Source organism: Panthera pardus, unplaced genomic scaffold (genome assembly GCF_024362965.1).
Source record: "Panthera pardus isolate Hobbes unplaced genomic scaffold, ASM2436296v1 HiC_scaffold_1, whole genome shotgun sequence".
NCBI lineage: Eukaryota > Metazoa > Chordata > Mammalia > Carnivora > Felidae > Panthera > Panthera pardus.
The window spans coordinates 7,521,072-7,809,429 of NW_026526654.1; the positions used below are offsets into that span (position 1 = coordinate 7,521,072).

The 288,358-nt window shown below is 43.4% G+C and overlaps 3 protein-coding genes, 3 long non-coding RNA genes and 2 pseudogenes across 7 annotated transcripts; 5 read left to right on the forward strand and 3 right to left on the reverse strand.

Annotated features, from left to right (window-relative positions):
- Positions 1-750: 750 nt before the first annotated feature.
- Positions 751-136,516, reverse strand: LOC109260803 (ankyrin repeat domain-containing protein 26-like). The gene is given in 24 exon segments (XM_053901553.1): positions 751-992; positions 2,361-2,406; positions 8,498-8,726; positions 9,972-10,189; positions 10,731-11,021; positions 31,962-32,048; positions 32,301-32,456; positions 36,385-36,531; positions 38,659-38,796; positions 39,024-39,201; positions 41,022-41,235; positions 60,325-60,460; positions 61,039-61,072; positions 63,194-63,364; positions 74,422-74,604; positions 88,471-88,705; positions 88,818-88,878; positions 91,811-91,883; positions 113,179-113,215; positions 120,041-120,111; positions 124,475-124,581; positions 131,090-131,263; positions 131,425-131,539; positions 136,230-136,516. Coding segments are annotated over 24 exon segments (3,486 nt in total). The 5' UTR covers positions 136,481-136,516; the 3' UTR covers positions 751-858.
- On the forward strand, positions 45,377-48,249 carry LOC128778246 (dnaJ homolog subfamily C member 10-like; annotated as a pseudogene).
- Positions 58,831-59,212, forward strand: LOC109260802 (40S ribosomal protein S15a-like; annotated as a pseudogene).
- LOC109260804 (uncharacterized) lies at positions 97,323-109,452 on the reverse strand. The gene is made up of 3 exons (XR_002077155.2): positions 109,378-109,452; positions 101,147-101,237; positions 97,323-98,080 (listed from the first exon to the last, which is right to left on the reverse strand). It is a non-coding gene; the product is annotated as an uncharacterized LOC109260804 (long non-coding RNA).
- Positions 136,517-138,445: 1,929 nt separating the features above from the next.
- Positions 138,446-142,424, forward strand: LOC128778275 (uncharacterized). Its single transcript, XR_008423782.1, has 2 exons — positions 138,446-138,594; positions 141,826-142,424. It is a non-coding gene; the product is annotated as an uncharacterized LOC128778275 (long non-coding RNA).
- A 17,293-nt stretch (positions 142,425-159,717) lies between these two features.
- On the reverse strand, positions 159,718-169,155 carry LOC128778250 (ankyrin repeat domain-containing protein 26-like). 2 transcript variants are annotated; one of them, XM_053907012.1, is made up of 4 exons: positions 168,944-169,155; positions 167,471-167,699; positions 161,332-161,377; positions 159,718-159,959 (listed from the first exon to the last, which is right to left on the reverse strand). In XM_053907012.1, the coding sequence occupies exons 1-4, from the start codon at positions 169,090-169,092 to the stop codon at positions 159,940-159,942; spliced, it is 444 nt and encodes a 147-aa protein (XP_053762987.1). In that variant the 5' UTR covers positions 169,093-169,155; the 3' UTR covers positions 159,718-159,939. The 2 variants fall into 2 exon arrangements, with proteins under 2 accessions (XP_053762987.1, XP_053762955.1); XM_053906980.1 differs by lacking the exon at positions 159,718-159,959 and having other exon boundaries at positions 161,196-161,377.
- A 44,428-nt stretch (positions 169,156-213,583) lies between these two features.
- Positions 213,584-245,005, forward strand: LOC109260801 (IQ motif and SEC7 domain-containing protein 1-like). Its single transcript, XM_053901563.1, is given in 14 exon segments — positions 213,584-213,696; positions 214,601-214,762; positions 217,563-217,612; positions 217,615-217,684; positions 218,827-218,993; positions 223,923-224,062; positions 224,552-224,581; positions 226,107-226,232; positions 227,459-227,558; positions 230,074-230,235; positions 231,071-231,247; positions 236,651-236,697; positions 238,402-238,404; positions 244,466-245,005. Coding segments are annotated over 14 exon segments (1,887 nt in total).
- Positions 245,006-278,687: 33,682 nt separating this feature from the next.
- LOC128773463 (uncharacterized) lies at positions 278,688-280,829 on the forward strand. The gene is made up of 2 exons (XR_008417742.1): positions 278,688-278,821; positions 280,482-280,829. It is a non-coding gene; the product is annotated as an uncharacterized LOC128773463 (long non-coding RNA).
- Positions 280,830-288,358: the final 7,529 nt, after the last annotated feature.

Here is a 288,358-nt window from a genome sequence, read left to right on the forward strand (position 1 = left end):
AGTAGTAGTGGTTAAGTCTTTGGGGGTCAAAAGTTGTTATGGCTTTTTGACTGTGGGGGGCGGGGTCAGAGCCCTTAACCCCATTGTTTAAGAGTCGAGTGTATTAGAGTTAATGTTCTGATTGTGAAGGTTGTATGGTAGTTATGTGGAATGAACTGACCTGTAGGATTTAAATGCTGCAGGAATCAGGCATCCCATTAGCAATTTACTTGCAAATGGCTCTGGGGCGGGGGTGGGGGGGGATTTCTTTCTTTTTTTTTTTTTTTTTTGTCTAATTTTTCTTTTTTCTAACTTTGTTTCTAAAAAGCAAATAAAAAATAAATAAATAAATAAATAAATAAATAGAAAAGGCGAAAAGCCTTAGGCAAATCTTATTTCTCCGTGTGGAAAGAGCTACGAATCAGTGTTTACAATTAAAATTATAGATAGGTTCTATGGCACTATAAAAAAATTGTAATATGTACAAACATTGGCAATAGCCATAGCAGGAATACATCAAAATAATGTCTAAATCTTTAGACCCACATATAGTCATAAAAATTGGAAAATACAAAAAGCCATCCATGAACACTACTGAAGTATTAATGACAACTTGGTTGTTTGGGTGCTGTTCAAACCGCTGGTAGTGGAGCAGTCTGATGTATGTAAAACCCTCTAGTGCTGGTTTCCACGTACAAAATGTGCTTAAAAGTTAATGAGATGCCAAGAAACATAGTTTAAAATATTATAAAGATTTTCATTACACACATATGATACAAAAACATTTTCCTTTAATCAAGACTTTTCCATATAGTGTGTTCAATTGGGAAACAATGAAAATGTTTTGTAAGCATCCAGTAAATTTTTTCTATTTATTTTTCAAATCATATAATTTTTGTTCAAAATCTGTACATATTCTCGTGATGCTTTCCATACTGGATCTTGATTTAGAATTGAATCATCAGTAGATACTAAAGGAGTTCTAAAGGATCCTCATTCAAATTCGGTAGCAGCTGAAAAGGAAAAGAAAGAATTATCTTCTTTCTCCAAAATATTTTTCACTACAAGTGATTAAAAAAAAAAGAAGAAGAAAAGAAAAGAAAAGAAAAAGAAAGTTGGGGCCTTTATGAGTGTTAAGAAAAATGAAAAATACCTACGTACAACTGCAATATGAAACCCAAGATTAGTATTAAATATGTTTTGCTCAGGGTTGCACACTGAATTAATTGCTATTGTGGATAAATATCAGAGTTTCTGGTTTTTTCATTACAAGGTGAAATTACAAGATGAGGACACAGTCCACCCTGAACAATCATAAACTATAAACGGAAAAATCAAACAGGCATTTCCAAACAGAGCCAAGTATACAGATGTAAGTGACAGGTATAAAACACAGCACTACTGGAACATACGGAAGGGACATCCCAGTTTTGTGTCAATATTGTCTGCTCTTTGGTGAAGGTGATATGTCAGCTGATACCTGAAGGACAAGGAAAAAGTATGCTAGGTAGAGGGAAGAAGCACATACAAAGAGCTAGAAGTGAGGAAGAACACTTGTGCAATTATGGGTAGTTTAGTTTGACAAGGTGCTAGAGCAAAGCAGCAGAGTAGGGCAAAGAGTGAGAGACAAGGCTGAATCATCTGGCAAGAGCAAACTGATTTGGGTGTTTTCATTCCATGCTAAGGAAGTTGAAGTTTTACCCAAGGGCAAAAGCAATGACAAAATCAATGAGTGAAGATTGAAACCCGTTACCTGTCGATGACAGCTATATGACCTCTAATTACTTAACCAAGCATTACTAAGATGACTTTGGCTTTTTGGGTCTTCTATCACTAGCAGAAACAACAATTTGATAAAGCACACCTTTTCTGAGACTTGTGCAGGTTGACAGTTCCATAGGGATGGCACCAGTGAAGGAAGATTGTCGCCAGAAATAATAACAGATATATAGACTTACGGAGATTGAAAAAACTTCTTTAACGTTTATTTATTTTTGAGAGAGAGACAAACCACAAGCGGGCAGGGGCACAGAGAGAGGGAGACACAGAATCTGAAGCAGGCTCCAGGCTCCGAGCTTTCAGCACAGAGCCCTCTGTGGGGCCTGAACCCACCTGAGCTGAAATCAGTCGCCCAACCGACTGAGCCACCTGGGTGCCCCTAGACTTGTGGGAGATTTTAAAAGAGCTATGACACATGAGGACTAAACGAGGAAGAAGTGTGTTCTTCATTATGCTCATGCTTTTACATTTTTTATTCTATATGTACAAAAAAATGTGAATGTAGTATCTATTATCCAAACAATGGAAAGGGATGCCATTTACTATTTATAGTTTATTTCAGATATCAATGATATCTAACTTCATACATTTTGGCAACATACCTTCTTCTAGTGCTCTGGTTATTCTTTTCTCCAACTCCCGCTGCGTCTGAAATAAGGCAAATATTATTTAGAATGTGTAGGGTAAACAAAAGACATGTTAGGAATTATATATAGCTTAGGACATGTGGTCTTGAAATAATACTTGCAGAGATTAAACCAAAGTTAGGGATTGCTTAAACAGAAAAACTATAACATGAATAAAATAAATTCCTACCTATTTTATTTTAGTTTTAGATAACGGAGAACAGATACATACATACACGCACACACACATGTATACATATATACATGTGTGTGTGTGTATACGTATATATAATATGTGTATGTTATATATATAATATATTATGTGTATTATATTAATATATATAATAATATGTGTACATTATATATATATAATGCTATTTAAGTGAGACTGATAAAAAGCATAATTAATATTGATCTATTGAATATGTATAATCTCTGAAACATGTTGGATCTTACTGGTACAAAAAAGTTTAAACAAGAATCATATTGTATAGTGAATTATTACTTGGAAATGATTAGAAAAACTGCCATTTATGAAAGTTTAATCAGTTTTTTACCTTAATGAATTATTCCTTAAAATGGGCTTTCCATTTTTTCACTTGTAGAAAAACAAAATTTGAAGGAATGCTTTTTGCTGTTAATTTTTCAGGACTGACTCTTAAATACATATAAAATGAAGAAAGTGGGACTGTCTTACTGTCATGTGGAAATTCCACTGGCAAAAATTGAGTAAAAATGTTTTGCTATCTGTATTATGACTAAAACACTTATTTCCTTTCATAGGCACACAAAGATTTCAGAAAATCTCTTTGAAGAAAGGAAAAATAGAGGGTTACAACAGTTTCAAAACTTAGCTTCTGATTTATAACTTTCTCCATTAGAGATAAGGAAAACAATATACAATTTTCAATTGTAACTTTGTTTCCTTTCTCCAAATTAGGACCAAGTTTTGAAACACTTGACTTATTAAAGTTATGGTAATCCACTTATGAAATGTGTACGAATATTTCCAACTACAGGTGACCCATCAATAACACAGGGGTGGGGTACAGTCAAAAACCTGTATATAATTTTTCATCCCCCCAAAACTTAATTACTAATAGCCTACTGTTGACTGGAAGCCTTACCGGTAACATAAACAGTGGATTCATACATGTTTTGTACAGTAGAATAAGCTAGGGCAAAAAATGACATTGAGAAAAACGGAAGGAAGAGGAAATACACTTACAGTACTGTACAGTATCCAAAACTAATCCATGTGTAAGTAAAGTAGACCCGCACAGGTCAAAACCATGTTGGTCAAGGGTCAACTGTATACTACAACTGTTCCTGTCTAGAATGTTCTTATTTAGATCTTTCTTAGACAAGGTAGCCTCTCCCTGAATGCCCCAAACGGGCTCCAAAATAGTGTACAGGACATAATCAACACTGTGGTGATAAGGATTCCAATGTCTACAAATTTGGGTGTGAGGACAAATGTTTTGGCTGACATGTTTCCCAATATTTTCAGAGACTGTTTTCCCTAATACCTTTTTTTAATTGAAGTATAGTTGACATACAATGTTACACTAGTTTTTCAGTATACAAATTCAGATTGGACAATTGTATACACTATGCTATGCTTGCTACCGTACGTGTAGTTACCCTCTGTCACCATACAACATTAATACAATATTATTGACGATATTCCATATGCTGTATTCTTCATTCCTGTGACTTATTTACTTTATAACTGGAATTTGTACCTCTTACTCCCCTTCACCTATTTTGCCCATACCTCTCTACCCACCTCCCCTCTAGCAACCACCAATTTGTCCTCTGTAGTTATGATTCTGTTTGTTCACTTGTTTTGTTTTTTTATATTCCACATGTAAGTGAAATCACATGGTATTTATTTGTCTTTCTCTGATTTATTTCACCTAGCATAATGCCCTCTAGGTCTATCAATGTTGTCACAAATGGCAAGATCTCATTCTTTTTGATAGCTGAGCTATATTTCGTTGTATACATATTACACATTGTCTTTATCCATTCATCTCTCCATGGACACTTAGGTTGCTTCCCTATTTTGGTTATCGCAAACAATATTTCCATAAACATAGGGATGCATACAACTTTTCAAATTAGTGTTTTCATTTTCTTTGGGTAAATACGCAGTAGTGGAATTAATGAATATCTATTTTTAAGTTTTTGAGGAACCATAACACTTTTTTGACAATAGCATTATATTCAGGCCTTATAAAATGAATGGGACAACATGACTATACCAGACTTATAAAATTAATAACTCAATACCAGATGATGGGGGAAGGCTTTATTCAAACAATTTTATGTTACCATTAATAAATATGATATAAAATATAAACCACGTTTTTTATATGACATGACTTAAGGAGCTACCAAGGTAATGTTGCATCTTTTCCCCAAAAGCTCTTTTCCTAAATATTTACCTCTGTGACCTTTATGTTTATTTCTAGGTAAAAACTGTGTTTCGATGGTGAAAATAGCTTTCAAGTCCATGAATAAGAACACATGTGTATTTTTGTGTATACCTTTCCATTGATCAGAAATATAAGAGGGTGAGAAAATTATACACAGAAAAACTATATATCAGCAAATTTTAATTCAAAGAACATTTTTAAAGGATTTTTAATTAGAAGGATTTTCTCATTAACTGTTAGCATTCAAATATGGCCCATAGAAATCTAAGGTTCGGTTGGGGACACTGCAGGAGTGAGGGACAAGGAAGTCACAGCCGTAGGCTCCATCTCTCCTTTAGTTAGACAGCTCTAATTCTCTCTGTTTTACACAATACAGTTTAATGCAAAAAAATACATTCTATTCTTTGAAAAAAATTATTTCGAAGGTATAAAAGTCACTAATTTAGTCAAAGTCCCGAATTTTGCGTAATAGACAAAAAGGGCTCAGAGAGAGTGTACTTTGCCCGAGGTCATGAATCCAACTAGATGCAGACCAGGACTACACTTGTGGTCTTACCAAGCCTAGAGTTCTATGCCAGTTACTTCCTCATGGTCAGGAAAAATACGTGTATTTTAAGTATAACTCAGAGAAAATGAATACATAAAACTTTGTCATGTGGCTCAGTAATGCTTAGGTATGAGGCACACAATAGTAGCTCTCTAACTAAATTACAAATTTTAAAGTCATGAATGAAAATAAAGGAACAGAAATTATGTTAACTCCTTTTAGTAGCAGTCAATTTTTAAGCACAACTTTTTAATTTTTTTAAAAAACATTTTTTTAACGTTTATTTATTTTTGAGACAGAGAGAGACAGAGCATGAACGGGGGAGGGTCAGAGAGAGGGAGACACAGAATCTGAACCAGGGTCCAGGCTCTGAGTTGTCAGCACCGAGCCCGATGTGGGGCTCAAACTCACGGACCGCAAGATCATGACCTGAGTCAAAGTCGGCCGCTTAACTGACTGAGCCACCCAGGCACCACAAGCACAACTTTCTTAAACCACAGGACAGAGAACTTGAAAGAGAAAATCTTTAGGTGAAGCAAGCAAGCTGAAACTGAGGAAATTCTTCCTGAAAGCATTACTTATTCCTTCCAAAGAAAATTTGTTTTATCAAAATCAATCAACAAATGAGTGAACCCATGGTGTGGTTATTTATAGCAAAATTTAAAACCCAACACAGATTTCTCTTTCCCTTCTAGCATGCTTCTGCCTAACCTCTCATCATTCGTTGGTATGTACAAAAGACACAATTCACTTTATTTATAATTTAAATCCAGTCGGAAATTATAGGTGAACCTTCACTTCTCACATGTGGACTTATCTCTGTCTCCCTCCCGACGGGAAGGGAGACTTACCTAACGGGTGAAATTGGGAGAAGGAGCTAAGCAGTGCTTATGCGTTTCTGAATCTCTTCTTTGAAAAGATGTGCCTGCCCACAGTAACATGAATTTGGGTCTGCTCTCAGCTCTGTGGTAAGCACCCGGCCCCCGGGGTGGGGGTCAAGCATTTGTTTCCTCAATTTACAACTGTGTGGGGAAGTGCCCAATTTGGGAGGAAGCCCAAAGTGGCTAACATAACCTAAATCATATCCTCCAACTTGTTAGTGTGTATTAGTAATAAAGCTACTAAGTTTCTCTCCATCTCCCTGTCTCCTGTGTTCTGAATTTAGAAAGAGAAGAGCAGGGTTACTTGCCGCCTACCCAGTGTCACCTGTCACAGTTCCACCGAGAAAAATGACTAGACAACACTGACAGAAACATTCTCTTCTTCCTTGACTTCATAACTAATGTACATTGTTCAAAAGCATCGCTCACTCGAAAGAGAGAAAAAGTTGAAAGGAACCATTTTAGGAACAAACGTAGAAAGTCAGACAAACTGAGGACACAGAGGAATACATTCCAAATGAAAGAACATGACAAAACCTAAGAAAAAAAAACTAAGTGAAACAGAGATAAGTAATGTACCTCATAAAGAGTTCAAGGTAACAGTCATAAAGATGCTTAGTGAACTTGGGAGAAGAATGAATGGATCCAGTGATAACATCAGAAAGAGATAGAAAATATAAAAAAGAACCAATCAGAGCTGAAGGATACAATAACAGAAATGACAAATACACTAGAGGGAATCAACAGCAGATAAGAAGATGCAGAAGAACAGATCAACAATTTGCAAGACAGGATAGTAGAAATCATCCAAGCCGAAAAACAAAAAGAAAAAAGAATTTTCAAAATGAGGCTAGGTTAAGGGACCTGTGGGACAACATGCAGTGTAATAATACTTGCATTCCAGGGGTTCCAGAAAAAGAAAAGACAAAGGGGCAAAGAACTCATTTGAAGAAATAAAAGTTTCATTTAAAAAATTCAAATATTTGCTTGATTTAGCTATTTATAAAATGCTCTATAATCACTCAAGATATTTTATAAAAATAGAAACAAAGGTGGTATAAGTCAAAAAAAAAGGAAAAAGAAAAAAAAAGTGCCATAAATAAGAAAGCAATTAAAGATGTATTCTCATGTAAGAAAATAGCAACACTTTTAACTTAAAAGAGAAATTTACCTTTTTAGTGTTACAAGTTGATTTAATTCATAAAAAGGACTTATCATGGATTCTTTTTTTTTTTTTTTTAGAGTAGCCTCCATGCTTAGCGTAGAGCCCAATGCAGGACTTGAACTCATGACCCTGAGATCAAAACCTGAGCTGAGATCAAGAGTTAGAGGCTGAACTGACTGAGCCACCCAGGCACCCCCCTGGATTCTTTTAAATAGTAAACATTCATATGTCGTTAAGTGTTTGGAGGATGATCATTCACTGACATACAGGGTTGGACAAACTGGATTATAGCAAAACTTTCAAATGTTAATGAACCACTGCCAACTGAAAATAAGTCCAAGCATCTAAGTGTACCTGTGGTTACCAGGCAATAACATTTACTTTCTAAAATCAAATTTAAATGAAAGCTTTTGAAGAAATTTAACATGGGTAAGTTTAGTTATATTTACTGAATACAGTTAATGCTAGTTGTCTCTTTTGGCACACCTGGGTGGCTCAGTTGTTTTTAGTGTCCAAATCTTGATTTTGACTTAGGTCATGATCTCATGGTTTTGAGACCGACCCCCACATTCGGCTCTGTGCTGAGCATGAAACCTGCTTGGGATTCTCTTTCTCCCTCTCCTTTTGCCCCTCCCCTGCATGCACTCATTCATTCTCTTGCTAAAATAAAATAAAAATAAGTATCTCTTAGAAATGAAAGATCAAGGGACTAATATATATATATAATATATAATATATATTAATATTATATAATTATATAATTAACATTATATATTAATATTATATTAAATATTATATATATTATATTATAATATATTATACATATTATGTTTTATTATATTGAAATTATATTAATATTATATAAATATAATATTATATATTATACAATATATTTTATATATATATATATATATATATATATATATATATAATTTACCTCAGTTCTTTCTTAGCACATATAATGCTGACTTTTACTTCGTATGTGTTAGTTACTTAAACAACTCAGAATTTCGCCAAATTAAAAGCAACAACTATATCAGATATCTGAAACCCAAACTAAAACAGATAATATAACTAACCTTCCACAAGGAAGTCTCCCTGTCGTCATATGACGGCCGTGGGTTTAAGGTAGGAATCACTAAGTTTCCTCTTGGAGTAAGGTTCCCATTGAGCACTAAATTATTTTCAAAATGTCCACAATAAGGTGGTTCCAGGCCTGGGCTCATAGTAAGGGTCCTGAGTAAAGTTTGGTGCTGCTGTGTCTCCACAAGAAGTTTTGTATTGCTCTCTGACAGTCTCTCATTAGTCCTGGGAAGAGTAAAAAACACGAATACATTTTCTTTTTCCCTAAATCATTCCTAAATAACATACATTTTTTTTAAGTTTCCATAATAGTAAATAGCATTTGCCATTGAATAGTGTTTTAATACTGAACATGTGACGGAGCACACCTACTATCTAAAATTATACTTTTAAAATTGTTCTAAAGAAATACTTATGTTTCCAGGGGGATTCCTTACTAACAATTCAAATTAGGGAAGGGAGAGAAGTGGCTATCAGTGATGTACATGGCTTAACAAATAATACTTGCTGTCTTCTGGAGTGGCTGTACTGACAGGATCCTTCAGGATGCCATTATATATACATACTTATATTTAGTAAACCTGTTTACAGATATAAAACTAAACCACCCCTCAAAGACATTTTCAAGCGTTTGCTTTCACCACTCTTGTACATTTCACTTATTATCTCAAAGAAACTGAGCATTTGACACTGAGGAATCATTGAGACCAACAATCTCTAGGGGAGATAGTAGATGACAGAGATGTGATCAGAAAGAACTAAAACAGCTACAGAGGCAATTAGCTTATAACAGTTACCAAGGCACTGGAGGCAGAGTCTGCCCTTTCTGTCTTCAGTCTTCCACATGCCTCCCTCCCACCATGGTGCTCTTTTTAGCCACTTTGGGAATTATACTACCCTTCAGCCCTGTGTGAGTCTTTCTGTATTTCACCTGGATGCCTTTATGTAAAGTAGAAAAAGCATAAAGGATGGTTTGCCTCAAGGCCCACTCTAGTAATCATACCAAAGATCACAATGAAGAGAATAAATGTACCAAGCTGCCAGGATGAGTAGTAGTAGTACTTGACCTTTTAGGTTAAAGATGTAATCTTCCAAAAAGAAACTCATCGACATTTCTATCTCGGGTAATTCTGACAAGCAATTTTATAATAATATGCTTCTAAATGAGAAAGCTTTGAACAATGCACTTAAAGACTAGCAGATCCGATCAATGGAAAATATACAGGGCGGGGGGTGCAGGGGTGGGGTGGGGGAAGAGGTCCTGTAAACCCGAAAAAAAGAGGAGGGATGCAAACTGTCCTGGACTAACATTGCAAAGGTAAGTTCACTTAGAAACCTCATTTTCCAAAATGACACAATCTAGTTGGCTTTCACTTCCTACTCATCTCATGATCTTGGCTCCACAGAAATTATGCTTTAGAGGCAAATTAATAAGCTAAATTTCTTGTCTATGATTCTGTTTTGACTTACCTGTTCAGCTTATTTCTCAAGGACTTTCTAAGTTTTAATTCTTCTAGGTAGAGTTGCCTGTAGGTTTCCAACTCTGTTTTAGTAGAATCTTCTTGAGACATCTTCATTGTAGAGAGCTGAGATTCCAGATCTTTAATTCTAAGTTCCATTTGACTTCTCGTTGAAGCATGAGCATTTTCTCTTAACTGGTCCAAGTTTTCTTGAGCTGCTGCTTGTGCCTAATGAAAAACAAAAATTAACAGGATAGTTTCAAAATAGGTATAATCTGAATAATTAATCATACCTGTTTCCTTTAGTTCTGAGTCAATGTTTCAGAGAGAAATTTTAAATGCAAAAAAGCTCAAGTGTAAAATATTTATCACCAATGTCAACTGAATTAAATATGATTTATAAAATTAAAGTTCAATCATTCCTGTATTAGTATTCACTCAATCTGATAATTCAAATAATAGAATCAATGAGAAAATTTTAAAAGTCAACAATAAACTTAAGAATAATCCAAGTACAGTGGAATTTTTAAATCATAATTTTTCTTTTCCTCTTAATAGTGAGACTAGTTGTTTAAATCATCATTGTTTCTTATCCTCTCGATTTTGTAGGAATAATGATGAAAACTGAAATCTTTAAAGGGAGGAACAAATGCCTCCAGAAATCTACAAATTACCATAAAGCAAGTAGAGGAAACCCCTACAATACATCTATCCAAAATGTAATTTGCAGTGAAATGAATTAAAGCACATTACAGATCAATCAATTAACCTGTAAAAACAGGTTGACTTCGTGTAATTTTTCTACTATGTCCAGTCGTGCTCTTTCTTCAATCTCCCGTTTATACTGCTCCACTTGACTGCGTTCTACCATATTCATTTCCATAAATTGTTTCAATTTTACTACTTCTTGCTGTAACTTCTTGTTGTTGCTCTCTAGTTTTTCACGTTCTTCTTCGAAAGCTTCCACTGATAATAACTCTTGTTGAAGAACTTGATTTTTTGCATCCAGGTGTAGACATTTTGACGATGTAGTTTCCAGTTCTGTTGTAAGGACATCAGCCTGCATGAATAAAACACTATAGTTTGGAAGGGAGTGAAAAGAGTCTAACTCAAAACTACTATGAAAAATTTTTTTTTTCAGATTTTAAGTAATCTCTACGCCCAGTGTGAGGCTTGAACTCACAATCTCAAGATCAAGAGTAACTGAGCCAGCCAGGCACTCAAATTTTTAAATAAACTCATTTGCAATGAAATATTACCTGTCTTAGAATGTGGAACCTTAAACAACTCAGAAAATCAAGGGCCAAGTTAAAGCCATCAGGTGTTACTGAAATAGATCTTTGCTATCATTCTCTTTACTACACAACATTTGCACTTGATTCTATACTTTTATTTTTCTATGATTTTTTCATATCTTTCTTTCATAAAATAAGTCCCCTCTTAGGAGAAAGTCTCTTAGCCCTTCCCCCATCTTAACACTCTATAATTTTTAAAGAATTTTTAGCAATGTCATATTGACTTATGTATGCCCAAGTCAAAAAATACGTCCCAAGGTAAGACTCTGGAAATAAGACTCTAATTCATGAATCTATAAGTAATGCTTCTAATGCCACGGCCTGTTTCTGAACTGCAAATGTTTTATGCTAATTTGAAGTGCATTCCCAGGAGAAATGATTCTCCAGGATGTGTTAAGAAATCACATCTCCCAGTATAAAACTTTAATTGGATGATCCACATACTTTTTTGAGGCTAAAAAAAAATTTAATTCAATACTGTTATCTTGTTATCCGTTGTTACTTTCTAGAAAATAAGAGATCATATTAAACAAAAACAACAACATAACTGGCTGGAATTTCAGTGATGCTGAGTTGGGAAGGAGTTCCATCCATTCTATATGATTGGTAAGACAAGGTGAGTGGATGTGCTGGTTTTATAAATTCGTTGATACTTCTGTGAAAATCCCTCCCCTTAAATATATGCTGGCTTCAGTAACTTGTTTCTAGTGAACAGAATATGCAGAACTGCTGTGATTTTTAAGGCCCGCTTAGAAAATGTGATACAGCTTCCATCTGACTTTCTTTCTCTAGGGAAGCTCACCCTTAGAACGCAGCCACCACGTTGTGAGGAATCCCAGGCTACCTAGTGAGTCTTCATGTAGATACTCCAGCTGAGATTAGCCAACGTCCTAGCCAAAGGCCAGCCTCAACAGCCAAACACGTGCATGAACAAGCCTTTAGATGATTCTAGTCTCCAGCTTCCAGTTATGCCAGCTGATGCCAAATGAAGAAGAAATGAGTTGCCCTACTCTGCTTTGCCTAAACTAAAGATTGGTGAACAAGAGAAATGCTGTTTTGAACTACTAGGTTTTGAGGTGGCTTATTATGCAGCAGTAAATTACTAACACAGATACTGATACTAAAAATGGTGTGCTGCTATTCAAAAAAACCCTAAAACTAAACTTCCTTTGAACCAGGAGGTAGGTCGAACCTGGAAAGATGTAGAAAAGCGTAAGAATGAGACCCAAAAAGGGCCTCCACAAGACTCTTAGTGGAAACCTGATGGCCTGTGAAGAGGCTGACAGCAAGGGTTTCTAAGCAAGTGAAGAAAATGACACTGGAGGAAAGGGAAGTCATGCTACAAAATACCTGAAAGTAAAACGGATAGGAAAGAGAAAATAAAGAAAGACTATGCAACTGAAAGGAACCAGGACTTACTGGGTTCAAGCATCTGTTTCTCATTTACAGCCTCTCTACACGTTGAACTGTCAAATAATGCTAAAATAAAGAAATGGCTTTTGGGTTAAGAGAAACTCCAGGGTGCTACCAGGAAAACAGAAAGATCTAAGGTATGCCTCCAATTTCTTTAAGGATCTTAAGAGTATAAGATTTTTTTTAAAGTGGGTTCCACACCCGACATGGGGCTTAAACTCAGTACCCAGAGATCAAGTGTCACATGCTCTACCAACTGAGCCAGCCAGGAGCCCCAAGAGTAGACGAATTTTAAAGGCAATGTCCTATAAGAGCTTCGCAGGAAACCTGAAGCGAAAAGCTTATCTCAAAAGGACTTGGGAGGGTCGCTTTGCTAAAACACGGCATGAAATCCAGTAATATTTACAGAAAACTAAAAAAGGTAAGAGATATATAGTAGCAAGCATACTATTTGCTAACTTGGGCTAAAAGAGACCAAATAGTGCAAAATGAAATGAGGCCTTTGGGTCTTAGAAGTCCCACAGGGAGGAAGCAGGATGAAAAAACGGCTACAAATACAGGTCATTCCTTATGAAAAGGAAGGAACCAAGAGCTCAAGGAGTAAAGAAAGGGAAGAGACATGGAGAAAGTATTCCCGTGGTTAGGATTAAGTCCTAACTTAAGAACTGACAGCATGCATCAGGCTATATTTCAAAACTCTTATGGACTAGGGTGCTTCCCATCTTCTTTTTCTGAATGGGTGAGTCTTCAGCAGTTGACTAGAATGTTGCATTTGTGAGTGGTAAATAACTGTCTCTTTCATTCTCAAGTCCTCATATTGAGAACACTTGCACTCAAGGGGCTATACTTGAGATACCATAACCCAGGCAGCTTATCCCCACTGCACCTGATTAAGATGGTAAGATCTTGGACTCAAGCCCTGAACCTGAGGCCATGATAACTGAGACTTGCAAGGAGGTATTGGAGGGGGAGGGGAGTGAATGTATTTTTCAGGTGGGAGGAATACAAACATTTGTGGCCAGTGGGTAAAGTATACTGCTTTTTAAAGGTGTACATAGGTTTTAAATATTAATTCCATTTAAAAAAAGGCCATGGAACAACCTTAGTGACGTGCTCCTAATGAACAGAATATGTGACTATGATCCTGTGTGTATTCCAAGCCTAGGTGACAAAAGGCGATACAGCTTCTTCCTTGCTCTGTATCTCAGGCTGCTTACTTGGAATCTAGCTCCCCATCTAGTGAGGAAGCCTAGGCCACAAAGAGGGTCTACGTGTGTCAGTTTAAGTGTTTCTGCTGCCTCCTGAACTGAAGTCCCAGGCAACAGCCAGCATCAACCACCAGACGTTAGTGAACAAATCTTCAAATGGATCCAACCCCAAACCTTTCAGTTGCCCCACCTGAAGCTGAGCGGGGCAGAGACTAGCTGTCCTGGCCACACTTTTCCTAACAGATTTGTGAACAAAAGAAATCTAACCTTTGGGCAGTTTGTTAAGAAAAAAAAACAAAAATGATAAGTTGAAAAGTGGATGAAAAAAAAAGAGATAAGACACATAAACCTGTATAGGAGAAATTGGTCTCCATTAAAGTAGGATGTAATAAATGTTAAGATTAATTTACTAACAACCAATGGTGCTAATGAGAAGAAGCAGATAACGAGAAGCAAGATCTAAGAAGTTTTTGTCTCAGTTTTTCCCCAGCTAGGATCATATTAGCTGCTCATTTTCTATATATGGCCTTTATTATGTTGAGGTATGGTTCCTCTAAGCCTACTTTGTTGAAGTTTGTATCATGAATGGATGTTATAGTTTGTCAAATTATTTTTCTGCATCTATTGCAATGATATGACTTTATGCTTTTTTAAAAATTAATATGAGGTATCACATTCATTGATTTGCAAATATTGAACCACCCCTGCAAACCAGGGATAAATCCCATTTGGTTATAGTGAATGATTGAATGATTTTTTTAATGTTTATTTATTTTTGAGAAAGAGCACAAGCAGGGGAGGGACAGAGAGAGAGGGAAACACAGAATCTGAAATAGGCTCCAGGGTCCAAGCTGCCAACAGAGCCTGACACTGGGCTCAAACCGACGGACCATGAGATCATAACCTGAGCTGAAGTTGGATGCTTGCCTCACTAAGCCACCCAGCTGCCTCTGCCCCCGGTGAATGATTTTTTAATATAGTGTTGTATTCAGTTTGCTTATTTTGTTGAAGATTTTTGCATGTTCATCAGAGATGCTGGCCTGTAATTCTCTCTGTGGTGTCTTTATCTGGTTTTGGTATCAGGGTAAAGCTGGCATAGAATAAATTTGGAAGTTTCCCTTCCTTTTATGTTTTTCTGGAACAATTTGAAAAGGACAGGTTAAACTTTTTTTTTTTTTTTTTTTTTTTGTATTAGCTCTTCTTTACATGTTAAAATTTACGTCTGAAGTCATCTGGTCCTAGACTTGTGTTTGTTGAGAGTTTTTTGATTCCTGATTCAGTTTCCTTGCTGGTTATTGATTTTTTTTTCAAATTTTCTATTTCTTCTTGTTTTACTTTGGTAAGTTATATATTTCCAGGAATTTATTCAGTTCTTCTAAGTTGTCGAACTTGTTGGCATACATTTTTTCACAATATTCTCTCATAAATGTTTGTATTTCTGTGGTGTTGGTTCCTATTTCTACTCTCACATTTGTGGTTTTATTTATTTTGGTCTTTTCTATTTTCTTGTTGATTACTCTGGCTAACACCTTATCAGTTTTATTAATTTTTACAAAGAACCAGCTCTAGGTTTCATTGATCTGTTCTAGTATTATCTGTTTTTTGTTTGTCTATCATTCATTTCTGCTTTAATCTCTTTTTTAAATTTTATTTTGAGAGAGACCACACATGAGTGGGGGATGGGCAGAGAGAGAGAGGGAAAGAGAGAATCTCAGACAGGTTCCATGCTGCCAGCAGAGAGCCCAACATGGGGCTCGATCTCACAACTGTGAGATCATGACCTGAGCCAAAATCGAGAGTCAGACACTTAACCGGTTAAGCCACCCAAGGGCCCCCTGCTCTGATCATTATTACTTGCTTTCTTCTGCTGGCTTCAGGCTTCATTTGTTGTTCTTCTTCTAGCTCCCTTAGGTGTAAGGTTAGGTTGTTTGAAATTTTTCTTGGTTCTTGAAGTAGACTTATATTGCTATGTACTTCCCTCTTAGGACCACTTTTGCAGCATATCAAAGGTTTCAGACCATTGTTTTTCTTTTTTTTTTTTTTTTTTTCATTTCCATTTGTATACACGTATTTTTTTTAAGTTTCTTCTTGTATCTCTTGCTTAACCCATTCCAGTGTAGTAGCACGTTATTTAACCTGCACGTATTGTTTTTAATAATTAAGGCCTGTTTTTTTTTTTTTTTGATCCATTCTTGAGAATAGTCCATGTACAGTTGAAAACAACGTGTATTCTGTTTTAAGATGGAATGTTCTGAAAAAAATCTCTTAAATCCAATCTAGTCCGCTCTGTCATTCAAAGCCATTGTTTCTTTTTCTTTTTTTTAATTAAATATATGAAATTTATTGTCAAATTGGTTTCCATACAACACCCAGTGCTCATCTCAACAGGTGCCCTCCTCAATACCCATCACCCATCCTCCACTCCCTCCCACCCCCCATCAACCCTCAGTTCTCAGTTTTTAAGAGTGTCTTATGCTTTGGCTCTCTTCCACTCTAACATCTTTTTTTTTTTCCTTCCCCTCCCCAGTGGATTCCTGTTAAGTTTCTCAGGATCCACATAAGAGTGAACACATATGATATCTCTCTTTCTCTGTATGGCTCAAAGCCATTGTTTCTTTGGTGATTTTCTGTTAAGATGTATTTTTTGGTGATTTTTTTAAGATCTGTTGATGTAAATGATGTGTTAAAGTACCCTATTACTGTCTTATTATCAATTAGTTCCTTTATGTTGGTTATTGTTTTATGTACTTGAGTGCTCTCTTGGTGGGTGCATAAATATTTACAATTGTTAGATCTTCCTATTGGATTGTACCCTTTATTATGATACAGTAGCATTCTTTGGCTCTTGCTACAGTCTTTGTTTTTGGTTTATTTATTTTGAGAGAGACAGAGTTGGGGAGGGACATAGAAAGGGGGAGAGAAAATTTCAAGCAGCCTCCATGCTGTCAGCCTGGAGCCCAACATGGGCTCAAAGCCACCAGCCATAAGATCATGACCTGAGCCAAGACCTAGTCGGTCGCTCAAATGACTGAGGCACCCAGGTGCCCCACAGTCTTTGTTTTAAGGACTCTTTTGTCTAACAAAAGTATCGCTATTTTTTCTTTTAACGTGATAAATTTTTCTCCATCCCCTCGCTTTCATTTTTTTTAATAGAATTTATTGTCAACTTGGCTAACATACAGTGTGTATAGTGTGCTCTTGGTTTTGGGAGTAGATTCCCGTGGTTCATCACTTATAGACAACACCCAGGGCTCATCCCAACAAGTGCCCTCCTCAATGCCCACCACCCACTTTCCCTTCTTACCCACTGCCCCCCATCAACCCTCTATTTTTTCTCTACATTTGAGATTCTCCTATGGTTTGCCCCTCTCCTTCTCTGTTTGCAACTATTTTTCCCCTTCCCTTCCCCCACGGTCTTCTGTTACATTTCTCAAGTTCCACATAGGAGCAAAAACATATGATATCTGTCTTTCTGTGACTTATTTCATATAGCATAATACCTTCTAGTTCCATCCACATTGCCAGAGATAGCACAATTTCACTCTTTCTCCTTGCCAGGTAGTATTTCAGTGTATATATAAACCACATCTCTTTATCCATTCATCTGCTGATGGACATTTAGGCTCTTTCCACAATTTGGCTATTGTTGAAAGCACTGCTATAGACATTGGAGTACATGTGCCCCTATGAATCAGCACTCCTGTATCCTTTGCATAAATTCCCAGTAGTGTTATTGAGGGGTCGTAGGGTAGTTCGATTTTCAATTGTTTTGAGGAACCTACGCACTGTTTTCCAGAGTGGCTGCACCAGTTTGCATTACCACCAACAGTGCAAGCATCCCCTCACTTTCAATGTTCAGGTGTCTTTATGTCTAAAATGAGGTTTTTATAGGCAGCATACAGATGGGTCTTGATTTTTAATCCATCCCGTCACCCTAGGTCTTTTGTTTGGAGTGTTTATTCCATTAATATACAAAGTAATTATTGACAGGTATTTATTTATTGTCATTTTACTACTTGTTTTGTGGTTGTTTCTGGAGATTTTCTCAAATCCTTTATTGTTTTTCCCTCTTTGATGTCTTTCTAATTTGCTTTAATGATATATTTGGATTTCTTTCTCTTTATTCTTTGCATGGTTATTAGTGGGTTTTGGTATATGATAAGCATTAATTTGTATATCACCTCTTCTGCGTGTAGCAGTCTATATTAAATTGATGGTCACTTAAGTTAGAGCTCATTTTTTTCTCCTCCCCATGTTTTGATAAGTTATTAATATTGTATATCCTTTTTGGGGGCATTCCTTGAAGATTTTTTTTACAGAAATATACATTTTTACTGCTTTTACATTTCTTGCCTTTATACTGTCACTTTTGATCTCTCCTTTCCACTCAGATTCCCCGATAATATTTCTTACAGGCTGATTTAGTGGTCACAAACTCCTTCCATTTTTGTTTGTCTGAGAAATTCTTTATCTCTCCTTCTATTATGAATGATAGCCTTACTGGATAGAGTATATTTGGCTGCAGATTCTTCTCATTCAGCACTTTGAATATATCATGCCATTTCCGTCTGCCTTGCAAAGTTTCTGTTGAAAAATCTCCTGCTAGCCTTGTGGGTTTTCCCTTGGAAGTGAATGACTTGTTTTGCTGCTTTTAAGATTTGTAGCAGTGGGGCGCCTGCGTGGCTCCGTCGGTGAAGCATGACTTGATCTTAGCTCAAGTCGTGACCTCGCAGTTCGTGGGTTTAAGCCCTCCAGTGGGCTCTGCACTGACAGCACAGAGAGTGCTTGGGATTCTCTCTCTCTCTCTCTGCCCCTCCCCTGCTTGTGTCTGCGTTCTGTCACAGAAATAAAAAAAAAAAACAAAACCAAAAAACAAAACACTAAAAAAAAAAAAAAAGATGTTAGCAGTATATTTTGCAAATTTAATTACAACATGTCTTGGGTATTGACTTTGATGGAAGTTCTTTGTGCCTCCTGGATCTGGATGTCTGTTTTCTTCTCCACATTACAGATTTTTTCAGTTATTGTGTCTTCAAATCAATTATCTGTCCCCTTCTCTCTGTCTTCTTCTGGGACTCCTATCATATGAATGTTTTTTCATTTGATGGAGTCAACGAGTGCCTTAAGTCTATTCTTGCATTGGATAATTCTTCTTTGTCTTCTTCAGCTTCACTGTTTTCCATTACTTTGTCTTCTAGGTCATTAATTTCTTCCTCTGCTTCTTCCAGGTTGCTGTTCATTTTTACTGCACTCTTCATCTCTGATTCTTCAACTCTTTTATGTCTGTGGTAAGGGTCTCTCGGATGTCTTCCATTCTTTTCTCAAGTCCAGTGAATATCCTTATGATCATGGTTTTAAATTCTCCCTTAGGCGTGTTATTTATATCTGTCCCATTTAGGTCTCTGGCCATGGCCTTATCCTGTCCTTTTATTTGGGAAAAATGCTTCTGTCTTTTCATTTTGTCTAAGTATCTGCCAGCTTCTGTGTGTTAGAGAAGCTGGTTATGTCACCTGCTCCCGAAAGTAATGGACTTAGGAAAAAGACGTCATGTAATGCCCAGGGTCTAGCACTTCAGGGAGTGTCACCAGTGTGTGCTGCATGTGTTCTGCTGTTGTGTTCTGGCTATGCTATCCTTTAGGCCAGTTGTCTGCAGAGGCTCTCCTTGCCTGGTCTGGTGAGTGTTTGGTCCCTGGCCTGAAGGTAGCGGGTTTTAACTAGGTGTGCTCTGGTCTGCTTATGAAATGAGACCTGTCACCACCTCTACTGGAACTGAGGCCAAGGGAAACTCTCTGGTTGGGAGATGTGGTGTGGGCAGGCATTTGTCCTGGTCTTCTGGGGGAGGGGTCTGCTGTGCTGGGACTCAAGCAAGAGTGATTGAGAAAGATAGTTCCACCAGAGTGCAAGGGGGTGGTGTTTGGTGTAAGCAAGTTAGGTAACCAGTGTTAGCAATGCACTGCTTCCTGCAGGTGGCTTTATGTTTGTGGTGAGCGGCAGGAGAAGGAGATGGTGCCAGCCAGCGGCTTTGTTCCTACAGACAGGTCTCTCTGGACTTTGCCTCTGAGGGACGTGCTCTGAGAAGAGCAACTAATCTCCTGACTGTGTGCCCCAGGCACTCTTCAGACCACTGTACCTATGCTATATGCTCCCACGTTGTTTGCCTGCCCTCTGTCCATGAGCAGTGGAGTACCTGACGGCTCTAAACCAGCTAAATTGGATGCCCTTAAAAACTCCAGACTTTATGCACTACTGGTTGCAAGAACTCACGAAATGCAGGCCCTCTTGTTTTCCAAGCCAGTGGCTATGGGGAAATGTTCTCTTTGTGTGTTCCCCTGTTCGTTTCTCTCTCTCACCCTTACCCACAACCTCGACTCCCTCCCCTCTGCAGAAGCCAGGATCTGTTTCTCTTCTAGATGACATTTCTGCATCAAGGAACTTCTTTGATGTGCCCTCTTCTCTCCCTTTTGTTGTGGAGTTTGTTCTGTCAGTCTTCAGGTCGATTTCTGGGGTATTTAGGGTTAGCTGATTGTTATCTAGTTGTATTCGTGGGATGAGGCAAGCCTAGAGTCCTCCTACTCCTCTGCCTTCTTCCTGTCTCTAAGATCTTTTTCTAAGATTCCCTTCAATTCCAACAATTCTTACAAGTAGGCAGGAATGCCTCTTTAGAATGTCCCCTCAAGTTAAGGTAGAAGCACAGAGACATACGATTTGAAGCACAATAGGTGAAAAACTAGAAAGAGTCAATTTGATAACCAAAATTGGGCCTTTGGTCTGATTTCAATTAAAGGAAATAGGCAGCTTTGAGTATTTTTTAATCCATTGAATACTCAATCTTCATTCTCCTTTCCTCAGTGAGGAAATAAAGAGAATGTTATGGAATCATTTTTCATCTTTTCAGTAGCAAAACAAATGTACTGTCCTTCAGCACTACTTAAATTAACTGCACATTCTCCTTTACCTTACTCCAACCTTCTTTGTGTGGGGAGGTAAGATCACTTCATCTTTGTGTTGTCCCACAATGCTTCTCCATAGCATACAAGTTGGCTTCAAAAGTTTGTTGTCATTCAAATTACCAATCTAGTATTTGTCTCTGATAAATCAACTTAATACTACCGCAATTTGTACAGCTGTATTATTTGAATGATATAATGTTTATTCCATTAGTTATACGCTGAGCTAAAACATATAGCTAAGCATATCTTTCTATTCAAGTGAAAGAAGGGGAAACAGGCTACTGTGTTTTCCAAGAAAGTATGATCTGTGCCAAGAACAGGATTAACACCAGTGTTACACACAAGAACCAGGTCAGAAGAGGATCTCATTGTGAATTGCAAGATGATGGGTTAGCAAGATTGCTTAACAGGAAAGAGGAATAGCCTAGAGTTAATCTTTTCCTTCCTAGGTGGTGAAAACTATGGATGAGTCTATGCATTATAATGAGATAATAAAATATAATGAAGTAAACTGTAGTAGACTGAGTCAAGAGATCCTATGGCCAAGATTTGATGGAAATGAAAGTGGGCAGCACTGACTGAGACACTAAAAGTTTGCACAGGCGGGGAACCTGGGTGGCTCAGTCAGTTGAGCCTCAACCTCTCAGGTCATGATCCCAGGGTCATGGGATCAAGACCCTTGTCAGCCTCCACACTAAGTGTGAAGCCTGCTAAAAATTCTCTCGTCTCTCTCTCTCTCTCTCTCTCTCTCTCTCTCTCTCTCTCTCTATCTCCCTCTCTCTCTCTCTCTCTTTCTTTCCCTACACACCCCCTCGTCATGCTTGTGCCCGCTCTAAAAAATATATAAATATAAATAAATAAATAAATAAATAAATAAATAAAAGTCTGAACACACTAAAGAAAGAGCATTTTATCTTTTTGAGCCTGACTTCACATCGAGTCATGGGGTCAGCAAGGCAAAGGCTGGCGAAAGGGTCCTTCAAGAAACAAAAATCTCTATAGGAGCAAAGTTCAGTTCTACTACGTTGACTTTTTATTATCACATAAGTGACTGGTAATTTGCAAGATAACACAGAAAAAGTTTTCATAAAATTTGTTATGGTACTGGCATAAGGACAGACATATAGATCAATGTATTAACATTGAGAATCTAAACATAAACTCTCACATTATAGTGAACTGATTTTCCACAAGGGTGACAGACAATTAAATGGAATAAGACTAGTCTTTGTAACAAACGGTACTGGGACAAATGGATATCCACATGCAAAGCAATAAAATGAGACCTCTACCCCATAGCATATATACAAAATTAACTTAAAATCTAAGAGCTAAAATGATAAAAACTCTTAGAAAAAAGCTTATGTGTATATGTTTGTGACTGGATTTGACAATGATTTCTTACACATGACACCAAAAGACAAAAGCAGATTAAGTTTACTTCATCAAAATTAAAAACTACTATGCTTCAAATATCACCATCAAGAAAGTGAAAAGGCAAGTGACTAAATAGGAGAAAATACCTGAAAATCCCATATCTGCTAAGGGATTTGCATGTAGGACATTTAAATAACTCTTCCAATAATGAAAAGACAATCCAATATAAAAACGGGCAAAAGAATGGATTAGTTCTTTAAAGACAATACAGAAATGAATAATAATCACGTTAAAAGGGAGATGTTTGGGGTTCCTGGGTGGCTCAGTCAGTTAAGCTTCTGACTTGGGCTCAGATCATGATCTCATGGTTCGTGGGTTCGAGCCCCGCATCGGGCTCTGTGCTGACAGCTGGGAGCCTTGAGCCTGTTTCAGATTCTGTGTCTCCCTCTCTCTGACCCTCCCCTGTTCACGCTCTGTCTCCCCTGTCTCAAAAATGAGTAAAACGTTAAAAAAATTAAAAAAAGATGTGATATATCTATCTATCTATCTATCTATCTATCTATATCTATCTATCTATCTATCAAAAAAAAGGAATCTTGCCATTTGCAACTACGTGGATGGAACTGTAGCGTATTATGCTAAGTGAAATTAGTCGGAAAAAGACAAAAATCATATGATGCCCTCGTATGAGGACTTTAAGAGACAAAACAGATGAACAAAAGGAAAGGGAAACAAAAATAATACAAAAACAGGGAGGAGGACAAACACAGGAGACTCATAAATAAGGAGAACAAACTGAGGGTTGCTGGAGGGGTTGTGGGAGGGGGGATGTGATAAATGGGCAAGGGGCATTAAGGAATCTACTCCTGAAATCATTGCTTCACTAAATGCTAACTAATTGGGATGCAAATTTAAAAACAATAAAACTAAAGATACAACAAAAAGAGTAACGCCCCCCCGCCCCACCAAAAATTTTCTCAACCCAGGAAGCCTCTGGTTGGAGGCTCAGGAGATAAGGACCTTCTAGAGAAGTCAGAGGTATGGACTGAGTTGGCTGAAAGCTATCTAAGTTTTTGTTTCACAGGGAACACCTTAACATGGCAGATGATTTCATGCCATAACCTTAATCCCTTTCTATAGGGATACACAGAAAATCCCTCGTTATTCTTTAATAAGCTTCATCAGTTTTGGATATCCTTACAAATTTTAGTTTTTGAGACCTTAAAGATTTCTTTAGGACACAGTAGCAGGACAACGCCTAGCACTCTCATTCATAGAAGACTGGTCAACAGAGAGTCATGTTACTCGCATGAAAAGTTCCCTGTTACTATGTGACTCATTTATAAGACGTCTAGAAAAGAAAATAATTTTCAATGTCTCTTCAGCCACAAAAAGGACCAGTCAACAGAATGTTCTAATTCCCCTGACGGGTATAGCTGTCTAATGAAACTTGCATGTATATTATATAGCTTTTGCGACTGACAGAAACGAGTTGGTCAGTGTATCTACCTCATTGCTCCCACTTAGGATTTACAATGAGAATCCTACAAAGGAGGGTGAGAGTGCGAGGACATTAAGTGTTCTGCTTGGAAAACAGCTGTGGTTTCACTACATATCAATAAATGAGAATCCTGAGTGGCACATTAGTCTTTTCTGAGATTGAATTGTGAAATCTCTGAAAGGCTGATTAACTCAAGTGAGTGGAAAAAGAAAATGAGTTTCTGAACTTGCAATGGTAGGAGCACTATGTTACTAGGTAAGACCCTGACAGAGCAGCCATTTCTCCTTTATCATTGGCATTTCTTTTCCTTTACAAAATCCAACAAAGAGAAAAATCCATTCCTTTGAGAAGGACGTTTGCATAACGACCTGCTAGTCATACTTGATGAAGAGAATAAATTGCAAACTTGTAATTACAAATTACAACAAATCATCATTAAAATAACCCGTTCTCAAACTCTCACTGAAGGGTTGAGACTACAAGAGAAAGTCAGAATTCAAGATGACATGATCACTCAAATTGTGCGGAAGTTTGAAACACGCTGAAAAATATTAGCAGGGACTCTCACACATTTGTATGCCAACGTTCACAGCAGCATTATTAACAGTAGCCAAAAGGTGGACTAAACCAAACGCTCACTGTGGTATATATAAAATGTTGCTTTTTTAGACTCTCACAATGTTTTTATGAAAATCTCACTATAAACATCATTACTTTATGAGTTCAATCAACTTTATCTCTATAGAAAAATTCCATTGCTAGTAGCCAGTAGGAACAATATCAACCTAATATTTTGATCAGTGAGATTTTCCATATGATCCAAAACATTCTTATGTACTACACCTATTGAAATAAGGATTCCTTTTCAGTAGGACAGACATCAAGAGACTGACTTACTAAACTTGTCCTTAACAAGTTGCTCGGAAGATTGTGAATTTGGGCCGCTTGCTGATTGATGGTTTCTTCTGGCCTGGCATTTTGCACTTCTAGCCTAAAATGCAGATCTTAAGGTAATTATTATCACACATAAATTTACAAAAGTACCATACAATTTCTGAACAAATGAGGGGATTACAGAAATCCTTAAAATTGTATCAAGAGGAAGATTTGGCAATTGAGCCATTTTTCTCGTTGTCTTTTGTGGATAAGGTGCAAAATTGAGATAAAATGTGCCACAATTCTGCATTTCCAAATAACTCAAAGCTGGAATTTGTATCCAGTTTAACAAGGATATACTGGCATAACTAATACATTTATCATACTACATTGCTTATCTGCTTTATAAAAATCAAGCTATTTTCTTTGAGGATTAAATTATACTTTTCCATATGATCTTACATCTTCTCGGCATATCTTATGGCCTCTGCATGTTGATCCTTTGCTTCTTGCAACTGAAATAAGGAAGAAAATATAATTTTAACTTCTGACAAGCTAGTAGACCACCATCACCTGTTTCTGTAACTAAATGTTTTTTTTTTTTTTACTTTAGAGAGAGAGAGAGAGAGAAAACATGCACAAGTGGGGAATAGAGGCAGAGGTAGAGACAGAGAAAATTGTAGGCAGGCTCCAAGCTCAGGGTGAAGCCTGATGTGGGGCTTGGTCTCATGACCGCTGTCATGATGTGGGGTTTAGGATCATGACCTGAGTGGTCACCGTAATTCTAAAGGACGGCAACCTCTGACATTAAGTCCTTGCCCCTTGCTATCTGTGTTTTGAATTGCTCTTAAGGCTTCAAAACCAGATTCTCTAATTCACATTTCCAGCTTTGGCCCCTTTACCTAGGCCATGTGTACTTTTCCCTCTTCCATCTAGGTGCTCATAGACAACATCCTCAACCGCACACTCAAAAATCATTACTTGACATGGAGTACCTTTGTAAACAGCTAATCGTGTACATTTTATTTGGACTCTTTTCAGTGTTACTTTGAGTGTGTCTTTCTTTTTGAGTCTTAAGGGGCACCCTTACCCTTAGGATGTTGACCAGCATACTTTGTCTCACTTTTCTTTATAACACGACATCTATCACAAGGGCTGGATGATCACTGGTTTGTCTTTGTTTCCTTTTGAGTAATTTCTTAGTCCATAGAGATTTCAACATATGGAAGTCTTCTGAAGTTCCTTTCAGACCCATACTTGACTATATTGTTAGGAAGGTTAAGTTGGCTAGAGCTACCTCTTCTTCCCAATCCAGATTCTTCACCTCAAAATTGTGTGCATCAAATGTCTTCACCCAGGTAGCCCCTGGTTTGGGGATTCAGGAGATGATAGGACCTTCTAGAGAAGTCAGAGCTATGGACTGAGTTGGCTGAAAGCTATCTAAGTTTTTGTTTCAAGGGAACACCTTAAAGTGGCAGACAATTTCATGCCATAACCTTAATTCTTTTCTATGGGGATCTACAGAAAATCCCTCGTTATTCTTTAAGAAGCTTCGTCAGTTTTGGATATCCTTACAAATTTTAGTTTTTGAGACCCTAATGATTTCTTCAGGACACAGTAGCAGGACAATGCCTAGGACTCGCATTCATAGAAGACTGGTCAACAGAGAGTCATGTTACTCGCATGAAAAGTTCCCTGTTACTATGTGACTCATTTATAAGACGTCTAGAAAAGAAAATAATTTTCAATGTCTCTTCAGCCACAAAAAGGACCAGTCAACAGAATGTTCTAATTCCCCTGACGGGTATAGCTGTCTAATGAAACTTGCATGTATATTATATAGCTTTTGCGACTGACAGAAACGAGTTGGTCAGTGTATCTACCTCATTGCTCCCACTTAGGATTTACAATGAGAATCCTACAAAGGAGGGTGAGAGTGCGAGGACATTAAGTGTTCTGCTTGGAAAACAGCTGTGGTTTCACTACATATCAATAAATGAGAATCCTGAGTGGCACATTAGTCTTTTCTGAGATTGAATTGTGAAATCTCTGAAAGGCTGATTAACTCAAGTGAGTGGAAAAAGAAAATGAGTTTCTGAACTTGCAATGGTAGGAGCACTATGTTACTAGGTAAGACCCTGACAGAGCAGCCATTTCTCCTTTATCATTGGCATTTCTTTTCCTTTACAAAATCCAACAAAGAGAAAAATCCATTCCTTTGAGAAGGACGTTTGCATAACGACCTGCTAGTCATACTTGATGAAGAGAATAAATTGCAAACTTGTAATTACAAATTACAACAAATCATCATTAAAATAACCCGTTCTCAAACTCTCACTGAAGGGTTGAGACTACAAGAGAAAGTCAGAATTCAAGATGACATGATCACTCAAATTGTGCGGAAGTTTGAAACACGCTGAAAAATATTAGCAGGGACTCTCACACATTTGTATGCCAACGTTCACAGCAGCATTATTAACAGTAGCCAAAAGGTGGACTAAACCAAACGCTCACTGTGGTATATATAAAATGTTGCTTTTTTAGACTCTCACAATGTTTTTATGAAAATCTCACTATAAACATCATTACTTTATGAGTTCAATCAACTTTATCTCTATAGAAAAATTCCATTGCTAGTAGCCAGTAGGAACAATATCAACCTAATATTTTGATCAGTGAGATTTTCCATATGATCCAAAACATTCTTATGTACTACACCTATTGAAATAAGGATTCCTTTTCAGTAGGACAGACATTAAGAGACCGACTTACCAAACTTCTCTTTAACAAGTTGCTCTGAAGGTCTTGAATTTGGGCCGCTTGTTGTTTGATGGTTTCTTCCTGTCTGGCATTTTGCACTTCTAGCCTAAAATGCAGATCTTAAGATAATTATTCTCACACATCATTGTAAAACAATACCATATAATATCTGAACAAATGAGGGTCTTACAGAAATTCTTTAAATTGTATCAAGAGGAAGATTTGGGAATTGTGCCATTTTTCTCGTGTTTTGTGGATAAGGTGCAAAATAGAGATATAATATCCCCAATTTTGCATTTCAAAATAGCTCAAAGCTGGAATTTGTATCCAGCTTAACAATAATATACTGGCATAACAAGTATATTTCTCGTACTACACTGCTTATCTGCTGTATAAATAAGGTATTTTCTGTGAGGTTTAAATTATACTTTTGCATATGATCTTACGTCTTCTCCGCATATCTTATGTCCTTTGCCTCTCGATCCTTTGCTTCTTGCAACTAGAATAAAGAAAAAAAATAATTTTAACTACTGACAATCTAGTAAAACACCATCACCTGTTTTTGTAACCAAATGTTATTTTTTTTTTTGACTTAGTGGGGCACAGAGAGAGAGAGAGAGAGAGAGAGAGAACGCCCAAATGGGGAAGGGAGTCATAGGGAGAGACAGAGAAACTCGTAAGCAGGCTCCAAGCTCAGGGTGAAGCCTGATGTGGGGCTCGGTCTCATGACCAGTCTCATGATGTGGGGTTTGGGATCATGACCTGAGTGGAAATTAAGAGTCAGGACGCTCAACCAACTAAGCCGCCTAAGCGCCCCTGTAACTAAAATCTTATTGGACCCAGCCACACTCTCCTCTACATGCTGAATGATGGCTACTTTTAGGTCATAACAAAAGAGTTCAGCTTCTACAACAGAGACTATGGCCTACAAAGCCGAAAACATTTCAATACTGGTACAGAATAGTTTACCAATCTTACTCTCCTACAAAAACATAATGTTGTTAATGTTTTTAAATTATATATGATCAGATAAAAATACAAATGTATCTACTGGTCAAATGGAGGAAATATAGGAAATTACCTTATGGTAAACATTTCTGTTTTCATATTCCAAGCACCACATCAACTATGATTTTACATATTCACATAGGTGAATGACAATTGCTGTTCTCGTGATTATGAAACTGAACATGCTGTTTTCAGTGACAACGAGATATTTCATGGAAGAGTTTGACAAGCAGTATCCTAGTAGGAGCCAGAAAGCCTGGGTCTGAATTCCCAATTCTGCTGGTTATGAGCTGTATGACCTTAAGCACACTACCTAAAACTTCCATGTCTCAGTCTCTAAATCTGTAAAATGAAAGTAATAACAGCACCTACTGGGGTACCTGAGTGGCTCAGTCGGTTCAGCGTGTTGCTCTTGATTTCTGCTCAGGACATGATCTCAGAGTCACGTGATTGAGCCCCACATCCAGCTCTGCGTGGATAGCGAGGAGCCTGCTTGGCATTCTCTCTCTCTCTCTCCCTCTCTCTCTCTCTCTCTCCCTACCTGCTCTTCCCACAATCTCTCTCTGTCTCTCTCTCTGTCTCTCTCTCTCTCAAAATAAAGAATCTTATAAAAGGGATCTGAAAAATAAATAATAATAGGATCTACCACACTGGGATCTTGGGAATATAAAATTAGGAAATAACACGTGAACAACTTAGAAGGGTACATGGCACATAGTCAGCTCTAAGTGTATGCATTTAGCATGATTACTGTTGCTGTATTTTGCGTTCCAATACAATGAGATAGTTAAGGCAGGTGGCATGCCAATACAAGTGGTCCCCTATACAAATTATACTGAAGTCATTCTTCATACCACCGCAAGTGGCAGCAAATGGGGAGCATGAGGCCCAGAATCTCTCCTCAGTACTTCACACAACTTTCGCCAATGCCACTAGCAAACAGTACTTTTTTTTTCCTCTTATAATACTTTCAACTAACATCCTCTCTATACTACTCAGTGGACAATACTCACGGACTACGGTACAAATAGCACCTCTTACATTGAGTAATAGATGCTTTACATGACCATCAGAGGCAAGGGAAAGCCACTGACATGGAAATAATGGAGTCTTACTAAACCAAATTTCCTCAATCATTTCATGCCCACACTGTTTACATTAGGCTGCTTTAGCAGGTACTCTGATGAGGAGATTAAGGCTTTGTGGTAACAACATATCAGAAAAGCTGGCCCCAGAGCTTTGCAGTTGGTAAAGTGCTACACATCTGTAAATCACAGCACCAGCTGCATAAGGAAGAAAGATTTCAATTTCTCCTTTTCTATTAACCATTTGCTTAACTTTTGAAGCTTTGTCCATCTATCACACTGCTTCTCCCCTTGCAGTGGACTCGAACATTCTTTAATGTATCGTCTCATCCACAGATTCAAGTTTTCTTCACTTATTTCCTTCTTTTACACTAAAATCTAACTTTCACTCCAGTCATTCCACTAAGACATTTTGAGGGTCATCAAGAACCTCTTTTTTTTTTTTTTAATTTTATTAAGGTCTCTATCCTGCCTGCTTCACTTTTCAGCAGCAGCTGAGACAAATGACCATGCCCTCCCTCTGCTCTTTTTACCACACCTTATTTCTGAAGGACGGCAACCCCTGACATTAAGTCCTTGCCCCTTGCTATCTGTGTTTTGAATTGCTCTTAAGGCTTCAAAACCAGATTCTCTAATTCACATTTCCAGCTTTGGCCCCTTTACCTAGGCCATGTGTACTTTTCGCTCTTCTGTCTAGGTGCTCATAGACAACATCCTCAACCGCGCACTCAAAAATCATTACTTGACATGGAGTACCTTTGTAGACAGCTAATCGTGTACATTTTATTTGGACTCTTTTCGGTGTTACTTTGAGTGTGCTTTTCTTATTTAGTCTTTGGGAGCACCCTTACCCTTAGGATGCTGACCAGCATACTTTGACTCGCTTTTCTTTATAACATGACATTTATCACAAGGGCTGGATGATCACTGGTTTGTCTTTGTTTCCTTTTGAGTAATTTCTTAGTCCATAGAGATTTCAACCTACGGAAGTCTTCTGAAGTTCCTTTCAGACCCATACTTGACTATATTGTTAGGAAGGTTAAGTTGGCTAGAGCTACCTCTTCTTCCCAATCCAGATTCTTCACCTGAAAATTGTGTGCATCAAATGTCTTCACCCAGGTAGCCCCTGGTTTGGGGATTCAGGAGATAAGGACCTTCTAGAGAAGTCAGAGCTATGGACTGAGTTGGCTGAAAGCTATCTAAGTTTTTGTTTCACAGGGAACACTTTAAAGTGGCAGATAATTTCATGCCATAACCCTAATTCCTTTCTATAGGGATCTACAGAAAATCCCTCGTTATTCTTTAATAAGCTTCATCAGTTTCAGATATCCTTACAGATTTTAGTTTTTGAGACCTTAATGATTTCTTTAGGACACAGCAGGACAATGCCTAGCACTCTCATTCATAGAAGACTGATCAACCGAGTATCATGTTACTCGCATGAAAAGTTCCCTAATACAATGTGACTCATTAATAAGATGTCTAGAAAAGGAAGTAATTTTCAATGTCTCTTCAGCCACAAAAAGGACCAGTCAACAGAATGTTCTAGTTCTCCTGATGGGTATAGCTGCCTAATGAAACTTGCATGTATATTATATAGCTTTTGCGACTGACAGAAACGAGTTGGTCAGTGTATCTACCTCATTGCTCCCACTTAGGATTTACAATGAGAATCCTACAAAGGAGGGTGAGAGTGGGATGACATTAACTGTTCTGCTTGGAAAACAGTTGGGGTTTCACTACATATCAATAAATGAGAATCCTGAGTGGCACATTAGTCTTTTCTGAGATTGAATTGTGAAATCTCTGAAAGTCTGATTAACTCACGTGAATGGAAAAAAAAAATGAGTCTGAACTTGCAATGGTAGGAGCACTATGTTACTAGGTAAGGCTCTGACAGAGAAGCCATTTCTCCTTTTTCACTGGCATTTCTTTTCCTTTACAAAATCCAACAAGGAGAAAAGTCCATTCCTATGAGAAGGACGTTTGCATAATGATCTGCCGGTCATTGTTAATGAAGAGAATAAATTGCAAACTTGTAATTACAAATTACAACAAATCATCATTAAAATAACCCGTTCTCAAACTCTCACTGAAGGGATGAGATTACAAGAGAAGGTCAGAATTCAAGATCAAATGATCACTCAAAGATTGGGGACGTTTGAAACACGCTGAAAAATAGTAGCAGGGACTCTCACACATTTGTATGCCAACGTTCACAGCAGCATTATTAACAGTAGCCAAAGGTGGACTAAAACAAATGCTCAATGTGGTATATATAAAATGTTGCTTTTTTTAGATTCTCACACTGTTTTCTATGAAAATCTCACTGTAAACATCATTACTTTATGAGTTCAATCAACTTCTCTATATAGAAGAATTACATCACTAGTAGCAAGTAGGAACAATATCAACCAAACCTTTGCAGCAGTGAGATTTTCCATGGGATCCAAAACATTCTTATGTACTACTCCTAGTGAAATACGGATTCCTTTTCAGTAGGACAGACATTAAGAGATCGACTTACCAAACTTGTCTTTATCACGTTGCTCTCAAGATCTTGAATCTGGGCCGCTTGATGCTTGATGGTTGCTTCTTGTGTGGCATTTTTAACCTGTAGCCTAAAATGCAGATCTTAAGATAATTATTCTCACACATAAATTTAAAACAACATCACATACTTTCTGAACAAATGAGGGTATTACAGAAATCCTTAAAATTTTGTCAAGAGGAAGAATTCAGAATTGTGCCATTTTTCTCATTGTGTTTTGTGGATAAGGTGCAAAATTGAGAGATAATATGCCACAATTCTGCATTTAAAAATAGCTCAAAGCTGGAATTTGTATCCAGCTTAACAATGATATACTGGCATAACTAATACATTTCCCATACTACACTGTTTATCTGCTTTATAAATAAACAAGTTATTTTCTGTGAGGTTTAAATTATACTTTTGCATATGATCTTTCATCTCCTCAGCATATCTTATGGCCTCTCCATGTCGTTCCTGTTCTTCTTGCAACTAAAATAGAGAAAAAATAATTTTAACCACTGAAAATCTAGTAGAACACCATCATCTGTTTCTTTAACTAATTTTTTTTTTGACTTGAGAGATAGAGAGAGAGAGCATGCAGAAGTGGGGAAGAGAGACGAGGGAGAGACAGAGAAAATGGTAAGCAGGCTGCTAACTCAGGGCGAAGCCTGATGTGGGGCTCGGTCTCATGACTGGTCTCATGATGTGGGATTTGGGATCATGACCTGAGTGGAAATTAAGGGTCAGGACCTCAGCCCACTAACCCACCCTAGCGTCACTGTAAGTAAAATATTTTTGGAGCCAGCCACCCTCTCCTCTACATGCTGATTGATGGCTACTTTGAGGTCATAACAAAAGAGTTCAGCTTCTACAACAGAGACTATGGCCTACAAAGATGAAATGTTTCAATACTCTTACAGAATAGTTTACCAACCTTACTCTCCTACAAAAACATAACATTGTTAATGTTTTTAAATTATATATGATCACATAAATGTACAAATGTATCTATTGGTCAAATGGAGGAAATATAGGAATTTACCTTATGGTAAACACTTCTATTTTCATATTCCAAGCACCACATCAACTATGATTTTACATATTCACATAGGTGAATTACGTTCCTATTCTCGTGATTATGAAACTGAACACGCTGTTTTCAGTGACAACAAGATATTTCATGGAAGAATTTGAGAAGCAATATCCTAGTAGGGGCCAGAATGCCTGGGTCTGATTTCCCAGTTCTGCTCATTATGAGCTGTATGACCTTAAGCACACTACCTAAAACTTCCATGTCTCAATCTCTGCATCTGTAAAATGAAGGTAATAATAGCACCTACTGGGGCACCTGAGTGGCTCAGTCGGTTCAGTGTCTGGCTCTTGATTTCAGCTCAGGACATGATCTCAGGGTCATGTAATTGACCCCCACATCGAGCTCTGCATGGACAGTGAGGAGCCTGCTTGGGATTTTCTCTCTCTCTCTCTCTCTCTCTCTCTCCCTCCCCCTTCCTCTCTCTCCCTACATGCCCTTCCCCAAAATCTCTCTGTCTCTCTGTCTCTCTCTCTCTCAAAACAAAGGACTTTAAAAAAGTGATCTCAAAATAAATAATAATAGTATCTACCCCACTGGGATGTTGGGAAGATTACATTAGGAAATAATAGATGAACAACTTAGAAGGGTACGTGGCACATAGTCAGCTCTAAGTGTCTGCATGTAGCATGATTACTGTTGCTGTAGTTTGTGTTCCAATACAATGTGATAGTTTAGGCAGGTGGCCTGCCAAAACAAGTTTTCCCCTATACAAATTATACTGAAGTTATTCTTCATTCCACCACAAGTGGTAGCAAATGGGGAGCATGAGGCCCAGAATATCTCCTCAGTACTTCAAAAAACTTTGCCAATGCCACTAGCCAACAGTACTTTTTTCCACTTATAATCATTTTAACTTCATTCCTCTCTATACCACTGAGTGGACAATGCTCACAGACTACGGTACAAATAGCACCTCCTTGACTGAGTAGTAGATCCTTTACATGACCATCAGAGGCAAGGGAAAGCCACTGACATGGAAATAAACGAGTCTTGAGAAACTAAAGTTCCTCAATCATTTCATGTCCATACTCTTTACGTTAGGCTGCTTTAGCATGTACTCTGATGAAGAGATTAAGGGTTTGTGGTAAAAGCATATCAGAAAAGCTGTCCCCAGATATTTGCATTGGTAAAGTGATACAAATCTATAAATCACAGTTCTGGCTGTGTAAGAAAGAAAGACAAATTTAGCATGCTTTTTCATAGTGAGAGGGGAAAAAAAAAACTAAACATTTGATTGAACATTTCTCCTCTATTTGATTAAGTGCTTTCATTAATAGTTTTACTTATATAAGTGTGTGTGTGTGTGTGTGTGTGTGTATAGAGATATACACACATTTTTTAACGTTTATTTTTTGATACAGAGCACGAGTCTGAGTGGCGCAGAACGTGAGGGACACAACGGATCCAATGCAGGCTCTGCTGACAGCAGAAAGCCCGATGCAGGGCTCCATCTCAAGAACATGGAGATCATGACCTGAGCCAAAGGCAGACTCTGATCTGACTGGAGCCAGCCAGGCACCCCTCAATCTAGTATTTCATTTCTTAGCATACATTTAGAATAAAAGCTTTGCTATACCAATGTTTCCAAGAAGAATTTATTGATACGGTATAAAGTACTTAATTTTATCGGAAAAACTGTTAAGTTAAAGTATTTTCAATTTATACAAGGATAAGTACCACACGTATCAAATATTACTATCCCTTAAATTTATACTTAGGAAGACGAAATTACCTGTCATGAAAAAAATAAAAACAATGTCAAATAAAGGACTAAATTGTTCTGCACAGGCTAGATGACAAGTGTCAAGAGAGTTAAAGCTAATGGGAGTTAGAACAGTCAGAGAAAGTTCATTGGAAAGGAGACTGTGAGCCAAGTCTGAATAACATAGGTTTACTCAAGAGGAACAGAAACTAAAAAGACAGTAAGGACAGCATGAGTAACGGCTGAAAGATGGTAAAATCAACCCAATTAACTCAGAGGATAAAATCTGATGGCAGAGACATTAAAAACGGATGTCCACACAAGAACTACATAAATGTTCATAAGCAGCAGTATTAATAGGCAAGAAGTGGACACAACCCAAAGGTCCATCAACTGATGAATGAACAAGGGCCTTAACCCACAATGGAGTACTGTTGACAATAAAAAGAAATGAAGCACTGATATAAGCTGTAACCAACACAGATGAACCCAGAAAACATTAAGTAAAGGTAGCTAGTCCCAAAGGACCACACGTTGTGTGACTCCATTTATATGAAATATTCACAAGAGGCAACTCCATTGAGAGACCAAGTAGTAGACTGGTGGTTGCCTGAGGCTGGGGGCAACGGGTAAGGGTTTCCCTTCAGGGTGAGGAAAACATTCTACTTGATGGCAGTGATGGTTGCACGAGTGTACACAGAGACAGTGAACTGTGCGTGGCAAATGGGTGACTTTTATGGTATGTGTATTGTACCTCAAAATAGCTTTAAAAAAAACCCAATGGCAGAACACAGAGAATGTTCTTAATTCTCGCTTTTGGGCGCCCATACTACACATGATCTGAATATTTCCGTGCTTTGACAATATGTCTAAAAGGCAAAGAAAATGAAGGAAATACCGAAGTTCAAGTGGTTTGTTAAGTGATCTTTCTGTACGAGTCATCCTGAAATCAATATGCATTCTTCTCAAAAGTGAAGATGAGAACTAAGACAATTATCTGAAACATTCCCTTAAACATTATCTTCTGATTTGATCCAGCTTGCCTCATCATGGTAATAGAGATATCATTAAAAAACATTGTTTAGTAGGGGACAAAAGTCTCTTGGGGCACCTGGGTGGCTACGTCAGTTAAGTGTCCAATTCTTGCTTTCAGCTCAGGTCATGATCTCATGGTTCATGAGACTGAGCCTCACACTGGCTCTACACTGACAGCATGGAGACTGCTTGGGATTCTCTCTCTCTCCTCTCTCTGCCCCTCCCCTGTTAACACGCACGCACACACTCTCTCTCACTCTTTTTCTCTCAAAATAAATAAATAAAATGTAAAAAAAAATTAAATTAAAGAAAGAACGAAAAAAGTCTCTCAATTTCTGTGAGGAAGGATACAAAAGCCTCAACTTTCCTAAGAGTAAGTATTATAAGAAAACAATGTATAACACAAATAGGAGAAGGAAAGGCAGAAGTTTACAAAATAAATGCATTGTAAAGATACTAAAATCATAATAAATTAATTATAATGAAAATACCAAAGAAAGCGGTCCATGGAAATTGGTATCCTAAAACACTTTATATTATTTAACCAGCTATAAGTTAGCTGTTGACAGGTTACATTTACTACATACCTGACTTCTGATTTGAGCTAATTTCTTCTTGAGATCCCGTGTTTCACCTTCCAGACGAAGATATGACGTAACCTCTGGGGAAGCCTCTGACATAGACTGTTTCTTCAGAGTATCAGCCAGTTCTTGTTGAAGTTGTCTCGCAGCTACCTAATAAGACATTTCTGTTACTGATTTTCTAAATCATCTTATTATTAAATTATGTTAATAATAGACAACTCTCACATACGTACTTTGAGAAATATCAACACACACAACAATTCACCGTCTTTTTGTAACACATACACATTCCTGTTCACTGAATTCAGTTAAAGACACAAAAGGTGTTATCTCCCTGCCTAGTTCTGATTTTTTATGGTGTCTCTTTCCAGTCTTAGCACGACAATTTCATCCTGCAACATGTGGTTTTTATGCAACCGATCTTGTGTTTTCTCATGATTATCAGAAAGCTAAGTAAAACCAAGCACATTTTCAGATAGCACTCAATAAAATGGCAGTATCATGATTTTCTTTGAAATGAAAGTATAATCTGTGTTTAAACAATGAAAAGGTTGCAGGGGGTGCCAGTGTGGTTCAGTTGGTTGAGTGTCTGACTCTTGATTTTGGCTCAGGGAATGATCTCACATTCTGTGGGTTCAAGCCCCGCATCAGGCTCTGTGCTGACAGTCAGAATCCTGCTCAGGATTCCCACTCTCCCTCTCCCTGCCCCTCCCCTTCTTGCATTCTCTCTCTCTCTCTCTATCTCTCTCTAATGAATAAAGAAACATGAAAAGAAAGAAAGAAAGAAAGAAAGAAAGAAAGAAAGAAAGAAAGAAAAGAAGGAAGGAAGGAAGGAAGGAAGGAAGATTACAGTAAGTGAATATCCAACTGGAAAAAAATAAAGTTGGCTCCAAATCTCAAATTTTAGACAAGCATAAGTTCCCAAAAGTTCAGAACTTTAACTGAAGATAATGAAGGCATGAAAGTAAAAAAAATTTGTGAGAAAACTGTTCAGAATCTCAGAATTGGAAAGGCCTTTCTCTGATTTACAACAAACCAGAAGGCCTAAAATAAAAGATCAATAAATCTGACTATACTTAAAAATTGAGTTTACAGTAGGTATCGAACACAGCGACCCCACAGTACAATCCTTAGCTCTGCATATACTCGGACAGATTAAATTTCCTAAAATTCTTCTTTCCTGAGAATATTTCATAGATATGTACTTTGCTACCATTTCTATAGTCAGTTATAAGAATTAGATCTATTGATAACTGAAAAATCTAGGCACTATACTATAATAGAAACACTTCTACATTCATCAATGAACTCATTTGGTTATCACAATTCTAGAATGGAGAGATTAAAACGGTGAGCTGCAGGACTCTCCCCAGGTCTTCTCACTCCACAACTAGTGCTCTTGCACCAATCACTGCCACTTCTCTAGTGTAAATACACAAGTACAAAAGAAGTCTTGTATTTCAAAATACTCATAGGAAATAAGGTGAAATTTATACATCTCTTAGAAAACCATGAGATTGTTTACTGCTGCAATAACTTGCATTTCCTCTTCATGTTGAAAACAGTAATAAATATAAAAGAGGGGAAATACACTCAGCTATTTTATTAGGAATAAAATACCTATCAATAAATTATCATTAAGTATATACCACAGCATACCATTGTTACCAAAAGTTCCTTGTAATGAAATAGGATGCTACTTGAAGCAAAACTGTTACTTTTCTCAAAAGTAGGAGACTTGATACCGAAAATATGATCAGTGAACTGGCTACACTCGTCCTCCTGTCCATTAGCGGAAGTGTTCAACTAACCTATTAATATATCAAGGCAGTGAAGTAACTGTTCAAAACGAAAACACATGTTGCTAGTAGCAATAGTATTGAGATTAGGGAAAGCTCATCAATTCCTACAGAAAGTAATAAAAGCCTCTCCTTTGGACAAGGACATTATGAATGTCACTAGTTGTTGCAGACAAATGCATTTAATCAAGAATATTATTTTATCCAGTGAAGCAAAAATGCCACCGTCCCCCATGACCCTCCGCAAAATATATGTGCTTTTAAAATCCTCTATAGTTTCCATGATGAACAGAGTTCAGTTTCATATATACATACATATATATACACATATTTATACACATACACACACACACACACACACACACACATATATATACGCACACACACACACACACGGAGAAAAAAGTAATAATAACTAAAAAATAGAATGTATACAAATACATACACACATGTACTTCAAAATAACTAAAGAAGATACCTTAGAATTAGTTTTCTTCTGAGCCATTTCTAGCTCCTTTTGCTTGCAAAAGTGATTGTTTAGACTTCCATCTTGTAAGACTCTGGCCTTCTGTTCTGGAGAAAGTTGCCACTGAGTGTCACTGTGCTCTTCTACAACCTGGAGACACATTTCATTATGATTCTGGTCTCATACCGTTAAAAAAAGAAGGTCAAAAGCTGAAGAGAACTTTAAAAAAATGTTCAAAAGAACATAATCCCATGTTTTAATTTATTTTAAACCTAAATAATATATATTGAGTCAAAGGGATACTATAAAATATATATGTATAATATTACACTATGTAATATGGATGGAAATACAGTTTTTATCAAAAACTGATTTACCTGATTTTTTGTGGCCTTCAATTCCGTGTTTAGCATTCTAAGAGCGAGTTCAACTTGTTGTTTTGTTTCAACTTCTTTCTTATATTCGTCTTCTTTTCTTCTTAACTTTTCCCTAATATTTTCATATAAAATATCAGCATTTCTTCTTTCTTCTTCTTCTTCTTGTTTTAAGGTACATCTGCAATTACATGTGCTTCTTTTAAAATTTGTTTTGTTAGACATAAAAAGTTCATTTTATGATCTGGTTCCACATAAGTTGGCTTATTATCCAAATGAAAAATATCTATGTTTTCCAATTGTTTTCCTTGTAGGGCTCATGTTTTTAATTTGTCACTTCAATCTCTTCCAAACCATATATACAGTTGAAAAGAAGCCAGGAGAAAGCATTATGCAACTTCGTTAGTTTTAGTCAGTAATAACTCTGGTAGATGTTGTAGGAAAGGAAGTTTGAAATTATTCAGGAAAGTTAGAGTTGAAACTTACCCCCTTTCCCACAGGTATAATTATTCCTCCATAGGACAGATAATTCAGTTTCTCATTAAAAAGAGAAGTTGCTGTTTATAAGCAAGTTTATCAATTCACTGGAAATAAAATTTCCACTTGACGAAACCTTACAGGTACCTCCAAAAATGATGCGCAGTGAAAGAGAGCATCTGTGGATGTTGTTTACACAACATACACGTGCAGATTACTGTCATCTAAGACTACGCTGACGAGTCTAATATCTGTTGCCTATGCTTTTTGTTTCTTCTTCCACAACACTTGCAACTTACCTTGTTGATGATTACCTACTTTATGAATCACTTAAACATCCCTTCTAGAACAACACAGGATCCGTATTAATTAAGTAAACAATAAAGAGTAATATGACCTTTCAGCATACACTTTTGAATTAATTTTATCTACCTATGACAGAGATGTTGAAAAAACTTCTCAGTAACCACTTTCCGTATTACTTTTTTTAAATGTTTATTCATTTTTGAGAGAGAAAGGGAGAGCCCATGCAAACAAAGGGGGGGCAGAGAGAGAGAGAGGGAGGCAGAAAATCCGAAGTGGGCTCTGCACTGACAACACACAGCTCGATGTGGGGCTCGAACTCACGAACCCTGAGATCATGACCTGAGCCAAAGTCGGAAGCCTGACTGACTGAGCCACCCAGGCGCCCCCATTTTACTTTGTTTAAATTTTTTATTGAGAGAGAGATGATGCAAGTGAGTGAGGGCGGGGAGAGGGAAAGAGAGACAGAATCCCACGAGGGGCAGACAGAGAGGGAGAGACAGAGTGAGAGAAGAGGAGCTCACCCGAAGCGGGGCTCGTGCTCACCCAAAGCAGGGCTCGAGCCCACCCAAAGCAAGGCTCAAACTCACGAGATCATCACCTGAGCCGAAGCCAGAAGCTTAACCAGCTGAGCCACCTAGGCACCCCCACTTTACCTTTTAACCCCTGCATGTTAAGAAGCAAACGGAATCAATTTGGGCGAATTTTACTGTCTTGAGAAAAATGACCATTTTATACTCTGTTGGTAGGTACAGAGAGTAATATAAACTTTCTGAGAACAACTTAAAAATATGGATCAAAGACCTTTTTAAAAATTTTTATACTTTAACCAGATTACATTATATTGAATTGACTCCAAGCAAGTAACCAGACATGTAGAAACAGATTATATAAAAGACATTCCTGACAGCATTAATTAAAATACAGAGAGATGAAAAACAAGCAGAATTCAATCTCTTAAATAATGATATTTCTTGGACTATGGTGGACTTTTATAGGGCCATTAAAATTGTGATTTGGAATATACATTAAAGTATTACAAGTATTCACTGTGAAGAACTTCCTGTGTTATTGCCAAGAATCGCACACCTCACAACACTAAACAAGTATTCTTTCCAGGAAAATCCCATAAGGTAAGTCAGCAATTAGAAAACTGCCCCTACACATCTGTAGTATAAAAGGAAGCAGCTGAAATGTTTCCTTAAAGCCAAGATGCTGTACCTCAAACTGCAGAATTCACGTTCCCATTCCACTTTTTGATGTTCTAACCGTGATATCATGTCTTTGGCTTCTCGTAGCTCGTTTTGTAGTGCACTAACCACTTTGTCCATTTCTGTCATTTTTCCCGTAAGAAGTTTACAGTGATTTTTGTTAAGTTTCCTTAATTTCTCATAAGAAACACGTATATCTCGGATTTTCAAGAAGCCAGCATAATCTGCATCAGAGAAGAAACAGAAATAAAATAGATGAGTACTTTTTGCATATACAGGCCTGTGCATCTTCAATTCACTCATTCACAGATTGAATAAATATATACCTTCAATGGAAGATGTTATACTCAGCTCTACAGACACAATAGAGAAGACCCCTGGCTCTCGATTAGCTTAAAGTCTAGTGAAGGAGAAAGACAACTCAAATGGTAATTCTAAATTCAGATAGTTCCTATTAGAAGACAGAGTTCTGTGATCATAACTTGATCTAGATTGGGCCCAAGGAAGATAGATGTCCCTGAGGAAGAGATAAATATACTGAGGAATGAAGGATGAGCAGGAGACGATTAAGCAAAGGAGGAAGACAAGCACACTCGACAGTCTAGAGCATGTGCCGAAGTTCCACTGTAATCTGCTTCTGGCCAAGATGGGGTAACACGTACTGATTGATCTTCCTACCTGAAGCAAGCAAAAACAAAACAGACAAAATACAATTTTAACATGATTTTCAAGACACAGAACTTCAGACAATGAAGGACAATGATCCCTGAAAACAAAACACGTTAGCCTAACACGTATGCCCAAGCTCACTGCCTTGAGAGAATTTTCAGGCTACAACACAGGAGACATAAATTATTTAAGTAGATTTCACCAGACTCCTTGAGTCAAGGTGGCAAAACTGAGAGTCTGGTGAAGTCAAGGCAGATAGAGACGACAGGTCAGCATCCAAGAGAGGAGAAAGCAGGACACAGAAAGAACCCTGGGCATCTGCACAGGGTCCCCTTTGGCTATTCAGCAGAGTAACAACCAGTGCATACATGGAAGGAAGTCATCAAGGGAAAAAAATCTGAAAAGAGTAGAGGAAACACTGCCTGGTGCTCCCACAGCACGAGGGACGGTATCTATTCACATTAGCTAAGATAGAAAAACTCATAATTTGCCTTAGGCTGATCACCACTCTGGATTCATCCAATAATTCGTAAGAGCAAGACTAAAGGATCCAACTGTTTGTAAGTAACTTAACTATATCTCCAAACAAAGCATGAAAAGATAACTAGAGGCATGGAAGCTATTGTTTTAAAAACCAAATAGCACTTACAGAGATGTAAATTATGTTAGCCATGAACAATACGATGGGTAGGAATAAACACATATTAGACCTCACAAAACAAAAGACTGAAGTTTAACATAGGAAACCTGGGAGAAAACTTCAACTGGGAAATATACAATTGCCCAAAGAGGCAGGGAAAGGGACAGGAAAAAAAAATGGCCCAAATCTTCCTAAACCTCATGAAAACTATAATCCCACTGACCCAGGAAGGATATATCTAGGAAAGAAGAAATGGAAGTCAACTCTTGTGATTTGCCTAAACTCTATATGATGTGGTACAACATTACTGGAAGGGAGACTGTGATGCTGAAGCCATAGACTATAAACCCTAAACCAACCACTAAAGCAGCAAAACTGAAAAGTTCTAGCTAGGAAGCCTAGATAAATAAATGAATAAATGAATACATGAATAAATAAATAAATGGATAAAACTGAATCATAAAAATTACTCGATTAAAAGAAAGCAGAAAAAGAACAGAACGGGAACAAGGAGCAGATAGGACAAATGCAAATCAAACAGCATGATGACATATTCAAATCAACTATCTCAAAAATCACAGTAAATGGCCCTTTGTAGCAACGTGGATGGAACTGGAGAGTGTGATGCTAAGTGAAATAAGCCATACAGAGAAAGACAGATACCATATGTTTTCAGTCTTATGTGGATCCTGAGAAACTTAACAGAAACCCATGGGGGAGGGGAAAGAAAAAAGAAAAAAAGAGGTTAGAGTGGGAGAGAGCCAAAGCATAAGAGACTCTTAAAAACTGAGAACAAACTGAGGGTTGATGGGGGGTGGGAGGGAGGGGAGGGTGGGTGATGGGTATTGAGGAGGGCACCTTTTGGGATGAGCACTGGGTGTTGTATGGAAACCAATTTGACAATAAATTTCATATATTGAAAAAAAAATCACAGTAAATGAAAACGGTCTAAAAGCCTCAACTAAAACGCAGACTGTCAGAATGGATAAAAAAGGAAGACTCAACTATATGCCACCTATACAAAATGCACTTTAAATGACAAGACAGAAATTTGTTCGAAAGACAGAAATATGATATACCACACTAACACTTGACCAAAGAAGGCTGAGCTAGAGTGGCTATATGAATAGCAGACAAAACAGTTTCAAGCAAAAAAAATTATTACCAGCAATAAACAACAGGTCATTGTATAATCATAAAAGGGTCAATTAAGAGCAATCTTAAATGTTCATGTATCTGTTAATAGCTTCAAAGTACATGAAGCAAAAATTGATAGAACTGAAAAGAGAAATAGGCAAATTCACAATTATAGTCTGATATTTCAATAGGCTCAACATCAGCCAGGGCATAGTAGACTTGGCCGCCACTATTCTTCTCAAGGATCTATGGAACACTTACCAAAAAAGACTATGTTCTGGGTCAAAAATAAACCTTAAATTTTTTTTTAACGTTTATTTATTTTTGAGACAGAGAGAAACACAGCATGAATGGGGGAGGGGCAGAGAGAGAGGGAGACACAGAATCGGAAGCAAGCTCCAGGCTCTGAGCCATCAGCCCAGAGCCCGACGCGGGGCTCGAACTCACGGACCACGAGATCGTGACCTGAGCTGAAGTTGGACGCTCAACCGACTGAGCCACCCAGGCGCCCCAAATAAATCTTAATAAAAGGAAGAAGTCAAGAGGCCTGAAGTCATAATAGTGTGTTCCCTGACCACTAAGCAATCAAATCAGAAATCAAGCACAAAAATATCTCTGGAAAATACTCAACTATTTGTGAACTACAGAACACATCGAAATATCCCCTGGGTCAAAGAAGTAATGAAAAAAGAAAAAAAAAATTAGAGAGGATTCTGAACTGAATGAAAATGAAAACATAGTAGAATTTGTAGAGTCCTGCTTTAGTAGCACTCACATGAAGACTTATAGCACTGAATGTATACATTAAAAAAGAAGAGGGAAGTGCGGTGCTCCTTGCTGCCTTTGTGGCTCCTCGCCCGGCTTCCCAAGGCATCCTGCCCTGCCCCGCCCCACCCTGGCAGTGGCTGGAGAGCAGGTGCTTTGTTCACACGCCCACAGCAGGACTTGGGTGGGTGGGGGCGGGGTCTGCTACCTGCCAGGATTTGAAGGCGGGGGAGTAGCTGTAGGAGGCGACCCCACTAGACTGAGGTGGGAATGGGCCGGGCCCCAGGCTCTGCTGGAGCGGGAGGCTGCGGCGGTGGCAGAGGCATGGCCCTTCTGAAAGGGAGAGCCCAATGCCTGTGCACCTGTCTCCCCTCCCTTCCTCTCCGCCCCTGCCATGGGTTTTGTGTTCTACCTCCCCATCTTTTCCTCACCACCTACATCATCACTCTTCTTCCAACTTCGCTTCCCACCTTCTTGCGACCCTTTCTCTCACTTAAGCCTCAGTTACTCAGGTTCTTTTCACCCTAGTCTTGCCGGAGACTTCATATGCCAGCAGTCTCTTTCATGGGATGTCCCCATCCTTCCCCTCTCCCCACATCCTATTCTGGGTTGATGGCAGCCAGAAATCCTTCCTATTGCATTTACCGGCAGTTTCTACCTGGCCCTGAAGCGTGGCGCAGATCAAGTCCACCACACCCATGCTGAGAACGACCCCTAGGAGAACCACTTGTCCCATGGTGGTATTGGACAATATGTTCTCAATTTTCCTCTGGTTGCTTATTTTAGTCTGAATATTTGTTACCTCCACCTCTATACTTTACAAACGTATGTTTTGGTTGCATGACAAGGAGTTAGAAATGAGCCAGAGACCATTCGCAGGTAAGGAGAAGATTTAGACATTTAGGATTAAAGGAAGAAAGGAGAAACAGAATGTTAAGAAGGTTAGATTCCTGAAAGTATTTTGATATCTTTTGTGATCTGAGGAAGTGGAGATTACTGAGCCTACACAGATTGACATTTTGGGAAAATTTCACGATGCTTGATTCGCTCTTGGGGTAACGTGAACACAAGTTCTCAAACCTGCATATTCTCTCAGTTGGAACCAGCTGTATATCTGAATGTTCACTTTCATCAGAACATGTATCAGAGAAAGAATGGGAGTCTGCTTCAACGAAAATGACTACGTCCGGGACCTGAAAAGGGTCATTCTGTTTCCTAATAGTGTATATGGCCATTTTAGTGGGCACAGATCAGGATTTTTACAGTTTACTTGGAGTATCCAGGACCGCAAACAGTAGAGAGATAAGGCAAGCTTTCACGAAGTTGGCATTGAAGTTACATCATGATAAAAAACAAAAAACAAAAACGAATAACCCGGGGCGCCTGGGTGGCTCAGTCAGTTGAGCGTCCAACTTCCGCTCGCTCGGGTCATGATCTCACAGGTCGTGTGTTAGAGCCCCACGTCGGGCTCTGTGCTGATGGCTCGGAGCCAGGGGCCTGCTTTGGATTCTGTGTCTCCCACTCTCTCTGCCCCAAGCCACTTGCATTCCGTCTCTGTCTCTCCCAATAGTAAATAAACACTAAATAAATAAATAAATAAATAACCAACCAACCAACCAACCAACCTACCAACCAAATGAATAATCCTAACGTACAGAGTGATTTTCAAAAATAAATAGAGCATATGAAGTACTCAAAGATGAAGATCTGTGGGAAAAGTATGACAAATACGGAGAAAAGGGACTTGCAGATGATCCAGAAGGTGGCCCGTATGAAAGCTGGGATTATGATCGTTATGATTTTGGTATTTATGATGATGATCTTGAAAGCATGACATTGACTAGAAGAGAATTGGATGCTGCTGTTCATTCTGGAGAACTGTGGTTTGTGAACTTTTACTCCCCAGGATGTTCACACCGCCATGAATTAGCTCCCACATGGAGAGACTGTGCTAAAGAAGTAGATGGATTACTTCAAATTGGTGCTGTTAACTGTGGTGATGATAGAATGTTTTGCTGAATGAAAGGAGTCAATGGATCTCCCAGCCTCTTCCTTTTTAGGTCTGGAACGGCCACAGTGAAATATCACGGGGACAGATCAAAGGAAAGTTTGGTGACTTTCGCCATGCAGCGCGTTAGAAACACAGTGATGGAATTATGGACAGGAAATTGTGTTCACTCCATAGAAACTGCTTTTGCTGCTGGTATTGGCCAGCTGATCACTTTTTGTTGCAAAGGAGGAGATTGTTTAACTTCATAGACACGACTCAGGCTCAGGGGCATGTTGGATGGTCTTGTTAATGTAGGATGGATGGACTGTGCCACCCAGGACAAACTTTGTAAAAGTCTGGATATTATGACAAGTACTACTGCCTATTTTCCTCTGGTGCCACATTAAATAACAGAGAGAAAAGCAGTGTTTTGTTCCTTAATTCATTGGATGCTCGAGAAATATATTTGGAAATCATGCATAGTCTTCCAGATTTTGAGCTACTTTTGGCAAATACACTAACGGATCGATTGGTGCATCATCAGTGGCTCTTATCGTTTAGTTTCGGAAAACATGAAAATCCAAATGATCCTGAGTTGAGGGAACTAAAAACTCTACTCAAAAGTGATCATATTCAAGTTGGCAAGGCTGACTGTCCCTCTGCGCCAGACATCTGTAGTAATCTCTCTGTATTTCAGCCATGTCTAGCAGTATTTAAAGGACAAGGAACCAGGGGTGCCTGGGTGGCTCAGTCGGTTGGGAGCCGACTTCGGCTCAGGTCACGATCTCGCGGTCTGTGAGTTCGAGCCCCGCATCGGGCCCCTGTGCTGACAGCTTGGAGCCTGGAGCCTGTTTCGGATTCTGTGTCTCCCTCTCTCTGACCCTCCCCCATTCATGCTCTGTCTCTCTCTGTCTCAAAAATAAATAAACGTTAAAAAAAATTAAAGGACAAGGAACCAAAGAATATGAAATTCATCACGGAAAGAAGATTCTATATGATATACTAGCCTTTGCCAAAGAAAGTGGTAATTCTCATGTTGCCACACTTGGACCTCAAAATGTTCCTGCCGATGACAGGAACCGTGGCTTGTTGATTTGTTTGTGCCATGGTGTCCACCATGTCAAGCTTTATTGCCAGAGATACAAAAAGCATCAAAGCATCTGCGTGGTCAGCTTTAGTTTGGTACACTAGATGGTACGGTTCACGAGGGACCCTGTAACACGTGTAACATTCAGGCGGATCCAACAACAGTGGTATTCAACCAATCCGAGGTTCATGAATAAGAAGGACATCACTCTGTTGAACAACAGATCTTGGAATTCATAGAGGATCCTAGGAACCTTCAGTGACCTCCCTGACACCCACCACTTTCAATGAACTAGCTAAACAAAGAAACCATGATGAAGTCTGGATGGTTGACTTCTACTCCCATGGTGTCATCCATGTCAAGTCCTAATGCCAGAATCAAAAAGAATGGCCCGGACACTAACTGGAGAGTTACTGTGGGCAGTATAGACTGCCAACAGTATCATTCTTTTTGTGCCCAAGAAAATGTTCAGAGATACCCTGAGATAAGATTCCCCTCCCCCAAAACCAAATAAAGCTTTTCAGTATCACAGTTACAATGGCTAGAAGAGAGATTTGGGGTACGGCATTTCTACCTCAAGCATCCACAAATCTAATGACTCAGCTTTCGATGAAAAAGTTATACAAGGGAAAAATCACCGGGTGATTGAATTCTATGCTCCTTGGTGTGGACCTTGCCAAAATTTTGCTCCAGAGTTTAAGCTCTTGGCTAAGATGATGAAAGGAAAAGTGAAAGCTGGAAAAATAGACTGTCAGGCTTAGGCTCAAACATGCCAGAAAGCTGGCATCAGAGCCTATCCGACTGTTAAATGTTATCCCTATGAAAAAGCAAAGAGAAACATTTGGGGAGAGCAAATAGATGCCAGAGATGCCAAAGCAATTGCTGCCTTACTAAATGAAAAATTGAAAAATCTCCACACTCATGGAGAGAGAGATAAGGATGAAGTTTAATGATGTGAAGATGAAGAAAAAAGAGAAAAGGAATTCTAACCCATGACATCAGAGGATCATCTTTGTAGGATGTTGCTACATTCTGGGTCAGAATAAAGGAACATTATCTCAGAATTGTAATTGCACCGTCTGAATTCTGTACAACATTGGTATAAATGAGGGTCTGCAAGCTTTTTCTGTAAAAGGCCAAACTGTAAATATTTTAACCTTTGTAGACCATGTACTTTTGTCACATAGTACTTTGTTTTTGCTTTGTTTACAACCCTTTAAAAAATCTAAAACTTTTCTTACCTCAGGGCCATACACAAACAAGCCCAGCCACATTCAGTCCACGGGCCATAGATTGCTGACCCCTGGAAATGATACTAAAACTGCCTGGCTCAACCAGGAGCCTGCACTGTCAAGTACATACATGTCTAGGGTCTATTCCTTAAAGTTTTGTGGCTGGCCTGAAAGGAAATAATTTGGTATTTATTTACCTGTCTTAAAAATTGTGTGAAATGGATTGTGGCCATAGTGCAATTAAACACACACACACACACGTGTAATTAAACACACACACACACGTGTAATTAAACACACACACACACACACACAGACGCAATGTGGCAATCAGATAGCCTATTTTCATGGTGTATTATAGTAAAGAGATTTTCTTCTTTTTTCTTTATAGGTTGAAGAACTTATTTTAATTTTTCACAATTGAGAAAAATTTTGGTAAAATATTGCCAATAGATTTCTACAGTATCAAGAAGAAGAAGAAGAAGAAGAAGAAGAAGAAGAAGAAGAAGAAGAAGAAGAAGAGGAGGAAGGAGGAAGGAGGAGGAAAAGGAGGGAAGGACGAGAAGGAGAGGGAGAGGGAGAGGGAGAAGGAGAAGGAGAAGAAGAAGAAGGAGAAGAAGAAGAAGAAGAAGAAGAAGAAGAAGAAGAAGAAGAAGAAGAAGAAGAAGAACGAGGAGGGGAAGGAGGGGGAGCAGAAGAGGAGGAGGAGGAGGAGGAGGAGGAGGAGGAGGAGGAGGAGGAAAGAGGAGGCAAAGAAGACAGAGGAGGAGGAGGAAGGAGGAAGAGGAGGGGAGGAGGACAGGGAGATGGAGAGGAAAAGGGAGAAGAAGAAGAAGAAGAAGAAGAAGAAGAAGAAGAAGAACAACAACAACAACAACAACAACAACAACAACAACAAGGAGAACGAGGGGGGAAGGAGGAGGAGCAGAAGAAGAGGTGGAGGAGGAGGAAGAGGAGGAAAGAGGAGGCGGAAGATGACAGAGGAGGAAGAGGAAGGAGTAAGAGGTGGGAAGGAGGACAGGGAGATGGAGAGTGAAAGGGAGAAGAAGAAGAAGATGAAGAAGAAGAGGAAGGAGAAGGAGAAGAAGAGAAGAGGAGGAGGAGGAGGAAAGAGGAAGGGGAAGTGGAGAGAAGGAGGAGAGGGAGAGGGAGACAGAGGGGGAAAGGGAGAAGAAGAAGAAGAAGAAGAAGAAGAAGAAGAAGAAGAAGAAGAAGGAGGAGAGGAGGAGGAGGGAGGAGAAGGAAGAAGGAGAGGAGGAAGAAGGAGAGGAAAAAGAAGAAGAGGAAGAAGAGGATGAGGAAGAAGAAAGGTCTGAAATCTATGACATTGGGTTCCACCTTTTGAAACTAGAAAACGAAAACAAATTAAACCCAAACCAAACAGAAGAAAGGAACTAATAAAGACAAAAATCACATGAAAAAAAGCAGAAAAATGATAGAGAATAATCAATGAAACCAAATGCTTTCAGGAGGTGAAAAAAAGGATCAATTTCTACCAAGACTGATCCCAAAATGACGAGAAACAAGGGAAGTATTAACAATATATCAGAAATTAGTAATGTAACTAACATTACTGGAGATTCACAGATACTAAAAAAATAACAAAGTAATATTATCAACTTTATATAATTAATTTGACAACTCAGATGCAGTGGGTAAATCCCGTGAAAGACAGAAATTATCAAAGCTCAATCAAGAGTGAAGAGTGCCTGGCTGGCTCAGTTGGTAGAGCATGTGACTCTTGATCTCTGGATTGTGAGTTCAAGCCCCATGTTGGGTGTAAAGATTACTGAAATGAAATGAAATGAAATGAAATGAAATGAAATGAAATGAAATGAAATGAAGTGAAATGAAATGAAGTGAAATGAAATGAAGTGAAACGAAATAAAATAAAAAAATAAAATAAAATGAAAAAAAGAACAGATAAACTAACTAACTCTATATGTATAAAAGAAACTAAAGTCTTAGATAAAGATCTTTCCACAGAAATCAATTCCAGAGCCAAGTGGCTACACTAGTAAATTCATCCAACACTTTAGGAAGAAATGTAATCTATTCTACACAAAGTCTCCCCCCAAAATGGAGAGGAGAAATATTTCTCACCTCATTCTATAAGGCTAGCATTACCTGAGACCAAAACTAGACAAAGATACTATAAGAAAGAAAATTCTGTCATAAGCATGGGAGTCCAATTTCTGAAGAAACCATCCACAAATCAAGTCTAACACTACATTAAAGAGGGGGGTGTGTCAACAGAGCAGAGAAGTAGGGGGACCTGAAATGACCACCTCCCTCAAACACAGCAGTGAGGCAAGAAGATGTGGAAATCTAGGAATCCGGGCTACAGAGTGACACAAACATCTCCAGGGGCCCATGGGGACAACTTGCCAGGTCGTGGAGATTTTTTAATCTATTCTTTCTGCACCTCTTCTGTATCTCCTTCTTATTTTCCTTTCTCTCTCTCTCTCTCTCTCTCTCTCTCTCTCTCTCTCTCTCTCTCTCTCTCTCTTCCCTGCCTGGATTAAGTTGCATAGTATCTCTGATTCTCTGCCTGGTCAATTTTTTTGTCTTCTTCGCTTTTCCTTTGCCCCTGTCATTTCCCCCTTTGTATGAGATAAGGCATCTTCCATCACCACCCCCCCCCCAGTGTTTAAATTCTTTTCCAAGGTTACATTATGAACAAATCTAAGCACACCTGCTGGAATGGCCAACCCATCAATATGAGTAGGGAAATAAAGCAACCAGAGTCACAAAAACAGAGAGCATGAAACACACTCCAAAGATACCTGTTGAAGGGCCAGGCCCTGGATAGTATATGACCCCTTTTTAAAATAGTAGTGCTCACAGGTGCAGGACACATGACAACTAGGAAAACACATAAAGTACCGAACACTGAGGAAATGGAAGAATTCTCCTCAAAAGAAACTCCAGGAAGAAATGAGAGCTAGAGAATTGCTCAAAACAGATATAAACAATATATCAGTTCAAGAAGTTAGAACAATAGTTGTAAGATTAACAGCTGAGCTTACAAAAAAGCATAGAAGACAGCAGAGAATCTATTGCTGCAGGGATCAAGGAACTAAGAAATAGTCACAGCAATTAAGAAATACTGTAAATAAGATGCAAAATAAACTAGATGCAGTGACAGCAAAGATGGAGGAAACAGAGGGGAGAATAAGTGACATAGAAGATGAAAGTATGGAAAATGACGAAGACAAGAAAAGGGGTGATAAGAAAATATTAGACCATGAGGGGAGTATTAGAAAACTAAGTGATTCAATGAAATGTTATAATATCCGGATCATAAGAGTTCCAGCGTAAGAGAGAGAGAGAGAGAAAAGGGCAGATGGTTTACTTGAACAAATTATAGGTGAGAACTTCCCTAATCTGGAGAAGGAAGCAGACATCCAAATCCAGAAGGCACAGACAACTCTCTTCAGATTCAACAAGAATAGGTCTTCTCCACAGCATATCATAGTGAAACTGGCAAGTTACAAAGAGAAAAGAGAATTCTGAAAGCAGCAAGGGACAAACGGGCCTTAACCTACAAGGGTAGACACATAATGGGTAGTGGCAGACCTGCCCGCTGAAACTTGGCAGGCCAGGAGGCGATGGTAGGAAAAAGTCCATGTGCTGAATAGGAAAAGATGCAGCTAAGAATCCTTTCTCCAGCAAGGATGTCATTCAGAATAGAAGGAGAGATAGGCTTTCCCAGAAAACCAAAAACTACAAGAGCTCATGACCACTAAACCAGCCCTGCAGGAGATCCTAAGGAGACTCTGTGAGTGGAATGTTGTCAAGGCTACAAAGGACCAGAAACATCACCACAAGCATGAAAGCTCCAGACAACACAATGACATGAAATCCATATCTTTAAATAATCACTCTGAATGTGAAGGGACTAAATGCCCTTATCAAAACACATAGGGTATCTGAATGGGTTAAAAAACAAAGAAAATCCATCTATATGCTGTCTACAAGAGACTTATTTGAGACAGGAGGACACCATTAGATTGAAGGTTAGGGGATAGAGTACCATGTATTATGCTACTGGAAGTCAAAAGAAAGCTGGGGTAGCCATACTTAGGTCAGACAAATGAGATTTTAAACCAAAGACTCTAACAAGAGATGGCGAAGGGGATTATATCATAATTAAGGGATCTATCCATCAAGAAGAGCTAACAATTGTAAATGTTGGTGCCCCCAACTTGAGAGCCCCCAAATACATACATTGATTAATCACAAACCGAAGCAATCTTATTGATAATCATATGGAAATTGTAGGTGACTTAAATACTCCCTAACAACAATGGACAGATCACCTAGGCACAAAATCGGTAAAGAAACAAAGGCCCTGAATGATACGCTGGACCAGATGTATTTGACAGATCTATTCAGAACTTTTCATCCAACAGCAGCAGAATACACATTCTTCTCGAGTGCACGTGGAACCTTCTCCAAAACAGATCACACAGTGGGTCACAAAACAGCCCTCCATAAATATAAAAGAACTGAGATCACACCATGCGTATTTTCAGACCACAACACTATGAAACTTGAAATCAAACAAAAGAAAAAGTTTGGGAAGCCTCTAAATGCATGGAGGTTGAAGAACATCCTACTGGAGAAAGAATGGGTCAACCAGACGATGACAGGCAAAATTAAAAAATATATATACGGGCAAATGAAAATGAAAACATGACAGTCCAACCCCTTTGGGATGCAGCAAAGGCAGCCCTAAAAGGAAAACACATCGCCATCCAGGCCTTTCTCAAGAAATAAGAACAATCCGAAATACAAAATCGAACCTCACACCTAAAGAAACTAGAAGAAGAATAGCAAAGAAACCCTACAACCATTAGAAGAAATAATAAAGATTAGAGCAGATACAAACACTATAGAATCCAAAAGAAAAACCTGTAAAAACAAAAACAAAAAAAAAATAGTAGAACAGATCAATGAATCTAAGACCTGTTTTTTTTTAAAGAATAAATAAACTTGATAGACCCCTAGCCAGCTTTCTCAAAAAGAAAAGAGAATCCAAATAGATAAAATCACGAATGAAAAAGGAGAGGTCACAATGAACACACAGAAATACAACTATTAGAGAATACTACGAAAATGTATATGCCAACAAACTGGACAACCTGGAAGAAATGGACACATACCTAGACAACCACACATTACCCAAACTCAAATGGGAAGAAATAGAAAATTTGAACAGACCCATAACCAGCAAAGAAATTCAATCAGTTGTCAAAAATCTCCCAACAAATAGGAGTCCTGGACCAGAAGTCTTCCCAGGGGAATTCTACAAGACATTTAAAGCAGAGTTAATACCGATTCTTTTCCAGCTGTTGAACAAAGAAATGGAAGAAAAGCTTCCGGACTCTTTCTATGAAGCTAGCATTACCTTGATTCCCAACACAGATAGAGACCCCACTAAAAAGGAGAGTGACAGGCCAATATTCCTGATGAACATGGATGCCAAATTCTTAACAAGATACTAGCAAATCCAATTCGGCAGTATATGAAAGAATTCTTCACCATGATCAAGTGGGATTCATTCCTGGGCTACAGGGCTGGTTCAATATTCGCAAATCAATCAAAATGATACATCACCTTAATAGAAGAAAGGATACGATCATTCATATGATCCTGTCAATAAATACAGAAAAACATTTGACCGAATACAGGATCCTTTGTTAATAAGAAACCCTCAAGAAAGTTGGGATACAAGGAACATACCTTAACATCATAAAAGCCATATATGAGAAGCCTGCTGCGAATATCCTCAATGGGGAGAAACAGAGAACTTCCCCCCTACCCTGCCCGCCGAAGATAAGGAACACAAAAGGGACGTCCACTCTCACCAGTGTTGTTGAACATAGTGTTGGAAGGCCTAGCCTCAGCAATCATACAACAAAATGAAATAAAACACATCCAAATTGGCAAAGAAGAAGTTAAACTTTCACTTTTCGCAGATGGCATGATACTCTACATGGAAAACCTAAAAGACTCCACCAAAAAGCTGCTCCAACTGATACATGAATTCAGCAAAGTCACAGGATACAAAATCAACACACAGAAATCGATTGCACTTCTATGTACCAATAATGAAGCCACAGAAAGAGAAATCAAGAAACTGAGCTCATTTACAATTACACCAAGAACCATAAGATACCTAGGAACCAACCTAACCAAAGCTATAAGAGATTTGTATCCTGAAAACTATAGAAAACATATCAAAGAAATTAAAGAAGACACAAAGAAATGGAAAAACATTCTATGCTCATGGACTGGAAGAAGAAATATTGTAAATATGTCGATAACGACCCAAAGCAATCTACACATTCAGTGCAATCCCAATCAACGTTGCACCGGCATTCTTCTCAGAGCTAGAACAAACAATCCTACAATTTGTATGGAACCACAAAAGATCCCAGATAGCCAAAGTAATGTTGAAAAAGAAAACCAAAGCTGGAGGCATCACAATCCCAGACGTTAGCCTCTACTACAAAGCTGCGATCATCAAGGGAGTATACTATCGGCACAAAAAGAGACACAAAGGCGAATGGCATAGAATAGAGAATCCAGAAATGGACCCACAAATGTATGGCCAACTAAACCTTGGCAAAGCAGAAAAGAGTATCCAATGGAAAAAAGATAGGCTCTTTAGCAAATGGTGCTGGGAGTGCTGGACAGCAACATGCGGAAGAATGAAACAGGACCAGTTTCTTACACCGTGCATAAACTCAAAATGGATGAAAGACCTCAATGTGAGAGAGGAAACCATCAAAACCCTGGAGGAGAACACAGGCCACAACCTCTTTGACCTTGGCTACAGCAACTTCTTCTCAACACATCTCTGAAGGCAAGGGACATAAAAGCAAAACTGGACCCTTGGGACCTCATCAAGGTAGAAACCTTCTGCACTTCAAAGGAAACAATCCACAAAATTAAAAGGCACCAACGGAATGGGAGAAGATATCTGCACATGACATATCAGAGAAAGGATTAGTACCCATACTCTAGAAAGAATTGGCCAAACTCAACACCCGAAAAACAAATAATCCAGGGAAGAAATGGGCAGAAGACATGAATAGACACTTTTCCAAAGAAAACATCCAGATGGCCAACAAGCACATGAAAGGATGTTCAACATCGCTCATCATCAGGGAAATCCAAATCAAAACCACATTGAGATACCACCTCACACTGGTCAGGGTAGATAAAATTAACAACTCAGGAAACAACAGACATTGGTGAGGATGTGCAGAAATGGGAATTCTCTTGCACTGTCTGTGGGAATGCATGGTTGGTGCCGCTGCTCCGGAAAACAGTGTGGAGGTTCCTCAAAAAATTAAAAATAGAATTACTTTACAACCCAGCAATTGCACTACTAGGCATATATCCGAGGGATACAGGAGTGCTGATTCATAGGGGCACGTGTGCCCCAACGTTTATACTATCAACAATCACCAAATTATGGAAAGAACCCAAATGTCCATCAACTGATGAATGGGTAAAGAAGATGTGGTTTATATATACAATGGATATTACTTGGCAATGAGAAAGAATGAAATCGTGCCATTTGCAAAAACATGGATGGAACTGGAGGGTACTATGTGAAGTGAAATAAGTCAGTCAGAGAAAAACAGATATCATATGTTTTCACTCATATGTGGATTTTGAGAAACTTAACAGAAGAACATGGGGGAATAGAAGGGGGAAAATAGTTTCAAACAGAGAGGGAGGCAAACCATAAGAAACTCTTAAATACAGAGAACAAACTGAAGGTTCATGGAGGGGTGGGGGAAAGGGGAGAGTAGGTGATGGGCATTGAGGAGGGCACTTGGGATGAGCACTGGGTGTGGTATGTAAGTAATGAATCATGGGAATATACTCCCAAAGCCAAGAGCACGATATATACACTGTATGTTAGCCAACTTGACAATAAATTATATTTAATTAATTAATTAAACTACAGCCATGTGTGTGTGTGTGGGGGGGGGGGAATCTAACAATACACTAAGGGATAATTTGTTGTTACCAAATGGGGTTTATCCCAGAAATGCAGAGTTGGTTTAAGATTCAAAAACCGTATCTATCTCCGTAGATAAAATATGTTCCTTGTCAAAATTCAACATCCATTCCAGATAAAAACTTTCGGCAATCCTGGAATACAAGGGAACTTCAATATGATTTAAAACAAAACAAAACAAAACAAGTCATGATAACTCTACAGCTAACGTTATATATAATGGTGAAAAACTGAATGCATTTCCTATAAGATCAGGAAGAGGACAGGAATGACATTCACTGAATGACTTCTTTTGTTCAGCACTATACTAGCAGTTCTAGCCAATGCAATCAAACAAGATAAAGCAACAAAGGACATCCAGATAGAAAATGAAGTGAAACTGTCTCTATTCGCAATCACATGGTCACAAAATAGAAGTTGGCAAACTCCAGCCTATGGGCCACGTTACTTGTTTTGGTAAATTAAATTTTATCAAAATACAGCCATGTCCATTAATTTATGCAGTTATCTATTGGCTGCTCTTATAGTACAATGGAAAAGCTGATTAGTTGTGACAGAGAATGTATTGGCTACAAGTCTACAGTATTTACCATTGCTAGTAAAATAGTAGTTAAAAATGAATTTTTATGACCTTTGCTTATGTAGAAAATCTGACAGCATTAAGAAAAATGCTACTAGAATTAATAAATGAATTAATCATGGCACATGCATGACTCAGTCGGTTTAGTGTCTGTCTCTTGATTTCAGCTCAGTCTACGATCCCAGAGTCATGGGATGGAGCCTGATGACAGGCTCGCACTGAGCATGGAGACTACTTAAGATTCTCTCTCTCTCTCTCTCTCTCTCTCTCTCTCTCTCTCTCCCTCCCTCCCTCCCTCTCTCTCTCTCTCCCTCTCTCTCTCTCTCTCTGTCTCTTTCTCACTCTCTCTCGATCTCTCTCTCTCTCTGCCCCTCTCCCCTGCTCATGTACTCTCTCTAATATTAAATATATCTATACATATAAATTGATCAAGGTTGGAGGATACAGAATCATTACACAAAAATCAACTATATTTCTACATATTAGCTATAAAGAATCAAAAATTAAAATTTCAGGGTATCTGGGTGGCTCAGTTGGTTAAGCACTGGGCTCAGGCTCAGGTCATGATCTCACCGTTGGTGAGTTCAAGCCCCACGTCGGGCTCTGTACTGATAGCTTGGAGCCTGGAGCCAACTTCAGATTCTGTCTACCTCTCTCTCCGCCCCTCCCCAACTCATGCTCTGTCTCTCTCTCAAGAGTAAACATTTAAAAAAAAATTAAATTTAAGATATATTATTTACAACTGCACTGAAAATAAAAAACAATCACAGCTAATATCATAAAAGACAGAAAGACCTATACATTAAACACTACAAAATATTACTGAGAAAATTTTAAAAGGCCTATATCAAGGGAGAGATATATACTCTGTTCAGGGGTTAAAAGATTCAATATTGTCAAGAAGTCAATTCTCCCCAAATAAATCTGTAGATTCAACATAATCTAAACTTAAATTCCAGAAGACCACCAGAGTTGGTGTTTGTTTGTTTGTTTGTTTGTTTGTTTTTGTTAAGAAACAGACAAACTGATTCTAAAATTCACGTGGAAATGCAAAGGATCCAGAGTAGCGGAAGAACACTGAAAAGAACAGAGCAGGACGACAAACACTACCTGATTTCAAAAATCCTCATAAACTGGCAGTGATTAAAACAGCATACTATTGGTACAAAGATGGACAAAGAGATCAATGAGACAGAATAGAGCCCATACTTAAACCCTCACATATGTGGCCAACTGATTATGACAAAGGAACAATGGCATAAAGCGGAGAAAACACAGCCTTTTCAATAAATGGTGCTGGAACAACTAGATATCCATATGCAAAAGAATGAACTTGTATCCATACTCTGTATCGCAAATAAAAAATAATATAAAATGGGTCATAGATCTAAATGTAAGACCTAAAACTATAAAACTTCTAAAAGAAAGCATGAGATAAAAGCTTTGTGACCTTGTGCTATGCAAATATTTCTTAGATATGAAAACCAAAAGCAACAATCATACAAGAACAAATGAATGTGTAAACTGGACTTCACCAAAAAGAAAAACTGCTCTTCAAAAACACTGTTGAGACAAGGAAAAGTCACAGAGTGGGAGAAGAAAAACCTTGCAAAAAAAAGAGAGGTGAGAAAGGGACTGTATCTAGCTCTTTCCACCATCTTTCTGTGCCACCATCATGATGCATGTGAATGTCGTGGCAGATGCTCCCCAAAGCATAACAATACTGAAAAGAGAAGCAAACTCCAGGTTCTTACTAGGCCATGCTCCAAAGACATTGTCCATTTTCTAACTGTGATGATGAAGCATGGTTACACTGGTGAATTTAAAATCATTGATGATCACAGAGTTGGGAAAATTGTTGTGAAACTCACAGGCAGGTTAAGCAAGCATGGAGTGACTGGCCCCAGAATTGATGGACAATGCAAAGATCTAGAAAAATGGCAGAATAATCTGCTCAGTTTGGTTTCATTATACTGACCACCTCAGCTACAGTCATGGACCATGAAGAAGCAAGATGAAAACACACAGAAGGGGAAATCCTGGGATTCTTTTTCTAGGGATGTAATACATATGTGCAAATAAAATGCCTCAGTGGAAACAACAACAACAACAACAACCATAAAAAAAAGAAAACAAAATAAGAAGGAACTGTGTCTAGATTATACAAAGAATTCTGAAAACTCAACAACTAAGAAAACAAACAAACAAATTTTTAAAACAACCAAAGACTTGGACAATTCAAAGAAGATACACAGATGGCAAACAAGCACATGAAAATATGCTCACCATCATCCGTTATTAGGGAAATGTATATTGAAACCATAATGAGATATATACTAAATATCCATCCGAATGGCTAGGATTTAAAAAGCTGACAATACTAAGTGTTCATGAATATGTATGTAGGAATTGGTGCTGTCACAGACTGCTGGTGGGAATGGAAAACCATACAACTCCTTTAGAAAACAATTTGGCAGCTTCATAATAAGGGAATATAAGGGGACATGAGATTTTTAAGGGTGATGAATATGTTAACTGTCTGGATTATGGTTATCGTTTCATACGTGTAAACATATGTCAAAACTATCAAATGACACACTTCATATATGTGCAGTTTACCTAACTAAAGCTGTTGGAAACAAAAAGCTCTTTCACAGGAAGAACGTCTAAAACATTGGATAAGACACAGATGGAAAGAAGGATGTAAAACCATACAAGATGAAGCCAGAGGACTGTGGCCTTTAACCTAATAGCAATGAGAAGTAATAGCTATGCTTTAAGCAACGGGGTACCATGATGAAAGACACATTTTTTAAAACATATACTAATTATGGTTGCAGTGTAGACCAAGGTCCTGGGAGGTAGAACGGCAGGGAAAACAGTCCTGACGTTATTTCAGTCATCTAGGAGAAAAATAATGACCTGACCTGGGTGAAGGCACAGAAGAGAAGCAGAGTTAACAAACACATTAGATGTGCCATTCCCACTAAGAAAGGTACAGTAGAAATGATGACTCTTTGGCCGAGAGGATACAATAGTGCTCCTTTTATTTTAATATAAAACATATTTCTGAGATGAGCAGCTCTATAATACAGCAGTGCTCTATGGTGCAGTAGTAGGCAAGGTTTGCACATATTACTACAGCAATATACGTAAAAAGGCTTCCTACCTTTACAATCCATGCCAAGTTGTTCAATCAGCAACATGAAATTCTTAGAGTAAGGCAACTCACAATGCTCTGAAGCTGTTTCAGATGACTGAATGAAGTCGACAAGGTCATCCATAGAGGTAATTTGCTTTTTGACCTACCAATGAATAATACCATTTCAAAATGTCCCCCAAATATTTATAAAATATACTAGGTGTAGAGAAGTGATAAATAGCCATCTTTTTATAAAAGCAAAAACAGGGGCACCTGAGTGGCTCAGTCGGTTGAGCATCCGACTCCATTTTGGCTCAGGTCATGACCTCAGGGTTCCTGAGTTTGAGTCCCACGTTGACCTCCACAATGACAGCATGGAGCCTGCTTGGGATTCTCTCTCCCCCTCTCCCTCGGCCCCTCCCCCACTTGTGCGTGCTCTCTCTCAAAATACATTTTAAAAATAAGTGAATGAACATTTAAAAGCGAAACCACAGAGACTTTTTAAAAGAATGGATTTTCATCAAAAAGACACTGTTATCCATAGCTAGTATTTCTAAGTAACTTTTTCACAGCAAATGTCTCTACAACAAAGGAAGATTTTCTATTTTTTCACTACATCTTTCATAAAGTAATTTTTTGCCACTGAACAATATTCCTAACAAATATGTATCAAAAGATATAATAAAATAAAAATAAAATAAATAATAAATAAAATAAAATTACATTGTCTCTTTTGCTTACCTTGTTCTTTTTCTTAGAAATTTTCTTTGCAGGTCTGGAAAAACCCAACAATTCTTTTCAGGCAAATATTAAATACTTAAAATACAAAGCATATCTAAACCTATTGTTTCTGATATAAAATCTCTGCATTTGAAACTAATTTTCTACAAAGGGGATTAAACAACAGAGTAACATTAAACCACATCGAAAACATACTACTGCTAATATTAACAAAGGATTAGGTGTATCCAGTTCTAGTATATGTGCTGCTGAAGCAAGCACAACAAAGTACTAACGTCAGGTAAAAACTAACAAAAGCAAAGGAAAATCCTAATGCTACTTGCATTATTTGATAGGAATGATACCATTGTTTGTGTTGTTGTCATTTTACTAAAAATAAGCTTTTACTGGCACTAAAACCTACTTGGAAAGTGCAAGTTAACTCCCTATATGAAAGAACCCCTTTTTAACAATCATGATATTAACGTGTTGAAGACTCACTATGCAGCTACTCTCTAGGCATTACTATGAGCACTTTACATGTCTTCAAGGTATTTGAAGCCCCACAACAATCCTATGAAGTAGGTTATTATATTAGGTATTTTATACAGGAAGAAAATGAGGCACAGAAAGTCGAAGTGACTTGCCCAAGAAGCCCTCGTCTCTGGCCAAGAACAGACCCCGAATTCAAACCCAGGAATGTGCCTTCAAAGCATGTGTTTTATACTATGTGGTTAAAGTGATGCTCCAGTGTTTCTAACTAATATGACAGCAAATGAATCTATATTATGATTCGATTTCTAGCTATAGTGATACATAACAAATTCTGAATCTTACACATTTTTTAAGAGACTTTATACTTGGCAAGATGGGAAATTTACTTTCAATAAACTAAAGATTTGCTTCTTCTAGAGAAGTTCCTCAACAGGCATTCATTCATTCATTCATTCATTCATTCATTCATTCATTCATTCCACTGTTTATTCCCACATTCAACACATACTTATTGAGCATACAATCTGTGTCAATGGCACTGTTGGTACAGGAAGCATGGTTTTGGTAATCTAGAGCTCTCTAGTCCAAAAGGAATAATCTGTTATGGATTACTAGTTTCTTTTCCAATTGTAAATAAACAAAATCTTCCCCTTTCCCCAGATCCTAAATAATATTAACTTAATAGAACCAGATACTTTAAAGTCCCTAACAAAATCATAGCTATTTGTGATATTATCAAAGGCACTAGATATCTAAAAGCATCAAGGAAGGATTAGTTTTATTCAGAATGGCCTCAGTGTTTGCATACATTTATGATAAGGGTGTGTGTGTGTGTGTGTGTGTGTGTGTATACAAATATATACATATAGAACTTATACACATATACTTATGTATACATATATAAGAAATCATACATATAATTTGTATATTATGCATATACATATACATATATATAATATGTATATTATACATATAATATACATATAATATACATATAATAAATATACATATACATACATATAAGAAATTATACAGCCATATATATATATATATATATATATATATATGGCTGTATAATTGCCATATATACATATATGCATACATACATATATATTTTTAAATCTGCACATTCAATTGTATGAGAATACCCCATTGTGGAACCATTTCAGAATAAACCAACTTCTTGCACAAAATCACATGAATAAGAGTACTAAAGACAATTACTATAATCTTTAAAAGATAATGTAATACAATCAACAAACTTCCTAATGTTTGGAAACGCAAACAAAATTAAATTAACTAACCATGTCTATCTCTATTGATCATTTCCAACAGAATACATACTCTAAAAGCTCCCATCTTAAAATAAAAAGAGAAAGAAAATGCCTTTGCAATTCACATTCTTTTTCAGTTATCATCCATTTCTCTATTACCTTTCCCAATTAAAATGCTCTAAGGAGTTGTTTACACTTACTCATCTTCCATGCTTCCATGGTGACTACTGAAACTGCTCCTTGACAAAGTCACTTACCCTCATCACAACTTTTCAAGCAGTGTGTTTGATATGTTGAGTATTTCTTGCTTTAGCTTGGGCCTACCTACACTACAGCATTTTATTTCCACAAAAGGTAATCACTGCTAAAATTCCTTCACAGGCACATAAAGAATTTATAGATTTTACCTGCTTTCATGCTGATCCTTTTCACTGAAATGGCTGCCATCATTCTTTTGTAGTGGACCACCAGTTAGGGAATCTGCCTTCTGCAACACTGGTGTGATCACAGATCCTTTTAATGTCCCTTTTTCATTTTCACCTTTCTTTAACTTCTTCATATGTAAACCAGGTTCCCTCCTTAAAAAAAAAAAAAAAGCCATTAAAAAGCCATAAAAAAAGCCAATGTTTTCTAATAATTTTACTGATAAAGAATAAAAAGACAATTTTCATCAAGTTCTGAATTTTACCCATCTGACTTAATTTGATTAATTCAGAGAACAGTGCTGAAGTACCAACCGTACAAAAGGAAATACTCATCTGTTGCTTCAAACACAGGTAAATATACAATTAGAATACAATGTGATTTGTAAGAATTGACATGTGAAAAGCTGTAAGTGAGGATGAGAAAGGCTTTAGTGAAGAGGGAAAATAAACAGCAGAGGTCACCAGGGAAAGAAACGGGAGAAAACCATTTTCTTAGAGATTAGAATGTGAGCACAAAGATTACACAGATGGCATCTAGGTGCCTTGAAAGGAGAAAGTATAAGCTTGTAGGAACTTGGAAAAAAAACATAAAATACATGGAAGCAAGTAGTAAGAGATCAGTCAGGAAAGAAATTCTGAAGAACCTTGAAGGTTACACTAAAATGTTAGAGTTCATTGCCTAAAGGCAGTGACTCTTAGACATGGGAGTAATAACTAGATGTGTGCTCTATTTTTGGCTTTGCTTTTAAATATAAGAATGCTTAATTTCAACAAAGTTTTAAAGTAGCATGAGGTCCATATAACATGAAAGAAGAAATCAGGGAAATATCTTAGGGGAAAAACTACTTTTAAAATACCCATATGTCAGAGCGATATCAGTATCATAGCTGAACAAGATGTACGTTGTTGCGTCTCCCCACCTACACCAAACTGGCATCTTATCCACCCACGGGCAAAACTGCCTTTGCAGGAGCTGTGGGAATCTAGCACTATATTCCAAGGGACTGAGGAAAAGTATTGCCTACCCGTGCATCAGGTAACAGGCAGACATACTACAGTCTAATCTGTGGACCTAGCAATAGCCCATAAAGTGCCTCCAGCCCCTCCCTCTCAGCCACATCGGGGAGCCCCTCCCTAGAAAACACTCTCTAAGATAATCACCCGTGGATGAGAGAGCCTTTTTGGAAAACCAGGTGTCCTGCAGAGAATTTCCAGCATCCCACTGGAGCAAAAAAATCAGGTTTGGACACACTGAAGAGGTAGTCATTAAAGACTGGAGGAGGTGACTGCTACTTCAAATGCAAAGACAGCAATGCAAAACTGCAAAGAATATAAAATATCAAGGAAATATTATACCATCAAAGGATCACAATAATATTCCAGTAATCAATCAGAAACACAGGGAGATCTGTACTTTATTCAAAAGAGAATTCAAAAATAGCAGTTTTAAGGAAACTCAGTGAGTTACAAGAAAAACACAAGAAGCCAATTCAATAAAGTCAGAAAAACACTCTATGAATAAAATGAGAAGCTTAACAAAGAGCTGGAAATAGTAAAAGCTAACTAAACAAAAATCCTGGAGCTGAAGAGTATAATGAAGGAGATGAAAAAAGCAAGAGTGATCACTGACAGGAAATGGATCAAGCAAAAAAAAATGTGAATTGAAAGACAGGAACTCTCAGATTATCCAGTCAGCAGAGAACAAAGTCAAAAGAATGAAAAAGAGTGAGGAAAGACTATGTGACTACAAGTGAACCCTCATAAGACTATTAGCAGTTTCTCAGCAGAAACCTTACATTCCAGGAGGCAGTGGGATTATATATTCAAAGTGCTAAGAGAAAAAAGTCTACCAATCAAGAGTACTTTACTCAGCAAAATTATCCTTCAGAAATCAAATCGAATAAATACATTTGATATACCGCATTAACAGAATAAAAAAAATCATATCATCATCCCAGCATGGGAGGAAAAAGCATTTGACCAAATTCAACATCTTTTCAGGATAAAAACTCTGAACAAAGTGGGTACTGAATTGTCACATCTGGACATAATGAAGCCCAATATGATAAGCCCATAGCCAACATCATATGCAGTGGTAAAAACTAAAAGCTTTTACTCTAAGTTCAAGAACAAGGCAAAGTTGCCCACTTGACCACTCCTATTCAACAGGATAGAGGAAGTCCTAGCCAAAGCAGTCAGGCAAGAAAAGGAAACAAAAGGCATCCAAATCAGAAAAGAAGAAATAAAACTGTCTTTGTTTGCAGATGACATATTCTTATATATAGAAAATCCTGAAGATACCACCAAAAAGCTGTTCCAAGGATGAAGGGTACAAAATCAACATAAAGATGCAGGGGTGCCTGGGTGGCTCAGTCAGTTAAGCTTCTGACTTCGGCTAAGTTCATGATCTCGTGGTTTGTGGTTCAAGCGCCCTATTGGGCTCTGTGCTGACAGTTCAGAGCCTGGAGCCTGCTTTGGATTCTCTCTCTCTCTCTCTCTGTCTCTCTCTCTCTACCCCTCCCCTGTTAACACTCTGTCTCTTTAGCCTCTACTACAAAGCTGTGATCATCAAGACAGTATGGTATTGGCACAAAAACAGACACACAGACCAATGGAATAGAATAGAAACCCCAGAGGTGAACCCACAAATGTATGGCCATCTAACCATTGACAAAGCAGGAAAGAGTATCCCATGGGAAAAAGAAGACAGTCTCTTTCTTCTGGGAGAACTGGACAGCAACATGCAGAAGAACGAAACTAGACGACTTTTCTTACACCATACACACAAATAAACTCAAAATGGATGAAGGACCTGAATGTGAGACAGGAAACCATCAAAACCCTAGAGGAGAAAGCAGGAAAAAACCTCTTTGACCTCCGCTGCAGGAATTTCTTACTTGGCACATCTCCAAAGGCAAGGGAATGGAAAGCAAAAATGAACTATTGGGATCTCGTCAAGATAAAAAGCTTCTGCACTGCAAAGGAATCAATCAACAAAACCGAAAGGCAACGGACAGAATGGGAGAAGATATTTGCAAATGACATATCAGATAAAGGAAGGGCTAATATCCAGAACCTGTAAAGAACTCACTAAACTCCACACCCACAAAACAAATAATCCAGGGAAGAAATGGGCAGAAGACATGAATAGACACTTTTCCAAAGAAGACATCCAGATGGACAACAGACACATGGAAAGATGCTCAACGTCACTCCTCATCAGGGAAATACAAATCAAAACCACACTGAGATACCACCTCACGCTGGTCAGAGTGGCTAAAATGAAAACATCAGGAGACTACAGATGCTGGCAAGGATGTGGAGAAACAGGAACCCTCTTGCACTGTTGGTGGGAATGCAAACTGATGCAGCCACTCTGGAAAACAGCGTGGAGCTTCCTCAACTAATTAAAAATAGAACAACACTATGACCCAGCAATAGCACTGCTGGGAATTTACCCAAGGGATACAGGAGTGCTGATGCATAGGGGTGCATGTACCCCAATGTATACAGTAGCACTTTCAACAATCGCCAAATTATGGAAAGAGCCTAAATGACCATCACCTGACTAATGGAGAAAGGAGATATGGTTTATATATACAGTGGAATACTATTTGGCAATGAGAAAGAGTGAAATCTGGCCATTTGCAACAACGTGGATGGAACTGGAGGGTATTATGCAAAGTGAAATAAGTCAGGCAGAGAAAGACAGATACCATATGATTTCACTTATATGTGGATCCTGAGAAACTTGACAGGAGACCATGGGTGAGGGGGGGGGGGGGGACGGGGGAAAAAAAGTTACAGAGAGGGAGGGAGGCAAACAATAAGAGACTCGTAAACACTGAGCATAACCTAAGGGTTGATAGGAGGTGGGGGAGAGGGGAAAGTGGGTGATGGGTATTGAGAAGTCACCTGTTGGGATGAGCACTGGGTTTTGTATGGAAACCAATTTGACAATAGATTATATTTAGTAAAAAAAAATTACAAAATCAGCATAAAGTGATCAGTTGCATTTCTAAGCAATAACAATGAAATAGCTGAAAAAGAAATATAAGGAAAAAATCCCCTTCCCCAAAGCATCAAAAAGAACAAAATACTTTGGGATAAATTTAATCAAGGACTTTATGAAAGATAGGTACAGTAAAAACTACAAGACATTGGTAAAAGAAACAGCAGAGACACAAACAAATGGGAAGATACCCTGTTGTTTATGGATTCGAAAAAATAGTATCATTAAATATCCACATTACCTGAAACCACCTACAGAGTCAATGCAATCCTTGTCAAAATTCCAATGATGTTTTTCACAGAAATAGGAAAAGCATTCCTCAAATGTGTAAGGAACAAGAAAGACCCCAAATAGCCAAAGCAATCCTAAGAAAGAAGAACAAAGCTGGAAGCATCACACTTGCTGGTGTCACACTATTACAAAGTTATGGTAATAAAAACCGTATGAAGTTGCACAAAAACAAACACAAAGATGAATGAAACAGAATCAAGAACCCAGAAATAAACCCATGCATAAAGTCAACTAAAAACCCATGCATAAAGTCTCTTTGTTAAGAGACCCAAGAATACTCAAAAGAGAAAAGGTAATCTCTTCAATACATGATGGTGAGAAAATTGGATATTAACAAGCAAAAGAATAAAACTGTGCCTCTACCTTACACCACTCACAAAAGTCAACCCAAACGCAAATAAAGACTTCTATATAAAATCTTAAATCATAAAACTCCTAGAAGAAAACATAGGATAAAAGCTCCTTGACATAGATCTTACCAATGATTTAGGATAGGACATCCAAAGTACAAGCAATAAAAGCAAAACCAACCAATGCAATCAACAATGTTTCTGCACAGCAAAAGAAACAAGCAACATGACGGAAAGGCAACCTATGGAAAGGATGAAAACATTCGCAAGCTACAAATATGAAAAACGTCAATATCTAAAATGTGTAAGGAATTCGTACAATTCAACAGCTAAAAATAAATATAATTAAAAACTGGGCAAGGCACCTTAAAAGACGTCTCTCCTCAAAACATATTCAAATGGCCAAGGGTACACAAGAAGGTGCTCGATGCCACTATTCATCAGGAAAATGCAAATCAAAACTGCAGTATATAGATATCACTTTGACCTATTAAAATGGCTATTGTCAAAAAGACAAGAGATATCGTTGGCAAGGATGTACAGGAAAGGAATTCCTTGTACTCCTGTAGGACTGTAAATTGGGACAGCCACTATGTAAAACAGTATGGTGGCTCCTCAACAAACTAAAAATAGAACCTTCATATGAGCCAATAATCCCATTTCTGGGTATATATCTTAAAGACATGATATCTTTATCTTGGAGAGATATCTGCAGCCCTATGTTTATTGCAGCATTATTTACAATAGTCAAGAAACAACCTAAGCATCCATCGGTGGATCCATGGATTAAAAAATATGGTATACATTTACAATGGAATATTTTCAGCCACAAACAAGAAGGAAATCCTGCCATTTGTGGCAGCATGAGTGAAACTTGAGGGCTTTATGCTTAGTGAAAAGAACTCAGACACAAGAAGACAAACACTGTATGATCTGACTTATATGTGGAATTAAAAAAAAATTGCACGAAAAACAGAACAGACTGGTGGTTGCCAGGGTGAGGAGGCTGTGAGAAATGGGTAGATATTGGTCAAAGGGTACAAACTACCTGTTACAAGATTAATAAATTCTGGGGATTTAATGTGCAGGATGGTGATTACAGTGAACAATACTGTATCCTATCATTTGAAAGTTGCTACAAGACTAGGTCATCACAAACAAGAAATGATATTTATGTGAGATGATGGAAGTATTAACACTATTGTGGTAATCATTTGACAATATAAAAGTGTATCAAATTAATACAGGTACACCTTACAGTTCCACAGATGTGTGTTACTTATATCTCATAAATCTGGAAAAACTTCAAAAATTCAAAAGTACTCATATGTCATTATCTATCGCTCAAAAATAAAAATCATCTGATTAGTTATGCTTTTGTTTAAAAAAAAAATGGTTTGCGGTGCCTCGATGGCTCAGTTCGTTAAGTGTATGACTTTGGCTCAGTTTGTGATCTAAGGGTTTGTGGCTTCGAGCCCCACATCGGGCTGTGTGCTGACAGCCCAGAGTCTGGAGCCTGCTTCAGAATCTTTGTCTCCCCCTCTCTCTGCCCCTCCCCAACTCTCACTTTGTCTCTCTCCAAATGAATAAACCTTAAAAAAATTTAAAAAAATGATTTGTTAACTTTTGTATACTTTTAGCCTAATAACTAATCCTAAAAGAAAAAAAATGGGGGATTCACCAAAAAGAAAATTATAATTCTGTTTTGAAGGACTAAATGCATGCAACAGAATATTATTACCATACAGCTACGTACATTTCCAAAAAATAATGAAATTTCCCACAGATTATTTAGGACTTAAACATGAGACCCGAAGAGCACCAAAAACAAAAACAAAACTAACAATTGTGGTTTTTTTTTTTTTTCAAAAAAACCTGTTACACAGATAACTTTTCTCATGGAAATAACATCCAAGAAAAGAAGAATCTTTCTGAAAGCAATTATCAAACAATTCCTCTTGACTCAAACTTCAAAAATGAATGTGTAATTATAGAATTTGAAATAGCTTTCATTTTGAACCCAGACAATAGAAGCAAATTTTAAGTAGAAAACATCTGGTGAAAGCCACCTCAAACTTAGAAAAAACAAAACAAAACAAAACAAAACAAAATAAAACAAAACAAAAAGAAACCCTAACACGTAGCCATGGTAAGAAGAAGCCACCAGAGTCAGTTTTAAATGTGTTAATCAATGCCCACCAGCCCTACTCACCAACCAATCCATTTCAGCTCCTTCCTTCTGAAAGACAGCGAATAATGGACAAAAATCACTCCAATACACATGCTTCAGTGTGCCAACCAATCCACAACAGTCTCACCCAAATAAGCATGGTGCTTCAGATGATGACAAACCATTTAATTTTCTGAAAGTCCCCCAATCCTTAAACTCCACTCTTCCCCAAACCCTGTATAAGAATAGCAGACTGCTCTGTTAGAAAAGACTATACCTAACCAGCATAGCTCGCTCTTATTTGGAAGTGATCAATTCCAACTTCATCTTTTTATTTCAGATATTGAGGGCTCATAATCCTTTGGCAAGAATTTTTAAAGTCCTATAAAAATTTGCCACATATTTTAGTTTCCTTAATAAATATAAAGGAAGTTTGCTATTCCTTTGATACATTTCACCATAATGAAAACTAACATAAATACAACTAAAAGAATAAGTAGCAAGTAAACATAATATTGGGCCCCCAAAATCCAAAAACTGTATATAACTGGCAGGTTTAGTTGTCAGAATGAACCCACGCCAAACTTTGTCAAAGTGGGGACTAGTATTAGGTTAAAAAAATTACACACAAGTTAAACTCTGTTCACTCAATAAACATTATTGAATAAGTACTATATAGACTAGAACATTTTCTAGGCATTGAGGACATGGCAAAGAACAGATAACAATCCTACTCATGAGTGAAGTAAACATACAATAACAATAAGCTACACAGGCAAAATATACAGTATTAGAGGAGAAAAGCTAAAGCAGAGAAATCACATTTTGATGTGTTATAGGGAAAAGGGTAGTTGAAGTACTAGTCAGGATGGCCAAGAAAGGCCTTGCTGAGAAAGTGACTTTTAAGCAAAAACCTGAAAGGAAAAACAAACAACAAAGGAAAAATCAAGCCATGAGGTATCTGAGGGAAAGCATTCCAGACAGAGTCAACAGGAAGTACAGAATTATGTCCAAAGTACTTAAAGAGTAGTGAGAAATCAGTATGGCTGGACAGAATGAAAGGGGTAGAAAAGAGTTCAAATCAGAGAGAGAGAAGGAGACACCTGATCATATACAGGCCTTGTGGGCATTAGGAAGAGTTTTGGCATGTACTCTGAGTGAAATGGGAGGCAATTAGGCTTGGAGCAGAGGAAGGACACAATCCGACTTATGATTTACTAGATTCAATGTGTTTAGAATTAACAGAAACAGAGGAAAAACAAAAGAAGAAACAAACAAACAAGAAGACCATTTAGTTACCTATTACACCAATATAAACAACAGATGACAGTCTATTGGTCATGGAAGATGTGTTTGGATTCTTGATATATTTGAAGGAAGACATGACAAGACTTGCTGACAGATGAGATGTGATGTGTATGAAAAAGAAAAAGAAAATAGAAGGAAAAAGTGAAAGGAAAAGAAAAAAAAAACAGGAGTCAAAGATGACAGCAAGTTTTTTAGCAGAGCAACTCATAGAACTGTTATTAACTCAATTAGGAAAGACATGAAAGGCAAATATTAAGAAAGAATACCAGGAGTTCAATTTGGGACATGTTAAGTTTGCAATAGCTATCCAGAAAGAGATATCAAGTAGGCAGTTTGATATGCGGGCCTGGAATTATGGAGAGAGATCCGGGCTGGAGATACAAACTTGAGGATCATTAGAATATACAAGATAGTAAAAGTCAAGAGAAGGAAAATCAAAGGCAAATTCCTGGAAGACATCAATGGGTTAAAAAGTGGGGGACGAGAAGAAACAAGCAAATCAGGCTGAGGTGTACAGACTAGAAAGGCAGCGGGAAAATCAGGTGAGTGAGTGATATCCTACAAGCACCATGGAGACAGAATTTTGGAGGAGAGAGTTTTCCATTGGGTCAAACATTGCTGAAAGGTTAAGTAAAATGAGATGTATGAAATTATGTTTAGATTTATTAAAGTGAAAATCGGTGGTAACCTTGAAAAAACCATTCTGGAGGAGAGGGAAAATTGCTACAATGAATTCAAGAGTGGATGGGAGGGAGGGAAATCAGGATCAAAGAGTGAAGAAGGCTCTTGAAGGATTTCATAGCTAAGTGGAATGGTCATGGTTGATCTAATTTTCTATTATTGCTGTAGTTTTCAATTGTTACATAATGATTAGGTAGTATTTTTGTAATATTTGGAAGTCTTAAAAATTGCATATATGTAACACTAGGTGTTTTGTTTTTTGTTTTTTTTTTTTTGCTTTTTAAAATGCCAGACCAAAGTACTAAATAACTCAAAAAATTATACACTGAGAAGACTCCTTAAAATTTTTCTAGATATATAATATTATATAAGCTGATTACCATTTTTCTCATGCTTAGAAAGACCACAGAAAAACTAAGTTTCAAGGGCAGTATTTCGTGCTTGATAAAAATTATTGAACTCTAAAGGCACCTGGGTGGCCCAGTCCACGAAGCATCCAACTCTTGATTTCGGCTCACGTCATGATCTCTAGGTTCTCTAGCATCGAGCTCTGCACTGACAGCACGGAGCCTCCACAGGATTCTCTCTCTCCCTCTCTCTTTGCTCCTCCTCCACTCATGTGTGCATGCTCTCTCTCTCTCTCTCTCTCTCTCTCTCTCTCTCTCTCTCTCTCTCAAAATAAACAAACATTTTTAAAAAGTCACCCAACTCTAGGATATTTAACACTATCCAAAGTAATTAGTCATATTAAAATTTTATACACAGAAGTAAAAGGGGTTGGGAATGCAGAAAATAGTCCTACTTTGTAAACTGAATTGTCACAAATTGTATAACATGAAGGCACTGTTGAAAAATTTGGTGTGGTTCATGTTGAAATATATTCTCTAAAAAGGCAGGATAATGGCATGCAAGCAAGGTACCTTTATAAAAACGATTCATTGCATTACCAGCATCTTGGTTTATAGCACAGGGGCCATGAAATGTTTATATAGAATTTGAGACATGTTGCCACGTGAATCCTCTTGGCAATATTCAGATTAAGTTGAGGGTCCAACATTGGAGCACTCATGCACTGGGAAACAAAACCAAAAATCTAATAATTAGCAATTTTGTTGGTAGACTGCCAGTGTAGCAGGGAACTTCTGTTTGCAATTCAGTAGATATTAAAAGTATTCTAACAAAATGTGCATAAGACATGACATCAAACCAAACCAAATGCTTTAAATATACTTTGTTAAACCATCAGTACACATAGACCTAAATTCATTTTTTAAAATGGTCACATGCCCCATTACTTTATAGAAGTGAAACTTTACCTCCTTATTAATGAATGGATATTTAGCCTATCTCTGGGGCACCTAGGTGGCTCAGTCTGGTGAGCATCTGACTGTTGATGTTGGTTCAGGTCATGATTTTGTGGTCGTGAGATCGAGCCCTGTGTTGGCCTCTGCACTGTTAACGTGGAGTCTGCTTGGGATTCTCTCTCTCTCCCTCTCTGTCTCTGCTCCCCCTCGATGCTTGGGCTCCCGAGTGTGCACATTCTCTGTCTCTCAAAATAAGTCAATAAACATTTACACAATCTCCAAATGTTTGATATGGGAATGCTATAATAAATATCCTTCACATATACATGTAACATATTTGTATAAGTAACCTTAATATATCTGTCCTATTTTGTATATGTAATAATATATAATAAATGCCCTTATAGTGGTGTGTGTGTGTGTGTGTGTGTGTGTGTGTGTGTGTGTGTGTGTGTTTGCACGTGCAGGCGCATGTGCTTGCTTATAGAAGTCACGTATTTCAGAAGGACCCAGTCCTGGCTATGAAACCATTAGAATAAAGGGATGACCTGCCTGAAATATTTTTCTCACGTTATATTATTTATTTCTGACAGTGACAGAGACAGAACACAAGCAGGGGAGGGGCAGAGAAAGAGGGAGACACAGAATCCGAAGCAGGCTCCAGGCTCTGCTCTGTTAGCACAGAGCGTGATGCAAGGCTCAAGCTCGTGAAGTGCAAGATCATGACCTGAGCCAAAGTTGGATGCTTATCTATCAGTGCCACCCAGGTGCCCCGACATATTTGAAATTTTGAAATACACTGCTAAATCACCTTTCAGAAAGGAGTTACCAATTTCATCCAGCCACAGGGTCTAAGAATGTCATTTTCCTCACATTTCCTAACTTTGGTTATTTTTTTAAATAAAATATTTATCACTATGACTGCAAAAAACAGTATCTCATTGGTATTTACATTTTTCTCATTAGCACGTAGGATGAAATATCTCCACGAAAAATACAAAATTTGTTCATCATGAACATTAGCTCAAACTAGAAAAGTTTGTTGCATAGGAAAATAACAATTACCTACTATTTAAATATTGCTATAGGCTTACCTATCAGAATCTTTATTTTCTGTAATAGGCAATTGATGGTTATCAGTTTTTCCATTCTGTCTTTGTGGAATTAATCCAGCAGCCGCAGCATCATGTATGTTTTCTGATACTTCCATGTCACTTCCTCTGTGCTTCTTTTTTTCCTCAACCTTTAATGGAACTTGATACTAAAGGTAATTGTTACTTTAGTCAATAAAAAGAAATTTTTTTCATTAACTTTATCAGTTGACACTTAGTTTGTCATAAATTCAATGGAGGAAAATATTTTGTGTTTACTTTATCATTACAAGTAATTGTAATTTTTATAAACTCGGCTTCATTTCTGATGGAATTTAAAAAAAGCAGAAGTTACCAAAATTTCTAAAAGGGCTTTCTTAATTTTGTACTCTTATTCATATCCACACGTTGCTACTGAGAATTCCCCACCCATCCCCACCCCATCTGACCAAAAGATACAAAGAAATAAAAAGAGACAAAATTTATCCTTTTCTATCCTTACCACCTGGGTTTAACACAACAGCCAGATTTAAAACATGTGACATGGAGGTGCTCCTGTAACAAAACCAGGAAGCTTTCCCCTTTCTGCACGGAGCTATTCTTTCCCTGACTGCCTTTTACAATTCTTTTTCTTTTGGAACTTAAGGTTCTCAAAAAAAGTGACAATGTCCCCTAAATTTATGAACCAAAGTTTGCCACAACACAAAAGGAACAAAGTGAAATGGACGTTAGGGTGGAATTCTGGGAAATTAGTAATGCTCTCCAAATCTCACATTCAATAACCATAAAACTTTATAGGGAGAGGGTATAAAAGTAATGATCACCTTTAATCCCATTTGCTACTGATAATGCGAGTAAAACTCAAAAAAGTTAAACGATTTGTCCCAAGTTCCTAAAGTGTCATTAGCTAGCATTTTATGGCACCAAAAGAGACGATACAATTCTTGAATGCTGAATCAGAGAAATGACCACAAATTCATTAAATTAGTCAGATGCATGAAAAGTGTGACTTTGGCACAGTAAATTAATACCTTGATAGGGGACGAGGAGATTAGCTACTTATTCTTTTTAAAGGAGGGTATCTCTAGGTTTTGTCTATTTCTAAAGTCCACACATCTCAAAACTCAGTTTTCTCCCTTAGAGTTAAATACTGAAGGTTTGCTGAAGGTTTATGCTACCTACATGGTAAAAAATCATACAGGCCAAAAGGTATCATACGCTATTGCACATAAAGTGAAGGTTTGACTCAACAGAAACATCTGAGAATGAGACTAAAAAATGTGAAAAAAGGGGTGATCATACAAATAGCTGTTATTAAGCCTATCTCAAAGGAGTCATGTTGAAATGCTAAGTTCCAAGATTTTGAGTAAAGCGGACAAGACTGCCTATATTTGTGGGCAATAAGCTTAGGAATTCCCTGAGCCTGAACTGATGGGTTAACCAGGCATAGAAAATTACAAAGCCATAGGATGCTCACACCCAAGTTTGGGTAAACAATATTAGATATCTAGGTATAGAGAGGGAGGGGCAAAGGCTCCAAGACCAAGGTGTGAGAGGTAAACAAGATTAGATATTCAGGAGGACACACTCCCCAATTTAGTACTATGGCAGAAAGCTGCTTTCACAGGAAGGAAGGACCAAATGAGGTAAACAGGTAAATAGGGCTATAGGCTGTAGGCTGCAGGGTGAAGATGCCCAGAGGGGAGCTAATTAGCAAAAGAGAGGTGCCTTGTGGATCCTGAGGTAGCATCTGTCTTCTCCCCTAGACTAGCTAAGATAAACAGAGAAGCTGCCTCAGGTCAGCTGTTAACAACCATCTGCCAGGCACCAGGATTTTGTTTTATATTGACCCTAACACCTAACACCCTATATCTTGAAACCCCCTTTCCCTCATGCCCATGAGTTCATGTTCACAGATTGATTGTCTCTTTGTGCATGTCCATCACCATGTTTGGAAGCTTTCTGATCCTATTAAAAACAGAGCAAGGACCCTTAATCCGGGCTCATGTGTTCTCCGGGACATTAGCTGTCTCTCCCATTGTAATCCTGCATCCCGCTGCTGTCTTGCTAGACAAGCAAGAACCCTAGACCCAGAGTCTACAGACACATACTGAAGCAATACATAGATTGCTTTAGCTGGGAATATGTGTTTATATTCCTTCTCTTAGTTACTGCTTCTTTCTCATTTTATTGTTTATGGAAATGCAATTTATATTTAAGCCAATATATTAAAAAAAAAACAACCTGGAGATAATTATGTTTTTTAAGCAGTTTCTTTATGGTTATTCTGGTTCGTGAGGTCACATGGTACTTATATAGCTAAGTTAGTTTCCCAGTTCATATAGTATTTGGAAGACTGACACAGAAACTTTAAGGAAAACAAATCACAAGAATGTTTCCCTGAACTCCTATTTGTTAGATAGCAGAAATAATCTATTTCCAGACACAATTACTTATTTAGACAATTCCATTGTATGCACACTCTTGTTCTCTTGAGTGGAAAATCAGAATCGATCAGATAATTGCTAAAGAGAAAAAAAAAAACAAGAGTAACAGCAAGGCGGACCTCCTTCTCTTTTGGAGGTTGATCTTTCTCTCTTTCCAAAGTCAGGAACTCTACTTGTGACATGCCTATCTCATTCTTAAACCTTTGCATATCTTGATGTAATTCTTCACTTAGATGTACTTTAGATGCCGGAAAACTAGATGCTGAAGAAGAACTCACAATTTCTAATTCAGAATCAATACTTTTATAGTTATGAGTACTGTCATTATCTGCATATAATGGCTTCTGGAAAAAAGTCTTGTACTGGTTTTGTTTTCTCGTAAGTGTTTGTGACAGCAGAAATATCATGCTTTTTTGTTTGAACCATGTGTTTCATCACATCGCAGCAGGCAAGCCACAATTCAAAAAGTCTCTCTGAATCACTACACTGAGGTCTGATTTAAAATCGGTGGTCGTGCTCGCTTCGGCAGCACATATACAATCGGTGGTATTTTGGTCCATATTTTTTGCCATTAGCATGTCAAACTCTCTTGGCCTTCTTTCACTTTAAATGTAACTAGTGGGTTCCTTGCTTTTTTATTTTCTATATCATTTTAAAAATCCTCATTGTTGTTAAAAAGGTGCTCAATGTCTGGTTTGTTCTCATTTTCATAGTCTGATTTACTTTCTTTCTTTCTTTAATTTGAAATTTATTGTCAAATTGGTTTCCATACAACACCCAGTGTTCATCCCAACAGGTGCCCTCCTCAATGCCCATCACCCAGCCTCCCCTCCCTCCCATCCCCCATCAATCCTCAATTTATTATCAGTTTGTAAGAGTCTCTTATGGTTTGGCTCTCTCCCTCTTTAAGGTTGTTTTTTTTTTCTCACTTCCCCTCCCCCATGGTCTTCTGTTAAGTTTCTCAGGATCCACAAAAGAGTGAAAACATATGGTATCTATCTTTCTCTGTATGACTTATTTCACTTAGCATCACACTCTCCAGTTCCATCCACGTTGCTACAAAAGGCCATATTTCATTCTTTCTCATGGCCAAGTAAGTATTCCATTGTGTATATAAAGCACAATTTCTTTATCCATTCGTCGGGTGATGGACATTTAGACTCTTTCCATAAATTTGGTGATTGTTGAAAGTGCTGCTATAAACATTGGGGTACAAGTGCCCTTACGCATCAGCACTCCTGTATCCCTTGGGTAAATTCCTAGCAGTGCTACTGCTGGGTCATAGGTTAGGTCTATTTTTCATTTTTTGAGGAACCTCCACACTGTTTTCCAGAGTGGCTGCACCAGTTTGCATTCCCACCAACAGTGCAAGAGGGTTCTTGTTTCTCCACATCCTCCCCAGCATCCATAGTCTCCTGATTTGATCATTTAGCCACTCTTGACTGGTGTGAGGTGGTATCTCAGTGTGGTTTTGATTTATATGTCCCGGATGATTTGCTTTCATTTAAAGAAAGCTTAGAAGATGACTGGCAAGCATATTCTGGGGACCCAGAGTATGAATGAGAGAGAATGACATTTTCAAGACTAGGCTCTTTTTGTTCAGGAAATGCCTGAAATACTACCGAGACAGACACTCCAAATGCATCTTCTTCCTCACAGTCAAGTACAGTATTTGTCCAATTCGAAGGTATTTCCTTTCAGTTGGATCCTCCTTAGAGTGACCCTGTGGTGGTTCTTCTTCAAGATGAGTAAGAATGCTGTATTGTTAACAAATTTCACCAAACTTCAGCTTTCACTCACTGGTGATGAGTTTTAAGCTATTTTTCCAGTCTAATTTGCCTCATTTGATCCACATTTCCTCAAAGTTTTGCATAGAAGCATGTCTTAAATATAGAGATATATCATGCTCCCTGTCACATTCCTTATTCATTGCTGGTCCTTGAGCCATTTTTTGCAGTTGCAAAAACGGGTGGTTAATTTCCTTGTTTTGATTTTCACATGTCTTTTCTGCCAGGATACATGTTTGTAAAAACACCTTGTCCTTAAGTAATCAAGTACGGACAAAGAAAAATGAGAAAATAATTACAATTGTACTGTTAACTTTCTTCATCTATGTTTAGCTGTTCCCAAGTCACTGGATTGTAACTTCCTGTAAGAAGTGAAAACTAACTTGCCTTAGCCTAAGACAGAAGAAAAATATGAACTCATAAACTTAAGCTTGTCAGTTTTTGGAACTAAACAATTCATTACGTGTTAAATCGACCAAAAAATAAGTTAGATGATTTTTAATGTTACAAACCTTAAAAACTATTTAGCTTACCATCCCTTATAACGAGCACTAAAGTGTATTTGAGTACTTTTTAAAGATTAGTAACTAGAGAATTAGAAAACTTTAAATTATTAGCAGCCAAATCAATCAATATCAAAGAGAAAGAAATATGCTGGCAGTGTGAATCGGCTTAAGATTCTCTCTCTCACCCTGCCCTCACCTACCCACGTGCTCTGTCCTCACTCTCTCTCTCAAAAGTAAGAATTAATAGAAAAAGAAACCATAAGGAACAGAAAATACATTTACATGATGGTACTCTATTTATTGAAAAAATCTGTGTGTAAGTTGATTCCCACAGTACAAACCCACATGGTTCAAGGGTCAACTGTATACCTATATGATGTCTCCTCTAAGAGATTACCAGAACTTAACATAGTGTCAAATTAGAAAATCAAAAACCCATTCCTACTTTCCCATTCTTTTCTGGACACTACGACCATTTTATTGGCCTTCAGACATCTTCACATTTAAAACAAATATTCTTGGGGTGTCTGGGTGACTTAGTCGATTAGGCGCCCAACTTTGGCTCAGCTCATGTTCTCACAGTTCATGAGTTCAAGTCCTGCATTGGACTCTTTGCTCTCAGTGCAGAGCCTGCTTCGGATCTTCTGTCCCCCCACCCCACTCTCAACAAGATCCATGCTCTCACTGCAGAGCCTGATGGGGGTTAAGAACCCACGTACAGCAAAACATGACCTGAGCCAAATTCAAGTGTCGGACGCTTCACCTACTGAGCCACCCAGGCCCACATCTTTTCTTTCCTTTGCTTTCCCTTTCTTCTCTTTTCCCTTTTTTCTCTTTCTACTCTCCTCTTTCCTCTTCTCCCTTTGGAAACAGCCTAGTAGTCTCGAGTTGACATGGGTCAAAGCTAATCATATATCTACATATATATAGGTATATATAGATATATCTATATATTTTTTTTCCTTTGTTCCTCTGTTCTGGTTCTTTGTTTGTTTGATTGCGCATTTTCTGTATAATTTTCTAGATCTCCTTCTTCATTTTCCTCCCTCTCTTTCTGGATTAAGCCATATAGCTCCTTTGAGTCACTACCTGGTCTTTTTTTCCACTCCAGTCATTTCTCTTTTTGTTTGGGCTAAGGATTCTTCACCACCTTCTTCTCCTTGTTTCCAGGATTACTTCAACAAACAAATCAAAGCACACCTGGTGGAAGGCCCAAACTGCCACTCTAAGTAGCGAGAACAGCAGCCAAAGACGCACCAAAAGAGTGCACACAACACACTCCAAAACACATTTGTTCAACTGCCAGGCCCTGGACAGTATAGGAGCTCTTTTTAATATAGTAGTACTCGCAGGTGTGGGACAGAGAACAAGCTATTCAAACACATAAAGGGCAGGAATCTAGCCAAAACGACGAAATCAAAGAATTCTGCTCAAAAAAAATTCCGGGAAGAAAGGACAGCCAGTGAAGTGCTCAAAAGAGACAGAAACAATATGTGTGAGCACATTTTAGGAATGACACTCATAAGACGCATAGTTGCGCTTGAAACCACGCATAGAAGACAGCAGACAATCTACTGCTTCAGAGATCAAGGACCTAAGGAATCGTCACGATGAATGCTGAAAATGAAATGGCGTAAAGGAGATACAAAGTAAACTAGATGCAGTGACAGCAAGGATGGGAGAAGCAGCAGACAGAATCGGTGAAACAGAAGATACAATTGTGGACAAAGATGAAGCAGAGAAAGGAAAGGAAGGAAATGACTAGATCACGAGGCAGGTACTAGAGACCTACGTGATTTGGTGAGATGAAATATTAGCCACATCCTAGGAGTCCCAGAAGAAGAAGAGTGAGAGAAAGGGGCAGAAGGTTTGTTTGAACAACGTATAGCTGGGAGCTTCCCTCATCTGGAGAAGGAAACGGTCATCCAAGTCCTGGCGGCACAGAGAATTCCTTTCCAAATCAACAAACCCAGGTCAACACCACGACATGCCATAGCGAAACTGGAAAACTACAAAGATAAGGAGAGGACTCTGAAAGCAGCTAGGGACAAACGGGTCTTATTCGACAAGGGAAGACACATAAGGGTAGCAGCAGACCTGTCCAAAGAAACTTGGCAGGGCAGAAGGGAGGGGTAGCAAACGGTCAGTGTGCTGAATGGGAACATATGCGGCGAAGAATCCCTTCCCCAGCAAGGCTGTCATTTAGAATAGAAAGAGAGAGAAAGGCTTTCCCAGACAAACAAAACCTAATGGAGTTCATGACCACGAAACCAGCCCTGCAGGAGACCCTAAGGGGAGACTCTGTGAGTGGAAAGCAGCAGAGACTACAAAGGACCAGAGGCCTCACCAAAAGCATGAAACCTTCAGATAACACAATGACACTAAATCCATATCTTTAACTAATCACTCTGAGTGTGAATGGACTCAATGCCCCAATCAAAAGACACTGGGAATCAGAATGGATAAAACACAAAACAAAACCAAACAACAAGATCCATCTATATGTTGTCAACAAGACACTGATGTTATACCCCAGGACACCTCCAGATTCAAAGTGAAGCTATGGGGAACCACCTATCATGCTACTAGAAGTCAAAAGAAAGCTGGAGTCGCCACACTTCCACCAGAAAGACTAGATTTTAAACCAGAGACTGTAGTAGCAGATTCAGAAGGGCATTGGATCATAATTAAGGGGTCTATCCATCAAGAGGAGCTAACAATTGCAAATGTTTATGGCCCCAGAGTGAAACGCCCACACATATGAATCGATTAATCACAAACATGATTAAATGTATACATACAAATACCATGATTGTAGACGACATTAAGATTCCACTCATGGCAATAGGTGGATCATCAAGGCAGAAAATCAGTAAGGAAACACAGATCCAATGTGTCATTGGACCAGATGTATTCAGATATACATAGATATATATTGGCCTAATATATGCATTTATATACATGGATATCAACACCGATATATTGAGATCTTTTCATCCAACAGCAGTAGAACGCACATTCTTCTTAAGTGCACATAGAAGCTTCTCCAATATAGATCACATCCTGGGTCACAAAACAGCCCTCCACAAATATAAAAGGACTGATATCATACCATGCATATTTTCAGATCACAAGGCTCAGACACTTGGAATCAACAGCAAGAACAAAAACTGGAAAGCCTCAAAATGCTTGGAGGTTACAGAACTTCCTACTCAATAAAGAATGGGTCCACCAGGCGATTAAGGAAGAAATTAAAAACCATATGGAAGCAAATGAAAATGAAAACACGCAATCCAAACCCTTTAGGATGCAGCAAAGGCAGTCCTTAGAGGAAAATACATTGCAATCCAGGCCTATCTCCAGAAGCAATGATGGTCCCAAATACAGAAACTAACTTCACTCCTAAATGAACTAGAAACACAGCAGCAAAGAAAGCCCTACGTCAGCAGAAGAAGGGAAACAAAAAAGAGTAGAGCAGAAATAAATCCTATAGAATCCAAAAACAAGGTTGCACACATCAATCAATATAAGAGATGTGTTTTTTTTTAAATAAACAAAATTGATAACCCCCTAGCCACACTTCTCAAAAAGAAGAAAGAGAGGCCCAAACAGATAAAATCACAAATGAAAGATGAGAAATCACAACCAACACCACAGAAATACAACAAGGATCCGAGGATACTATTAAAAAGTATATGTCAACAACCTGGACAACCTGGAAGACATGGACAAATTCCTAGACACCCACACATTACCAAAAGCCAAATGGGAAGAAATAGAACACGTGAACAGACCCATAACCCGTGAAGACATTCAATCAGTTATTACAAATCTCCCAACAAATAAGAGTCCTGGGCAGGATGGCATCCCAGGGGAATTCTCCCAGACCTTTAAAGCAGAGTTAATCCTTCTTATTCTCAAGCTGTTCTAAAAAAATAGAAATGGAAGGAAAGCTTCTGGACTCCTTCTATGAAACCAGCATTACGTTGATTTCCAAAGCAGACAGAGACCCCACTAAAAAGCAGAATGACAGGCCAATGTCCCTGATGAACATGGATGCAAACCTTCTCAACAAGATACTAACAAATGTAATGCAACGGTATATTAAGAGTATGATTCGCCTGGATCAAGTGCAATTCATTCCTGGGCAGCAGGGCTGGTTCAATATTCACAAATCAATCAACATGACACATCCCATGAAGAGAAGAAAGGATAAGAACCATACGATCCTGTCAATAGATGCAGGGAATGCATTTGACAAAATACAGCACCTTTTCTTAATACAACCGTCAAGAAAATCAGACAGAAGGAATAGACCTTCAAACCCTAAAAGCCACATATGAACGGCCCACAGCTAAAGCCTCCTCCATGGAGAAACACTGAGAGCTTTTCCCCTGAGATCAGGAACATGAAAGGATTTCTACTCTCACCACTGTTGCTTAACATAATGTTGGAAGTCCTAGACTCAGACATCACACAACAAAATGAAATAAAAGGCATCCAAGTTGGCAAAGAAGAGGTCAAACATTCACAGTTGGCAGATGACACGATACTCTATGTGGACATCCTGAAAGCCTCCACCAAAAACTGCTAGAATGGACAGATGCATTCAGCAAAGCTACAGGATAAAAATCAATGCACCCAAATCGGTTGCATGTCTATACACCAGTCATGAAGCATTAGAAAGAGATATCAAGGAATCGATCCATTTACCACTGCACCAAACCATAAAATACCTAGCATTAAACCTAACCAAAGAGGTAAAAGATCTGTATGCTGAAAACTATAGACAACTTATGAAAGAAACTGAAGAACACACAAAGAACCCGGAAAATATCCCATGCTCATGGGTTGCAAGAACAAACATTGTTAAAATGTCAATACTACCCAAAGAAATCTGTACATTCAATGCAATCCCAATCAAAATAACAGCAGCATTCTTCACAGAACTAGAACAAACCATCCTAAACTTTGGAGAGAACCACAAAAGACCGAGAACAACCAAAGTAAGGTTGAAAAAGAAAACCAGAGTGGGGGAGGCATCACAATCCCGGACTTTAGCCTGAACTACAAAGCTGGACTCCTCAAACGCACAGTATTAGCTCCAAACAAGCACAGAGGCCAATGGAATAGAATAGAGAACCCAGAAATGGGCCCACAGATGTGTGGCCAACTAAGCTCCAACAAAGCAGGAAAGAGTAGCCAATGCAAAAAAGACAGTCTCTTTAGCTAATGGTGCTGGGAGAACTGGACAGCAACATGCACAAGAGTGAACCTGGACCACTTTCTTACACCTTACACAAACATAAACTCCAATGCATAAAAAAGCTAACCATGAGACGGGAAACCATCAAAATCCTAGAGGAGAAAACAGGCAACCACCTCTCTGACCTCGGCTGCAGCAATTACTTACTTGACATGTCTCCAAAGGCAAAGGAAATAAAAGCAAAAGTGAACTTTTGGGACCTCATCAAGATACAAAGCTGCCACACAGCAAAGGCAACAATCAACAACTTTAAAGGCAACCAACGGAATGGGAGAAGATATGTATTTGCAAATGGCATATCACATAAAGGGTTAGGATAAAAAAGTCTATAAAGAACTTGCCAAACTCAACACCCGGAAACCAAGTGAGCAAAGAAAGGGGCAGAGGACGTGAACAGACACTTTTCCAAAGGAGACATCCAGATGGCCAACGGACACATGCAAAGATGCTCAACATCACGCATCATCCAGGAAATACAAATCAAACCCCACTGGGATAACACCTCAATCAGTCAGAGTGTGGTGGTGAAATTCACAACTCTGGAAATAACAGATGTTGGCGACGATGTGGCGAAACGGGAACCCTCTTGCACTGTTGGTAGCAATGCAAATGGGGGCAGCCACTGTGGAAAATAGTGTGGAGGTTCCTCAAAAAATTAAAAATAGAATTACCCTACAACCCAGCAACAGCACTATTAGGCATTTATCCAAAGGATACAGGAGTGCTGATTTGTAAGGGCACATGTACCCCAGAGTTGATAGCAGTTCTATCAACAATCGCCAAATTATGGAAAGAGCCCAAATGTCCATCAACTGATGAATGGCTAAAGAAGACGTGGTGATCTATCTACAATGGAATAATACGACCTGGCCATGAAAAAGAATGGAATCTTGCCATTTGCAACACTGTGGAAGCAACTGGAAGGTATGATGCTAAATGAAATAAGTCGGTCAAGAGAAAGATATCGTATGTTTTCACTCATATGTGGAATTTGAAAACTTCACACAAGACCATAGGGGAAGGGAAAGAAAAAAAAAATGGTTACAAATACCTAGAGGGAGGCAAACCATATGACGCTCTTAAAAGACAGAGAACAAGCTGAGGGTTGATGGGGGTGGGGAGTTAAGGGGGTGGAAAAAAGGGATGGTGGGCATTGAGGAGGGCCCTGGGGTTATCTGGAAGTGATGAATTCGAGGAATCTACTCCCGAAGCCAAGACTACACTGTACACACTATATATTCCCTAACTGGACACTAAATTGTAAAATAATAAAAATAAAGAATAAATAAAGAATAATAATGAAAACAGGGGAGGGGCGCCTGGGTGGCTCAGTCAGTTAAGTCTCCGACTTTGCCTTACGTCATGAGCTCTTGGTTCATGAGTTCGACTCCGCATCAGTCTCTCTGCTGTCAGCACAGAGCCTGCTTTGGACCCTCTGTACCCTCTCCCTACCCCTCCCCTTCTCCTTCACTTTCTCTCTCTCAAAAATAAACACTAAAAATATTCTTAAGGAGTAAAAATAATACAATCACAAAAGCAGGGGAAAAAACATGAGTTTCAAGATTTCAACTCCCTATTTCAACAGTAGTTTTAAGGATGTAAAATATGTTTTTACTAATATACACAAATAGTCATTTCTGTAATGAATGGCATTAAGAGTCATAAAATGTTTTAACTGTGAAACACTAATTCAGGATTTTATAAGAATACTGCTTTTTAAAAATTAATCTTGGGACGCCTGGGTGGCTCAGTCAGTTGAACATCCAACTCTTAGTTTCAGCTCGAGTCATGATCCCAAGGCCGTGGGATCAAGCCCTGCGTCAGGTCCACAGGAAGCATGGAGTCGGCTTGCGATTCATATGCTCCCTCACTCTCTCTCAAGAATCAACATTAAAAAAAATAGTAAAACTAATAAAAAAGTTAATCTTAAGGGACAAGACTTAAAGTATAGAAGAGAAATACAGGATTACAGAATTTTGAGCCATTTTCCAGGACTACCACGATTTCTAAGAAAAATATAAAAACAGATTTTAAACTTCATATAGTTTTATTATTCCACTGGGAACAGCATATGAAGAACTCTAATTTCCTGTCTACACCATATAGGAAGGTGGTTAAGGACCCAAGAAGGAATCTAGCATTAAGCAACTAATATATTTATGATCATCCAATTTGAAGATTTTAAAGTCTTCCAATACATGTTTGATTATCAAGGAAGACTGAACATTCCCAGGAGGAAAGAAGATAGGGACCAAAAGAAAAAAATCAACTCAGCAGTCTTTCTCAGTTTTAGACATGAAAGAATTTACATGCTAAATTGAACAACTATGAATACTAAAGTTTCCCCTGAATAATATAAAATGTATCTTGCGGTGCCTGGGGGACTCATTCGGCTAAGCATCCGACTTCGGCTCAGGTCACGATCTCATGGTTCCTGAGCTTGAGCCCCGCGTGTCAGGCTCTGTGCTGACAGCTCAGAGCCTGAAGCCTGCTTCAGATTCTATGTCTCCCTCTCTCTCTGCTCTTCCCCCGCTCATGCTCCATCTCTCTCAAAAGTAAATAAATATTGTTTTAAAAATGTATCTATAGTCGGAACTCTTCAAAAAAGTAAAAATCACCTCCTACAACGAATTTTGCATACCCCCTTGGCAACCTTTCCTGCCTTATGATTCTGTCATGACAAAGAGTTCATATTAGACAAAAATCTATACATGTTGAGCTCATTCATTTGGTATGTGTGTATGTGTCTATTCTATGCAGATACTATTAAAAAAAGAGTGGCACCTGGGTGGCTCAGCTGGTTAAGCGTCCAACTTGATTTTGGCTCGTTATTCAAGCTCTGTGTTGGGTTTGACACTAGCAGCACAGAGCCTGCTTAGGATTCTCTCTCTCTCTCTCTCTCTCTCTCTCTCTGCCTCTGTCTTACTCTCTCTCTCTCTCAAAATACATAAACAGTTGAAAACTTAAAATTAAAAAAAGATAAATCAAAATGCAGAAAACATATTTCATATATTTTTTCTTTCAGAGTGTGGCAGATTAAGTGGCACCTGGGTGGCTCAGGCAGTTAAGCATCTTGATTTGGGCTCAGGTCGTCATCTCCCAAACCGGTTTGTGAGTCTGAGCTATGGGTCGAGCTCTGTGCTGACAATGAAGAGCCTGTTTGGGATTCTCTCTGTCTCTCCCCTCTCTCCCTGTCCCTACCCTGCTTGCTCTCTCTCTCAAAATAAATAAATAAGCTAAAAAACAAAAAACAAATTCAGTGTTGCAGCTTCAAATTTAGTTTTTCATTTCACGGATAAAGAACCTTATTTACATCACCAGAAATTTTATTTAATGAAAAGAATAAATGATTATTTCCTCTCTTTCTACTCAAAAACACCTAAAATATACCAAGATTATACCACACGGTAAGTTACCTTAGAAACCCCAAGAAAGACAATAGCCAAAAAGTGAAAATTCGCAATCAACCTGGTATGGACTAAAACAGATTTCACTTTGCATTCCTTAGAAACACAGGTTTTGCTAAACTAAATCTAGGATATCACCTTTATTAAACTGAAAGGCAAGGGCAAAAATTTCTTTCGGTTCTTCACAGAAATCAGCTGTAAGTCATTCGGAAAAGTCTAAGCATTTTTTTGGTTGTTACCCGGCTTTTTTTTCTTAATTTGCACTTAAAATATTTCCTCCCACATTTTATAATTTAAAGAGCATCTGCTCTGCCTTAATCCCACTATTGCTGCTGTGATTTTATGATACTTTCTCTCAACTCTTCATACTTTAAGTTCATCTCGCCCTTCTAAAATGAATTCTTCCACTTCACCCCCCTCCTCATCTTCATATGCATCTAGCTATTCTTTCCAGCTGCCTTCTCCTTCTTTGCTTCCGTAAAGACATACCCGAGAATTGTCTACTCCCACCAAACTTTCTAAATTTCAATCCTGTACCTTCCTCTCTGTTGTCATTACACTGATTTCTATTATGATCTTGAGGACTTCCATTTCTTCCTAAGATCCTTTTCATCATTATAAGGAGCAAGAGGATGGTACGGGGTGGGGCAGTATAAAACAAAACAACTTACCTTTGCAAGACCAAGGACATCTACCGTTTTGAGAGAAGGTTTCAGAAGAGATTTAGATGATGGTAAAACAGGAAGAGGATCGCCATAAACTCTGACTGGTGTTTTGGAAAGAGTTTCAGCCATATCTTTATTTTCAGAATCAGGATTGTTGTCCTCAGATAAGGTTCCATCTTCTGGTTTCATAGTGCCACGTTTTGGTCTCACTTAGTAGAAAACAAAGTAAAGAGGACATGAAAATATCTGTAACTTCAAATTAGTGAATAACACAAGAATGGACAAGAATTAGTGAATCATACAAGTCTTCCAATAGCTTACTGTTTTTAATGAATTGCCAAGAAGAATGCAGGAGCTTTGCTATGCGTGATTTCGGGACATTCTAGAAAAGAATTAATAGCTTTAAGGATTACAAGAATCCAATTTGATAAAATCATTGTAATATTCACCATTACCAAATGAGCACCATTACACAAGGAACACAGGCTTTGGAATCATTCAAATGTAGATTCACATCTCAGTTATGCCGTTTACTATTTATTACCAGTCTCCATTTCCTTATGTGGTGAGGATTACAAGAGATCTCATAGGTAGTCCCAAATGTTATTCGCCGTACCTGTAACTGATTAATATCGGGTAAATACTTTACCAAAGTAACCTCAGATAAACAATGAACCCTAGGTAATTGAAAGCATGTTGAAAAAACTAACACTAAGAAATTTAAATATGTTATCTTGTGAAGTGTTTGCATGATTTAGACTGGCATGAACTATCTCTTGTAAGAGAAAATATACAAACGTACTCTTCAGTAGTATCTTATGTCGGTAAGTTGGAATTGCAAACAGTTTAAGTGGCTTCTGTTTCTCAAAACACTAAAGACAAATATGACTATTTAAATGTAGTTCCTTCTGGGACGCCTGGGTGGCTCACTCAGTTAAGTGACCAACTTTTCATGTCAGCTCAGGTCATGAACTCACGGTTAGTGGGGTTCAACCCACACATCGGGCTCTGTGCTGACAGCGAGGAACCTGCTTGAAATTCCCTCCTTTCCTCTCTGTCTGCCCCTCCCTACTAGCGCTTGCTCATTCTCTCTCTCTCTCCCTCCCTTTCCAAGAGAAATACAAACACTATAAAAATATTTTGCTCAGCTCCTTCCAAGAAAGAGAAAAAAGAATAATAAACCTTGTGGGGCAATGATTCATGGATGAAAACCACACACAGACAGTAGAATTCCATAACCAATATGTTGACAATGGAGTTGACAGAAAGTGATGTACTAAAAGAACAGACACTAAACAAATGTTTTCTGCAAGGAAATATTAGGGTAGGGGTAAACCATTAAAAAAGAGCATGGTGGTGGGAACACGTAGGTGGCTCAGTCAGTGCAGCGTCCAACTTCAGCTCATGAGTCATGGTCTCACAGTTTGTGGGTTTCAGCCCCACATTGAGCTCTGTGTTGACAGCTCGGAGCCTGGAGCCTGCTTTGGATTCTGTGTCTCCCTCTGTCTCTGACCCTACCCCGCTTGCACTCTGTCTCTCTCGTGCGCTCCAAAATAAATAAACTCAAAAACATCAAAAATATCTTTAAAAGCATGGGGGGAGAAGAGGAAAAAAGGAAAAAAAAAATGAGACATGACCAACCAATGAAGCATGAGCTTAAGACAAGGAAGAAAAGCAGAAATGTAAGAAAAATAAGATAAGTGGAAACAACATACATTTTTCAACAGGTACATAAGTAGGATTGGGAATATAGTATGAACAATAGTCTCTTTTAAACCTTTGAAAGATATATATATATATATATATATATATATATATATATATATATATATATATAACCTATACGTAAAACAGAGGCTTTGATTCACAGTATATCCCTAATAATACGGACTTTTACCACACTACAGTTATCTGGTTATAAGTACTGTAATAAAGAATTTAATTTTTTTCAGTATAAAATAAATTGTTCAATTAGTGGCATCTATCACTTCCTAAAAGCTATAAATTATTACTAGACTAACAAAAGAACAGAAAAAGAGAGGTTCCTAACACATCAACTTTCACTATGGAGAAAGAATTGGGAATGAGAATTCTAGGAAGAAATGGGAACCTTCAAAGGGTGTATGTAATGGGACACAGATGGGGTTAAACAAACAAAGGCTGAGGACTTTTTCTCTGCAATTCTAAGCTCACAATGGGAGGATACTAAAAATATACTGTAACCTTCTTTCTTATGTAACTCCTGATTTCCTCAATAGAATTCATTTGCGTGTATACATGTTAAACACTAAAACGGAATATAAACTGAAGCCTGACTTTTTAAATTCACATATTTAATTGTGATATATCAGGCGCATTTTGTTACTTTTCCAACTCCATTCTACGGAATTCCATTTCCCTACTCATTTATTCACATTCAAAAACTATGACATTGTTTCTTCCAAGCAAGACTTTATTCTAGGAGCTCCAGGAGTCAAACAACTGTGTTTCCTAACCTGCAGTAGCTTATGATTTAGGGGCTTTGAAATGAATATTTAAATAAGTATCAGATGTCTGAAACTTTAAATTTTAGAATCTGACACAAGGACTAGGAGGAGATAGTTTTCAAAGCTACAGTATGAAAGATTTCTGAAATTAGAAATTTGACAACTTGGCTATGAAGAGCCTCTGCTCATAGAGCTACTCTTTTCAGCAAAATACGTATTCTTCGGGGAGATGCACCATTTTACCTTACTCTTCATGGAGTTATTTCAAAACTACAGGGGAACACTTTTGTAACGTAAATGTTGAGAAATAATGTAAACACCTAAATTTCTACATTTTCTAATATGATTTTAGTCTAAATGTAGAACAAAGGATAGAGCCAAAGGAAAATCCTGTATCTCACCAAAATTAAACTTCCCTGGGGCAGGGGGCAACCTACAATAGATACTTGGACCCAATCAGGTTTCATTTAGGCATGAGTATTATCAGTCATGTTACTATCACAGTAAGAATCCTTATCCTTAACCAAATGTCACATTTCCTCCAGTATGGGAAAGCTTTTCCTAATATAATTTGATGGTCATTATATATTTTCCAGCCCATTCTTTTATCAGCCTCCACCTGTAGGATTTACCAAAGTACAACAAAAGAAAAGAAAACACAGCAAAACATTCAACGCATCATGTATCTGTAAAGTGGTTTTTTTCTTGCTAACTTTCCATGACACACATAAAATGATGATACACAGGCTCCTCTTAAATTGTCAGAGTAAATAAGGGAGAAAACTCAATTCAGAGCAGGAAAGTGAGTTTCCCAGGAGAGTACTTTACCTTGGTACCAAAATGTAAGACTTGGCTAGATGATGTAGGCCATGAATCATCAGGACCAGGTTTGTCAGAAAGCCTTTAGAGCAAAAATATACAACAAAAACATGTTCATTTATTTTAAAAGAAAATTTAAAAAGTTAAGTGAAAGGTCACCTATCTGTGTATTAAACCACGATTCTTGGTATCATTAAAAGTTGGCCTCTGGTTTTTTCATTAAGTTTTATTTTAATTCCAGTAATAATAGCATCAAGTGTTATATTAGTTTATTAATATAGTGATTCACCAACTCCATACTCACCCCGTGCTCATCATGACAAGGGCACTCTTTCATCCCCATCACCTCTTTCAGCCGTTACACCACTAACCTCCTCTCTGGGAACCATCTGTTTGTTCTCGGCAGTTAAGAGCCTATTTCTTGATTTGTCTCTCCCTTTTTTTTCTCCCTTTGCTCATTTCTTGTTTCTTAAGTGCTCATGATTAGCATCACATGGTATTTGTCTTTCCCTGATTTTCCTTAACATACTACTCTCAGTCTCCATCCAGGGCTTGAAATGGCAAGATTTCATTGTTTCATGGTTGAGTAATATTCCACTGTGTGTGTGTGTGTGTGTGTGTGTGTGTGTGTATACATATCCACACATATACATACATATAGGACTTCTCCTTCATTCACTCATTTGTCCATGGACGCTTGCACTGGCTATTGGAAATAATGCTGCAATAAACACAGAGGTGCATGTGTCCCATGGAATTTGTGTTTTTGTATTATCTTGGGTAGTATCCAGTAGTTACTGGATCATAGGAGAGTTCTGTTATTAATTTTTTGAGAAACCTCCATACTGTTTTCCACAGGGGCCGCATTTGCATTTTCACCAACAGTGCAAGAGGTTTCCTTTGTCTCCACATCCTCGCAACACTTGCTTCTTGTGTCTTGGAGTGTAGTCATTCTGACAGGTGTGATGTGATATCTCGTTGTTCTTTTGGGGAGTTTTTCATGTGTCTGTTGACCAAATGTATATTGTCTTTGGAAAAATGTCTGGTTATGTCTTCTGCTCATTTTTAAACTGGGCTTTTTTGGAGGGGAGGATACTTACTCGTATCAATTTTTTATCGTTTCTGGATACTAACCCTTTACTGGATTTGCAAAACATTTCCAAATTTGTTCTCCCATCCCAGAGGATGCCTTTTAGTTTTGATGGTTTCCTTCACTGTGCAAAAGCTTTGTAGGTTAATGTAGTCCCCATAGTTTATTCTTGCTTTATTTCCCTTGGCTCAGGAGAAATAACTAGTAAAATGTTGCTACAGCCAAAGTCAGAGAAATGACGGCCTGTGCTCTCTTCAAGGATTTTTTTTTTTTTTATGGTTTCAAGTCTCACACGTAGGTCTGTAATTCATTTTGAGGTTATTTGTGTGTATGGTACAGAAATTGGCTCAGGTTCATTCTTTGGAATGTGGCTTGTCCGATTTACCCAACACCATTTGGTGAAGAGACTGCCTTTTCCCCACTGGATAGTCTTTCCTGTTTGTGGAAGATGAACTGACCATACACTGGTGGATTTATGTCTGGGTTTGCGGTTCTAGTCCACTGAGCTAGGAGGCTATTTTGTACGCCAGTACCCACCATACTGTTTGGATTACTACAGCTTTGGAATACAACTTGAAAGCTGAGATTGCAATACCTCCAGTTTTCCTCTTTTGCAATACTGCTTTGGCCATTCAAGGTCTTTTGTGGTTCTATACAACGTTTAGGATTGTTTGTCTAGCTCTGTGACAAATGCTGTTGGTATGTTGACAGGGATTGCATGACATCTGTAGATGGCTTTGGGTAGTGTAGACACTTTAAAAATATGTTTTCTTCCCATCTGTGAGCATCGGATGTCTTTCTCTTTCTTTCCGTCACCTTCAATTTCTTTCATCAGTGTTTTACGGTTTCCAGAGTACAGGTCTTTCACAATTTGGACCCTGTTTTAAAAAAGCTTTCAGTTCTCTATTTTGCCTCCACCTCTGCTAACCTGTGAAATCTCCAGGAAAGACCCAGTCTGAGTTTCCATAACCAAATGTGACAGGCAGGGAATGCTCTGAAATGGTTCAAAATTAAATGTATAAACGTTACCACAATGACTTCTCACCTCACATCTGTCAGAATGGCTCAGTTTCAACACACAGGAAACAACAAGGGTTGCTCAGGGTGTGGAGAAAAAACAACCCTTGTGTACCGGTCATGGGATGTAAATTGGTATCGCCACGGTGAAAGCCAGTATGGAGGGGCCTCAACAAATTAAAAACACAGATACCATAGGATCCAGTGATTCCACTACTGGGTATTTATTTACCCAAGGGAATAGGAAATACTAATTTGAAAAGATATATGCACCCCTATCTTTATTATAGCATTGTTTACAATAGACAAGATATGGAAGCAATCCAAGTGTCCACCAATACATGAAGAGACCACACACACACAAGCACATACACACACACACGCACACACACACACACACACACACACACACACACAATGGAATATTACGCCACTATAAAAGAGAATGAGATCTTGCCATCAGCAACATGATGGATATACCTAGATGGTTTGAGGCTAAGTGAAATAAGTCAGACAGAAAAAGACAAATCCTATATGATTTCACTTCTGTGTAGAATCTAAAAGGGGGAATAAATGAACAAACAGAGCAAAAGCAGAAACAGACCCATACATGCAGAGATTTGACTCTTGCCAGAAGGGAGGGGAGGTGGGGGGATGGACAAAATGGGTGAAGGGGAGAGGGAAGTTCAGGGTTCCAGTTATAGAATGAATAAATCACAAGGCTCAAAGGTACAGCATAGGGAATCTAGTCAGTGGTATCGTAATAGCATCATACATTAACAGATGGGAGCTACGCTTATGGCGATCAGGGTGAAACATCTAGAGTTGTTGCATCACATATTACCTTGTGTGTCAGGTAGATCTCCGTTTAAGGAAACATATCAAAGTTTAGGTTTCTATGTTATGAGTGGTAGGACTAACTAGAGGTTGAAAGATTCAGAGTTCCCAAGGCCAACTTTGTTCCCACACTGGTCTTGCCTTATTTAGGTCCATAATAACTAGCAAGACATTCCAAGCCTTCAGGGGCATTCAGCTACCCAAGGAGGGAGACTGCGATCAAAATGGTCCTGGTCGTTGTGCCTCTATTTCTCTATACACTGTCTGAATATTTTCTTCCCTATGAGCTCCCTACATCACTCCTACATCACTCTTCGGCACGGTTCTGTGGCATTCCCCACCCTTTCAATCTTTAGCCTATGAAGCCATACACTCCTACAACAAGGATGGGCTCAAGTGACCGAGGGTAGGAGCCATGTCCTGCTCCTGGAGAACAAGCGAATTGGGAGTCTCAGTCATCCACACAGTCACCTCAACATAGGCATGTTATCACCGATCCAGATGAAGCTCCCTTACTGATTTGACAAGTCAGTCCTACCCCTGCCCAGCCCTACAAGTACATGGGAAGGGCATCACAGATTTAGGAAAAGAGGTGGAGTGAGGAGACAGCTTGCCTTGGGCCATACATCTCTGATGTTCAGAATCTCCACCACCCACCCCCAATTCCTTGAGAGGATCTAAGCCATCCTCCCTCAGTTGGGGTGGAAGTAGGGGATATCTTATTTCTATTTGCTGTAAACAGACTCTTCCCAGCAGCTCAAATGATTTTTAATCTCTCTCATCAGAAAATCTGAGGTATGCTCGCATCCTCAATGAAACCAACACACACAAAAGCAGAAACCTGGTCACGACCCTCTTGAACACTCTATTTGAATATGCCTTTCTAAACAACTCCCCGAATCCTGGGTCCTTCATTCCTGTCATTCACCTTTATCTCACTTGGCATAAACCCCCATATTCTGACATCTTTTCTCAATCTCTGATTCCTAACCAACTCAGTGTTGTTCTCCTTGAAACCTGGTCTCCTCTGCTAATTCGATTCTTACCCTCCTTCATTGTATTCATTAGACCCACTCCCCAGCTTTCTATTATTAAAACAGTTGCCTCCAAGATGAAGACAAAAAAGAAGGAAGAAAGGAAAGAAAGAAAGAAAACCAGAATTTAAATCTCATTTCTGTCACTTATCATATCCAAATAGGTCACTTCAATCTCTTTTGAGTTTCAAATTCTCCAGGGAAACAACCATTGGGCAAGGAGGTGAAACATAGGTTGACGTACCAGAGGGTGTTTCGAGGAATTAACCTCTGAGGTTCCCTAAATCTTGAGACTCTCAGTGCTTTTGATTTGGCCTCTGGAAAAATGGAGAATCCTTAGCTGGCAGAAGTGGGAAAATTATTGGAAAAAAAAAAAAAAAAGAAAGAAATACCAAGGAAACCAGAGAAGAAAGTCAAAAGGCAAAAACACAGTACAAAAAAGTCATGGGGAGAAAAAAAACTCCAAAAAAACCCAAAAAGCTTCCTAGAACTAGACAAGGGTACTAGCCCAAAGGGAAACCAGCCGGGGAACTTAGGCAACAGAGAATCATATAGCAATATCCTCGAAATAGAGGCTGAATTTAATTAATGTAACATAGTCTACAACTAGATATCCTTCCCTTACAGAAAACTCATTTGTCTCAAGAAGAGGGGATACCACTACATCTAAGGAGCTGCCTGACGACATCTTGCTTATTATGTAAAAGCCTTGACACCATGGCCATAGCTGGCATCCACCCTAAAATCTCGGACGGTAAAAACAAGGGACTAGTTACCACTGCACTAATGACTTTTGTTAGCACTAGTGGTCAAATATATGAGGCCCAATGCTTGGACTAATCTGGGTTCTTAAGAAAACCCTCAATTCGGGTTCCGACACCATTACCTTTGACATTCTGAGTTGATCTGCCCTAGGATCTGTATCTTCATCTCAGTGCTGCTGAGGAACCAGAGAATGGATGTGGAAGCTTCACGGGCTGATGGGCAAAGCCCAACAGCTACCCATTAACTATGGAATCATGGTCGAGTCTTCAACCTCCCTGAACCATAGTTGCGAAAGTAATAAAAAGTAGGCTACAATAACACAGCTACTTTGCAAAGCTATACAATGACTATATAACTGAACAGATGTTACCCATAGGATATAGTGTCTAGTCCAGGGTAGAACACGCAACAACTGCTTTTGTTCTCTGCGTTCCCTTAGGAGACACATAATTTTCAATTCATTCATTCCCTTTCCTTTCCTTTCATTATCCGTTTCATTTCATTTCATTCCTTTATACTTTGAGAGTGAGTGCACACAGAAATCGGGAAAGATATCCCAAGGAGGCTGTCAGCGCAAAACCCGACGTGGGGCTTGAACTCACAAACCTGAGTTGAAATCAAGAGTCACACCCTTAACCGACTGAGCCACCCGGGTACCCCAGCAAATGTCATTTTTACAAATCCATAAAAATCCTACCTGGTTACAGAGTCTCCCTCAGCCTTCTCATCTGATCCTAAAGAAGAAAGCAAAATACATGTTAAATCAACAATCGAAAAATAGAAGAAATTACAAGTGTACGGCTTATGATTTGTTAAAAAGTATTGCTTTGGGACCACAGCTGGAAACCACACTACACTGAATGGTAATTATACCATTCGTAGGCTTAAAGCACTAAGAAATCTTACTTTCTCCTCTATATTGACCAAAAGCAAGAATGGGTTTTATCAGAATTTGACAGCTACAGGTGAACTGATGTTTACAATGGCCATCACTGACCGACTCTATGGCACTGGAGGAAACTGGTATCGTTAGGAGAATGATTATCATGAGCTGACAATGTCAGACTGAAACTAGCATGATTTTTCTGGACTTCCACTACTAGAGGAGTTGAAAGAGAGTACCTTTAGTTTGCTGTAACACGGCAGAACTTCCCCAGCTCTTCAGCAGACACTCTTCAGTTTTAGGAGGAAACACCCCCTCACAAAGTGTGCTCTATAGCTACTGTACTTTGCAGCATGGCCAAACCATAGCAAGCAGACGCTCCGTGGCCTTATTTCCAATGGCAAGGTAACAAGGAAAGATTTGGCATTCCAGTTTGATAAAGTTCTAACCTCTGGAGACTGTCTCCTTCCATTGCTAGAGAGTCTATCTAGACCCACCGCACATCACAGAGGAGGAGGATCCCAATGTGAGTGCTGTGTAGTGGTTCATGATGTCATTTTTCTCAACCCTCCCCATTAGGTGACACACATCTAGAGAAATCATACTTTTTTTCATGGAAGGCAGAGGTCATCAGATCCTCTACTGATGAGCAACTAAACAAAACAAAGGGCAAAGAATATCTTGAACGCCTACATTCAATTACCAGGATATTTTCACTTTCTAAACATTCAAAGACATCCACTCTATGATTCTAACTATATGACACCTGGAAAGAGCAAGGCTATGGAGCTAAGGGTTGGGGTCAATGTAGGGAGAAACGGGCACAGCACAGAGGACTTTTAAGGCAGTGGAACTCTTTCACACGATACCACAAAGGTGGACTCACATCATTACACATTTGTTAAAACTCATAGAATGTATAACACCAAGGCTGAACGTTAATGCAAATTAGAGACTTGGTCTCAAAATGAAGAGTCCGTGTCCATAGAAAATGCACCACTGTTGTCAGGGTGCCTGGGTGGCTCAGTTGGTTCAGCGTCCAACTCTGGATGTGAGCTCAGGTCATGATCTCACCGTTCATGGGATCAAGTCCTGCATCAGGCTCTGTGCTGACAGCACAGGATTTTTTCCCCCCTCTCCCTCTGCCCCTTGGCTGCTCACACGCATGCATGCTCTCTCGCTCAAAACTAAACCAAGGAACTGAAAAAAAATAATCCTACTAAAAACGGACCACTGTCGTGCAAGATGTTAACAACAGGGGAGGCTAGGCATGTACGGGAGCATGGTATGGTATATGCAGACTCTCTGTACTTCCTATTATATTTTGCTGTGAACTTAAAACTGATGAAAAAATCAGGCTTATTAAATGTATGAAACAACAAAAGCAACAAAATATGGTATCCATTGTAGCTACTCTTAGCATATACTAACTCACGATACAGTCCTCTTGAACATTAAAATAGAGATCAAAGTAACACAAAAGGGGTACTGTCTCCCATTTGGAAGTATATGAAAATACATAAACAAAACACAAAAATACAACAGTTATTTGTATACGTAGGCAAGAAAACAATTGATGAATATGACCCAAAATCTTATACCTATAAACAGGGGTTCAGCACCATAGGAATCACACCTGGGTTTTCCATATAATTAAGAGATTTTCATTCTCATTTTAAATCAAAAATCATCATGTTGATCATACCTAAGAATCATAATGAAAGGTTAATCCCATAAAAAAAGATTATAATGACCTAATATGGCCCTCCCTAGTAATTTTTGTACAAATACCCACTTCATATGGATGATGAAACTGAAAGCAGTACCATGGTAACCATCATGTTACTTGCTAGTAAAATAAAATTTGAAGACACCACCAAAAATGACGTCAGGGCTATAATTCCTATGCAGAACAGATTTCATCCAGCAGGCCAAAGATGGCTACCCTCAGAACATCCTACTTGAATGACTGGCCCTTGGTGGTTCCCTGGGATCTTGGATTTAAGGAGGGTTCCCACCATTCCCTAGCTGCTTAAGAGTGGTTCACTGTGCCTAAGTGCTGGTACAATCAATGTGCTTAAGGCTGTACACTTGATTTCCTTGGTGGAAACCTGGAATTTTGGGACATGCTAAGGAGAAGATGCCTATGTGGTTAGCATTTGATGAAAACCTCGGGCACTGAGTATCCATAAGCCTCGTACTGGCAGGCAACATTTCACTTGTGCTGTCCTAATTTCATGCTGGAGGAATTTAGCACATCCTGCTAACTCCATAGAGAAAGGATTCCTGGAAGCCTGCGCTTGGTTTCCTCTGGCCTTCACCCCATGCACCATTGCTCGGTGCTGATTGGCCTTACTTGCCTGTCCCCATACCAATCCACATGCATGGCTACAACTATATGCTGAGTCCTGTGAGCTCTTCTAGTGAATAATCAAATCTGGGTGTCATTGGGATGCCTCTAACACAACTGCATTATATGAAATTTTATTATTTGGGTTGATGTCTTACACGTGGTTACAGTCAGAAGGTCATGTCACAGAATACCTTTCCTGGAATCTCTTTTCTTTGTATTGGCCTTGAAAATTCCTACATCCCTATAGATCCATTTGAAGAAAGGTTTAAAAGGAATAGATGAAATCATGATGTCAGAAATTGTGAAACAAGCAACAATCTTATTTTACTCCGAAAAAAAAAAAAAATAGACAGAGAGAGAGAGAGAGAGAGAGAGCGAACCCTGGTGATTGCCCCTATGTTCTACCATATAAAAGTTCTCTGAAATATGAAAAATCAGTTAATTTTCTCCAACTAACTAGGACTTAGTCCATTTTTCTGGCAGGTAGGAATCAAAGAAGTACCAGGGATCATTCTACAACAATCAGAACTATCAGACAGAATATGAAAGCATACTACTGATTATAGTGTTTTTTTGTTTCTTTTCCTTATTTTCCTAGAACATTAAAAATATAGTTCACCTATTAAAGGCAGTTATTGCCAAAATAATCAAAAGTCACAAATACGGCATCCAAAATGTCAGATGAGTTATCTTGATGTCTCCCTATCTGACCCTCCTTCCAATTCTCTTATTTTGCCCTAATTGATTCTACCGTATGAAGTACCCCCATTTTATATGGCATTAACGTATATACATTTATCGCTGACTACAAATGCTTATGTTCATCCATGGTAGTTAGGACATATCTCTGCATCATCAGCTAGGTCAGTCCTTAATGTCTTGCCAACAGTGAGGATAACAGTAAGAGTGGGAACACTTGGGGATACGACTCTGACAAATTCTGGTACGAGAAGCTCACCTGATAGTGTTGCTGCATTTCAAATCGTCTGCTCTTCCCTCTAAAGTACTAGTGTATTTTACCACCTTCCAGTAGAAACACAATACACACCGGCTTACTTTCCTTCATTTACTCCCTGTAGTCTCGGCCATTCACATCATTCCCTCTTTGGCTCTTCTCTTCTTTCCTGAGGCTCCTTAGGCCTTCCAGTATCTTGAAAGGGAACTAGTCATTTAGCTCCTTTGGTGGCACTCTCAATTTAATCTGTTGCTGGCACCACATACGATATGCAACTTATCTCCTTTTCACATCTCTTTCTCTTTCCTATGCACTTAACAGGACGTTTTCTTTACATATTAGAATATATCAGTATTCCTGTTTTAAATCAACATTCTGTCAAATGACCTTTGCATAAAATACAGTTCTTACCTTCTACTTGTCCATTTAATATACTTTGCCCTTTCTGATCCACAGCTCCAGAGAAATGAGGAACATATTTGTTGGGCTTCTCAGACATACTCTGTTAAAAGTAGCATCAGTAATGAGTTGCGTGAAGACTGCATAAGCCTTTTCCAAGAAAATATCTGAATTTATGACTTAAATAACAATCAGACTTACAAATAAGAAAAACGTATTGAACACCAAAACCTTTAAATACCAAACCTCATATACGCTCTCTTGATTCAGCGTACCATTGAATCTTCATTTGGCTATGGACTCTCTAAACTGATCACGGAAGGCCAGAATAAGTACTTTCAAAGGCAGAAGCCTGACTTGTATGCAGATTTCAAAAAGGAACTAACAAAACACCTTCCTTTGCATTCCTGACCAAAATAAAAGGACATTTGAAATAAGTTTTGAAACAAATTCTTTAAAAGTGTACTTGCTATAAATGAAAACTACTTCTAATAAAATGGCAGACATTTGTTTCAGTGTCAATTCATACCTCACATGATCAGAAACTTTGGAGTATATCATGTTGAGTATCAACAAAACACTGTTGTAGCTGCTGCTTCGTTTAGGTAAACAAAGGCTTGACCTTTTTCTGGACGAAAGAAGGGTTGGATCGAATGGCAAAGTAGTAAGAAAAACTTTTCTTAAAATCATGGTGAACTAGTAGCAAAAAAATATGTAGATATAGGTATGGAACTCTTCAGAATGTGTAGTAAGCATTCAAACGGCAAGTATAAGAACATTTATGTCTTAGTCACCTAAAATGTGCCAAGCACTCATTTCACTATGCACCTTTTCGTTTTTACACACAACAATAATAATGATTATGATGGTGGAGTGGGTCTTCCTACTTCTTGGTCACTCTAAGACATTGGAGTAAAATGATGATCCGTGGTCCTCTCCGTCCAGAATGTCCCTCGCCACGGTCTACACGACTGGTCCTTCTCATCTTTCACTTGGCACCTTTTGCCACCCTCAGATCTTTTCTGACTACCAAAATTCCCACTCCCACTCTCATCGTCATCCTCACTGCAAATGCCCCCAATGTTCTCTCAACTAACATTGTCCATTTCCTATCGATGAAGCCTTTATAGTCACTTATAATGGATTGCTGTCGACTTACTTTTCTGCTCTGACCACAACAACCTAAACCCTCCCCTTGTACACTCAGTAGCTAACTGCTTGGTACGTACTCAGTATACAAGGACCAATTAATTAAGGTCAAAACATTTACACTAATCTCACTGAGTAGATCTCAAAAGTACCAAATCACTATACTGTTGACCCTTGAACAAAGCAAGGGTTACGGGCTCTGATGGCCATGCACTCGAAAATCCACAAATATCTTTTGAAACCTCAAAACCAAATCAAAAAAACCCAAAATTACTACTGAATTTCCTACTTTAAAAGCAATAACACTTAAAAATCAAAAAAGTATATATGTATTGAAAACCAGAACATTAAAGCAGAAGCGCTTGTATATGCTCTCTAGGTCTCATCTACCTTTTCGGCCTCATTTGGCCATTGACTCTGTAAACTGAGCATGGAAAGTCAGGGTTAGGATAACGGAACGCTGAGCTTACCAACAATAGACACAGTCGATTAATGCATGTTTTCCCTGTTATATGTATTACATACTGTATTCTTACACTATAAACTAAAGAAAAGGTTACTAAGAAAATCGTAAAAAAAGGGGTGCTGGCTGGCACTGTCAGTTCAGGGTCAGGCTCAGGTCATGACCTGAGTTCAACGCTGGCAGTGTGGAGCCTGATGAAGATTCTCTCTCTGCCCCCGCTTCCCTACTCACGTGCTCTGTCTTCTCTCTCTCTCACAAAATAAATAATTAAAAAAAAGAAAAACAAGACGAAAAAGAAAATCATAAGGAAGAGAAAATATGTTTACAGGATGGTAGTGTATTTATTGAAAAAAATCTGTATGTATGTGGACTCCCACAGTCCAAACCCATCTTGTTCAAGGGTCAAATGTATACCTATATGATGTCTCCACTAAGAGTTTACTGGAACTTATTATAGCCCCAAATGAGAAAATCAAAAACGCATTCTAACTTTGCCATTCTTTTCTGGACACTAGGGCCATTTTATTGGCCTTCGAACATCTTCCCATTGAAAACAAGCATTCTTGGGGGGCCTGGGTGACTTAGTCGATTAGGCACCCAACTTTGAAATTGCGAAAAGGAAAGTAAAAGGTGGAGGGAGGAGTTAAGATGGCAGGGGAGGGGATCAGAATTTCCCTTGTGCCTCAAACACAGCACTATTGAGGTCACAACACTTGCAATACCAGGAATACAGGAGGCAGAGGGACAGAAAAATCTCCACAGGTGCAAAGTGACAGCTTGGAGGGACAGAAGGGTGTGTATGCGAATTGGGAGAAATAAAATGGGCAGCACAGGCATGGAGTGGGGGAAGCCCTTTGGTGGAGAAACGAAAGGAAGGTAGAGAGAGAGGCTGTGGGAAGTGCATTTGGATATGAGAAAGCCTGTCCGGACCACAGACCAAGGAGAGATCCAGAGGGCCAGTTTCTACTTTGCAAAACAGCCTTAGAGGCTAAAAAACAGGATTTTCAAGGTTGCCAGACTTTCTCTAGACCAGAGCTACCACCTCCCATGCCTGGTGGGGAGGGAGCCGCCCCTAGGCTTGGTAGCAATCTCAGGGCTACACTGGGAGAGAACACCTTGAGTTTGGTGGAAAGGGGAGGTATTGCCTGCCCAAGGGAAAAAGACCATGCAGGCACGAGCCAGAGGCCTTCTGTCCACTGGGCAGAGTGGCGCAACTCCACTACCAGGTCCGAGCAAAGCGGGATCCTACAGGGTTTTGAATCCCAGCTCAGTGCTCAGGTGGCACAGGGGACTGTGCAGCAAGGCAAGCCGGCTCCCCAGGCTATTCCGTGAGGACAGCCTAAACAGTGAGTTTTGAGACACCTCGTGTGGGGAGGAGAGATTGGGGTGTCGCCATTTCTCTCCCCATGACCAACATCGTGGGGCTTCAGGGAATGGACAGTGAGCCTCCGTGGAGGCAGGCCCATTACACCGAACCCTGGCTCTCTGTGCCTCGTAACTGCTTCTCTGTAGGAGTGAGACTGACACTGATGGGACCACACAGCCCCTCCTCTGGACCAGCACAGCCACCAGTCCCAGGCACCAATAGACAACTCTCCTCCGGTTTTCTATCTTAGTTTCTTTGTTTGTTTGTTTCTTTTCATTTGAGTTATTATTCTTTTGTCTTTCCTTTTCTTTTTTAATGTTTATTTCTCTATTTTGAGAGAGAGAGTGAGTGATCAAGCAGAAGAGATGCAGAGAGAGGGAGAGAGAGAGAATCCGAGCAGGATCCATGCTCTCACTGCAGAACCTGATGGGGGTTTCGAACCCACCAACAGCGACAACATGACGTGAGCCAAATTCAAGAGTCGGACGCTTCAGCTACTGAGCCACCCAGGCGCCCATCTTTTCTTTCCTTTGCTTTCCCTTTCTTCTCTTTTCCCTTTCGACTCTGCTCTTACTTCTTCTCCCTTTGGAAACAGCCTAGGAGTCTCGAGTTGACGTGGGTCAAAGCCAATTATATATCTACATATATCTATTTATCTTAATATATACCTATATATCTATATTTAGATATACCTAGATATAGATATAGATATAGATATAGATATAGATATAGATATAGATACAGATATATATTTTTTACTTTGTTCTTCTGTTCTGGTTCTTTGTTTGATTGCGCATTTTCTCTATAGTTTTCTAGATCACCTTCTTCATTTTCCTCCCTCTCTTTCTGGAGTAAGCCCTATAGCTCCTTAGAGTCACTGCTTGGTCTTTTTTTCCATTCCAGTCATTTCTCTTTTTGTTTGGGCTAAGGATTCTTCACCACCTTCTTCTCCTTGTTTCCAGGATTACTTCAACAAACAAATCAAAGCCCATCAGGTGGAGGGCCCAAACCGCCACTCCAAGTAGCGAGAACAGCAGCCAAAGACGCACCGAAAGAGTGCACGCAACACACTCCAAAACACATTTGTTCAACTGCCAGGCCCTGGACAGTATAGGAGCTCTTTTTAATATAGTAGTACTCGCAGGTGTGGGACAGAGAACAAGCTATTCAAACACATAAAGGGCAGGAATCTAGCCAAAACGACGAAATCGAAGAATTCTGCTCAAAAAAAATTCCGGGAAGAAAGGACAGCCAGTGAAGTGCTCAAAAGAGACAGAAACAATATGTGTGAGCACATTTTAGGAATGACACTCATAAGACGCATAGTTGCGCTTGAAACCACGCATAGAAGACAGCAGACAATCTACTGCTTCAGAGATCAAGGACCTAAGGAATCGTCACGATGAATGCTGAAAATGAAATGGTGTAAAGGAGATACAAAGTAAACTAGATGCAGTGACAGCAAGGATGGGAGAAGCAGCAGACAGAATCGGTGAAACAGAAGATACAATTGTGGACAAAGATGAAGCAGAGAAAGGAAAGGAAGGGAATGACTAGATCACGAGGCAGGTACTAGAGACCTACGTGATTCGGTGAGATGAAATATTAGCCACATCCTAGGAGTCCCAGAAGAAGAAGAGTGAGAGAAAGGGGCAGAAGGTTTGTTTGAACAACGTATAGCTGGGAGCTTCCCTCATCTGGGGAAGGAAATGGTCATCCAAGTCCTGGCGGCACAGAGAATTCCTTTCTAAATCAACAAACCCAGGTCAACACCACGACATGCCATAGCGAAACTGGAAAACTACAAAGATAAGGAGAGGATTCTGAAAGCAGCTAGGGACAAACGGGTCTTATTCGACAAGGGAAGACACATAAGGGTAGCAGCAGACCTGTCCAAAGAAACTTGGCAGGGCAGAAGGGAGGGGTAGCAAACGGTCAGTGTGCTGAATGGGAACATATGCGGTGAAGAATCCCTTCCCCAGCAAGGCTGTCATTTAGAATAGAAAGAGAGAGAAAAGCTTTCCCAGACAAACAAAACCTAATGGAGTTCATGACCACGAAACCAGCCCCCAGGAGATCCTAAGGGACGAGTCTGTGAGTGGAAAGCAGCAGAGACTACAAAGGACCAGAGGCCTCACCAAAAGCATGAAACCTTCAGATAACACAATGACACTAAATCCATATCTTTAACTAATCACTCTGAGTGTGAATGGACTCAATGCCCCAATCAAAAGACACCGGGAATCAGAATGGATAAAACACAAAACAAAACCAAACAACAAGATCCATCTAAATGTTGTCAGCAAGACACTGATGTTAAACCCCAGGACACTTCCAGATTCAAAGTGAAGCTATGGGGAACCACCTATCATGCTACCAGAAGTCAAAAGAAAGCTGGAGTCGCCACACTTCCACCAGAAAGACTAGATTTTAAACCAGAGACTGTAGTAACAGATTCAGAAGGGCATTGGATCATAATTAAGGGGTCTATCCATCAAGAGGAGCTAACAATTGCAAATGTTTATGGCCCCAGAGTGAAACGCCCACACATATGAATCGATTAATCACAAACATGATTAAGTGTATACATACAAATACCATGATTGTAGACGACTTTAAGACTCCACTCATGGCAACAGGCGGGTCGTCAAGGCAGAAAATCAGTAAGGAAACACAGATCCAATGTGTCATTGGACCAGATGTATTCAGATATACATAGATATATATTGGCCTAATATATACATTTATATACATGGATATCAACACCGATATATTAAGATCTTTTCATCCAACAGCAGTAGAATGCACATTCTTCTTAAGTGCACATAGAACATTCTCCAATGTCTCCAAGTGACATCCTGGGTCACAAAACAGCCCTCCACAAATATAAAAGGACTGAGATCATACCTTGCATATTTTCAGATCACAGCAACGAGCACTTGCTCATTCTTTCTCTCTCTCCCTCCCTTCCCAAGAGAAATACAAACATTACAAAAACATTTAGCTCAGCTCCTTCCAAGAAAGAGAAAAACAAGAATAATAAACCTTGTGGGGCAATGAGTCCTGGATGGAAACCACACACAGACAGTAGAATTCCATAACCAATATGTTGACAATGGAGTTGACAGAAAGTGATGTACTAAAAGAACAGACACTAAAGAAATAGTTTCTACAAGGACAAATTAGGGTAGGGTAACCATTAAAAAAGAGCCTGGTGCGGGGAACACGTATGTGGCACAGTCAGTTCAGCATCCACCTTCAGCTCATGAGTCATGATCTCACGGTTTGTGGGTTTCAGCCCCACGTTGAGCTCTGTGTTGACAGCTCGGAGCCTGCAGCCTGCTTTGGATTCTGTGTCTGCCCCTAACCCGCTTGCACTCTGTGTCTCTCTCTGTCTCAAAAATAAATAAACTTTAAAAAACTTTTTAAAAATACCGTAAAAAGCATGGGGGTTGAAGAGGGAAAAAGGAAAAAAAAAAAAATAACATGTGACCAATCAATCAAGCATGAGCTTAAGACAAAAAAGAAAAGGAAAAATGTGAGCAAAGGAAGGTAAGTGGAAACAACATACATTTTTCAACAGGTACATAAGTAGGATTGGGAGTATACTATGAACAATAGTCTCTTTTAAACCTTTTAAAGATATATGTCTCTATATATGTGCATATATATATATATGTGTGTGTGTGTGTGTGTGTATAAGTGTAAATGTATATGTGTATATATGCATATATTATATATATCTCTATATCTATCTAACTATATCTATATCTATCTATCTATCTATCTATACAATATTTACGTAAAAGAGAGGCTTTGATTCACAGTATATCTCTAATAATACTGACTCTTATCACTCTACAGTTATCTGGTTATAAATACTGTAATGAAGAATTTAATTTTTTTCAGTATAAATAAATTGTTCAATTCCTGGCATCTATCGCTTCCGAAGGGCTAGAAATTATTACTAGACTAAGAAAAGAACAGAAAAAGAGAGGTTCCTAACACGTCAACATTCACTATGGAGAAAGAATTGGGAATGAGAATTCTAGGAAGAAATGGGAACCTTCAAAGGATGTATGTAATGGGACACAGATGGGGTTAAACAAACAAAGGCTGAGGACTTTTTCTCTGCAATTCTAAGCTCACAATGGGAGGATACTAAAAATATACTGTAACCTTCTTTCTTATGTAACTCCTGATTTCCTCAATGTGTATACATTGCGTGTATACATGTTAAACACTAAAACGGAATATAAACTGAAGCCTGACTTTTTAAATTCACATATTTAATTGTGATATATCATGCGTATTTTGTTACTTTTCCAACTCCATTCTACGGAATTCCATTTCCCTACTCATTTATTCACATTCAAAAACCATGACATTGCTTCTTCCAAGCAAGACTTTATTCTAGCAGCTCCAGGAGTCAAACAAGTGTGTTTCCTAACCTCCAGGAGCTTATCAAGATTTAGGGGCTTTGAAATGAATACTGAAATAAATATCACATGTCTGAAACTTTAAATTTTAGAATCTGACACAAGGACTAGGAGGAGATAGTTTTCAAAGCTAGAATAGGAAAGATTTCTGAAATTAGAAATTTGACAACTTGGCTATGAAGAGCCTCTGCTCATAGAGCTACTCTTTTCAGCAAAATACGTATTCTTCGGGGAGATGCACCATTTTACCTTACTCTTCATGGAGTTATTTCAAAACTACAGGGGAACACTTTTGTAACGTAAATGTTGAGAAATAATGTAAACACCTAAATTTCTACATTTTCTAATATGATTTTAGTCTAAATGTAGAACAAAGGATAGAGCCAAAGGAAAATCCTGTATCTCACCAAAATTAAACTTGCCCGGGGCGGGGGGGGGGCAACCTACAATAGATACTTGGACCCACTCAGGTTTCATTTAGGCATGAGTATTATCAGTCATGTTACTATCACAGTAAGAATCCTTATCCTTAAGCAATGTCATATTGCCTCCATTATGGAAAAGCTTTTCCCAATATAATTTGACGGTCATTATATATTTTCCAGCCCATTCTTTCATCAGCCTCCACCTGTAGGATTTACCAAAGTACAACAAAACAAAACAAAACATTCAACGCGTCATGTATCTGTAAAGTGGTTTGTTCTTGCTAACTTTCCATGACACACATAAAATGATGATACACAGGCTCCTCTTAAATTTTCAGAGTAAATAAGGGAGAAAACTCAATTCAGAGCAGGAAAGTGAGTTTCACAGGAGGGTACTTTACCTTGGTACCAAAATCTAAGTCTTGGCTAGCTGATGTAGACCATGAATCATCAGGAACAGGTGTGTCGGAAAGCCTTTAGAGCAAAAAAAATACAACAAAAACATGTTCATTCATTTAAAAACAAAATTTTAAAAAGTTAAGGGAAAGGTCAAGTATCTGTTTATTCCACGAAGTTTCTTGGTATCATTAAAAGTTGTCCTCTGGTTTCCTCATTAAGTTTTATTTTAATTCCAGTAATAGCAACATCCAGAGTTATATTAGTTTAAGTTGTACAATATAGTGATTCACCAACTCCATACTCACCCCGTGCTCATCGTGACAAGGGCACTCCTTCATCCCCATCATCTCTTTCATCCCTCCCACCACTCACCTCCTCTCCGCAACCATCCGTTCCTTCTCTGCAGTTAAGAGCCTATTTCTTGGTTTGTCTCCCCTTTTGTTTCCTCCCTTTGCTCGTTTGTTGTTTCTTAAGTGCTACATGAGTAAAATCATATGGCATTTGTCTTTCCCTGACTTTGCTTACCATACTACACTCAGGCTCCATCCAGGTGATTGCAAATGGCAAGATTTCATTGTTTTATGATTGAGTAATATTACAGTGTGTGTGTGTGTGTGTGTGTGTGTGTGTGTGTGTGTATGGATATACATATACACACACACACACATACATCCATATAGGGCTTCTTCTTCGTTCACTCATCTGTCAATGGACGCTTGCGCTGGCTGTTGGAAATAATGCTGCAATAAACACAGGAGTGCGTGTGTCCCGTGGAATTCGTGTTTTTGTATTCTCTTGGGTAGTATCCAGTAGTGCAATTACTGGATCATAGGAGAGTTCTGTTTTTAATTTTTTGAGGAACCTCCATACTGTTTTCCACAGGGGCCGTACCCATTTGCATTTCCACCAACGGTGCAAGAGGTTTCCTTTGTCTCCACATCCTCGCAAACACTTGCTTCTTGTGTCTTGGAGTGTAGCCATTCTGACAGGTGTGACGTGGTATCTCGTTGTACTTTGGGGAGCATCTTTTCATGTGTCTGTTGACCATCTGTATGTTGTCTTTGGAAAAGTGTCTGGTGATGTCTACTGCTCATTTGTAAACTGGGCTTTTTTGGAGGGGGGTGATGTTGACATGTATCAATTTTTTAGACATTGTGGATACTAACCCTTTACTGGATTTGCAAAACATTTCCAAATTTGTTCTCCCTTCCAGAGGTTGCCTTTCAGTTTTGACGGTTTCCTTCCCTGTGCAAAAGCTTCGTAGGTTGGTATAGTCCCCATACTTTATTCTTGCTTTATTTCCCTTGGCTCAAGAGGCATAACTAGTAAAATGTTGCTACAGCCAAAGTCAGAGAAATGAGGGCCTGTGCTCTCTTCAAGGATTCTTTTTTGTTTGTTTGTTTGTTTGTTTTTTGTTTTTTATGGTTTCAGGACTCACACTTAGGTTTTTAATTCATTTTGAGTTTCTTTGTGTGTACGGTACAGAAATTGGTCCAGGTTCATTCTTTGGCATGTGACTTGTCCAGTTTTCCCAACACCATTTGGTGAAGAGACTGCCTTTTCCGCACTGGATAGTCTTTCCTGTTTGTGGAAGATGAGCTGACCATACACTGGTGGATTTATGTCTGGGTTTGCGGTTCTAGTCCACTGAGCTAGGAGGCTATTTTGTACGCCAGTACCCACCATACTGTTTGGATTACTACAGCTTTGGAATACAACTTGAAAGCTGAGATTGTGATACCTCCAGGTTTCCTCGTTTTCAATATTGCTTTGGCCATTCAAGGTCTTTTGTGGTTCTATACAACGTTTAGGATTGTTTGTCTAGCTCTGTGACAAATGCTGTTGGTATGTTGACAGGGATTGCATGACATCTGTAGATGGCTTTGGGTAGTGTAGACACTTTAAAAATATGTTTTCTTCCCATCTGTGAGCATCGGATGTCTTTCTCTTTCTTTCCGTCACCTTCAATTTCTTTCATCAGTGTTTTACGGTTTCCAGAGTACAGGTCTTTCACAATTTGGACCCTGTTTTAAAAAAGCTTTCAGTTCTCTATTTTGCCTCCACCTCTGCTAACCTGTTAAATCTCCAGGAAAGACCCAGTCTGAGTTTCCATAACCAAATGTGACAGGCAGGGAATGCTCTGAAATGGTTCATAATTAAATGTATAAACGTTACCACAATGACTTCTCACCTCACATCTGTCAGAATGGCTCAGTTTCAACACACAGGAAACAACAAGGGTTGCTCAGGGTGTGGAGAAAAAACAACCCTTGTGTACCGGTCATGGGATGTAAATTGGTATCGCCACAGTGAAAGCCAGTATGGAGGGGCCTCAACAAATTAAAAACACAAATCCCATAGGATCCGGTGATTCCAGTACTGGGTATTTGATTTCTATTATTAAAATATTTGTCTGCAAGATGAAGACAAAAAACAAAGAAAGAAATGAAAGAAAAAAGAAGGAAAAGAACCCGAATTTAAATCTCATTTCTGTGACTTATCATATCCAACTAGGTCACTTCAATTTCTTTTCAGTTTCAAACTGTCCATGTAAGCAACCATTCGGCAAGGAGGTTAAACAGAGTTTGAATTACCAGAGGGTATTTTGATGAATTAATCTCTGAGGTTCCCTAAATCTTGAGACTCTAAGTACTTTTGATTTGGCCTCTGGAAAAATGGAGAGTCCTTAGCTGGCAGAAGGGGAAATATTAATGGAAAAAAAAAGAAATACCAAGAAACCCAGAGAAGAAAGTAAAAAGGCAAAAACACGGTACAGAAACGTCATGGGGAAAAAATCTCCCAAAAAAAGAAAAAGCTTCCTAGAACTAGTCAAGGGTACTAGCCCAAAGGGAAACCAGACTGGGAACTTAGGCAACAGAGAATCCTCGAAATATCCTAGCAATATCCTTGAGATAGAGACTGAATTTAATTAACGTAACATGGTCTACAACTAGATACCCTTCCCTTACGGAAAACTCATTTGTCTCAAGAAGAGGAGCTATCACCACATCTAAGGAGCTGCCTGACGACATCTTGCTTATTATGTAAAAGCTGTGACACCATGGCCATAGCTGACATCCACCCTAAAATCTCGGATGGTAAAAACAAGGGACTAGTTACCACTGCCTAATTATTTTGTTAGCACTAGTGCTCAAATACATATGGGCAAATGCTTGCGCTAACCTGGTTTCTTAAGAAAACACTAAATTAGAGTTCCGACATGATTAGCTTTGACATTCTGAGTTGATCTGCCCTAGGATCTGTATCTTCATCTCAGTGCTGCTGAGGAACCAGAGAATGGATGTGGAAGCTACACAGGCTGACGGGCAAGCCCCTCAGCTACCCATTAACTATGGAATCAGGGTCGAGTCATCAACCTCCCTGAACCACAGTTGCCAAACTAATAAAAAGTAGGCTACAACAACACAGCTATTTTGCAAAGCTATGCAATGCCTATATAACTTAAGAGATGTTATGCATAGGATATAATGTCTTGTCCAGGGTAGAACACGCAACAACTGCTTTTGTTCTCTGCGTTCCCTTAGGAAACACATAATTTTCAGTTCATTCATTTCACTTCCTTTCCTTTCATTGTCCATTTCATTTCATTTCGTTCCTTTATACATTGAGAGTGAGTGCACACAGAAATCGGGAAAGATATCCCAAGGAGGCTGTCAGCGCAAAACCCGACGTGGGGCTTGAACTCACAAACCTGAGTTGAAATCAAGAGTCACAATCTTAACCGACTGAGCCACCCACGTGCCCCGACGAATGTCATTTTTACAAATCCATAAAAACCCTACCTGGTTATAGAGTCTTCCTCAGCCTTCTCATCTGATCCTAAAGAAGAAAGCAAAATACATGTTAAATCAACAATCGAAAAATAGAGGAAATTACAAGTGTACGGCTTATGATTTGTTAAAAAGTATTGCTTTGGGACCACAGCTGGAAACCACACTACACTGAATGGTAATTATACCATTCGTAGGCTTAAAGCACTAAGAAATCTTACTTTCTCCTCTATATTGACCAAAAGCAAGAATGGGTTTTATCGGAATTTGACACCTACAGGTGAACTGATGTTTACAATGGCCATCACTGACCAACTCTATGACAATGGAGGAAACTGGCATCGTTAGGAGAATGATTATCACAAGCTGACAATTTCAAACTGCAACTAGCATGATTTTTCTGGACTTCCACTCCTAGAGAAGTTAAGAGAGAGTTTTTTTTTATTTTGCTGTAACACAGCAGAACTTCCCCCAGCCATTTAGTAGAGACTGTTCAGTTTTAGGATGAAACAACACCTCACAAATGTGCTCCATAGCTATTGTACCTTGCAGCATGGCCAAACCATAGCAAACAGACTCTCCCTGGCCTTATTTCCAATGGCAAGGTAAGTAGGAAGAATTTGGCATTCCAATTTGATAAAGTTCTAACTTCTCGAGACTGTCTCCTTCCATTGCTAGAGAGTCTATCTAGACCCACTGAACATCACAGAGGATGATCCCAATGTTAGTGCTATGTAGTGGCTCATGATGTCATTTTCCTCAACCCTCCCCATTAGGTGACACACATCTAGAGAAATCATGCTTTTTTTCATGGAAGGCATATGTCATCAGATCCTCTACTGATGAGCAACAAAACAAAACAAAGGGCAAAGAATATCTTGAATGCCTACATTCAATTAGTGGGGAATTTTAATTTTCTAAACATTCAACGATATCCACTGTATGATTGTTACTATATGACACTCTGGAAAGAGCAAGACTATGGAGGTAAGGGTTGGGGTGAATGTAGGGAAAAAGGGGCACAGCCCAGAGGACGATTTTTTAAAAAATTTTTTAACATTTATTTATTTTAGAGACAGAACATGAATGGGGGGAGGGTCAGAGAGAGAGGGAGACACATAATCGGAAGCAGGCTCCAGGCTCCGATCTGTCATTCCAGAGTTTGACGCGGGTCTCGAACTCGTGAACCACGAGATCATGACCTGAGCCAAAGTCGGACACTTAACCGACTGAGCCACCCAGGCGCCCAAGCACAGAGGACTTTTAAGGCAGTGAAACTCTTTTCACACGATACGACAAAGGTGGATTCACATCATTACACATTTGTTAAAACTCATAGAACGTATAACACCAAGGCTGAACACTAATGCAAATTAGAGACTTTGCCTGAACATGATGAGTTAGTGTCCATATAAAATGCACCACTCTTGTCAGGGTGCCTGGGTGGCTCAATTGGTTCAGCGTCCATGTCTGGATCTGAGCTCAGGTCATGATCTCACAGTTCATGGGATCAAGTCCTGCATCAGGCTCTGTGCTGACAGCACAGGATTCTTTCCCCCCTCTCCCTCTGCCCCTTGGCTGCTCACACGCATACATGCTCTGTCACTCAAAACTAAACAAAAGAACTGAAAAAAAAATTACTACTAAAAACGGACCACTGTCGTGCAAGATGTTAACAACAGGGGAGGCTAGGCGTGTACGGGTGCATGGTATGGTATATGGAGACTCTCTGTGCTTTCTATTATATTTTGCTGTGAACTTAAAACTGCTGAAAAAATAAGGCTCATTAAATGTAAAAAACAATAAAACAAAGTACAACAACCAAACACGGTATCCATTGAAGCTACTCTTAGCATATATTAACCATGATACAGTCACCTTGAACATTAAGATAGAGATCAAAGTAACACAATAGGGGTAATGTCTCCCATATGGAAGTATATGAAAATACATAAAGCAAAATACAAAAATGCAAGTTATTTGTGTACTTAGGCAAGAAAACAATTGATGAATATGACCAAATATAACTATAAACAGGGATTCAGCACTATATGAATCAAACCTGGGTTTTCCTTATAATTGAGATTTTATTCTAATTTTAAATCAAAAATCATTATGCTGATCATATCTAAGAATCATAATGAAAGCTTAATCACATAAAAAAAGATGATAATGACCTAATATTGCCCTAGTCTTTTTTGTACAAATACCTACTTCATATGGATGATGAAACTGAAACCGTACCATGTTAACCATCATATTACTTGCTATTAAAATAAAATGTTAAGACACCACCAAAAATGAATTGAGGGCTGTAATTCCTATGCAGAAAAGGTTTCATCCAGCAGGCCAAAGATGGCTACCCACAGAATATCCTACTTGAATGACTGGCCCTTGGTTATTCCCTGGGATCTTGGATTTAAGGAAGGTTTCCACCAGTCCCTAGCTTGGTAAGAGAAGCTCACTGTGCCTAAGTGTTGGTAAAATCAGTGTGTGTAAGGCCATACACTTGATTTCTTTTTGGAAACCTGGAATTTTGGGACATGCTAAGGAGAAGATGCCTATGTGATTAGCATTTGACCTCGGGCACTGAGTATCCATAAGCCTCGTACTGGCAGACAACATTTCACTTGTGCTGTCCTAATTTGATGCTGGAGGAATTAAGCACATCCTGCTAACTCCATAAAGATAGGATTACTGGAAGCCTGTGCTTGGTTTACTCTGGACTTCACCCCATGCACCTTTTCTCTGTGCTGAGTGGCCTTTCTAGCCTGTCCCCATAACAAACCATAGGCAACAACTATATGCTGAGTCCTGTGAGATCTTCCAGTGGATAATCAAATCTGGGTGTCGTTGTGGTGCCTCTATCACAACTGCATTATATGAAATTTTTATTATTTGGGTTGATGTCATACACGTGGTTACAGTCAGAAGGTTATGTCACAGAATACCTTTCCTGGAATCTCTTTTTCTTGGTATTTGCCTGGAAAATTCCTACATTCCTATATATCCTTTTGAAGAAAGGTTTAAAAGGAATAGATTAAATCATGATGTCACAAAGTGTGAAACAAGCAACCATCCTAATTTACTCAGAAAAAAAAAAAAAAGAGAGAGAGAGAGAATCCTGGTGGTTGCCGCTATATTCTACCATATACAAGTTCCTCTCAAATATGAAAAATCAGTTAATTTTTCCAACTAACTAGGACTTAGTTCATTTCTGGCAGATAGGAATCAAAAGAAGTAACAGGGATTGTTCTAGAAAAAACAGAACTATCAGACCCAGTATAAAAACATACTACTGATTATAGTTTTTTGTTTGTTTCTTCTCCTTAATTTCTTAGAAAATTAAAAATATAGTACACCTATTAAAGGCAGTCATTGCAAAAATAATAAAAAATTCATAATTACTGTGTCCTCATTCCTGCTGCTCTCCTCTGTTCATCTGATAAAGTCCTACACATTTTTCATGTCCAATTTAAATGCTGGCACACAACCTGGAAATTTCTGAGTCTTCTGAGAGTTCTCTCTCACCCCCTAACTTTTCATATTCAGGAATCACAAATTCGTATTAACTATACTGTTTCGGTCTCTGCTTTATCTTTTCCCTGCCCGTGCCCTGGTCAAACATGAGTTCTTAACTGATTATTTTCGCAGGGAAAAAAAAAGCCACCAAATATTATTGTTATTTCTTAAATGAATAAAAAAAATAAGCAAAACAAATGAGAAAGACACAAGGCCCTGAAAAAAAAATTAATGGAATAAATTGAACCCCCTGACGTTTTCAATCTACACAGCTGAAAGTTTCATAATGGACTAATACTAGGCTAAGAAAACAAGAGCTTCCTTTGCCTCCCAGTCTCTTTATTTGGTTTCCTATAACCTATCCTCCATATGAGGGTTCAGCAAGCTATGGCCACAGGCCAAATCCTACCTGCCATCTGGTTCTGTAAATAATGTTTTATTGGGGCATAGCCCCATGTCTTCACTTACATATTGCTATAGCTGCTTTCACACTACAAGGGCAGAGCTGAGAAACCACATCACCTAAAATATTCACTGGCTCTTTAGGAAAAAGGCTTGGTGATCTGTATTTTATGCCATAACCAGAGTGTCATAACTCAAATCTAATCTTATTAGTCTTCTGCTTCAAATTCTCCAAAATCTCTGCATCAAATACTGCTGGCTCCCTCCCTAAGAACCATTCCATATTCTTCATTCTTGCTAGAGAATCACAACTTTATTTGGATATTTATTGTCTCCATACACAGAGAAGGTGGCCTCACCCTGGCTTCAAAAAGAGAAAGGAGTATTCTAAGCTAATCACAGTACCTGATTTACCAGGGACCAGTTTAGGAATGAGTATGTGATGTAACCTAGTCTTTAAAATGTTAGAGGAAGTCTACTGCAAGCCTCTTCCTAGTGAAAAGAAACACCTAAAGAAAAGCAGTCCTTCCCACCCACTGGATGTTGTATGTGAGAATAGGATACCTGGAGCTGTTGCTAATTAGCCACCACGGAAAGGAGAAATAAAAATACCACCAACTCCAAAACTGAACAAGAGACGACTGGGATCCTGATGACATCACTGAACCATCAAAACATTTCTGGTTCCTACTGTTTTAGTCACTGTTAGAAGTCACCTATTATTTGCCGCTAAAAGCATCCTACCAAAGAAATTTCCCAAGGCCTATCGGGTAAGATCTACTCCTTTCGATAGCACTAACAAACTTCCATAAGCTTGTCTTACATAGATATTCACCTCATTCCCAACCATTGCCATAGCACAGTTTTTCTACCAGCAAAACCCAGCTGCTCATAAATCCTGCTAAGTTCACTTGTACACCTTCGCCTCTGCACTGCTGTGTACTCCGCCAAACACGTAATCGTGATAGTTTACAAACATTGTCAAACATACAAATGTTGGTCCTTCTGCCTCTCTACCTGGCAAACTGAACTCCTCACTCTGCATGCTTACCGTAGATTCTACCCAGTCCTTGAAAACTCAGATTCCTCACTGGGAACTTACGGTAACTGGAACAAATGCCAATACAAAATAACAATGATAATTATAAGCTCTATGAGACTCTGGCACCTAGTAAGCACTAAATAGAGTAAATAATACAAATGGCAGTGGTAACAACAACTCCTGGGGTGCAGAGACTGGTTTTTGCATGTTTGTATTCTACAACAATAGGATAACACTTAGTAGCTAACAGGCACTTAAGAGTTACTTGTGAAGTGAACAAATGGACATGAATAAAAATGATTCCTTTGAAAATTATTTTTAAAAACCACAGAAACTTTTCTGTTTCAAAAACCGCAGGGACAACTCTATTCTGTTATGAGCAGCTTAATGATCAAAACGCTGTCTGTTCTATCTTTGCCTTCCCTGTAACTTCCAAAACTAACCTACAGAAGTTCTTTGGTAACAGTCTGCCAAGTTAAAGCTTTCTTCCTACTTTTCAGATTGTACAGTGCACTAGGTGCCACAACTAGGGAGCAACAGTAGCATTTGTGTGTGTGTGTGTGTGTGTGTGATTGTGAAACATCTTTGTGCTGTTATTATAATTTCTGGAGCCCAAGTTGCCCTATTTGAATACTTATAAAGATAAAATTTTGACTAATGGCAACAGAGTATCTTATTCTAACAAAATTACAGTGTCATGACAATTCTCCAACAAACAGAAGAAAACATTGTTCTAATGAAGTCAACATATCTCATTCTGGATTTGTTGTTGTTGTTGTTGTTTTTAAATGTTTATTTTTTTGAGAGATACAGAGCATGCATGTACAGGGGAGGGGCAGAGAGAGAAGGAAAAGGGAAAATGCCACACAGGCTCTGAGCTGTCAGCAAACAGCCTGACAGAGAAGTCTGACACAGGACTCCAACTCACCAACTGTGAGATGATGGTGACCTGAGCTGAAATCAAGAGTTGGACACTTAACTGACACAGCCACCCAAGCGCCCCTCTCATTCTGTCTTGATTTATGAGGAGTGAAGTTGATAATGGTGAGACCTTGTTGATATAATATGTGAAATAACCTATGCCTCTCAACAAGGCATTGCTTTTCTTCGGTACTCCTGGAAGCTATCTGTAAAAAACAATCTCATTGGCAGTACTGCACACTAGCTAAGATTTGCAGTTCTTATTATTTGCCATTTGTTTATGGTACCAGGAAAGTACTGTAGAATTCCCAGTTTTAGGGCTGGTTCATTTTTTAATGAGACAAATCACTAGGTAACAATATTTACTAAATATAATCCATTTGTAAACATTTTATAAAAGATCCATTTTTATAACAAGTGCAATTTGTTATAATATGTTTATGGAGGAAACATAAAACGTACTAACTTAACAATATTTTTTTCCTCTGGGCACCTGGATGGCTCAGTTGGTGAAGCATCTGACCTTGGCTCAGGTCGTGATCTCGCAGCTCACGAGTTTGAGCCCCACATTGGGCTCTCTGCTGTCAGTGGTGGAGCCTGCTTTGGATCCTCTGTCTACCTTCCTCTGTCCCTCTCCTGCTCGCTCTCTCTCTCTCTCTCTCTCTCTCTCAAAATTAAATAAACAGTTAACAAAGCATTTTCGTATTTATTACACAAAGATGTCACATGGTATTTTAGGGGTCATGACTAAAATAATGAATTTCTTTTCAGATAATACTGCCTCATATTTTCAATTACCTACAGTTAACTTCATAAATAATTCTGAACATTAGACTATAAAGAAAGAAATTAAGAAAGAAAAAATATATACATGCAATTTACACATTGGTGTTCTTTTCTTCATTGTTCTTTCATTATCAAAACACCCTTACTCTGACTTTACTTATGTTAGGACCACCAAGAGCAATTCACTATGTAAAGTCTTACCAGGATTGCTGTTTTGCAAAGAATTTTTAAGCATGATTTCTTCTTTATGTCGGCAAATTATTTCGTAATTGCTATGTTTAAAAAAGGATGATAAATAATATTACTATCTTAATGCTGATATGAAAAACATTTACCAAATAAATCAAATCCTTAGAGTATTTCAAATAATATCAGAGCAAATATAAAAACTTTAATTGCCCCATATACTTCAAATTTGTACGTTCTAGAAGCTTTTCATTAACTCTGTACTTAAGAAAAAAACAGGAAGATGAACCAGTCATGAATTGAGGGCATTCTAGCTTAGTAAATTAGAACTAGCTTGCCAGGGGCACCTGGGTAGTTAAGCATCCAACTTTAGCTCAGGTCATGATCTCATGGTTTATGGCTTTGAGCCCCACGTCAGGCTCTGTGCTGATAGCGCAGAGCCTGGAGCCTGCTTCGGATTCTGTGTCTCCCTCTCTCTCTGCAACCACCCCCCACCCCAGCTCGTACTCCGTCTCCCTCTATCAAAAGTAAATACACATCGAATAGAAATGAGAATAATTAGGGGCGCCTGGGTGGCGCAGTCGGCTAAGCGTCCGACTTCAGCCAGGTCACGATCTCGCGGTCTGTGAGTTCGAGCCCCGCGTCAGGCTCTGGGCTGATGGCTCAGAGCCTGGAGCCTGTTTCCGATTCTGTGTCTCCCTCTCTCTCTGCCCCTCCCCCGTTCATGCTCTGTCTCTCTCTGTGCCAAAAATAAATAAAAAACGTTGAAAAAAAAATTAAAAAAAAAAAAAAAAGAAATGAGAATAATTAGAATTCACGTGCCAGAATGGAAAGTGTTTGGAACCCAGAAGTCCCAGCTCTATAACCTATAGCTATTTGTTCTTGGAGAAGCCACTTCTCTTTGGCTCAAAATCTCCCTCTATAAAACAAGGTAAATTACTGCCTTATTTTACAAGGTTGATAAGAGGATTTAATGAGATATGATACCCAAAACATGGCCTCTCAGGCCATGGCCTCTTAGGTGATGCTCATTACTCTGGGAAGGGCAAGATGAGACCTTCCATGACTTCAGAAAAGATGCTCCACAGGATTTAAAGTGGTGGTCCAGGGGCACCTGGGTGGCTCAGTCCGTTGGGCATCCAACTCTTGATCTCAGCTTGGGTCTTGATCTCAGGCTCGTGAGTTCCAGCCCCATGTTGGACTCCACGCTGGGCATGGAGCCTACTTAAAAATAAGGCAGGGGTACAGATCTGCTAACAAAGGAGAAAGGGAAGTCCGATCTCTTCCTGCAGCATCATTTGAACCTCTCTGACAGTTTAGAATGATCCCAGCTAACATCTTCTGGCAAAAAAACAAAACAAAACAAAAAAAAGACAAACAAGATCCTCAAAGGGTAACCCATAAGGAAAGTCTAGGCTAAGATATGGGTTCCACATAAGGTCTTTGAGTGTGGAGGGACAGGGGTGTATGGCGAAAGCCAGGAGGCCCAGCTGCCCCAACAGGGTGCTGGTGCTTTGGGATAGCTGCTGAGCATATGTGCATGTGCAGTGAACAAAGAAACTTTATAGCTTTGAAATCTAAGTGTGGAACACCATGAAGACTGAAAACCCTGGATCAGCAAGGGAATCCTGGGAGTAAAGGTCAATCACGACCTGACTGCAGCACCAGTTTCAACAGCAATGCCGCAGCAACAGAATCAAAGGAAACTGTAGAATGATCAGGATGTCCTTTTTTTCCCCTCCAAATGACTTGTGAAAGAGGACTGTCTCTTTGGTCTTAGGGTGCTCCTTAGGTTCTTGGAAAATTCAAGGGACAGAGTACAGGAGATAGCCCTCAAAGGAAAGTAGAGGGTCTTCTACAAAACTGAACATTTCAAGACCCAAGTTACTAGTTAGAAAACACAGAGATGTAGCATTATTTGTGTCCCATGCAGAGGGGTTATACTTGAAATGAAATGGATAAGGTTAGGATCCTGGAGGATAAAGGTCTCAAAAGTCCTGAGATAAAGAATTCTGCACACATTCCTACTTCCAACTAGTCTAGTCCTTTGCTTGATTTCTGGCTAATGTTGTGGACTAACCGACTGCCATTCCAAAACTGCCTGACCAAACTACGAAACCCCATCTGTTACATACAAAGTTAACAGTTAAATTATTTTAAACCTCAGTTTAGTAATAACTAGCATTTTAATACAAACACTTACAGATTAAAACCCTTAATATAAACATATTCATCTGCAGCCCATCAGATTATTTAAATTATTTTAAACCTCAGTTTAGTAATAACTAGCATTTTAATACAAACACTTACAGATTAAAACCCTTAATATAAACATATTCATCTGCAGCCCATCCATATACATCTTGAGGAAAGGGGTCAATACCTTGCTGAAGAAGAAGCCTGACTACATTTGTTGAGTCATAATTTACAGAAAGCATGAAGGCTGTTCTAAAATAACAGGAATAACTTCACTCTTAGGAATTTAGAGTTATTTAAACAGCTAATTTGATATACTTTATCAGGTTAATATCTAGCCTATCTGTTCAGAATCGACCATTTACATGTTTCAGTGTTCATCTGTGTAAATGATCTCCAAGACGAAAATGAAGGGACAAAAAGGAAGCTTCTTGTCCCACTTGGGTAATGTATTATAGAGTTGCTAATTTAAAGTCGTTTGATAAACAGGAAACTATGCTAGGTCACTTATCTGAATAGGTAAAGATTTAAAAAAAACTAATTCCCCATGTCTTCCTTAATCTGATACAGTGCACTTCAAAGCCATCTAGAGGTCAAGTAAGTATTAAAAACTATCTGCAGGCTTAAAATGATAATATTTTAATGCGAATGCTAACAAAATAGGCATAATTATAGTTAACGATGCTGATAAGCATATGGTAGGCACTAAATTAAATGCTATGTATATAAAATATTATTTACGCACACCCACCCTTGAAGGATATATTATTATCCTCCTTTTCATATCAGGAAACATATTTAGTGATGATACGTAACACTCCCAAGGTCACAACACCTAGCCAGTAGGAAAGCTATGAATCAACCTAGTCTTGTGTGAATCTAAAGCACATCTCTTCCTTCTTTATCACCCACCTATAACTTATCCTCATTAAAGGAAAAGTCTATACAGTTAAAGTTATCTTTCATCTTTCTACTCCTACCAATTGAAAATAAAATAAAAAATACATATACTGGACATGAAAAAGGATAAAACCTGATGAGACTTGGTAAGAGTAGTTAATCATCATTAGAGATCACCTAACGACATCAGTATTACTCAAAAAAGAAAAAAAAAGCAATTTAAAGAAAAGTGTCATCCAAAAGACACAAAAACTCCTATTTATGTTTAATATGCATCTTTTTTTTTAACATTTATTTGCTTTTGAGAGACAGAGCTCAAGCAAGGGAGAGGGAGAGAGAGCGGGATACACAGAATCCAAAGCAGCTCCAGGCTCCGAGCTGTCAGCACAGAGCCCGGCGTGGGGCTCGAACCCACGAACCATGACATCATGACCACAGCCAATGTCATAGACTTAAGCAACTGAGACACCCAGGCACCCCAATATACATCTTTGAAGGAAAATGTATATGAAGTAGAAACTATTTTTTTTTTTAGTTTATTTACGATTTATTTTGAGAAAGAGAGAGAGTGCACATGAGAGTGTGGGCAAGGGGCAGAGACAGAGAGAGAGAGAGAGACAGAGACAGAGACAGAGACAGAGAGAGAGAGAGAGAGAGACAGAGAGAGAGACAGAGAGAGAGAGAGAGATTGAGAATCCGAAGCAGGCTCTGCACTGTCAGCACAGAGCCTGATGTGGGGTTCAACCCACGAACCATGAGATGATCACCTGAGCCAAAGTCGGATGCTTAACCAACTGAGCCACACAGGTGCCTCTATGAAGTAGAAGTTTAAAAAATACCATAAAAGGTTTAAGAAGGCCAATATTGTGCCCTTAAGTAAATTAAGAGCTGAGAGTCCACCCTTTATAAAACTAAAATGAAATCCCTTTAGTTAACACAAAATCACGTGGCAGAAAAACAAACTAACAAACAAACAAACAAACAAAAAAACATTGCAGGAGCAACTGGGTGACTCAGTTGGTTAAGCATCAGACTCTTGACCTCAGCTTGGGTCTTGATCTCAGAGTCATGAGTTCAGGCCCAGTGTTGGACTCCACGCCGAACATGGAACCTACTTAAAAATAAACACTGCAAATGACATGAGTCAACATCATCAAGGAATATGAATTCTGCTATACCCTGTTCTTCATGTTGCCCAGTCAGAATAATTGCTTTCTACCTAACTGGTGATGTGTTGACATTTTTCACTATATAATTACAAATTAATCTTCTTCTTCTGAAGTTAATCTTCCTGACTTGAATAATTATTACCACTCTAGAACCATACTAAGGTTTAAAAGAAAACTACTGCACCTTTTTAATTTATCCTCTGCATGTGTATTTGCTGCCTTTTCTACCAGAACTTCCACTATTTGCTGTTTGTTTTCATTTACAGCAACTAGAAGTGGTGTGATGTTATCCTGTAAAAGAGCAAAAACAAATGAGAATTTACAAAATTACACCTTTCCATATGGAATTTTAAAACATACAAAAGATCCTCTAAACTGAAACATACAATACAAAAAGTAAATAAAAATGGCCTCTTCCTTCCCACCACTGTGCTTTCACCTGCTGCTGCTTCTCTTTAAAATAGCCCTCCTCCACGGGGGCACCTGGGTGGCTCAGTTGGTTAAGTGACCAACTGCAGCTGAGGTCATGAGCTCAGGGTTTGTGAGTTCTATCCCTGCATTGTGCTCTATGCTGGCAGCGCACAGCCTGGAGCCTGTTCCAGATTCTCTCTCTCTCTCTCTCTCTCTCTCTCTCTCTGCCCTCGCTCTCTCTCTCTCTCTCTCTCTCTCAAAAAGAAATACACATTAAAAATTGTTTTTAATAAAATAGCCCTTCTCCACCTCCTTCAACAGATTATATGAAGTCATTCTCCCAAACTCACTTCAAACACTCACTGGTTCCAAGATCGTTGCTTCTATCACAGTACTTATCATGGTATACTGTAGTTATTGTTCCCTATCTAAACCAAGAGCTTCTTGAGAGCAGGGGCTATTTCTTATCTCTATATCTCCAAACTCCAAAACACAGCAGTATATGCTTTAAGTACTTTTACTGAATTAATAACCTAAATGATGGTCTCTGGACTAGTGTTTCTTAAATTACCTTCCAAAGAATACCTACTTTGCCAGAAGGTAAGTACTATGTCCCATTGGAAAGATTTCATGATCATCTATGTTTGAGAAATATTATAAAACTGCATTATATGTCTGGCATTACAGAAATCCATTTAAATCTGCTCAGTCCCCATTTGACAATCCTTTTTGTGGCAAACATTCACATTTGAGGAATCAGAGTTTCAGGGATATAGTTTGGAGAGCTTTCCGATAAAGGTGAAGCTTTTCCCCAAGTTATACAAACTTGCTTGTCTTCTGTCAGCGGTATCAGGATCCACTGACATCCGAGATGTCAACATAAGGCATCGCTGCTCCAAATGGGTCACTAAGGACATGGGCTCAGAACTCCAAGAGTTAAGCTTCAAATGAACTTTGATTACTTAATATTAAATAGCCCATGGGCTTTCTCCTATTATAAAATGCTAAATTTTTATCTTAACTGTTGGGAAGCTCCATATGAAATTTTATTGTCAATTATAATAATCCTGGGACCCTAATACGTATCTACTTCTAAAAAAATCTGTTTGTATTCTAGTTGTATTCCAGTTTCCACTGGAATAGCTACTTACTTTATATTTTAGGCAAACTATAAATCAGAAATAAAAATATAATGGCTTATCAATAAAAACTCAAACACTGATTTATACAGATCATTTTTAGCATAATGAAAGTGACTACATTATTTGCATTTTTAGGGAACAATGCTGAGGAGAAAGAGAATATTGTCTGCAATGGGCATAACCTATTCAACTGTAACCATGATTAATCTAATACGGTTTGCAAATATTCCAATAGGAATACGATTATTCAAATTTTGTTTCTTTTAATGTTTATTTATTTTTGACAGAGAGAGACAGAGCATGAGCAGGCGAGGGGCAGAGAGAGAGGGAGACACAGAATCCGAAGCAGGCTACAGTCTCTGAGCTGTCAGCACAGAGCCCCACACGGGGCTCAAACTCACAGACAGCGAGATCATGACCTGAGCCGAAGTCGGACGCTCAACCGACTGAGCCACCCAGGCGCCCCAGGAATACGATTATTTATAGTACACAGAAGGAAAAAGTGTCTTGTTTTCAAACTAACTTATGGGGCACCTGAGTGGCTCAGTCAGTTAAAAGGCCGACTTCGGTTCAGGTCATGATGTCATGGTTTGTGAGTTCAAGCCCTGCATTGGGCTCTATGCTGACAGCTCAGCCTGGAGCCTGCTTGGGATTCTGTGTCTCCCTTTCTCTCTGCCCCTCCCCCACTCATGCACGTGCTCTCTCTCCTTGAAAAATCAATAAACATTAAAAAATGAATAGAATACAAAAACAACTTAGAAAGTCTAACTTGGAAAATTCAATCCTATTCCGAAGACACTAACATAAAATACAAAATATATATTATAAATTAATATGGATTGCCTTGAAAACCTTGAAATCTTTATCAAAATAGACCATAAAACAGAGGCGCCTGGGTAGCTCAGTCAGTTAAGCATCTGACTCTTGACTTTGGCTCAAGTCATGGTCTCACGATTCATGAGTTCAAACCCAGTGCCTCCTAGGGATTCTCTCTCTCTTTCTCAAAATTAACTTTAAAAAAAATTACCAAGGTTTCTTTGTGTCCAAAAGAGATCTGATTAACACAGTCTAATATATATACATATATATATATATATATATAAACATATATATAAATATACATATATATAAACATATATACGTATTATACATATATACATATGTATAATACGTATATATGTATATTTATATATATATAAACATATATACGTATATACATATGTATATATGTATATATGTATATTTATATATATATACATATATATGTATATATGTGTGTGTATAAATATGTGTGTGTGTATGTGTTTGTGTATATCACACAAATATATGATATATATGTGTGTATATATATATATACACACACACATATTATATATATATATATATACACACACACACACATATATGATATATATATATATATATATATATATATATAATAAAACAGTAATTGTAAACGCATTGCTTATGAAAGCAAAGTAGGTGACTCGAGTAAGTGAAGAACCTAAGTGGGGACAGTAGCAAACTGGAGACACACATACCTCATATAAAAAGGTCAGCCGCTGAAATGCATACCAAACAGTAGTATGGGCTCAAAGTTCCAGGGATGATTCTATAAGAAGTGTCTGAAATCCAGATTTCTGCATGAGTGTCATAATTTTAAATGTTGACTCAATTTATGGAGGAAACGAAACACATCCAGGGGCCAAATTTAGTCAATAGCCCACGGGTATTTTGGTTGTGCATAAAGCAAATATTTGTATGTAAATCTTTCCTGAAGTATCAGTATCACGTTTTAGCAAAAACTTAGGCCCCAACATGTAATAAAAATTGCTATTAAGACTCATAAGAGGGTAGGGGGGCCTGGGTGGCTCAGTCGGTTGAGCGTCCGACTTTGGCTCAGGTCACGATCTTGCGGTCCATGATTTCGAGCCCCGCGTCAGGCTCTGGGCTGATGGCTCAGAGCCTGGAGCCTGCTTTCACTTCTGTGTCTCCCTCTCTCTCTGCCCCTCCCCTGTTCATGCTCTGTCTCTCTCTGTCTCAAAAATAAATAAATGTTAAAAAAAAATTAAAAAAGAAAAAAAACAAGAAAAAAAAAAGACTCATAAGAGGGGAGCCTGGGTGGCTTAGTCAGTTGAGCATCTGACGCTTGACTTCAGCTCAGGTCATGATCCCAGAGTTGTGGGACTGAGTCCTGCATCAAGCTTGGCACTGAGCTTGGAGCCTGCTTGAGGTTCTCCCTCTCTCCCTCTGCCCTTCTCCCCCACTCACACTCTCTCTGTCTAAAAGAATCACAACAAAAAGACTCGTAACACCCACTTTAAGAATTTTTCCAATGCTTCTTAAAACCGCAATCTATCTGTGTTTAATTCTCCCAGACTGTTAATCAAATAGACAAATTAGTTCACAACTATGCTGAAACTAAATTATGAAAACAATTCTCAACTGTATTGTCACTAACTACATTTCCATGTTTAAAACTACCATTTGGATTATGCCAGGGCTATATGAATTTAACAGACATCATAAGACAGTCGGTCACATAGCTTCAACTAATAAAGAAGATTGAAGATTTTCTCCTATTGCAATCAGGAAAACACTGCTTGTGATAACCAAATGGCTATGAATATGAGAGAGAGAGAGAGAGAGAGAGAGAGAGCAAGCGTGAGCGAGTGGGGGAGGGGCAGGGAGAGAGATTCTCATGTGTCTCTGCACCATCAGTGCAGAGCCCAATGTGGGGCTCAAACTCACAAACCATGAGATCACAACCTGAGTGGAAGTCAGACGCTTAATCAACCGAAAAACCTGGGTACCCCTGCATTCAGTAGTTAGCTTTTTTAAATTTTTTTTAAATGTCCACTTTTTGTGGAAGAGAGAGAAAGAGCACGAGCAGGGGAGGGGCAAAAAGAGAGGGAGACTACAGAATATGAAGCAGGCTCCAGGCTCTGTCTAAGCTGTCAGCACAGAGCCCAACACGGGGCTAGAACTTGTGAACTGTGAGATGATGACCGGAGCCTGAAGTCAGACGCTTAACCGACTGAGCCACCCACACACCCCAGTAGTTCTTAACCAAGAGTTGTAGCACAGTCTCAAAAAAAATATTTCTAAATATCCATGTCTATGTATACATGTTACTAGATTTACTCAAACTCTTCAGGGGAGAGTTTAGGCTTGTTAAAAAAAAAAAAATTGAAACTTCCCCAGGGCACGGGGATTCACCACCACAATTCTAGCTGAGAGCTGGTGCAGCAGACAATCACATCAGTCTCATCTATGTGGCCAACTCCCTCTATCATTTAAAGATTTAGCCAAAAGAATGACTTATCAAAACTGCATTTAATTTCCCTGAGCAGAGGTAGAACAGGGACTAAATGTAAAGTCAAAATGCAACTTGATTGCATTACTTTTAAACTTCTTACTTCCCATCAAGATATTCTAGATTTCAGAGCAGAGTTTAGACTCTTACCTAAGTGGCTGTTTCTGCCAGAATAGGATTATATGACAGTTAATTATTTGTTCTTTCTTCTCCTTGCCCACTTAATCAACCACCTGTTCACTGCCAATCTGATTTCCTCTGAGTCCTCCTACACTTGGTCTCTAGGCAGGTTTACAACTCACTCTTTCCCTAAGTAACAATTATTCCCCTCAAAAATTGAAGACTCCTTGACTAAACATATAAACTGAAGGGGAAAAAATAAACAATAAAACAAACAACCTCTTCTTGTTATTTTCTCTCACTTGTCAAATTTCCAAATTGGCCCACTTAGTTCTGACTGCTCCCTCCTTTCCCCTTTTTTCTCTTAAGCCTTGGCCAATAAAAGATAAATCCCATTTTTATAAATCACTTTTTTATCAAATAGGAACTTGTCAACAGCAGCAATATTTTTTATTGTAAAATGCATTTCTTTTCTTTGAGTTTTAAGACAAAACCTAGGGCAAATTTTGCTTTCCTGTGTTGTTTTTCACTAATAAAAAAAAAAAAATTGGATGGGAAAAATATTTGAAAATAAAATAAGTTTTACCTTTAACAAATATATTGTTTTCATAAATATTTGTCATAAATACATAAAACAAAGCAGTATTCTCTGTTTCTTTAGAAGTATCCTTATTTAAAATGAAATCTTAGGGGTGCCTAGGTGGCTCAGTTGGTAGAGCATCCAACTTCGGCTCAGGTCTTAATCTCATGGCTCATGAGTTCATGCCCTGCATTGGGCTCTGTGCTGACAGCTGGGAGCCTGGAGCCTGCTTCAGATTCTGTGTCTCCCTCTCTCTCTCTGCCCCTCTCCCCTTCTTGTTCTGTCTCTGTCTCTCTCTCTCTCTCAAAAATAAATAAAAAATAATAGGAAGAAAGAAAGAAAGAAAGAAAGAAATAAAGAAAGAAAGAAAGAAAGAAAGAAAGGAGAAATCTTAGATAAATAAGTTATTGCCAAATATTCTCATTCAGGGAATCCTTGAACTTCCGAATACGTAAAATTGACCCTGCCCGTGTCAACCAAGGGTGTTCCTCTAGGGGCTTCAGCAGTGAGAGGTAATGCATGTCAAAGAAAAGGCAGGTGGGCCAGCAAGCGTGGCCATCATCTACTCCCCGTGTACAGCTACAACCCTGCTGAGGAGCTACACAAGGTTGAGCAGGAGCTACTCTCTGAAGTGGGACACCCCAACATGGTACATGGCTGGTCGAGTGGCTACCAACACAAGAAGATGCCTTTGGTGGATGTCAAGACATGACCTGACCCCAATGCCCTCATCTTCAGAGCACCGGGGCCTGCAGTGCCCAGCACCTACAACCTGCTGCTTTCTCCTCCCACTTGCACACATCCAAGCTCTCCCTGCTGGGTCTGGGTGTCCTTTCCTCCTCCCACCTATCCCCAGCAGCACCCCTTGCCTAAGCCCCTGCATAGCACCCAGCCTCCATCGTCACCTCACTCCCCTCTAGACCTTTAGTCCTTTATGGGCTCTGAGACTACCATCCACTTGTAGGCACTAATGGAAACATTTTCTTTCTGGGGTGGAAGGGTGGCTGGGAGATACAACTTTGCCCTTTCTGTGGGCACTACTTTTTTCTAGCCCTCCCTGACTTGGCATTGGAGTTATTTCCATGATGACAGGGCCTGATATATAGAATTCAGTGAGTGAGTGTGTGTGTGCGTGCGTGCGTGTGTGTGTGTGTGAAATAAAACATTTTGTGGTTAAAATATTCACATATATATATAAAATTTCAAATACTGTATAAATTAGTTCTTTACCTTATTTCTTGCTTCAGTATTCGCATTGTATAGCAGCAGCTTCTCTATTATGGATATATTATCACCAAAGGCCGCATAGTGGAGAGCAGTGTTGCCACTCACATCCCTAATATTTGGATCGGCACCATTTTCCAATAGTATGTTTACACATTTCTCTTCCTGGCACTGTATGGCCTGTCAGTGATATGCCAAGAAACAGAGTGTAAATTCTGAGAATTTAAAGTAAGCATGCCACAGGTTTCACCAATTCGTTTTGTTTCAAGGCAATAATTTCATTTTCATTCTAAGTAATGACATCAAATCTATCTCAGGCAGACATAGCTGGTACTACATACCTTCATGAGAGCTGTCCTGTTTTCATGATCACAGAGGTTAAGATGACATTTCCTCTCTACTAGGAGGCTCACCACTTCTGGATGGCCATTGGCACAGGCCAAATGGAGAGCAGTCCTAAAAAAGTGAGAGGACTTTTTAGGAAATGATAGTGCACTCTCTCAAAACTTGCAGTTAATTCAGGAAATTGTAAACATTAAGTAGCATGTTATTCCTATGCCTCCAAAACAAAGATTCAGTTTTCCTCTGGAGAAAGTACAATATTTAGTAGTGATTACTCATCACACTAATAAAAGAGCAGCCTGTTTGAAGAGAAAGAGCATGACCTGGGGATTCAGCTCCACCTGGGTTTGAATCCTAGTTTAACTCTGTCACTCACTAGTTATTGCTTAGACTTATCCTCAATGTCCTCAACAAAAGGGGATAAAAATAGTAGTTGTCTTGTGTCACCTGGCTAGCTCAGTCTGAAGAGCATGTAACTCTTGATCTCAGGGTCGTGAGTTTGAAGCCCCACATAGGTGTAGAGATTAGTAAAAAAAAAAAAAAAAAAAAAAAAAAAAAAAAAGATAATAATGAAATGAAATGAAATGAAATGAAATACTGAGTAGTTATCTCACAAGACCTCGTTGTGATGCTTAAATGAGGATCTATGCAAGTATTTAGAACACCTCCTAGCACAAATAACATCTCAATAGTTGTTGGATAATATAATTTTTACCATTACTACTGCTTTACATAGACAACACTTCAGTTAGGTACCTTGATACAATTACACCTACGTTGCAGATATGTTTTAAGGATTAGCAAGAATACTGCGTTTCAATGATTCCAAGATGCTCATTTTGTCACATTTTAATATCTCTGACATTGGAACGCAATTTATAACTCAAAATGTCTTACAACTGTAAATGGCAGGACTTTAAAAAAATAATTGGCATATAAAATAGTGGGACATCATAGAATCTTGGTGTCTTCCATTATGTGAAATGATGGTATATACAATAGGTCTATTGCAGTTCTAGTCATATGATTGGCACTTAAATAAATTTTAGTTCTGAAAAGCATTATAGGAAAAGAGGACTAAATTAACAAAAGGAAAACATTTTTTAAGGACTTCTTACTTTGCTTCTCAAGAAAGTTTAAGCCACAGGAAACTCAGGATTCCAATGACTAGGAACAGCTCATTTTATTAAATATTGAGGTCTACAGATTGTACGAAAATCAAGTATTTCCAGTGATCAATATTAGTACCTACTACTCTCATAAATTTCAGAAGGGCAGGTAAAGGTTATCTTTTACAATTTTCTATCTTCAGAAACTTTGAAAGGAAGGAGGAAAACTTCCCATTGAGATTAAGTCCTAATACTTCAATGTAAAATTTCTCATCTTAGGGGTGCCTTGCCGGCTCAGCCAGTACAGCATAGGACCTTGATCTCAGGGTTGTAAATTTGAGCCCCACAATGGGTATAGAGATTGCTTAAAAATAAAATCTGGTGCAGAGCCTGCTTTAGATGCTCTGTCCCTCCTCTCCCTTTCCCTCTCCCCCTGCTCATGCTTTCACCCTCAACAATAAATAACACTTAAAACATAAAGTAAACAAGATAAAAGCTGGGGCACCTGGGTGGTTCAGTCTGTTAAGCGTGGAGCTCTTGATCGGGCTCAAGTCACGATCTCATGTTCACTGGCTCAAGCCCCATGCTGGGACTCTTTGAAAAGTGTATTGGAAAAGTTCCTGCTTTCAGCACGGGGCCTGCTTGGGATTCTCTCTCTCTGTCCTTCCATTGCCCCCACCCCCAACCCCACCCCATCCCTCTCAAAAAATAAATAAATAAACTTAAAAAAATAAAATCTTTAGAAAATAAATAAATAAAATTCCTCATCTTGCTCATCCTGTGCAAAATGAAGTCTTTGTGAACAAAAGGATCTTGGGTAGAGTATGTCCGCTAAATAATATATGTGCAGGTTCTAGGTGATAAATAAATGGATGCAAAGAGTGGATAAATACATTTGGAGAGTTCAATATTTTTAAAGAAAGGTATATAAAGGAAAGCATACTTCTGAAACAGTAAATAAACACTTATATTTGCTAAGTCTTATTTTTTTCATAAGCACACAACTAATATATTTTATTTTCATGATTAATATAAACCATTTACCTATTACACATAATAAAGCTACCTATAACAGAAAACATATGTATATGCTTAATATGTGCATAATAAAATCTACAAGTGCAAATAAAAATACTCCCTTTACTTCTGAAGAGGCCAAAAGTTGTCCAAATATGCCAATCCTCAAAAAACATTTTAATTAACTCACTTTTCTTATTTTACATCCAAAAATATTTTTTAACACAAAGTGAGAAATTATTTTTATGTATATAAGATCAATATTCTTGCTCTTCTCCAGGATTACTTCAACGACAATAAACCCTTTCTGTTGATAATAAACTTTTAATAGGACCTTTATACACCTTTTCCTGTAGAAAGCACAGATTTTCTTTGAAGGCAAAGAAAAATGCATGTAAATACAAAGGCTCAGAAATAACAAATGTCATCACATTTTGTGCATTTTTGGGCTTAACATAAAACCGTAGTCTGCTTGTGTGTACCTATGATCACACTGATTTTTGTTCTCACTTAGTGATCAACTAAAGCACAGCTCTGCATCTCTGTGTATATCTATTATCTATGCCACTTTCAATGATCACATATCCATCTTATGGATGCAATGACATTTACTTATAAAAGCCATTATACGAGTTCTTCTTAATACATTGCTATTTTAAATAGTGCTGAGAAAAGCAAAATGTATGTCATTTATCTCTAGTGATTTCCTAAAGATATTTTAGTAGAAATAAAATTGATGGGTAAAAGGAATACATATTTTTTAAATGTGGTACTTACACCAAATTGTCTATTGGAAAGTCGAAAACAACTTAAACTTTAGCGGCAGTATAAGCACCATCACTCTATTTTCACAAAGGTTGTAGATGGAAAACTGTATTTCAGTCCCTTTTTCACTTAAATTTCTTTTTTCCCAGGGACACTATATTTCCCTATGTCCACTGGTCCCTTGTAGATATGCAAAGAAATACTTTGCACGATTTCAAATTACAGGTTTTTGTTCGTTTTGATTTCAAAGACTTCCCTGTAAAACGAAGATAGATTCTGTTGTCTGATACAAATATGTTGTAAATATTTGCAAGTGCATTGTCTTTTATTTTAATAATATTATTTTCTGATAGAGGCTTTTAGTTTTTTATGTTGCTAAATCAATCTCCAGAATTCTTGATTTAAAAAAATATTTTTTAATATTTATGTATTTTTGGGAGACAGAGACACAGCGTGCAAGCAAGGGAGGGGCAGAGAGAGAGGGAGACACAGAATCTGAGCTGTCAGCACAGAGCCTGAAGCGGGGCTCGAACCCACAAAGCACGGGATCATGACTCCCAAAGTCAGACCGCTTAACTGACTGAGCCACCCAGGGGCCCCAATTTTTTTTTTTTTTTTGAGAGAGAAATAGAGAGAGACAGAGAGAGAGAGAGAGAGAGAGAGAGAGAGAGGCAACACAGAATCCCAAGCATGCTCCACATTGACAACAGGGAGCCCGTCGAAGGGCTTGAACCCATGAACACCTGAGATTATGACCTGAGCCGAAATCAAGAGTCAGAGGCTTAACTGACTGAGCCACCCAGGCACCCCCCAAAAGTCTTGCTTTTCAAGTCATTCTTAGGATGGGTAAATAGGCATTTGTAGGATTTTTTTCTGTTACTTTTCTTATTTTGCCTATTAAAATTTTTAAATTGATACCCCATCTGGAACTTAATTTAGGGAGATAAAATTCTAACAAGTTTTCTCCAAATCGGCTGTTTCTCCACTACTTACGAATAGTTCACCTTTTCCTACTAATATGAAATGTCACCAGTATGAAATTCTAAAGTCTTATGTATATTTGAGCGTTGGTCATGTTCTACTCTGCACCACTCCTTTATCTGTCTTTTCAGCTGTGTGTAAATGAATAATTTGTGGAAATTTCAGGTACATTTTGATATCTGGAAGGGCAATCTACCTCCTATATAAAAACATAAGTTCTTAGGTTAATTCCAGTTTGTTAACATACAGTGTTCTCTCAATTTCAGATGTACAAGATAGTGAGTCCAAAAATTTCCTTAATGACATCACAAGAAGAGCATGTGTAGCTCAAAATTCTTAAAACCAGGATGCTTTCATTTGCTTTACTTAACACTGACAAATACAGGAAGGGTACACATTTTGAGAAAAAGGAGTCCTCCTATTCAGAGCCATCTTCCACTTCAAAATGTCCTTCCAAGGTCCCTCAGGAAATAGCACACATACCTAAGTGTACACAGACATAAACTGGATACTGGATTTTGTCCCAAGAATTTCTAGCCCAGAACTTGATTACAGGAATTATTTCTCCCATTATGCGCTTTTCTGTGACGTTATGGTATGAAAATGAGTCCATTAAAAACAACATGTTGTCGACACTTAATTTCGTGTGTATTGCTATTGAAATTTGGGTAAATCACGTCAAACTTGAGAGTCAAGTGGTCTGTTCAGGAATTACCGGGTAGGTGCCAGGGCAGCTGAAGACTTTGTTTTTGCCGCTCACACTGTCGGCCTGGTGCTAGACCACGTAGGGTTCCCACGACCGAGGGGCAGCGGGACCTCAGGAACCCAGCCCCCTGAGGGAGGGCTCGGATGCACAGGTAGAGCTAGGCCAGGTGTGCTCTTCTCCCAGGTCCGTCCCACCTCCTCCCTGCCAGCCTCCAAGCCCCTATTACCTGTTCATCTTGTCTCTATCATCCACGCCATTTTCCCCCATGAACAGAATCTGTTGCACTTGTGCTGCGTTGCCCACACAGGCAGCCTTGTGGATCTTTCTGAGATCTCTGTCTTGGACATGGTAACCCAGCAGCAAGTTGTCAATTCTATTGTTCTTCTGCCCAACGCCCCTGCCCTGCCTCTGCAAGCCAGAAGCGGAGCCCAAGGGCGACATGCCCTTCTCCCTCCCGAACCCCCAAATCCTCTTCATGGCGAAGCCTGCGGGCTCCACAGAGACTTCACCCCGCCCTCCCTTTCCACTACCTCCGGAGCCCAACACTAGCGCTGGAGACAGGCCAAACCCGCCTGGCCACAACACCCCAGCAGTGAGGATCCGGGTTTGGGTAGCTGCCACTTCTCAGTAACCGGCAACAAGCAATACCGCCAGACACAAGCGCGCTTGCGCACTTCAGAAGAGGCAACCAATGCGCATGCGCACAGAAGCCTAACTGTCAACGGTACCCACAGCTCCAAAGCCCCCGTCCGCCGGCCCAGCGCGGCGCAGCGAACAGAGGGGAGGGGGCTCCGGTGGGGGGTAGGGCGGGGTCCCAAGCCGCGGAACCGAGCGGGAGCCAGCACCTCTGCTCGCCACGCTCGGGTCTCGCCTCGGCACCCTTCTCGCCCCACGCGCGCCTCCCGAGGGCCCCGCCCCCGCGCCGGGGCCCAGGGTGCAGCCAGGCTGCCGTGCCTGGACCGTGGGAAGGGCTGGAGGCGGGGCGTGAGGCGGGGAGAGGGGCCGGGCCGGGGCCGCGACGCCCGCGAAGCCTGGAGCCCGCTGCAGCCGCCACCGGATCCCGGGATGGGACGAGAGACTGCGGCGGAAGCCAGCATCTCCCAGCCTGGGGCCCCGGGGGCCGCGGAGCCAACGCCGCCGCCGCCGCCACCGCCGCCGCTGTTGCCTCTGCTGCTGAGACCAGGCTGGAGATGGGTGAGTTGACACTGGCGTCCCGGGGGACCCGCGCCACAGCCCCTCCATCCAGGCACTCCTAGCCCTCGGCCTTGAACTCCGCGCTGCCGGCCCAACCCCCCCCCCCCCCCCCCACGCCTTCAGGGCTCCCACAGCCCCCTCCCTCCCTGAGCATGACCCTAGGGGCGGGAGCGGAACCCAGGGGCCGTGGGTTGGGGGCTTGGAGACAGGGAGGTGGGGGCCGGATGCCTGGGAGACTGTTGGGCTCCCACTCCCACGCCCAGGCCCAGCGGGGCACTGTGAACGGAGGGGAGGGGGCTCCGGTGGGAGGTGGGGCGGGGTCCGGAGCTGCCAGGCCAGGCGGGAGCCCGCACCTCTGCTCGCCGCGCTCAGGCCTGCCTTTGGCACCCCTCTCGCCCCACACGCCACTCCCGGGGGGCCCCTTCCCCGCGCCGCGTCCCAGGGTGCAGACTGGCCGCCGTGCCTGGACCGCGGGAAGGGGTGGAGGTGGGGCCGGGACGCGGGGCTATGGGCCGGGCGCGGGGCCGCGATGCCCGCGATGCCGGGCGCATGCCTCAGCCTCCGCCCGAGCCCGAGATGGTGTCAGAGGCTGCAGCAGACGCCAGCATCTCCCCGCCTGGGCCTCGAGGACCGCGCAGCCATCGCCGCCGCCGCCGCCACCGCCGTTGTTGCCTGCGCTGCTGAGACCAGGCTGGAGATGGGTGAGTTGACCCTGGCATCCTAGGGACCCCGCTCCGCAGCCCCTCCATCCACGCCCTCCTCCTGGCCCTCCGCCTCCATCTCTGCGCTCCCGGCACAACCACCCTCCCACGGCGTCAGGGCTCCCACAGCCCACTCCCTCCCTGAGCGTGACCCTTGGGGCAGGAGTGGGAGCCCCGGGCCCGGGTGTTGGGGGCGTGGAGACAGAGAGGTGAGGGCCGGATGCCAGGGAGACTATTGGATGCCAGGGAGACTGTAGGGCCCCGCGCCTACAGGGGAACTGCGAACAAAGGGCAGGGGGCTCCGGTGGGGGAATGGGGTGGGGTCCGGAGCCGGGGAGCCTGGCGGGAGCCGGCACCTCTTCTCGCCTAGCTCCGGCCTCCCCTTGGCACCCCTCTCGCCCCACACACCCTTCCCGGGGGGGGTCCCTCCCCCGCGCCGCGTCCCAGGGTGCAGCCTGGCGGCGGTGCCTGGAAGGCGGGAGGGGTGGAGGTGGGGGCGTGAGGCGGGGATGTAGGCCGGGCGTGGGGCCTCAAGGTCCATGATGCCCTGCGCTCGCCCCAGACTCTGCAGGAGCTCGAGTTGGGGTGAGAGGCTGCAGCAGACGCCAGTATCTCCCCGCTGGGGCCTCGAGGGCCGCGCAGCCATCGCCGACGCTGCCGCTGTTGCCTGCGCTGCTGAGACCAGGCTGGAGATGGGTGAGTTGACCCTGGCGTCCAGGGTGACCCTAGCCGCAGCCCCTCCATCGCCGCACTCCTGACCCTCCGCCTCCATCTCTGGGCTCCCGGCCCAACCCCCAACCCGCCAAGCCGTCAGGGCTCCCACAGCCCCCTCCCTCCCTGAGCGTCACCCTAGGTGCGGGAGTGGGAGCCCCAGGAACAGGGTTTGGGGGCTTAGAGACAAGGATGTGGGGGCGGGATTCCAGGGAGACTACTGGGCTCTGATGCCCCCTCCCCCATCCAGGCTGGCCCCAGGACCTTTCCCAGGCCCTGGAGGGCAAAGCCTCATGCCTTAGATCCCCTCCTTAGGCCTGGGCAGGGGCATCCCCTACGCGAGGGGCTCAAAAGGCTCTTTGTGAGCTCTGCCCCCCACTCCCCAAGCCTCCAGCTTGGGGGTCCTGGAACAGGGCGGGAGCGGAGGCTGGGACTGTGGCTGCTTGTCTGGACCAGGCAGAGGGGCGTGGGGAGAGCACCCTTAGTCCTTTAGTTGGGGTTGGGGGGGGGGGGCGTGGCGAGGCTCAGTTGCTTTTCACTGCACTGGGAAGGGTGGGGAAGGGAACCTGGCTGGAGGAGGGCTCTATCAATATCTGCAAATAGTGAGTTCTGGAAGCTGGGTTGGGGAGGGGAGCTTGGATGTAAGTCAGAATGGTGGCACCTGAGCTGGAGTGCCATGAGAAGCAGAGGTGGGTCTCAGCCAGCTCTAGTAGCTGGAGGTCATGTGACTCTCCTGGCTCTGGAAGACTCCCTTGAAGGCCTGTGGGCAGGAATACTACCCCAGAGAGACCCCTCCATGGCTCCCCAGAACTGGCACTGCCCCATCCCCATAGCACTCTTTGCCACTCCTGGGACACCAGTCCTGACCTGCCTTGATGGGGAGCTGTGGATACTGGCGGGTCACCTCCCCGGGCAGGGCAGGTACTGAAGATCCAGGCCTCCGGGTGCTGAGGAGATAGGCACAGGGTCTTGGGAAAGTTTGGAAGAGGTTCTGCCAGCCCAGGGAGGAGAGAGAAGTTGCTGGAAGAGTTGGCTTGCTCAGCACTAAAGGGAAGGGCACTCTAGGTAGAGGGAATGGCTGGAGCAGAGGCTGTGAGATGTGAGCGCCTGGTCAGGGTGGAGAGTTGTGGAAGGGGGGGCTGGTCAGGTATGGGAGTGACCCACGTGAACGAAGGGAAGGAGGGCCAGGTGGAGGTGAGGTGTCAGGCCATCCCAGCGAGCTGGCCCAAGCAACCTCCCAAGGACAGTGAGGAGCTGATGGGGCGGCAGTGCTGCCATCTGGCTCAGCAGCCCCTCTGGAGTCTGCCCAGGGTCCCTGCTGTGGTCAGGGCTGCTTGGCTCACATCTGCCGGTGGCTGGACCACCCCAAGCAAGCCCGCTTTCTGAGTCTCAGTGTCCACATCTGTCAAACGGGGAGACTCCTCCACAGGGTTGTGGGGAGGTCTGCATGAGGTGATGAGTGTAGGGAGCCCAGCACCTGAGAAGGCCTCGGGAAATCCTTGGCCGCTGTGCCAGTATGTTTACCTGGAAAACGGGGGCATTGATGTCAGCTGGTGGGCCAGTCTCAATTTACCCTGTGGCGATGAGGATCCTGTGAGGGCTGGATGTGACCCAGGGAAGCCAGGGCTGGGGGCACTGCAATCCGTGTGCTCATGCTATTCTGGAAGAAGAGAGAAGCAGTGGGTGGCGGCCGGGGCGGGGTGGTCCTCCTTGTGCCCCTATGGGCACCTTAGCCATGGCATTCAATGGACCCTGCTGTGTTCCCCAAGGCCAAAGCCTCTTTGTTCTCCATGCTGCACGATGCACCCCTTCCTCCTAGTCAGCCCTAGCCCTGCACAAAGGGGGTCCAGGGCTCCCTTCCAGAAGGTTCTTCAGACACTGAGACCAACAAACACAATATCTTCCTGCGAGGGGCACTGTCATGGGCAGCCGGGTGGAGAGGACACAGACCTTAGCCCCAGGAGAATGGAATCTAGTTGGGCAGCAAAACCAGTCGGGCCTCCATGGTCTTGCGTAGCACTGTGCTGGCTGCTTAGGGGTGTGTTTGGGGGGCCGGGGTTGGGGGGATGGGGGGCTGGGCGTTGCAATAATTGCACCATGGGACAGTCAAGGGCAGAAGTTAAAAGCAAGGACTCCAGATCCAGTGGCCCAGGTTCAAATCTCAACTCTGCCACTTCTTACTGTGTGAACGTGGACTGGTGACTCTGCCTCTCTGTGCCTCTGTTTCCTTGCCTGTAAGATGGGAACGAGGCACACTAGTGCTATTTGAACAGCTTGGTTCAGTTTCTAGTGGGCATTTATGCCCCCTCTTCCAGAATGGGTCTCCCAGTTCACCCCTGCGTCCTGGAAGACTACACAGCCTGCTCCAGTAGGCTATCGTCTTCCTCTTGTGTGTGAGTCCCTATAGGCGGGGGCCTGCCTTTCTGTGTCCGTTGCTTGGGCAGGGGGCAATGGTGTGCTGGCAACAGGCCCTCTGGGAGAAAAAGGTACCTGATAAACAGCGTTGGCAGGTTTCCATGGTGTAAATCTTCCAGCAAGGCCCATTTGAGGCTACCAACAGCTTAACCATCTCGCAGTGGGAGCTGGTCCATGCCAGCTTTAGCACCCAGGCATTCAGTAGGTGCTTAATAAATGATGGTTGAATAAGGAGAGAAGGCTCCAGAGACTTGGAGAGCTGCCAGGCCATACTGTAGCTGAGAGAGGGAGGCATCCGACAGGCTGAGGCCAGGACAAGAGACCACTCTGAATAAGTAACCCATGGTGAGATGGAGGGCAGAGGGGAAGGAGGACTGGTGTCCTCCCTTCCTGGGAACCTCTGCACCTCTGACCCTGCGTCACTTCTGTTCTGGATCCTCTTGACCTTGGCCTGGTTTGGGCTGTCTGCACAGCATGACCTAACTGGATCCCAAGCATTAACCTGACAGAGCTCTGAGAAAGGGTCCAGACGGGTCTCAAATGTCAGATTCTATTCCCTTGCTTATGCTGTTCCCTCTGCCTGAATGTCTGTTCCACCCACTTCTTCCTATGTGCCCTGAAACTCTGTCACCCTTCAAAAGCCTCCACCCCAAATCCCACAGACCCTCCTCCCCTTCTGCTGTTTCTCTGGCCTTGCAGCCCCTCTCGTGTGCACCCTGCCTGTCCATAAAAATATTAGTAGCTAACATTGCATCTGGACAACGACCTGTGATAGAGGTACTGTGATAATCCCTTTTGCAGATGGGGGAATGGAGGCTCTGTCTTGTTAACGACCACCCATCCTTTGCCTCTCAGCTTGAGCATCCGTTCATTGTGCAGAGAGGCTCCTTGCTGTGGGCTGGGCAGAGTACCACTTCTCTTTCTTCAGTGTGTTTGCTGTGGCGTGTTCCACTAGGCCGTGAGTTCCCTATCCTATAGGAGCTTGAATGAATGAAAGAATGAATGAATGAGTGAATGACTTTCAGCCCCAGGGAGCATCCCTGTTCTTTTACCCATTCCTCCTCCCTTTCCATCCCTGTGGGAGGAGACTGACCCTCCAGAGGGCATCCTCACACCATGGAGGGATGGTCACAGGGACCCTGCTTAGCCACACCTGCCAGAAGGGAAAGGGAAGTGAGGCTTTGGGCGGGGCTGAAAGCAGGCATGGTGGAAGGGTAGTGGACCACCCACCTGTGGTCTAGAGTGGGGCTGACATGGGCCCACAGCACTGCCTGTAACCCAGGAAGTTAACGGGGTCTCAAAATACTTTTTCTTGCACCGCCCCAAGTGGAAATTCCCCTGTTGGCCCACTTATTTTCGTTTTATCTAGAAAAATAAAGTTGGAAACAATCATTCACACACCCTAATTACTCCATTGCTTTATGAATTTAGAGCCTGTTTGGCTCTAGACTTTGGCTCCTGCTGAAGGAGGAATCCCCTGGGAGGGGCAGGGTGAGGGCCAAGGCAGGAGGCCAGAGTCTGCTCTGACGCTGGGGCCTCCTCGGGGTCTGCCCTCCAGTTGCCCTCTCCTAGCAGGCTGGGAACTTCCCAGAAGCAGCAGCTCAGATTGGGGTCTGAGCAAGGGAGGGTGGCCAGAGGCAGTCTCCAGGATTCTGGTTGACTGGGGCCCAGAATGGATGACTTCCCAGGCTGTTCTACCCCACCTCGACCTCTGAGTCATAATAATTTGCTGCTATTTATCGAGCACTTACTATGTGCTGGGCGCTGGGCCAAGCACTTTGTCGGCATCATCTCAGCTATGCCTGCTAACTTCCCTTGAAGCAGGTACTATTATTCTCCCCTTTTGGCACTTTGAGGGTGCCTGGGGCCCGGGGCACAGGGCCGGGAAGTGGTGGGGCTGGGATTGTATCCAGCCTGAAGGACCCCCATAGCCCGATGGGGCCCCTTGGATAGACCCCTCAGTCACTCAAAAGGGAACGGTCTCTGAAGCCTGGACGCCCAAGACAACCACGTCACTGGTGTCCTGGCCTCCAGGCCACCCTCCTTGTGGCCCTGATTGCCACTCCCTTCTTCCCCATAGTCCTGGGGCTCTGTCTCTGGAAGCCCCGTGTAGCCTCACCTGGGCGGCTTGGGGAAAATACAGACTTCCTAGGCCCTGCCACACCCCGCTGAGTCAGAGTCCCACTACGGGAGAGGGGGCTGGAAACCCAGATTTTAAAATGTTGTCCTGGGGATACAGAGCTTGCAGACTCCCAGAACCGCTGCCCAGCCCAGTGGAGTTCAGGCTGCTTTAAGAGACTCCCTTGCCCTTAACCCAGATCTCTATGACCCTGCCCCCGCTTGTGTTCTCAGCCTCTGCCCCCTGCTACCCTAACCCAGCTCTGCACACACCACACCACACTGACCCCCCACGCCCCAATTTGCCTTTATCCAGGCACCTGCTGCTGCTGTTCCCTTCTGGAAACAGGTCGCAGCTGGCCACAGACCCCACAGAGCTTGTGTAATACTCTGGACCGGTCGATCGTGGCCCCACTCTTGCTAACCCGGGCCTGGCACACAGCCTGGGGGAATCATGGTGGGTGAGCAATGGTGGCCGGGGAAGGCGGAACAAGGGAGGGCTGCCCATGACAGGTGGGGCTTCTAGGCTGGGCACACAGGCACTCTCTGGGGGCCGGCACCTTGCCTAACATGCAAAAGGCATTTGATGACTGTTTCTTAACTGCTTAATGAATGGTGATGGGTCATGTGACAGGTGAGGGCCACTTCCAGAAGCAGTGCAGATTGGCCGTTTTAAGCAAAAGATGGAGAAGGTGCCTTCCGGGCCATCTCTGAGGACCGTGAATATTAATGGTCCGAACTCATTTATGGCTCGGATGGGAGTGAGGGGCTGGTGCTTTCTTGCTTGATTTCATTTCAGTATCTCAGGAGCCCTGGGAGGGGGTGCTGATGTAATCCTTATTTCGTTCAATGGAAACTGAGCCCTAGACAGGTGACTTAGTAGGGTCACACAGCTGGGAGGGGTCCTGCAGAACGGGGCCTTGCCCATTGTGTGAAAAAAAAAATAAATGAGTCTGCACTCTACAGTTTCTGAAGCAGTAACACATTATCTCAGTTGGTTCTAGCTGTGGCTTGGAGGTGTGGCTCTACATTTTCACCTATGCCCACATCCCAGGGTCAAAAAACCTGCATCCAGGGGCCTTCTGTGTCTGTAAGGGGCGGTGGTGGGAAGAGATCCTGCCTCCGGCCTGGCGGGAGAGAGAAACAAAGAGGCAGTGTTGAGGGCTCTGGCACATAGTAGGTGTTTGGGAACCCCTGTGGTCAGTTCAGGCAGAGCCAGCTCTGGTCCCATCTGGACCTTGGAACAGCCCAGATCAGTCTCCAGTCTTTGAGCCAAGGCCCACAGGGTGTGGGTGACGGGTCCAAGGTCATACCTGCCATAAGGACTAGAGCAGAGGGTGTGAGGCTCCTCCACCACGGCAGAGAGGTCCAGGGAATGGGGCAGGGGCATTCTGTGTGTGCGGGATGACCTCTGTCAGAGCCATTAAACCACAGAGCCTGGCCTCAAAGGGCCCCCAGGCAAACCCCCTCTCAGGGGTGTCCAGGACTGCTGTGGGGCCTGGCGTGTTATTGCTGTCACGGAAGTTCGGGGCCATACCTGAATAGGGGCAGTGGTCCTACAGCCACCAGTGGGGGATGTAACAGACTCTGTGGTCTGCCTCCAGGCACTGGCATGTGGGGAGGGCAAAATGCACCAGCACCCCACCCAGACTAGAATCCAGGTGCTGGCTTCCCCCACACACACCTCCCCCACCCCCGCCCCGCCCCGCCCCGCCGCTGGGCCTTTGCAGATGCTATCCCTCTGTCTGCAGTGGCCTTCCCCTCCTCTCCTGGCAGGTGCTGGCTCATCCTTTAAGACCCCACCAGGAAGCCCTGCCTGACTCCCACCCCAAGGGCCAGGCTGACCCACCCTGACAGGATTTCCATCTGGCTGCTCCACAAGATGCTGAGAACCTTGAGGGCCTGATCTGAGATGCCAGTGGAGTGGACAGGGAAAGCAGCTGTAAGGTGCAGCCCAGTTCAGGCAACTGTCCCTGCAGCCCAGAGAGGAGACCATGCTGGGGAGCTAGCCAAACACGTCCATTTCACAGAGGAACCATTGAAGGCCCGAGGTGCTTGGGACTGACCCAGAGCACCCTGGGGAGTGTTTGGTAGTCCCTTTGTGTCTTGTAAGAGGAGAGCCCAGGGCTATGTGGCCGTACCCCTCCCCCACTCCGGTCCCCAGCTGGAACATTTGTCTGCAGGATCCAGGTCAGGTCTGAGGGGGATGGGAAGAAGCCCAGGAGAGCAAAGTCCCCAGGGCTCAGGTCTGCACTCGGTCTTCCCATGTGGAGGACAAAGCTCCTTAGAGAAAATGCTTGCTGTCCAAAAGCTGGCAGGAAATCCACATCGATAGCTCATTCTAGCAAGAAGGTGCACGGGAAAAAAAGCCTGTGAGAACTTAGGCCCAAATGTTAGGCCAGGGATGGTGGGTGATATTACCCTTCTTTCGCTGTGATTTTCACATTTCCTAGGTTGTAGGTGAAACCTTTATAGCCAGAAACATGAAGTTACCATGTAAAGGAGAGAGGTCTAAGAAAAGGTGCCCTGAGAACAGCCAGCTCCCCATTCATGAGACTCTGGGGTCACCAAGTGTCAGTGGCTTCCAGAGGGACCCTGGCCCCGGGCCCATCCCCCAGAACAGGCGTGCCTGGGGCAGACAGCTTAGCCTATGTGTCTCTTTCTCAGAATTTGGGTCAGCGAGAGACCTGGGGCTACTGGGAAGTAGCACACCCAGAATTTCATTCAAACCTCTGCTGTCCTTCCTGTCATGTGGGATGGGCCTCAGGGCCCTCACCTTCCCACCTCCACCTGGAAAGCCACCCCACCCCACCCCACCCCAGGCTGCCCTCTGCCCTTCCCAGCCAGAGGTGGCCCTAGGGCTATTTGCTTCACCTCCATCCGGGTGCCCAGGTGGGTGCATAGCACTGTTGACTGCCTTCCTACTGACTCCGGCCCCGAAGTGCCTTTCCAGGGGGTCTACCTACAATGTAGTCAAGTTCGACCTTGTGGAAATGGTCTTTGGAATCACAGCTGAGCCTTGATCCTGGGTGAGGATTCGATCTCCGTCTCCCCCATATACCTAGTACAGAGCACCCATTCATTTGGTCACCTGTCATTCAGCCAAGTGCCAGGGCCCAGGCTAGGTGCCAGGGGCACAGCTCTGCTGACTTGAGGGTGTGACGTGTCTGTGTTTTTGAGCACGTGTTTTGTGCACATCACCTGCACGCACAAACAGCGTGAGCATCTCTGTCATATGTGAACTCTGGTCTTTGAGGCTGTGACAGTGTGTAATCCTACCGGGACTCCGGGCACACCTGGTTAATTCATTCTGCAAGTGTTTAACAGACACCCACTAAGGAAGTCAGGCTCTGACCCCAAAGAAAAATGACCCAAGGTCTCTGTCCTCGGGAAGTGCCATCTTGGGGGCTGTCGCCGTGCAGACTGGTGGGGGCAGAAGCCAGCAAGGCTGGGGGTGGTCAGAAACGTGGTCCTGGAGACACAGGGAAGAGTGGGGAAGGGGGTTCCTGCCCAGCTGTGAGTATGATCTCCAGTATCCCGTTCAGCCCAGTGATCTGGGGCCTGAGACAGGCCTCCCCAACTATTTTCATGCCCTAAAGCAGCCCCGCGGGCCGACGGAACCGGAGCTCCAGGTGGTGACCTGTGAGCCCCGACTGCTGGGGGCTGGGAGAGAATACAGGGAATGAAAATGAAGCATGTGGGCCGGAGAACCTACCTGGGCTGCAGACCTTTCTGAGAGGTGAACTTGGGGACCAGACACCAGAACACAGCACCTGGAAAGTAGAACCCCGTGATCCAGACCAGAGAAGCGGGATCACGGAACTCAGAGGAGGAAGATGGAGCAGCAGACCTAGAATGTGGGCCTTCTAGAACCTGGAACACTCAAGTCAGCCGGAAGCTGGAAGATCCAGTCTGTGCCCCCGATGGTCAGTGGGGGAAACTGAGGTCCAGCAGGAACGGGGAGGTCTTAAGCATTGGCGAGCTGCAGTGGCACGCACGTGGTCTCTGCTGAGCCAGGACCTCTCCACAGCTCGCTGCTGCCTGACCTGGGGCGAGTCCTGTCCCCTCTCCAAACCTCAGTTTCCCTCTCTGTGAAATGGTCACGTGATGGTGAGACAAGATGGAGCACTTCACCTGGTGCTCAGGCTCTCCCGGCAAACTTAGTGGCATTGCTAAGGCCTGGACCCTGGCCACTTGACTCCTGAATGACTCTGTCCCATTGTGGTGATGGTCTGGTCACTGCTGTTCCTTTCTCTTCTTTCTCACACTCAGTGGGACATTTGGGCACTTGCGGCCCTTTTCCGGAATGCTCTCGGGATCTAGCAGAGGGAAAAGACTAATCAGAGGAGCAAGAACAGACTGGCAGCTCCATATGAAGGAGCAGGCCCTGGTGCCTACAGCCCTGCATGGTGCCCTGTGCCATTTGGTGAGGGCTTCTTGAGTGTCCCCCGGTGGAGACAGTCGGGTCCTGAGCCGAGGGCACCACGGACCCTCGAAGGCAGGAGTGGGCAGAGGTGGATTGGGAAGGGAAAAGAGAAAGGGCTCATTGTTCCAGCTCCACAGAGGCTCCCCAGGCGCACCTGCTCCAGGCCACCTCTCCTGAAGGAGGTGGAATACCTTGATCGGGCTCCCAGAGAGCCGGAGCTGTAGGATCTGGGCCAGGAGCAGCCTGGTCACTTCCCCAGATCCCCGTGAGGCGGCATTACCAGCCCCCCGCTTTTCTGCCTCCAAGAGAGTAGGATTCCAGAGTTGGGGGCGGGGGGCAGAGCCAGGGTCCCAGCCCATCCTTTGAGCCAGCAGCAGCCGGGCATGGTGCCAGGCACTGATGGGGTGAACCAGGGGTGAACTGAGCACCCAGGGGTGAACTGAGATCCCTTCCTGTTTCCCCTCCTTCCTTGCCGGGTCTCCTCCGGACCATCAGCCATCCTGCTCAGAGGGCTTTGAAGGCTGGAGCCCTTCCCTGTGTCTCTGCTCTCCACCACTTCACTCCCATTGTGGGGGACCCGTCGAGTTCCTGTACATGAGCCACCTCATCGGGGTGTGCTTTGCCCAGGCAGGACTAGACTTTTTCCAACCCCAGACCATTTGTGAGAGCCCAGCAGCACTGACTGCAGGTGCAGGTGTGTGGATTTGGGGGCGGGGGGTGGGGGGGGGCTGTCGTCAGCACCTCCTTTGCATCAGGCTCTGTGCTGGGGCCCCAGGAGAGTTGGTCAGCACCATCCAGTGTAGGGTGAGAAGCCCTGCGGGGCAGGCCAGGGGTGAGGCAGCTCAGTCCTTCCTCAGTCTGGGGGAAGTGCAGTTCAGCTGAGCCTACCTGGGCAGGGAGTGAAAGATTACACAGAAACTCGGAGCCTCCTAGAGGATTTGGACTTTATCCTGGGAGCAGGTGTTCCAAGCTGAGAGGGACAACATCAGATGTGGCTTTTGCTTGGCTCGTGGGGCACAAGCCAGGAGCCCCTTCCCTGGCAAGGCTGCTGCTGTTGTCCAGGTGAGCGTGGATGGTGGCGCAGGCAGCGTGGGACGACAAGTACCTGGGCATCGAAGAGATGTGCCTGGCGATGGGGAGCTCGAGGTCAGCGAGAAGCCAGATTCAGGATGACTGCCGGGCTCCTGGCCTAGGAGGCTGGGTGGATGGTCACATCTTGGGTTATCAGCTCAGGTTTTGGGAACCACTATTGGAGCAAGTTCTTTGTGCCTGGTTTTGCGGCGGAGGGTCCCAGGCAGGATGGGAGCCGACTCTGAGCCCAGGCCTCTGCCCTCCAGCTTGGCCCAGACCCCGCCGGGTCTGCTCGTCTCTCTCCCTTCACCCTACAGGCACTTTAGCCTCTTGAGTGCACGGCTGCACCTCGCAACTGTGCCCTGTACACATGGGGGAGCACCACTCCACTCCTGCTACCTGGGTAAACGGGGACCACTCTCTGCCCCGGCACGCTGACCCTGTGCATTGATGTGTCTCATCCACTCGCTGTGCAAGGGCATCTCCCCCAGGCCTCAAGGCGCAGCTCCTGTATCAAAGCCTCTCTGCACTATAGCTTGAATCTGTCACCCTCCTTGCCCTGTGCTAGAGCAGGCTCCAAGAGGACAGAAGAGGGCTGGGGCACACCCTCACCTCCCCTCCCCCACCTCAGGCCTGTGAGATGGAGATGGAGCTGAAGCTCCGTGCTGAAGTGGCCCTTTGTACATTGTCCCCCTGGAGGATGGGGGAGCCTGGTGGGAGGGTCTGGCACTGCCCTACACCCTGTGCTGATCTCAGCGGCAGTGAGGATCCAGATGGGGAGTGCGGGGCGGGGGGGGGGGGGGCGGCGGGTTCTCTGGGCCTGGGATCAGGGGAGAACACCCTGCCATGTATGGGCTCGCACTGGCCGGGCCTGCCTCCCCACACTAGATGGTACTTGTCATCACTTCTCAGGCAAGGTGTGTCCTCAGGCACCAGTTGTTTAGGGAGCGTCTGCTCCAGGCCAGGCTTTGTTCTAAGGGGTGGGGCTCCACTGTGACTGGTGACTGGTGACTGAGGCTTGCAGGCTTAAGATGACCCTGCTCTCCTGTTGACATTCTGAGCGCCAGGGTGTGGGTGGGGGAGACAAACCATGAACAGGTAAACAAGGAGATGGCTAGCTTCCGCTGTGAGTGCTGGGGAGCAGAAGACCTGGGCAGGGGACAGCCGCTGTAGCTGGAGGGCCAGGAGGGCCCCTCTGAGCAGGCAGACACATTCCAGGCCGAGGAGCAGCCATTGGGAGGACCCTGAGACGGACAGGTGGGGACTGTGACTGGAGCCGTGTGGATGAGGGCGGCGAGGGCAGCAAAGATTCCAGGACTAGATTGGCGGGGTCTGTGGGCCCAGAGAGGAGTTTGGATTTCATTCTGAGGGAGACTAGTGTGCGGTGGGTTCGAGGGGAGTGTCTTGTGGGAGGAGGTTGGGTGGGGTGGGGGGAGGGGGGACTTGCCCTCATGGGGACTTTGCAGCGACAGAATTTGTGGGGCCCAGTGCCAAATGAAAATGTAGGCCCCGAGGGACGCCTGGGTGTCTCAGTGGTTTAAGCATACGACTCTTGATTTCTGCTCAGGTCAGGAGTCCAGGGTTATGGGATTGAGCCCTGCGTCTGACTCCGCATCGAGCCTGGAGCTTGCTTAAGATTCTCTCTCTGTCTCCCTCTGCCCCCCCCCCCACTCTTGTGTGCTCTCTCTCTCTCTTTCTCTCCCTCTCTCTCTCTCTCTCTCTTTCTCTCCCAAATAAACTAAAATAGAGGCACCTGGGTGGCTCACTTCGTTGACCACTTCAGCTCAGGTCATGATATTGTGCTGACAGCTCAGAGCCTGGAGCCTGCTTCAGATTCTGTGTTTCCCTCTCTCTCTGCCCCTCCCCTGCTCACGCTCGGTCTCTCTCTCTCTCAAAAATAAACATAAAAAAAATAAAATCATGAAAAGAAAAAAAAAATGAATGAAATCACAACTATATTCAGTTAATCTGAGAAATGCAAAGTTGTTTTAACATGAGCAAATAATGTAATTCCCCACATTAACAAATACTTTATTTTATTTTTTTATTTTTACTTTTTTAATTTAATTTTTATTTTTCAGAATTTACATTCCAATTAGTTAGCATAGAGTGAAACAAGATTTCAGGAGTAGATTCCTTTGTGCCCTTGCCCATTTAGCCCATCCCCCCTCCCACTATCCCTCCAGCAACCCTCAGTTTGTTTTCCATATTTGTGAGTCTCTTCTGTTTTGTCCCCCTCCCTGTTTTTATATTATGTTATTTTCCCTTCCCTTATGTTCATCTGTTTTGCCTCTTACAGTCCTCATACGAGTGAAGTCATATGATTTTTGTCTTTCTCTGACTGACTAATTTCACTTAGCATAATACCCTCCAGTTCCATCCATGTAGTTGCAAATGGCAAGATTTCATTCTTTTTGATTGCCGAGTAATATTCCATTGTATCTAGATACCACATCTTCTTTATACATTCATCCATCGATGGACATTTGGGCTCCTTTGCATACTTTGGCTATTGTTGATAGTGCTGCTATAGACATGGGGTGCATGTGTCCCTTCGAAACAGCACACCTGTATCTCGTGGATAAATGCATAGTAGTGCAATTGCTGGGTCGTAGGGTAGTTCTATTTTTCGTTTTTTTGAGCAAACTCCATACTGTTTTCCAGAGTGGCTGCACCAGCTTGCATTGCCACCAACAATGCAAAAGAGATCCTCCTTCACATCCTCGCCAACATCTGTTGTGGCCTGAGTTGTTCACGTGAGCCATTATGACAGGCGGAAGTGGGTAGCTCAGTTTGGTTTTGATTTTTATTTCCCTGATGATGAGTGATGTGGAGCATTTTTTCATGTGTCAGTTGGCCATCTGGATGTCTTCTTTGGAGAAGTGTCTATTCATGTCTTTTGCCCATTTCTTCACTGGATTATTTGTTGTTTGGGTGGTTGAGTTTGAGAAGTTCTTTGTAGATTTTGGATGCTAACCCTTTATCTGATATGTCATTTGCAAATACCTTCTCCCATTCTGTCAGTTGCCCTTTCGGTTTGCTGATTGTTTCCTTCTCTGTGCAGAAGTCTTTTTTGTCTGATGAGGTCCCACTAGTTCATTTTTGCTTTTGTTTCCCTTGCCTCTGGAGACGTGTTGAATAAGAAGTTGCTGTGGCCAAGATCAAAGAGGTTTTTGCCTGCTTTCTCCTTGAGGATTTTGATGGCTTCCTGTCTTGCATTGAGGTCTTCCATCCATTTTGAGTTTATTTTTGTGTATGGTGTAAGAAAGTGGTCCAGGTTCATTCTTCTGCATGTCGCTGTCCAGTTTCCCAGCACCGCTTGCTCAAGAGACTGTCTTTATGCCATTGGATATTCTTTCCTGCTCTGTGAAAGATTAGTCGGCCATACGTTTGTGGGTCCATGTCTGGGTACTCTATTCTGTTCCATTGATCTGAGTGTCTGTTCTAGTGCCAGTACCATATTGTCTTGATGATTACAGCTTTGTAGTATAGGTTGAAGTCTCGGATTATGATGCCTCCTGCTTTGGTTTTCTTTTTCAAGATTGCTTTGGCTCTTTGGGGCCTTTTCTGGGTCCATACACATTTTAGGATTATATGTTCTAGCTCTGTGAAGAATGCTGGTGTTACTTTGATAGGGATTGCATTGAATATGTAGATTGTTTTGGGTAGTATCGACATTTTAACAGTATTTGGTCTTCCTATCCAGGAGCATGGAATCTTTTTGCCATTTTTTTGTGTCTTCTTCAATTTCTTTCATAAGCTTTCTGTGGTTTTCAGTATATACATTTTTAACCTCTTTGGTTAGATTTATTCCTAGGTAATTTGTGGCTTTTTGTGCAACTGTAAATGGGATCGATTCCTTGATTTCTCTTTCTGTTGCTTCGTTGTTGGTGTATAGGAATGAAACCGATTTCTGTGCATTGATTTCATATCGTGCAACTTTGCTGAATTCAGGAATCCATTCTAGGAGTTTTGTGTGGCATCTTTGGGGTTTTCCATATAGAGCATCGTGTCATCTGCGAAGAGGGAGAGTTTGACCTCCTCCTGGCTGATTTGGATGCCTTTTATTTCTTTGTGTTGTCTGATTGCAGAGGCTAAGTCTCCCAATACTATGTTGAGTAACAGTGGTGAGAGTGGACATCCCTGTCTTGTTCCTGACCTTAGAGGGGAAACTCCCATTTTTCCCCACTGAGGATGATATTAGCATTACGATCTCGAGGTATGCTCCTTCTCTCCCTACTTTCTTGAGGGTTTTTATCAAGAAAGGATGCTGTATTTTGTCAAATGCTTTCTCTGCATCTATTGAGAGGGTTATATGGTTCTTGCCCTTTCTTTTATTGATGTGATGAATCACGTTAATTGTTTTGCAGATATTGAACCAGCCCCGCATCCCAGGTATAAATCCCGCTTGGTCGTGGTGAGTAATACTTTTCATGTATTGTTGGATTCGGTTGGCTAATATCTTGTTGAGAATTTTTGCATCCATGTTCCTCAGGGAAAGTTGTCTATAGTTCTCCTTTGTAGTGGGGTCTCTGACTGGTTTTGGAATCAAGGTAATGCTGGCTTCATAGAAAGAGTTTGCAAGTTTTCCTTCCATTTTTATGTTTTGAAACAGTTTCAAGAGAATAGGTGCTAACTCTTCCTTATATGTTTGGTAGAATTCCCCCCTGGAAAGCCATCTGGCCCTGGATTCTTGTTTTTTGGCAGATTTTTGATTACTAATTCGATGTCCTTACTGGTTATGGGTCTGTTCAAATTTTCTATTTCTTCCTGTTTCAGTGTTGGTAGTGTATATGTTTCTAGGAATTTGTCCATTTCTTCCAGATTACCCATTTCATTGGCATATAATTGCTCATACTATTCTCTTATTATTGTTTTTATTTCTGCTGTGTTGGTTGTGATCTCTCCTCTTTCATTCTTGATTTTATTTATTTCGGTCCTTTCCTTTTTTGACCAGACTGGCTAGTGGTTTATCAATTTTGTTAATTCTTTCAAGACACCAGATTCTGGCTTGATTGATCTGTTCTACTGGTATTTTTCTGTTTTTTTTTTTGTTTGTTTGTTTGTTTGTTTGTTTCGATAGCATTAATTTCTGCTGTAATCTTTATTATTTCCTGTCTTCTGCTGGTTTGGGGTTTTATTTGCTGTTCTTTTTCCAGCTCCTTAAGGCGTAAGGTTAGGTTGTGTATCTGAGATCTTTCTTCCTTCTTTAGGAAGGCCTGGATTGCTATATATTTTCCTCTTATAACCACTTTTGTTGTGTCCCAGTGGTTTTGGGTTGTGGTGTTATCCCTTTCATTGACTTCCATATATTTTCCATTTCCTCTTTAACTGCTTGGTTGGCCCATTCATTCTTTAGTAGGATGTTCTTCAGTCTCCAAGTATGTGTTACCTTTCCCAATATTTTCTTGTGGTTGATTTCGAGTTTCATAGTGTTGTGGTCTGAAAATATGCACGGTATGATCTCAATCTTTTTGTACTTACTTAGGGCTGATTTATGTCCCAGTATATGGTCTATTCTGGAGAACGTTCCATGTGCACTGGAGAAGAAAGTATATTCTGCTGGTTTAGGATGAAATATTCTGAATATATCTTTTAAGTCCATCTGGTCCAGTGTGTCATTCAAAGCCATCATTCCCTTGTTGATTTTTTTTTTGATTAGATGATCTGTCCACTGCTGTGAGTGGGGTGTTGAAGTCTCCTACTATTATGGTATTACTATCGACGAGTTTCTTTATGTTTGTGATTAATGATTTTACATATTTGGGTGCTGTCACATTTGGCGCATAAATGTTTACAATTGTTAGGTCTTCTTGGTGGATAGACACCTTGATTATGACATAATGCCCTTCTGCCTCCCTTGATACAGTCTTTATTTTAAAGTCTAGATTGTCTGATATAAGTATGACTACTCTACCTTTCGTTGATTGACCATTAGCATGATAGATGGTTCTCCATCCCCTTATTTTCAATCTGAAGGTGTCTTTAGGTCTAAACTAGGTCTCCTGTAAACAGCATATAGATGGACCTTGTTTTCTTATCCATTCTGTTACCCTATGCCTTTTGATTGGAGCATTGAGGCCACTGACATTTAGAGTGAGTACTGAAAGATATGAATTTATTGCCATTATGATGCTTATACACTTGGAGTTTCTGGTGGTGTTCTCTGCTCCTTTCTAATCTTTGTTGCTTTTGATTCATATATATATCATATATATATATATATATATATATATATATATATATATGTGTGTGTGTGTGTGTGTGTGTATATATATATATATATATACACACACACACACACATATATATGCATATATATATGTGTATATATATGGAGGTATGTATATACATATTTTTTTTCAACTTTTCTTCCCTCAGAAAGTTCCCCTTAAAATTTCTTGCAGGGCTTGTTTAGTGGTCACAAATTCCTTAATTTTTGTTTGTCTGGGAAACTTTTTCTCTCTCCTATTTTGAGTGACAGCCTTGCTGGATAAAGAATTCTTGGCTGCATTTATTTTTTTTTATTTTATTTGTTTAATGTTTATTTATTTTTGAGAGAGAGAGAGAGAGAGAGAGAGACAGAGCATGAGCAGAAGAGGAGCAGAGAGATAGGGAGACACAGAATCTGAAGCAGGCTCCAGGCTCTGACCTGTCAGCACAGAGCCCGCCGCAGGGCTCAAAATCACAGACCGTGAGATCATGACCAGAGCTGAAATTGGACGCCTAACTGACTGAGCCACCCAGGCGCCCCTGCATATTTTTCTGATTCAGCACCCTGCATATATCCCACCACTGCTTTATGGCCTGCCAAGTTTCTGTGGATAGGTCTGCTGCAAACCTGATCTGTCTTCCCTTTTAGGTCAGGGAACTTTTTTTTTTCCCTTGCTGCTTTCATGATTCTCTCCTTGCCTGAATACTTTGTGAATTTGACTATGATATGCCTTGTTGATGGTCGGTTTTTGTTGAATCTAATGGGGGTCCTCTGTGCTTCCTGGATTTTGATGTCTGTGTCTTTCCCCAGTTTTCGTAAATGTTTTCCGCTATGATTTGCTCACATAACCCTAATACCCCTGTTTCTCTCTCTTCCACTTCTGGGACCCCTATGATTCTGATGTTGTTCCTTTTTAATGAGTCACTGGTTTCTCTAATGCTTAAATCGTGCTCTTTTGCCTTAATCTCCCTCATTTTTTCTCCTTCATTATTCTCTATAAGTTTGTCCTCTATATCGTGGATTCTCTGTTCTGCCTTGTCCATCCTTGCCGCCCCTGCATCCATCCGTGATTGCAGCTCAGTTACAGTATGTTTAATTTCATTCTGGTTATTTTTTACTTCTTTTATCTCTGCAGAAAGGGATTCTAATCTATTTTCGACCCCAGCTAATATTGTTATTATCATGATTTTAACTTCTGGTTGAGACATCTTGCTTGTATCTGTGTTGGTTAAATCCCTGGCTGTCGTTTCTTCATGCTTTGTTTTGGGGGTAAATTCCTGCTGAATTCTGTGGTTCAGGTTGTGCAGATTGTTCTGTTAGTCCTCCAATCAGTGTTCTAGGTGTGTAGGATGGTTTTGTGTTGGCCTGGCTGTATTTCATGGATGGGAGACACACACAAAACTTCCATGCTGTTCCTCCATCTTGGCCCCTCCCCCCATTCACAAATATTTTTAAAACTTATCTCAGGGTACCTGGGTAGCTCAGTCGGTTAAGCATCCAACTTAGGCTCAGGTCATGATCTCACAGTATGTGAGTTTAAGCCCCACGTGGGGTTCACATTGGGCTCGCCACTGTCAGCGCAGAGCTTGCTTCAGATCCTGTCTCCCTCTCTCTCTGCCCCTCCCCTGCTGGCTTTCTTGGTCTCTCTCAAAAATAAACAGTTAAAAAAATTATCTCAATAGATGTGAAATAAACATCTTTCAACATTCAATATTCATTCATGACAGAACTTAGAAAACTAGTATTATAAGGGAACTTCCTTAATATACTTGTAGCAGAAAGACCCAAAGTGACCCCATAATATCTGCCCTTTAGTGTTGTCACCTTTTCTTTATATAATTCTTTTCTCTTAAGATCTGTGACGTGACTCTAGCTATTACAATATGGCAAATGTAAAGGAATGTTGCAGACATAATTCAGTTAATTCAGAGTCAATCAAAAGAGGATTATGCTAGGAAAACTTGATCTAATCACGTGAACACCCTTCAAGGAGGACTGAGCCTTCTCAGAAGTGACATTCTCCTTGCTGGCCTCCTAAACTAAGCGGCTGTATTGAGGAAGTCTACATGGCCAAGAACAAGGAACAGCCTTGCTCTAGGCTGAATATTTGTGTCCCCACTCACCCAAATTCATGTGTTAATTCTTAATGTTCAACGTGATAGTATTTAGAAGTGGGGGATTTGGGAAATGATGAATTCATGAAGGTGGAGCCCTCATGAATGGGATTAATGCCCTTATAAAGGAGGGCTGTGAGAGCTCCCTTGGCCCTGCACCAAGCAGGAAGACCAGCATCCATGAACCAGGAAGCAGGCCGTCGCTGTACACTAAATCTGCCAGTGCCTTCATTTTGGACTTCCCAGCCTCCAGAGCTGTGAAAAATAAAACTTTTTTTTTTTCTTAAGACTATGGTATTTTGTAAGAGCAGCCCAAAAGGACTGAGACAAGTGTCTGGGAACACTTAGGACCTAAGCCTCCAACTAGCCGACAACTAGCAAAGAGCTGTGGAAATGAGTACAGTCATACAGTCACAAGGAAATTCTCTTAAAAATAAACTCAATGGGCTTGGAAGGAGATTCTTCCCCGTTGAAGCACCCAAATGGGGAAGCGCATTCCAGCGGACACCTTGGCTACAGCCTTGTGAGAACCTGAACAAAGGACCCAGCTAAGCCATTGCTTAGCTTCTGGCCCATAAAAATGTGAGATAAATGCGTGTGGCTTTAAGGCACTGTGTTGATGGTGATCTGATGTAAACGGCAAGAGCAAACTAAGAGACTGATAAAAGACATACACTTTTTAAAACCCCACTATCTACATAATTATAGAAAACTACTGTTACATGTTGCAATTTCAAGAAGACATGAACACTCACTATCCTCACATTTACTCAACGTCATTCTTGTAGTAGGAAAGAAAAAAAAATGAAAGCTCTAGGAATTGGAAACAAAAATGCCACTATTTATATATTATATGTCGCTGCATGTACCAAATGCAAAGGAATCTGCAGATAAAACACTCGAGTAAGAAACAATATATTGTGGGGAATTAGCTTAGACAATTAAAAGACTAGTTGTTTGGAAAAATCAGTATAAGAAATGTCTTTCCTTACAAACTGTTGGCCGATTCGATGCAATTCCAATGAGAAACGGCTTTGGAGAGCTTGCCAATTTGATTATAAAAGACCTGTGGAGCCCTTCCTTCCTTTCTTCTTTCTCATCCCCAACATTTTAGTTCCCAGTCCTAGAAACAGAGGCATGGAGTTGGGGTCCAGAATGAGGTGTTGGAGCTTAGAATGGTGAAGGAATTACGTGTAGGACAGTCACCCTGCACAGTGTTGGAGCTCAAGTGAGAGCATCCCTGAAAGGTGAATGGTATAGAATAATGAAGTATCACAGACTGAACAGGGTAGGGAGGCATCTGCACAGGGGAAGAATAGCCCTGCGGGGGTTTACGGAACCTGCAGGGGGGCAAATCATCTGCAGAAGAGGTGGTCTGGCACAGGGTGTCTGAGAAAGGAGATATTTACATGTCTCAAAGTACTTCCCCATAAAATACTAAATAATTGGAAAGTGGAAACCTGGCAGATAGTACCTCCAGTGGCCAACATTAACATCACCAGTATGGGGACAAATCAAAATTGTAGGTCACATGATAGGATGAAAAGAGTATGTTGTAGTGATACCTTTGCGAAAAATGTATGATCTGAATTTTACCATAAGGAAACCTAAGAAAAATCCGTGTTGAAAGACATTCCACATTACTGGAATTTACTCGTCAAAAGGTTAAAAGTCATGAAAGTCAAGGAAAGACAAAGGAACTGTTCTAGAGTGAAAGAGACTAAGACATACAACTGAATTCAATACATGGCTCTGACCAGGACCTTCCTTGGTATAACGTATACTACAGATAAGTGACCAAACTTAAAAAGAATTATGAGGAATAAACGATAGAATTATACTGAGACCTTGAAGAAAACAGTTTTAATGGGTGCACTGACTACACACAGATTTTTTTTTTCAGTACTGGAAATGTATTTTCTTTCATAATTTTCTTCATGGTATTTTTCTCTGTAGCTTACTTTATTTTAAGAATAGAGTATGATACATACACAAAACATTATTGGTAGTAGTAGTGGTTAAGTCTTTGGGGGTCAAAAGTTGTTCCTGGCTTTTTGACTGTGGAGGGCGTGGTCAGAGCCCTTAACCCCATTGTTCAAGCATCCAGTGTATTAGAGTTAATGTTCTGATTGTGAATGTTGTATGGTAGTTATGTGGAATGTACTGACTTGTAGGATTTAAATGCTACAGGAATCAGGCATCCCATTAGCAATTTACTTGCAAATGGCTCTGGGGTGGGGGGGGGGGGTTCTTTTTTTCTCTAATTTTTCTTTTTTCTAACTTTGTTTCTAAATGGCAAATCAAAATAAATAAATAAATAAATAAATAAATAAATAAATAAATAGAAAAGGTGAAAAGATTTAGGCAAATCTTATTTCTCCATGTGGAAAGAGCTACGAATCAGTGTTTACAATTAAAATTGTAGATAGGTTTTATGGCACTATAAAAAAAATGTAATATGTACAAACATTGGCAATAGTCATAGCAGGAATACATCAAAATAATGTCTAAATCTTTAGGCCCACATATAGTCATAAAAATTGGAAAATACAAAAAGCTATCCATGAACACTACTGAAGTGTTAATGACAACTTGGTTGTTTGGGTGCTGTTCAAACCGCTGGTAGTGGAGCAGTCTGATGTATGTAAAACCCTCTAGTGCTGGTTTCCACGTACAAAATGTGCTTAAAAGTTAATGAGATGCCAAGAAGCATAGTTTAAAATATTATAAAGATTTTCATTACACACATATGATACAAAAACATTTTCCTTTAATCAAGACTTTTCCATATAGTGTGTTCAATTGGGAAACAATGAAAATGTTTTGTAAGCATCCAGTAATTTTTTTCTATTTATTTTTCAAATCATATAATTTTTGTTCAAAATCTGTACATATTCTCGTGACACTTTCCATACTGGATCCTGATTTAGAATTGAATCATCAGTAGATACTAAAGGCGTTCTACAGGATCCTCATTCAAATTCGGTAGCAGCTGAAAAGGAAAAGAAAGAATTATCTTCTTTCTCCAAAATACTTTTCACTACAAGTGATTAAAAAAAAAGAAGAAGAAAAGAAAAGAAAAGAAAAGAAAAGAAAAAAGAAAGTTGGGGCCTTTATGAGTGTTAAGAAAAATGAAAAATACCTACGTACAACTGCAATATGAAACCCAAGATTAGTATTAAATATATTTTGCTCAGGGTTGCACACTGAAATTAATTGCTATTGTGGATAAATATCAGTTTCTGGTTTTTTCATTACAAGGTGAAATTACAAGATGAGGACACAGTCCACCCTGAACAATCATAAACTATAAACGGAAAAATCAAACAGGCATTTCCAAACAGAGCCAAGTATACAGATGTAAGTGACAGGTATAAAACACAGCACTACTGGAACATACGGAAGGGACATCCCAGCTTTGTGTCAATATTGTCTGCTCTTTGGTGAAGGTGATATGTCAGCTGATACCTGAAGGACAAGGAAAAAGTATGCTAGGTAGAGGGAAGGAGCACATACAAAGAGCTAGAAGTGAGGAAGAACACTTTTGCAATTATGAGTAGTTTAGTTTGACAAGGTGCTAGAGCAAAGCAGCAGAGTAGGGCAAAGAGTGAGAGACAAGGCTGAATCATCTGGCAAGAGCAAACTGATTTGGGTGTTTTCATTCCATGCTAAGGAAGTTGAAGTTTTACCCAAGGGCAAAAGCAATGACAAAATCAATGAGTGAAGATTGAAACCCTTTACCTGTCAATGGCAGTTATATGACCTCTACTTAACCAAGCATTACTAAGATGACTTTGGCTTTTTGGGTCTTCTATCACTAGCAGAAACAACAATTTGATAAAGCACACCTTTTCTGAGACTTGTGCAGGTTGACAGTTCCATAGGGATGGCACCAGTGAAGGAAGATTGTCGCCAGAAATAATAACAGATATATAGACTTAGGGAGATTGAAAAAACTTCTTTAACGTTTATCTATTTTTGAGAGAGAGACAAACCACAAGCGGGCAGGGGCACAGAGAGAGGGAGACACAGAATCTGAAGCAGGCTCCAGGCTCCGAGCTTTCAGCACAGAGCCCTCTGTGGGGCCTGAACCCACCTGAGCTGAAATCAGTCGCCCAACCGACTGAGCCACCTGGGTGCCCCTAGACTTGTGGGAGATTTTAAAAGAGCTATGACACATGAGGACTAAACGAGGAAGAAGTGTGTTCTTCATTATGCTCATGCTTTTACATTTTTTATTCTATATGTACAAAAAATGTGAATGTAGTATCTATTATCCAAACAATGGAAAGGGATGCCATTTACTATTTATAGTTTATTTCAGATATCAATGATATCTAACTTCATACATTTTGGCAACATACCTTCTTCTAGTGCTCTGGTTATTCTTTTCTCTAACTCCCGCTGCGTCTGAAATAAGGCAAATACTATTTAGAATGTGTAAGGTAAACAAAAGACATGGTAGGAATTATATATAGCTTACGACATGTAGTCTTGAAATAATACTTGTAGAGATTAAACCAAAGATAGGGTTAGCTTAAACAGAAAAACTATCACATGAATAAAATAAATTCCTACCTATTTAGTTTTAGTTTTAAATAACGGAGAACAGATACATATATACACGCACACACACACACACACACACACACACACAAACACGTGTATATGTATACATATATACGTGTGTGTGTGTATACGTATATATAATATGTGTATATTATATATATAATATATTATGTGTATTATATTTATATAATATGTGTATATTAAATATATAATGCTATTTAAGTGAATCTGATAAAAAGCACAATTAATATTGATTTATTGAATGTGTATAATCTCTGAAACGTGATGTTTGATCTTACTGGTACAAAAAAGTTTAAACAAGAATCATATTGTATACCGAATTATTACTTGGAAATGATTAGGAAAAACTGCCATTTGTGAAAGTTTAATCAGTTTTTTACCTTAATGAATTGTTCCTTAAAATGGGCTTTCCATTTTTTCACCCTTAGAAAAACAAAATTTGAAGGAATGCTTTTTGCTATTAATTTTTCAGGACCAACTCTTAAATACATATAAAATGAAGAAAGTGGGACTGTCTTACTGTCCTGTGGAAATTCTACTGGCAAAAAATTGATTGAGTAAAAATATTTTGCTATCTGTGTTATGACTAAAACACTTATTTCTTTTCATATGCACACAAAGATTTCAGAAAATCTCTTTGAAGAAAGGAAAAATAGAGGGTTACAACAGTTTTCAAACTTATCTTCTGATTTATAACTTTCTCCATTAGAGATAAGGAAAGCAATATACAATATTCAATTGTAACTTTGTTTCCTTTCTCTAAATTAGGACCAAGTTTTGAAACACTTTATTTATTAAAGTTATGGTTATCCACTTATGAAATGTGTACAAATATTTCCAACTACAGGTGACCCTTGAATAACACAGGGGTGGGGTACAGTCAAAAACCTGTATATAATTTTTCATCCCCCCAAAAGTTATTACTAATAGCCTACTGTTGACCGGAAGCCTTACCGGTAACATAAACATTCGATTCATACTTGTTTTGTTCAGTAGAATAAGCTAGGGCAAAAAATGACATTGAGAAAAACGGAAGGAAGAGGAAATACACTTACAGTACTGTACAGTATCCAAAAATAATCCATGTGTAAGTAAAGTAGACCCACACAGGTCAAAACCATGTTGGTCAAGGGTCAACTGTATATTACAACTGTTCCTGTCTAGAATGTTCTTATTTAGATCTTTCTTAGACAAGGTAGCCTCTCCCTGAATGCCCCAAACGGGCTCCAAAATAGTGTACAGGACATAATCAACACTGTGGTGATAAGGATTCCAATGTCTTTACAAATTTGGGTGTGAGGACAAATGTTTTGGCTGACATGTTTCCCAATATTTTCAGAGACTGTTTTCTCTAATACCTTTTTTTAATTGAATTATAGTTGACATACAATGTTACACTAGTTTTTCAGTATACAAATTCAGATTGGACAATTGTGTACACTATGCTATGCTTGCTACCGTACGTGTAGTTACCCTCTGTCACCATACAACATTAATACAATATTATTGACGATATTCCATATGCTGTATTCTTCATTCCTGTGACTTATTTACTTTATAACTGGAATTTGTACCTCTTAATCCCCTTCACCTATTTTGCCCATACCTCTCTACCCACCTCCCCTCTAGCAACCACCAATTTGTCTTCTGTAGTTATGATTCTGTTTGTTCACTTGTTTTGTTTTTTTATATTCCACATGTAAGTGAAATCAGATGGTATTTATTTGTCTTTCTCTGACTTATTTCACCTAGCATAATGCCCTCTAGGTCTATCAATGTTGTCACAAATGGCAAGATCTCATTCTTTTTGTTAGCTGAGCTATATTTCATTGTATACATATTACACATTGTCTTTACCCATTCATCTCTCCATGGACACTTAGGTTGCTTCCCTATTTTAGTTATCGCAAACAATGTTTCCATAAACAGGGATGCATACAACTTTTCAAATTAGTGTTTTCATTTTCTTTGGGTAAATACGCAGCAGTGGAATTAATGAATATCTATTTTTAAGTTTTTGAGGAACCATAACACTTTTTTGACAATAGCATTATATTCAGGCCTTATAAAATGAATGGGACAACATGACTATACCAGACTTGTAAAATTAATAACTCAATACCAGATGATGGGGGAAGGCTGTATTCAAACAATTTCATATTACCATTAATAAATACGATATAAAATATAAACCACGTTTTTTATATGACATGACTTAAGGAGCTACCAAGGTAATGTTGCATCTTTTCCCCAAAAGCTCTTTTCCTAAATATTTACCTCTGTGACTTTTATGTTTATATCTAGGTAAAAACTGTGTTTCGATGGTGAAAATAGCTTTCAAGTCCATGAATAAGAACACATGTGTATTTTTGTGTATACCTTTCCATTGATCAGAAATATAAGAGGGTAAGAAAATTATACACAGATAAACTATATGTCAGCAAATTTTAATTCAAAGAACATTTTTAAAGGATTTTTAATTAGAAGGATTTTCTCATTAACTGTTAGCATTCAAATATGGCCCATAGAAATCTAAGGTTCGGTTGGGGACACTGCAGGATTGAGGGACAAGGAAGTCACAGCCGTAGTCTCCATCTCTCCTTTAGTTAGACAGCTCTAATTCTCTCTGTTTTACACAATACAGCTTAATACAAAAAAAAAAAAAAACTACGTTCTATTCTTTGAAAAAAAATATTTTGGAGGTATAAAAGTCACTAATTTAGTCAAAATCCCGAATTTTGCATAATAGAAAGAAAGGGCTCAGAGAGAGTGTACTTTGCCTGAGGTCATGAATCCAACTAGATGCAGACCAGGACTACACTTGTGGTCTTACCAAGCCTAGAGTTCTATGCCAGTTACTTCCTCCTAGTCAGGAAAAATACGGGTATTTTAAATATAACTCAGAGAAAATGAATACATAAAACTTTGTCATGTGGCTCAGTAATGCTTAGGTATGAGGCACACAATAGTAACTCTCTAACTAAATTACAAATTTTAAAGTCATGAATGAAAATAAAGGAACAGAAATTATGTTAACTCCTTTTGGTAACAGTCAATTTTTAAGCACAACTTTTTTATTTTTTTAAAAAACATTTTTTTTAACGTTTATTTATTTTTGAGACAGAGAGAGACAGAGCATGAACGGGGGAGGGTCAGAGAGAGGGAGACACAGAATCTGAAACACGCTCCAGGATCTCAGCTGTCAGCACAGAACCTGATGCGGGGCTCGAGCTCACGGACCGTGAGATCATGACCTGAGCCGAAGTCGGCCGCTTAACCGACTGAGCCACCCAGGCACCCCAAGCACAACTTTTGTAAACCACAGGACAGAGAACTTGAAAGAGAAAATCTTTAGGTGAAGCAAGCAAGCTGAAACTGAGGAAATTCTTCCTGAAAGCATTATTTATTCCTTCCAAAGAAAATCTGTTTTATCAAAATCAATCAACAAATGAGTGAACCCATGGTGTGGTTATTTATAGCAAAATTTAAAACCCAACACAGATTTCTCTTTCCCTTCTAGCATGCTTCTGCCTAACCTCTCATCATTCGTTGGTATGTACAAAAGACACAATTCACTTTATTTATAATTTAAATCCAGTCGGAAATTATAGGTGAACCTTCACTTCTCACATGTGGACTTATCTCTGTCTCCCTCCCGACGGGAAGGGAGACTTACCTAACGGGTGAATTTGGGAGAAGGAGCTAAGCAGTGCTTATGTGTTTCTGAATCTCCTCTTTGAAAAGATGTGCCTGCCCACAGTAACATGAATTTGGGTCTGCTCTCAGCTCTGTGGTAAGCACCCGGCCCCCGGGGTGGGGGTCAAACATTTGTTTCCTCGATTTACAACTGTGTGGAGAAGTGCCCAATTTGGGAGGAAGCCCAAAGTGGCTAACATAACCTAAATCATATCCTCCAATTTGTTAGTGTGTATTAGTAATAAAGCTACTAAGTTTCTCTCCATCTCCCTGTCTCCTGTGTTCTGAATTTAGAAAGAGAAGAGCAGGGTTACTTGCCGCCTACCCAGTGTCACCTGTCACGGCTCCACCAAGAAAAATGACTAGACAACACTTACAGAAACATTCTCTTCTTCCTTGACTTCATAACTAACGTACATTGTTCAAAAGCAACGCCCACTCGAAAGAGAGAAAAAGTTGAAAGGAACCATTTTAGGAACAAACGTAGAAAGTCAGACAAACTGAGGACACAGAGGAGTACATTCCAAATGAAAGAACATGACAAAACCTAAGAAAAAAAACTAAGTGAAACAGAGATAAGTAATGTACCTCATAAAGAGTTCAAGGTAACGGTCATAAAGATGCTCAGTGAACTTGGGAGAAGAATGAATGGATCCAGTGATAACATCAGAAAGAGATAGAAAATAAAAAAAAGAACCAATCAGAGCTGAAGGATACAATAACAGAAATGACAAATACACTAGAGGGAATCAACAGCAGATAAGAAGATGCAGAAGAACAGATCAACAATTTGCAAGACAGGATAGTAGAAATCATCCAAGCCGAAAAACAAAAAGAAAAAAGAATTTTCAAAATGAGGCTAGGTTAAGGGACCTGTGGGACAACATCCAGGGTAATAATACTTGCATTCAAGGGGTTCCAGAAAAAGAGAAAGGAGCAAAGAACTCATTTGAAGAAATAAAAGTTTCATTTAAAAAATTCAAATATTTGCTTTGATTTAGCTATTTATAAAATGCTCTACAATCACTCATCAAGATATTTTATAAAAATAGAAACAAAGGTGGTATAAGTCAAAAAAAAGGAAAAAGAAAAAAGAGTGCCATAAATAAGAAAGCAATTAAAGATGTATTCTCGTGTAAGAAAATAGCAAAACTTTTAACTTAAAAGAGAAATCAACCTTTTAATTTTACAAGTTGATTTAATTCATAAAAAGGACTTACCATGGATTCTTTTCTTTTTTTTTTTTTTTTTTTTTTTTTTTTTTTTTAGAGTAGCCTCCATGCTTAGCGTAGAACCCAATGCAGGACTTGAATTCATGACCCTGAGATCAAAACCTGAGCTGAGATCAAGAGTTAGACGCTGAACTGACTGAGCCACCCAGGCACCCCCATGGATTCTTTCAAATAGTAAACATTCATATGTCGTTAAGTGTTTGGAGGACGATCATTCACTGACATACAGGGGTGCAAAAACTGGATTATAGCAAAACTTTCAGATTTTTATGAACCACTGCCAACTGAAAATAAGTCCAAGCATCTAAGTGTACCTGTGGTTAGCAGGCAATAACATTTACTTTCTAAAATCAAATTTAAATGAAAGCTTTTGAAGAAATTTAACATGGGTAAGTTTAGTTATATTTACTGAATACAGTTAATGCTAGGTGTCTCTTGTGGCACACCTGGGTGGCTCAGTTGTTTTTAGTGTCCAAATCTTGATTTTGACTCAGGTCATGATCTCATGGTTTTGAGACTGAGCCCCACATTCGGCTCTGTGCTGAGCATGCAACCTGCTTGGGATTCTCTTTCTCCCTCTCCTTTTGCCCCTCCCCTGCATGAACTCACTCATACTCTCGCTAAAATAAAATAAAAATAAGTATGTCTTAGAAATGAAAGATCAAGGGACTAATATATATATAATGTGTATTATAAATATTATTTTAATGTCATATAATTAATATTAATATATATTAATATTAATATTATATTAAATATTATAGGTTATATTATAATATATATTATATATTATATTGTATTATATTAAAATTATATTAATATTATATTATATATATAATTTACCTCAGTTCTTTCTTAGCACATATAATGCTGACTTTTACTTCGTATGTGTTAGTTACTTAAACAACTCAGAATTTCACCAAATTAAAAGCAACAACTATATCAGATATCTGAAACCCAAACTAAAACAGATAATATAACTAACCTTCCACAAGGAAGTCTCCCTGTCGTCATATGACGGCCGTGGGTTTAAGGTAGGAATCACTAAGTTTCCTCTTGGATTAAGGTTTCCATTGAGCACTAAATTATTTTCAAAATGTCCACAATAAGGTGGTTCCAGGCCTGGGCTCATAGTAAGGGTCCTGAGTAAAGTTTGGTGCTGCTGTCTCTCCATAAGAAGTTTTGTATTGCTCTCTGACAGTCTCTCATTAGTACTTTGAAGATTAAAAAACACAAATACATTTTCTTTTTCCCTAAATCATTCCTAAATGACATACATTTTTTTAAATTTCCATAATAGTAAATAGCATTTGCCATTGAACAGTGTTTTAACACTGAACATGTGACAGAGCACACCTACTATCTAAAATTATACTTTTAAAATTGTTCTAAAGAAATACTTATGTTTCCAGGGGGATTCCTTACTAACAATTCAAATTAGGGAAGGGAGAGAAGTGGCTATCAGTGATGTACATGGCTTAACAAATAATATTTGCTGTCTTCTGGAATGGCTGTACTGACAGTATCCATCAGGATGCCATTATATATACATACTTATATTTAGTAAACCTGTTTACAGATATAAAACTAAACCATCCCTCAAAGACATTTTCAAGCGTTTGCTTTCACCACTCTTGTACATTTCACTTATTATCTCAAAGAAACTGAGCATTTGACACTGAGGAATCATTGAGACCAACAATCTCTAGGGGAGATAGTAGATGACAGAGATGTGATCAGAAAGAACTAAAACAGCTACAGAGGCAATTAGCTTATAATAGTTACCAAGGCACTGGAGACAGAATCTGCCCTTTCTGTCTTCAGTCTTCCACATGCCTCCCTCCCACCATGGTGCTCTTTTTAGCCACTTTGGGAATTATACTACCCTTCAGCCCTGTGTGAGTCTTTCTGTATTTCACCTGGATGCCTTTATGTAAAGTAGAAAAAGCATAAAGGATGGTTTGCCTCAAGGCCCACTCTAGTAATCATACCAAAGATCACAATGAAGAGAATAAATGTACCAAGCTGCCAGGATGAGTAGTAGTAGTACTTGACCTTTTAGGTTAAAGATGTAATCTTCCAAAAAGAAACTCATCGACATTTCTATCTCGGGTAATTCTGACAAGCAATTTTATAATAATAAGCTTCTAAATGAGAAAGCTTTGAGCAATGCACTTAAAGACTAGCAGATCCGATCAATGGAAAATATACAGGGTGAGGGGTGCGGGGAGGGGGTGGGGGAAGAGGTCCTGTAAACCCGAAAAAAAGAGGAGGGATGCAAACTGTCCTGGACTAACATTTCAAAAGTAAGTTCACTTAGAAACCTCATTTTCCAAAATGACACGATCTAGTTGGCTTTCACTTCCTACTCATCTCATGATCTTGGCTCCACAGAAATTATGCTTTAGAGGCAAATTAATAAGCTAAATTTCTTGTCTATGATTCTGTTTTGACTTACCTGTTCAGCTTATTTCTCAAGGACTTTCTAACTTTTAATTCTTCTAGGTAGAGTTGCCTGTAGGTTTCCAACTCTGTTTTAGTAGAATCTTCTTGAGAAGTCTTCATTGTAGAGACCTGAGATTCCAGATCTCTAATTCTAAGTTCCATTTGACGTCTCGTTGAAGCATGAGCATTTTCTCTTAACTGGTCCAAGTTTTCTCAAGCTGCTGCTTGTGCCTAATGAAAATTAACAGGATAGTTTCAAAATAGGTATAATCTGAATAATTAATTATACCTGTTTCCTTTAGTTCAGAGTCAATGATTCAGAGAGCAATTTTAAATGCAAAAAAGCTCAAGTGTAAAATATTTATCACCAATGTCAACTGAATTAAATATGATTTGTAAAATTAAAGTTCAATCATTCTTGTATTAGTATTCACGTAATCTGATAATTGAAATAATAGAATCAATGAGAAAATTTTAAAAGTCAACAACAAACTTAAGAATAATCCAAGTACAGTGCAATTTTTAAATTACAATTTTTCTTTTCCTCTTAATAGTGAGACTAGTTGTTTAAATCATCATTTTTTCTTATCCTCTCGATTTAGTAGGAATAGTGATGAAAACTGAAATCTTTAAAGGGAGGAACAAATGCCTCCAGAAATCTACAAATTACCATAAAGCAAGTAGAGGAAACCCCTACAATACATCTATCCAAAATGTAATTTGCAGTGAAATGAATTACAGCACATTACAGATCAATCAATTAACCTGTTAAAACAGGTTGACTTCATGTAATTTTTCTACTATGTCCAGTCGTGCTCTTTCTTCAATCTCCCGTTTATACTGTTCCACGTGACTGTGTTCTACCATGTTCATTTCCATAAATTGTTTCAATTTTACTACTTCTTGCTGTAACTTCTTGTTGTTTCTCTCTAGTTTTTCACGTTCTTCTTCGAAATCTTTCGTTGATAATAACTCTTGTTGAAGAACTTGATTTTTTGCATCCAGGTGTAGACATTTTGAAGATGTAGTTTCCAGTTCTGTTGTAAGGACATCAGCCTGCATGAATAAAACACTATAGTTTGGAAGGGAGTGAAAAGAGTCTAACTCAAAACTACTATGAAAAATTTTTTTTTTCAGATTTTAAGTAATCTCTACGCCCAGTGTGAGGCTTGAACTCACAATCTCAAGATCAAGAGTAACTGAGCCAGCCAGGCACTCAAATTTTTAAATAAACTCATTTGCAATAAAATGTTACCTGTCTTAGAATGTGGAACCTTAAACAACTCAGAAAATCAAGGGCCAAGTTAAAGCCATCAGGTGTTACTGAAATAGATCTTTGCTATCATTCTCTTTACTACACAACATTTGCACTTGATTCTATACTTTTATTTTTCTATGATTTTTTCATATCTTTCTTTCATAAAATAAGTCCCCTCTTAGGAGAAAGTCTTTAGCCCTTCCCCCATCTTAACACTCCATAATTTTTAAAGAAGTTTTAGCAATATCATATTGACTTATGTATGCCCATGTCAAAAAATACGTCCCAAGGTAAGACTCTGGAAATAAGACTCTAATTCATGAATCTATAAGTAATGCTTCTAATGCCACGGCCTGTTTCTGAACTGCAAATGTTTTATGCTAATTTGAAGTGCATTCCCAGGAGAAATGATTCTCCAGGATGTGTTAAGAAATCACATCTCCCAGTATAAAACTTTAATTGGATGATCCACATACTTTTTTGAGGCTAAAAAAAAAAATTAATTCAATACCGTTATCTTGTAATCCGTTGTTACTTTCTAGAAAATAAGAGATCATATTAAACAAAAACAACAACAACAACAAAACTGGCTGGAGTTTCAGTGATGCTGAGTTGGGAAGGACTTCCATCCATTCTATATGATTGGTAAGACAAGGTGAGTGGATGTGCTGGTTTTATAAATTCGTTGATACTTCTGTGAAAATCCCTCCCCTTAAATATATGCTGGCTTCAGTAACTGGTTTCTAGTGAACAGAATATGCAGAACTGCTGTGATTTTTAAGGCCAGCTTAGAAAATGTGATACAGCTTCCATCTGACTTTCTTTCTCTAGGGAAGCTCACCCTTAGAACGCAGCCACCACGTTGTGAGGAATCCCAGGCTACCTAGTGAGTCTTCATGTAGATACTCCAGCTGAGACTAGCCAACGTCCTATCCAAAGGCCAGCCTCAACAGCCAAACACGTGCATGAACAAGCCTTTAGATGATTCTAGTCTCCAGCTTCCAGTTATGCCAGCTGATGCCAAATGAAGAAGAAATGAGTTGCCCTACTCTGCTTTGCCTCAACTAAAAATTGGTGAACAAGAGAAATGCTGTTTTGAACTACTAGGTTTTGAGGTGGCTTATTATGCAGCAGTAAATTACTACCACAGATACTGATACTAAAAATGGTGTGCTGCTATTCAAAAAAACCTAAAACTAAACTTCCTTTGAACCAGGAGGTAGGTCGAACCTGGAAAGATGTAGAAAAGCGTAAGAATGAGACCCAAAAAGGGCCTCCACAAGACTCTTAGTGGAAACCTGATGGCCTGTGAAGAGGCTGACAGCAAGGGTTTCTAAGCAAGTGAAGAAAATGACACTGGAGGAAAGGGAAGTCATGCTAGAAAACACCTGAAAGTAAAATGGATAGGAAAGAGAAACTAAAGAAAGACTATGCAACTGAAAGGAACCAGGACTTACTGGGTTCAAGTATCTGTTTCTCATTTACAGCCTCTCTACATGTTGAACTGTCAAATAATGCTAAAATAAAGAAATGGCTTTTGGGTTAAGAGAAAATCCAGGGTGCTACCAGGAAAACAGAAAGATCTAAGGTATGCCTCCAATTTCTTTAAGGATCTTAAGAGTATAAGATTTTTTTAAAGTAGGTTCCACACCCGACATGGGGCTTAAACTCAGCACCCAGAGATCGAGTGTCACATGCTCTACCAACTGAGCCAGACAGGAGCCCCAAGAGTAGACGAATTTTAAAGGCATTTTCCTATAAGAGCTTCACAGGAAACCTGAAGCGAAAAATTTATCTCAAAAGGACTTGGGAGGGTCGCTTTGCTAAAACACGGCATGAAATCCAGTAATATTTACAGAAAACTAAAAAAGGTAAGAGATTTATAGTAGCAAACATACTATTTGCTACCTTGGACTAAAAGAGACCAAATAGTGCAAAATGTAAAGAGGTCTTTGGGTCTTAGAAGTCCCACAGGGAGGAAGCAGGATGAAAAAAACAGCTGCAAATACATGTCATTCCTTATGAAAAGGAAGGAACCAAGAGCTCAAAGAGTAAGAAAGGGAAGAGACATGGAGAAAGTGTTCCCGTGGTTAGGACTAAGTCCCAACTTAAGAACTGACAGCATGCATCGGGCTATATTTCAAAACTCTTATGGACTAGAGTGGTTCCCATCTTCTTTTTCTGAATGGGAGAGTCTTCAGCAGTTGACTAGAATGTTGCATTTGTGAGTGGTAAATAACTGTCTCTTTCGTTCTCAAGTCCTCATATTGAGAACACTTGCACTCAAAGGGCTATACTTGAGATACCATATCCCAGGCAACTTATCCCCACTGCACCTGATTAAGATGGTAAGATCTGGGACGCAAGCCCTGAACCTGAGGCCATGATAACTGAGACTTGCAGGAGGTATTGGAGGGGGAGGGGAGTGAATGTATTTTTCAGGTGGGAGGAATACAAACATTTGTGGCCAGTGGGTAAAGTATACTGCTTTTTAAAGGTGTACATAGGTTTTAAATATTAATTCCATTTAAAAAAAGGCCATGGAACAACCTTAGTGACGTGCTCCTAATGAACAGAATATGTGACTATGATCCTGTGTGTATTCCAAGCCTAGGTGACAAAAGGCGATACAGCTTCTTCCTTGCTCTGTATCTCAGGCTGCTTACTTGGAATCTAGCTCCGCATCTAGTGAGGAAGCCTAGGCCACAAAGAGGGTCTAGGTGTGTCAGTTTAAGTGTTGCTGCTGCCTCCTGAACTGAAGTCCCAGGCAACAGCCAGCATCAACCACCAGACGTTAGTGAACAAATCTTTAAGTGGATCCAGCCCCAAACCTTTCAGTTGCCCCACCTGAAGCTGAGCGGGGCAGAGACTAGCTGTCCTGGCCACACTTTTCCTAACAGATTTGTGAACAAAAGAAATCTAACCTTTGGGCAGTTTGTTAAGAAAAAAACAAAAATGATAAATTGAAAAGTGGAAGAAAAATAAAAAGAGATAAGACACATAAACTTGTATAGGAGAAATTGGTCTCCATTAAAGTAGGATGTAATGAATGTTAAGATTAATTTATTAACAACCAATGGTGCTAATGAGAAGAAGCAGATAACGAGAAGCAAGATCTAAGAAGTTTTTCGCTCAGTTTTTCCCCAGTTAGGATCATATTAGCTGCTCATTTTCCATATATGGCCTTTATTATGTTGAGGTATGGTTCCTCTAAGCCTACTTTGTTGAGGTTTGTATCATGAATGGATGTTATAGTTTGTCAAATTCTTTTTCTGCGTCTATTGCAATGATATGATTTTATTCTTTTTTTGAAAATTAATATGAGGTATCACATTCATTGATTTGCAAATATTGAACTACCCCTGCAAACCAGGGATAAATCCCATTTGGTTATAGTGAATGATTTTTTTTAATGTGTATTTATATGTGAAAAAGAACACAAGCAGGGGAGGGACAGAGAGAGACGGAAACACAGAATCTGAAATAGGCTCCAGGGTCCAAGCTGTCAACAGAGCCTGACACTGGGCTCAAACCGACGGACCATGAGATCATAACCTGAGCTGAAGTTGGATGCTTACCCGGCTAAGCCACCCAGCTGCCCCTGCCCCCCGTGAATTATTTTTTAATGTATTGTTGGATTCAGTTTGCTTATTTTGTTGAAGATTTTTGCATGTTCATCAGAGATGCTGGCCTATAATTCTCTTTGTGGCGTCTTATCTGGTTTTGGTATCAGGGTAAAGCTGGCATAGAATGAATTTGGAAGTTTCCCTTCCTTTTATGTTTTTCTGGAACAATTTGAAAAGGACAGGTTAAACTTTCTTTCTTTTTTTTTTTTTTTTTGTATTACCTGTTCTTTACATGTTAAAATTTACGTCTGAAGTCATCTGGTCCTAGACTTGTGTTTGTTGAGAGTTTTTTGATTCCTGATTCAGTTTCCTTGCTGGTTATTGATTTTTTTCAAATTTTCTATTTCTTCTTGTTTTAGTTTGGAAAGTTATATATTTCTAGGAATTTATTCATTTCTTCTAAGTTCTACAACTTGTTGGCATACATTTTTTCACAATATTCACTCATAAATGATTGTATTTCTGTGGTGTTGGTTCTTATTTCTACTCTCACATTTGTGGTTTTATTTATTTTGGTCTTTTCTATTTTCTTGTTGATTACTCTGGCTAACACCTTATCAGTTTTATTAATTTTTACAAAGAACCAGTTCTAGGTTTCATTGATCTGTTCTAGTATTATCGGTTTTTTGTTTGTCTATCATTAATTTCTGCTTTAATCTCTTTTTTTTTAATTTTATTTTGAAAGAGACCACACATGAGTGGGGGATGGGCAGAAAGAGAGAGAGAGAGAGAGAGAGAGAGAGAGAGAGAGAGAGAGAGAGAGAGAATCCCAGACAGATTCCATGCTGCCATCAGAGAGCCTAACACGGGGCTCAATCTCATAACTGTGAGATCATGACCTGAGCCAAAATCGAGAGTCAGACACTTAACCAGTTAACCCACCCAAGGGCCCCCTGTTCTGATCATTATTACTTGCTTTCTTCTGCTGGCTTCAGGCTTCATTTGTTGTTCTTTTTCTAGCTCCTTTAGGTGTAAGGTTAGGTTGTTTGAAATTTTTCCTGCTTCTTGAAGTAGGCTTATATTGCTGTGTACTTCCCTCTTAGGACCACGTTTGCAGCATCTCAAAGGTTTCAGACCATTATTTTTTTCATTTCCATTTGTATACACGTTTTTAAGTTTCTTCTTGTATCTCTTGCTTAACCCATTCCAGTGCAGTAGCACGTTATTTAACCTGCATGTATTGTTTTTAATAATTAAGGCCTGTTTTTTGTTTGTGATCCATTCTTGACAATATTCCATGTACACTTGAAAACAACGTGTATTCTGTTTTAAGATGGGACGTTCAAAAAAAAATCTCTGAAGTCCAATCTGGTCCGCTCTGTCATTCAAAGCCATTGTTTCTTTTTCTTTTTTTTAATTAAATATATGAAATTTATTGTCAAATTGGTTTCCATACAACACCCAGTGCTCATCCCAACAGGTGCCCTCCTCAATACCCATCACCCATCCTCCACTCCCTCCCACCCCCCATCAACCCTCAGTTTGTTCTCAGTTTTTAAGAGTGTCTTATGCTTTGGCTCTCTCCCACTCTAACCTCTTTTTTTTTCCTTCCCCTCCCCCATGGATTCCTGTTAAGTTTCTCAGGATCCACATAAGAGTGAACACATATGATATCTTTCTCTGTATGGCTCAAAGCCACTGTTTCTTTGGTGATTTTCTGTTAAGATGTATTTTTTGGTGATTTTTTTGTTAAATCTATTGATGTAAATGGGGTGTTAAAGTACCCTATTACTGTCTTATTATCAATTAGTTCCTTTATTTGGTTAATGTTTTATGTACTTGAGTGCTCTCGTGGTGCGTGTATAAATATTTACAGTTGTTAGATCTTCCTATTGGATTGTACCCTTTATTATGATATAGTAGCATTCTTTGGCTCTTGCCACAGTCTTTGTTTTTGGTTGTTTATTTATTTTGAGAGAGACAGAGTTGGGGAGGGACATAGAAAGGGGGAGAGAAAATTTCAAGCAGCCTCCATGCTGTCAGCCTGGAACCCAACATGGGGCTCAAAGCCACCAGCCATAAGATCATGACCTGAGCCAAGACCTAGTCGGTCGCTCAAATGACTGAGGCACCCAGGTGCCCCACAGTCTTTGTTTTAAGGACTCTTTTGTCTAACAAATTATCGCTATTTTTTCTTTTAACGTGATAAATTTTTCTCCATCCCCTCGCTTTCATTTTTTTAATAGAATTTATTGTCAACTTGGCTAACATACAGTGTGTATAGTGTGCTCTTGGTTTTGGGAGTAGATTCCCGTGGTTCATCACTTGTAGACAACACCCAGGGCTCATCCCAACAAGTGCCCTCCTCAATGCCCACCACCCACTTTCCCTTCTCACCCACCGCCCCCCATCAACCCTCTATTTGTTCTCTGCATTCAAGAATCTCCTATGGTTTGCCCCTTGCCTTCTCTGTTTGTAACTATTTTTCCCTTTCCCTTCCCCCACGGTCTTCTGTTAAGTTTCTCACGTTCCACATAGGAGCAAAAACATATGATATCTGTCTTTCTGTGACTTATTTCATGTAGCATAATACCTTCCAGTTCCATCCACATTGCAAGAGAAAGCACGATTTCACTCTTTCTCCTTGCCAGGTAGTATTCCAGTGTATATATAAACCACATCTCTTTATCCATTCATCCATTGATGAGCATTTAGGCTCTTTCCACAATTTGGCTATTGTTGAAAGCACTGCTATAGACATTGGAGTGCATGTGCCCCTATGAATCAGCACTCCTGTATCCTTTGCATATATTCCTAGTAGTGTTATTGAGGGGTCATAGGGTAGTTCGATTTTCAATTGTTTTGAGGAACGTACGCACTGTTTTCCAGAGGGGCTGCACCAGTTTGCATTACCACCAACAGTGCAAGCATCCCCTCACTTTCAATGTTCAGGTGTCTTTATGTCTAAAATGAGGTTTTTATAGGCAGCATACAGATGGGTCTTGTTTGTTAATCCATCCTGTCACCCTAGGTCTTTTGCTTGGAGTGTTTATTCCATTAATATCCAAAGTAATTTTTAACAAGTATGTATTTATTGTCATTTTACTACTTGTTTTGTGGTTGTTTCTGGAGATTTTCTCAAATCCTTTATTGTTTTTCTCCCTTTGATGTCTTTCTAATTTGCTTTAATGATATATTTGGAATTCTTTCTCTTTATTCTTTGCATGGTTATTAGTGGGTTTTGGTATATGATAAGCATTAATTTGTATATCACCTCTTCTGCGTGTAGTAGTCTATATTAAGTTGATGGTCACTAAAGTTAGAGCTCATTTTTTTCTCCTCCCCATGTTTTGATAAGCTGTTATATTGTATATCCTTTTTTGGGGCATTCCTTGACGATTTTTTTACAGAAATACACATTTTTACTGCTTTTACATTTCCTGCCTTTATACTGTCACTTTTGATCTCTCCTTTCCACTCAGAGTCCCCAATAATATTTCTTACAGGCTGATTTAGTGGTCACAAACTCCTTCCATTTTTGTTTGTCTGAGCAATTCTTTATCTCTCCTTCTATTATGAATGATAGCCTTACTGGATAGAGTATATTTGGCTGCAGATTCTTCTCATTCAGCACTTTGAATATATCATGCCATTTCCTTCTGCCTTGCAAAGTTTCTGTTGAAAAATCTCCTTCTAGCCTTGTGGGTTTTCCCTTGGAAGTGAATGACTTGTTTTGCTGCTTTTAGGATTTGTAGCAGTGGGGCGCCTGCATGGCTCCGTCGGTGAAGCATGACTTGATCTTAGCTCAAGTCGTGACCTCGAAGTTCGTGGGTTTAAGCCCTCCAGTGGGCTCTGCACTGACAGCACAGAGAGTGCTTGGGATTCTCTCTCTCTCTCTGTCTCTCTCTCTCTCTGCCCCTCCCCTGCTTGTGTCTGCGTTTTGTCACGGAAATAAAAAAAAAGCAAAACACTAGAAAAAAAAAGATGTTAGCAGTATATTTTGCAAATTTAATTACAACATGTCTTGGGTGTTGATTTTGATGGAAGTTCTCTGTGCCTCCTGGATCTGGATGTCTGTTTCCTTCTCCACATTACAGATTTTTTCAGTTATTGTGTCTTCAAATCAATTATCTGTCCCCTTCTCTCTGTCTTCTTCCTGTGGGACTCCTATCATATGAATGTTTTTACATTTGACGGAGTCACCGAGTGCCTTAAGTCTATTCTTGCATTGGATAATTCTTCTTTGTCTTCTTCAGCTTCACTGCTTTCCATTACTTTGTCTTCTAGGTCATTAATTTGTTCCTCTGCTTCTTCCAGCTTGCTGTTCATTTTTACTTCACTCTTCATCTCTGATTCTTGAACTCTTTTATGTCTGTGGTAAGGGTCTCTCGGATATGTTCCATTCTTTTCTCAAGTATAGTGAATATCCTTATGATCATGGTTTTAAATTCTCCATTAGGCGTGTTATTTATATCTGTCCCATTTAGGTCTCTCGCCATGGCCTTATCCTGTCCTTTCATTTGGGATAAATGACTCTGTCTTTTCATTTTGTCTAAGTATCTGCCAGCTTCTGTGTGTTAGAGAAGCCAGTTATGTCACCTGCTCCCGAAAGTAATGGACTTAGGAAAAAGACGTCATGTAATGCCCAGGGTCTAGCACTTCAGGGAGTGTCACCAGTGTGTGCTGCATGTGTTCTGCTGTTGTGTTCTGGCTATGCTATCCTTTAGGCCAGTTGTCTGCAGAGGCTCTCCTTGCCTGGTCTGGTGAGTGTTTGGTCCCTGGCCTGAACGTAGCAAGTTTTAACTAGGTGTGCTCTGGTCTGCTTATGAAATGAGACCTGTCACCACCTCTACTGGAACTGAGGCCAAGGGAAACTCTCTGGTTGGGAGATGTGGTGTGGGCAGACATTTGTCCTGGTCTTCTGGGGGAGGGGTCTGCTGTGCTGGAACTCAAGCAAGAGTGATTGAGAAAGGTAGTTCCACCAGAGTGCAAGGGGGTGGTGTTTGGTGTAAGCAAATTAGGTAACCAGTGTTAGCAATGCAGTGCTTCCTGCAGGTGGCTTTATGTTTGTGGTGAGGGGCAGGAGAAGGAGATGGTGCCAGCCAGCAGCTTTGTTCCTACAGACAGGTCTTTCTGAACTTTGCCTCTGAGGGACGTGCTCTGAGAAGAGCAAATAATCTCCCCACTGTGTGCCCCAGGCACTCTTTAGACCACTGTACCCATGCTATATGGTCCCATGTTGTTTGCCTGCCCTCTGTCCATGAGCAGTGGAGTACCTCACGGCTCTAAACCAGCTAAACCAGATGCCCTTTAAAACTCCAGACTTTATGCACTACTGGTTGCAAGAACTCACGAAATGCAGCCCCTCGTTTTCCAAGCCAGTGGGTATGGGGAAATGTTCTGTTTGTGCGTTCCCTTGTGCGTTCCTCTCTCTCACCCTTACCCACATCCTCGACTCCCTCCCCTCTGCAGAAGCCAGGATCTGTTTCTCTTCTAGACGACATTTCTGCATCAAGGACCTTCTTTGATGTGGCCTCTTCTCTCCCTTTTGTTGTGGAGTTTGTTCTGTCAGTCTTCAGGTCGATTTCTGGGGTATTTAGGGTTAGCTGATTGTTATCTAGTTGTATTCGTGGGATGAGGCAAGCCTAGAGTCCTCCTACTCCTCTGCCTTCTTCCTGTCTCTAAGATCTTTTTCTAAGATTCCCTTCAATTCCAACAATTCTTACAAGTAGGCAGGAATGCCTCTTTAGAATGTCCCCTCAAGTTAAGGTGGAAGCACAGAGACATACGATTTGAAGCACAATAGTTGAAAAACTAGAAAGAGTCAATTTGATAACCAAAATTGGGCCTTTGGTCTGATTTCAATTAAAGGAAATAGGCAGCTTTGAGTATTTTTTAATCCATTGAATACTCAATCTTCATTCTCCTTTCCTCAGTGAGGAAATAAAGAGAATGTCATGGAATCATTTTTCATCTTTTCGGTAGCAAAACAAATGTACTGTCCTTTAGCACTACTTAAATTAACTGCACATTCTCCTTTACCTTACTCCAACCTTCTTTGTGTGGGGAGGTAAGATCACTTCATCTTTGTGTTGTCCCACAATGCTTCTCCATAGCATACAAGTTGGCTTCAAAAGTTTGTTGTCATTCAAATTACCAATCTAGTATTTGTCTCTGATAAATCAACTTAATACTACCTCACTTTGTACAGCTGTATCTTTTGAATGATGTAATGTTTATTCTATTAATTATACGCTGAGCTATAAAATATAGCTATGCATATCTTTCTATTCAAGTGAAAGAAGGGGAAACAGGCTACTGTGGTTTCCAAGAATATAGGATCTGTGCCAAGAACAGGATTAACACTAGTGTTACACACAAGAACCAGGTCAGAAGAGGATCTCATTGTGAATTGCAAGATGATGGGTTAGCAAGGTTGTTTAAGAGGAAAGAGGAATAGCCCAGAGTTAATCTTTTCCTTCCTAGATGGTGAAAACTATGGATGAGTCTATGCATTATAATGAGATAATAAAACATAATGAAGTAAACGGTAGACTGAGTCAAGAGATCCTATGGCCAAGATTTGATGGAAATGAAAGTGGGCAGCACTGACTGAGACACTAAAAGTTTGCACAGGCAGGGAACCTGGGTGGCTCAGCCAGTTGAGCCTCAACCTCTCAGGTCATGATCCCAGGGTCACGGGATCAAGACCCCTGTCAGCCTCCACACTAATTGTGAAGCCTGCTAAAAATTCTCTCTCCTCTCTCCTCTTTCTCTCTCTCTCTCTCTCTCTCTCTCTCTCTCTCTCTCTCTCTATCTCTCCCTACACACCCCCTCGTCCTGCTTGTGCACGCACTAAAAAATATATAAATATAAATAAATAAATAAATAAATAAATAAATAAATAAAAGTCTGAACACACTAAAGAAAGAGCATTTTATCTTTTTGAGCCTGACTTCACCTCGAGTCATGGGGTCAGCAAGGCATAGGCTGGCGAAAGGGTCCTTCAAGAAACAAAAATCTCTATAGGAGCAAAGTTAAGTTCTACGACATTGACTTTTTATTATTACATAAGTGACTGGTAATTTGCAAGATAACTAGGAAAAAGTTTTCATAAAATTTGTTATGGTACTGGCATAAGGACAGACATATAGATCAATGTATTAACATTGAGCATCTAAACATAAACTCTCACATTATAGTGAACTGATTTTCTACAAGGGTGCCAGACAATTAAATGGAATAAGACTAGTCCTTGTAACAAACGGTACTGGGACAAATGGATATCCACATGCAAAGTAATAAAATCAGACCTCTACCCCATAGCATATATACAAAATTAACTTAAAATCTAAGAGCTAAAATGATAAAACTCTTAGAAAAAAGCTTACGTGTATATGTTTGTGACTGAATTTGACAATGATTTCTTAGACATGACACCAAAAGACAAAAGCAGATTAAGTTTACTTCATCAAAATTAAAAACTACTATGCTTCAAATATCACCATCAAGAAATTGAATAGGCAAGTGACTAAATAGGAGAAAAATACCTGAAAATCCCGTATCTGCTAAGGGATTTGTATGTAGGATATTTAAATAACTCTTCCAATAATGAAAAGACAATCCAATATAAAAACGGGCAAACGAATGGATTAGTTCTTTAAAGACGATACAGAAATGGATAATAATCACGTTAAAAGGCAGATGTTCGGGGTGCCTGGGTGCCTTAGTCAGTTAAGCTTCTGACTTGGGCTCAGGTTACGATCTCACGGTTCGTGGGTTCGAGCCCCGCATCGAGCTCTGTGCTGACAGCTGGGAGCCTTTAGCCTGTTTCAGATTCTGTGTCTCCCTCTCTCTCTGCCCCTCCCCTGCTCACACTGTCTCTCTCAAAAGTAAAAGAGACACGTTCAACATCATTAGTTGTAAGAAAATCCAAACCAAAAACCACAAGATGCCATTTCATAGCCACTAGAATTGCTATCATAAAAGCAACAGATAATGACAAACATTGGCAAGAATCAGGAAAATGGGAACTCTCAAAAACTGCTGATGAAAATGTAATTTTGCTGCCACTTTGGAAACAGTCTGGCAGTTCCTCAAAAGGTTAAACTAGAAAAACAATTGTTCTAAACTTATTTGAGAGAGAGTGCACAAGTGGGGTAGAGGAACAGAGGAGAGGGAGGGAGAGAATCCTAAGCAGGCTCCATGCTCAGAGCAGAGCCCAATGTAGGGCTCGATTCCACAACCCTGAGATAATGACCTGAGCTGAAATCAAGAGCCGGCCACTTAACCGGCTGAGCCACCCAGGTGCCTGCCCCTCCTCAAAAGGTTGAAAAAACAAAACAAAAACAAACAAACAAAAAAGGTTTATTTAACAGAGTTACCATATGAACTAGCAACTGTATTTATAGGTATATACCCAAGAGAAATCAAAACATGTTCACATAAAAAGGTGTTCATCACACAAAAAATAACCTCAAAATGGATGAAAGACCTCAATGGAAGACAGGAAGCCATCAAAATCCTCGAGGAGAAAGCAGGCAAAACCCTCTTTGATATTGCCTACAGCAACTTCTTAATCAAAACGTCTCCGGAGGCAAGGGAAACAAAGGCAAAAATGAACTAGGGGGACCTCATCAAAATAAAAAGCTTCTACACAGCGAAGGAAACAATCAGGAAAACTAAAAGGCAACCGACAGAATGGGAGAAGGTATTTGCAAATGACATATCAGATAAAGGGTTAGTATCCAAAATCTACAAAGAACTTCTCAAACTCAACACCCGGAACACAAGTAATCCAGTGAAGTAATGGGCAAAAGACATGAATAGACACTGCTCCAAAGAAGACATCCAGATGGCCATACAAATCAAAACCACACTGAGATACCACCTTGCGCCTGTCTCTGTTTTCTAAGAAATTAAGGAAACGAAACAAACAAACAAAAAACTATATTCAGTAGTATGTTTTTATACTGGGTCTGATAGTTCTGTTTTTTCTAGAACAGTCCCTGTTACTTCTTTTGATTCCAGTCTGCCAGAAAAGTGAACTAAGTCCTAGTTAGTTGGAGAAAATTAACTAATTTTTCATATTTGAGAGGAACTTGTATATGGTAGAACATAGTGGCAACCACCAGGATTCTCTTTTTTTTTCCTTCTGAGTAAAATAGGATTGTTGCTTGTTTCACACATTCTGACATCATGATTTCATCTATTCTTTTTAAACCTTTCTTCAAATGGATATAAAGGAATGTAGGAATTTTCAAGGCAAATACCAAGAAAAAGATTTTCCAAGAAAGATATTCTGTGACATAGCCTTCTGACTGTAACCATGTGTAACACATCAACCCAAATAATAAAAAATTCATATAACGCCGTTGTGTTAGAGGCATCCCAACGACACCCAGATTTGATTATTGACCAGAAGAACTCTCAGACCTCAGCATATAGTTGTACTCATGCCTGTGGTTTGGTATGGGGACAGGCTATAAAGGCCACTCAGCACAGAGAAAAGGTGCATGGGGTGAAGTCCAGAGGAGACCAAGCACAGGCTTCCAGGAATCCTTTCTCTATGGAGTTAGCAGGATGTGCTTAATTCCTCCAACATCAAATTAGGACAGCACAAGTAAAATATTGTCTGCCAGTACGAGGCTTATGGATACTCAGTACCTGAGGTTTTCATCAAATGCTAATCACATAGGCATCTTCTCCTTAGCATGTCCCAAAATTCCAGGTTTCCACCAAGGAAATCAAGTGTACGGCCTTAAGCACATTGATTGTACCAGCACTTAGGCAGAGTGAGCCACTCTTAAGCAGCTAGGGAATGGTGGGAACCCTCCTGAAATCCAATATCCCAGGGAACCACCAAGGGCCAGTCATTCAAGTAGGATGTTCTGAGGGTAGCCATCTTTGGCCTGCTGGATGAAATCTGTTCTGCATAGGAATTATAGCCCTGACGTCATTTTTGGTGGTGTCTTCAAATTTTATTTTACTAGCAAGTAATATGATGGTTACCATGGTACTGCTTTCAGTTTCATCATCCATATGAAGTGGGTATTTGTACAAAAATTACTAGGGAGGGCCATATTAGGTCATTATAATCTTTTTTCATGTGATTAAGTTTTCATTATGATTCTAAGATACGATCAACATAATGATTTTGGATTTAAAATTAGAATAAAATCTCTTAATTATATGGAAAACCCAGGTTTGATTCATATAGTGCTCAATCCCTGTTTATAGTTATAAGATATTTGATCATATTCACCAATTGTTTTCTCGCCTAAGTATATGAATAACTTTTGTATTTTTGTGTATTGCTTTATGTATTTTCATATACTTCCATATGGGAGAGAGTCTCCATATTGTGTTACTTTGATCTCTACCTTAATTTTTAAGGTGACTGTATCATGTGTTAATATATGCAAAGAGTAGCTTCAATGGATACCGTGTTTTGTTGTTGTTGTTGTTTTATACATTTAATAAGCCTTATTTTTCACAGCAGTTTTAAGTTCACAACAAAATATAATAGAAAGTATAGAGAGTCTCCATATACCGTACCATGCTCCCGTGCATGCCTATCCTCCCCTGTTGTTGTCAACATCTTGCACGACAGTGGTCCATTTTAGTAGTATATTTTTTCATTCCTTTGTTTAATTTTGAGCGAGAGAGCATGCATGTGTGTGAGCATCAAAGGGGCAGAGAGAGAAGGGAGAAAGAATCCTGTGCTGTCAGCACAGAGCCTGATGCAGAACTTGATCCAATGAACTGTGACATCATCACCTGAGCTCACATCCAGACTTGGACGCTGAACCACTGAGCCACCCAGGCACCCTGCGAACTGTGATACATTTTATATGACACTAACTCATCATTTTCAGGCCAAGTCTCTAATTTTCATTAGTGTTCAGCCTTGGTGTTATACATTCTATGAGTTTTCACAAATGTGTAATGATGTGAATCCACCTTTGTGGTATCGTGTGAAAGAGTTTCACTGCCTTAAAAGTCCTCTGTGCTGTGCCCCTTTATCCCTACATTCACCCCAACCCTTACCTCCATAGTCTTGCTCTTTCCAGAGTGTCATATAGTAAGAATCATACAGCGGATATCTTTGAATGTTTAGAAAATTAAAATTCCCCGGTAATTGAATGTAGGCATTCAAGATATTCTTTGCCCTTTGTTTTGTTTAGTTGTTGATCAGTAGAGGATCTGATGACCTCTGCTTTCCATGAAAAAAGCATGATTTCTCTAGATGTGTGTCACCTAATGGGGAGGGTTGAGAAAAATGACATCATGAACCACTACACAGCACTTACATTGGGATCATCCTCCTCTGTGATGTACGGTGGGTCTAGTTAGACTCTCTAGAAATGGAAGGAGATAGTCTCAAGAGGTTAGAACTTTATCAAACTGGAATGCCAAATCCTTCTTACTTACCTTGCCATTGGAAATAAGGCCAGGGAGAGTCTGTTTGCTATGGTTTGGCCATGCAGCAAGGTACAATAGCTATAGAGCTCTAGCTCTATAGAGCCCACTTTGTGAGGGGGTGTTTCATCCTAAATCTGAACAGTCTCTACTGAAGCGCTGGGGAAGTTTTGCCGTGTGACTGCAAAGTAAACATACTCTCTTTTAACTCCTCTCATAGTGGAGGTCAAGAAAAATCATGCTAGTGTCAGTTTGACATTGTCAGCTTATGATCATCATTCTCCTAACGATACCATTTGCCTCCAGTGTCATAGAGTCGGTCAGTGATGGTCATTGTAAACATCAGTTCACCTGTAGGTGTCAAATTCCGATAAAACTTATTCTTGCTTTTGGTCAATATACAGGAGAAAGTAAGATTTCTTAGTGCTTTAAGCCTACCAATAGTAAAATAACCATTCAGTGTAGTGTGTTTTCCAGGTGTGGTCCCAAAGCAATACTTTTTGACAAATCATAAGCCGTACACTTGTAATTTCCTCTATTTTTCGATTGTTGATTTAACATGTATTTTGCTTTCTTCTTTAGGAGCAGATAAGAATGCTGAGGAAGACTCTATATCCAGGTAGGATTTTTATGGATTTGTAAAAATTACATTTGTTGGGGCACCTGGGGGCTCAGTCGGTTAAGGGTGTGACTCTTGATTTCAACTCAGGTTTGTGAGTTCAAGCCCCACGTCGGGTTTTACACTGACAGCCTACTTGGGATATCATTCCCTCCTTCTGTGTGCACTCACTCTCAAAGTATAAAGGAATGAAATGAAATGAAACAGAAAATTAAGGAAAGGAAAGGAAAGGAAAGGAAAGGAAAGGAAAGGAAAGGAAAGGAAAGGAAAGGACTGAAAATTACGTGTTTCCTACGGGAACGCAGAGAAAAAAAGCAGTTGTTGAGTGTTCTACCCTGGACTACACACTATATCCTATGCATAACATCTGTTATGTTATACAGTCATTGCATAGATTTGCAAAGTATCTGTGTTATTGTAGCCTACTTTTTATTACATTGGCAACTGTGGTTCAGGGAGGTTGATTACTCAACCCATGATTCCATAGTTACTGAGTAACTGAGGGGTTTGCCCGTCAGCTGGTGTAGCTTCCACATCCATTCTCTGGTTCCTCAGCAGCACTGAGATGAAGATACAGATCCTAGGGCAGATCAACTCAGAATGTCAAAGGTAATGGTGTCGGAACTCTAATTTAGGGTTTTCTCAAGAACCCAGGTTAGTCCAAGCATTTGGCCTTATATATTTGACCAGTAGTGCTAACAAAAGTAATTAGTGCAGTGGTAACAAATCCCTTGTTTTTACCATCCGAGATTTTAGGGTGGATGTCAGCTATGGCCATGGTGTCACGACTTTTACATAATAAGCAAGATCAAGTCAGGCATATCCTTAGATGTCGTAATATCTCCTCTTCTTGAGACAAATGAGTTTTCTGTAAGGGAAGGATATCTACTTGTAGACCATGTTACGTTAATTAAATTCAGCCTCTATTTCGAGGATATTGCTATATGATTCTCTGTTGCCTAAGTTCCCAGGCTGGTTTCCCTTTGGGCTAGTACACTTAACCAGTTCTAGGAAGCTTTTTCTTTTTTTGGAGATTTTTTCCCCCATGATTTTTCTATACTGTGTTTTTGCCTTTTTACTTTCTTCTCTGGTTTTCTTGGTATTTTTTTCCATTAATTTTTCCGATTGTGCCAGCTAAGGACTCTCTATTTTTCCAGAGGCCAAATCAAAAGCACTTAGAATCTCAAGATTTAGTGAACCTCAGAGATTAATTCATCACAATACCCTCTGGTACTTCAACATATGTTTAACCTCCTTGCCCAATGGTTGTTTCCATGGAGAATTTGAAACTCAAAAGAGATTGAAGTGACCTAGTTTGATATGATAAGTGAACAGAAATGAGATTTAAATTTGGGTTCTTTTCTTTTTTTCTTTACTTCCTTTCTTTCTTTGTTTTTTGTCTTCATCTTGCAGGCAAATGTTTTAATAATAGAAAGCTGGGAAGTGGGTCTAATGAATACAATGACGGAGGGTAAGAATCGAATTAGCAGAGGAGACCGGGTTTCAATAAGAACAACACTGAGTTGGATAGGACTAAGAGTTTTAGAAAAGATGTCAGAATATGGGGGTTTATGCCAAGTGAGATAAAGGTGAATGACAGGAATGAAGGACCTAGGATTAGGGGAGTTGTTTAGAATAGCATATTCAAATAGAGAGTTCAAGAGTGTCCTCACCAGGTTTCTGCTTTTGTGTGTGTTGGTTTCATTGAAGGTGCCAGTATACCTCAGATTTTCTGATGAGAGAGATTAAAAATCACTTAAGCTGCTGGGAAGAGTCTGTTTACAGCAAATAGAAATATGATATCCCCTACTTCCACCCCAACTGAGGGAGGATGGCTTAGATCCTCTGAAGGAATTGCGGGTGGGGGGTGGAGATTCTGAACTACAGAGATTTATGGCCCAAGGCAAGCTTTCTCCTCACTCCACCTCTTTTCCTAAATCCATGATGCCCTTCCCATGTACCTATAGGGCTGGGCAGGGGTAGGACTGACTTGTCATATCAGTAAGGGAGCTTCATCTGGATCGGTGATAACATGCCTATGTTGAGGTGACTGTGTGGATGACTGACACTCCCAATTATCTTGTTCTCCAGGAGCAGGACATGGCTCCTACCCTCGGTCATTTGAGCCCATCCTTGTTGTAGGAGTCTGTGCCTTCATAGACTAAAGATTGAAAGGTTGGGGAATGCCACAGAACCGTGCCAAAGAGTGATGTAGGAGTGGGAGCTCATAGGGAAGAAAATATTCAGGCAGCGTATAAAGAAATAGAGGCACAACTACCAGGACCATTTTGATTGCAGTCTCTCTCCTTGGGTAGCTGAATGCCCCTGAAGGCTTGGAAGGTCTTGCCAGTTATTATGGACCTAAATAAGGCAAGACCAGTGTAGGAACAAAGTTGTCCTTGGGAACTTTTAATCTTTTAATCTCTAGTTAGTACTACCACTCATAACATAGAAACCTTAACTTGGATATATTTACTTAAATGGAGGTCTACCTGACACACAATGTAATATGTGATGCAACAACTCTGGATGTTCCATCATGCTCGCCATAAGGGTAGCTCCCATCTGTTAATGTATGATGCTATTACGATACCACTGACTAGCTTCCCTATGCTGTACCTTTGAGCCTTGTGATTTATTCATTCTATAACTCGAACCATGAACTTCCCTCTCCCCTTCACCCATTTTGTCCATCCCCCCCACATCCCCTCCCTTCTGGCAAGAGTCAAATCTCTGCATTTATGGGTCTGTTTCTGCTTTTGCTCAGTTCGTTTGTTCCCCTTTTTAGATTATACATGAAATGAAGCCATATAGGATTTGTCTTTCTCTGTCTGACTTATTTCACTTAGCCTCCTACCGTCTAGGTATATCCATGATGTTTCAGATGGCACGATCTCATTCTGTTTTATAGCGGCGTAGTATTCCATTGTGTGTGTGTGTGTGTGTGTGTGGTCTGTTCATGTGTTGGTGGACACTTGGGTTGCTTCCATATCTTGCCTATTGTAAATAATGCTATAATAAAGATAGGGGTGCATATATCTTTTCAAATTAGTATTTCCATTTCCCTTGGGTAAATAAATACCCAGTATTGGAATTACTGGATCCTATGGTATTTGTATTTTTAATTTGTTGAGGCCCTTCCTTACTGGCTTTCATTGTGGCGATACCAATTTACATCCCATGACCGGTGCACATGGGTTTTTTTTTCCACATCCTGAGCAACCCTTGTTGTTTCCTGTGTGTTGAAACAGAGCCATTGTGACAGATGTGAGGTGAGAAGTCATTCTGGTAACGTTTATAGATATAATTTTCAACCATTTCAGAGAATTCCCTGCCTGTCACACTTGGTTATGGAAACTCAGACTGGGTCTTTCCTGGAGATTTCACAGGTTAGGAGAGGTGGAGGCAAAATAGAGAAGTTAAAGTTTTTTTTCAATATATGAAGTTTGTTGTCATATTGGTTTCCATCCAACACGCAGTGCTCATCCCAAAAGGTACACTTCTCAATACTCACCACCCACCCTCCCTTCCCTTCCACCCCCATCGACACTCAGTTTGTTCTCAGTTTTTAAGAGTCTCTTATGAGTTGGCTATCTTCCACTCTAACCTCTTTTTTTTTTCCTTCCCCTTCCCCATGGGTTTCTGTTAAGTTTCTCAGGATCCACATAAGAGTGAAACCGTATGTTATCTGTCTTTCTCTGTATGGTTATTTCACTTAGCATAACACTCTCCAGTTCCATCCATGTTGCTACAAAGGGCCATATTTCATTCTTTCTCATTTCCACATAGTACTCCATTGTGTATATAAAGCACAATTTCTTTAACAGGGTCCAAATGTTTAAAGACCTATACTCTGAAAACCATAAAACACTTATGAAAGAAATTGAAGGTGACGGAAAGAGAAAGACATACAATGCTCATAGATGGGAAAAATACATATTTTTAAAGTGTCTACACTACCCAAAGCTATCTACAGGTGTCATGCAAGCCCTGTCAACATAACAACAGCATTTGCCACAGAGGTAGACAAACAATCCTAAACGTTGTATAGAACCACAAAAGACCTTGAATGGCCAAAGAATTTTGAAAAAGAGGAAACCTGGAGGTATCGCAATCTCAGCTTTCAAGTTTTATTTCAAAGCTGTAGTAATCCAAACAGTATGGTGGGTACTGGTGTAAAAAATAGCCACATAGCTCAATGGAATAGAACCAATAAGCCAGAATTAAATCCACCACTGTATGGTCAGCTCATCTACCACAAACAGGAAAGACTATCCAGTGAGGAAAAGGCAGTCTCTTCACCAAATGGTGTTGGGAAAACCGGACAAGCCACATGCCAAAGCATGAACCTGGACCAATTTCTGTACCATACACACAAATAAACTCAAAATGAATTAAATACCTAAGTGTGAGACCTGAAACCATAAAAAATCCTTGAAGAGAGCACAGGCCATCATTTCTCTGACTTTGGCTGTAGCAACATTTTACTAGTTATGTCTCCTGAGCCAAGGAAAATAAAGCAAGAATAAAGTATGGGGACTACATGAACCCACAAAGCTTTTGCACAGTGAAGGAAACCGTCAAAATTAAAAGGCAAGCTCTGGGATAGGAGAACATATTTGCAAATGTTTTGCAAATCCAGTAAAGTGTTAGTATCCACAATATATAAAAAATTGATACAAGTCAACATCCCCCCCTCCAAAAAAGCCCAGTTCAAAATGAGCAGAAGACATAACCAGACATTTTTCCAAAGACAACATACAGATGGTCAACAGACACATGAAAAGATGCTCCCCAAAACTACAACGAGATACCACGTCACACCTGTCAGAATGGTTACACTCCAAGACACAAGAAGCAAGTGTTTGCGAGGATGTGGAGACAAAGGAAACCTCTTGCACTGTTGGTGGAAATGCAAATACGTGCAGCCCCTGTGGAAAACAGTATGGAGGTTCCTCAAAAAATTAAAAACAGAACTCTCCTATGATCCAGTAATTGCACTACTGGATACTACCCAAAAGAATACAAAAACACGAATTGCATGGGACACACGCACCCCTGTGTTTACTGCAGCATTGTTTCCAATAGCCAGCACAAGTGTCCATTGACAAATGAGTGAACAAAGTTGTCCTGTATGTATGTATGTGTGTGTGTATGCATAATCCATACACACACACACACACACACACACACACACACACACACACACTGGAATATTACTCAACCATGAATCAATGAAATCTTGCCATTTGCAATCACCTGGATGGAACCCGAGAGTAGTATGGTAAGCAAATTCAGGGAAAGAGAAATACCATATGATTTTACTCATGTAGCACTTAAGAAACAACAATTGATCAGAGGGAGAAAAAAAAGGGAGAGACAAACCAAGAAATAGGCTCTTAACTGCAGAGAACAAACAGATGGTTCCCAGAGAGGAGGTGAGTGGTGGGAGTGGTGAAAGAGGTGATGGGGATGAAGGAGTTCACTTGTCATGATGAGCACGGGGTGAGTATGTAGTTGGTGAATCACTATATTAATAAACTAAAATAACCCTGGATGTTACTATTACTGGAATTAAAATAAAACTTAATGAAAAATCCAGAGGCCACTTTTAATTATACCAAGAAATTTTGTTTAATAAACAGATAGCTGAACTTTCACTTAATTTTTGAAATTTTGTTTTTAAATAAATGAACATGTTTTTGTTGTATATTTTTGCTCTAAAGGCTTTCAGACAAACCTGGTCCTGATGATTCATGGTCTACATCAGCTAGCCAAGACTTAGATTTTGGTACCAAGGTAAAGTACCCTCCTGTGAAACTCACTTTCCTGCTCTGAATTGAGTTTTCTCCCTTATTTACTCTGAAAATTTAAGAGGAGACTGTGTATCATCATTTTATGTGTGTCATGGAAAGTTAGCAAGAACAAACCACTTTACAGATACATGACGCGTTGAATGTTTTGTTTTGTTTTGTTGTACTTTGGTAAATCCTACAGGTGGAGGCTGATAAAAGAATGGGCTGGAAAATATATAATGACAGTCAAATTATATTGGGAAATGCTTTCCCATAATGGAGGAAATATGACATTTGGTTAAGGATAAGGATTCTTACTGTGATAGTAACATGACTGATAATACTCATGCCTAAATGAAATCTTATTGGGTCCAAGTATCTATTGTAGGTTTCCCCTACCCCGGGCAAGTTTTATTTTGGCGAGATACAGGATTTTCCTTTGGCTCTATCCTTTGTTCTACATTTAGACTAAAATAATATTAGAAAATGTAGAAAGTTAGATGTTTACATTATTTCTCAACATTTACCTCACAAAGGTGTTTCCCTGTAGTTTTGAAATAACTCCACGAAGAGTAAGTTAAAATTGTGCATCTCCCTGCAGGATACGTATTTTGCTGAAAAGAGTAGCTCTATGAGCAGAGGCTCTTCATAGCCAAGTTGTCAAATTTCTAATTTCAGAAGTCTTTCCTATTCTAGCTTTTAAAAATATCTCCTCCTAGTTCTTGTGTCAGATTCTAAAATTTAAACTTTCAGACATCTGATATTTATTTAAATATTCATTTCAAAACCCCTAAATCATTATAAGCTACTGGAGGTTAGGAAACATACTTGTTTGACTTCTGGAGCTCCTAGAATAAAGTCTTGCTTGGAAGAAGCAATGTCAGTTTTTGAATGTGAATAAATGAGTAGGGAAATGGAATTCCGTAGAATGGAGTTTGAAAAGCAATGAGGGGCGCCTGGGTGGCGCAGTCGGTTAAGCGTCCGACTTCAGCCAGGTCACGATCTCGCGGTCTGTGAGTTCGAGCCCCGCGTCAGGCTCTGGGCTGATGGCTCGGAGCCTGGAGCCTGTTTCCGATTCTGTGTCTCCCTCTCTCTCTGCCCCTCCCCCGTTCATGCTCTGTCTCTCTCTGTCCCAAAAATAAATAAAAAAAAAAAAAAAAAAAAAAAAGAAAAGCAATGAAATACGCATGATATATCACAATATGTGAATTTAAAAAGCCAGGCTTCAGTTTATATTCCGTTTTAGTGTTTAATACGTAAAAACGCAAATGAATTCTATTGAGGAAATCAGGAGTTACATACGGAAGAAGTTTACAGTATATTCTTAGTATCCTCCCAATGTGAGCTTAGAATTGCAGAGAAAAATCCTCAGCCTTTGTTTGTGTAACCCCATCTGTGTCCCATTACATACATCCTTTGAAGGTTCCCATTTCTTCCTAGAATTCTCATTCCCAATTCTTTTTCCATAGTGAAAGTTGATGTGTTAAGAACCTTTCTTTTTCCGTTCTTTTGTTAGTCTAGTAATAATTCATAGCTTTTTGGAAGGGATAGATGCCAGGAATTGAACATTTTTTTATAGTGAAAAAACTTACATTCTTTATTACAGTATTTGTAAGCAGATAACTGTAGAGTGATAAAAGTCAGTATTATTAGAGACATACTGTGAATCAAAGCCTCTGTTTTATGTATAGTTTATATATATATATATATATCTTTAAAAGGTTTAAAAAAGACTATTGTTCATAGTATATTCCCAATCCTACTTATGTACCCGTTAAAAAGTGTATGTTGTTTCCACTTAACTTATTTTGCTCACATTTCTCCTTTTCTCTCTTGTGTTAATCTCATGCTTGATTGATTGCTCATGTTTTATTTTTTTTCCTTTTTCCTCTTCTCCCCCCATGGTTTTTAAGTTATTTTTGATGATTTTTAAAGTTTATTTATTTTGGAGGGAGAGAGAGAGACAGACTGCAAGCAGGTTAGGGGCAGAGACAGAGGGAGACACAGAATCCAAAGCAGGCTCCAGGCTCCCAGCTGTCAACACAGAGCTCAATATGGGTCTCAAACCCACAAACCGTGAGATCATGACTCATGAGCTGAAGTTGGACGCTGAACTGACTGAGCCACCTACGTGTTCCCCCCACCATGCTTTTTTTTTTTTCATGGTTTACCCCTACCCTAATATTTCCTTGCAGAAAACATTTCTTTAGTGTCTGTTCTTTTAGTACATCACTTTCTGTCAACTCTGTTGTCGACATATAGGTTATGGAATTCTACTGTCTGTGTGTGGTTTCATCCATGACTTATTGCCCCACAAGGTTTATTACTCTTTTTTCCTCTTTCTTGGAAGGAGCTGAGCTAAATGTTTTTGTAATGTTTGTTTTTCTCCTGGAAAGGGAGGAAGAGAGAGAGAGAGAATGAGCAAGTGCTAGTAGGGAGGGGCAGAGAGGGAAGGAGGGAATCTCAAGCAGGTACTGCACTGTCAGCACAGAGTCTGTTGTGTGGCTTGAACCCAACTAACAGTGAGTTCATGACCTCAGCTGAAATCAAAAGTGGGTCACCTAACTGACTGAGCCACCCAGGCGTCCCAGAAGGAGCTACATTTGAACAGTCATATTTTCTTTAGTGTTTTGAGAAACAGAAGCCACTTAAACTGTTTGCAGTTCCAACTTACCAACATAAGATACCACTGAAGAGTAAGTTTGTATATTTACTCTCACAAGAGATACTTCATGCCAGTCTAAATCATGCAAACACTTCACAAGATAACATATTTAAATTTCTTAGTGTTAGTTTTTCAACATGCTTTCAATTACCTAGGGTTCAATGTTTATCTGAGATTACTTTGGTAAAGCATTTACCCGATATTAATCAGTTACAGGTACGGCGAGTAACATTTTGAGACTACCTATGAGATGTCTTGTAATCCTCACCATATGAAAAAATGGAGACTGGTAATAAATAGTAAATGGCATAACTGAGATGTGAATCTACATTTGAATGATTCCAAAGCCTGTGTTCCTTGTATAATGGTGCTCATTTGGTAATGGTGAATATTACAATGATTTTATTGAATTGGATTCTTATAATCCTTAAAGCTATTAATTCTATTCTAGAATCTCCCGAAACCACGTGTAGCAAAGCTACTGCATTCTTCTTGGCAATTCATTAAAAACGGTAAGCTATTGGAAGACTTGTATGATTCACTAATTCTTGTCCATTCTTGTGTTATTCACTAATTTGAAGTTACAGATATTTTCATGTCCTCTTTACTTTGTTTTCTACTAAGTGAGAGCAAAACGTGGCACTGTGAAACCAGAAGGTGGAACTTTATCTGTGGACAACAATCCTGATTCTGAAAATTAAGATATGGCTGAAACTCTTTCCAAAACACCAGCCAGAGTTTATGGTGATCGTCTTCCTGTTTTACCATCATCTAAATCTCTTCTGAAGCCTTCTTTCAAGACGTTAGCTGTCCTTGGTCTTGCAAAGGTAAGTTGTTTTGTTTTATACTGCCCCCACCCCATACCATCCTCTTGCTCCTTATAATGATGAAAAGAATCTTAAGAATAAATGGAAGTCCTCAAGATCATAATAGAAATCAGTGTAATGACAACAGAGAGGAAGGTACAGGATTGACATTTAGAAAGTTTGGTGGGAGTAGACAATTCTCGGGTATGCCTTTATGGAAGCAAAGAAGGAGAAGGCAGCTGGAAAGAATAGCTCAATGCATATGAAGATGGGGAGGGGGGTGAAAGGGAAGAATTCATTTTAGAGGGGCGAGAGGAACTTAAAGTATGAAGAGTTGAGAGAAAGTATCATAAAATCACAGCAGCAATAGTGGGATTAAGGCAGAGCAGATGCTCTTTAAATTATAAAATGTGGGAGGAAATATTTTAAGTGCAAATTAAGAAAAAAAAAAGCCAGGTAACAAAAAAAAAAATGCTTAGACTGTTCTGAATAACTTACAGCTGATTTCTGTGAAGAACTGGAAGAAATTTTTGCCCTTATGTTTCAGTTTAATAAAGGTGATATCCTAGATTCAGTTTAGCAAAACCTGTGTTTCTAAGGAATGCAAAGTGAAATCTGTTTTAGGCCATACCAGGTTGATTGTGAATTTTCAATTTTTGGCTATTGTCTTTTTGGGGGTTCTAAGGTAACTTAGTGTGTGGTATAATCTTGGTATATTTTAGGTCTTTTTGAGTAGAAAGAGAGGAAATAAACATTTATTCTTTTCATTAAGTAAAATTTCTGGTGATGTAAATAAGGTTCTTTATCCGTGAAATGAAAAACTAAATTTGAAGCTGCAACACTGAATTTGTTTTTTTTTGTTTGTTTGTTTTTAGCTTATTTATTTATTTTGAGAGAGAGAGCAAGCAGGGTAGGGACAGGAAGAGAGGGTAGAGACATAGAGAATCCCAAACAGGCTCTTCATTGTCAGCACGGAGCTCAATGCATAGCTCAGACTCACAAACCGGTTTGCGAGATGATGACCTGAGCCCAAATCAAGATGCTTAACTGCCTGAGCCACCCAGGTGCCACTTAAGCTGACACACTCTGAAAAAATATATATATAAAATAGGTTTTCTGCATTCTGAATTATCTTTTTTTAATTTTAAGTTTTCAACTGTTTATCTATTTTGAGAGAGAGAGAGAGAGATTGAGACAGAGGCAGAGAGAGAGAGTGAGCAGAGGCAGAGAGAGAGAGAGAGAGAGAGAGAGAGAGAGAGAGAATCCTAAGCAGGCTCTGTGCTGCTAGTGTCAAACCTGACACAGAGCTTGAATAACCTGAGCCAAAATCAAGTTGGACGCTTAACCAGCTGAGCCACCCAGGTGCCACTCTTTTTTTAATAGTATCTGCATAGAATAGACACACGCACACATACCAAATGAATGAACTCAACATGTATAAATTTTTGTCTAATATGAACTCTTTGTCATGACAGAATCATAAGGCAGGAAAGGTTTCCAAGAAAGTATGCAAAATTCTTTGTAGGAGATGATTTTTACTTTTTTGAAGATTTCCGACAATAGATACATTTTTAAAACAATATTTATTTATTTTTGAGAGAGATGGAGCATGAGCGGGGGAAGGGCACATAGAGAGGGAGACACAGAATCTGAAGCAGGCTTCAGGCTCTGAGCTGTCAGCACAGAGCCTGACACGCGGGGCTCGAGCTCAGGAACCATGCGATCAAGACCTGAGCTGAAGTCAGATGCTTAGCTGACTGAGTCCCCCAGGCACCCCAAGATACATTTTATATTATTCAGGGGAAACTTTAGTATTCATAGTTTTTCAATTTAGCATGTAAATTCTTTCATGTCTAAAACTGAGAAAGACTGCTGAGTAGATTTTTTTTTTAGTCCCTTTCTTCTTTCTTCCTGGGAATGTTCAGTATTCCTTGATAATCACACATGTATTTGAAGACTTTAAAATATTCAAATTGGATGATCATAAACATATTAGTTGCTTAATGCTAGATTCCTTCTCGGGTCCTTAACTACCTTCCAATATGGTGTAGATAGGAAATTAGAGCTCTTCATATGCTGTTCCCAGTGGAATAATAAAACTATATGAAATTTTAAATCGGTTTTTATATTTTTATTAGACTTCATGGTAGTTCTGGAAAATGGCTCAAAATTCTGTAATCCTGTATTTCTCTTCTATACTTTAAATCTTGTGCCTTAAGATTAATATTTTTGTTTGTTTTACTATTTTTTTTAATGTTAATTCTTGAGAGAGAGTGAGGGAGCATATGAATCGCAAGCCGACTCCATGCTTCGTGTGGACCTGACGCAGGGGTTGATCCCACGGCCTTGGGATCATGACTCGAGCTGAAACTAAGAGTTGGACGCCCAACTGACTGAGACACCCAGGTGTCCCAAGATTAATTTTTAAAAGCAGTATTCATATAAAATCCTGAATTAGTGTTTCACAGTTAAAACATTTTATGACTCTTAATGCCATTCATTACAGAAATGAATATTTGTCTATATTAGTAAAAGCATATTTTACATCCTTAAAACTAATGTTGAAATATAGAGTTGAAATCTTGAATCTCATGTTTTTTTTCCCCCTGCATTTGTTATTGTATTATTTTTACTCTTTAAAAATGTTTTTAGTGTTTGTTTATTTTTGAGAGAGAGAAAGTGAGGGAGAAGGGGAGGGGTAGGGAGAGGGGGACAGAGGATCCAAAGCAGGCTCTGTGCTGACAGCAGAGAGCCTAATGGGGGCTTGAACTCATGAACCAAGAGCTCATGACGTGAGCCAAATTCAGAGACTTCACTGACTGAGCCACCCAGGCACCCCTCCCCTGTTTTCATTATTATTCTTTATTTATTCTTTATTTTTATTATTTGACAATTTAGTGTCCAGTTATGTAATATATAGTGTGTACAGTGTAGTTTTGGCTTCGGGAGTAGATTCCTGTGATTCATCACTTCTGGATAACCCCAAGGCTCATTCCATCATGTGCCCTTCTCAATGCCCACCATCCCTTTTTTCCACCCATTTAACTCCCCATCCCCATCAACCCTCAGCTTGTTCTCTCTTTTAACAGCGTCATATGGTTTGCCTCCCTCTAGGTATTTGTAACTATTTTTTCTTTCCCTTCCCCTATGGTCTTGTGTGAAGTTTTCAAATTCCACATATGAGTGAAAACATACGATATCTTTCTCTTGACCGACTTATTTCACTTAGCATCATACCTTCCAGTTGCTTCCACAGTGTTGCAAATGGCAAGATTCCATTCTTTTTCATCGCTGAGTCGTATTATTCCATTGTATATAGACCACCACCTTTTCTTTAGCCATTCATGAGTTGATGGACATTTAGGCTCTTTCCATAATGTGGCAATTGTTGATAGAACTGCTATCAACTCTGGGGTACATGTGCCCTTACAAATCAGCACTCCTGTATCCTTTGGATAAATGCCTAATAGTGCTGTTGCTGGGTTGTAGGGTAATTCTATTTTTAATTTTTTGAGGAACCTCCACACTGTTTTCCAGAGCGGCTGCACCAGTTTGCATTGCCACCAACAGTGCAAGAGGGTTCCCGTTTCACCACATCCTCGCCAACATCTGTTATTTCCGGAGTTGTGAATGTCACCACCAGACTCTGACCGATTGAGGTGGTATCCCAGTGGGGTTTGATTTGTATTTTCTGGATGATGCGTGATGTTGAGCATCTTTGCATGTGTCCGTTGGTCATCTGGATGTCTCCTTTGGAAAAGTGTCTATTCACGTCCTCTGCCCCTTTCTTCGCTTACTTGGTTTTCAGGTGTTGAGTTTGGCAAGTTCTTTATAGACTTTTTTATCCTAACCCTTTATGTGATATGCCATTTGCAAATACATATCTTCTCCCATTCCGTCGGTTGCCTTTAAGGTTTGTTGATTGTTGCCTTTGCTGTGTGGCAGCTTAGTATCTTGATGAGGTCCCAAAAGTTCACTTTTGCTTTTATTTCCCTTGCCTCTGAAAGTAAGTAAGTAATTTGAGCCTTTGGCTCAAGTAAGTAATTGCTGCAGCAGAGGTCAGAGAGGTGGTTGCCTGTTTTCTCCTCTAGGATTTTGATGGTTTCCTGTCTCACGGTTAGCTTTTTCATGCATTGGAGTTTATGTTTGTGTAAGGTGTAAGAAAATGGTCCAGGTTCACTCTTGTGCATGTTGCTGTCCAGTTCTCCCAGCACCATTAGCTAAAGAGACTGTCTTTTTTGCATTGGCTACTCTTTCCTGCTTTGTTGGAGCTTAGTTGACCACACATCTGTGGGCCCATTTCTGGGTTCTCTGTTCTATTCGATTGGCCTCTGTGCTTGTTTGGAGCTAATACCGTGCGTTTGAGGAGTCCAGCTTTGTAGTACAGGCTAAAGTCCGGGATTGTGATGCCTCCCCAACTCTGGTTTTCTTTTTCAACCTTACTTTGGTTGTTCTCGATCTTTTGTGGTTCTCTCAAAGTTTAGGATTGTTTGTTCTAGTTCTGTGAAGAATGCTGCTGTTATTTTGATTGGGATTGCATTGAATGTACAGATTGCTTTGGGTAGTATTGACATTTTAACAATGATTGTTCTTGCAACCCATGAGCATGGGATATTTTCCAGGTTCTTTGTGTGTTCTTCAGTTTCTTTCATAAGTTGTCTATAGTTTTCAGCGTACAGATCTTTTACCTCTTTGGTTAGGTTTAATGCTAGGTATTTTATGATTTGGTGCAGTGGTAAATGGGATCGATTCCTTGATATCTCTTTCTAATGCTTCATGATTGGTGTATACACATGCAAACGATTTGGGTGCATTGATTTTTTATCCTGCAGCTTTGCTGAATGCATGTATCCATTCTAGCAGTGTTTTTGGCGGAGGCTTTCAGGATGTCCACATAGAGTATCGTGTCGTCTGTAAACTGTGAAAGTTTGACCTCTTTGCCAACTTGGATGCCTTTTATTTCATTTTGTTGTGTGATGTCTAATGCTAGGACCTCCAACATCATATTAAACAACAGTGGTGAGAGTAGAAATCCCTTCGTGTTCCTGATCTCAGGGGAAAAGCTCTCAGTGTTTCTCCATGGAGGAGGCTATTAGCTGTGGGCCGTTCATATGTGGCTTTTAGGGTTTGAAGGTCTATTCCTTCTATCCGACTTTCTTGAGGGTTGTATTAAGAAAGGGTGCTGTATTTTGTCAAATGCTTTTTCTGCATCTATTGACAGGATCATATGGTTCTTATCCTTTCTTCTCTTCATGGGATGTGTCATGTTCATTGATTTGTGAATATTGAACCAGCCCTGCCGCCCAGGAATGAATCACACTTGATCCTGGCGAATCATTCTCTTAATATACCGTTGCATTGTGTTTGCTAGTATCTTGTTGAGAAGAAGAAGAAGGATTAACTCTGCTTTAAATGTCTGGTAGGATTCCCCTGGGAAGCCATCCTGCCCAGGACTCTTATTTGTTGGGAGATTTTTAATAACTGATTGAATGTCTTCATGGGTTATGGGTCTCTTCACGTTTTCTATTTCTTCCCGTTTGGCTTTTGGTAGTGTGTGGGTGTCTAGGAATTTGTCCATGTCTTCCAGGTTGTCCAGGTTGTTGGCATATACTTTTTCATAGTATCCTCGGATTCTTATTGTATTTCTGTTGGGTTGGTTGTGATCTCTCGTCTTTCATTTGTGATTTTATCTTTTTGGGCCTCTCTTTCTTCTTTTTGAGAAGTGTGGCAAGGGTGTTATCAATTTTGTTTATTTAAAAAAAAAAACATCTCTTAGATTCACTGATGTGTGAAACCTTGTTTTTGGATTCTATAGGATTTATTTCTGCTCTACTCTTTTTTGTTTCCCTTCTTCTGCTGACGTAGGGCTTTCTTTGCTGCTGTGTTTCTAGTTCGTTTAGGAGTGAAGTTAGTTTCTGTATTTGGGACCATCCTTGCTTCTGGAGATAGGCCTGGATTACAATGTATTTTCTTCTAAGAACTGCCTTTGCTGCATCCCAAAGGGTTTGGTTTGCGTGTTTTCATTTTCATTTGTTTCCATATGGTTTTTAATTTCTTCCTTAATCGCCTGGTGGACCCATTCTTTCTTGAGTAGGAAGTTCTGTAACCTCCATGCATTTGGAGGCTTTCCAATTTTTGTTCTTGTGGTTGATTCCAAGTGTCTGAGTGTTGTGATCTGAAAATATGCATGGTATGATCTCAGTCCTTTTATATTTGTGGAGGGCTGTTTTGTGACCCAGGATGTGATCTATATTGGAGAATGTTCTATGTGTACTTAAGAAGAATGTGCATTCTACTGCTGTTGGATGAAAAGATCTCAATATATCGGTGTTGATATCCATGTATATAAATGTATATATTAAGGCCAATATATATCTATGTATATCTGAATACATCTGGTCCAATGACACATTGGATCTGTGTTTCCTTACTGATTTTCTGCCTTGATGATGCGCCTATTGCCATGAGTGGCATCTTAAAGTCGTCTACAATCATGGTATTTGTATGTATACATTTATTCATGTCTGTGATTAATCGATTCATATATGTGGGCCTTTCACTTTGGGGACATAACCATTTGCAATTGTTAGCTCCTCTTGATGGATAGACCCCTTAATTATGATCCAATGCCCTTCTGAATCTGTTACTACAGTCTTTGGTTTAAAATCTAGTCTGTCTGATGGAAGTATGGCGACTTCAGCTTTCTTTTGACTTCTAGTAGCATGATAGGTGGTTCCCCATACCTTCACTTTGAATCTGGAAGTGTCCTGGGGTCTAACATCAGTGTCTTGTTGACAGCATATAGATGGATCTTGTTGTTTGGTTTTGTTTTGTGTTTTATCCATTCTGATTCCCTGTGTCTTTTGATTGGGGCGTTGAGTCTATTCACACTCAGAGTGATGAGTTAAAGATATGGATTTAGTGTCATTGTATTATCTGAAGGTTTCATGCTTTTGGTGAGGCCTCTGGTCCTTTGTAGTCTCTGCTGCTTTCCACTCACAGAGTCTCCCCTTAGGGTCTCCTGCAGGGCTGGTTTCGTGGTCATGAACTCCATTAGGTTTTGTTTGTCTTGGAAAGCCTTTCTGTCATTTTCTATTCTAAATGACAGCCTTGCTGGGGAAAGGATTCTTCGCTGCATGTGTTCCCATTTATCACATTGAGTGTTTCCTACCCCTCCCTTCTGCCCTGCCAAGTTTCATTGGATAGGGCTGCTGCTACCCTTCTGTGTCTTCCCTTGTCGATTAAGACCCGTTTGTCCCTAGCTGCTTTCAGAATTCTCTCTTTATCTTTGTATTTTTCCAGTTTCGTTTTGACATGTCGTGGTGTTGACCTGGTTTTGTTGATTTGGAAGGGAATTCTCTGTGCTGCCAGTACTTGGATGCCTGTTTCCTTCCCCAGATGAGGGAAGTTCTCAGCTACTTTGTATCTTTTCCTATAACTGGAACCTCACAATAGATGCCTTTGTGTCTGCCCACACATTCTAAGATGGGACAGATTAATTTTTGTATTTTGTGTTTATTTGAAACAGAATTTTTCTCATTTGATATTGAAATCCCCAAAGGATTAAAAGTTGGATGTGAAAAAAATTAGACCCCTTTGGTAAAATTGTCATAACCTTGGGGCAGAGGCTCCTGTTCCTTCTGTGACACCATAGCCTGATGCCGGAGGAGACATGGTTGTTGCCCCTTTGGTGAAAACTTAAAGAAGGAAATGCAAAAAGCTGGACAGTGGGACCACATAGGGGAAAAGTGTTACTCACAACCCAACTCCAGAGAAACGTTTCCCAAGCCTCTGTTCCCAAAATACTCCAAAGTCCATGTGTTCCTTGGATGAAGAGCAAACACATGCAGGTCCAAGGGGAGGCGACCTCCATGGGGAGCAGTTGTCAGAGATGTGGGACGTTCCTGGAAGGAATTCAGGCAAATTAAACCCTATGGGGCAGTGCTGATCGCCCTCAGATGGTGGTTTATGGTCTGGGGAGCAGCAGGTCCGTTGACAACATAAGGAAACCAAGCCCCAGGAGATTCACAGTGAAAAGTCCTGACCTGAAGGGGAGCAGCTGTCCAGTACCAGGAGAGTTCATGGAGCCCAACTCATCTGGTATCAAGAGAGACCACAGAGCCCTGGTGGTCCCGTACTGGGAAAGCCTACAGAGCCCAGGGTCCTCCCTTTCCCAGCCATCATGTCTGGTCCCAGGCTGATGGCTCAGCTCTGCTCCCCTGAGTTCAGAGGGGCCTCATGGCAGGAGAGTGGGGTGCTCCAGGAGGTGGGATCTGAGTTCCAGAATGCTGAGACACAGGCCCAACGTTATGACAATCAAAATTCAAGGGTACTGGGATGCTCACCTAGCTTGTTTTACTAGTGAACCCAGGCTGTGATGTTAGCTTTAGTTTCCACATCTGTGACTGGAGGACATAACTTGGCCTTCTTGATGGGTTGTCTGTTGGATTCTCTGAGAGATGAGGTGGAATCATTGCCTGGTGCCTACAAGACATAAAGAGCCAGCTGGCAGGTTGCCACATGATCCTCTAGGGCAGGGCACTCCTGGAAGATCCTGATCAGGTCTCTGCCTGGTTCCCACCTCCTGGGAACATTCAGCATTGTCTGAGGAGATGGAGATGATCCCGGATGTCAGCAGGTGCTACATGAAGGAAGGCCAGCCATGGGAGGAGAGCGGGACACACCCTGTGCCACCTTCTAGGACCCAGGCTGTTATACCCTCTGACCTCAGCCCAAAAAAATTCCCCTGCTGTGTGGACTTGACCTCCATCATTCACTTCTTCAATCCCTCTCTCATTCACTCCCTCATTCACTCACTTCTTCCTCATTCAACAGGTGATCTCTGGTCCCTGCCATGTGCCCAGCACACTGACTCCATCCATGAGCATGACCCCAAGGGGTCACCACATGAGGCATCTTCCTTTGCAGAGTCTGCGCCTTCCTACGCTCTGCCTCCTTTGACGAGGCTCAAGTCTGCTGTGTGACCGTGTCCCCCTGACCAGCTCTGTCCCCAGGGCTTGAGGTCCTCAGGATATCTGTGCTCCCAGGCTGCCAGGAGAGGCTGTGCCTGTGACTGTGGTGAAGGACCGAATCCTCTGGCAGAGTTCAGGGTCACAGATGCGACTCTTCTGCAGGGGCAGGTGGACTCTGGGGGCATGAGGTGTCATCAGCAGGACTGCAGTGCTGTCCTAGTGCATTGCCAACTTCAGTTTCCCAAATCCAGGACCAATACCCTAACAGCACCTGCCATACACCCTTGTGCTATCAAAGTGACAGTCCCCATCCTGTTTCCCTGCTTGCAGCCTGCTCTCTTTGCATTTGATCATGTTCTGTCCCGACTTGGGAAGGTGGGGTCCTTCTTCTGTGTGATAAGATTATAAACAAGGAACATGGAAGATCCTGCCCTTGTGCAGACTTGGATTCTCAATGTTTCTCTTGTCTAGAAATAGAGTGGATGCAGAACTGAATAAAAGAGTGGCTACTGTCAGGAAGGAGAAAAGAGCCCTGAGTAAGGGTCCTTGCTCTGTATTTTTAGCATCAGAAGGCTTACCAACATGATGGATGTATAGAAAGAATAAAAGGGTGATTATTAACCTATGTGTGTGAGAGAAAGGAGCTTTTTATGTTATGTGGTGTTAGGGTTTGGGTCAATATAAAAAAAAAATCCTGGCATCCAGCAGATGGCTGTTCATGACAGGCATGAGACACATTGTCTGTTTATCTTAATTTGCCTACAGATAAGACAGAGAATGCTACCTCAGAGTTAAGAAGGCAGGTTTCTGTTGCTGGTTAGCTCTGCTCCAGGTGATTTCACCCTGTTGAGGCTGTCTTTATCCCTCTTTACCTGTATACCTATTCTGGAGCTTCCATCTTCTGAAAGCAGCTTTCTGCTTTTGTACTATGCTGGGGGTGCTTTCGCCCTGTTTACGTAATCTTGGATGCTTTCACTCTGTGTCTTCCTATTCCTGTGTCTTTGTTCTATGCTGGGGGTGCTTTCGCCCTGCTTACCTCTTCTGGATGCTTTCATCCTGCGACTTCCTATTCCTCTTTTTCCATGCCCAGGGCACTTTTGCCCTGCTTACCTAAACTTGGATGCTTTCATCCTTAGTCTTGTTAACCCATTGGTACAAGCTCAGGGATTCCTATACTGAATTCCCATGATCCCAACCTTTTTTTTTTTCTTGGTTTTCTCTAGTTTTTTGTTCACAGACCGTCATGACAAGTTCCTGGTCCTTGTTTTGTTTTTGGGTGGCTTGGCGGGTGACTCTGCAAAGATATAGAAAGAGACACGGTATAAGTATTCTGCTTCCCAGAGTTATCCAGAATTTGACATGTGTGCTGCCTGTAAGTGAAAAGATTTAAGTCATGCCACATTGCCCACGAATCAGGCCATTCATTTCTAATTTGGTCTTCTGTATATTGTAGCTGTTGGCTCAATGTCACAACCAAATTTCCTATAATGTTAGAGGCATAGAAAGGAAAAAAAAAACACTGTAAAGGTGTGTCTGTAAAGCATCCCAGGCTTGGCAGTGACTATAAGGAATGGCAGTTATGCAAATATGCTGGTCGTTAAGGTCACGGGGCAGTTTAGAGTGGAGGAACAAGGTCTTTTTCCAATAAATTCCACTGCAGCTTCAAAAGCTTCAAGGCAGGCCAAAGCTTGTCTATCGATAGAAATTTGGTTTATTAATTTTTTGGTAGTATTGACCACAAATTAACGAGGACATGGGCTGTTTGATGCAGGCCGATTCCAGTGACACTGGCAGAGGGTATAATGCTTACTGCTGCTAAGGTGCCCATGATTAAACGGCCAACAAATCATTTTGCCTTACAGCTGAATACCAGTGTTTAACAAGCTTGGAAAGTGAGCCTCATCCTGATGGATGCATATAGGGCTCAGAGCTATTAATAGGAACCCAGGCTGAGACACACTAAGAACTAATAAAGAGGAGAAATTTAATTGGTAGATGTTATATTTATTTACTCAGGACATAAACCCACCCATGGCGGTAGAAATGTTATACTTATTTTCTATTGGTTGGGTTTGTAAAGTGGAGGTAATAAAGAGAATGTAAGGAGAAGGAATGGAAATAGTAGGCCATGCAAATTGGTCAGGGAGTCCCATGTTTTGTTAATATGTTTATTTATATAAATTCCATCATGGCTAACACTATGAGTCAAGAAGGGAAGGCCTAGGTCTCAAAAATTAACAACCATTTTACATTTTCCTTTATGAGTAGAAATATAGGGCCATACCAACCTCTGTCTTTCCAAAAAAAAAATATTATTCTTACTAGATTGGTCAAAGGATATGGTCTTATTCAAATATTTTGTTTCAAGGTGGCCTCTGGGACCCAGTCAATTAAAGTCCAAGTGACCTAGCGAATATTATGCTCAGTCTCTCCATACCAGGTTGTCCAACGAATATTATTCCAGCGGTGGTATGAATACTTGAGACTAGAACAAGCTGGAAGATTAGGAGTGTGAGATAAGTTTGTTTTTGAGGTATATCAAAATTTGTGGTTGAGAAAAATTTTAAATTGTCTGGCCTTGTAGAGGTTTTGGGCTGTACATGTAAATACCAGTTGATTCCTCATTTGAGACCAGCACATAAGTTACTAAGTTTAGTAACACACCTAAGGAGGTTCTGAAGTAAGCCACCATTGTGGTCTGGTCATATAAAGCCAATGCTCTTGTTCAGCTTGGAAGGGTGGGTTAAGATTGGCTCCTCCCATGATCTCCATGTCATTATTGCTAATAGGTATATCCCCATCTGGGAGTGTTAAGCTTGTCACATATAGGTGTGTTATGTAGATGAGCATAATCTAAATATTGAGCTTGGCCTGGACAAATGAAGGCAAGGAGAAGAATCAGGGTTACCTGTATCGAATTCCTGTCAGTGATTGAGATCATGGCTATCAGATGTGTTTCAGAAGTATATGCAATACCATTGTGTTGTAAGAGGATGCTTGCCTGGTTAGACAGATATTTGAGGCTTCCCAATGTTATATCAGGGACAAAGACTTGCATTTGTGAAGTGGCTTCAGGGTGAAGAGTCAATGAAGAGGGTTCTTCCAAAAAGGGGGGCGTGGTTTCCCATTCTTCCGAGACTCATTCTCTGGAAGTCCTGGTCATTTGGAAGATATCATGGTGGTCTCCACCATGCCAAGGTACAGCTTTACCAACTGAGAGGGAACCCACAGAAGTCCAAGAAAGAACACAGTCCTAAAAGAACACAAGCATATCCTCAACCCAGGTGGAAGTTTAGTGGGCCCAGTCTGTGTGGGCCCCCCTCCAGGGGTTTTGTATAGCACCATAGGATGAGAAGGTTTCTCTGATTTTGAAGAATGTGGCATAGCTGTGGTTAGTCCTTGAGGATTAAGATTTTAGAAGTGAAGAATAATCACAGCACAAAAAGGAGCTGAGGTTGTTATGCGGACAGCCAAGGTATCCCCCCCACCTTTTTGACATATATTTGAGCTTATTATGTGCTCATTTTACAATTGCTTCGCCTTATAGATTAAAAGGAATGCATAATTCTGACCAAGCCTTAAGTAAACAACTCAAAAGGGCATGCTATTCTGTTTTTTTAACCCTATTTGTTAAGATTGTGTTTTTACTTATTTATTTATATCTTTAACAAAAATATGTTTTTATTTTCATATCTACTTTTACATATCTCTTACTCTTTTATACACAGAATTACTTTCTTTATTTACATTAGCCTAATTACATTTAGCAGAATTTTAAAGCTTAGAGACCTTAGTCTCTAGTGAAAACTTAGTAGTAACATTTGTGAACTCTGCTATATCAGAAATTTTGTAGGTGGCAGACTTATGAAGCACAAGTTATATTTTTAATAGATTTTAGTAACCTTAGGTTTTTGGTTTTTGTTTGTTTGTTTGTTTGTTTGTTTTTTGCCATAGAAACCCATAGCACAAATCTATATTTACTAAGCAATGCTTCAGCATTCTATTTGTTGTGGAAGAGACCTCAATGTCCAATGGATTTAACTTAATTTATCATTTAAATAAAAACTAAAGTGTAAGGATACCAAAGTCCCTGAAGGGCATTTAAACAATTACCCATGAAAAGTAGAGATAGACAAAGTTAACGATTGCTTTAAGTTATCCTTTTGCTAACAAATTGGAACACAGATAACATGAGCTAATTTGACCTTCAGTAAACCTTAGTAGAATGAATGAATATTTATTAGTCAATTCTGATCATTTAAAAGAAATGAGCCCTGGGTGTTGTCTGCAAATCAATTTGTCAATCAATTATATTAAAATAAATAAAATGCATGTCTATCCTAATTTTATTTCATTTGTGTCCTCTTACAAGTTTACCATTGTCATTTTTTTTCCTGTGGAACCAGTGAGGAAATCTGAAGTGGGTGGTGAAAGTCTAAGGGGGAATTTTTTTGCTCTTTGACAATGTGGAGGTAGTAGGTAATGCTGCTTGAGACAATGAAGAGCCAGATATGCAGACCTCACCCCAGGTGGTGCAGAAATTGTAAGAGGGGGAAGGGAAGGCAGAAAAAGTGAGGTGCCACCAAGTAGCCTGGAGGCAGACAAAGGCACAGAGGGTAGAGAAAGAGTTTTCATGGTCCCAAAGCCTGTCAGCTCAGATAGATGAGCAGGTACAGATTTTTGTTTTGTTTTGTTTTATTTGTTTTGCACTAGTGGATTAGGCAGTCCATGTCAGGCCAGAGAAGACAGGGACATTCCCCAAAGCAAAAGGAGTTTCAGCGGCTGCTAGGGAATATTCCTTAAAGTCTCCATCCCGAGGTACACTAATCAGAGACAATTGGCTCTATTCATTATAGTCATTGGCCCAGGAAATGAATGAGAGAGAAGCTCCCACATAAAGTTAGATATTGGGAGAAACGGGGAGAGACAGTTAGAGTCCCCTTCAATAGGGATGGCCTGTGTAGAATATGACACACTATTTTAGTGCATTGTTGTTTGACAATTATTCGAAGCCTGGCTAGCTGCCTTAGTTGGCAATAGTGTCCTGGGCCAGAAAATTGTTCAAAAGACACCAGGATAGCAGCATCAAAGTTATGCATGGCATGAGTCACGCAACCATTTTAAAACTCTTGGGCATACACAGCATGGACGGCTGGGGTCAAAATCATTTTCATAAGAGAGCCCCCATCACAGGCAGACATGGAATAAGTGCCACAAATAGGTTCTAAACTGATGATTTCAAAAGGGCCGTGGAGACCATTCAACTGAACTGACTTCTGCAATTCTTTTACTATTTGGCAGAGCAGGACTTCATGGACATATTGCCCATTTTGCCTGACAGTGTGAAATGGCTGGAAGTCACCTGCCTTATGGGCATCCTTAATGTACTTTTACATTGGGGTGAGGACTTTATCAGAACTAGTCGGTGAGGTTTCTGGACGCTCACTATCTTCTAACCCTTTTGGGTCGGGGGAGGAGTATCTTTTGGCTGTAAAGGCACCAAAGGCACAGGCTGACTATAAAAGCTTAGTTTATTTCCCCTCTCCATTGGGTAATTCTACATCTTCATATACATCGTCTAAACTCAAGGGGACAAGGGCAGAATGGACAAGGGACTGAGTGAGGATTACCTCGGGGTTGGGGGCATTAGCCCCCTCAGAATGTTGAGCTTTTAATGTTTTCTGTACTCGTTCCCAGATATCCAGATCATAAGTTCCTTGTTTGGGGAACCAAGTGCATTGTTGCTTGTTAATCATTTATAAATTAAGGAGTGCTTTCTGATTGAGTACATTGGTGAACCTATCCCAAAGATTGTAAAATATGAATGTTATTATTTCTACTCTGGGGATAGGAAGTCTCCCATAAAAATTCTCTCAAAAGTCCCATGGCAGCAAAGCCTAATATAGTTTCACTTTTCTCTGCCCTCGTCAGGGAAAGATTGAGGTCTGATGCATTTTTTGTAGAGATCTTTTGTCATTCTGCAGAGTTCTGCTGTCCTTGAGTTGTGTCAGCTTCTGGCCATGTTCACTTCTAATCACGTTGACTTCTAGTCATGTCAGGGTCACGATCTGTCACAGAATTTGAGTCTGGAGTTCTCTCTTGTCCTAAATTTTCCCTCCTCATTTTTCTTTCTTTCTTTCTTTTTTTACTTTCTTTATTTATTATGAAGAGAGAGAGAGAGAGAGAGAACCAGTGGGGATGGGGCAGAGAGAGAGGAAGATAGAGGACCCTACGTGGGCTCTGTGCTGACAGCAGAGAGCCCAATGCGAGGCTCAAACCTATAAACCATGAGATCATGATCTGAGGTGAAGTCCAATGCCCAATGGACTGAGCGCCCCAGGCAACCCTAAGTTTTCTCTCACTAAATAATCAACGTTACTTTAGGATACAATTACTTCTTTTTTCCTCAAGAAAAAGTGCATCTTCTTTTCTTTTACTGAAAGCAAAGGTTGGGCCCTGGTGATAAAATGACAATTCAACACTTCAGGACATTCTGTTGCTATGGCCAAGATTGTTTACATTAATAACTCCTTTTTTCTGGAAAACTCAATGGAAGCCACAGACACAAAATCAGTAATTTGCAGAGGCAACAGTGGGGAAGGAAAGCAGGAAGAAAAAATCAAGCTAATTCTGACTCAGCAACAAGCCACCTGCTCCCTCTGCCCACTGTGCCTGCACCATAACCCCAGGTGATGTGTTTGCTCTTCAAGGTGTCAGGAGAAAGGGACTGGGTTTTCATTTAGCAGTTAATTCTGGGGACCTCAGTCCAAGGACACCTTGTGCCTTGTGCCAGCAGTGCACGGTTGAGTGTGAGGAAGAGACAAGGCTTAAAGCTAAAGTCCTAAATTCATAATGCTCCCCCATGATCCTTCTCCTCATGTGTGCTTGGCCGTGGTGGGATTACGATTCTGGAATCTCAGAACTGTTAGAGCCCTGAGGAAGCCATGGGTTCCCTGGAGCCCTGGTCATAGCCAAATATCTTTCATCCTGAGAATGGAGTCTCCATGCTGGTGGACAGGTCGAGAGCTGTCACCATACCCCATCTCCAAATCCTATTTCCTGAGATTTCCTTGGGCCCCTTCACTGACTGCACTGAGGGCAAGGAGTCCAGGTCCTGGTGCTGATGCTGACTGTGCTGTAAATTCCCCAAGGACTGTTCTGGGTGTATTAAGGGGTGCTGTAGGTGGAGTAGTGATGAGGGGCAAAGGACAAACCTGGTTCTAGGCATGTGAGCCTCTTATTTTGGCTCAGTGCTGCCACAATCCCTTTCTTCTAGAAGAGGACAGCAGGAGCCAGAGGCTACAGTGCAGATCTTAGTATGTGAGCAGGCTGCCCCGCCACAGAAACCCCTCACTTACAGCTGCATAGTTGCCTGGTCTCAGCCCCACTGAGGCTGCAGACCCACAGGGCATCCAAGACATTTCTTAAATGATCACTTGGTTGAAGAGATGTAGGAGCAGATATGGGGACAGGGAGGGGAAATTCAACTTGTATAAAAAAAGGCACTGGAGTAGTTAAAATAGGTACCTGTTGATTTCAAAAGGTGAGAAGCCAGTTAACCTACCGTTTCACCCACTTTTATCCCCAGCTCTTTTTATGCTCAGTGGCTTGTGTTCAGGGAAGCTGAATGCCTGCGGCATGGGGACATGCCTGCTCCTGGGCTGTCTTGTCTGGAGACAGAGACTTCTCCAACCTCATGCTGTGTCTTCAGTATTCTCACAGCCATCCTGGCTGGAAGAACTTCCCTTACAGCCTCCAAATCCACCTGCAAAGCAAAGAGGTTGTGTCCTGTATGGTCACCATCTGCTCCTGCAGAATTTTGGGCAGAAGTAATTCCTGCATCCCCCAAGGCCAGCCACACAGAGGTTCAGGGTGCCCTGGGGGTGACCTACCTGGCAAGCACTTCTGCCCCTGAACCAGTGGCCTAAGTGAGCCATTATGCAGAGCAGTCCATACAGAAGGCTGAAGTCGATCAGGATGCAGAAGCTGAAGGTTGGGCACAGAGCCCAAAGTGGGACACGAGGATACCAGTGACCACCACACCTCACCTGTTGCCCTAAGGAGCATGGGCTGGTAGGTGCCCATGGGCAGTGCCTACTTGATGTCTGTGTGAGGAACCCGGAGTCTGAAATTTGCCCCATATATGTGGTCCTGGGCCTTTCAGAGCTTTGGCTTTACTCCCCACCCCCTACCATAGTTCTGTCCTGAGGCTCCATCTGCCCTGAGTCTCGTATCCATTTGGATTTAATGCATGGTTTACCCAACAACAAATCAAGCCCACTCTGGGTTCAGGGCCCCCTCAGAAGAAAACCAGATTCCCCCTGTGGCCTCCACAGTGCTGTGGGGTCTGGCCCACCCTCCCTGCTGCTCTTCTGCCCCTCCCCTCATGCCCCCACTCTCAGCCACCCTCAAGCAGCTTCCTGGTCCTCAATCCTGCAAAACCCATGGCTGCCTCAGGGCCTTTGCATGCACTATTGCCTCCACCTAGGAAGCTCCTTAATAACTTAGGTGCCCAATGTCACCCGCTCAGAGAAGTCCTCTGATTCACCCACAGGAGACCTTCCCTACACCCTCCTGCCATCATTCTGTCCCTTTGTCCTTGAGACCAAGGGTTAGAGCCTGCCTTTGTGCTAGGCATTCGTTCATGACCAGCCCTGTTCACTGCTATCATACTGAGCTGGGCCTAGTGAAAAGTAGACTCTCTGTCCTTAATCTTTGAAGAATCCGCATTCCCCTGGCCCCTTGTAAGACTCTCCTTCCAAAGTGCATTCCACTTTCCCTCTGCATTCTGCTCCTCCCCGGGTAGAGGACCTCAAATCTTGGAAGTCTGATATGCTGTGTGATGTTGGCAGGCTGGGCCTGGATCTGGGCCCCATATTGGGGACTCAGGGGAGGGACCAGGCAGGCTCCGGGATGGGTGGCTGATGCAGGGTGCCTGAGCGAGGAGGTCCAGCCCAGATCTCCAGTCATTGCCACACGGGAGCACAGGCCCAAGAGTGCCAGACGGCCTGATTTTTCAAGAGAAGCCAGAAATCTGGATTCTGTGTTGACCTCTCCCAATTTCTAAATGCTGGCGACTAACTAGAATTCTTTCCGCTAATATCGCATGAGCTAAAGAAAGCCCATCTGTGGGCTTGCCGCGGTGACCCCTTGCCACAGGGCTGGGGTCCTGTAGGGGCTGGCGTGGAGCAGGGCTGTGAGGGAGCATGGCCTGCCCTGACCACAGCATGAGCAGCTGAGTGGCTGGGGAGGCCTGGGACGGGAGCAGTTCTAGGCTGGATACACCAGAGTCATGGGGAGGAATGGGGTATGTGGCAGGGGGTGGAGGTGGGGTCCCACCAGGGGTGGGGGAGCAATGCTACTCTGTCACCACTTCTGTGCTGGGCCCAGCTGGCCAGCAGCTGCTCCCTGCCAAAACTCCTGAAGGTGATGTTAGGGTGTGTGGTCATCCTGGGGTGAAAATAGCAAGGTCACCTTGCAGCAGGAAGTTTGCTTTCGCTGGCAGGTGGAAATACAGTACCTGCTGGACGCTGCTGTCAGCCAGGAGCTGCATGGTTTACGGGGACAGGTGGACACTGGCTCTCACCTTCCAGGCTCCTGGGGGACAGCAGTACACGGATCTCTACCTGCTGGAGCAAGGGAGGGGGCGGCTCCCAGTCAGAGGGTAGCCCTGCTGACCTCACCCCTGCACGGTGGCAGGTACACCACAGCGGTTCCACAGCTCCTCGGGCCCGTCTGAGGCTCGGGGGTTGTCAGAGGACACCTGCTTTCCTAGGGTCACACATGTGGCCCCGTCACACTACCCTGTGAGGTCAGCCAAGCCTGTCCTGGGCCTCCTGCCCAGCCCCTGAGGGGGCTCCCTCCACCACAGCCCACCAGGGCCCCATGGCTCCCAGTGCAGGTGGACACACTCAGCCCTGCAGGGCCAGCCCAGCCCTTCCCGGAAACTCCCTTTGCCCAGGAGGGGTCAATGCTGCACCTTTGCTTCCTCTCCCATAAGTTGGAGCTAGTCACGAGAACCTTCCACGGTGCTTACCGCACAGATCATTCCAGGCACCTGACTCTGTTCAAACTCAGGAAGTCCTTACAAGGGTGGTTGAGGCCCCTGGTGAGGTGACGGGGCTGTCAGGCTCCTAAACAGCCCAGGTTACAAGAGTACCAACCGGCAGGGGGAGTGTGAGAAGTAAGTTAATATGTGTAGGTGCTTGGACATTGGTGCTCAGAGTAAGTGCTCAGCGCCTATTAGAGACTGTTTACTCTCGGTGGGTGGAGGGCAGGCCAGCATATGCTGGGCAGGGGGTTCCAGTCTGCCTGGCTGTGAAGTACAGGGCAGTGCAGAGTGGTAGGGGGGTGGGGAGGGTCCCTGCTCCAGCACCCGTGCCCACACTCCTGCCAGTGGCCCAGTCCCAGCCCGCGCCCGGTGCACAGTCTGGGCACTCCCGGGTTCCCCCATATTGCAGGCTCCGGGCGGAACAGGATAGGGCACTTAGGGTACCCAGGGAGGAGAGAGGCAAGCCAGGAGGGGCCGGGACAGCCAGGGCTAAGCCTTTCTCTCGTCCCATCCCCAGGAAGCCTGAGAAAGGCGTCCAGTACCTCATCGAACGTGGCTTTGTGCCTGACACGCCAGTGGGGGTGGCCCACTTCCTGCTGCAGCAGAAGGGCCTCAGCAGGCAGATGATCGGCGAGTTCCTGGGCAACCGACAGATACAGTTCAACCGAGACGTGCTGGAGTGAGTTCCACGGCTGGGGGGGCGGGGGCAGGGACCTGCGGCGCACGCAGCGTCAGATTCGCCTGCTTGCTGGAGCATACACCCAATCCTCCCCTTATCTCTTTATTGTTCTGAGACACAAACGGATGCCCCCCGCAGGTTCATACATCACACCCTGCCGCATACGTGCGTGCTTGCACCCTCGGGCACCATATGTCACACATGGACCCCACCGGCCCCCTGGCACACACCCTCAGCACCTCCATCCCTCACCAGCAGAGCCGAGCCACTGCAGGGCTGGGGGGTTGGAGGTCTGGGCTCCCTTCCCCAGCCTGGCTGCCAGCTGTCCCAACACACCCTCAAGGCGAGGGGTGGGGAGCCCAGAGAGACCCCCGGTGCCTCCCTCCCCTGCCTCTTTCCTGCCTCTCCTGGCTGGGAGATCTCAGGGTGAGAGTCCAACCATGGCTGACGGCCAGAGCCCTCCCAGCTACTTGGAACTCTGCAGAAAGCTGGGTTTCCAGCTCCCTGGAAACTGCCGACAGTTTGAAAAGCTCGGACCTCAAATCTCTCCATTCCTCCTTGAGACTGCCCTGAGTAGACAGGCACCCTGCGCTTGGACCCTTGGGTCTGTTGTAGTGCAGTTACTGTGCACAAGCCCTGTGTCTTCCCCTCACACGCAGGGGTCGGGGGATGCCGGGTCTCGCTAACTCCCTCTCTCAGAGGAGGAGCCAAAGCTGCAGAATAGCATGGCACAGAGTGGCTCGGGGCCTGGGGGAGCACCTGCAGCCCATTGAGGATTTTCCTGACCAGGCAGCTGCACAGAGATGTAGGCCAGGAGCAGAAATCAGAGCAGGGTAAAGAGCGGACTGTTAGTAACAAGGGCAGTGCCCTGCATCCGTCCAGCTCTGCCCCACGGGATGAAAGAACAAAGCAAGGGGGGGCGGGCTCAGGCCTGCTGGGGCAAGGCGCCTCTGCAATAAGGAAGAGCCTGGCCATGCGTGTTCCCGCCATCTCTACACTTCCCTGGGAGGAGGCGGGCATCTGCCTGGGGCCTCTTTTTTGGCTCAGGGAGGGGCTGGCCTCGGTGCTCCCCCCATCCCCCCACACACACACGGACTCACGTACACACGTTTGTCCTCATTTGGGCACACGGACACCCGCTTGTACACACAGGTAGATGCGCAGGCACACAGGATGCAGTGAGCCAGGCCTTTGGTGGCAGCTGGCTGTGCCTGGCACCGGGCATGCCCACCTGGGCTGCTTTCTCCCTGCTTGGCATTTGTGTTCCCCCATCAGGAAAAGCCTACTGCATTGTTAGTGTGGCTAGTGCCCCTCTCTCCCTTTAACCCAGCCACAGGAAGCAATCCAGGGGAAAGCAGATGAGGTCCTTAGAGAATTGGGCCTAAGGCTGTCTTGGGCCAGCCCCCCATCCCCTGCCCCCGTTCCTGCGTTCCCCCCCACACACCCCAAGCTGGCTGCCGGTGGTAGGAAATCCAGGCATTGTTCTTCCCCATCAGAAAATAGCAGCAGCCTGAGGAAGTAGCAATCCTAACCCCACCCCCCACCCCCCACCCCCCACACCAGGCGTCCAGCTCAGATGCTAGTCAGCAAAATTACTCCGTGTGGCCCCATCCCCCTCCCCCACCTGCTCTGCCCCAGCCTCCAAGGATGCTGCCCCCAGAGCTGTGAGCACTCAGAGAAGTTGGGGGCAGCACAGTTTATGCCCAAGCCCATGGCACCCAACAGAGGGAGGGCAGCCCTGGAAGCGAGGACTAGGCCCCCCATGGCCGAGGCCTCTGCAGCCACACCCGAGGTGGCCATGGCTTTGTTGCAAATGGATACACTGGACACCAGAGCCTGCTGAGTGGGTCCCTGGTGCAGACCCCACCTTCTCTGTTCAGGAAACGGAGCATGCTGTGCTGGGGGGCAGTGCTGGGATGAGTGGAATGAACCAAAACCCGGTTACCAGCGCCTTCTATCAGCTCCGCCTCCACTCGGCGGATTGGCAGATGAGGATGGCAGAGGTTCTCCAAGATGCCTCTTGAAAATCCCCGGCAAAACCCAGGCACCTCGCCCCAAACCCTCCACGTGGGAGGACCGGCTCAGGGCAGAGTCACTGCCCGGCGAGTTAGCACCCTGGGCCTCCGCTTCCTCCTGGAGAAGATGGGCGCGTGCTCCTGGCATCCCTCGCGGACAGCCCGAGCAGACCGGAGCAGTAACGTCTCGCTTTGTGCCCTGTGGACCACGCGCCCCGAGAGCCGATTGTTTGTGCCCCGGCGGCCTTTATCAGGAGCAGCCATAGGCTCTGTCTGGCTCCTCTGTAGAAAATCACACACGTACGAGGTGCCCGGGTGGCGTCTGACCCTTGATTTCATCTCGGGTCATGATCTTGCATTTGTGTGAGTTCAAGCCCCACGTCGGGCTCTGCACTGGCAGCAGGGAGCCTGCTTGCAATTCTCTCTCTCCGTTGCTCTCTGCCCCTCCCCCACTCACACTGTCTCTGTCTCTCTCAAACAATTTTTAGAAAAAAGAAAAAATTACACACCTAGATATAAGCACTAATGTCTTCCCATAGTTTCAGTGGGGTCTGTAGACATCCCAGAAGCATGGGGGTCTTTGGGCTACATAATCTGAAGTGTTTGCTGATTGGAGGAAGCCGGGCGGAGGACCCTCCTGTGCAAGAGGCGGCCGGCCGTCCCGGCTCCAGGCAGCTCAGCACCTGCCCCTGCACTGACTCCCTTTGCGCTCCGCCCCCAGCAGGAAGGCCGGCAGAGGCCCTGCGGGCAGCAGGTGCTGACGTGGCCTTGGTGTCTCTTTCCAGCTGCGTGGTAGACGAGATGGATTTCTCCCCCATGGAGCTGGACGAAGCTCTCCGAAGTTCCAGGCACACATCCGGGCCCAAGGGGAGGCTCAGAAGGTGGAGTGGCTCATCGAGGCGTTCAGGTCGGGGGCGAGGCAAGGCGTGGGTGGGTGTGGGCAAGAGGAAGGTTACTGGTCATGGCCAGAGTGGAAGGACTGAACCCCTTTGGACGTGTGGGCACGCTTAGCCCATGCCTAGCATGACAGAGCCCACAGTCAAGAGCAGCTACGACCCTACAGTCATTCATCCCGGGACTGTGTGCACAGTGATTGGGTGGGATTCTCTATGCCCTTGCTGGGTATGGGACACACGAGTCAGCCCCTGACCCAGCCTTCCAGGCTCAGTACCACTGGTGGGGCCAAGGTGGGGAATGAGGACACAATAGGAGGACAACTCTGGGGCCCTGAGCGGGGGGTTGTTCAGGCACTTCCTTCCAGGAGGGCTTCTTGGAGGTGGCGGCACTAATGGAAAAGGCAGGATTGAAGCCCACGTCATCTGAGCTGTGATAGCCACTGCCTTAGTCCTGGCACCCCATGGTTCCTCTTCTCTGATCTGCCCCCCTCACCCAGCTCCCCCTGAAGTCCCCAGTGGATGGGGGCCTCTTGGAGTTTGGGGCAGGGGCGCACATTTGAGGCAATGAGAACAATAAGCAGAATACATTAGTGAGGCTGTTGCTTCAGCTGCTGTAACAAAGATGCTCCAGCAGCCGTGGCTGAAACAAGATGGAAGTGCATCTCCCTCTGAGCTGGCATGAAGGAGGCCCAAGCCAGGCTCCCTTCATCTCAGGGTCCCAGGGAGCAGGGCCAACACCCACCACCACAGGGGAGAGGAGTGGGCTCTGCCTTTTAAGGTACAGCCTCGAAGATGCCCACATCCCATCTGCTCTTATCCCATTGGCCAGAACTTAATCACCTTCTGGGCTGCATCCAATCCCGAGGGAGACTGGGGCATGCAGTCCTCGTCCTAAGAAGGCATTGCCAGCCTAAATACAGGTAGGAGATGTAACCAGTGTGAGAAGGAGAGAGTGGAGAGAGCGGCACTCTGCCTGGCAGGTGTTATTTACCCCCGTTTACCAGATGCAGAAACTGAGGCTTGTAAGGCAGCACCCGGCCTCAGCCATTAGGCGCCAGGGCCCAAGTGAGGGTGGCTGCCATGCGTGAGGGCTAGACCCACTCCCTGCCCTGACTGAAGTGGTCCTGACCCTGCTCCCTCTCCCAGCCCCCAGCCAGCGGTACTGCATCTGCAACCCTGGGGTGGTTCGGCAGATCCGGAACCCAGACACCATTTTCATCCTGGCCTTTGCCATCATCCTGCTCAACACAGACATGTACAGCCCCAACATCAAACCTGAGTGGAAGATGAAGCTGGAGGACTTCGTCAAGAATCTGCGAGGTGAGCGGCCCCGGGACCCGGACTGTGGCATACAACCGTCCCACACTCTGCACACACACCCGGCTGGGCGTGGGGCCAGGACGTGAGTGCGCTGGGCTCAGGGCAGCGCAAGGGAGCTGGGCTCCAGCGCACCCAGCCATCGCACACAGGGGCCTTGGGCGAGTACCGGCTCCACAGACACGGCACAAGTCATCCTGAAGAGGGCAGACTCCTGTCACGCTCCGTGACACACACTGGGAGCATGGACGGAGTGACCCATACCCGGGTCTTGTGCTGTGATGGTTTTAGCTTGTTTCGCAAAGATGCACAGGGATTTGACCGGTGGGCAAGCTCAGCCCAGCTTGGGAGGGCCAGGCCAGACATGGTCCACAGAGGCCGATGGGGTGATGTGAGGGAGCACAGTCGGGAAAAGGGCAGGAGGGGGGAAGCCAGGCAGTGGAGGGGCCGGGCAGAGTGTCTGTGCCACCATCCCTGCTGTGCCCTCTCCTACACTCCGTGTTCCTTATGAAACTGACTTGACTTTTTTTTAATGTTTATTTTATTTTTGAGAGAGAGAGAGACAGAGTGGGAGCGGGGGAGGGACAGAGAGAGAGAGAGAGAGAGAGAGAGAGACACACACACACACACACAGAGAATCTAAAGCAGGCTCCAGGCTCCCGAGCTGTCAGCACAGAGCCGGACATGGGGCTCGAACCCACGAAACGTGAGATCATGACCTGAGCCGAAGTCGGACATGACTGACTGAGCCACCCAGGCATCCCCTGACTTGCCTTTTGTGTGTATTTTTTTTAATTTTTTAACGTTTTTTATTTATTTTTGAGACAGGGAGAGACAGAGCATGAACGGGGGAGGGTCAGAGAGAGAGGGAGACACAGAATCTGAAACAGGCTCCAGGCTCTGAGCTGTTAGCACAGAGCCCGACGCCGGGCTCGAACTCACGGACCGTGAGATCGTGACCTGAGCGGAAGTCGGACACTTAACCCACTGAGCCACCCAGGCACCCCTTGTGTGTATTTTTAAGAGGAAACTTATATAAGCACACTGTAAACAGGAAGACTGTATCATTTGCCACACGTGGGCAGCCATTGTAAAAATGAATTTGGTGGACGAAAACACCAGGCCGGGGCAAGTGGCCCATGTTAGACAGGTGCTAACAGTGGGCAGCAGGAAGGAAGGCCTTCCTGGTGTTGGTGCAGAGGAAAGGAATTGAAAAGGAGACGGCTGTCTCCCAAGTGGCACCATGTTAGCTGACAGCATGTCCTCGTTTACCTGGAGTCCCGGCAAGGAGGAGGAGGGACTATGTCCCTTTCCTTGGGAAACACCAAGCTGCAGCAGGCTGAGATCCCCTTAGGGTGCCATATTTTTTTTAAAAAAGGAAAAAAGTTGGTCTGAATCAGGTCCAACTTTGTCAGCTTGTTGAGCTATTTTTTTTTCCTATCCAGTTCTTTAAGTCTTCTGAACTGATGACAAAACTTTAAGTTTTTGATCTTTGTTGCACCATTTAAATTTCCTATAAAACCACCGCTCTGTCGTCCCCTTTCCTGGGGCAGGAAGGCCCTCCCCTCCCCCCCCCCGCCCCCCCCCCCCCCGCACCGGGGTTTGAACTGTCCTGGTGCGCCCCCTGGTGGTGGGTACCCTGCAACAGGCCAGCTAATGGGGTGCCCATCCAGAAGAGTGCCAAGCTGCCCGCTTTTCCCAGCTGGGCTCCAGGACCTGATCAGTCAGGGAAGCCAAGGGGCAGGGCTTGGTTCAGACCAACCAGACGGCCATCCCCTGCCCAGAGCACTCATGGTGTGTGGCCCTCTGCTAGATCTCAGGGGTGCTGTGGACCCCAGGGAATTCAGGTCTTAGCTACAGTTCCCAGGAAGCTAAGGAATCTGGGAATTTTCTTAATGGCAATTCAGCACCAGAGCGTGCGAGAGAAACCAGCAGATGCTTTGATGGGACAGGGGCTGTCTCTCCTCACAGGGCTGAGCCTGATTCTGGTCTTCACAGGGTCCCCCGTGCCCTTAGCATGTAGGCCTGTGCTCCCTCGCTGCCCAGAGAGCAGGCTGTGTGCTGCATGCTGTTGGTGACCCCATGCGCTGCAGTTTAAAGGTCTTTGCGATTTGACTCTGGTTTTTTTTTTTTTTCCTGCCTTTAGACCTCACCCACATAATTGGGACTCCCCTGTATGGGGAACAACAGGAGCAGCCTGAAATGATTAGCCCAGAGGAGAGAAGGCTCGGGGAGGGAAGGGTTGCTCAGTCAGATTGCCAGTCGGCCACCCTCACATCAGTGGCTTTGTCGTTTGTATCCGGCCTTGCACCCGACCATCCCAGCAGTCTGGGGGAGTTATCATCCCACTTCTCAGAAGATCGAGCTGTCGGCTGTCTCCCAAGCCTGAACCGTTCCCTCCAAATCCCATCTTTTCAAGCCAGGAACTCAGGAGTGTTCTGTTCAGTCTTCCTTGTGTTCAGAAGGGTAGCCAAGGCAGAGGGAAGGGATCTGCCCAAGGTCACGTCCACGGGGGCAGGACTCTGGTCTCCCACAGCCTGGCTGGTGCTCCACACCAGGCAGACGTCCAGCTTGGTGTTTGTAGAGGAGACCCTCCCCCCTGCACACACTGGGCGCATTTTCTCTGGAATTCCTCACTCTGGTTCCCCCGGGGAGACCCTCAGCAGGAGTGCCTTTGGGGGGTTGGAGGGTAAGCGGGGGAGGAATCGCTCACCAGCATGGCAGCCAGATGAGCAATGATTTTCTTTTATTGATGTTTGTTTTTAAGTTTTCTAGATTGATTTCTTTTTAATGGCTATTATCCTCACATAGTTTCAAAAAAAAAAAAAAAACACAGAGTAAGACAAGCTAGCAATCACATTCTTTGGTATTTACCCAAAGGAATTGAAAACCCCGTACATCCACACAAAATCCTGCACAGGATGTTTATAGCAGTTTTATTCATAGTTGCCAAAACTTGGCAGCAGTCGAGAGATGTCGTTCGGTGGGGGAACGGATACATAAACGGTAGTCCATGCAGACAATGGAATATTATTCAGCACTAAAAAGAAAAGAAGCCATGAGAAAACAGGGAGGAACCTTAAAAATGCATACCACCAAGTGAAGAAAGCCAGTCTTAAATGGTTGCATACCATAGGAGGCCAGCCATATGACCTTCTGGAAAAGGCAAAACTATGGAGACATAAGAGATCAGTTGTCACCAGGGGTTGGAGGGAGGAGGGGCGGAGGAGGTAGAGCACGGGGGAGTTTTCGGGCAGTGACACTATTCCACCTGACTCCGTGGTGGTGGAGACGTGTCGGTAAACGTTTATTATCGAACACACAACACCAAGAGTGAATCCCAATGTAAATTATGGATTTTGGGTGATAATAGTGTGTCAGTGTGGGTTCACTGGTTCTAATAAATATATGACTCTGGTGTGGGAAGTTGGTAGTGGGTGGGGGCCGGTGTTACGGGGAAATCTCTGGGCTTTCCCCTGAATTTTGCTGTGAACTTAATTGCTCTAAAACACAGTTCTAAAAAATAGTCTGGTTTTAAAAAATGTGTGGGGTGCCTGGGTGGCTCAGTCAGTTGAGCGTCCAACTCTTGATTTCAGCTCAGGTCATCATCCCAGGGTCATGGGATTGAGCCCTGTGTTGGGCTCTGCTTAGGATTCTCTCCCTCTCTCTCTGTCCCCCCCTCTTCCCTCTGCCACTCTCCCCACTCTCACACTCTGTCTGTAAAATTAAAAAAAAAAGTATGAACGGTCAGTAGCAGAGCCCCTCCCACCCCTACCTGTGTGCCCAAGGCCACACCCTCCCCCTTACAGTTCCGTGTAGGTTCCCTGTGGTCATCCTCATTTTCCTGGCAGCTGTGTGGTATTCCATTGCACCTGTGCAGGGATGGCTTAACCAGTCCCCTATTAATGGGTAAATGGGTGAATCCCAGTCTTCTGCTCTTTGGAAACCATGCTGCCATGAGTGCCCTGGTCTGTGCATCATGGCCCATGGGATAAATTTCCCCCGGATGCAACCAGTGGCCCAGAGGGGCTTTGAGTGTATATTTGTGACCCTCCCACCAGCAGTGGCTGGGAGGCCCCTTCCCACAGCCTCGCCAACTGCGCAGTTTACCAAACCTCTGGACCTCTGCCAGTCTGTGGTCTGAGGACTGGCGTGGGGTTGCGTTTCTCTCTTGAGTGGGGCCGAGTTTTCCTCACAGCAGCTTTTCAGGGTATAGTGGAAAGGGCGCATGCCTGTCATCAGAACAACCTGGCTTCAAGGCCAGACCCCAGCTTCTGCGCACGTGACGTGGGACAACAGCTGGTGGCGCTGCTCAGGTGCACGGAGTTCTCACTTTCTGGGAACGCACCGCCGCTGCTCTGTCTTCTTCACGAGACCTCCGTGAAGTCACCCGTGCTCTTGGTGGCCCACTTCACAGAGGACCCCCAGCGCAGAAACTCGGTCCCACGGCTCGTGAGGGGCAAAGCAAGAACTTAGGCCCATGCCTGTGGGAGCCTGAAGCCACAAACACCAGCTTCACAGCCAACCCCCACCCCGGGCCCTTCCCCGAGCCTCGCTTTCCCAGCTGCGGAATGGAGACGGTCACACCCACCCAGCGGGGCCGTGGTCAGGATTAGCAAGCTGATGTTTATATAAAGCCCTTGGAGCATGGCTGGAAGCTGGCACAGCCCTCTGCGTGCTGATCTGGGTGGCTATGCTGGCCTTGTCCTGGTGGAAGGATCCTAGGGCATTTCATAATTGACTGAAGGTGTTCAGTGGCTGTGGGTCTGGAAGGTCTTCGGTTCTGCTGAGGATTGATGAAAGGGATTGATATTCTGATTGGGTTTAGAAACTTGGTAAATCAGGGGTGAGCCTGGGGCCCTGAAGCTGAGTGGTGCCAAAGCCACCCAGACCCTGGCCCGCCCTGAGGCCTGGCTACTGTCTCCTGCCCAGGTGTGGACGATGGTGAGGACATTCCCCGGGAGATGCTAATTGGGATCTAGGAGCGCATTCGCAAGCGGGAACTGAAAACCAACGAGGACCACGTGTCCCAGGTGCAGAAGGTGGAAAAGCTCATCGTGGGGAAAAAGCCGGTATGTGGTGGCCCTGCATCCCTGGCTCCCTCACTCCCACCCACCCCTCCCTGATGCGACCCCAGGCCTGCCCCACTGGCATTAGCTTTGGACAGGGGCCCTGATGCCATTTGGAACCTGGCTTCTTCGGGGCATAGTTGGGGGGGGGGGCGGTTCCTTTAGCTTTAGGGTGGCTCCTGCCTGATATTGGGGAATAATAACCATTGGCCCTGGGTTATATTTAAAGAGAGCCTGAGGCTCTTAAGAAACCAGCCCAAGTTGCGCAGTGGTCCCTTGGTGGCCTGGGAATGCCCTTATCGGCCTTTCCAAGTTCTGGCAGCGAGGAGGTCTCCTGAGCTGTGTGTGGCATGTCTGGACAAAGGCTATGGGAACGTGCCTCTGGAGGGGTGCTTACCTACTCGGATGTCATCCCATTAGCTCTCTCAGGTCCCAGGTGCATGCTTTGGATCATTAATATCTTTTCTTGTTTGTTTAATGTTTCCCACATAGATTGGATCCCTGCATCACAGGCTTGGCTGTGTGAGTATCCCTCTGCTTTTACATCCTGGCTGATATCCCGCCCCGGGTTGGGGTTGGGGTGGGGGCAGGGAGGTCCACCATGTTCTGTGTTCACCTCCCTGCATCCCCTGGTTCCCAGATCCACAATTCTGGCTACTTGAGTTCCTTTCCAGAGTGATAAGAAATTTGATTTTCATAATTCTCCCAGCCTCGAACCTCTGCAGGCCCAGGCTGCAGCCACCTGGGGAGGGTTGTGTACCGTCAGGCCAGGGCAGATGGTGTCCCTCCCTCTCACCAGGCCCGTTTAAGCGCAGAGGCCAAGGCTTGCCTCCCACCCGAGGCACTGTGCCCAAAACAGATGAGGCTGATGGGCCATTGCAGGCCTGCTCACCCAACCCGCCCTCTGCTGCCCACACTCCACTGTCACCACCTTGAGCAGGTCTGCCTGCCTGCTCACCCCAGGAGCAGCAAGGCTAGCCTTGCAGTCACGTGGCACTTTCCTTATGTGTCCGTCTTTACCCTTCACCGGGCAGCCTGCATTGCAAGAGTCAGTGTCACAAACCGGTCTGCTCCCCCCTCTTCCCACCTTGGCCTAGAGACAAACCACTAGACGCTGCCGTGGCCAGCCCTCACCCACCTCTCCGGCCCCGCCTCCCACCACCCTCTCCCCTTCACGCTTTTATTCCAAACGATGCCCCTCCCTGAGCACACCAGCCTGGGCCAAGCCCTTCCTCCCATCTTCCTGATGCGCTGAGCTCGGGCCTCCCACCACCAGGGCACCCATTGCAGAGTGAACCCTCCCTGCCAACACATCCCTTTACTAACCTGCTGTCTCCTGCGTGAGCCTGGGTGCTCTCAGAGCCACCACTGGGCCTCCCCAGTGACTTGTCACTGCAGCCCTTAGACACCATACAGGTTGTACCTGGCCTTGAGAGTGGCTCGGGCTTCGGCAGAGTGGGGGCTCACGTGAACCCATGGCAGGCGTGCTCCGCGTGGAGGCCCAGGCCAGGCCCCATGTGGTGGTGTGGCTGCCGGCCCAGGAGTTGGGGCAGGGAACCATCAGAAGCGTTGGGGTTCTTTAGGAGGGGCCTGGAATCCTCTCTGGGCTCTGCACCTTCCCAGTTGTGTGGCTGAGGCAAGTTGCTCAACCTCTCTGTGCCTCAGTGTCCTCATCTCAAGTAGACACTCTGGAGAAATCTTTGCGGGACTAACAGGCTTATGTGTGTGATGGGCACTTTGTGGGGACTGAGAAATCACGAATTCCTCACTGTGGGGGCTCCCGTGTACACGTGATGCTCTAAGACATCTGGGACCTGCCTGAAGGAAAGGAAAGGAGGTGTCGCGAGAGGCAGGGACACTTTCCATGGCCCTTCAGGAGAGCTCCTGAGGAAGAGCAGGGAAAGTTGCAAGGAGTCCAGGCACATCTGCTGTGTGCGGTTGGTGGGAGAAGGCGTTTTCGAAGGCCAGGCCCATAGGCTGGGTTCCCAGCGCACAGGGACTGCACCGGAGGGGCTGGGGGCTGACGCAGCGCTTCCTCCCCATACAGGTGCTCTCTCTGCCCCACCGGCGGCTGGTCTGCTACTGCCGGCTCTTCGAGGTTCCAGACCCAAACAAGCCCCAGAAGCTCGGGCTGCACCAGCGAGAAATCTTCCTGTTTAATGACCTCCTGGTGGTATGTGGTTCCCCAGAGCGTGTCATGGCTGGGACCCATGGCTTGGGGCAGCCTTGAACTGCAGCTCCGGTCTCCCATCTGGCCTTGTGTGCCGGCGCTTGGGGAAAGGCACCCACGTGCGTGGGGTGGAGGTGAAGGGGATGGAGTCAGCCCCACGGTCTTGGGTTACAAGAGGCAGAATCTAACTCACAGGGCAGCCGACGAAAACGGGACTTCGTCAGCTTATTTAAAGCCCGGAGGGGGGTGTGGGGCTTCAGCCCCAACTATTTCTAGAAGCTTACACAGCGTCAGCGGGACTCCTTTATTAGGCTCTCTGTCTCTCAGCTGCGTGGGCTCCCTTCTCAGGAGCTCTGTCCACAAAGGGAAAGTCAGTCTTGGCAGTTGCAGGCTTAATCCTGCCCCCTCCCTGCATCCCCGGCCACCAGGGGGATTTTCTTGGGAAGAGTCCGGGCAGAGGTCTCACTGGTTCCCGTGCCCATGCCTGAGCCGCTCACAGGGGCCAGGCAGGTGCAGTGCTGTCTCATTGGCTAAACCCGGGTCACTGCTCACCCCCAGGAGTGCCGGGTGGCAGAGAGGGGGTTCCCCAAAGGGAAACTGTGGAGCTCTTGCCAAGAAAAAGGTGGCTTGGATGCTGGCCACCGGGGATAAAGATGCCCCTGGAGACAACGGGGGGAAACTGTCCCTTGGGTCTTTGTCTCTCCTGCATGCCCTGGGCTTTCTTGCTAGAGGCCCTTGTCCCTGTCCTTGCTAGAGGCCCTACCTGCCTGAGGACCAGCCACTTCTCTCTGACTGCTGAGGTTGGAATCTGGACCTGTGGGTTTCAAGTCTTTGTCAAGAGTCCCTGACCTCAAGCAAGTGACTTCAAATTCCTGAGCCTCCGTTTCCTCCTCCAAAATCTCTCAGGCAGTCACAGAGCTCAGGTGGGGTCCTGGGTGTCCAAGCCCAGCCTGGCGCCTTCGGGGTCATGTGCAGTGTGGCGCCTGCCACCTCTCTGCTGAGGGGCTTCGTCGCCAGCCAGGACGACATCTGGGATTCACGGGAGCGGAAGCCAGCATCCATGTCAGGATGTGCCTAGACACACAGGCCTGCCCTGCCCCAGAGGCCTCCCGACCTCTGCACTGCCAAGAGGGTTTTGACGTTAGTCTCGGTCAGAATCCCGAGCGCCCAGAGTTGCCCCTGAGCGGTGCAGGCGATACGACTCAGCCTCTGTCTCTGGCTGCCCCCAGGCGACCAAGATCTTCCAGAAAAAGAAGAATTCGGTGATGTACAGCTTCCGACAGTCCTTCTCCCTGTACGGCATGCAGGTTCTGCTCTTCGAGAACCAGTGTAAGTCCGTGCTGGGGGCCTGCCACGGCCCGGCCGCGAGTGTGCTTGCTGGAGCACTCGTCCACACGTGGCCTTGTGCCACGTGGTGGAAACGGTGTCACAACTCCCACCTTGTAGTCATGAAGTGCTGTGCCCCCAAGGATCTCCCCCTGGGGATCTCCCCCAGCTCTCCCACGTGTGTTCCGTATTCCTGCTTCACCAGCAGAGAGAAGGTTGCAGGCCAGGGGTCTGACGAGCCACAGTACCTGGGGAGAATTTGATAACATTGTACATGGTGGTGATCGCCTTTGCTTTTGCTCCTACGTCTTCTTACCGTGTGGTTAAGGTTTTTTTAATTCAGGGCGGAGTGGATTTATGCCAATAAAATGTTGCCCAGAAGACACCAAGTAAATGGCACAGGTGATGTGCAAACACAGGCAAACAAACAGGTGCAGGCAAGGCCTGAGGGGCTGTAGGACAGGAGCCCGGTCCTGAGCGGAGAGCCCGGGTGCAAATGCATCAGGACCTAGCGGTCCCCGGGCCGCATTCCCTTTGTCTGTAAAGTGGGGTGATAGCTCCTACCTCAGGGACTTAGGTGAGTCCATACACGAAGTGCTTAGAGCAGGATTTATTCTTAGGTGTTATTGGAGTCTTCTCTGGGTATGAGTGGGCCATGGGGCCTGAGGACTTGGGGGAGGAGCTGACACCCCCACTGACTTTTTTCTGTTGACCTGGTCTTTCTCTGATACCCAAGCCCTTCCCTTTACCTTTCTCCCTCTTTGTCCCGTCCCTGTTGGAGGTCCCTGAGCTGTAGGCTGAGCCAGGCCTCCTGAGATGGGCAGTGAGGGGGAGGTCCTGTTGCCCTGCCCATTTTGTGCTGGCCCCAGGGGAGGACCGTTCCAGTCGAGCGTCATATCTCCAGCAGCAGGGAAGCCCTCATCCTCTCAGACAGGTTGCCAAGCTACCGTCTGATCCGCTTTCAATCTGCAGGTTGAAAAAGAACCAGGGACCTGTGCCTGGGCCATCCCTGCCTTGCCTTGGTTTCTACCAGGGTGGAAGGTGGCCTCAGGGAGCATGGTGCCACCCCACATCGTCCTGACCAGAAGGCCCTCTCTCCGAAGGGGTGGCGGTGGTTGCGATGCTCCCAGCATTGGGCCCGACCAGACTGAATCTGCAGGCAGAGGCTGTGCCCTCCTCGTTTTTACATTCCCAGGGCTCAGCCCTCAGCCCTGAACCCAAGGTCCTGGCATAAGCCCAAGAGTCGACACTGACATTTCTATGGGATATGCCTTCGTAGCAGGGATCTCAAAGTGGTAGCTGTGGGTCAGTCGCAGCCCAGTTATGTGTTTGGTTTACACATTTTAAAAAATTTGTTGACCTGATACTTAATATCTAAAGTTACTAAAATCGGGGGCACCTGGGTGGCTCAGTCTGTTAAGCATCCAACTTCATCTCTGGTCATAATCTCACAGTTCGTGAGTTTGAGCCCTGCATCGGGCTCTGTGGTGATGGCTCAGAGCCTGGAACCTGCTTTGGATTCTGTCTCCCTCTCTCTCTCTTTGCCCCCTCCCCCCTCACACTCTGCCTCTCTCTCTCTCTCTCTCTCTCTCTCTCTCTCTCAAAAATAAACATTAAAAAAATTTTAATTAAAAAATAAAATAACAAAAATTTTAGATATTTTTGAGTTTTCTTGAAAACCGAGAAGGTTTTTGCTAGGCCCACATTCCCACGTCATGTGGCTGTCATGGGCTGCATGCCCCTCCCCCCCCCCCCCCACTCACTCTGTTGCTCAGTCTCATGTGGTTTACTTCCTACATTTATGGGAACACACTAGGCATTTGAGTTCCCAGCCTTGACTTAGGTCTGAGCAAAAGTGGGATTGGTGTTTGGACCAAGAACCTCCAAACATCCAGTAGCTGATGCTTGATTCCCGCTGAGGAGAGAGGCACTACCAGGGGACCAAAGCCACAGAGACTCTGTGAGCTTGGAGGTGGCACCAGGCAGGTCACAGGCCAGAAAGACCAAGCACTCAGCATAGAGTGCATTGGGTATGGGGCACCCATGAAGCACCCAAGGGAACTGAGGGTCTGGAGGCCATTTGTGAGAGAACAGAGCTCAGTGTGCACTCAGAATTGCCCAGGGAGACCAGATAAGACTCCCCCCCAGCACAGGACACTGACTGTGACTCCCGGACTCCACCCCTGGCCATTCTCGAGCTTCAGGCAATGACCAAGGACCTTGACTTGAAGGGTCTAGGCTCCACGACCTTCAGGTTGAGGAAGGATGGGGGCCCTGACCTCTGTTCAGATTGGCCAAATCTGCCCCAGACTTCTGCATAGAACAACACAGACCCAAGTCAGGAGATGGGGATTTCCTGGCAGTCTCTCTGGTCTGCCCTGTGGATGCCTTTCCTCCCTGGTTAGACGTGTCTGCTGAGAGCCTGGACCCTTAGACTTAGCATTTTCTTGACCAGCAGAAAGAGTGCAGAGAGCACCCAGGGATCCATGGGTTCTTCTCCTCCCCTTCTCCTTTGTAGACTACCCCAATGACATCCGACTCACATCTGCTGTCCCCGGAGCAGACATCAAAGTGTTAATAAACTTTAACGCTCCCAATCCTCAAGACCAGAAGAAGTTCACCGACGACCTGCGGGAGTCCATCGTGGAAGTGCAGGAGATGGAGAAGCACAGGATAGAGTGTAAGTCCCAGGCCCCATGGAGAGGAAGAGCCAGCAGCCCCGGCATCTCATGGGACTTGCTGGACGCGGCCGTTGGCTCCCATCTGGTGCCAGGGACTCTGGGGGCCCACAAAAGTGAGGTGCCCTGGTCTCACCTGGCCTTCCCACAGCCCTGTGACAGGGAAGCCCCCATACCCGGGCCAGAGGAGGTGGCGTGGGGAGGGCAGCAGAGGCCTCCGCGTGAGAGTGAGGGCTTCCGCGGCCCAGGCCCATCCTGCCTGTGGGACCACATGGCATGCCCTGAGAGAGCCTGGTTCCCCCGTCGCCCCACGAGACAAGATTTCCCGGAGATCCGGAGCTGATCTCGTTGCACCTTGGTGTGCTTATTCTTCTTTCGTCTTCCATGTCAGGGAAGTCACCACCAAGCCCATCCTGTGGGTTTCATCGGACCTGATTATCATCTTTTCTCTCCTGGCTCCAAGCCTCACTCCCTGGAGACACACAACTACCCCCACCTTTGGGCCCCACCCACGGCAAGGTCGGGTTACCCCTTGCTCATCCGCAGACCCAGGCCAGCCAGTCTCCTTGCCAGCCCTCAAGCCTGCAAAGTGTCGGTCTTTCCTGCAGACCCCAAGGCCCGTGCCTCTCCAGCCTCCCTTTCAGAGTTTCCTCCTGGCTCCCTTTTGTCAAAGGCAGCGTTCACACCTTCTCTTTCTTTCCCAAGACAGCCGTGGGCCCTGACTTTTCCTCAGGCCAAACAGATGGCAGCTGGGCGCGATGCCAAGCCTACACAGAGGGCCCAGGGCCTCCCCCTCAAGGCTTTGTTTTCTCATTGGTCCCTCGCCCCCTGTTTCAGTGGAGCTCTAGAAGCAGAAAGGCATCGTGCGGCCCAGCATGTCCCAGTGCTCCAGCCTCAAAAAGGAGTCCGGCAACAGGACGCTGAGCCGAGCCTGCCTGGATGACAGCTACGCCAGTGGAGAGGGCCTCAAGCGCAGCGCCCTCAGCAGCTCCTTGCGGGACCTCTCCGAAGCGGGTAAGAGCGGGCCAGGACCCCCTTCCTAGCCCAGCACACGCAGGACTCAGACCGGGCAACTGGGGCACGCGTTGCATGCCGGGAAAGGACCGCAGTGGCGGCTGGTGGCGGCAGGGCTCGGACGGAGTGCCGTTGGGTTTCCCGTGACTGTCCCCAGACCTTAGTAGCATCTGACCACACAGAGAGGGTGTCCCAAAAAGGCCAGAGGAAACAGGATCCGGCTGTCAAGGCAGAACAGCCAGGAGGTTACCCCTATTCTCCCTTTCTTCTTCTAGGGGTTTTATTTATTCTTTTATTTATTTTCCGGAAACTGCTCTCACACAGAGTGAGCCAGGCCCCACTGATGGATGTGTCCCTTGTCCTCTGTGCTGCCGCGTCCCTGTGTTTTATGCTGATGAATGAAATGGAGTGAAGCCCTCGAAACTGTGTTTGGAGAACCCCCTCTCCCACTGTCCCTGGTCTCATTTCCCTCACGGAGGTCTCCCTTCTTGGGAAACCCGGGCCCCCATCCGGCCCAGAGGCAGTGGCCACAGCTGCCCCCTGGATGCCGGGGCGGTGGGGGGAGGGGGGGGGAGCCCTGGCACAACCGTGGTTTTTGTTACTGTTTCTTTGTTTCTGTGTGTGTTTATTTGCTGCCAGCCTCTTAACCCCTAAGCAAGCAGCACCCCTAGAGCCTCCCAGATTTCCCAGGGGAGGAGGTGTGTCTAGAGCGTCAGGGAGCTTTTGGGGGCAGCTCTCCCGGCCGGGTCCCCTGGGCCAGCCGCCCGTGAGTGTTGTTTAGCCTGCTTTGCCTGCAGTGCCGTCAGAGAAGCTGTGGAGGGACAGCCCCTGAAGCCCCCCAGTCACGTCTCAACAAGCAGCTTCTTCTGGGAGGAGGCTCCTGCTACAATGGAGCAGAGGTTACAGGACGTTGTCCCACAGAGGGCACACGGCTCCGGGTGTCCTGGCTCTAGGAGCCTGATTGCAGGCCCTGGGTTGTCGGAAAAGACCCTCTCGGGCCAACATGAGCCGCCTCCTCTCCAGGGGCCCGACAGCCCCCTCCTCTTCTCGGGGCCTCACCCGCCCCACCCTGCCTCGGACATTACCTCGTGGCCAGCCCTGGGCCCCGCTACTAAAAGAGCCTGCTCATGACTCCATCCCACACCTGCCCCACCGGCCGCACTGCCTCCCTCCAGCTTACTCATTTCCCAGAAATTTTTTTTCTTTTTTTTCTTTTTTTGAGTTGGAATTTTTTTGTCCTTATTTTGTCCTGTCATTTTTTTTTTTCATAGTAAAAATCAGAAATCCATTGCCAGCATGAGGGTTTACCCAGGGTTTCTCAACCCCAGCACCATTGACGTTTTGTGCCAGATAATTCTGTGCTGTTGGAGGGTGCTGTCCTGTGCACTGCAGGATGTTTACCAGCATCCTGGGCCTCTACTTACGAGATGCCAAGAGTATCCCCCCCCCAGTCATAACAGACAATAATGTCTCCAGAAACGTCCAGGGGTCCTCTGGGGGGCAAAAATCACCCCTAGTTGGCAAAGTGCCACGGTTGAGAACCACTGGTTTTCCCTATGGCTTGTTAAACCCAGCTAAATGTAATTAGACAGCTCTGGGCCTCTGCAGGCTGGTAGCCAGGACCTCTGTTTGGGTTTGTGCAGTGGCGTTAGGCCTGGCCTCTCTGTTCCCTGATGCAGCACCTGGAGGGCGGATGGGTCCCGTCCAGTCCCTCAGGTAACAGTGGCTCTGTTGAAACCGAGGCTCCCAGCGTAGCCAGACACACCTAGGACTCCAGCTCCTGGGGGTCAGATAGAGCTGCACACCCAGGCCTGTGTGAGGGAGAGAGCGCTGAGGTTCAGCTGCTTTCCTTCTATCGTCGCCATTGCCGTTGTCGTTTGGACATTCTGAACTAAGAAAAACTCTAGGGATTGAGTCTTCCCAGGAGACCATGTGAAGAATCCCCCGGGAAGGCAGCCCCCTGTCCCCAGGAAGCCTGGAGGGTGTGTTTGAGTCCTGGCAGCTGCCAAGGCCCCAGACTGGGAACCCTCCACGTGCAGTCTCCAGAGGTAGACCGGCCAATGCCGGCAGCCATCCAGGAAGATGCTGGGCTCAGCACCCGAAGACATGCCCCGGACTGGGTCGGAGTGAAGCTCTCCGGAGGCAACGTCACTCTCCCCACCATGGCCCTCACTAAGAGGGCTGCTGGAGAAGAGGCAAGGCCTCAGGGATACTATCTCCCTTCGGGAAAGCTAGCGCTCAGTTGTTGGCACGTCACTGCTCTGGGGGCATCTGCCCTGGACCTGCAATCACACGTCATTCCGGGTGACGACACACCTCAGACGTGGATCCCCCAACCCCCCACCACCAATTCTCTCCACACGGTCTTCCTTCGTCTGGGATCCATGCTCATTTCAGTGGCACCAGAGCCCTGTCGGCCTGCCATCAAGGGCCTGCGTGGACCGGGGACACAGGTGTGACTGCAGCCTTAACCCCTGGCCCAGATCAGTCAAGTCATGATGGACACTATACCCAAGCCCCCAGAGTCCTCCTGCCCCTCCCAGCCAAGGTGCCCAACATCAGTCTCCAGAGAGAGGATGTCTCCCAGAGGCCATGGGACCTGCCTGCACCTGTCATTGCTCCGGGGCCTAGCCAGAGACCTGCCACGTTCTGCCCCAGGGAACCCGGGAAGCCCTCCTAGGGGAGATTTGGTGGCTCCTGGTGGCCAGTGTCCAAAGCAGCACCTGCTCAGCCTCCAGCATTATTAAGGACCACAGGGTAGGACCCTGGGTTGAGAGCCCTTGCTGCATTCTGTGCTGATACCAAGAAGCAGGAGAAGGCTGTGAAGAGCCATGCTGGGAACTCCTTCCAGACGTGGTTACTGATCCTGGCCATGGTTGGCCTGGCAGGGCCTGATCAGGTTCTGGGAGAGGCACTGGGTGGGGCAGGACTCACCTGTGGCTGTTGCAGGACCCCCCCCCCGCCAAGAGAGAGGGAGCGTAGCAGGAGATAGAGTGCAGGTGAGGGATAGTGTGGGTGCATGGGCGAGAGCCACTTTCCCAGCATGCTTCACCGCCATTAGCACATGATGTGCACCTGTGTGCACACACCCGGACACAGGTCTATAGCGAGCAGGTGTCTGTGGGGTGTGCCCATGACTAGGGGCTCTGGGACTGGACTGCAGACAGCAGTGAGGTAGGGATACCTCACATCTCATGCTTATTTGGGAAGTTGAAAAGATGGATTCTGAGAAACTTAGCATCACTCAAAGACATCCAAGTTAAAGCTGTCCTAAGTCTTGGCCCACTTGGGGGCAGGAGGAGGAGGGTTTTGTTGTACTTCAGGTCAGATACCACACAGAGCCCCCAAACCTAGCTCCAGGCCTGGCCTAAGTCCCCTTGAGAGAAGCACATCAGTCGGAAGACATTGCTGGGCACTGGTGGGGTGGGCTGGCCTTACTGTGTCCCTGGTTTTCAGTTAGGGGAGCCCTCTAGGCTTCGAGGGGCCAGAGAGCTGATTTTAAAACCGCAGAGACAGCAGAGATCTGACTTCAGCATTTCTGCATGGTGCCACAAGATCCCGAGTATCTGATGCTCACGTCTACCCTACTCAGAGGAAGGCAGGCGTGTACCCATTTCACAGATGCAGAAACTGTGCTAAAGAATCAAAGGAGTGCCAGGTGGGGTTACCTCTTCAGCCAAAGAGCCTCGTTCTGCTCTATGTCCCTGGACCACTGTGTTGGGACAAAAAGCAGGAAAGGAAGATGGCCAGCCTCTCTTCTCATATGAGCTGAAAGATGAGGATATGTGACGACCCTCATCTTTCTTCCAGCTGGGAATAAGGGCCAGGTCCTACGTGGTTCTCCCTGGTCCTCAGCAACTGGTGGAAAACACTCTTGCCCTAATATTCTGTGTGGCCCTGTCCTGAGCGAGCTCTGAAGCCCTCTCACACATGCCAGAGTCAAGCAAAGTTCCCAGCTGGGACTCAGGTTTGGGTGTTGGCAGGCCAAGCAAAGGTTCCGAATGTCCCCCGAGTCCACTGTTGTATGCCCAAGATCAAGGCTCCGTCCCAGTACACTCAGACGCCACGGTGAGGCCTGAAGGACCCACAGACCCCCTCTCTACCCCGCACAGGGCCAGCTTCTTGGCCACAGAGAGGCACGTGGCAGCCTTTCCATCTTTCAGGCTCCTGGGCTCACTCAGCCTGCATTCTGCTCAGAAGGCAGCATGGCCAAGCTTCCCAGCCCCAGAGATGGACAGGCAGACCTGGGTGTGAGTCCCGCTCACTCACTGTGGAATTGGACAGTCGGTCCATGAGCCTCAGCCTCCACCTCCTCCTCCTCCTTGGCACAAAGACACACCTGTACTGCATTGCTGCAGGGCTTGACCAAGAACAAATGTCTTCGGCTCGTGGCCAGGGCTGCACAGGTGGAAGCCTCCAGAACATCAAGTGGGCAGCCCCTTCTCTGTCCCCTCTTCCTATCTGCTTTCCTGAGGGCTGGACAGAGATGGGACCCCGAAGCTTGGGCACCCACCATTCTTGCCAGCCTCAGTGTCCTGCAGGAATCCATGGAGAGGGCCTCCAAAAGGACCCTGGAGGCCAGGCTGAGCCTTAGGCCTCCAGAACCAAGAAGACACAGCCTTCCTGTAACACAGCCAACATATATTGAGCGCCTACTATATGCCATGTGCCGGGGTGTAGTAGAAAGCCATCGGCAGGCAGCGCTCACAGCTGAGGGAGCACTTGTGGCATCCGGAAGGGCGGTACCCGGAGAAGGGAAGCAGGACTCTGGGCTCTCCCAGCAGACCCTGACCCTGCCTCCTGCCCCTGGCCAGGGCACTGCACAAACCAAACAGTTGGCTCCAGAGGCACCAGCACATTTGAGCTCCCCAGAAGGAAAAGACAGGACACCAAGTTTAGTTTCCTCCTAACCATCAACCCCACCCTGCCTGCAAGGGGGGAGATGTATATGTATGTGTGAATATGCATATACATATGTATATGAAATCCAAGCAGTCAGGGCCGCACAGGACCACATCTTGTTTGTTTTGAGCCATTGGAGAAGCTGCCCCTGTCCCATCCCCTGTTGGCAGGTGGCTGGAGCACAGGGCATCTGGCCCCCGCTGTGCACGCGCCCCAGCCCACTTGGAGGCATCCCCCCCAACCCCCCAACCCCCCACCAACAGACTGCCAGTCCAGGAGAAGGGGTATCAAGTTGGGGCTGGTTGAAAACGAATTTTTTTCTTTGAAGTCCCCCTCCTTTTTTTGTCTTTTGAAACTCATTACTGCCCTCCCACGGGCTTCCCTACGGAGCCAGTCCTCTGACCCTCCCCCCGGCCTGCGGCAGTGGTGACGCAGGGCCAGGCAGGCGGCGGCCAGGCCTCGTGTCCCTGTCTAACCTCTGGTATTGCATGTTCTGGGCAGGGAAGCGAGGGCATCGCAGCAGTGCGGGATCGCTAGAGAGCAATGTGGTGAAATGCCCAGAGTCTAAGAGACCCCCCAAAACGAACCACCAGAGTCCAGAGTCAAAGCTAAGCAGCAAGGGTCATTTATTGCAGGTTCGAACCTGGACCTCTGCGCCCTCGTTGCCGGTGACGCCGAGAGGTCCTGAGAGAGGTTTTTACACCCCTTTTATAGACAGGTACAAACAAGTCATGGGGAAATCAGGAATTTTCCACAGTTACAGAGCTGCGATTGGTTGGTGTTTAAAGTTGGACACTTAACAGTATTCGATTGGTTCCTGCCTTTAGGTCAGACCACAACCGGGGGTATGGGTATCACAATGATTGATCAGGAATACACGGATGTGCCAGGCAACAATGATTGATCAGGAGTACACGGATGTGCCAAGTAACAATGGTTGACCAGGAATATACGGATGTGCCAGGCAACAATGATTGATCAGGAATACATGGGCGCGCCAAGCAATTGTACAGAAGCGGAACAAGCTGGTTAAGCTTGGTTAGGTTTCAGTTTCCCATAACTTAAGCTTTTAAGTTTTAATTTTCTCAGGCCTCTCATTCCCCCCTTTCTCAAGTACCTGAGGACCCAATCTTGGGTCCTACAGTGCTACCTAATCAAACTCGCTTTCCATGTCGAGGAGCTGATACTGTGGTCTAAGGACCATAACCTGAATGGTGTTTAATCTATCTCTGATAAAGTTCATTATTCTGTTGAATATAATAGGGCCGATGGTAAAAAGGAGAAGGAGGCCTAGTAGGAGGCCCAAAAGGGAGAGAAGGTAAGGGAGAAACCCATGGAGTGCTGACCACAGTGGGTTCTCGGCTAGTTCTTTTCGTCGGCGTGCGAGGTCCTCTTGGAGCTGTTTAATTTTGGTCCGAACTATTCCTGATTTATTAGCATAAAAGCAACATTTTTTGTAGGGCTAAGCAGATGCCGCCTTGTTCTGCGGTTAGCAGATCTAACCCTCTTCTATTTTGTAACACCACTTCTGCTAGGGAATCTAGTTGATCTTGCAGATCCTGGATTGTCCCTGACAAGGCCTAGACATCGTTAATTAGTTGCCGAGAGAGTCCCAGATAGGAGTGTATGGAGACTCCTAATCCCACTGTCCCGGCAGTCAATGCACCTGTAATTTCTAGGCTTGTCAGGAGGGGGATAAAAACCACAGCTCGTTTGGATCTGCCAGTTGCAAAGTTTAAACTAGGGATGGGCATGGGGGTTCCAGCGGACGGCTTTTCCAACTGAGCCACGGCAGCCAGCTTGAAGTTGTATATTATTATCACTAGCTTTTGCTGCCCTGTTACTCTGTAGGATAGCTGTAAAGTAGGTAGTGGAGTTGTCTGGCCCTATACATTGCTGATAGGAGTCATAACAAGAGCTATGCATCGACTCCTGGAAAGTAGAGCAAGGACATTCTGCTGTGGGGGGGCAGGGGCTTAGGTTTGTCAACACATAACCACTGCTGTTTTGGGGGTCCCGTGATGTCATAGGTCTGGGTTAAGTGAGCAATTGTGGTCCCACAGTCTTGGGTTTGAGTGTATCTTCGCTGATAGTGACCACCCCTTCCTACAGAGCCGGCTGTTACCGGCTAGTCTGTTACCATGTGGCAGGGTGAGGGTTCTAACTACGCCACCTCTGCAATCACAGGGCCTTCTATACAGAGCTCCGTACAATTTCTGTTTGTCAACGGGGGCATTTAGTCCTCCCTCCAGGAGGTTGAGGTTGAGGGCTAGTAGGACAAGGGTTACTATCTTGAACATGTCTAGGGGAGGCACGGCGCAAGGTTAGTTTGAGGGTTTTTTTTTTTTTTTTTTTTACTCCGGTCTACAGTCCAAGTAGTATTTTTATCAGTGTGTCCCACGAGGTCAGACAGCGGGTCGACAGGCTTCACGTGGGTGTGGTGAATCCAGGTGGGGAGGTTATCTACCTTGATGGCGGTGGGAGTCGTCAGGATGATTTGGTAAGGTCCTTTTCACCTGGGTTCAAGGTTCTCCTGCCGGTGTCGCTTGACGAGGACCCAGTCTCCTGGACGATACTGATGAGGAGTGGGTGGGGGCCCCGTCTCATACAGTTCTTTTAGTTTAGGCCACACGGCCTCATGAACCCGCTGTAGAGCCCTGAGAGAAGACAAGAGGCTGTTATTTGGTCTAATTGAATGAGGTAGGTATGATGAGGTAGGTATGATAGGCGTGGGTCGGCCAAACAGGATTTTATAGGGTGTAAAGCCCAACTTGTATGGGGAGTTGTGAACCCTGTACAGAGCGTAGGGGAGTAACTTTACCCAATTAGCGCCAGTCTCCATAGTCAATTTAGTAAGGGTCTCTTTTAATGTTCTATTTATTTTTTTTCTACTTGTCCTGAGCTTTGGGGCCAGTAGGCACAATGTAATTTCCAATCTGCCCCAAGTACAGAAGCCAATCCCTGACTTACCTTAGAGACGAATGCAGGTCCATTGTCTGACCCTATCATGACTGGAAAACCATACCTGGGCAGGATTTCCTCTAGGATCTTTTTGGCTACTATCTGTGCCGTTTCCTTCTTGGTTGGAAAGGCTTCAGTCCATCCTGAAAAAGTGTCTATGAACACTAGTAAGTATTTATAACCGTATTTGCCGGGCTTTACCTCGGTGAAGTCCACTTCCCAGTGGGCTCCTGGTATGGTTCCTTTTTTTCGGTGGCCTTGGGCTGTGGTGTGTGGGTGCGCGTTTTGGAGTTGACATGTGGAACAGGCTGTCACAACCCTTTCTGTCTGGTCAGAGATGTTTCTTAATACCAGTTGAGATCGTCTGAGGAGATCCTGAAGTCTTCGGGGCCCCAAATGGGTAGAGTGGTGTATTTTTGTCAGGATTGCGTGGCCCCATTTTTTGGGAAGGATAAGGCGGTCTCTAGAGTCCCTCCACCATCCATCTGTAACTTGGGTCATGGGGAGCTTGCGCATCCAAATAAGATCATCTTCTGCGTATTCAGGCTCTGGGGGTAAATCTCGGGGCCCTGGGTCTGGTAGCTGCGCAGGGAGTACTTGAATGGGGTTTTGTGCTACCTGGCGTGCAGTCTGGTCAGCGAGGTTATTCCCTCGAGAGACTGGATCAGTTATTTTTTGGTGACCCGGGCAATGTACTATGGCCAATTTTTTAGGGGCCCAAATAGCGGCCAATAGGGCCAGAATTTTATCTTTATTTTTGATGTCTTTGCCTTTAGCAGTGAGTAGTCCCCTCTCACAGTATATTGCCCCATGTATATGGGCCGTGGCAAAGGCATACCGGCTGTCTGTATATACAGTCACTTTGCGGTCCCGCCCCATTCTTAATGCTTGGGTCAATGCAATTAGTTCTGCCCTTTGGGCAGAAGTCCCTGGGGGCAGAGCCTTTGCCCATATCACTTCAGTCTCAGATGTCACTGCTGCCCCCGCATACCTCTGTCCTTGATGGACGAAGCTGCTTCCATCAGTAAACCAGGTGACCTCAGCATCAGGTAACGGCCGGTCCTGTAGGTCTTTCCTTGTTCCATGGATCTGCGCTAGGATGTCGGCACCGTCATGGAACGGGGAGTCCAGGTCAGGGTCGGGTAGCAGCGAGGCCGGGTTTAGAGTTCGGGGAGGGGTGTATGTGGTCCGCAAGGGATTTAACAGGAGTCCCTGATAATGGACCATCCGAGCATTGCTCATCCACCTATCGGGGGGCTGCTTGAGTACTCCTTCGATGGCGTGGGGTGTGGTGACATGTAACTCTTGACCCAGGGACAGCTTATCAGCGTCTTTAACCATTAGGGCTGTAGCCGCTATTATCCGGAGACAAGGGGGCCATCCTGCGGCTACAGGGTCCAGTTTCTTTGAGAGATAGGCCACTGGTCTGGGCCATGGACCTAGATGCTGGGTTAGCACTGCCTTGGCTATGCCTTTATGCTCATCCACATATAAGTGGAAGGGCTTAGAGATATCGGGCGGTCCTAGAGGTGGGGCCGATAGGAGAGTTTTCTTTATCTGTTGGAATGCCTGCTCAGCTTCCGCAGACCATTCAAATGATGGTTGGTTTTTAGAGACTGCGTAAAGGGGTTTGGCCATTTCAGCAAAACCTGGGATCCACAACTGGCAGAATCCCGCAGACCCCAGGAATTCCTGAGTTCTGGGTAAATAGGATGGGGGCCGCTTTGGTTTGCCATGGCTCTGACCCCGAGCGCAGTTGCTTCTTTTTGGGACAGTCATGAATCCAATGTCCTTTTTTTCTTTTTCTTTTTTTTTTTTTTTTTTTTACAGTATTTGCATTGGTCTTTGTCTAGGGGGCGCCTAGGGGGGCGAGTTTTCTGCTTATCCTCTGGAGCGTCCCGATTATTATATACCCGCTGAACAATGCGGAGTAAATCCTGGATCTGTTTTTTTTCTAAATTCTCTACTTTTTGGAGTTTCTTTTTGATGTCAGGGGCAGCCTGGTTTACAAAAGACAGATTTTCAGGGGCCTCAGGGTCCATGGGAGTGTACTGTCTAAAGGCTTCCATTAATAAAAAGTTGGCAGGGCTCTCTGTCTTACCTTGTATTACTGAGTACACCTTGGCCAAATTGGTGGGCTTGCGTGCTGCAGCCCGGAGACCCGCCATTAGAGTCTGGCGATAAATGAGCAGTTGTCCCCTACCTTCTGCCGTGTTGTAGTCCCAATTAGGCCGAATCAGGGAAAATGCAGCATTAGTGAGGTCAGGGTTAACAGTGGGTCGACCATCTTCCCCGGGGACCAGCTTCCGCGCCTCAAGTTGAATTCTCTCCCTTTCTTCCGTGGTGAACAGGATTCGCAAAAGCTGTTGGCAGTCATCCCAGGTAGGCTGGTGGGTGAACATTATGCTCTCTAGGAGGGCTATAAGATCTCTAGGGTTATCAGAAAACTGAGCATTTTGGGTTTTTCAATTATATAGGTCACTGGTGGAGAAGGGCCAATACTGGAGTCGGGGATTGCCCGTTTCATCGGGGGGGTCCTATTTCCCGCAGGGGTAGGGCTACAGTGGAGTCGGGGAGGCGAGAGCTTGGCTCACACTGGGTGCGCCGGCGAGTTTGGCCGGCTGGCCCTTTAAGGTTGGTTACATTTTCAATAGGGCTTGGCACAGCTGCTGCCTGTAGCCTCCCTGGTTCTGGCACAGCTGCTGCTTCCCACCCCCCGCCCTGTTCCCCTTGAGGGGCAACCAGCGGGGCAACAGGTGGGGCGGCCGCTTCGGGCAGGGCCTGGGGTGCAAGGGGAGGGGGAAGATAGGGTGAAGGGTTTTTAACAAGATCTTGCCAGACGAGGATGTAGGGAACCTGGTCTGGGTGGCCCTGACCTTGGCAACTATAGGCAAACAAAAAGTGCCCTCAGTAGGCCAGCCCACCCCAAAAGTGGGCCACTCAGACTGGCAGAAAGTGATGAGTCTCGACCGGCGGATGTCCAGGCTTAGGTTATGGCCTCTCTCCCTTCTTCCAGCCTGGACATCCTTGAAATTAGCTAGAAGAAGGGAGAGAGGTGTACTCTGTTTCTGTCCCATAGCCTGTATAGGAAAAAATAAATGTTAGTTTATGTTCCGGAAGCGAGGTGGATATACCTGCAGGGGAGAGAAGACAAGTTAAATCGCAAGCGCGGCGGCAAACAGAAAGTGCCTTGGAGAGGAGACCAGATACAGAACGGGTGTCCGTAACCCGAACAGAGTTCTGATGGGCCAAAATAGTGCCCCAGACGGGAGCCAGAGGACGTCTCCTACTGGTCCCGACTGACTTCCCTATAGCGCGTCCGCCAGGGCTAGGTCAGTCACTGATACAGATCCCGCGCGGGAGAGCCAGAAACAGACAGACAACTGACACAGACACAGACACAGACATAGACACAGACACAGACACAGACAGAGCCGGCTCACTCACCGATCGGTCTCAGAAATGACCCGTTGACTTGGGGTCTGGTGGGTTTGGGGGGGGGCCTTCCCGGCCAATGCACCAAATGAAATGCCCAGAGTCTAAGAGACCCCCCAAAACGAACCACCAGAGTCCAGAGTCAAAGCTAAGCAGCAAGGGTCATTTATTGCAGGTTCGAACCTGGACCTCTGCGCCCTCGTTGCCGGTGACGCCGAGAGGTCCTGAGAGAGGTTTTTACACCCCTTTTATAGACAGGTACAAACAAGTCATGGGGAAATCAGGAATTTTCCACAGTTACAGAGCTGCGATTGGTTGGTGTTTAAAGTTGGACACTTAACAGTATTCGATTGGTTCCTGCCTTTAGGTCAGACCACAACCGGGGGTATGGGTATCACAATGATTGATCAGGAATACACGGATGTGCCAGGCAACAATGATTGATCAGGAGTACACGGATGTGCCAAGTAACAATGGTTGACCAGGAATATACGGATGTGCCAGGCAACAATGATTGATCAGGAATACATGGGCGCGCCAAGCAATTGTACAGAAGCGGAACAAGCTGGTTAAGCTTGGTTAGGTTTCAGTTTCCCATAACTTAAGCTTTTAAGTTTTAATTTTCTCAGGCCTCTCAGTGGAAGTAAGTAGGAAGCGCCTACGTCCAGCTGGCTGTCGTGTGTTGCCTCCCTGATCCTTGGTTTATATCTGTTGTCTTTTTTTTTTTTTCGTTCTTTTTTCCGTTTTGCTCTTCCTTCCCCCTACTGCACAGAGGCGCAGACACGCCCCGTCCCCCATGCCTGCCTCAGCCCCAGTGCATGCCAGCTTCCCCCCTCCTAGAATCGCCCGTGCCGCTCACCGCTTGTTTGGGCTGGACCCATGGGAGGTGGGGGTGGTTCTGGATTCCGTGTTTTAGTTCCCGCTTAACCCCATCCCCTGTGGCCCCCCAAGCATGGTTAACATCCAGGCTTCCTGGCACTCCCCCACCCCCACCCCGGGGCCCCTGCCTGCCGACACTGCTCCTGGGCAGGAAGCACCGCCCGCCAGGCATCTGTGCACCCTCCACCCACACTGTCGGGGGCGGGAGGATGGGTTTCGCCCATCTCTTGACTTCCATGCTCCGCCATCCCCATCGCTTCCTTCCTGGAGTTCCGATTGCTGTGTGTCTGCAGTCAGGACATCATGGAATTGCTTAGCTAGCTCGTGGGAGGAAAGCCATGAGAGGAAGTAAAAATTCCGTGTGGATTTCATGAGATTTCATTCATCTGCCAACCATTTCTATATTACTGTTCACATGGTAACCTCAGCTTGCAGACCTTTTTGTTTCCTTCTTTTTCCTTGTTTGGTTTGCAGTAGGTAGCTGCAGTGAAATGCCTAGGTAGCCCCCCCACCCCTCCAACAAGGACAAGTTTCCCTGAGCCCCGCCTGGTCCCTACCACCAGCTTCCCAGAAAGCTCGGGGCCCACACAGGCAGAGCAGATGGCACAGTTTCAGCAGGAACGGGGTTCTTCTTCATGCACATCAGCCCAGCCTACTCCACGCAGCACATGGCGCTCACAGGCACCCCCGGACCGGTCATTCTGATCCGAAAGCTCAGGCCGCCTTCCGTATCAGGACAAGAGCAGAAGTCACACTTGTGCTGCTGCTGCTGCTGCTGCTTTGACCAGACAGGAGCGTCCCTCATCCCCTACCCCATCCCCACTCCTCTCAGTGGAAGGCCACCCTGGGTCCCTGTGGCCCCCAGAAGCATGAGCGGAGGTGGCACTGACCCAGCCTCACCCAGCCCCGCCCTCTGCAGCCAGAGAGTTAACTAAGGCTTAGCAGTCAGTGGGTGAACTTTTTACATCAAAAAAAAAAAATCATTCTGACATAAGTGCTGTAAGGTCTTTTAATTTTGATTTCTATGAATTTCCTTTTTAGTGGTCCATCATTACCAGTCCTCACATGCACCGGAGAGCTACATCAACACGAGAGTGTCCATCTCGCCCACACCAGACTATGCCTAACTCATCCTCCCTCCTGGGCTCCTTATTTGGGAGTAAGAGAGGGAAGCCCCCTTGCCAGGCCCACCTGCCCTCAGCCCCTCCCCAGCCACCCCCCCACCCACCGGGCCTGCCCCACGTGCAGCACTCTGGGGACAGCCACCACCAGGGGCCTGCTGAGGGCCCGCCCCAGGCCCAGGAGCACGGGCACCACACCCAGTACTGCCACGTGCAGCAGAACCCGCCCCCCTACCACCACCACCACCACTACCACCCCCCCCAGCACATCCAGCATGCACACCAGTACCACCACGGCCCCCACGGGGGGCACCCACCCTATGGGGCCCACGTGCACAGCCACCCACCGCTGCCCTCGGCCCACGCCGGCCACCCGGGCCACACGGGCCACGGCCACTCAGCGCACCACCATGGGCAGCCCCCCACCCCACCGCCCAGCGGCATCAGCACAATTGTGTAGACAGCCTGGGCGGGGTCCCAGACTGCTCCGGAACACCTGCACACCACACAGAGCCATGCCTGGGGGCGGCTGGCCTCAGACCAGACCCAGGGCACCTCTGTTTCCACCTCTCCCCTCTGCTCCCCACGGCCTGGATGCAGCCCTCTGAGCCCACGGGGCTTGTGTTGCAGGGAACAAAGTTCACGATCTCACTTAGCGTTGGTGTCCTGGGTTCCATCCACTTGGACCCAAGGGGTGGGCCTCGGCCACCATCAGCCTTGAAAACGGCGCCACCGGCCACGTAGATGTTGAGCTGTCCCCCACCCCAAAGCAGCCCTCACCTCTGCTCCCCAACTGTACACGCATATGAAAACCCAGCCTAGGAAAAGAAGAAACGAGACACAAAAACCAGAGACAGAACAAAACAAAACAAAAACAAAAACAAACCAAACTTGCTGCATTTATTGCTCTTTTATTGACAATGGGCAAAAAATTAAGTAGACCTGATATGGTTGATGAAAATACGTAAGTAAACTCTCTCTCTCTCTCTCTCTCTCTCTCTCTCTCTCTATATATATATATATATATATATATACTGTATAGGTAGTATTTGTGTGTGAAAGGAAATGTCTCGGTCCACAAAATTAGCAATATAGACTTTCCAAGGAGCTCCACTTACCCGCTAGGAAGACAGTATCTTACATGAATGTGAGAGAGAAAACCAAAAACGTAAACGCTAGGAACAAATTCAGATATTTCCATAGTTTCATAAAAAAAGAGGAGAAGTCCCTCCAGGGACTGGCTAAAATCTTTACACAATCATTACTAACTGTGCCAAGTAACATAGCATCTAACTGTTTAGAAAGTCCAATATTGCTTTGTATAAATCCTTATTTTATTAACAGAAAACTATCATAAGTAATCAGTATTATAAACTGCTCTGATATTTCAGGTAAGCAAATAGATACAAATGCAGGAAACTCTACAGTAGCAACTCAGGACAACTGGTTAGGAACTGGTTGTCTGAGGATATTGGTTCCACAGATTCTTAGACACTTTAATGGCTGCGATAACTGTGAATTTCCACAATCCATATTTCTTTTATATGCATATGATTTAATGCACACTCATTCAGAGTCCTCTCAGGGGGGCACCCATCCACGGCAGAAGTGTTCATCTCCAACATGAGGGCGGCCAGCTCCCATACTCGCCTCTCCAACACCATAACTAACTCATCCTGTCTCTAACTGCCACAGGCACCACCCCCACCCCCACCCCCCACCCCACCCCAGTGAGTTTCCGCCGGGAACCGCTCCAAACCAGAAGGCTGATTCTAGCATGTAGCAACCCAGGGCGGTGTGTGTTTCCCATTTTGTTTTCTGACCGGTAGCCGCGATCATCGTGATTCCATGTGGCCATGTGCTAGCACAACCCCTGTGTCCTCCCCGTGGCCCCTCTGACCCCCACCTCCCGGCCGACGAGTGCCGGCCCTCGCCAGAGAAGCCCCCGCTGCCTTCTCATGGTCCAGTTAGCTGCCAGGGCATCACATGACTCTCAGCTGTGCTCTTGTCGCTCCTGTGTTGTGGTGACACCATCGGCTCCCCCGGGGCCGGGCGCCGCACGCATCCGGTTCTGTGACTGAGTCACCCACGGGCCATACTTTGTAGTTTCAGCCTTTCGAGCCACTGCAGCTGCCAGTGCTGTGCTCCTAAGCCGTGGGACCGGAGGACTGCCCCGCGGCCCCTGCCCTGGCGGAGAGCCCTTTCAGAAAGGGAGAAGCTAGTGCTGGACTCCATGGGCCACAGGCTCCGCACGCCATGGACGGCATGGTGCGCCGTGGCCAGAAGGCAGGACGACCGAGGGGAGCCCACCTGGCGGGCCGGCCGGGGGGGGGGGGGGCCCGCCTGTTTCCCTCCCCACCCGCCCCTTTGTCATATCACCGAGGCCGCCATACCAGCAAATCTGCAAACCGAGCACTTTGTTAATCTCCACAGAGAGCAAATACAGCAATCTAGAGTTTAGCCTTTTTTTTTTTTTTTTTTTTTTTTTTTTTTTTTTTTTTTTTGAAGAAGTGTGACTTTAACCTGCCCACCTTTATCTTCCCATCGTGTTGTGTTTCCCTCCCGGGCACCTGCTCGGAAGGAGGAACGTGTACAAAGCACGGGTACATCTCATATGTTCCAGGCCAGGCTGGTGGGAGGCTCCCCGCTTCCACCGGCTCCTAGATTCCTTGGTTTTCCTGCAGAATCAGGCTCCCCGAGGCGTTCTCTGTCTTGTGGTTTAAAGGTTGTTGTTCTGACCAGGAGAAGTCGAATTGTACTGCATGCCATCTGGCGTCAGTCGTGTGAGGCCACACTCTATGTATTGTGTATTTGCAAACTATATCAGTGTTACTGTTGACAAATAGTTGAAGTAAAGTGATAACATATTAAATATGTCGGCCTTTCTTCACCCTCTGTACCGATAGTAGAGTCTACCTGTAAACTCGAGGTTGTTCCAGAGAAGATGCAGGCTGTTTGGTACAAGGTTGCCCTTTCTGAAGGGGTGACCACCGATGAAAAAGGGTGGACAGCAAAGCCGATGGGGTCGGGTTGGGGGTGCTGTCTCCATCGCCGTCCTTCATGCACCACAGGCCACTCAGAACCCTTACTTCCCAAACTGCCGTCCGTGTGTCCTGAAGCGTGGTCTGGTGGCCACACGGCCGGATCTAGAGAAAGGGGGCTTCTCGAACCAATTCCCTTTCTCCCCATGTGTCCAACCAACTTTGTATAGTGTATTGGGCTCAGGTCAGCGAGGCTTCATCATTCTTTGTTTGATTTACACACTTACCGTGGGAAGCGTCTCCAGGGAGTGTTTCCAAGGAGGCTGGAGCCACGCTGCCGGAATCTCGTTTGGGAAGCAAAAACTGCCGACAGATTGCTTTCCCGCGCCCCACCCCCACCCCCTGGGTGGCGCTCTCGTGGGACTGTTCTTTCTAGACCCCAGCCTGCCACAGGGTCAGCGCTGTGGGGGCCTGCCGTCCACCCCCCACCCCGGGGATAGGCAGCAGGACTCGGAGCAGGACGTTTGTGTCCTCCTTCCCCACTGTCAGGACACACTTGGGACCTTTCTCTCAAGTCGTGCAAATTGTTCCAGTGAAACGGTCATTTCCGACACGAGCAGGAGTAGAGGAAGCGGCAGGTAGCACCACAAAAATCTGTTCTGGGACAACAATTAAATTATGTGTTTGTATTTTTTTTTAAGTTTACGAATGAATTGTACAATGTAAAAATAAAGTTCATCCTAATATGATGTGCACATCTTGCTTAAAAATGTCTTCAGTCACCCAGCGTACAGCGATGTTTCCATTACGCGCTGCATGCAGAAGAAGCCTCTTGTTTGTCTTTAAAATGAGCTGAAAAGACAGCAGATATGTAAACACGACCCTAGGTGTTGACTCAGCACTCCCTGCAAAGCTGGGTCTCTACGGGTAAGCATGCATCTTACGGTTTCGTTGTAAAATACCATCACTCTTCCTGCCTGAAAACTGAGGAATTTTGTAAAGTATCTCCAATAACAACAATAATCCAGGAAACAGATTTCGAGACGGATCAGTGCCAAGTGGGGGGTGGTGGAAAGGGACAGGTGGGAGGAGGGGCGTGTGCCTCTTTCTTACCCACAAAGGGGCACACGTTAGCCTAACCGCGGTCGCGTCGAGGTCCCGCACAGGACCCGTCTCCTCTTGGGAACTGTCGTCCCATGTCGTACTCATGTCAGTGAGAAATACAGAAATGTTTCTGTGGTCATCTGGAATGTACACACAGCATTTTGTTTTGATGAGAGTATAAGTTACACCTTGTGCAGCAGTTAGCACATATGCCGTTCTATTTTGTAGAACTGTTTTCTGCATTCGAGTTATGTTTGTATTTAACACTATAATGGTATGTTGAGAGTCATTTAAGGCCTTAACTGTGTAACAAGTGATGTATGTACAGCCATCCTGTAGACTCTGTCTGGTTCAGTAAGCAATCAGCTAATTAATCAGAGGTACTCTTCTGGAACCGAGAAAAACGGGGGTGACTGGTTAGAGCAAATCACAAACTTAGTGTTTCCCAGTGCTGCCAGTGAGATGTTAGATGTCGGGCGGGAAGCATCCTCAGAGGAGAGTGGGAAGAGGCAGCAGGAATGAGGTTGGTCTTTCTGGTTTGTACCTCAAATGTCTGTGGTGGTCCTTTTGAATGGCCCATTGTAAGAAGGACTTGTTAGTAGAACTTGGGGAAAGAGAATGAAAAAGAAAGTGGCCATCATCATAAGAGGTGTGAACAAGTGTTCCACAGGTTCACAGGAAGAAGTAGGCACATTCGTGTGCTCATGGATTTCCTGCGAAAGGGGGTACAGGTTTCATTTAGATACGGGAGCCCGTGAAAAATGCCCCTGTAACTTGACTGCAGCCCTTTTATTTTGGAGTCAAATCCCCTGTTGTATTCGACTTTCCATCCTTTGAATAAACCAGGTCTTTTGGGTTTCTATGGGGTAGGTTTCTAGTAACTGTCAGATCAGGTTTAGGAGGGACATGTTTGCATGCTTAGAGATTTATGAATTAACCCAGCCTCAAGTGAAGGATGAATAAACCACTAGCCTCTTTGTCTATTGATAGCTAAATCCATCCCATCTTCCAGTCATTTAAATCATATACCCATGGGGTTATTTTTCCCGCAGAATAACAAGCAAGAAGATTGTCCATACCTGTGCTACTGTGACAAAGTTTACCTTGAGTTGTCTAGCTTAGGCAAACAACAAACTTTTAAAGACAATCATAACTAGGATTTACCATCCCTAACGATGCATTCTTGAAACATAGTTTGTCTCTGTAAAAACCCTCATTTCCAGAGATGGCCAAATCGAGACTAATTCGCTCGTAGGACAAGTCCAGCTTTAACAACCTTGGCCCAATTGTTTCCATAAGTTCAGCAAGAATAGCGATAAGGATCTTTTCAAGTCTGCTCTGCCGGAACCTTTTATCAGGAATCTCCAGTTGAACTTTTTGTAGCTTCTCCGGGCCAGAAGCCAAGCTAGTTACTTCTGTCAGACAGGCCTGCAATATCTGTGGAATTGGGCGAATTCCTCTTCACGAGGTCCCCGAGATATCCTGAGGTTCCTGCACCTGCCAGGAAGTGACATTCTTGACTCACCTGGGGAGGCTACTGGGAACTCTGGAAGCAAGGTATCGGGTCAACATTTCCAAGGGGCTGTATGGCTCCATGTTTCCCAAAGTCAACCTTGGTCCCTTGGAGCTACACGCTCACACCTCTGAGTCTGTGCATGGCTCTCAAATAGGACGTCCCAGTCAAAGCCTTGCTAAAAATAACCAGTATTTCCAATGGTGTCCCATTCCAAGGACTTACGCAAATGAGTACGATTGTCAGGAGAGAAAGGATACTCACTGGGAGGGTGTGAATGTCAGAGGGTTTAGGTAGAGAGAAAAGATAAACGCTTCCGCTCACAAAGGAATTCTTGATGACATTTCCATAGATCATAGCTATCTTAAGAGGAACTTTCCTTCACCAGAAAGAGCAAACATCGGAAAACCAGCAGTGTCTCTGACAAGAGTCCCAAAACTCTGATCTTCCTCAGTTCGTTCAGTCCCACGTTCCCAACTCTTGTTCAGTTTGATTGCAGCTTTTTAATTCTGAACTCTAGACAATCTTACCCGTTTTCATGTTTATCTTAAAGACATCAAATACCCGTGTTTGTCCACAGAGCCCTTTTTCCGAATCGAGAGGTCCTTAAGGATGCAGCTGAGGAGGAAACTCAGTTATTTCTGCGACACATAACACTTCAATAATCAGACTATCAAGTGAGGACCTTATGCCAAAACACTGAACACTTTAGGAATCGCGTGTAGAGTGGGGGTAGTTGCAACATTTACCCGCGCAGTACTGCCCAAGGTTTACCATCATTTGATAGAGCTTTTCTGAGTAACTTAACATACCAAATGAAAAGGCCTACCTGGTCAGAAAGACTTCATTTACAATTGAAATCTTGGGAAAGTCTGCTAAAACCTTAGAAGGTTATGAAGCCTGTCCCAAATAGGATTGCAGGTCATTACAAACCTTACAACTTTATTTATTCAACCAAGGTTGAAGGTGGCAATGAGAGATCCTACAGGCAAACGTCATCATAGAGCTGTTAGCAAAGCCTAGCTCCTTTACCAAGGACACATTTTCACTCGAGGTCATCAAAGACCTGATCTTCAGAAAGCTTTAGAAAGCTTTAGAAAGCTTTGGTTCTCCTGGCAGACAAAAAGAACCTTGTTTCCAAAGCAGACAAACCTTATGTTTAGGAATCAATGCTTGAGCACTCAGTCCTATTTGGAAAAAAAAAAAAAAAAAACAACAACTAGATGTCCAATGAACTTCATCTCCTTTGTCATGCAGACTTGAAAGAAAACTTTAAAGTTTCAGGTTACTGAGGCGCCTGGGTGACTCAGTGGGTTGAGCGTGGGACTTCGGCTCAGGGCATGACCTCCCAGTCCGTGAGTTCGAGCCTCACGTCAGGCTCTGTGCTGACAGCTCGGAGCCCGGAGCCTGCTTCGGATTCTGTGTCTCCCTCTCTCTCTAGCCCTCCCCCATTTGCTCTCTTTCAAAAATGCATAAATGTTAAAAAAAAAAAAACAGCAACAACGAAACCTTAAAGTTTCATGTTACCAAAGACTTTGAAAGCTATCTTAACCTGTGACAACTTTGAACCAGGCACAACTAACCATTATTTTAAGTCATCTTTGTGCTAACAAATTGCAACCGAGATAAAATGAGCTTTTCTGACCTTTGGTAAACCTTGGTAGAAAAAACGTTTTCTATTTAATGCTGATAAGTCTAAAGACAGGTCTGCCAAACTTAGGTGAGTTTCAACACTGAATTGTTTCACCTGCATCCACTTAAAAAAAGAAAATCCGTTTGTTCCCCTGGGATGCCAGTGGGGGGGGGGGGGGGGGGGAGGGGATCTGGGGTGGGTGGTCCCAGGGGTGCTCTGGGCTCCTTGACCTGGAGGGTAGGAGAAGGAGCCGGCGGTGCCCGAGGCACTGAGGATGGGATAGGAACCAGGTACTCAGGCCACACCCTAGGTGGTGCAGAAACAGGAGGAGGGGGAGGGGAAGGCAGAAGAGGTGAGGTGCCAGCAGAAGGCAGACAAAGACAATTTCCTGGTTCCAACCTCTTCAGCTCTGTCAGAGGCACAGATGCCATGTTTTCTGTTCCCCCAAAGTGGAAATGGGCGATCTGGGTCAGGCCAGAGAAGAGGGGAAAACAAATGGAGTTTTAGCAGCTGCTCGGGAATATTCCTTCAAGTCCTTGTCCCAAGGAAGACTAAGCACACGTGGCTCTAATCATAGCTGTGAAGCCGGGAAATAAATGAGGGAGAAGCCCTCACATCTAGGAGGAGGAGGAACAGAAAGAGTCCGCGTCCCCTTTGTCAGGGATGGCCCGTGTTTCCTCCCTTAACCTGGGTTCTCTTAGGAGGAAGGAAGCCTGTTGAGACAATTATCATCCGATATATCAGGAGGGAGTTTCCTGACCTGGTTCCTGAGCACGTTCCCCAAGGGGCTCCAGGGTCCGGGTAGCCATGAAGGCCTGGAGGTGGGTACCTCTGTCCGTTTACTAAGGCCACACAGTGTTACAGGATCAGTCCTTTCTGCTTTTTGCAAGCCCAGTTGTTGCCACTGGGTTACAAAGGCATCCCAAGGGAGAATCTTTGGAGACTGAGGAGAAGCCCCCATGCTCCTCCCAGAGAGAAAAGTCGAAAGAAAAGAGAGAGAGGCTCCGTTGCCGCTGACCATGACCCTGACTCCTGGGTGGCACCCCATGCACACGGTATGTCAGAGCTTCCTGGTGTCAACGTGCCCCGAGGCGTCCCTTGAATAAAATCTCCATGACCGCCAACTGGCCGACTAAGGGCTCCTGAAGAAGGGATGCTAGCGTCCCCCCACTTCCCCGTTGCATTCTAGACTGCAGACGGGTGCCTGGCGAATGGACCGAAATACCTTACCCCGAAGGCCTTGCCTGAAAAGGACCCTGATGGTCATGTCCTGATTCCCTGGTCTTTGAAGAGCATTCCACAGAGGCCAGGCTCCAGGTTCTTGAAGAACCTACTGTTTGTAACCCACGGAAAACACTAGAAAAGTTTCACAAGGGGGAATCAATTGTCCAGTTTTGTAATTTCAGTAGTAGTTAGTAGAGGACATTGACAGAAAGCAGCACAGGTGGAAATCCATCATGGTCCAAGTGACAGTCCCACCCATAGAGTCTTCACAAGCAACTCCCCTAGGGAACGGTCCCCAGTTGGGTTTTAATTCACTCAGGTACTGGTTCCTGCCGTCTCCCAGTGGAGCTGTTGCGGCCAGAGGTGGCTAGTCCAGAGTGGTGGAGGGGATCGCATTAGACCCCTGACGAGGAAACCTCACTTGGGAGCCTTAGGCTTCGTGGCTTAGGTGGCTGTCCCGTGCCCTATGCAGACAACGTTGTCTAAGGACAGGAGTGAAGACAGGACATCAAGTTTCTGGATCTCATTACCATCCCGGCCAGGGTACCAACTTGCAGCCAAAGGGCAGGCGCTCTCCTCCCCACAGAGTGGCCGGAGCTAGAGGGTAGCAGCTTGCTCAATCGACAGGAGAGTGTTCCAGTAAGACCACACTCCCTGAAAAGCCCCTGAAATGAGAGTAAGGAGGAAAAGAGAAAAGTAGAAGCTTGCAGGATGATTGCCAGCTTCTATCTTAGGGGACTTGAGATAAAGGAAGCAGACTTCCTCAAGGGAAGGATCCTCGAGTATCCTCGAGGTTGGGATCATGTAAAGCTAAGGTTCTCTTTTGTCCCCCACCAAAATGTCATCCTCGGGGCAGCTGAGCTCCCACAGGGAGGCCACTCTGCCTGTTTCAAGGACTTGTCAATGGGCTGTAGGCAGTAAGGGGATTTATTTTCCACTGGCCTTACTTTCCATACATCACCATGGCAAGCACTTAAACCCCTTTCCTTTCTTCTTGGGTAGCCAGGACTGTCTGGGGTTATCAAACATATTCCAACCAGGGGGGCGGGAGGGGTGCAGTACCGGCCTGTATTTTGCCCTCAGCCTACCTTATGCTTCTTCATCACAGGGCACACCATCATGGTAAGGCCCTCCCGTTTTGCCGATTCCCACAGCCACAGTCCTTCCCCAAACCAGGAGGTACAACAGGTCAGTGGCAGGACAAAAGACTGCCGGCGAGCCCTCTATACCTGCCGAACTCTTCAAAGAGAAACCGAGGCCCGAAGGGCACCACGAGACAGAGCACAAGGAAAAAATGCCAGACAGTCTCCCAGCCAGCCTAGAGTCCAGGATCCCCAAAGGGAGCCCAGCCCCCCAGCAGAGCCCTGGAGCCTTCTCCTCCAGCTCCAGTTCAGCCCCGCTCCCCCCCCCCCCCCGGAGCTCGGGCACATCATCCGGCAGCAACACCCCCAGCACTAAGCTGAGCCCCAGAGGGAACCGACGGGACCCAGCCTCTGTCATGGGGAACAAGGTCCACCGCCAGTAGTGAATACTGGGAGCCATGGACAATGACCCCAGGATCCCAATTTGGCAACACGAGCCAAAAGGGACCGGTACGAAGGTTATTCAGATTCTTAGTAACAGCGTTTTGCTACGTGACACCTAAAAAAGGGAATAAAATCATACCCCTTTGACCTTAATAAATATCATCAAATAACACCATTTGAAACCTACACTGAAGGAAGACAGGAAGCTGCACCGAAGGAAGCAGCTGAGCCACAGTCCATGTCTTTATTTTGTTCTTTCACTTTACCTGGGTTTTATTGTATTTGATTATTCTTTTTATCTGTTTATATTGGTTTAATCTATGCCCATTGTAGTTTACAAAGTGAAAAGACAAGTACCTTTGTATATAATATACAGACACAGCGTCACACAGTGGGGCCCAGGGGTGGGGCAGAGGAGACCACTTTCCCTGGGAACAGGAGTTCTAATGCCAGGAATGGATCTGGGTAGAAGGCTGGGCAGCCAGCCATGCCAGCCCCTGCTTAGGTCAATTCCCATTTCCTGGGTCTCCCCTCTCCCCCCAACTCCTAAAAAAGAGCCCCAGAGATAACACCAAGGACGGGATCCTGTCCCATTGGGCGAGTGCCCACGTCAAGAGAAGAAATATACACCCCTGAACACATAGCACGTGGGAAGGGATACCGTTTCAAAAAACTTAAATGAATATTTACTTAGAGAGGGACAGTGCGAGTGGGGGAGGGACAGAGGGAGAATCCCAAGTCTACTCTGTGCTATCAGCTCGGAGCCCGACGCGGGGCTCCAGCTCACAAAACTGTGAGATGGCGACCTGAGCAAGACCAAGAGTGGGACGCTTGAGCCACTGAGGCCCACCCAGGAGCCCCGTCCCTGCGTTTTAAGTGCAGGGAACGATGCTGAGCTCCAGGAAGCCCGGGGACATGGCACAGGAGATTGGCCAGGGCGACGGGTGGGACCAGATCCAGAACAGCTTCACAGGCTGGAGGAGTGTCGGTGGGATAGTGACCTGCTGGATGTGGAGTTGTAGGAAGCACAAGGTGGAGGGCCACACCATCATGGTGAGGCCCTTCCTTTTTGCTGACTCCATGAGCCACAGCCCTTCCCTAATCCAAGTTCCAGCCATCTGGGGCGGGGGGGGAGGGTCTTCTGGGAGGCGCCAGGACAAATACCGAGCGGGGAATGCAACTATGTTCTAGTATTTGCGACCCTCAAATGAGAAAAACTTTGGAGGAAATTGATGAGCGTCCACCCAAGCAAGAGAGCAGAGTTCAAAGCCGTTATGAAGGACCGATGGGAAAATATGGGGCAGGAGGAAGGACTCAGTCCTTATGTGGAGCCAGGCCATGACACCGAGGACCCCCCGGCTGCCTCAGGTAATGACAGACCAGAAGGCAAAATGTCCAGGCAGTCTCCCTGCCAGCCCAGAGACCAGCCCTCTCCTGGAGCCTCATTCCAGCCTTCTGCAGCTCCAGCATATTCTCAAAGCAGAGCCTTTTGACTTCTGTAGGAACCAGCATCATGAGAACCATTAGCCCGGCCAGGTGTGACCCATTCACCACAGACTCAGACACGCACGGCGAACGCTGGGAGCCAGGGAGCACGTCCCTAGAGCCAGAAAACCGCTGTGTAGAAACTGCATACAGATTCAAAAAAAAGATTTTTCAAAACAATAAAATAAAACCCAAATGAGAGAGCCACGGCTCCATGCCTCCATTTTATTTTGTTTTGTTTTGTTTCATTTTCGAAGTTTAAAGCAACTTCAATAAATACTTGTTTTGAAAGAGAGGGACAGTGCGAGTGCTGGAGGGGCAGAGAGAGAACCCAAGCAGCCTCTGTGCTATCAGCTCAGAGCCCGATGTGGGGCTCCAACTCACAAAACTTTGAGATCACGACCTGAGCAAAACCACATGTGGGATGCCGAGGGACTGAGGCCCACCCAGGTTCCCCGTCCCTGCATTTTAAGTGCAGCGAAAGATGCTGAGCTCCAGGAAGCCCCGGGACAGGTGCAGGACACTGGCCAGGAATTGGACCCAAACCCACGAGGATGTGTGTGATGCAACGTGGGTGCACCGTGTGGACACGGTGGCCCGGGCAAGCAGATACGGTCCCGTGGACAACGGGAATGTGCACACCCCTCAGAGTTCTCTGCAGTGGATTCCCATCAAGAGGGTATCTCGTGTCCGTGGCCTACAAGAGGAGAGGCCACCCTAGCTGCGGGTCTGTCCTTCTGTCCCCAGCTGGGTGAAGCTTTAGAGACTGGGCTGCTTTTCCTGAGGCATCTCTCTCCTCCCCTGCTCTTGTGTTTTTTGTATGGGGAGGAGGGAGGCCGTTATTCCAAATCTTGTAATGAAGTCGATGCCGCAGAAAGGTGTATCACAGATACTCTGTTTGCATCCTCGCCGCACAGAATTGGGGCCGCGCATGTCCCAGTCGGAGGAGTGTGGAGTGATGTAGTCCTAGGGAATTCACCAGAACAACTAAATGGAAAAATCACCTAAGAGACTTGTGGGAGTATTGCAGGGCAGCAATGCAGACTGTGGAGGCGCCTGGGTGGCTCAGTCGGTGAGTGGCCGACTTCGGCTCAGGTCACGATCTTGCAGTTCCTGGGTCCGAGTTCCTCATCGGGCCCTGCGCTGACGGCTCGGAGCCCGGAGCCTGCTTCAGATCCTGTGTCTCCCTCTCTCTCTACCCCTCCCCAGCTCTCACTCTGTCTCTGTCTCTCTCAAAAATAAAGAAATGTTATAACAAATTTTTTTTTACAGAAATGTAGAGATTATGGGGAGCCTGGGTGGCTCAGTTGTTTAAGTGTCCCAATTTAGCTCAGGTCGTGACCTTGCAGTTTGTGGGTTCGAGCCACGCGTTGGGCTCTGTTCTGACAGCTCGGACCCTGGAGCCTGCTTCGGATTCTGACTCTCCCCCTCTCTCTGTCCCTCCCGTGCCCATGCTCTGTCTCTCTCTCTGTCTCTCAAAAATAAATAAACATTAAAAAAATTTAAAAAAAAAGAAAGCAATGTAGAGATTGTATCCTACCTTCCTACACTAACATTGCCCCACATTTTCAGAAAGGCCAAGGGGACCATTTAGGTCCTGTGGCCTGTGTTGCTTATGACCAAGAGTTCACAACAGGGTAACAAAGTCCCGAGAACCAGCCTGTGTGGGAGTGGAAATGGCGTGGGGGTTGGCCCCCAAAGTAGCTTAGGGGTCCCGAACGTTGCAGCTGAGTCTCCACTGTAATGCAGGAGTCGCAGGAGTCTAGCTTTTCTATGTCCCGCATGGGGAGGGATTCCCCCCCCACCACAGGAACCAGGAGGGTTTTCACACCAAAGGAAGCTGTGCACATACAAGACAGAGGTGGGGGAGGCAGGCAGGGGTGGGCGTTTGGAGCAGCACCCCTTATTTCCAGGACCACGCCCACTAGTGCATTTTGCTCTGCATCCCCAGACTTGAATGTCCCCTAGCTCAGGGCCTGGGAAGCAGTCTGCTGGGAGCATGGGATGCTCCACCAATGAGACTTTCTCCTGTGAGCTCAGGGCCCCTGGCTGCCTCTGGTCTCCTTAGTCCAAGCGGGTTCTCGGGGACAGTCTTCATGTTCTAAAGAGTGGGGACCAACGTGACGACTTCCGCGACTCAAGACACCTTTGGCTGCAGGTGCACAGTGGGCTCTGGCTGGGGAGCTTCAGAGACAGTCATCACGTCCCTCAGCGATTTGACACCCCTGGTGGGTTCTCACCTGCTTCCTGAATTATGAAATTACTTCATGCAGCTTGTGTGATGAACAGTCTCTCGTAAAACATGAACTCAGGGTAGAGTGGTCAGTGCCGAGAAAGGACATTAAAGGGGATGTGGCAGACGTGTCCATGTGGCTCCCGGTGGCATTATCCACTACTCGGAGTAACCAGACACCGGACTTTGAACTGCGTGTGTGGCCGCCCAAGACCCTAGGGTTCCTGGCATCCTCTGCGGCAGGGCCGGTTGAGTGACCAGACTCTCCCCACTGGACGGGACGGGAAGCGATTTGTCCTTCTGGGGTGTCTCCTAGCAGAGAACCAGGCCCTTTCTGCTTCTCTCCCTGTCCTGCTGCTGGGAACGCAAACTCCCACCCTGGCCCCAGGGCGGCTCCTCTGGGATGACAGGGCTTTGGGGAGAGGAGCTTCCTGGGGCTGCCCTGCCAGGCCAGCCTTGGACCCTCTGCCTGTAGACCGAGCCGGAGAGAGATGCAAACTCATGCGGGGCACCTCCGTGACAGCAGCTGAACCTTGTCGTAACCAGGACAGCAGTCTTGGGGCAGACTTTTCCGTGTGCTTCCTTTGGGCCAGGCTGCTCCCAGAACCACAGCCCTCCGAAATTCTCAGCCCTTCCTTCCGTGGGGTGAACAGCCAAGCTCGGCTCTAGCCCTCCCCTCTCCAGGGGCTTCCCTGGAAATGCAAGAGGCTCCACGCTCCCAACATAAGGAGTCCACCTCATATCTTCAGGGACTTCATCTTTCCTCCCACACCGTGCATTCCCACCCTCTGCCAGAGAGGTAGCTGGCTTTGAAATAGGCTGTGCTGACTCTCGCCCCGCTAATAGCTGCGGATTCTAATTAAATAACTCCGGGAACAGGCCATCTCACGCATGGTGTAACTTGATTATTGCTCGAAAGATGAGTTTGGAGCTGACAAGTTCCCTGCGAAGCTGACAAGCTTAAAAGCTGAATTTGACGAACCGACCAAACAGCAAGCACGGTAGGAAGGTGGAGCCCAGGACTTGGGGACGACTGGGACTGAGCTCTCAGTCTGGAGAGACAGATACCGAGGACTTCGCAGGTGCCTGGTCTGCTCAGGGTCATTTCCTATATGCCCTCCGCTCTTACGGAACCTGCCATTTTATGGGGGGGGGAAGGACTTCTAATAACATTAACTTTGCTGAAGATGTCATGACAACGTATACAGTCCATTTGTTTGTTACTCTTAATTGTCTGCAAAGGGTCTGGTAGTGCTGCTTTAAAATAAAGTGTATCTAGAGAAAATCTGAGGTTCAGTAAGGCCTACAGATCAGGAGACGATGCCTTTGAGAAGAGTTTGTTACTCATGGTTCCCAGGAGGAAGGGGCACGCCACACCGTGCAGGGCCATGTGAAGAAACCCCAGGAGGAGGGACAATTGTGACAGGCGCCTTGTGGTTTCTGCAGGAGGAAACAAGCAAGGCAGGTGATACGCTTAGGATTGGCTAGTGTGGATAATTTCAGGACCCTGGGGCCTGGGTGGGGGCTGTCCCGAATGATCTGGTACCTGGCCCGGGGGTGATTACACCAGGTAGACAGTGGCCTGGAGTCAGAGAGTCTGACAGCCTGAAAGGAGGTGGGGGGGTGTGGACTCTGTGTTGGTCGTTTCTATTTGGTGAGTGGGCCCCTAGAAGGAGGATTCTTCCTGGGGGCGGGAGGGGGTGATGACAAGCCAGAGAGGTCAAGTCAAAGTGACTCAGCACGCGACCTGTCAGGCAGACAGACGCACGCACACCGGCCTCATCTTACGTGTCACCTTCTCGGAGGAACCATCCCTGCCTACCCAACCCCCAGTCACAGCGTCCCCCCCCCCCCCCAGTCTCCCTTGCCATTACCAACTTCATCCCTTCGGGCATTCAGGGCTCCACCCCTGCTCAAGCACCCAGGCATGGCTCCCCCATCCGGAGGAAGAGTCTTCATGCACAAGGGCACCAGGTCCTGTACAATCTCTTCTCCCATGATTGCTCCCCCACGCCCCAGCCGTGGCTGGCCCCCAGCCTCCTCCAGCCCCACCCTGGCACTTCTGAGCCTCCTGACTCCTGCCTTTCCTCTGCTGTGCATGCCCCTTCTAACACAGTGTGCTCACTGTCTACCCTCCACAGTGTCTTTGCCTCAGGAGCAGGGCACAGAGGTATCTGGGGGTTGTTGTTTGTTTGTTTGTTTGTTTGTTTTGCCTCATTCATTGCTGTGTCTACTCCTAGGTCGGTGCCAGGCACACGTAGGGGGTCAATAAAGGGTGAATAAACAGCCCTCAGCACTACCCAGGACATTCTGGTTTGTGGTCTACAACATTCACTCACCCGGGGCACATTCACTGAGGCCCTCGCATGCCGGGCTGGTTCCAGACACCAGGGCACAGCGGTGGCTCAAGCCAGCAGGGGTCTCCATTCTCATGTAGCCAACGGTCTAGTGGGAGAGACAGAAAAAAAAGTGACGTGTACGCGAAGTCAGGTGGCGGCTTATAGAGTGGAGAAAAATAAAATCAGGAAGGATGTTGGACGCAGTTCCTAAAGGTGTTTTGGGAGCAAGTGATGCACTGGGCAGAGTTCCAGGTTGCGAGAAGAACAAGTGCAAAGGCCCTGAGGCTGCAGCGGGATGCCCGTGTCTTAATTATTAGTGTGGAATCTTAGCTTTGCCTCTAGTCTGTATTTTGTGCATTCGGTACTCCTTGGTTTCACCTTTCTAGCTAATTAACTCGAGTCTGCGTTATCAATCTGTTGAACTCAGCCACCCTGGGGGATGTTGCTAGGAATGATGAGCAGTGTCCCAGAGCAGAGGACAGAGCAGGGCTCCCATGCAGCCGGCTCAGCCTAGGTGTGGCAGTGAGAGGGCCATAAGGACAGGTGTGTGGCAGTTATCACACTACAGCCCTCCCACTCAGGGTGCCTCGCATTTCCACCCGGGCCTGGGCTGGCTGCTCCTCCTTGCTCTCTGTTGGATGGGCACCCATTTGTTCATTCATTCATTCATTCATTCATTCATTCACTTACTCATTCATCATGTATTCCCATTGCTTCCCTGTGGCCAGATGATGGCTCATCCTGGGAGACCCTCCTCCCCGAAGCCCTTCTTGATTCCCACCGCCTTCCACAGCCCCCTCTGGCCTCACCAAGACCCCCTCTGGTGCAGGGCTGTGATCACCCTGGTTCCTCTCCAGTCCATGAGCTCTCTAAGGGCTCTGGGCCAGATGCAGAAATGGGCTGAGAAAAATGTGACGATAGAATACTGAATAGACACAGGCCACCTGTGGGTCAAGCCCACCTCCTCCCTCTCTCTAGGACCAGAAGGGCTCCATCATTAATAGGAGCCGAGGGACCTTCTCTTACTCCCGTGCTCATTTACACCATTAACAGTCTGGATTTTTTTTTCCAATTTTAATTTATTTTAAACTTTGAGGACATGTCAGGATGGTACCTCTCGGTAATGAAAAACTAATTATCACTTCAAGGGCGGGAATCTATCTGTTGTGTCTGAGCCAAGACAAGACAGTGTGGAAGCTCAGGACGCTGAGGAGACGGCTAGGGGGCCGGGCCTCGGGGCAGGAGACAGATGGAGATGTGGAGACAGGGCTACCAGGACATGGGTGGAGCCGGGAGGAGGGGGGAATCTGGGGGCTTCCACACGTGGGGGCGAGTGCACCCAGCGTCACCTTCTGTCCCACCCTGCTGCTCCTGCCTTAGCATGCAAGCCCTGTCACCCCCATTGCATCCCACCCCTGGGCCTTTGCACAAGCTGGGTCCTCAGCACCTAGCAAAGCCCCTCCCCCTTCAGGACTCTGCTCTTCCGACCCTGCCTGCTCACTGCCCACCCCCCACCCTGACACACTCACCCCATCTATACTCAAATCACCTGATTGTAACTGCCTGATGACCGGTCTCCTGGGGACATGGTCTGCTTTTTGAGGGGCAGCTTTATAGACTGGCAGACTGAGGTTCTAACCCTTATTAGTGTGCATGACCTCGGGCAAGCCCCTTGTCACCCTGCAAGTGGGCCTGGCCACAGCCACCTCACAGGATGCTGTGCTATACATGAGCACATGTGCCATACATGAGCTATACATGCCAGAACTGGAGCGTTGGGCCGGGTGTCTGCTGCTGTGTGCCCTCAGTGTTGACCTTGGGACCACAGACACCCGCTGGCTGGGGTCTGCAAATGCCTGATGGAGGGCCGTATGAGGGACTGTTAGGGTGGATCTTGGGAAGTCAGAAGCCGTGGCATACCTTGGGGACACTTCCCAGAGCCCTTGTTCCAAACGCCTGGTCCACCTCCTCCCCTTCTCAGCTGCCTCTGCAGGGCCGGCCTTGAGGGCTATCTTCTCAGCCCATTGAGACCTCTGGCCAGGGACTGGGGCAGGCTGACATGGCTGTGGCTCATGCCCAGATGAGGAAGTGAAGCTCCATGAGGCAGCAGGGAGGACAGCAAACTCAGATGACTCCAGGGGCCGAGCCTGGAGAGGCAGGGGGAGCTTAGGGAGCAGTGGGGACTGTGGAGGTCTGGGGACACAAGCTCTGTCCACAGGATGGCTCCAGCTCAGCCCCAGAAGAGAGCAGCCCGGAGGGAACGTCCCCCAAGCGTCTGGATCTTCTTTTTTTGTTTCTACTTATTTTTTGGACTTTATATGCAAGTTAGTTAGCATATAGAGCAACAATATAGATTCCTTAATGCCCCTTACACATTTAGCCCATCCCCCCTCCCACAACCCTCCAGTAACCCTCTGTTTGTTCTCCAGGTGTAAGAGTCTCTTATGTTTTGTCTCTCTCCCTGTATTTATATTATTTTTGCTTCCCTTCCCTCTGTTTTGTATCTGAAAGTCCTCATAGGAGTGAAGTTATAGGAATTTGTCTTTCTCTAACTTCACTTAGCATAATACCCTCTAGTTCCATCCACGTAGTTGCAAATGGCAAGATTTCATTCTTTTTGATTGCCGAGTAATACTCCATTGTATATATATACCACATCTTTATCCATTCATCCAGAGATGGACATTTGGGCTCTTTCCATACTTTGGCTATTGTCGGCAGTGCTGCTGTAAACATTGGTGTGCGTGTGTCCCTTCAGAGCAGCATACCTGTATCCCTTGGATAAATATCTAGTAGTGCAATGGCTGGGTCGTAGGGTAGTTCTATTTTTAATTTTTTGAGGAACCTCCATACTGTTTTCCAGAGTGGCTGCAGCAACTTGCATTGCCACCAACAATGCAAAAGAGATCCTCTTTCTCCGCATCCTCGCCAACATCTGTTGTTGCCTGAGTTGTTAAGGTTAGCCATTCTGACAGGTATGAGGTGTTCTCTCATTGTGGTTTTGATTTGTATTCCCCTGATGATGAGTGACGTTGAGCATTTTTTCATGTGTTGGTTGGCCATCTGGATGTCTTCTTTGGAGAAGTGTCTATTCATGTCTTTTGCCCATTTCTTCACTGGATTGATTTTGGGGTGTTGAGTTGGATAAGTTCTTTATAGGTTTTGGATCCTAACCCTTTATCTGATACGTCATTTGCAAATATCTTCTCCCATTCTGTTGGTTGCCTTTAAGTCTTGCTGATTGTTTCCTTCGCTGTGCAGAATTTTCCTTTTGATGAGGCCCCAGTAGTTCATTTTTGCTTTTTGTTTCCTTGCCTCCGGAGACGTGCTGAGTACGAAGTTGCTGTGGCCAAGATCAAAGAGATTTTTGCCTGCTTGCTCCTGGAGGATTTTGATGGCTTCCTGTCTTAAGTTTAGGTCTTTCATCCATTTTGAGTTTAGTTTTGTGTATGGTGTAAGAATGTGGGCCAGGTTCATTTTTCTGCATGTCGCTGTCCAGTTTTCACAGCACCAATTGCTGAAGGGACCGTCTTTATTCCATTGGGTATTCTTTCCTGCTTTGTCAAAGATTAGTTGGCCATACATTTGTGGCTCCATTTCTGGGTTCTCTATTGTGTTCCATTGATCTGAGGGTCTGTTTTTGTGCCAGTACCATACTGTCTTGATGATTACAGCTTTGTAATAAAGTTTGAAGTCTGGGATTGTGATGCCTCCTGCTTTGGTTTTCTTTTTCAAGATTGCTTTGGCTCTTCGGGGTCTTTTGTGGTTCCATATAAATTTTAAGATTCTTTGTTCTAGCTCTAGGAAGAATGCTGGTGTTATTTTGATAGGGATTGCATTGAGTATGTAGATTGCTTTGGATAGCATTGACATTTTAGCAATATGTGTTCTTCCTATCCAGGACCATGGAATATTTTTCCATTTCTTTGTGTCTTCTTCAAATTCTTTCATAAGCTTTCTATAGTTTTCAGTGTATATATTTTTCACCTCTTTGGTTAGATTTATCCCTAGGTGTTTCATGGTTTTTGGTGCAGTTGTAAATGGGATCGATTCCTTGATTTCTCTTTCTGTTGCTTCATTGTTGGTGTATAGGAATGCAAGTGATTTCTGTGCATTCATTTTATATCCTGTGACTTTGCTGAACTCATGGGTCAGTTCTAGCAGTTTTTTGATGGAATCTTTTGGGTTTTCCATATAGAGTATCATGTCACCTGCAAAGAGTGAAAGTTTGACCTCCTGGCTGATTTGGATACATTTTATTTCTTTGTGTGGTCTGATTGCTGAGTCTAAGACTCTCAATACTATGTTGAATAACAATGGTGAGAGTGCACATCCCTGCCGTGTTCCTGACCTTAGGGGGAAAGCTCTCAGTTTTTCCCCATTGAGGATGATATTAGCATTGGGTCTTTCATATATGGCTTTTATGATCTCAAGGTGTGATCCTTCTATCCCTACTCTCTTGACAGTTTTTATCAAGAAAGGATGCTGTCAAATGCTTTCTCTGCATCTATTGAGAGGATCATGTGGTTCTTGTCCTTTCTTTTATTGAGGTGACGAATCCTATCTATTGTTTGCAGATATTGAACCAGCCCTGCATCCCAGGTATAAATCCCACCTGGTCGTGGCGAATAATTTTTTTAATGTATTGTTGGGTCCTGTTGGCTAATACCTTGTTGAGGACTTTTGCATCCATGTTCAGCAGGGAAATTGGTCTATAGTTCTCCTTTTTAGTGGGGTCTCTGTCTGATTTTGGAATCCAGGTAATGCTGGCCTCATAGAAAGGGTTTGGAAGTTTTCCTTCCACTCCTCTATTTTTTTGGAACAGCTTCAAGAGAATAAGTGTTAACTCTTCCTTAAATGTTTGGTAGAATTCCTCTGGAAAGCCATCTGGCCCTGGACTCTTGTTTTGGGGGAGATTTTTGATTACTATTTAGATTTCTTTACTGGTTATGGGTCTCTTCAAATTTTCTATTTCTTCATGTTTCAGATTTGGTATTTATATGTTTCTGGGAATTTGTCCGTTTCTTCAAGAGTGCCCATTTTATTGGCGTATAATTGTTCATAATTATCTCTTATTGTTTTTATTTCTGCTGTGTTGGTTGTGATCTCTCCTGTTTCATTCTTGATTTTATTTATTTGGGTCCTTTCCTTTTTCTTTTTGGTCAAACTGGCTAGTGGTTTATCAATTGTGTTAACGCTTTCAAAGAACCAGCTTCTGGTTTCATTGATCTGTTCTACTGGGTTTTTGTTTTGTTTTGTTTTGTTTTGTTTTTTGGTTTCGATAGCATTGATTTCTGCTCTAATCTTTATTATTACCTGTCTTCTGCTGGTGTTGGGTTTTCCTTGCTGTCCTTTTTCCAGCTATTTAAGGTGTAAGGCTAGGTTGTGTATCTGAGACCTTTCCTCCTTCTGTTAGAAGGCCTGGATTGCTATATCCTTCCCTCTTATGACCGCCTTTGCTGTGTCCCAGAGGTTTTGGGCTGTGGTGTTATTTTCATTGGCTTCCATGTACTTTTAAATTTCCTCTTCAACTTCTTGGTTAGCCCAATCATTCTTTAGTAGGATGTTCTTTTTTTTTTTTTTTTTTTCCTAAGTAAAATTGCATTTATTTCTTCATAGGCACTTCTGTACATATTTATCAACTTATTATTTAAACAATACTGCAGTTAGCAGATCAATTAATTGCCTCGCTCTTGAAATATATATGATTTTTTTGGTATGCAGATATTTTGTTATTACAAATGATGTAATCTATAGTGTTCACTTTTTGGGAATTATTCTCATAGAACAACATAGAACAATTCTCATAGAACAATGGAGATTAGCAAGTCAACAACTATGAACATTTGTAGTTCCTAATATCTATTGCCCTAAAGTTTTTTATTTCCACCAGCAATATAGATTACAACCCACTAGCATCAATTAGTATTTACACATATTTTCCTAATTTAATAGCAGTAATGGCTTTAAAAAATAACCTTCTTCATTTTCAAACATTTATAAACTCATGAGAAATTCCAAAGATAATGCCAGAGGTCCTATGACCCCATCACCTAGCTTCCCCAATGGCAACATCTTTTTTTTTTTTTTTTTTTTTTTTTAATATATGAAATTTACTGTCAAATTGGTTTCCATACAACACCCAGTGCTCATCCCAAAAGGTGCCCTCCTCAATACCCATCACCCACCCTGCCCTCCCTCCCACCCCCCATCAACCCTCAGTTTGTTCTCAGTTTTTAACAGTCTCTTATGCTTTGGCTCTCTCCCACTCTAACCTCTTTTTTTTTTTTTTTTTTCCTTCCCCTCCCCCATGGGTTTCTGTTATGTTTCTCAGGATCCACATAAGAGTGAAACCATATGGTATCTGTCTTTCTCTGTATGGCTTATTTCACTTAGCATCACACTCTCCAGTTCCATCCATGTTGCTACAAAAGGCCATATTTCATTTTTTCTCATTGCCACGTAGTATTCCATTGTGTATATAAACCACAATTTCTTTATCCATTCATCAGTTGATGGACATTTAGACTCTTTCCATAATTTGGCTATTGTTGAGAGTGCCGCTATAAACATTGGGGTACAGGTGCCCCTATGCATCAGTACTCCTGTATCCCTTGGATAAATTCCTAGCAGTGCTATTGCTGGGTCATAGGGTAGGTCTATTTTTAATTTTCTGAGGAACCTCCACACTGCTTTCCAGAGCGGCTGCACCAATTTGCATTCCCACCAACAGTGCAAGAGGGTTCCTGTTTCTCCACATCCTCTCCAGCATCTATAGTCTCCTGATTTCTTCATTTTGGCCACTCTGACTGGCGTGAGGTGGTATCTGAGTGTGGTTTTGATTTGTATTTCCCTGATAAGGAGCGACGTTGAACATCTTTTCATGTGCCTGTTGGCCATCCGGATGTCTTCTTTAGAGAAGTGTCTATTCATGTTTTCTGCCCATTTCTTCACTGGGTTATTTGTTTTTTGGGTGTGGAGTTTGATGAGCTCTTTATAGATTTTGGATACTAGCCCTTTGTCCGATGTGTCATTTGCAAATATATTTTCCCATTCCGTTGGTTGCCTTTTAGTTTTGTTGGTTGTTTCCTTTGCTGTGCAGAAGCTTTTTATCTTCATAAGGTCCCAGTAATTCACTTTTGCTTTTAATTCCCTTGCCTTTGGGGATGTGCCGAGTAAGAGATTGCTACGGCTGAGGTCAGAGAGGTCTTTTCCTGCTTTCTCCTCTAAGGTTTTGATGGTTTCCTGTCTCACATTCAGGTCCTTTATCCATTTTGAGTTTATTTTTGTGAATGGTGTGAGAAAGTGGTCTAGTTTCAACCTTCTGCATGTTGCTGTCCAGTTCTCCCAGCACCATTTGTTAAAGAGACTGTCTTTTTTCCAGTGGATGTTCTTTCCTGCTTTGTCAAAGATGAGTTGGCCATACGTTTGTGGGTCTAGTTCTGGGGTTTCTATTCTATTCCATTGGTCTATGTGTCTGTTTTTATGCCAATACCATGCTGTCTTGATGATGACAGCTTTGTAGTAGAGGCTAAAGTCTGGGATTGTGATGCCTCCTGCTTTGGTCTTCTTCTTCAAAATTACTTTGGCTATTCGGGGCCTTTTGTGGTTCTATATGTATTTTAGGATTGCTTGTTCTAGTTTCGAGAAGAATGCTGGTGCAATTTTGATTGGGATTGCATTGAATGTGTAGATAGCTTTGGGTAGTATTGACATTTTGACAATATTTATTCTTCCAATCCATGAGCAGGGAATGTCTTTCCATTTCTTTATATCTTCTTCAATTACCTGCATAAGCTTTCTATAGTTTTCAGCATACAGATCTTTTACATCTTTGGTTAGATTTATTCCTAGGTATTTTATGCTTCTTGGTGCAATTGTGAATGGGATCAGTTTCTTCATTTGTCTTTCTGTTGCTTCATTGTTAGTGTATAAGAATGCAACTGATTTCTGCACATTGATTTTGTATCCTGCAACTTTGCTGAATTCATGTATCAGTTCTAGCAGACTTTTGGTGGAGTCTATCGGATTTTCCATGTATAATATCATGTCATCTGCAAAAAGTGAAAGCTTGACTTCATCTTTGCCAATTTTGATGCATTTGATTTCCTTTTGTTGTCTGATTGCTGATGCTAGAACTTCCAGCACTATATTAAACAACAGCGGTGACAGTGGGCATCCCTGTCGTGTTCCTGATCTCAGGGAAAAAGCTCTCAGTTTTTCCCCGTTGAGGATGATGTTAGCTGTGGGCTTTTCATAAATGGCCTTTATGATCTTTAAGTAAGTTCCTTCTATCCCGACTTTCTCAAGGGTTTTTATTAAGAAAGGGTGCTGGATTTTGTCAAAGGCCTTTTCTGCATCGATTGACAGGATCATATGGTTCTTCTCTTTTTTTTTGTTAATGTGATGTATCACGTTGATCGATTTGCGAATGTTGAACCAGCCCTGCATAGTAGGATGTTCTTTAGTCTCCAAGTATTTGTTATCTTTCCACATTTTTTTCTTGTGGTTGGTTTTGAGTTTCCCAGCATTGTGGTCTGAAACTATCCATGTTATGATCTCGATCTTTTTGTGTTTGTTGAGTATTTATTTGTGTCCCCGTACATGATCTATTCTGGAGCAAATTCTGAGCACACTGGAGACGAATGTATATTCCGTTGCTTTAGGATTTAAATTTTTTTTAACGTTTCTTTATTTTTGAGACAGAGAGAGACAGAGCATGAATGAGGGAGGATTAGAGAGAGAGGGAGACACAGAATCTGAAGCAGGCTCCAGGGTCTGAACTGTCAGCACAGAGCCCGACGTGGGGCTCGAACTCACGGACCACGAGATCATGACCTGAGCTGAAGTCGGACGCATAACTGACTGAGCCACCCAGGCACCCCATGTTGCTTTAGGATTTAATTTTCTGAATATATCTGTGAAGTCCATCTGGTCCAGTGTGTCATTCAAAGCCATTGTTTAGTTCTTGATTTTCTGTTTAGATGATCTGTCCATTGTTGTAAGCGGGGTGTTGAAGGCCCCTGCTATGATGGTATTATTATCAATGAGTTTCTTTCTGTTTGTGATTAATTGACTTATATATTTGGGTCCTCCTACATTTGGAGCATAAATCTTTACAATTGTTAGGTCTTCTTGGTGGATAGACCCTTCATTATGATATAATGCTCTTCTTCATCTCTTGTTACCATCTTTTTTTTTTAATTTTTTTAACGTTTATTTATTTTTGAGACAGAGAGAGACAGAGCATGAACAGGGGAGGGGCAGAGAGAGAGGCAGACACAGAATCAGAAACAGGCTCCGGGCTCTGAGCTGTCAGCACAGAGCCCGACGCGGGGCTCGAACTCACGGACCATGAGATCATGACCTGAGCCGAAGTCGGACACTCAACCGACCGAGCCACCCAGGCGCCCCTCTTGTTACCATCTTTAGTTTAAAGTCTAGATGGTCTGATATAAGTATGGCTACTCTGGCTTTCTTTTGTCAGCCATTAGCATGATAGATGGTACTCCATCCCCTTACTTTCAATCTGAAGATATCTTTAGTTCTAAAGTGGATCTCTTGTAAACAGCATATACATGGATCTTGTCTTCTTATCCATTCTGTTAACCTATGTCTTTTGGTTGGAGCATTTAGTCCATTGGCATTTAGAGTGAGTACTGAAAGATATAAATTTATTGCCATTATGTTTCTTGTAGAGTTGGAGTTTCTGGTGGTGTTCTCTTGTCCTTTCTAGTCTTTGTTGCTTTTGGTCTCTCTCTCTCTCTCTCTCTCTCTCTCTCTCTCTCTCTTTCATCCTTTCTCCCCTCAGAGAGTCCCCCTTAAACTTCCTTGCAGGACTGGTTTAGCGGTCACAAACTCCTTTAATTTTTGTTTGTCTAAGAAACTTTTAATCTCTCCTTCTATTTTGAATGACAGCCTTGCTGGATAAAGAATTTGGGGCTGCATATTTTTCCAATTCAGCACATTGAATATATTCTGCCACTCCTTTCTGACCTGCCAAGTTTCTGGTGATAGGTCTGCTGAAAACCTGACCTGTCTTCCCTTGTAGGTTAAGGACTTGTTTCCCTTGCTGCTTTCATGATTCTTTCCTCGCCTGAGTATTTTGTGAATTTGACTATGAGATGCCTTGTTGATGGTCAGTTTTTGTTGAATCTAATGGGAGTCCTCTGTACCTCCTGGATTTTGATGTCTGTGTCTTTCTCCAGATTAGGACACTTTTCTTCTGTGATTTGCTCACTTAAACCTTCTACCCCTTTCTCTCTCTCTTCATCTCCTGAGACCCCTATGATTCTGATGTTGTTCCTTTTTAATGAGTCACTGATTTCTCTAATTCTTAAATTGTGCTCTTTTGCCTTGGTCTCCCTCTATTTTTCTGCTTCATTATTCTCCATAAGTTTGTCCTCTGTATCCCTGAATCACTTCTCTGCCTCATCCATCCTTGCCACTATGGCATCCTTTCAAGATTACAGCTCAGTATAGCATTTTTTATTTCATCTTGACTAGATTTAACTTCTGTTATCTGTGCAGAAAGGGGTTCTAATCTATTTTTGATTCCAGGTAGTATTCTTATTATCGTGATTCTAAATTCTGATTCAGACATGTTGATTGGGTCTGTGTTGGTTGAAGTCCCTGGCTCTTGTTTCTTCCTGCTCTTTCTTTTGGGGTGAATAACTTTGGTTTGTCATTTTCAAGGAAGAAGAGGAATTAATCATGTAAAAAATATAAAATTAAAAATTAAAAATTAAACACACACACACAAAAATCAAATAAATGATGCTAGATCCTAGGTGTGTTTTGTTCTGGTTCTTGAAAGGAGATTGATAGATTGGAGGGAAAAAAAGGGGGGGGGGAAGGAAAACATTTGAAAATTTGAAAAAATGAATATAGAATGAAAAATGAACATAGAATAAAATGAAATGATGGAAGTAAAATAGAATTTGAAAACTTACAAAAAAGTAAAAAGTATAGTAGAAAGAAAAATTAAAGAAAAATATTTTTAATAAAAATTGAAAATAAAAATAAATTTTTTCTCTTCCTGTAGTCAAGAAAAAGAAAAGAAACAAAAAAAGAAAAAGAAAATGGAATAGATAGACCAGCAAACAGCCTGAAATGTGGTTGAGATTACATCCTTTTTCTCTAGAAGTCAAACTATGAAGCACTTTATAGTCCATAAACTAAGCAAGCAGAGAGACTTGTGATGTTTCTGAAGAGCGAGGTTGGCCCAGTTGGGCGGGGCTTAGTGTAACGCCTCCATTCTCCACTAGATGGCGATGCTTAGCTTACTGAGGTGGATTGTTGTGGCGCTTGTAGGTATGTATGCTCATGCGCTGGAGGGGTGATAATGGCGACTCCCGGCTACCCAGTCTCTAGTATGGGAACTCTGCTCTCCCCAACCAGCAGTCGCACACCTGTCCTTTGTCTCTGGCTTCTGTTCACTGCCTGCTTTTACACTGTCCATGACCAAGCCGTCAGGTTGCCAGGCGGCACCTCCCTCCTGAGTTTTATCTCAGATGCAGCGGTGTTTCCCGACACCTCACTTCTGAGGGTCTGTGGCTTTGACCCACTGAGACTTTCCATGGGAGAGTCTCATTGAGCAATGGCCAGGTGCCAATCGCACCCAGGAACGCTCACGGGACTGTGCTGCTGCTGATGCGCAGAGACTGCGACTGGGTGCCAGCCCGCCCCAGAAAAAGTTCACGCAATCGTATAGGGGCAGCATTTCAGGGATTATGCGAAATCACAACACAATTCTGGCGCCAGGCTTCACCCTTGACAACCTTGTTCCAGCACCAGTGAATATGATTGTTCTCCGGGGTCTGCTGGTACCTTTGCCTCTGTGGGGGCCGCACCGCCTCTACCAGATGTCCTCCCAGGAGGGGAACCGCCTCTCCCCTGTGGCTCGAAGACCCTCTGGACTTCCCTCTGCTCCTGGGGATTTGCCCTTCCCACCAGAGCACTGCCAGGTATTGAGCTGCGGACTTCCAGGCTCTGTGTTCCACCTGTTTATAGCATCTTAATGGAATTTAAGCCCTCTCCTTTCTCCTTTCTCCCTTTTTAGTTCAGTCACTGTGGCTATTTCCACTTTTTCACTTTCTCTCCAAATGCTTTTGGGGGGGGAGTGCTTTTCCCGTACCTCACCCCCCCGCCTGCATCTCCATCCTCTCTCTACATGCAAAAACAGCTCCCTGCCCTCCACGGCTTCTCTCTCCCCCAGTTCGCCTCTCCGTGTCGTGTACCTGCTGAGTTCTGTGGTTCAGGTTGTGCATGTTGTTGTGTTAATCCTCAAATCAGTTTTCTAGGTGTGCAGGATGGTTTGGAGTTGATCTGGCTGTATTTCATGGATGCAAGATGCAAAAACAACTTGCACGCTCTCCCTCCATGTTGGCTCCTCCCCAGCTAGATCTTCTCATGTCAGATCACACAGCCACCGCTAAAATCGCCACACCTGGGTTTCCATCTGAACTCTCCCAATGTTGAATGTGAAAATTAATTCTTTCAAAGTCTGGATTTGGCCCCTGAGGCCTAGTTCCTGGCCCTTGGTTAAAGTTGCTTGACTAGAGATGGGCTGAGGGCCAGGAGTCCCGAGACAGGGTCCAGATTCGGGATATGCGCAGCCCCTGTGCCCCCACCTGGTGGCCTCCTTGTGGACATGCAGGGGCACCCCTTCACCACCACCACCACGCCAAAATCATCCTCCTGGGCAGGGTGCGGTGGCCTGCAGGCCGCTAGGTCTCTGCCTCACTGGCAGAGCTGCCTCACTGCCTGGAACTGGCTTCGGATTCCGTGTCTCCCTCTCTCTCTGGCCCTTCCCTCGCTCATGCTCTGTGTGTGTCTCTCTTTCTCAAAACTAAATACAAAACGTTAATTAGAAAAAAAAAATTTTTTTTAAGTAGTTGCTGATTTCAGCACCATGGGGACAGGAGGACTTGGCGACTCACCCAGAGACAGAGCCAGGATTCAAACCCAGCCTGACACCCAGGAGACGTCCCTGTCCTTCCTCCCTTTTATGACTGCCTGGTTGTTGGGCAGGGATGGCTCCTGGGGCTGATAGCTGGTACCTCTCCGAGGGACACTGGCATGTGTCATGATGGCTCCTGGGGAAGTAGAGTGTGGGCCTGGGCATCAGGTCTGCATCAGACCCCAGCTCTGCCCCTACCTGCTGTGTGACCTGGAAACTGCCCTGACCTCTCTGTGCCCGGCTTTCCCAACCTGACTCGTAGGGTTGCTGTGCTTGGCACGCAGTCGGCTCTCCATCAAAGGACAGAAGCCAGTGCTTCCAAAGGGACCTTCTCTTACAAGCTGAAAGGTGACACACGTGGGCCATGTGTCACCCAGAGCTGCTCCTTGACAGGTGAGGCTAGCGTGACACAACAGGTCCTCCTGTCTGCACACCCCTCCCAACTGAGGCCTTTCCCTTGTCACTGACAATGATGAAGAGCAGGTCACAGTGCCCTAGGAAGTCTGAACTGAGTTTGTGTGACCTGGGCGAATCCCCCGTCTCCCACGACTGGGTTTCCTGGTCATTTAAATAAGGGACGAAGCGCCACTCACTCGGGTCTTAGCTGCAAGGCCCCCAGGGGCACGATTTACTAATTGCCCCACTGCTTGGGGCCGGGAGGTATGGATTCCAGGGCACATGAGCCTCTGCCCGGGGACTTTAGGGGACTCCAGGGGACTCATGCCCAGCCAGCCTCCTAGAACAGGGTTAGCGATCCAAGGCCAAGTGCAACTTATTGGGAAAACAGCCCTGCCCACTGCTGAAAATGCGACTGTGACACATGGCGGGTCCCAGGTGCCTGAACCCCCATCACCCAGAAAGCAGAGCTGGAGAGTACGGACTACCTATGGCTAAGGTTTGTTTTGCACCAGAACAGCAGAGCCGAGGAGTTGTGGCAGACACAAAGGCAGAGTAAAATGCTTTATGGAGAAAGCATTCCGACCCTGCCCTGGAAGACAGGGATCACGACAGCAATGATAGCGTGTCTGGGAGCACACTCAGCCCCAACCAGCTTCCGAGCTAACCCGATGTTACCTCGCTTAATCCCCCCCACCCCATGCTAAGAGGGAGGGCTTTCAAGAGTCCCAGTTTACAGATAAGAAAACTGAGGCTCATTTTCCTTTTGATGACTAAGTGATGGAGCCAGCTTTGAATGCCGGTGTTCCTATTTCAAAGCCATGTCTCGCCACCTGTTTTGGAGAAGGGGCGGGTCCAGGCGGCTGGGACACTCCATCTTTCACACATACAGCCCCCCTCTGGGGCCTGCCGTCCCAGAGGCAGCTGGATGAATCCACTTAATCGATTTCCTCTAAACCCACTCAATCCCTGGCGGCAGCTCTCCTGGCGGCCTGACACTTTGCTGGCTGAGGTTTTCTGGGTGAATCCTCGGTGCCCGCCCACCCGCCCTGCTTGGTCAGACAGGCCCCTCCCAGCCTAGTGATTCTAAACCCTCAGCTCAACCTTTTACAGAACTGCATGAAAAGAGGCCTGCTGGCCTGTGTGCGAGGGGGAGATTATTGGGGTGGCTTCTTAACACTAAAGTCAACGCAGGAAGGGAACAGAATTGATGTGCATAATGGGACTCAACTTGAAGCTCAGAAACTGTGGCCCCAGAAGAAATCAAAGCTGAGGCTGAGGGCTACAAGAGAGCAGGATTGGGGCTTGACTAGTGGGTTCTCAATGTGCCATTTAATTTAAAAAAAATCAGCCCCCTGATGATACCAGCTTGCCCTTTAAGGCCAGAATTGGCTGACCTGGCAACCCAGGCACCTGTCCATCCCAGGATGTGATTTCCTGGAACAGAGGGCCTTCATTAGGGCTGCTGCCCTCTCAGACACGGGCTGGACCGTGAGGGCCTCCCCCGCGGTGCACCTGCCCACCTGGGCACCCCCGGACCGTGTGGTCCCTGCAAGAGCAGGGCATTCTTCACACTTGGCTCGGAGGGCCCCAGGGCACAACAGATGGATGACACGTTTATGGGGTCACATGTGTGCCCCTCGGCATGGGTGAGCATGGCACAGAGCAGAGCCCTCCTCCCTCCCCTCCCCATGTCCTCTCCCTTCCCATCCTCTGCACACCCCTGGTGGAGCGCTGGAGTGAGCAGGAGTTCTGAGCCCCCCCCTTGGTTTTGTTTACCCAATAAGCATACTTCCTGAAGTCCTGAAGTCATACATAGCACGGTGGATGGGGAAAGGCAGAGGCTCTGGGGTCACACCCTACCCCACACCTCACAGCAAGCCCCCACTCACTTCCAGCCTCTGCTGTCTTTTCTGGAGAGTGGGACACAGTCAGCCCCACCCTCGAACTGGGGGCATCCCGTGTACATGACAACACCAGGCACCCAGTCATTTCAGGCCCCCTGGGGCCTCCGGCTGGAAGCCAGGCTGAGGGCAGGTGGGACCTGTGGGGGCCACAGGGTCTCGGATGTGACACAGTAGCTGTCTAAAGGACCAGGCTGAGGGTATGTGTTCTAACATCCAGAAACAGGTAGCTGCCACTACCAAATTCACGAGTTAAGGTCATGTTTACTCTCTCTTGTCAATTATAATCATCCGTTTGAATAGAGGCCACCAGTTTTATTAGCGACATTTTTGGCTGTCACAGAATGGCTCTACTCCGTTCCTAAAGTGCCCGTATAAAACTGCAATTTCCCCTCTGCTCCCGCACTCGCTCTCATGCTCAGCGTCTCCTAGGAGCTCCCCATAGCCTAAGGCCTGCGCCACTCCAGGCCTAAACTGGAAAATGAGGGCTTGCCCACCTTTCCCACCTGTGCTGTGTTCCCACGGTAATGAACCAGCAGTAATCTCGAGCACCCAAGCTGTCCCCACTCCTCTGCACCTCTGTGCCATTCCTTCTGCTCTCCATCCCCTGTGCTTTGAGCCCTCAGCTCCCTTATCCACTTGTCCCTTCGAGCTGGATGGTGTCAGATGCTCACATAGTAGCCTTTGTCCAGCCCACCCTGCCTTCTTCCTGTGGATGCTCCACTTGGAGGAATCAGGGTTGGTCCAAGCCAGTCATGGCAACCACTTTTCCTGCAGCTGGTGACTGGCTGGGGAAGGGGCTCGGGACCCAGTTCTGGCCAATGAGGTATTAGAGAAAGTCTTTGGGGGCTTCTGTGAGAGATTCTCCTTCCTGAGAAGAGGTGGGCAAGGATCAAGAAGGTCCCCCCTTGCTTCCCACTTGAGTGCTAACTGTGCAGATGTGACGGCCAGAGTGGAGGCAGCCACATGGCAACCGTGAACCAGTGACACCAATATTCTGTTAATGGTAGAACGGAGAGGCAGGCGGCACCTGGGTCACTGATGACATTGTGAGCCACCAGACCACCTCTGGACCTCCCATCTCTCACATAGTCATTAAACATTCAATGTTAGATGCCTTCGTAGTTTAAGCCACTCTTGGTAGGGTTTTCTGTCACTTCAGCCAAACACATCCAACTGATACAGCCTTCTAGTGTCAGTTAAAATTTCTCTGTTCTTAACTAGTTCCCCAGCAGACTTGGGTCTCTGCCCCTGTCCCTGTACTCTACACCCATGAGCTACGGTGCTCTGTCTGTCTGGTTGGCCCATTCATGTTTGGTCTGTGAACACCTCTGGGACAAGCCTCTGCCTTTTCCTCTCTGGCCAACCTGAGCCTGCACGCAGTGGGCCTTCGGGTCACCCCAAGGACCTCACCACACCCTCTCCTCCCCCATCATGGCCAGAGCCTCCAGCCATCATGAAGCCTTCCAGTTCAGTTTGGCCCAAGCACTGCTTCCGGACCCCAAGGGCTTCGACAGCCTCTTCAGTGTAAAGCGTGAGGTCTTTTCTAAATAGAGCTTTCTAGCTGTCAGCTCCTGCCTCGTGTGTCCCTTCAAGTGCTAAGCTGTTGATTTCTTGTCAGCTCGGCCTCTCCTGTGGCAGGCACTGGAGGCCACAGTGCACAGAAAGGAGTGCACGAGTGAGACATGGAAAGTGCAGTGATGGATACATCCCATTCCAAACCGAGTGAGACTCTTGCATGTTCTGGAAAAGACCTCGGGTGTGCAAGTCGGGTGTCAGGCTCCCCAAGGCTCCAAGGAAAGAGATGTCCTCAGGCATGGTAGAAGGGTGAAGGCTCTTGGCCTCCCTTGTAACAGCTCCCAATGCAGGCTGTGAATGGGGGACTGCCCTGTGGTCACATGAGCAGGACTCTGCCAAGGAAAGCAAGGGAAAGAGAGGGATTCTAGTCCTCGGGGAACTGGGAAGGTGTGTTAGTGCTGGGGAAAGAAGTTCCCTGCCTGCCTTCAGTGCACATTGCTTTTTTGAGTCTTGTAACAGGCACATGACAGTTACCAAGTCTCACGCGCCCACAGAATGTCAGGCGTGGGGCCGGGTGCCCTGACACACGGACAGGCCATACCATGAGGCTTCTCAGGCTGCACACAGCAGAATCTGGGTGTGCAATCCGGGCTCCACACTTCCAAGCTATAGCCCAGTCACCCCCTTTCTCTGAGCCTCCGCCACGTCCTCTAAAATGGGGTCATCAGTTGCTACCTTAATAGGGTCGGTCCTATGAGGATTAATTTGGGTAATGAGACTGGCCCAGCCTATGGCAGGACGCCAACAGATACGGTTTGAATCCATTTGGATCTCCAGGTTAGACTATGGAGTTTTGCACTGTTATCTCAAAGTACCCCTTGAACCTAGTCTAAATCCATAATGTCACAATTCCAGGATGCTCCATTTAGACAACTTCAAGGAGCAATTGGAGTTGTTGTTGTTGTTGTTGTTGTTGTAGTTGTTGTTGTTGTTTGATACCCACTGAGTGACAGAAAAACCAAAGCGGCCTAAACAAGCAATCAAATGAGGCAGGAGAGAATGATTTATGTACCTAAGAAGGCTAAGGGCAGACAGTTTTAGGCAAGGCCGTACCTGGGTGCTTGATGACATCAGTAGCAATCATTTTTCCCGACCTCTTGGCCTTGCTTACTTTCCTCTGTGCTGGTATCATTCTCAGCTGTGCTTTTCTGTTAGGAAAGCAAGATGGCCCCCAACAGTCACCTTCAGCCTCCCAACAGAAAAAGAACCCCTCATTCCCTATGATTCCAGCCCTAAGGTCTGGACCCACTGGGACCTGACTGGCACATACCCAGTGCTGAGCCAATCACTGTGGCCAGGGAGGATGGCCAGATTGAGGTCGTGTGACCACACTCCCTAAGGAAACTCCTGAGCCGTTCAACCTGATTTCCAGGGTGGGAGTGAACCTGAGAGAACAGAGGTTAGTGCCCAGTTGCTGCCCTCCTCTGTGCTTAATATCCTGGGTTGCACCTGCTCTTATACTCTTCCCGCCACCCCACTGTCTTCCTGGCAGCACTTCTTCCCTTCCCCCACTGCTTTCTTCGGTACCATTTCACCCATACCAAAAAAGAACATGACTTCCTGTTTGAATTCAGGATCCGGGGCCCAAGCCCAGCTTCAAGATTTGTTTTTTTGCATCCCGGTATAATCGTTTATTGAGTCAACCAGTGTCCACTGAGTACCTACTATGTGCTCCAGTGAGTTTTCAGGGTCTAATTATTCTGGGTTTCTGGGGGCAAATCCCAGGAGCCTTCCAAGGAAATGAGTTTTGTCTGAGCAAGCATCTAGAGGCTAGCTTCCAGTCCCTCGGTGCCACCCACTGTGTGGCCCCGAGGGAAATCTTTCCCCTCTCTGGACTTGTGCTTTCTTATCTGCAAAATGAGGCACTGGGAAAGTTGAAATCCTGGAGCCCTCTCAGCTCTGACATCCTGTGTGGCTGGGTCTTAGAACAAGCCTCTCCAGCTGAGTCAGCCTGTAAGCACCATGGACAGTGACCACAACACTCCCTCTACTGCCACGGGGAGCATTGTGGTTGCTGTCCCCATGGGTGCGCTGAACTGAGTCCACAACCATACAGTTCTGTGTCTGAACCTTCCACTTCTTGGCTAATGAGAACACCCAGGGCAGAGGAAACCCCACGGCTTTCTGTGCCTGTGTGTACCCCAAGGCTCTAAATTCCTGTAAGGTGGCCTAATGGTGCTGCTACAGAAATTCTCTTTTGAGGTGTTTGTGAATCCCAAGCCCTCCCACCACTGAAAATCAAGTCTGGAACTCTGAAAAGGAGCATAGGGAGGGAGGCCACACGGAGGAGAGGAGAGGATTCTATAGAGGTTGCTATATGTCCATGGAGCCCATCCTTCCTCTGCCTCCCTGTCCCTCCCTTCTTCTTCTCTCACCCACTCCCCTTTCTCTGTTATAGCCAAAATTGGTCATAGCCCCGTGGAAGAAGAAAGATGCCTGATGTGTCAGTAGGGAGGCGAGGGATCCTTTTGAGGCATGTCCAGTGGGAGGACTTTCTTTTTCTTCCGGTTGAGTCTAGTTTCTCTTCACTCTTTGAACACTTGGAGACATGAATTAATTCCCCTGGTCACTGTGTCACTCATTTGTCAGCTCACTTGGCTGCTCACCACATCCATGTGTTCCCATCTTTATTTAGCTCAGCCTTTTTTTTTTCAAGCAAGAAGGGAGATTTCTTAGGAGAACATAGAGAGCCCAAGGACAAGTAGAGAATAGAGTAGCTGGTCCTCCCCAAAGATGGGAGCCAGCAACTGTTTAAGACATGAGAAGCCAAGCCTGTTGTATCTTTTTGCCATTCTGGTGTCACACATTCACTCACCTCTGCTCCTCTTTGTACATCACTAGACCCTTCCATCTTTTAAATCTCTTGGCTTCTCTCCATTTCCACTGCCATGACCCTAGTGTAAAGTACTATTCTTTTTTTTTTTGCCTGGGAAACTGAGGCAGCCTCCTGAATTTTCTCCCGAATCCCACTCTTGCCCATTTCCAATCTGTGTCTCTCACTACAGCCAGAGGGATTTTTAGAAATGAACAGTTTATTCAACAGATTTCACTGATCCTAGGAAAGACGTCAAAATCATAAGCACAGTGTGGAACTGGATTACCACTCCCCCACATTCGGTGCCCTGTATCGAAGTGCCCTGCTCGGTTGGAGGATTATACAGCACGGCCCATGTTGTCCTCAGGCATGGCAGAGGGGCTGCTGAACAGTGAAAACAGATGTGAGCACACACGTTAAGAACCAGTGAGTAATTTACCACTTTTCTTTTCCTTTTTCCACGACAATGGCAATATTCCAGATAGAGACAGACTGCTCTGTCAACCTGAGTCCAGAGGGGAGAGCAGACGAAGGAGAGCCACATGTGCATGTAGTCTGAGACATAAATAAACTTTATTGTAGGCCACTGAGATTTAGAGAATTGTGTGTTATGCAGCATAACCCATCCTAACCGAACAGATACGCATAATCCATGAACTCTTGCCCATCGCCCCATTGCTTTGCTGAGGCATCACTGGCCTTTCGTTCCTTACACAAGTTGCTCCCTCCCACCTTACAACATTTGTCTGTGACTCTCTCTCTCCTGGGAAAGTTCTTAACTCCCACTGTTGGGCAGTTGACAGTTACTCACCAATGAGGTCTTGGCTTCGCTGTGAAGTACTCAGGAAAGGATTGCCTGGTCTCTGTTCAGAATACCTAGAATTTACCTTCTTTGTCATTAGAGCTCTTTCACTACACTCTAAGTTTGAGGAAAACAGAGCCCAGGGATTTAGATCATGCTTCTTTGAGGCCCTACTCCACCCCCCACCAATGTGCCCGGGCCCATGCTGAGGGGCTGGAAGTAACGGGAGTACATCAGCCCTGCACCCTGCTCCCACAACCTGTCCCATGACGGGGGAGATAGGTGTGCAAGCCAGCAGCATTTGAACCCATTATGATCATTCTAGCAGGAAATTAGTGTAAAGAGGCCAGCGAGAAGGCAAGGAGACTGCCTGGAAGAGGGGGAGTCAGAGATCACTTTGAGGAGGATTTGGAGGTGTCCAGGTGGGGGCAGCTTCCTGGGAGAGTGGGCGATGGGGGGATCTGATGGAGGGATTGTAGGGCAAGAAGTGGTGCCCTGAGTTTCCAGGACTTGAAAGAGGATGAACCCAGGAGAAGTTGGAACCAGAAGTAAATATCTGGCGTCTGTGTGTATTCCTGGGAACACAAGTGAGCATTCCTGTTGGAGTGCCTTTGCAAGCTCATGGTGTTTGCTTCTTGGGGTCGAGGGATGGTGATAAAGATGACAGTGGGTTCCAAGCCCTTTCACACCGTGGATATCAGTGGCAGGCTCTGATCCGAGGGTGTGGTGGGCGTGTGTGGGCAGCTGTGTTCCCGGACACAACAGCGGGAGAGACATCTTTGTCTCCACTCTGCTCATTGAACATGTCTGGATGCCTTAAATTCCTGACTTTGTATTCTAAGAAAACCCACCACGGTTCTTTCTAGTGAATCAAGGCTTCCTGTGTACACAGCCCAGTAGTCATTTAAAACGTGTATCAGGTGAACAAAATGAAAGAGAGACGAAACGCCAAAGCATCACGTCCCTGGGTATGATGTCTCTCCACATGATCTTGTTATTAAAAGAATCCACAGGGACACGGATGAAACCACATGCTCCATGATTAGAGGCTGTGGTCACTCAGCATGCCCCTGCTCTGGGGAAGTGAAGTGTTTCCTGGGGTTTGAGGGCCCTGATGGGACATGACAGAAAAGCTTCTCAGCCTCCCAGAAGGTTGGAGGGTGGGCAGTGATGCTGGAAAAGTCACCTCCCTCTGTGGCCCTTGAGTTTCTCACTGTTGGAATAGGGAGGGAGGTACCATTCCCCGACTGCCAACCTCACTGGCTGTGCGGCTTAGGCAGTAGGTGGACTGTTCTTGGAGAAGCCCATTGATTCCAAGGAATTGTGGCTGTTTGAAGGTATTATTTTCATGCTGGTTGTGAGGTGGACCCTGCCGGGCTCCCCATGCTAGAGGGAACAGACACCCACAGAAACTGGACCAGACCCAGCACACAAGCTCTCCTCGGAAAAGCTGACCTCTGTGTGGTGGTTGTCTAGAGGAAGGGAGGTCAGCGCTCACTGGGGGGGTGGGGGGTGGGAGGTAGATGGAATAGCACAACCAAGGAGGAGTCTTGTGAGCTGGGACCATAAGGGGAGGAAGAGGGGACAAGCGGCGGCAGGGGGGGCAGGTAGGGAGGGGAGCAGAGGAGCAAAGGCCTTCAGGCCCAGGCAAGCCTAGGCGGTGGTGCAAGGAATGCCATCCTCCTGCCTCAGAGAGCTGGTTGAATCTGGCACAACGGGGCCGCTTCCACGGCTCTCTGGGCTAGAGGGTGATGCTGAGCTCCTGCCCGGCCCTCTGCCCGTCCTGCCGTTTTCAGGTCCAGCAGAGCTCACCCGCAGAGCGTAGACATGAGCCTGCCCACCCGACGGATGGGAGCACGGGCTCTGGTCAGATGATGGGGGGGCAAGGCCCCCCCGCGGCGGACCGGAGGCCACAGGCATGAGCAGTGTAGATGCTGAGGCTGCACACTGCCAGGGTCCAGCTAGGGTCAGTCCCAAAGCCAGTCGGCTCCTCCCTAGGGCCCCTGCCTCTCAGACTAGCTAGTGCCTGCTGGTGAGGCTTCAGAACCTTCCAGGCCACAGCTGGAGGGACTCTCTACAGATCAGCACACAGGTATCACTTAGTTTGCCCTCTCAGACTGGCATCCCTGGCAGCCTGCAGGGCCCAGCTGCGGAGCCCAACGCTGCGTGTCTGTGCTCCATGTGAAACAGTGCTGCAATCCATGAGTAGTGTCCGCAGCGGGTGAGGAAGGGGAGACTTGGGTTATGCATGCCAGCCATTTGCCACTGCTGGTACACCCCCTTATTTTGCATATGGAGAAACTGAGGCCCAGAGGGAAGAATGCCCTTGTCCAATTGCCTGTCCTTTCACTTCCCGCTCTGGGCTCTCGACGGAACTCTTGGTCCCCCCCGTGACACCACGTGAAAACAGTCAACTATGTGTGTGACAAGGAAATCATACTGGATGTGTCTGGACCCACACCATGTTTCTCTTCTTGCTTTTCTCCTTTGCCTCTGTTCTGTTTTAATACTTCGTGTGTTTCGTGCATTATGAAGGATGGTGGGACAATGAACATCCGTGGGCCCGCAGCTCAACTCCAGAACTAGAACATTCCCAGTCACTTCCATCTTCTCGCCTGGAGGTCACCCCTCTCTGCAATTTGGTGTTTGTTTGTTTGCCATTCTCTTGCTCACAGGCCGACTGAATAAGTCTACACATTAGATTGATTCTTTGTTCTCAAGCTGTAAAAACTTGCTCTCTGTATGTAGATCTCTAAAATTTGCATTTTTGTACTCAACATTTCCGTGTCTCTAAGCTTGAGCTGTGCTGCTGTGTAGCTGGAGTTTGCTGTCACCAGTGTGGAAAGAAATTGTGTGACCGTGCTACAATTTCTTTTTGCATTGCTCTGTCAATGAGTATCTGGGTCATTTCCTTTCTTCCCCTCCTCTTGCTAACAGTGCTGCGACGAACTCTTCTTGGGTGTGCCTTGTGTGACTCCTGGGAGTGGATTTGCAGGGTTCTAAGCTATGGGACTGGTCAACCTAACAAGAAAAGGCCAAAGTGGTTTTCAGTGTGGCCAGATCAGGTTTCACATTCATCAACCGTGGGTGCCAGCTGATCCTCTCAGACCCTTGGTGCTGTCAGATGTTACATGTCTTCCTCACTGTGAGGCTGATGGATGTGAAATCTCTCACGGGGACCTTACCTTGCACTTCCCTGCATCCTTGTGACATCGGGCAGCTTTTCCCGTGTTCATCTGTGCACTCCGTTTCCTCCTCTACGACATGCCTGCTGTGGTCTTTTTGCTCATTGCCTCTCTTCTTCCTGTGGATTTGTAGGACTTCTTTATGTATTCTGGATACTGATCCTTTTCTAGTTGTACATATGCCAGAGGTCTTCTGCTTTTAGTGATTTGTCTTTTCACCGTCATTTGGTGAAGGGAAATTTACATTTTACTGCAGTCAAACCTATCGATTTTTTTTTTTTTATGCTTACTGAGCTTTTAATACCTTGTTAAAGAAATTGTTCCGAACCCCAAGTTTGGAAAGATATTCCCCCAGAATATCCCCCTCTTCAACTTCTCTCTTTCAAATATAGATTTTTAATGTGTCTGGAATTGGTTCCGATGTCCCAGCACCGTTTACTAACTGGGCCGCCTTTCTCCAGTCACATATCAAGAAGCCTTTTTAAAACTCCTAAGTATTGAGCTCTTCAGATCTCTGATCATTTGTAGCACACCTGCAGTCATTCATGCCTGCTGTCCGTGCGTTCTCCCCTCTCCCTCTTTGTACCATTGCGATCCCTGGTACGTGCAGGTGCCCCAGGAGGCCCTGTGTAGCCATCTATGGATTTTTTTTTCTATGTTTCTTTCTTTATCATTTTTTGAGAAGGAGAGAGAGAGAGTGGGGAAGGGGCAAGGACAGAGAAAATCCTAAGCAGGCTCCATGCTGTCAGTGCAGAGCCCGATGTGGGGCTCAGTCCCCTGACTGTGAGATCATGACCTGGACTGACAGCAAGAGTCAGACACTTAACCGACAGAGTCACCCAGGCGCTCCATCCATGGATGTTTTTGTGAGGATGAGGAAACAGGAGCACAGAGGAGGGTTGAGTTTGTAATGGCCACACAACGACCGTGTTGGGTGACCCCAACGTGGAGTCTGTCTCCGATTCTCTGAAGGCGGGTTCTGTGTTCCTTCCTCTTGGTGTCTGGCTGTGCACAGTAGGGCTGGTGGGTTGGGACCCAGGACCCTGGGGCTGTCGGTGGAGGGATCAGACATGACAGCCTGCCTTTCCGTTTCCATCCCATGGGCTCCCCTGAGCTGCTGTGAAAGCCATTTGGGCACATTGTTCCTGGGGGCCTGAAAACCTCCTGCCACCTCTGCTTCTCACCCCTGCCTCATCCCTCCTGCTGTCCTTTTGATGATGAAGCAGCTGAGGTTTAACTCCTGCCTCTCACTCCCCACCGGCTCCTTGCCCGGTAAAGGGAGGGAGAGCCCTGGGAGCAGTACCCCAGCACCCTCAAACCTGGAACAGAGTCGAATCCTTGCCGGGAAGGCTCCACCCTTGGTCTGAGTGATGCAGAGTCATGGCCTCTGATGATGTGGATGACAACTCACTTCTGCAGCATTTGTGATGTGCCAGGGCCCGGTCTGAGCATTCCGTGGGGTCCTCACCACCCTGTGAGGAGACACTGTTTTTACACTCATCTTATAGATGTGGAAGCTGAGGCTCAGAACCCTTATGAGGCTTGCCTGGGGTCACTCAGCAGGTCAGTGATGGAGTGAGCTGCGATTTGATCCCAGGCGGTGTGGCTCCAGACTCCACGCTCTTTACCATGAGACTGCATGGTCCCTTTGGACCCCAACCAGGCCCTAGCTCTCCCTCCTGGTGACTGGCCCAGGACCCGGGGATGGGTCTGCCATGGGGCCCCTCACGGAGTGCAGAAGAGCTTTGTCCCTGAACCCTGGATCCATGGTGGGTCTGGGCCTGCCCTGGGCCTCCTTGGCCCTGGAGGGTGCCCTCCCCAGCTTCCGAGGCTGAGCCAGGCCAGCCGGTGTTGCTCCTGTTTGCGGCCGGGGAGTCCCAGCTCCAGTTAGAGACTTCTCTCTTTTGTAGGCTCCAGAAACTCTGAGAAGGGCCCTAAATGGTGGGCCCTCGATTAAGGGGTTTCAGAAGGCAGGAGCCCCAGGGACACCTTGCTTTGTGAAGCTTCTTGTGTTCCAGGGAACTGCTCTCTGTGGCCACCTCAAGACGAGGTGTTTTTGACAAACATGTGTCACCTGCATGACACTTGTAAGCAGTTATGCCATTGCCATAAATCTGGGCTTGTGCTGCCGAGTGCGATACCGGCTCCTACATGTGGCTGAAGCACTGTCAACAGTGTCTCTGCTGGTTTGTCTGGCAGTGGGGGGTGGCAGGCTGCTTCAGGACACATCGGCTCCCAGTCAGTGGCTGTGTGCTATGAAGGTCCCAACGCCGACGACTTTCTCAGCATCCCACCCTCCCTTCCTAACCTTCGCTGGCTCCCTCTGGATGTCTCACAATGTGGACACTTTTGCACCCAGTCATGCTAATTGCTCTGAAAAGAAATAAAGCAGGAGGAGTGTGCAGACAGTGACACAGGCCATTTGGTAAGAATGATCTGTGATCTCCGGTTTGTTTAACAAAGCCTACTGGGTCAGAGCCTGAAGGAAATGGGGGGGAGCCGTGCGGGTATCCGGGAAGAGCATGCTAGTCAGGAGAGCTGCACATGCAAAGGCGCGGAGGTCAGGTTGGGTCTTATGGGTTGGAGGCAGGTGTGTCTGGAGTGCAGTGAGAGGCGCAAAGCTGGGAGCAGGGTGGGAATAGGGAACATGGTGTGGGATGGTGAGGCATTTGGGTTTCACCTGGAGTGTCATGGAAAGCGGCTGGAAGGCCCTGGGTAGGTCCAGGAAACCGTAGAGGAGGCCAGATGGCTTAGGCGCAGCCACTCCCGGGCCAACTATACGTTGGTCGTAACTGTGCTGACTGTAGATCCTAGCTGTAGAGCAGAACCCAGGTAACAGCAAACCTGAGGGCCAGGTGAAGGTCCCGAGGCCAGCCAGTCCATCTGCCTGCAGCCAGGCCTCTGCCTATAAATCCTGCAGCCTGTGCATCCTGCCCAGAATGCTGGGATGCCTGGATCAGTTAGTTTCTGCTGCGGAATAACCACCCCGAAATGTAGCAGCTTGCACCAACTGTTGACTTAGCTGAGCAGCTAGCTGGTCGGGCAGGTCTTCCGGGCTCCCTCAAGCATGTGTGGTCAATGGCAGGGGTCGGCTGATTGCTGCCTGGCTGTTGGCCGGGGCGACTAGGGGTGGTGGTGAGTAGGCTACATGTGTCCCATTCTTCCAGGAGGCCGTCTGGGCTTCTGCACATGGTGGTGCCAGGGTCCCGAGAGGGTGGGCACGCAAGGCCACGAGGCTCTTTGAGGCCTATGCCTGAAATTGGCACGGCATCATTTCCACCACATTCTGTCGGCCAGAGCAAGTCACGGAGCCAGCACAGATTCAAAGCAGGGGGATCTAGACCCCACCCCTGATGGGAAGAGCTGCTCCATCATAGTACAAAGGTTACGGAGACAGGGGGGTGGAGGAACAGAGCTGTTTAGGGGTCAACCGCAGTGTCCCGTGTTCTGGAGAGAGGAGCAAGGCAGGAGCCAGGGCACCAGAACAGTCAGCCATGGCTGTGTCTCTGTCGCCCTGAAGAAACCAGACCCCCAACAATCCAGGACTAGGCAGAGGAAGCTCGGACCATTTGTTACTTTGTCACCAAATGCCACCTAGCCAGTAGCGGTAGACTCAACAGTCCCCATGGAGGTGTCTTTCTCTGGGATGTTTACACCCAAGGACTGCAGAGATCATATGGAACATCGCACACCTTTGGCACCACCTCTTCCAGGAAGCCCTCCAGGCTTCTTCTGGGCTCTCCCAGGCTCACCCGGCCCCCGTCACAGAAGACAGTGTATTTGTGTCCCTCATTGGTGCATGTGTGTGTCAGCCTCCTGAGTCAGAAAGGCCAAGGCCTGAGGACGGGGCTGTGTCTCACTCACCCCGAATCCCTACTCCTAGCTGGGAGTGTGCACTGAGGATGAGGCTGGCAAGGTATGGGTATACTGGGGACCTGCATTCAGTGCAGACTCACAGGTGATGTCTGCAAGGGAAGGGGAGGGTCACTGTACCTGGTAGCAGGCCCCAGATGAGCTCGGCCTGGAGCCGGGACGGGGGGTGCTGGGAACGGATGCTGGATGCAGGCGGCAGCCAGAGCTCAGCGGAGCAAGGGCAGAGACCACAGTCCTCTTGCAGACACAAATGGGTCTCGA

Excerpts from the sequence above, each read along its gene's own strand:
- LOC128778250 (XM_053906980.1), bottom strand. The coding sequence starts at position 169,092 with ATGGAACTTAGAATTAGAGATCTGGAATCTCAGGTCTCTACAATGAAG. Across the intron at positions 167,700-168,943 it reads TTGAGAAATAAGCTGAACAG|TACTAATGAGAGACTGTCAG; the intron begins GTAAGTCAAAAC and ends TAATCTTCAAAG. Across the intron at positions 161,378-167,470 it reads GGGAGACTTCCTTGTGGAAG|ACGCAGCGGGAGTTAGAGAA; the intron begins GTTAGTTATATT and ends GCCTTATTTCAG.